Source organism: Copadichromis virginalis, linkage group LG7 (assembly GCF_057382275.1).
Source record: "Copadichromis virginalis isolate Kocher_CV1m ecotype Utaka linkage group LG7, C_Virginalis_male_GT1.1, whole genome shotgun sequence".
NCBI lineage: Eukaryota > Metazoa > Chordata > Actinopteri > Cichliformes > Cichlidae > Copadichromis > Copadichromis virginalis.
In genome coordinates this window covers 11,163,717-11,451,095 of record NC_140624.1, presented here as the reverse complement: position 1 = coordinate 11,451,095, position 287,379 = coordinate 11,163,717, and the positions used below count along the sequence as shown (strand labels likewise).

General features: G+C 40.4%; 13 protein-coding genes and 1 long non-coding RNA gene across 22 annotated transcripts in view; 7 read left to right on the top strand and 7 right to left on the bottom strand.

Moving 5' to 3' along the window:
• Window positions 1-8,537, bottom strand: part of ano2a (anoctamin 2a) — a 16,383-nt gene extending 7,846 nt beyond the window's left edge. The window contains exons 1-17 of the mRNA XM_085461725.1: window positions 8,378-8,537; window positions 7,859-8,182; window positions 6,682-6,777; window positions 6,326-6,498; window positions 6,034-6,088; window positions 5,877-5,928; window positions 5,724-5,779; window positions 5,497-5,544; window positions 5,054-5,118; window positions 4,555-4,689; window positions 4,283-4,443; window positions 3,865-3,947; window positions 2,108-2,119; window positions 1,695-1,769; window positions 1,541-1,597; window positions 948-1,022; window positions 555-756 (exon numbers count right to left, since the gene is read on the bottom strand). Coding sequence (XP_085317851.1) covers window positions 555-756; window positions 948-1,022; window positions 1,541-1,597; window positions 1,695-1,769; window positions 2,108-2,119; window positions 3,865-3,947; window positions 4,283-4,443; window positions 4,555-4,689; window positions 5,054-5,118; window positions 5,497-5,544; window positions 5,724-5,779; window positions 5,877-5,928; window positions 6,034-6,088; window positions 6,326-6,498; window positions 6,682-6,777; window positions 7,859-8,182; window positions 8,378-8,524 — 1,816 coding nt within the window. The 5' untranslated portion in view covers window positions 8,525-8,537. The remainder of the gene's footprint in view (window positions 1-554; window positions 757-947; window positions 1,023-1,540; window positions 1,598-1,694; window positions 1,770-2,107; window positions 2,120-3,864; window positions 3,948-4,282; window positions 4,444-4,554; window positions 4,690-5,053; window positions 5,119-5,496; window positions 5,545-5,723; window positions 5,780-5,876; window positions 5,929-6,033; window positions 6,089-6,325; window positions 6,499-6,681; window positions 6,778-7,858; window positions 8,183-8,377) is intronic.
• Window positions 8,538-13,200: 4,663 nt separating this feature from the next.
• On the bottom strand, window positions 13,201-34,743 carry vwf (von Willebrand factor). Its single transcript, XM_085461724.1, has 53 exons — window positions 34,632-34,743; window positions 34,426-34,477; window positions 34,136-34,279; window positions 33,798-33,900; window positions 33,479-33,687; window positions 33,110-33,231; window positions 31,830-32,049; window positions 31,617-31,739; window positions 31,424-31,535; window positions 31,293-31,339; window positions 31,060-31,196; window positions 30,749-30,887; window positions 30,428-30,528; window positions 30,135-30,330; window positions 29,846-30,061; window positions 28,887-29,133; window positions 28,690-28,784; window positions 28,335-28,486; window positions 28,144-28,247; window positions 27,926-28,064; window positions 27,672-27,806; window positions 26,319-26,465; window positions 26,092-26,232; window positions 25,454-25,552; window positions 25,208-25,364; window positions 24,768-24,935; window positions 24,542-24,677; window positions 24,068-24,377; window positions 22,430-23,594; window positions 22,239-22,343; window positions 21,747-21,890; window positions 21,519-21,662; window positions 21,230-21,394; window positions 21,049-21,095; window positions 20,782-20,959; window positions 20,342-20,583; window positions 20,064-20,253; window positions 19,602-19,943; window positions 19,261-19,499; window positions 18,934-19,036; window positions 18,743-18,814; window positions 18,383-18,487; window positions 18,064-18,269; window positions 17,833-17,982; window positions 17,629-17,745; window positions 15,369-15,549; window positions 15,021-15,061; window positions 14,808-14,924; window positions 14,410-14,508; window positions 14,141-14,269; window positions 14,008-14,047; window positions 13,806-13,903; window positions 13,201-13,628 (listed from the first exon to the last, which is right to left on the bottom strand). The coding sequence occupies exons 1-53, from the start codon at window positions 34,635-34,637 to the stop codon at window positions 13,443-13,445; spliced, it is 8,562 nt and encodes a 2,853-aa protein (XP_085317850.1). The 5' UTR covers window positions 34,638-34,743; the 3' UTR covers window positions 13,201-13,442.
• Window positions 34,744-36,895: 2,152 nt separating this feature from the next.
• cd9a (CD9 molecule a) lies at window positions 36,896-44,632 on the top strand. 2 transcript variants are annotated; one of them, XM_085461722.1, is made up of 8 exons: window positions 36,896-37,112; window positions 40,829-40,931; window positions 41,022-41,119; window positions 41,566-41,640; window positions 41,853-41,954; window positions 43,134-43,223; window positions 43,584-43,667; window positions 43,761-44,632. In XM_085461722.1, exons 1-8 carry the CDS (start codon window positions 37,044-37,046, stop codon window positions 43,824-43,826), a joined length of 687 nt encoding a protein of 228 aa, XP_085317848.1. In that variant the 5' UTR covers window positions 36,896-37,043; the 3' UTR covers window positions 43,827-44,632. The 2 variants fall into 2 exon arrangements, with proteins under 2 accessions (XP_085317848.1, XP_085317849.1); XM_085461723.1 differs by lacking the exon at window positions 36,896-37,112 and adding an exon at window positions 39,680-39,866.
• Window positions 44,633-44,890: 258 nt separating this feature from the next.
• Window positions 44,891-50,962, bottom strand: bbs10 (Bardet-Biedl syndrome 10). Of its 2 annotated transcripts, none has more exons than XM_085461719.1 (4): window positions 50,501-50,962; window positions 48,351-48,566; window positions 47,297-48,262; window positions 44,891-47,146 (listed from the first exon to the last, which is right to left on the bottom strand). In XM_085461719.1, exons 2-4 carry the CDS (start codon window positions 48,515-48,517, stop codon window positions 46,312-46,314), a joined length of 1,968 nt encoding a protein of 655 aa, XP_085317845.1. In that variant the 5' UTR covers window positions 48,518-48,566; window positions 50,501-50,962; the 3' UTR covers window positions 44,891-46,311. The 2 variants fall into 2 exon arrangements, with proteins under 2 accessions (XP_085317845.1, XP_085317847.1); XM_085461721.1 differs by lacking the exon at window positions 50,501-50,962 and adding an exon at window positions 49,756-50,304.
• A 51,497-nt stretch (window positions 50,963-102,459) lies between these two features.
• Window positions 102,460-110,941, top strand: syt1b (synaptotagmin Ib). Its single transcript, XM_085461718.1, has 9 exons — window positions 102,460-102,715; window positions 103,924-104,082; window positions 105,737-105,918; window positions 106,265-106,378; window positions 106,522-106,689; window positions 106,796-106,963; window positions 107,167-107,284; window positions 107,641-107,774; window positions 107,857-110,941. The coding sequence occupies exons 2-9, from the start codon at window positions 103,947-103,949 to the stop codon at window positions 108,061-108,063; spliced, it is 1,227 nt and encodes a 408-aa protein (XP_085317844.1). The 5' UTR covers window positions 102,460-102,715; window positions 103,924-103,946; the 3' UTR covers window positions 108,064-110,941.
• On the bottom strand, window positions 105,757-111,618 carry LOC146704519 (uncharacterized). The gene is made up of 4 exons (XR_014921177.1): window positions 111,557-111,618; window positions 106,805-106,939; window positions 106,235-106,267; window positions 105,757-105,819 (listed from the first exon to the last, which is right to left on the bottom strand). It is a non-coding gene; the product is annotated as an uncharacterized LOC146704519 (long non-coding RNA).
• A 114-nt stretch (window positions 111,619-111,732) lies between these two features.
• Window positions 111,733-140,344, top strand: otogl (otogelin-like). 3 transcript variants are annotated; one of them, XM_085461716.1, is made up of 57 exons: window positions 111,733-111,807; window positions 112,114-112,156; window positions 112,493-112,538; window positions 112,802-112,880; window positions 112,984-113,076; window positions 114,181-114,335; window positions 114,980-115,101; window positions 115,308-115,513; window positions 116,054-116,178; window positions 116,344-116,450; window positions 116,560-116,666; window positions 116,785-116,910; window positions 116,985-117,093; window positions 117,173-117,219; window positions 117,307-117,452; window positions 117,553-117,676; window positions 117,836-118,013; window positions 118,089-118,213; window positions 118,462-118,671; window positions 118,854-119,022; window positions 119,180-119,254; window positions 119,492-119,535; window positions 119,794-119,959; window positions 120,671-120,778; window positions 120,957-121,095; window positions 121,893-122,027; window positions 122,123-122,269; window positions 122,349-122,468; window positions 122,674-122,790; window positions 125,749-125,905; window positions 126,102-126,128; window positions 126,227-126,406; window positions 126,506-126,784; window positions 127,562-127,679; window positions 127,768-127,847; window positions 128,548-129,413; window positions 130,696-130,873; window positions 130,962-131,104; window positions 131,183-131,206; window positions 131,311-131,403; window positions 131,492-131,681; window positions 131,973-132,190; window positions 133,402-133,543; window positions 133,631-133,816; window positions 133,909-134,121; window positions 135,308-135,412; window positions 135,507-135,614; window positions 135,714-135,815; window positions 135,908-136,012; window positions 136,202-136,242; window positions 136,353-136,416; window positions 136,585-136,763; window positions 137,366-137,470; window positions 137,547-137,666; window positions 137,800-137,845; window positions 139,428-139,507; window positions 139,628-140,344. In XM_085461716.1, the coding sequence occupies exons 1-57, from the start codon at window positions 111,735-111,737 to the stop codon at window positions 139,826-139,828; spliced, it is 7,791 nt and encodes a 2,596-aa protein (XP_085317842.1). In that variant the 5' UTR covers window positions 111,733-111,734; the 3' UTR covers window positions 139,829-140,344. The 3 variants fall into 3 exon arrangements, with proteins under 3 accessions (XP_085317842.1, XP_085317841.1, XP_085317843.1); XM_085461715.1 differs by having other exon boundaries at window positions 117,550-117,676; XM_085461717.1 differs by lacking the exons at window positions 139,428-139,507; window positions 139,628-140,344 and adding an exon at window positions 138,306-139,414 and having other exon boundaries at window positions 117,550-117,676.
• Window positions 140,345-141,317: 973 nt separating this feature from the next.
• Window positions 141,318-185,432, top strand: ptprq (protein tyrosine phosphatase receptor type Q). The gene is made up of 62 exons (XM_085465266.1): window positions 141,318-141,369; window positions 141,812-142,012; window positions 142,109-142,393; window positions 142,507-142,724; window positions 143,339-143,519; window positions 143,739-144,107; window positions 144,196-144,498; window positions 145,211-145,507; window positions 145,615-145,914; window positions 147,446-147,576; window positions 147,874-148,003; window positions 148,078-148,231; window positions 148,354-148,460; window positions 150,865-150,962; window positions 151,345-151,513; window positions 151,605-151,865; window positions 151,994-152,154; window positions 153,667-153,778; window positions 154,459-154,567; window positions 155,407-155,521; window positions 157,631-157,700; window positions 157,820-158,019; window positions 158,203-158,431; window positions 158,527-158,655; window positions 158,755-158,901; window positions 159,086-159,243; window positions 159,673-160,189; window positions 160,324-160,485; window positions 160,599-160,778; window positions 160,877-160,984; window positions 161,715-161,996; window positions 162,104-162,385; window positions 162,829-162,949; window positions 163,023-163,177; window positions 163,307-163,452; window positions 163,749-163,920; window positions 165,190-165,510; window positions 165,600-165,875; window positions 165,964-166,115; window positions 166,374-166,515; window positions 168,112-168,387; window positions 168,467-168,835; window positions 169,679-169,788; window positions 169,992-170,178; window positions 170,268-170,506; window positions 171,288-171,357; window positions 171,693-171,851; window positions 172,067-172,328; window positions 172,440-172,510; window positions 172,698-172,803; window positions 172,954-173,082; window positions 176,252-176,296; window positions 176,962-176,988; window positions 177,176-177,257; window positions 180,051-180,141; window positions 180,291-180,367; window positions 180,462-180,596; window positions 180,748-180,873; window positions 182,322-182,467; window positions 182,703-182,838; window positions 184,657-184,780; window positions 184,862-185,432. Exons 1-62 carry the CDS (start codon window positions 141,318-141,320, stop codon window positions 184,897-184,899), a joined length of 10,707 nt encoding a protein of 3,568 aa, XP_085321392.1. The 3' UTR covers window positions 184,900-185,432.
• A 1,451-nt stretch (window positions 185,433-186,883) lies between these two features.
• iqsec3b (IQ motif and Sec7 domain ArfGEF 3b) lies at window positions 186,884-224,299 on the bottom strand. Of its 2 annotated transcripts, none has more exons than XM_085461712.1 (15): window positions 223,474-224,299; window positions 218,065-218,139; window positions 213,495-213,612; window positions 212,028-212,462; window positions 210,299-211,026; window positions 209,412-209,573; window positions 207,068-207,190; window positions 198,141-198,307; window positions 194,594-194,733; window positions 194,291-194,422; window positions 194,083-194,182; window positions 193,317-193,475; window positions 193,127-193,219; window positions 192,166-192,209; window positions 186,884-191,188 (listed from the first exon to the last, which is right to left on the bottom strand). In XM_085461712.1, the coding sequence occupies exons 1-15, from the start codon at window positions 223,995-223,997 to the stop codon at window positions 190,769-190,771; spliced, it is 3,420 nt and encodes a 1,139-aa protein (XP_085317838.1). In that variant the 5' UTR covers window positions 223,998-224,299; the 3' UTR covers window positions 186,884-190,768. The 2 variants fall into 2 exon arrangements, with proteins under 2 accessions (XP_085317838.1, XP_085317840.1); XM_085461714.1 differs by having other exon boundaries at window positions 191,071-191,171.
• A 4,425-nt stretch (window positions 224,300-228,724) lies between these two features.
• Window positions 228,725-234,344, top strand: washc1 (WASH complex subunit 1). The gene is made up of 11 exons (XM_085461710.1): window positions 228,725-228,891; window positions 229,376-229,516; window positions 230,484-230,595; window positions 230,693-230,839; window positions 232,141-232,277; window positions 232,380-232,515; window positions 232,599-232,794; window positions 232,939-233,103; window positions 233,299-233,457; window positions 233,942-234,013; window positions 234,100-234,344. The coding sequence occupies exons 1-11, from the start codon at window positions 228,884-228,886 to the stop codon at window positions 234,243-234,245; spliced, it is 1,419 nt and encodes a 472-aa protein (XP_085317836.1). The 5' UTR covers window positions 228,725-228,883; the 3' UTR covers window positions 234,246-234,344.
• Window positions 234,345-234,356: 12 nt separating this feature from the next.
• On the bottom strand, window positions 234,357-249,481 carry ddx11 (DEAD/H (Asp-Glu-Ala-Asp/His) box helicase 11). 3 transcript variants are annotated; one of them, XM_085461709.1, is made up of 28 exons: window positions 249,408-249,481; window positions 248,670-248,812; window positions 248,365-248,580; window positions 248,191-248,277; window positions 247,450-247,586; window positions 246,809-246,866; window positions 246,564-246,671; window positions 244,750-244,837; window positions 244,437-244,639; window positions 244,252-244,326; window positions 243,978-244,055; window positions 243,843-243,889; window positions 243,679-243,758; window positions 243,536-243,577; window positions 242,295-242,362; window positions 242,169-242,207; window positions 241,936-242,071; window positions 240,228-240,362; window positions 240,026-240,138; window positions 239,868-239,940; window positions 238,357-238,460; window positions 238,112-238,261; window positions 237,929-237,997; window positions 237,727-237,827; window positions 237,053-237,137; window positions 236,869-236,944; window positions 236,631-236,785; window positions 234,357-234,988 (listed from the first exon to the last, which is right to left on the bottom strand). In XM_085461709.1, exons 2-28 carry the CDS (start codon window positions 248,796-248,798, stop codon window positions 234,956-234,958), a joined length of 2,685 nt encoding a protein of 894 aa, XP_085317835.1. In that variant the 5' UTR covers window positions 248,799-248,812; window positions 249,408-249,481; the 3' UTR covers window positions 234,357-234,955. The 3 variants fall into 3 exon arrangements, with proteins under 3 accessions (XP_085317835.1, XP_085317833.1, XP_085317834.1); XM_085461707.1 differs by lacking the exon at window positions 249,408-249,481 and adding an exon at window positions 249,151-249,264; XM_085461708.1 differs by lacking the exon at window positions 249,408-249,481 and adding an exon at window positions 248,987-249,140.
• A 76-nt stretch (window positions 249,482-249,557) lies between these two features.
• fkbp4 (FKBP prolyl isomerase 4) lies at window positions 249,558-256,381 on the top strand. Its single transcript, XM_085461711.1, has 11 exons — window positions 249,558-249,948; window positions 250,464-250,608; window positions 250,966-251,108; window positions 251,806-251,926; window positions 253,075-253,231; window positions 253,674-253,764; window positions 253,859-253,942; window positions 254,031-254,216; window positions 254,346-254,489; window positions 254,897-254,992; window positions 255,099-256,381. Exons 1-11 carry the CDS (start codon window positions 249,850-249,852, stop codon window positions 255,198-255,200), a joined length of 1,368 nt encoding a protein of 455 aa, XP_085317837.1. The 5' UTR covers window positions 249,558-249,849; the 3' UTR covers window positions 255,201-256,381.
• A 1,768-nt stretch (window positions 256,382-258,149) lies between these two features.
• b4galnt3b (beta-1,4-N-acetyl-galactosaminyl transferase 3b) lies at window positions 258,150-277,487 on the top strand. 2 transcript variants are annotated; one of them, XM_085461695.1, is made up of 20 exons: window positions 258,150-258,664; window positions 264,378-264,433; window positions 264,513-264,596; window positions 266,405-266,500; window positions 267,675-267,765; window positions 267,875-267,975; window positions 268,067-268,134; window positions 269,788-269,866; window positions 270,007-270,073; window positions 270,228-270,362; window positions 270,512-270,621; window positions 271,362-271,462; window positions 271,878-271,945; window positions 272,040-273,183; window positions 273,749-274,008; window positions 274,639-274,792; window positions 274,889-274,961; window positions 275,065-275,218; window positions 275,321-275,447; window positions 275,791-277,487. In XM_085461695.1, the coding sequence occupies exons 1-20, from the start codon at window positions 258,529-258,531 to the stop codon at window positions 275,900-275,902; spliced, it is 3,216 nt and encodes a 1,071-aa protein (XP_085317821.1). In that variant the 5' UTR covers window positions 258,150-258,528; the 3' UTR covers window positions 275,903-277,487. The 2 variants fall into 2 exon arrangements, with proteins under 2 accessions (XP_085317821.1, XP_085317822.1); XM_085461696.1 differs by lacking the exon at window positions 258,150-258,664 and adding an exon at window positions 263,825-264,095.
• Window positions 277,488-280,228: 2,741 nt separating this feature from the next.
• Window positions 280,229-281,820, bottom strand: tnni1c (troponin I, skeletal, slow c; the record flags this gene model as incomplete). The annotated part of the gene is made up of 6 exons (XM_085465265.1): window positions 280,229-280,576; window positions 280,677-280,859; window positions 280,983-281,072; window positions 281,170-281,301; window positions 281,459-281,500; window positions 281,788-281,820. Coding segments are annotated over 6 exons (717 nt in total), but the record flags the coding sequence as incomplete, so codon positions are not given.
• Window positions 281,821-287,379: the final 5,559 nt, after the last annotated feature.

The following is a 287,379-nucleotide window of genomic DNA, read 5'->3' as shown; positions in this document are numbered from 1 at the left end:
TACATGAAAATTAAAACTCAAACAGCAGAAGGCTTAAAGACAGATCTTGTAAAACAGAGTGGACAATGTTAGAGCTGTCTCAACAACAGTGACACCGTTATAATCAGTAAAGATGTTTCTAGAATAGAATCACTGTGGCTTCGGGTGGTTTTCATCTCTGTGCTGTGTTGCCAGTTTTGTGTTCATACATATAAAGATAGATCACATGTGTGTCTTCACACCTCACCTGCTTAGGATGAGGTTATGTGCTGGAGTGTGAGACTGTAGCCTCAGGTTTATACTGTCAACTGATAATTTTGTGACAATGAGTTTCAGGTAACACAAAAGTAATGTAACAAGTACTGTAATGAATTACTTTCTCCAGGGAGTAATCAAGTAATATAAATTCAGGAAAATGCGGTAATGTGTAATGCCTTACTTTCTTGAGTAGTAAATTATGTTTGCTGGTGAGTGTCCAGTTTTATAACTTGTTTTACCTTCAAGATTTTACTGCTTTCTGTCTCCAATTTAAACAATTTCAATGATTAAACTTTCTAACAGCATTAAAAAAGTACCAAGCTCAGTTAGCCACACGGCGATCGCTCCGTAGACCTCTTCCAACACCAGAACAACCAGCATATTGAGGATGATGCCTGTGGTTGTGACTGTCATCCTAACGCTGGCCTTGGCCTCCGGATCAGGGTTCATGGACCACACACTCAGCATGCAGATGCGGTAAACTGCCACCCCGAACACCGCTGAGAAGGTGATGAATATCTGAAGACACAAAAAGTTTATAAAAACTTTAAAGTTTATATTAAAATATAAAAACCTTCTGATTACTGTTAAATACAAACAAATAAAAATACAAATAATGATAATAATAATAATAATCTCCCTTAAGAAATCAAATCAACAAAAAAGAAAGATAGAAATGTGAGAATAAGAAGAAAGTATGATTGCAGTACCAGCAGTAGTAAGGTGGATATATTGATGAGATAACCTGGCATGTGATCCTCTATGTCCAGTGACTCGGGCTCTTGCTGCCAAGAAAACATGCATATTATTTTTGTTCTCATCATCGGTATATGAGTTAGCACTGTGCATTAATGCACTGCACATGTTCTACACACACACATGCACACACGTTTTTGTTTCTGTCTGGCAGGTGCGTGTTTGCCATCTCAAAGGACAGAAATCCCCTCCCCTTCTTCCTCTGCTCCCTTTTCCCTCTCCAACAGTAATCTGGGCTAATCTCAGGCAGGTAAGCTGCTTTGGACTCAACCATCCACAGTAGGTGTAGGGGGGTTTATTATGAACCAACATAAAGTCATACACACACAGGTAGTCTATATTAAATCTACAATATATGAAAAACCCAGATAAACTGTAAGATTTGCTTTTCTGGCAGTAATTCACTTAACTTCATTGAGAATAAAGTAAATCGGGGAGTGACATTATCTGCTAGCAGTAATGAAAGAAGTTTAAATACAGCCCTGCCCTTTACCCCCAGCAGCTCTGTCCACATAATGTCCTGTCACTCAGGGCAGTGTAGTGATACCTGGTAGGCCAGCATCTGGTCTGTTTCTCCATCTCTACCGTCCCCAGACTGAGTCATCTGCAACAGAGGAAAAAAGACACAGTGAGTGAGTGAAATCTGTGTCTTTTGTGTGGCAAGTTATAAAACTGAATGTGAATAAAAACACACATTATACCTTTTTTGCAGACTGTGCTTTCATCTTGGCTTTTTTCTCCTGCAGTGCTTCTTCATATTCAGGTCTCAGCTCCTCCTGCAGTACACACACACACACACACACACACACACACACACACACACACACACACACACACACACACACACATTTAAAACACATGCACTAATGTCTGGCATCTGCCATTACAAAACCATTTATTTTGTGTGAATTATTTACACCTTTAATGTAAGTGATTTCAATCTGCAACTGTGACCATTAACTGAGTTTTTCAATTGCTGATGTTTAGTATTAAAATTCTTAACTGTAGATACACAACCCATTAAATGCCAACACATTAAAACATTAACAATGAATTTATTTCACAATGCATAAAAAATGGCTACAGAAACTTGCGGGTAAAGAAACCTGCCCACCTGGACTCGCTCCTTCGGGCAGGAGACAAAGTGACGAATGAAAGAGGCAGAGACAGATATGCACACACAGTTAGAAAGGGAAGAGAGAGAGTAAGAAAGATTAGCTGTTTTCATAAATGAATGCTGTTCATGAACTCTGTAACACACAACAGATAATTCTCTGTGTTATATATTTATTCAAAAATAGTTCATTTGAATAAGAATTTGGAAAAAAAAAAGATGGATGGACGGTTCTGGGGAGGGGCCACATGTCGTTGCTATGAATTTCATGAATTTCAACTATTTCTAAGACACACTCATTGGCTAGTTTATTCAGTACACCTTGCTAGTCTCTGGTAAAGACCCACTTGAGCCTTAGACTTAACAAGATGACAGAAACCTTCCTGAGAGATTTTGGTCGATATCAACATGACAGCATCACACAAGTTGCTGCAGATTTGTCGGCTGCAAATTCAACATGGCAATCTCCCATCCCACCACATCCCAAAGGTCCCCAATTGAATTGAGATCTGGTGTCTGTGGAGACCATTTGAGCATAATGAACCCCTCGTGATGTTCAAAAAACCAGTATGAGATTATTTAAGCTGTGGGCCATGGCATGTTATTCTGGGGGAAGCAGCCATCAGAATAACATGGTCATAAAAGGATAGACTTATATTCAGGCAGGCTGTGGTGTTAAACAATGCTTAAGTGGTACTAAGGAGCTAAACGTGTTCCAAGAAGATATCACCTACATCATTAAACTGAACCGTTGACACAAGGCATGACAGAGTCTTTCTGTTGCTCATGTTTCAAAATCTGACCCTGCCATCCAAATGTTGCAGTAGATATGGACCATTTTTTTTTCTACTGTGCACCTTTGGTGAGCCCAGAGTAACTGCAGCCTCAGTTTGTAGTTCCCAGCTGACAGGAGTGGCAGCTATCCACTTCAAGGTTTGATGTGTTGTGCACTCAGAGATGCTCTTCTGCATTCCTTGGTTGTAACAAGTCGTGATTTGAGTTACTGTTGCCTTTCTGACCTCTGGCATCAGTATGGCATTTTCTGGATATTTCTCTTTTGGACTTTTGGATCCTTCTCTTTAAATTTTAGAAATGTTTGCGGGCGAAAATCCCAGTAAAAAACTAAAGTAAACAGTTTTTGATACTTGGACCTGGATCTTGGATCTGAGATCTATAACCATGACATGTTTAAAATCACTTTATTCCCCATTCTGTTTGAATTTTAGCAGAGCATGTTGCCTAACGTCTATATGTTTAAATGGATGGAGTGGACGAATGGAGCTGATGTTATGCGATTGGATAGCAGGAGTACCTAATGAAGTGGCTGGTCAGGGTACATTCTCATGTACGTCCGCTGGATAATCTCAAGCGAAGTTCAAACAGCTATAGTTGTTCTAGGCTGTGTCTGTGTATGTTATGACCCTGCTTTGTCATACTATCCAGGAAATACCCTTTAAGAACTCGCCAATCCCATTACCGCACTTAACACCCTAAACACATGGATACATGGGTGCCTACAGGTATGTGTATGTAGGGGATGGGCGGTGTTGTGAAACAAATGATAATCTACAAGGTAAACCACAACTTATCCCTGCCGTCAAGTGTCAAGAGGTTAAAACTCTGGGCTTGACTTACATGGGTTATAAAAATAGAAAGTGAAAAAATAAAATTATGTAATAATTTGATTGATTTTCATTTTCAGTTATTAGAGCATAGTTTTTTTTTAATTGTACAATATGCCAAATCTACTTCATTACCTCCTCATCCTCGAGGCTCGTCAGGTCCCACGTATGTTTCAGATACATCTGCCGCCTTTTCCAGTGCTCAAGAAACCATGCAGCTACAAAAAAATGAACATAAGGAATTCAGAGAAATTAAAAAAAATATAACGATTTAAAAAAAATTATTTGCATTCACTAGGTTAAAAAAAATCTATTTTGGCAGGAAATTTATTCACAAACATATCCTAAATGTGAATGTGTTCAGAAAATTAAATAAGCCTGTTTTTTTACAAAATAAGTAGCTTCATATCTTAAAATGTATATCTGGGTAAACTGAAAGTTGAATTAAGAAATCTAAGTGTTTATTAAATGTCTGTCTATCTACTGGAGTTGCTGTGTTAAAACTTACTGCGTATGCTGTAACAGGGATATGCATTAAAGTGTGTATAGTTACCCCACAGAGACATGAAAATAGCAAAGAGGACAGTGGCTCCATTGTCAAACAGGTATGAAGCTCGGGCCAATGAGCACACCGAACTCAGACGCCAGTAGTCGCACACGCCATCACAAAGTGGACACATGGTGATGTTCAAGCTGTCATTACACGTCTCCTGACTTAAATACACATGTTAAAACAGCACATGCATAATAACATTAACACTGTGTGTCAGTAATACACTTTTGATAAGCACAAACAGATTTGAAGACTAATTAGTATCTACCCACCTTGGCACATTGGTATCCACAGTAAGTATGCCGTATAGGAAGACAATGATGCCCAGTACTGAAGGAGGGATGAGGAGCTGAGTATAAACACCCAGCCATGCAAAATACAACCCAATCTGTTCTCCAAAGTACTTTCTGTAAACAAAGGAGCAACGTGCAGGCTATACATTTTTGTCAAGTGGAAATGTGAAGAGCCAAGGACATATGCTATTTTAGACTCAAGCGGTGTTCAATTTAAAAACACAAGAAAAAACTGATCTCACCTGAGAAACATTAGAAACCTTAACGTTTACTTGGCACATCTATGAACTTTATTATTAATAGTAGAATTAGTACTTTTAGTTTAAAACTTTGACTTGGCATCTCATCTATAATAATAATAATAATGATAATGGCAAGCCTTAAACACCTATATTGTTTCTTAAAGATCAGTATTAGTGGCTGTAATGAACAATACACTAAAAGCTAAAGCTATAGCTAGAAATTCATAGCTCAGTACCTGATAAGATCTACAGGCTGGTATTTATGCATGACTCCATAGTTAGCCCATTCTTCATGGAGGAGCTGAAAGATGCACAAGAACATGACAGAAAAGTTTATAACAGTTAATAACTAAAATGTCAGATGCAATGTTTTCAGGCCTTTCATTATAAATGTCAGACCTGTGGACCTCACCCAGGGTGTTGATAGTAAATAATCAAACTGTATTAAGATTTGATTATGTATGAAAGAACTCAAACTACTGGATCACATATAGATTTGTACATTGTATTATTTTTAAAATATGTTAGCGCCTAAGCGCTCTGAAGCTTGGTTAGCAACAGCAAAGATTTTATCCCTTAAATGAATGTATCACCTCCATCGACGTCATCAAGGATGTTCCAGAGGGAAAAAACATTTTGTCAACACATGCTTATCCACATCCAGTTAGAGAAAACTCACCTGTCTATCATTTCTCTGATCTTTCCCTCCTCTCCTTGTGAATGACCCCTAAAACAGAAAAAGTGATCAGCTCTTTATAAGACACATAGTGGTTTACTTTAAATCATATTAAATCCACAGGATTGAGTGAAGATGAGGTTTTTAGGAGTTGTACATTTTTTTGTTACTTATATACAGTAACTGAGCAGAACAAAAGCACTTCAAGCAGAGGTCTTCATTTTACTTACGTCATGCAGAGGGAAAGCAGCAACATAGACACCCCGAGCCAGTAAAGAGTTGATGCCTTACAACACAAGAAGGTAATGTAACACACAGGCAGTTTAGCTACGACTGTCAGCATGACTCTGAACAATATGGAACAGAAAAAAAGTAGATCTCACCGGTAGTTTGGCAAGAGTGTCTGCAAGTAGTACGTGAAATAATCTCAGCTACCTAGAAGCACACGTAACATAGTATAGAAATTTTAAGTGAGCTCATTTATATTTAAACTTTAGATTTCAGAATCTTTTTTTTCATGACAAAAACTCCCGGACTCACTATTCTGCTCCGCGTCACATTGTCAAACAGAGTCTCTGTTGACTTGATGTCATAGCTGTAGGGACAAAATAAATTAGGGTTAAAAATAAAGGCTGTTCTCAAAAGTTTTGCGAATGGCAAGTTCCTTTTTTGCGTGTTTCAGTGGCATACAAAGTTCTGAATTATCTTTATATTAAAATATAATACCTACTGAATACCACTTTGATTTTTCAGTCACCAATAAAACTATGTGTGTCCAAAGCTAAGATTGTCCTTATTATTCACCAGTAAGTGTGATCATCTATGTACTCACAGATGGAGTTTGTCTCTGATAAAAGGGTGTTTGAGGGTTTTAAAATTGACGCGTGTCTGGGAGTCCCTCTGGATGTCAAAATCGGGGACGTCCGGCTGAAATGGTGTGTTGATTTTAGTGGCAACAGAATCCCACATCCCAGCAATGCCTGTCCGTTTCCGCAATTCACATTTCTACAGAAAGACGACACACATGAAAAACATTTTGATCAAAGCTACTTGGTCATTTTCCACAGTTTTCCAAACTGCAAGTCCCCGAACCAAATTAAAAATCTCAAAAAAAAAGCTCAAAATGTACTAAATAAAACTGGAATTTCACTGACCAAGATATGTTACTGACTGCGTGAAACTGCTGACCTTTTTTACTGCGACTTTGATCTTCTGCAGCTCCGCTTCTCGGCTCAGTATTGACCATGGGATGTGCAGTCGAATAAACCCCATGCCGTTTGACCTCTGCACATCAGCACACATATTGCCAGAGAGAGTCATTAGAAATGTGAAGATGGCAAAAAATTACATTCATAACTAAAATATATGCTTCTCTAAACCTGTCAGGATGACACATTTGATTATATTTGATGAAGCTGTTTTGTAAGAAATCCCATTATCACAAATCCAGGACCACTCAATCCTGCAAAGTATGGAAAACTGCAGATAACTGTTGGGACGCTTTCCTGCAAATTGCAATGATGTACCCAATTATCGGTTCTGATAATACGAAATGTGGTCAGTTACTGAGCTTCTTGAGCTCTGTCTTCCTGTCTGCCAAAGCAATTACTGCAGTGACCACATTGCTAGGCAGGTACAGCATCACAAGCTCAAACATCACCTCCCAGATATGGCTATGTTGTGCATTTACAGCAGTAAATCCGTAACAGCCTTTTTCACATGTATCCTGAGCCTCAATGGGGACAAGTAATGAATATTGTAAAACATAATAATGTTATTGCTAGCTTTAATAACAAAAAAACCTTTCGATGTTATAGCTAAGACATGATCAAGCACACTATTCCTTTACATATAAATACTTACTAGTCGCAGCCAAATACATGTATGTGGCAGCCAGCACACGCTTCACAGTATTAACTCACTGTTTAATAAGGTCCTATAATCTGGCCTTTGGCTTCGCCCTTACAATCAATGCTCTTAATCCCCATGTAAAACAGTAGCCAATTTAACCTACGAGCTCTGCACAATCAAATAGACAGACAGAAAAATCACACACTAAATGCATTTATGTGCAAAGACACAAATAGGATAGAAACAAACCCTTTGTACATTGTGTTCATGAAAAAACAAATCCGGCACTATTTTGTTGTTAGTTGTGTATTTTTTAATTTATTATTCAATCATACACCACTGAAATTAAGCATTCTATTGTGCAGACGAGGCTTCTAGCTTCAGCGGGCAGGCTTATGGTTTACCTGCTGGGCAGCTGTCCAATCATAGGATTTGTGGTCGAATCACTTAAGGGCAGTCCAAAGCTGTAAACAACAATATTCACTGTGAAAGCTCTGTAAAAGCACATACACACCTCCTTATCACGCTCAATCTGTAGCCCAGCCTCCAGCAGGCCTGCTTCAAACTCCTCCCTCATTAAAGCTTTTTCCTCCTCAGTAAGCTTAGACTCTTCCGCGTCTCCCGCATGAGCTCCCGGCTCCCCAGACTCTGCTTCCGCTTCCCATCGACCTTGTATCGGGATTGTCATTGGTATAGGTATCGGTAGACTCCCGTTAGATGAAAGGGAAAGACGCGACTTTGATGTTCTCCTTTTTTTGTATTTGTAGCAAAGCACGTAGTCCACTTTCCTCTTGCCATCAGCAAAAAAAAGCCCAGGGCCAAGCTCAATGCCAGACTCCTACCAAACCAGAAAACAAATATTATAATTTGGCTGAGTGATGAGATAAAGGCTGTGATTTTAGGGCGAATACTGTACAGGCAACGTGGCAACAGTTTAAATGTGACATCTCCAGAATAAGAAAGCAGAGCTGTAGGAGGAAAAGATGCGCTACAGACGTGGGATGTTAAAGCCAGCGTTCAGGTGCAACCATACCGGAGGTGGAGGCTCGTCATTGTCATCGAGGTTGACAGGGCCTCCATTGGCGGCGTCAAGTCCGAGCCCAGACAGTGATCGGGCCAATGAAATAAGCTTCTGTGAGTGAAAGGACGATGACTCACTCATTGCTGTGGTTAAGGGCATACATTCGTTTCCGTTTCATCCCTCTGTGGGCACATGAAAGAGAAAACAAGAGTTAAGTGTTGCCAAAGGCCTGCCAGGAGAATATTAATATATAACTTAATGCAACTGTTTTGTGCTCTCATTCCTGTAAGTAAAACTTATAAGTATAACTTATAAAGTGATGACATGTTATCTAACATTCATTAGACCTCCTAATTAAAAGAACAAGGAAGCGAGTCAAGGTTTATTTTAATTTACCTTTAATTATTATGTTTTTTTTAAATGCCCATTTAATTATATATCAAGTCAAGAAGACTTTTTTTTTGTCGACCTAACAATATACACTCATGTATACAATGGGATAAAAAATCATTATTGTATGGGAAAAAACAAATAATAAAACTGAGGCAAATGTTGTCTTCTCAGTCTTTTTGCAGAAAATATGAAATATTTAGATTGATCCTTAATTTAAGGTCAAATAATATATCTGAGAAAACAGTAGGGGCTCTTTCAGACTGACAGATAAACTCAAAGCCAAAATTAAGCTGTCTTGTCTCCCTTTTTTTTACTCAATTGAAGCTGTAGGCTCAGATTAAGCCCACACTGCAATCCAAGCAGCACAGGCTGCAATCTGTTGGGACAATTTGGTCGCTGAGCTCAGACTCTGGTGCTAAAGAATGAAGCGGCATCTCGAAAGACTGTGACTCACACTCTCGCTATTGCTGTGAATCCCTTGAATTCACAGAAATAAAATATGGAGTCATTTCTTTGGCTTGACTTGGAACTCTACATTAACTTTTCAGCACAATGTAGACTTTTACACAGCTCTTTTTGAGGCTTTTGGAAGGTTTTTTTTTAAAGTCTTTTTAGAGCAGATCAGGTGAGGCATAGCAAAGAGCAACAAAGTCAGCTATAAGAGTTAGACATTGTGATCACCAACCCAGGACAGTGAGGTTTGTGGCCCATGTGAAACCAAAAGGCGAATTTGACCTTTGCTTTGAGCACGTTTGTGCATACTAATGCACTGAAACAGGATCAGAGCTCGTAAGATTAAATACGTCAATTTCACTTTCATTATTATTGTTTTCTTCGAGCTTCAGTTATTCAAAAGATGTAACAGTCCATTTAGTTTTTCTTAAACGTAAATTGAAAAAACAAACACATTTTATAATAAACTATGACTAATATTTTAACAGCGGCTTTACATTTCACTCTGCACAGCCAAGAACAGCATCATCCTTTCATCTCTGTCTGATGAATTCTCCTAAAAAAAAGTGTTTAATAAGTATAATGCTTTCTGTTTTTATTCCTCCCTTCTATCCCCTCACAGGAAAATGAAAAAACTAGCATTGCTGAACATAGTAGTATAAGATCACATGTCAAAAAAACTGACAAAAAACAGTTACAGTCCATTTCGATGCAATATAATATTGTCCATGTGCTTTGAGATACTATTATATTTATGTTTCTGAAACTGATAAGAGGTTAAAACATGTCAAATCTGAAAAAATCTTTTTCTATTTAAAAACTTTTATGTTGTCACCAAAACATCTCAATATGTGTTTTGATTTGAAATCTTTATTCAGTCTGAGTGATTTTTTAAGCAATATGTAGTTTTTCCCCCCTGCATGATCAGTACAGTACATTTTCTTTATCACTATTTGTATATTGTCATATTTTTAATTATCATAGCATGTTTTTCAGTGTAATTTGCTTAGTTAGGGCTATAATTGATGTGCTACTGTATAAAGATGTACAATATAAAGAAAAAAATTTTTTTACTCAGATGCTACGCTAAAAAAATGTTTTGGGGGTCAGGGGATCTTCTTCTGTTTTTTCTGGAGTTTTGGTTGCCAACTGATGATGTTTTGTTATAATTCCTTTCATCTGTTGACCAATTAGAGCTTCAGAAAAACAATGCCAGCTATTTCTTTTCCTTGGAAAATTACCTGAAGGATTGAACACAACATTTTGAAAATTTAAATGTTTTAAATATTAAGATTACTTCTTGGAACCGAAAATGGTCACAATGTTTGCATCATGATTACACTTTGTATGTTGGTAAAATTGTATTAAAGTCCTACCAACCTAAAATACTAAGCCTCCAGTTACACAATTACACTAACAGCCAACAAACCAGCATGAGTACAACAAAAACGACAACAACTTCAACAGTCAATCCCCTTACACATATACACAAACATCCACGATAATCCCAGTTATCCAAGAGTCAGCAAACACAGCTTGACACACACTGGCAAGACATTGCAGGTAAAATTGCAGGTTACTTTCTTTTCTTCTGCATTTTTAGCACAAAGTAAACATTCAAAACAGATATTGATGTTCCTGTTTGACTACACATGGTCTATTGGACATTTATGATTGGTCTGTTTAATTATGTAATGTAGGTAGGGTGTTTTAGATTTCTCTCTAATAATTTTGCAAAAGGGTCTGGTTTGTTGTTTTAATTTCATTTCCATTGGATGTTCCATATTTTGAGCCCTATTCAATTAGCTTATTAGTCATAGTGCCATTTCTTCTGTGGCTGAGATTCTTGCTAAAACTGTTCATATATAATAATATTTATGCACACTTTGCAGTTAACCGAATTAATCATGTCCCATTAACATACCACAGAGGTCCATCATTAATCTGCTGGAAATATTAAGCCTGGAGCTTGGGTGCTGGACCACATCTAAAACTCCTTTCTGTGTGACAATTAAGATTTAGATTCACACAGTTCTCCTCTTTCCTCTCGTAGATCCTGAAACCTTCCCCACACTTCTGTCATCATCTAAAGCCACCACTGACATCAGTTTCCCCCTCCCACAACACTCTTATAGATGTATGCCTCTTTCCAGCTATTAGGTCAAAACTAAGACCTCAGATCTAGAAAAACAAAAACAAAATACAACTGGATTAAAAAAAAAATTGGTCAAGAAGTTCTCTTCTAAGAGAATATTATTCCCCCAAATTATCCTTTTTGGATTTCATCTTTTAATCAATAAATTAGCATCTTAATGATAGTGTGGTGATTGCCCCTGACTACTAATATTCTTCTCATGTTTTATTTATTTGAATATTTTTTACTGACTTTTATCCCCCAAGTCTGTTTTATGACGTATATGTCCTCCTTTCCTGGTAACTTTAAAGCAGGCACCGGAGGAGTGACAACAGAATTGCGTGTGTCTCAGCATGGGGCTTATAGGCCTGTAAGCTTGCTGACAGCTCAACCCGAGACGCCGGGGGGTCAGATGTACCTGCACACTAACTTTAATGTGGCGCTGCTCTAATACTGTCTCTCCTGAAGCACCCACCCATCGCTAATTTCAAAGAACCGCTTGTTACTTTCCAGCACAACAACAGCAAGGAGAGCTCAAAATGACTTGCATCAAACTTTCACTCGAGCCTACAGACTATCATTGAAGCCTAAATCTAAATCAGCATAAAAACATCGACAAGAGACGTCATCAAATTATCTAATTTTCATTTTGACTAATTAATCCCTGGGCAGTTGCTTTGGTGATTCGATAAATATGTTTAATTGGATGCTCGTTGGCGCAACAGTTGTGCGCACGCAGATGGTGGTTTGGGGAAAAAAACACAGTCTCAGCACACTGACACGCACCACTACATCCATCGGGGGATTTCAACAGTAGCAGTAGCTCAAGTCATGGGTATTGTAAACACTTGCAAATAAATGAGTGGTAAAGTCCAAATGACCCTTATAAATCGGACACCATAGGATATACCTGTATATGCCTCAGTGCTGGATAGCAAAATGATGCGCGCTTTTTTTAAAATTTGCACTTCCGATGAAAGAAAGCGAAAAGAGGACTCACCAGTACTCGCGGAGGATCAGGTCTTCGCCAGGGAGATGATTGACAAGACGCGCGATTTGCACAGCCTGAGGGGCTGAGATGGTGGACAATCCGCGCGCGCTCCCGCAACCCCTGGCTTATTGCGCGAGCACAAGACGGCTAATTCCCTGACCGTTCCATACTGAACGGAAGGAAGGTGTGAAGCATATTACTGGATACAAGAGGGGTGTGTGAGTGTAGCTGTGTGTGTTTGTAAGCTAAGAGGGAAAGGGTTTACAAGTGACCCTTGAAACTGAACCTCGGCTACCCTCTGTAGGCTCTGAGACGACACTGAAAAAAATGTCAAAAATTATATAATGCCATATGTAGTAGTGATAATACAAAATATTTTAAATAAAAAACTTACATTAGCACTTATTTTGACTTTAACTGTCCTGCTTCAACTACCTGCAGTGGAGATGTAAAAGGTCTTAAAAAAAGACATAAAAATTCATAGTGAATGTTTCCTGCTATTGAAAATAAAAGCAAAACTGGCTCCCTTGAGTACATTACATAGTGTTCTAAGCATTATTTATTGTAATACTTTTATTATTACTTCCTTGTTATACTGATGTGTAGTCAGTCACACGAATTGTATGTATCATGTGTATTTTGGGGCAGTTTTTAAAGAGCAACGTATTGAAAAGCGGTTTTATTTTTGTATCTCACTGTCCAATCCCTCACTAGTTTCATGCAACTCAGTAAAGACACAGTAGCGCTGAATTAAATTGAGTAAAAAAAAACAAAAAACACCCAAGTGTAAAAGTTGCACTTTTTGAGCAACATGGTGTTTCTGGATTCGCACTTAATGTATATTAAACTTATTCTGCAACGCTGTGAAAGAGTAAATGTCACATGTTTATATACAAACATTTAACAAACAGTAGTTTTTATGAATACATTTCAACAGAAATAATCAAATTACAACAACACACAAAAGGTGATGCTTACAGAAACAGGTAAGTTTGTTTTATTGCTATTTGTCAAGGTAGTTTTTTTTAATACTGCTACATTTTCTTGGATAAACACAAAGCATCAACCTTTATAATCTCTGTCTTCTATTCTTTTTCTTCCACTCTCTAGGTGCAGTGTCTGGACAGACAGTCGCATTTGGTTACAGACAGAATTGTGTGGTGGCTACGAGTGCCATTGGCACACATGACAGGAACGTTGAGAGGCTCTGTCTCTACCGCAGCACAGCAAACGCACTCCTGCTCCACAGCAGCCCTCTGCAGGGAGTACATGGACTTACTGCGACATTTGCCCTGACAGACAGAAAGACAGACAGATGGAAGGGTACACATAACAACAGGGAGACAGAAAGGACAGGATGGTGAGGGACAGTGTTACGATTTCACTCAAATTTGCAGGTTAATCCTACAGGGGAAAAGATTTAATCATTCTTAAATGTGTGTGCGTGTGTGTGTGTCTGTGTATCTTACCTCACAGTAGTACAGGTCTATCTGGTGCTCTGATTGGCAGTCATCCACCTTGATGTAGTCGAGCCTTCCCACTGTCTTTCGGCACTCTGGCTCTGTACCTTTACACACACACACACACACACACACACACTATTGTTAAGATCCAAATAATTTAAAAAAAAAGATAATTTACTGCTCTTGCAAAGGGAACAGTTCAACTCACACGTCTCACAGCAGGTTGTTCCAATTTGACTGACTTTTCCCTGGGAAAGTAAACAGGAGAGACAATGTTATCATACATTCCTGGGAGAAAAGGTATAGATAAGGGAATACTGTGCGCTCAATGAGAGCTTTACCCCTTGGTCTAAGCAAGCTTGGCGATTAAAAGACGGGCAGGCTGTCACTTTGGTCTGCAGCACAAGATTTCCTTCACTATTCAGACCACATGTATATGAGGTGCAACCATTCTCGCTCGTCGTATTGACCTGAAAGAACACGATTCATTCTTACAGTATGTAGCCACGAACAGTACGACTGGCATGAAAGAGTATTATAAGCTATAGCACTGCATAGAATAGACAACAGAAGTTGTAGCGTGGTATCATCTTGTTTGCATAGGACTTACTTTCACACTGATGAGTTTTCCATCTGGTTGTTGAACGAAGCAGGCGGTGGGAGCACATCGACCACAGCAAGTACCTTCCTCCTTCTCCAGAGTGTACCCCTAAAAATGTGGAGGTTAGTTTTAAGTGTCCATTAATGTAAAAAGACATTGGGAGTTTACTACTGCAAATACAAAGACATAAGATACCTGGATTTTGTTTTCTAAATAAAAAACATCTTATTTACCTTTGTGAATAAAGTGAATCATGGAAAGATGATGTGGCTACAGTTTAATGATGAGCAGGGAAGGAATGCGAACAGACAATTAAGGAATGTGGATTTGTGATTGTATTAATCGGTTATGATGAGGATGAGAAATGACAAGAGTTAAAACAGACAAAATAATTTGAGGATGGCTACCATGGGGCAAGAGGGACAGCTTGTTTTCCTGCAGGACAGTTCATATTTCCTGATTGGACCATCCACTATCCTACACTGACAGCGTGTACACGCATCAACCATCAGCTGCTCCCCTGCCTGTACAAACACATATACAGTATATCAAAATAAAACATCATTTCCAAATGTCTTTTTTTTATACCAAGGCAGCTACTACTTCTCTGAATGACTTACCCCTATCAGCGTGTGGTTGAGAACACAGGCGTTCACAGGAGCTGCAGAGAGAAAAGCACAAATAATTTCCACAGTCGTTTGTTAAAAAGTAATTCAATCCCCAGTTTGTGTAAGGTCAGATCAGGATAACAATCTCTGGGATGACACCAGAGTCATCTGTTGGACATAAACTGCAACTGCAAGTTGTTATGAAAACACTGTGTGGATGATTTGACTGAAGGGAAAGTTAGATGAATGCAAGCTTGATGATTCATGCATCGCTTGCGAGCTAAAGGGCAGTTTCCTAACCCGGTGCACTGGATTGTCTGTGTGCCTTCTGAGTAAGTCTATGTGTGTATGTGTGTTTACCACAGTGGCAGCGGGGGCAGCAGTCCTCGGTGTCACAGCGTAACTCAGTCCCCAGTGGGCAGGATGGAGTATCCGTAATCGAGCAGCTGACATTTGAAGCAGAGATGAACACCTCATCTCTGACTTTTATGCACTGATGTAAGACACATTTATTATCTGGAGACTTCCATCTGTCACCCACCTAAAGACGACACAGAGATGAGAATTAGATCGATAGAAAGATGAATGCCTTCTTATGTGAGGTAGTAATAAATTTATATGCAGCAGTGAAAAAATAAGACAATAAAAAATAAAGTGAAAGAAACGACAAAAAAAAAGACTTATTTTTTTGCAGTAGGGCAAATACTCCAAATACAATGGCTTGCAAAAGTATGAACTTATCCACATTTTGTCACATTACAGCCACAAACATGAATCTATTTTATTGGAATTCCACGTGAAAGACCAACACAAAGTGGTGTACACATGAGAAGTGGAACGAAAATTATACATGATTCCAAACATTTTTTTACAAATAAATAACTGAAAAGTGGGGTGTGCGTAATTATTCAGCCCCCTTTGGTCTGGGTGCAGTCAGTTGCCCATAGATATTGCCTGATGAGTGCTAATGACTAAACAGAGTGCACCTGTGTGTAATCTAATGTCAGTACAAATACAGCTGCTCTGTGACGGCCTCAGAGGTTGTCTAAGAGGATATTGGGAGCAACAACACCATGAAGTCCAAAGAACACACCAGACAGGTCAGGGATAAAGTTATTGAGAAATTTAAAGCAGGCTTAGGCTACAAAAAGATTTCCCAAGCCTTGATCATCCCACGGAGCACTGTTCAAGCGATCATTCAGAAATGGAGGGAGTATGGCACACCTGTAAACCTACCAAGACAAGGCCGTCCACCTAAACTCACAGGCCGAACAAGGAGAGCGCTGATCAGAAATGCAGCCAAGAGGCCCATGGTGACTCTGGACGAGCTGCAGAGCTCTACAGCTCAGGTGGGGGAATCTGTCCATAGGATAGCTATTAGTCGTGCACTGCACAAAGTTGGCCTTTATGGAAGAGTGGCAAGAAGAAAGCCATTGTTAACAGAAAACCATAAGAAGTCCCGTTTGCAGTTTGCCACAAGCCATGTGGGGGACACAGCAAACATGTGGAAGAAGCTGCTCTGGTCAGATGAGACCAAAATGGAACTTTTTGGCCAAAATGCAAAACGCCATGTGTGGCGGAAAACTAACATGACTCTGAACACACCATCCCCACTGTCAAATATGGTGGTGGCAGCATCATGCTCTGGGGGTGCTTCTCTTCAGCAGGGACAGGGAAGCTGGTCAGAGTTGATGGGAAGATGGATGGAGCCAAATACAGGGCAATCTTGGAAGAAAACCTCTTGGAGTCTGCAAAAGACTTGAGACTGGGGCGGAGGTTCACCTTCCAGCAGGACAACGACCCTAAACATAAAGCCAGGGCAACAATGGAATGGTTTAAAACAAAACATATCCATGTGTTAGAATGGCCCAGTCAAAGTCCAGATCTAAATCCAATCGAGAATCTGTGGCAAGATCTGAAACCTGCTGTTCACAAACACTGTCCATCTAATCTGACTGAGCTGGAGCTGTTTTGCGAAGAAGAATGGGCAAGGATTTCAGTTGCTACATGTGCAAAGCTGGTAGAGACATACCCTAAAAGACTGGCAGCTGTAATTGCAGCAAAAGTATTGACTCAGGGGGCTGAATAATTACGCACACCCCACTTTGCAGTTATTTATTTGTAAAAAAATGTTTGGAATCATGTATGATTTTCGTTCCACTTCTCACGTGTACACCACTTTGTATTGGTCTTTCACGTGGAATTCCTTTTTTTTTTTTTTTAAATTGATTCATGTTTGTGGCTGTGATGTGACAAAATGTGGAAAAGTTCAAGGGGGCCGAATACTTTTGCAAGCCATTGTAGCATTAATGAATAACATGTACACTAGGTTTGATAGTGGTACAAAAAGGAGACATGTTGTACGGCTTTATAGAGAATAGCAGGATGGATTTCCTGAAGCATTCTTTATGGCAGTCGGCTTTAATAAGTCCGGTGGAGAAGGAGCTCTGCTGGCTCTCTAGTGGACTGGAGTTGGTGCAATGGGTTGTCAGTGATGGAGAGCAGTTTGCTGAGTGACTTCTTGTCCCTCACTGACTCAAACACTTTGAGATTCATAATTATGCAGCAATAATTATTTGCACATATCCTTCAGGCATGTCTGATTTCTACACACACATACTTGTCTAAGCTTTCCACTGATAAGTGTGTCCCCTCGCATCTCTCCCCCTGACTCCACACAGCTGGTTGGTGTGCACTTTCCACAGCACTCTCCTTCTGATGAAGTGTATGTTGAGCCCTGAAATACATATTAAATATATATAGGAATGTATCACTTTAGAAGCACAAGCTAAATATGCGTCTTTGGTGTCTCTGTGAATCTCACCAGAGGACAGGCCCGGTCACAAACAGGCGGTTTGCACTGTGCAACATGGAGAGACGTGTCTTTGTCCTGCAGCTCGGTGCAGATGCACTTCTCACAACCTTGCTCCCATTCACTCCCCACTGAGTGAACCACTCCACCAACCACACACACCTAGAGACACAGAGGACATAAAGCTTGCAGGACAAACAACAAACATATTGCACTCAGATTTGAATCCAAAAATACACTCACCTTGTCTGGCAGGCAGTTGGTTTCTGTGCACCCACAATCGTTGGTAGTGGAGGACGTGATGAACCCAGTGGGACAGGTGTGGGTGGAGTTTTGGCAGCTGCAGTCACATTCAAACACGTCGCAGCACTTTGTCTTTCTCACCGACAGATGGCGATGTGGTGTACAATTGGGGGGAGCTTGAAGAGGACACTCTTCCTTTTTGCACACTGAGACAGAAAAAGAGGTGAATACGGCTGTGTCAACATGCGCTCTGTTTCATGACTATGTGTGTGTTTACCCGTGGGGCCGGAGCATCATAGAGAATGTATTAATGACTTACCACACTCGTGTATAGGCTGACATTCCCCGGGGTTTTTCAGGACCACAGTCTGACCGTCCTCACAGCGGGGAACCTCAGGCAGGTAACAGCTCACTAGATCACAAACTGGAAAGTGACAGCATGGCTCAGTGTGTTGCAAGTTGGACACATGATATACATTTGGTAACACTATCCAACAAAGTATAAAAATATGAGGATAGATACTGGGGAATGAATTAGGAATAACTATGTTATTAGTTATTAGGAGTTAAAGTTGAGCTATTTGGACCATAATAATTTAATAACTACACTGAGTGACTGACCACACAGTATAGTAAAGCTGCTCCTTGTTGCAAATAGAGACTATCCTTTTTTACATACCACACTCATACTCTGGGCAGCACTTGGACTCTGTCTTCTTTCTGAGGACCTCACAAGGTCCACACACTGGAGCTACAAACAGATACACATGATTAATTTAAAAAAGATGGCAGTTTTTCTTCTTCTTCTTTAGTAACACTACAAAAGCAGACGCAAAGAGCATAATGAGGAGCAAAAGAAGGGTTTCTGACTTCTGACATCGTTGCAGGGCCGGTCAGTGCAGTTGATCCGTTGCTGATCCAAACACATGCAAATCAAACATGGGTTCTCTTCTGGTACCCAACTCTGCATATACTGTACAAACACAGACAAAACCAGGCTCGTGTTGTGAAGTTGGTCATATTAGAAATAAACACTAGAGGGCAATCAAATCACATTTTAGTCTCTAACCTGTTCTCTAAGTGTTTGCCTGATAGTATTCCAACAGCATATGTGTTTATTTATTTTAACTAAGAACTTGATTTTGCGTCACTGCTTCCTAGCAGATTCAGTCACACTTTTCTTGTTTTGTGCCTCACCGTGTATGTGTGCCCATGATGGTCAACACACTGTCCACATGCTTCTGGCGGTATACACCGTCCCTGATTCAAAACTGTGCCTTCAGCACAGAAACAGCCTTCAGTCGGCGTGTCCATACAGGATGACTCGTTACTCCTAGCAACCGACCAGTCGCCTGGCAATGACTGTATGCTACCACAGTCCTGCACGCAACCTGTCCGACATGCATCATACTCCATGGAACTCGGGCACTGTAACGCTGCAACACAGAACAGTGTTAAGTTTAGATCTAGGCTCAGGTGTTAAAATGTTTTCACTGGAGTAGAAGATAAACTCGTCTTCAAATCAGAAAATTACTCACGGCAGAGGTGAGGGCTCCTCCAGTCCACACACACACCTCTTTGTCTACAGAGGCGTGCATAGGCTGAAATGAGCTCGCACACATCTGACTCCTCACATGCCTGCTCTTCACACTTGGTGAGGAAAACCTGAACGGGAATATATGCATGGCATGGTTCGAACACCTCGGAACGTAGAGCTTGACATCCCATCGCCGCTCCAGATGCACACACCGCCCTTCGTCTTGGCAGGCACACACCGTGCTCTACAGCTACAGTCCAGTCTAAGATGAAAGCTGGTTGGTCGGTGGTCGAGGTGCCATTGCGTAAAGAAAGGACATTCAACTTCTCCTCCCCACAGCCACCTGATAAAACAATATTTGGGGCAGTTATCAGAATAAAAAGACAAATACAGAAAGCCACTGGGTGAGACATGCTGACTTTTGTCATATATTTGACAAATGTGGGCTCTTAATATAAGTTACCGCAAAGTCCAGCAGTGTGCCCCGTCGTAGTGGAGCTGAGTAATGTGATGGTAAACTCATTGCTCTGAGGTGTGAAACTCAGAACGTAGCCATGATCCGATTTCAGCTGCAGCATCACTCCGCCATAACGCACCAGCTCAATGCCAGAGTGCCGCCACGGCAGTGCAAGCTCTTCCTCTCCAATCATGGCCTGCTCAAATAAACATATGCAAAATAAATGAGCAAATCCTTACAGTTAATGCAGACTTCTTAAACATAACATATATCATATATCTTACCGTCATGTCATCCTTCAGCAGCACCCTATATGAGCCATGGATCACCTCCATGGCTTTCATGCAGACTTGGTGGTAGTTTGCCGAGTCTTGGCAAGGTCCAGTGTGGAGTTTGACCTCTGACCCTTCACTGGAGCCTCTGCTGACAGTGAGAAGTGTATAGGAGCACAAACCCTCCCCATCCAGCCTAAGTGCCAGGCCATCAAACCTCACTACATGGTTGGTGGAGCTGCCCATACACATGCCTGTCAATACATTTGAGGCAGGAGGGAAAACATGTGTTTGTACAGGAGCCAGAATCTTGTGCTCTATTAACACTTAGTATAAATAGAAAGGAATGTTAGCTCCCAGCATTCATTGTTAACAGCAAGTACACAAATAGTCCACACTTTATATAGATGGACTAGACCTAAGAGGCTATTGGATCCTTTGGATGTACGTACAAGGGCATTCCCAGTGGCAGTTGCAAGTCTCCTGGACTTTAACAGGTGGCATGTTGTTTCTGCAGGCTGGAGGCTCCAATCTGTCACAGCTGACTTTGTGATTCTGTACTGTCACCGCCCCACTGGGGTGGCAGAGGAGGGAGTGACAGCCATCCTCCAGCAGCCATGACTCACCAGGCTAAGGCATGTAGAGAGAAATGCACAATTTGCTAAAAGTAAATCTTGTAAAAGGTTACATTAATGTTGTATCTAGCAGACAGTACTCACCTTTCTCTCATTTCCATTATCATCAACACACACTCCTGGTGGACCAGCTAAAAAAATACATACAATTTTAAAATAAATAAAATATATATATATAACAGAGCACATAACATTTCCATTACTGTCAATTTCTATCATCGCTATGTAATGAAGATTTAATGTATGTGTCTCTGCCTGTAAGCACCTCTGCAGATTCTCTCTGTGTAACTCCTGTCCAGAGTCAGCAACATCAGTAACTGATCCATGCTGTTCAGATGGAGAGTGTTGTCTTGGTTGCCCTGGCGACCAAGCACTCCAAGTTCACTCTTGTCATAGTCTGGTCCAATCCCAATTGGGAACACTGATACACCTGAGGGAAGACAATCTTATCAGTGAAGCTACACCGCAGCTATAACAGAGGAAGATGAAGGATGGAAACATACCAACTGAAGTTTTTACTGAGGTATCCAGTGTGTTAATGATGATTTAATTACCTGCTGCCAGTGCCTCATTAGCTGCTTCCCCGACATCATCAGTTGATTTGTCCATCACCAGCATCACCACAGCCTTGGCTACACCAACTCTTCCACCACTGATTGGTGAGATCGATGTCTGCACAGCAAATCTCAATGCAGACCCTGCAAAAAGTGAGAAAAATGACTGCATGTGATTGTGCATCTGTCTAAATATGTGTGCATATTAGTTTAAGCAAGCTCCTTTACCTAGTTTAGGGGCTGCAGGAGTCCTTGTAGTAATTCTCTCCACCATCCTCAGGAGGTCTGATTTGCTCTGTTGATCACTCCATAGGAATTCTGCTGTGTTGGTGTCTCCATACTGCACAACACTCACAAGAGTGCCACTGAGCCCTGCACACATACAAACACAGAACTCACTGTAGAAAGGTGCTTCTTTAATAATTTAAACATGAGTAATATTGTTCTTTCAAGGTCAATAATGCTAAAAAATATATATATGATTTGATCTAACACGAATAAACTAAAGCAATTTAGTAACTGTATTGTTCTCATGGAAATCTGGTAAATATCAGTTGGGGAAAAAGACATACTTCAATATTTTTCTTAGAGCCTATTTGGCCCTTAAACATGCTGCATTTCTGAAGAAAAAAACCCCTGCTAAAAACAGTGATTGCAAACTAAATTAATAACAACACACCAGTGAGAAAAATCTGCATATAAGAGCTGCATCACACCTACCTATGTCAGCATTACTGATAAAAGCTTTAACAAATGTCTTCATGTCCTCAAGCTGCCCTCCAGACTTCAGCAGGAACAGCACATCCAGAGGCTTCTTACACGGCACTGTGCAAATATAAGACTCCAAGTTAATATAGACTAAGAAATCCCTGAGGACTGTTTGATGAGAATAAACATTTCTGTTATGGTACCTGAGACTGGCAAGCTGGCATGTGTTGGGACAACTAGTGGTGGCAGTGTTGGTGAGCGGGGTCTGACTGTGGTGCGTGTGATGTTGACTATGCGGTGGACCACGCTAGACAGATGGCTGTAGTCCTCCACCATTAATGGACGCTGAGGAAAACTGAACTGAATCAAGTCCATTTCTTGTATCTTTGGTCCAACACCAATGGGATACACATGAGTCTGGACGCTGGTAGATGGTGGGCGCGTTACTGTGTCAGTTGGTGGGTTTTCTGTCACAAGGAAAACCAGCTGAGGTGGGGTTGGACGAAGAGAAGGCTGGACCGTAGCCATTTCTTGAAAAGTGGTAGTGATAGCTGCTCCAGTGTTTGTCTTACTACCACCCCTCCAACGAACCTCCCTCAGGCGTTCCAGCAGGCGGGTTCTGTGCTGCCTTATCTCCCACCGACTGATCTCCACAGTGACTGTCACTGAGTATTGGATCACAGTGATGCGAATCAACTCCTCCTCCTCTGTCAGTTTTGTGATAACTTCCTCCAGGAAGAGGAGCGACTTGTTAAAGTTTATTTCACCAACAGCATCAGAGCCTTCTATGATAAATGTTACATCTTTGGTTGGAGAAAGAACAGATGGCGATGTGGTAGTGGGCGATAGGCCAGACGGTGCTGTAGCTTCAGGAGTGTTGGGGAGGCGCCGTGTGGGTTTTGTCTCCAGATGAAGAACTGGGGAAGTGGTGGTCGTGGTCTTTTGAGGTTTACCCACTGTGGTCTTTGGTGCTGGAGGTTTCACCACCTCGGGCTCCATTCCTAAGGTGCAGAGGTAATCTGTCAGCTCCAGCAGCCGATCAGGCAGCTCACCTGTGCTGCTCAGCACATAGGCCCTGTTATCAGGATTGGCCTTGGAGATTTCAGTAATTTGTGACATATCTACCCCAGGACCCAGTGCCACTGTCAGGGTGGTGATGGCCTTCTTTCGGAGCATCTTTACAATGGAACGGATAGGGCGAGGGTTGGGACTAGCAGCCAAGATAATGGCAATGCGGCCGGCATTCTCACGCTTGTTCTTGTCATAGATGTTGATAGCCAGATATTTGACGGCCTCATCCATGAAAGCGGCATCTCCTCCTGTGTAATGAAGCTCACGCACAGTCTTCTTAAATATCCACTTCTGAACCTAGAGGCATAAGAGAGGGAGGAAAAATAGTAGATCAAGTATTCACATGTAGACTTTTACTATGAATCTGTTTCAGTGAGCCAAAAAAGCTGCTTTTTACCAAGCTTGATTAGTCATCAGCATTATTCAATGCATCCACTTGCTTCCTGTTGCATTTTAGTTTCCACTTTTTTGCTGAATTTAGAAGGCTGTATATACAAATTTATGTTTTTTTAGTGTATTAACTCTGACTGGATTGATTACAGCAGAAATAACACTTTAAAATCTTTTTCATTCTTATTTTACTCAAACATGAATTACTGATAGTTAGAACACCAACACAAACATGTGTATCACATGTTTCTGTATCAACGCAACCAAAACTCATGAACACACCAAAATTAAACTCCTTACAGACAGATTTTGCAGATATTCCATATTTTGTGCAAAAATACCCACTTGCTGAGTCACACGTGCGTGCAGTGTTTAACTACCTGCAGATCATATGTTTTGACTCCAGAGTGGTAGAGTAGCACTGTTGCTCGAGTGTGAGCTGAGCCCATGCGGAATCGTTCAACCACCCCAAGTATGAACTGTTTTGCAGCCTCAAATTCATCTTCAGTCAGAGCTTCTGATCCATCCAGTAAGAATGCTAGGTCCATGGCACGGTCACACGTGCCCTCAGGCATCAACGTGGTGAAGGGAATTGTTGTGAAGGTGCCATAGGTGGGCGTCGGTGTGGGAGTTGTGAACATGGTGGAGGAGGCACACGCTTCACAGCTTAATGTGTTTTTGTCACAATGACTATAGTAAAGAAACAACAAAGCATCATGAAATATAATTGCAAAGCATTCATCACCAAACATTTGGTTACCAGGGTAACCTCGGTTCTATGTAAGCCAAGCCTGGTGAGAAGCAGAAAACCGAAATATTCAAACTCATAAGGAAATGTTGTGATGAAGTATTACCATATCCTGCACTGGTCGGAGTCATTGTGATTCAGGATGACCTTGTTCCCATGGGAGATTCTTTGACCCTCATGCATACACACCTGACAATGAGAGGGTTCAACACATCGCATGGCCACCTCATCCAGGAGTTGTCCTAAGAACATCAAAGTCAGTGTAAAAATCCCCACAATATATTCGTGCAATATATAAATCCTGAAAGCATTCATTTAGTGTTTGTTGATACCTGGAGGGCAGTAGGCATGGCAGCCTTCCACACATGTGAGCGAACACTGGAGGGGATCTGGATGTTGGCAGGTGACTGGACAGGCAGGACCACAGGTATTGTATCTCCACTGACATAACTCCTCCCCTACACCTGGGATTCTAGGATTCAGCTCCTCACAGCTCAGTGCTAAGGAATCAGAACATTGTAGCATGCACTTTTCAGTCATTTCACTTAGCTACAAAAAAATAACTTTATTATTATAAAGATAACTTTATAATAATTGTGATATTAGACTACTGATAAAAATGTGCAATCTGCATTCTGATATTCTGAGTAAAATCATGACTTTTAGCACAAAAAACTAGATGCGACTAGATGGGACTTCAATTATTTTTGTTAGTTTGGTCAAGCAGTTATGACTTGTGTTTTTTATATCATAATGAATTCTTCATACTCACGGCAAAGATCATTTGATCTCCAGTTGACGAATACACCACTCTCTGAGCAAGCCTGTGCATAGGCGGCAATAACATCACAGAAACACTGGCAGTCACCCACTGATGGGCACGAGCATGCTGCCTCCACACACATCTCTACATAAGGCTCTGCATCCACCTACAGACACACAGGCAAAGGTAGAGGGTAAAGAGTATAAACCCAAAGCATCTCACTTGATCAGTTAAAGTTTGCCTGTAATTGCTCACCTGACTGTTGCATTCTTTAAAGAGGGAACCAGTGAGGATACGGCACGACTGCTCCACTGTTACCAGTTTGACAATGTTGTCGGTGCAAGGAGCAGGTATCTACACACATAAAATAAAAACAGCAAATTGGTGCGACATAGTTTATCTCTTTGTGAATTTTCTTGTAGAATGTCTCTATCTATTCTGTGCCAGTGCACTACTGAAATATATGCAAAGAACTGCAATCGTCACCATACTTGATTTCATTGTAATAACATAAAAAATGTATGCGAATGATTCATTTTAGTTTTACACTACTGTGAGTTGGTTGCCTGCAGAGATTTTCAAGTAGATCAGTCACTGTGATCTAAATATATTTTTAATGTTTCTCGGTGGGATATAATGAATAACGCTGACAATGAAAGAAATCTAATTTTCCGCCCTGTAAGCCCACAAACAGTCCTGGTGAAGTACAATGCTCAGAGATAGATCTAAATATTAGAAATCATCCGATATAGGATTTTTAAGCTACTGATAGTGACATATTTTTTCTTTTAGACACACAAAACATCAGCAGATTTTCCTAACATTAGTTATGAGTAGAGAGAAAATATAAATTTTTCCATTCAGCAAGCCAGCCCTTTAAGTCTAGACTTTACCTTTGTGAGATCAGCACAGCTGGGAATGACCTTCCAGGAGTTCCCAAAGTGTGAAGAATCCACCTCTAGCTGGTGGTTACTGCTCATCAAGTCGTTGTTTACATTCCCATCAAAGTTACCACACAAGCCGCACACCCGACCCTACACGCAATAATATTTAATATTTTATATTATGACTAAAATGAAAAAGATTCAAGCGGTCACAATTAGTCATAATACATCAGTACCCTGTATTCAGGTGAGATGTGAACCAGGAGGCGGGTTCCCATATCCCAGCTGAGGGAAATGTGTTTCCCCAGCTGCAGAGTGTAAAAGTGACCAGATCGGACAATCTCCACCTGTGAGCCCTGCGGCACCGGCCTCTTCATCTTCACCTGAAAGACAGAAAGGTCATCATTACAGGTGCATTTGGGATACTGAGAGGTCAAGTCTCAAAAGCTTACAACTTGACTAAGTTCGTTTGCAGAGTGTCTGAGTAAAGCAGGACACAAGTTATAAATGTACTTGTGTCCTGCTTTACATTACACTAAAAAAACTTTTAGTTGAATCTAACTGCTGAAATATACAAGGCAGTTTGTGGTTTTGCATCAAACTGCATGTTTCTACTGTACTTGAGCCCTCAAGGGTCTTTAGACAACATGTCTCATTCACACAAGCACCTTGTTTTTTGGTGTTTAAGTGCATTGTATACTGTATACATATATACTGGAGCAGCCAGAGCTCAAATCACCAGTCTTCCGATTTGTAGATGACCTGCTGTACCTCTTGAGCCACAGCCTGTCATGATTAGGCTGTGTGCAGGCAGGATGAGGACCCAAACGCAAACTCACGGGAAAACAGGACTGAACTCAAAATACAGCTTTATTGCTGACAGAAGATGAAGGCGATACAAAATAATATGAACCTAAACTGGGAAGTCATAAAGGAACTGACTCACGAGGAGACACACGGAGGGGCACACAGTCATGACGGAGAACGCGAAACTGAACTGAGGGGGACGCAACATGACACATACTGACGATAGACTGTCAAAGTAAAACAGGAAGTACACAGAGGTTCAGACGGGAAGAGAGAGAGAGCACAGACATAACGGGCTGGGGAAAACATGGAATAAAACACAAGGAGGGGAAACGAGGGTTCACAGATACACAGAGGGGCACACAGGGGGTAATCTTAACAGAACAACCTAGGAACCAAGGCATAAATAAAGAACAAAATACAAAACACACGAAAACTAAGAATACTGGGCCAACATTGCCCAGGACCATGACACAGCCTCCACTAATAATTGTACTGTTGAAATGCCTAAATTATAAATATAATGTTTAAAAGCCAAACATCTAGAATGAATTTTGTGAATGAATGAATATCAGTCTTTAGATAAATATTCAAGTAAGTTAACGTTAACAACATATTTGGTTAATAGCCTCTCTCGAGAGTAAAGACATTATTTCAAGTTTTACACTTTTTCACATGTTACAAGATTATAAATCCATTTGGACTTTGCACTAATACAACAAATCACTTAATAAGTTGCATGTGTTGATGTGAATCAGTATAAATGAATGTTTGTGTGTTACCTCTCCATGCTGCATTATTATTAACCCTCCCTGGTAGAAGATTGTGACAGCTTTTGCACAGCGGTGTCCCACAATTCCACAGGCCTCGTTTTCCACCAGCACCCTAAAGGAACCGTCTTCCCCACTACACATATCCTATTGATATGTGCAAGTAGAGAAAGATAGGACAGGACCTGATTAACAAAGAGTGCATGTACTTCATAGTCTGCAGTTCACTTTGGCGCCCTTTTTGGAAGTCCTTCTCAGTCTCTTACCTGGACTAGGACATACTGGCAGAGGCCAGGGAAAGAGTACTTTAAGCCATCAAAAGTGATGTAATGCCCTTCCCCCACGGTGCGGCACACACCATCACACACTTTCTCCGTGCATTGCCACTTTCTGTTCTTGCACACACTGCAAAACAGGACACCTGCTAAGCAAACACAGTAGAGGTATTTCCTTTAATGGACAAATATATTAACAAGCATTTTACCAGGTGTTGCAATCCACAGAGATGGTCTGTCCTGTTGCATATGGCCTGTTGTTATGGTAACAGGGACACTGCTCCGGTGTAATGCATTCTCTGCGGTGACGCACCTGAAATCAGCTTGATTAATCAATCAAATCACTTTATATGTTCACTTTGTTACTTACAGCATGCACACAACATAACAAACCACCTACAGTGCCAGGTGGACAGAGGCAGCCTGGGATGCAAGCAAGACTGACACAAGGCAGATCCAGATTTTGGCAGGTTCTTGCACACTCCAGACCCTTTTCTCCTGCATTACACTCTGCGCGAATGAGCGGAGGAGGGCACTGTGTTGACCGACGCTCTGGATACATAAAAAAACGAATTAATTAAAAAAAAAAAAAACAATCAAGCAAGCTTCATGACAAAAATCAAACATTTGCCCGAGACACACTGATCAAGTTGTTCAGGGTTCAACTGTCAAATGAGAACTATTAATGAGAACTGCTTGTTTTTTACTAGCCATTATCATGAAAAAGGTTCGGGAACTGAAACACTCAGTTATACCTCTGGATGGTGCTGGGTCATCATCATAGAAGAGGTCAGAGAGCAATGAAGACGTTTCAGTGGAGCTACACTGCATGGAGCCCTTCTCACAGTAGCTGCACTCATAAGCAAAGACAAGATGGCAAAAATGATAAAACAGTAAACCACAGCAGCTGTTTAGAGTTTAAAGTTCTGCATAAGCATGCATAGTCACTGACCAAATACTGTTGTGATCTGCATAGACATCATCAGGCTGGTAGAGCTGTCCATCATGCAGGCAGGTGCACTGGTCAGCCGTCACACATTCACCTGAGGAACTCAGGTACTTCCCAGTGGGACAGAAACAGCCCTCCTCACACACCCTCTCCCCCTCACAGCCAGCCTCAGCGCCAGACAGAGAACCACAAGTCCGGTCACACACACTCCCACATGCCTCATACACCTGTCCTCCTGTGCACTCCAGAGCTGTGAACACCATATCAGGGAGGATTAGTCATTTATTCTCACTAACCCATTAGAGATATTGCACTATTGAACTGTGCAGCACTAATGCACAAACCGGGTCTGAATGGAAACATTATCAGAAAATAAATAGCACTCTCACGTAATCCACAAAAATCTGAAACTTAGTGGTGAAAAACAATGTCATATTTAGTTCTTAAATAATCATAATAACCACAAAAATATATCAGGAGAAAGAAATGGCACCATTTGAGGAAAGAAACATTTTGCCAACATGGGGGAGGATATATTCTGCTTGCTGTAGCAGACAGTGGCACAGGAAACATTGCACAGGAAGAGGAAGAATAGTTTCCAGTAAAATTCCGCAAATTCAGTCAAGAAACCAAAACTTTAAAAAAAAACATGATGTCTACAATAAGACAGTAATCCAAAGCAGTCTTCAAATTCACAAAAGTCTCAAGATTTTAGGGTGACCCTAACATACACATAAATGAAAACCATAGATCCTGCAGAGGACATGCTTGTAAAATTATCTAAAAATATTACAGAAAATGAAATGATCTATAAATAAAAATGCATACAAAATGATTCTAAATAAACCACAGAAAGAGAGAGAGAGAGAGAGAGAGAGAGAGAGAGAGAGAGAGAGAGTGAGTGTGTGTGTGTGTGTGTGTGTGTGTGTGTGTGTGTGTGTGTGTGTGTGTGTGTGTGTTACCACAGAGCGAAGGAGACCTCCAGTTGAGCAGCACTCCTCTTGCTGAGCAGGCAGCTGCATAGGCGGACAAAGCCGAGCAGAGGCACTCCTCACCGTCCCCACACGCACACACATCATAACGACAGAACTGCTGGAACGGACCGGGATTCACCAGAAAGTGGCACGGACTGAACACGTCTGACATCATCACTGCACACGCCTCTTCTGCAAAGCGCACTGGTATCGAGGTATCGTAAGATTAGTGTTAAGTCATTACTGGAGTGATGTCTGTCTGTGTGGGTTTATATACCTCTTTTCGGATTAACGGCACATGGATCAGTTTCAAATTTCTGAGTGGATTCACAGTCTCCATTGATCCTCCAAGCCTGGCCAAAAGAGTGAGGACTAGCCTCAACCAGCCCAGAACCAGTCAAAAAATCATCACCTTGGTTACCATTGTAGTTACCACACAGTCCACAGGTCCGGCCCGCCCATTGTGGACCCAGCTGTGGAGGCAGACAGAATTCAAGATAGTTTTTTCCCCATCATTTCATACAGGGGTTATTGAAAGGAAACATCTTTAAGATATACAACTTCTTTAACCTTTAAAAGCACACGGCCCCGCCCATCCCAGTCCAGACGAAAGTCCTCACCAAACTTTACACGTACTGAAGACTGAACAGATCTCTGGATATGTAAACGGCCTGTCAAATGACACACGTAGAAAACTGCCTGGTTAAAATCAGTTAATATTAATGAACGACTCACGCAAGTACTCAGCAGAGCTGTGCTGTTAGAGCTAATGTGTTGCCATTCTGAAATCTGTCAGAGTGCTTCTCTCATATATGGATAACCATCTTACAGGTATATTTACTTAACTTATATGCATAAAAGGTCATTTAAATGCACTTTAAAGTAGCATACCGTTATGCATTGGGGTCTGGATGTTCATGCTGTTGACAGAAACAATTCCTCCATGCTTCAGCTTGACTGTCATGTCCTCCAGAGAGGGCAGACTGAGAGTCACTGAGCGTGTGCACACAGCATCCTGATCATCAGCGCACTGAAAGATAAAAAGCAACCTAAATGCTGTAAATGATGAAAAGCCGGCAACACGGGAGTGACAGAACGCTAACAGGGTCATTCTTTGTGTAATTGTGTAGTTAGTGCAAGAACAAATTCCAAATTCCAAATTTATATTATATTTTGCATTGAAAACCAAAGCTCACTTTTACCTGTACATTTTCAATTATGATAGAAAACTCATTTTGTGAGCAGTCCTTTGCCAGCAGATACTGGCAGTGGCCAGCAAAAGTGAAGAACTTGTTGTCAAAGCTCTTGAAGTGAGACTGGCCAACAACCAAGCATTCACCTACACACCAACAACAAGGATATGACATCAGAAATGAGGATTATATTTCCCAAACGAAAGTATTAGTGAGTGTGTATTATTGTTCATCTCTCTCACCAGGACAGCCTTCATTGGTGCATTCCCATGAACCGTGACGACACACACTGCACAAAAGAGACATTTGTTTGAAGGAAGCATATTTTCTATGTAACTATTTCTGTGTATTTGCGCCTGCACTGCTTTCTCACCAGGTGTTGCAGTCCTGAGAGACCGTGGCTCCTGGTGGGAAATGTTTTCCCATGTGCGCACAGGAACACTGGGATACCTCAACACAGCGATTACCATCCAAAACCTTGCCAGCTGAAACACACATGCATGCCATGTTACTACTAGAAACAGTAAGACGGAGACAGGAGAGAGATATCGTGAGCGAGGGGTTACCAGGACACGTGCAGCCATCAACACACTCTTCCTTGCAGACCTCCTGGATGTTGAGGCTATGGCAGGTTGTAGAGCAAGACTTGGTGCATTCACTGTACTGCATGCCAATTGGACATTTGGGGACTTTACACAAAAGAAAAGCATATATAAATAATGCATGTCATGTTAGAACCTGCTGTTAATTTTATAGAACTAATAAACTAATAAACTCACAGCACTGGCTTTCCTGCGACCAGCCGCGAAGAAGTATCCCATGAGCGTGGCATGTGCGAGCATACTCCAGCAGGATTGGACAGTAACAATCTTCGGGCCCTGTCTGATCACAGTGACAGGCCTCCTCCTGACACAGCAGCAGGAATGGTTCGGGAGAGACCAAGTGGGCGCAGTGGAGAAACACACTAGAGGTCTGCAACACGCTGCAGCTGGACAAAATCTACACATAAGCACAAACAGGCAGAAAATAAGTTGTTTGCCTCTTTTTAGGTCTAACAACCTGTGCAGCTGAATAAATGGGGAATAGAAACCATGTCTGAAACTTCATCAGAAAATATGTTAAATGCCAAAAAAAGAGGAAGAGTGGATTAACATCTGGTGGGTGAAAATTGTGAAAATGGCAATATCATAATGATAGAAACTGAGATTTTGAATAAAAGTGAAAGAATACATATTCATCAGTTTTGTAGTGAACTGAAGGAGATGCTGATAGGATCCTATGGTTTCACACTAACATGAAATTTGTACAGTTTTCTCACATGTGGGTGTTTCACATGTGCAAAATGTTCTTTCAAAATCCAACTGTTTTTATTTCGTATCTGCTCACCCACAAAGACTGCACAGGCTACAGAGTTGCAATCACACCTATCAGATCTGTCCGCTTACCAGCTGTTTGTTTTTTTTTTAAAGAGACTGGGCTGTCGTCCCCATTTGAGCATATTGAACCTTAATCCTGTGTATGAAAGCCAAAATGCCTTTATAAAAAAGAACAGATGTATTAAAAATGCCAAGTCTTTCTAAAATCCTAAGTCAGAGATCTGATACAATATGAGACATTTAAGCACAATTTATACCTTTGTCGAATAAAAGTTAAAAGTAGAGATAGAATAGTAAATGAGACTAATAATATGTATTTGGACATCAACCAAAGACAATGGGGGTTATAGTTGGCACTTTAACTCCAAAACCCACCTGATTTTAAAATATACATTATATGTTTGTAAAGAAAAATGTTTATTTACAAATCTTTATGAGTTTCTGTGTGTGCAAAAAAATATAACCTATTGCATATTAACAGTAAAAGAAACAAAGACAAATTAGAGCATAATACACACAAAGAAATATCAGGTGCTTTGTTAGGAAGTGAACCACTGTAAAATACCTTTTTTATTGTGAGGAGAAATGTACAAAGCTTTTATTTAATGACTTGTGTCTACACATCAGATATCATGACACGCCTACTATCTAAACATGTGCATTTGTGTTAACTACCCTCTCACCGTGGAAGTTTCTTTTGTTGTGTTACAGGATTTTGATGGATTTGACACACGCTGACAGGACTGATCAGCTCCCTTCACTGCCCACGAATTTGCAAAGTCATAAGTGTCCTCTGTTAGGAATCCTGAAAAATACACAGGCACGCACAGACAGAGAGACAAACAAGTTGACAGATTTGTTCTTAATCTCATCCTACCACAACTGTGTCTTTTGCTTTCTTTTACTTTATCTTTTCCTGTACTCGGTTGTTCCTCTTCCTGTTGCTGAGTGCTGGTGACTCAAATCGTTTCCTCTATTCCAGTAATAATAAACTCTCCCTAGTTTCACTCTTCTCACAGTTGCATCTTGTGGGCTGTATAGCACGCACATACCTTCCTGAGCAGTATATTCATCGGCAGTCATAGAGTTGAAGTTGCCACAGAGCCCGCAGGTGTGGTTTGCATGGCGTTTGGTCAGGGTCAAGGCGATGTTGGCAGCATTATCAATGGTGACAGTGAAGCCAAACTCCTCACTCCAGAGCTTGTAAAAGCCGAGCTCTGAGCCCACAAACACAGAGTGAGATGCATAGGGCAGTGACAGCCTAGAAAAAAAAGACGGCATAAATCAAGCTCCTGCAGAAGCAAAATAGCGAGGAGCTTTCAATATTTATACACACAAACTTAATGCTGAATGACAGCGCTAGTGTGCTACCTTTTTTCTCCTTGTGAGAGCCGTCCGTCTACAGAAAGGTGCAACTCAAAGACATCCCCCAAAAATAGCGTGACTCCAGTTTTTTTGCCATTTTGAAAGTCGCCTGCAGATCCAAAGCACATTTTGAACACACTGTTACTACTTTGTACCACCACCATGGCAGACTTTGCCAAATAAGACAGAAAATTAAAAGTGAAGATGACTTGTAAACAGTTTCCAAAAGCCAACATATTGCATCAACGAGGCATTACACACTAAACTACACAAGATAAGCCTGGCACACTATTAAAATTCAAATCTTTTTCTGAATCTCTTTATTGAATTTGAGCGTGACTCACCCAGCAGTGTGAAGGAGTGGTGGTTGCAGTCCCCAGCCAGAAGGTAGCTGCAGTCTCCAGGAAAGTCATACAAAACACCATCGAATGTGTGAACGTGGTGCCGTCCAAACAGACTGCATCTCCCTGTCATGCTCGCTAGACAAGCTGAACACACACAAACAGAGTACACAGATATGCCGATGTGTGCTGAAGAAGAATTATAAGAGATTTCATATGAAGCACGTAACATATGTCACTTTTTGGGTGTAAAGATAGAAACGAAACTGGATATTCTCCAATATAATACTCACAGGTCAGCTGCAGGAAAACCCAAATTCCTCGCAAATATCTCTTTATGTAGTCCTGGAACACATAAACATATATGCTTTCATTTTCATCACAGCTTAAACTAATATCTTTATTGTCTGATGTACAAAGATCGTGTTATTTTGTGTGCGATGTTAGGCCTGCTTCAAAACCCCTTTTTTTTACTTCTATAAACTCCAAGTACTCATACCTCCATGGTTCCAGACTCCAGAAACAGCAGACACTATCCCAAATCACGACGTTAAGACCTCGCAGAGTCCGGACATTATAAAGTAATGTGATGGTCAAGCATTGGCTAAACTAAGAAGAATTTCAGCCCCACTGGAAGCTCAGTTTTATAGCAAAGACTGAACCCAACCCAACTTTCATAGGCTTTCTCTTAAGTCCACTCCCCTTGCCAGGTTCAGACAAGAGGGAAAGAATGCCTTTCTGTCCACAACTTGGAGCCTGCAGACTGACACCATCAAACACACTCAACGGGACAATGCCAGGATATGCCCACTGATCGCCTGGCTGAGTGATTAGTCTACACATACGTATCTGTATCGGTGCCAAGCCAAACAATCCTTTTGGTAAAAAAAAACACTTACTAAAGCGATCTCACGCAATTACACTGCTTCGATAGTGTCACATGCACAAACACACTTGTCTTAACGGCGCCAAAATTACACACACATATACACACACGCACACATAATGGGAACATGTGATGATCAGCACTCTCAGGTGGAAACTTATGTTGTCTCTGGACAAAGCTGAGGAAAAAGAAGAAGAATATGTTTGGTGTTTTCAGATTCACAACCTGTATCACAATGTCACAAAAATAAGTATTTATATAAGTATGAAGCAAGCATAAAGTAATTATAAATAAGTAAATAAGAATTCTGCAGACTGAGGCTGTTTCTTTTGCTTTCACTCTCTTTATGTAACTCTAGGCTACTAAATACGTAATGATCAGGGTCTGTGGAGACTACCTGATCTACCTATCTGGTGTAAACAGACAAAGCACCCAAAATGTTCGCACAGTATGTATGATCTATCTAGTGTTGAGCTAGAAATCACCTGTGGAGCTGTGTGCTTCAAACACACCGCAAACCCACGCAGACGTTCATAATCTGCCTGATAGAAGGCGTCTCTGCTTGAAACAAGGGTATTACTGGCATCACTGAAATTATGTGTGTAACCAAAAATGTCCTGTAGTGCGACAGTGAGATGCCAAGAGATGTTTTTCAAAACAGACAAATGAACATGCGGAATTTGGAGAAAAACAAAATTCTAACATTATTACTTGCAAATGTGCCTACATGTCTTCTGTATAGCAGCTCTGATAGCTCTGATATAATAACTTAACTGAAAGGGCATGCAGAGCTTTAGGTAGTCATTTATATGCATGGTGAGGCAGTTTTGGTTAAGTTGGTTATCCTGCAGAACCACCACCCCCCCCCCCCCCCAACCACACAAACAAATATAGCAAATATAACCAAATTAAAACTAATATATGCAAATTTATGTGTATTTTTTCTAATTCAATAATTTTCTGGAAATAATGTCATAGCTCAGGCTTTAAAGGGTTAAAGTGGGGGTTTTCTACTTATTAATAAACCGTCCGTGAAATAATTCAGTCCTACTACGGATATGAAAACTGAAAACTTTATTATTAAAAGCTAAATGTAGACAAATGGCATCATACTTTTCAGGCTTTTTTCGAGCATAGCGATGTTGACTCTTTCACAGCTATGTTGTTAAATTAAATTAATAAAATTATAAAAACATTAGGTAAAACAAAAATGCATACATCATCTATAAATGGTAGCTAATTCATTGCCCACTTAAAAATGGCCGTAAAACGTATATCTAAGCGTGATATACCCTGAAGCAGGACTGTTCAGACACAAGACTAATGTACAGCCTTCATGCCTCACAGATGCTAATGCATTCAATTGCAAAGCTGCTTGTTTCATATCGCGTTTAGAAGTGAGAGCGTGTAACCTATAATCTGTCTGTGAGCTATATATTGCTGGCGAGCACACAGCCTGCTCGTGCACCGTGTTCATTCATGTACAGTATATTTAATCCGTGAACGCGCTTTCCTTATTCCTGGAGAATTACGTCATCGCAATGCCCAGAGTCCTGCAGGAACTTGCATTCAAATGCCTACAGCAGGGTGCTGTTAAGTGTACTGTTCCCACTATTGTATATAGGAAAGGCACACATCGAGACTATACTGAAAAGCAAGTGCAGGCTGCAATCTGAATAAATCGAAAATCGTGTGGAGATGTCAACACTCCTACATCACCGGAAATCCCACAAAATCCCCGAAAATAACTAATAGAACCATATCCACTTGTTTTTGGTCAAATAATTAAATAAAGAAGAAATTGTAAACAAAAGTTTTCAGGAATAAAGACAGAAAGAAGAAGAGCCATAGGAGGCTGTGCAGCCGTGAGGGGGCGGACCACTACAGGCGCGCTCCGCACGACGCGCGTCAGCGCCGGCGCCTCGGCAAATAACCTCATTCTGCATACAGGCTGTTATATAGTGGCTCTTCTCCTCTTGAATTTGAGATAGCGGTACAAGTGTGAGTCACAGTTCAAGGACCACCATGGCTGCACTGTCGGGGGGTGAGACGTGCATCAAATACCTGATGTTTGCCTTTAACCTGGTGTTCTGGGTGAGTCCGAAGCAAGAAAATATTTTATTCTCGTGTGCATCCTGCCTGTTTTTCTACGTGTGTGTGTGCGTGTAGGTGTGCGAACGTGTGTGAGGTTTGCGTAGGAACATGCGCATTCGTGTGAGCGCAGGTTACTATAGTGAATAAAATTACACGGTATAGACGTCCCAGATGCAGAATAGTGCCGAGTGCTCACGGTGTGTGTCTGTTACTTATCCCCGGATTGTCTGAGCAGCCGCATGAATGAATTATGGCTCTGGCTGCCACTAAATACAAAGTGTCCCAATGTTTGTGGAGACCGTGCGGGCTGGAGAATAATCCCCAGTGGCCAAGTGACCCAGTTCCACCGCGCAGACTAGCCACTAGTGATGGGTCGTTCGCGAACGAAATGGCTCTTAGAGCCGACTCTTTGACGTGAACGACGCGAGCCGGCTCCTTATCGCGAGCCGTCACGTGGTTTTTTTTTTTTTTCTCTCAGCCTCTCTCTCGCACTTTTTTTCCGCTTCACTCTGCACGCGAGCCTTGTGCTTTACGCTGGGCAGAGGGGGGAGGGGCGGTAGTTACACTCGGTAGCACAGGAACAGAGCCAGAGAGAGAGAAAGAGAGGCAGGGACAACAACATTAGAAAGGTATAGTAATCATCCACAACTATTTTCGGTTGCAGATGATAAAGGATTGAGAAAGTTTATTCATGCAGGTCCATATGACAGAGAATGTGCATGTTCTTTTAGTTTTCATATTATAATTTATATTTAATTGTGTTGTGGTTTGCAGTGTTTTGTGTTCTTTTCACTTTAAATTTGTGAAAGGAAAAAGCTGAAAATTTAAATAGTTAAAACTTGAAATGTGAATAGTTGATTTTTATATTATATGATTTATTTATTACATTTTATGTGGAGTGAATAAATAAAAGTATATTTACGGTGGCCCCTAGAGACAAAGCACATACAAACTTCAAATCACGTACGAACTCTGAAGCATGTACAAACTCCAAAACATGTAAAAACACGTACAAACTCCAAAACACGTAAAAACACGTACAAACTCCGAAGCACGTAAAAACTCAGAAGCATATAAAAACTCAGAAGCACATAAAAACTCAAAACACATACAAAAGACAACAGAAGTGCTCCAGGATGCTGGGCGCAGTGTTGAGCCTTTGTTATCTTGTGGCTACACAAGCCAGCAAGTACCAACGACCGGATTTGGTGTGTCGTAGTAACAGGTAAATGAACTTTTTTTTAAATTATTTGAATATATATATGAGTGCCTGTGTATAAATACACAAACAATACACACATGCTTTCAATTGTGTAATTTAAGTGATCTAGTAGCTCTGCTTTGGAAGTTCAGTTCATGCTAGAAATGTGTTTTGGAGTTTGTACGTGTTTTGTCTCTAGGGGCCACCGCATATATTTATATATAAACATATATAAATAAAACCACTTGTTTTTATGTTAGTAATTCCTTTTGTGCATAATTTTATATTATTGTTAATAATAAATTAATTAAAGCAACAAAACAACCTGAAGAGCCGGTTCGGAGCCGAAAGAGCCGGCTCTTTTTAGTGAGTCGAACCGAAAGAGCCGGATCTCTAAAAAGAGCCGGAAATCCCATCACTACTAGCCACACTCTGGAGTTTGCGCGCATGGCATTTTAATACTTGCAATGAGGGGGAGGGGGCTTATTGTGGCCGAGATATAGCCCCAAAATTAAGTAATTAACATTTCCGCCCCTAAAAGAGTTGTTAATGGAAGTCTGTTTACTTGGCGGTGTGCGCGCGCACATGCTTGTGCGTGAATGCTAGATATCCCATGTAGGTTATGTGTGTCCCGCTGTCCTGCGCACCCGCAGGGTGTGTCTTGCTGTGCGTGTTTGAGTGGGATGTGTGCGTGTGGTTTCAAATGGTTGTGTTGCCTTTTATGCACGTTTGTAATCTGCGACGCTATACATAGAGCTAAGTGTAGCATTAATTACAGGGCAGACAGATTTCCCACAGCATGTGAACGCTACGTGTGAGAGAAAAAAAATAAGTTTTGAGTGTTAATAAGATTGATGAAAATAGGTCATTAGAATCACTTTTTAAAAGTCACAAATGTTTCGAAATGGAGAAGCTTTAGGAATACAATACATTATAAATTACAGTATAACTCTTAATCAGCAGAATTTGTCAACACACAGGGACGTTTCCTTATAACTAGCATCCTCATTTAAACAAAGACACTTCCCTTCTGAGATAGAAACTAACCAGGGTCAAAGCTCAGTGCAGCTTTTGTGTCAGTGCACACAGAGCAGAGTTCGCAACTTTTGCTTGGACTGGATCAAAACCCACTTCTGGGTGCAGCAGAAGCTGTAGGTGTAATGGGAAGCAAAAGTCGACCCATTCACTGTAGGTACGAGTTCAGATACCAGAGGATTAAATGTGTCGTCAAGCAGGTATTTTAGGAAACGTTTACATGCCTGGACACAACCCCTCTATCTACCAGATCATAACACCCTCTAACTATACATGGAACAACAGGTTGAAAGAGAAGAGTTACTTTGGCCACTCCCTACCTCCATAATCAGGTGACTCTGAAAGGCACGGTATTGAGAATACTCTCTCTTACCACTACCTTTGCGTTGGCTTCTTCCTGGAAAAAAAGGCACTACTTTGTCACAGTGGTGAACTGTTTAATGTGACTCAACATGGCTCTCGGTGGGGGAATCAAATGTGTGAAATATCTCATGTTCATCTTCAACCTTTTCTTCTGGGTAGGTGTATTTTGCTTTTTAATTAATTAATTATTATTTAAAAAATTTTTTTTTGATCTGGTGGTTTGTGTGATAAAGAAAAGGGGAAATGTTTCAACTTGTGTTACAGTTCTGTAACAAATTTCTACTAGCTAACATATTTTAAAGGATACAGGAAAACTGCAGCAATATGGCATAAAGTATTCAAAACAAGAAGCATTTGTCAAAACGTGAGAAGAAAAGGCAAAGTGACACTCCCACGCTTTCAAAAAAAAACTGCGTGCCACCTTTCTTCTCAAAGTTAAACATTTACCAACCTATCTTTGCCGAGGCTTGTAAGTGGCCTTGTACACACGTTTTTTAAAGTCCTAAACTCTGAGTTTTAGAATACTTTCTCCGCATATTTCAAATAACTTGCTACTATGTGTTCATGTTAAGTGAAAATGTTAAAAGGAATGTGTGCAAGCTGTGGCCATGCAGGCTCCCTTCTCTGTTATCTGTCTCAGAGCTTAAGAATCAAAAGTGTAATGTTCAGTTTCAGTTTACTTTGGGCTATTTGTTTTATTTTGTTTTTTAGAAACATGAAGCTGTGTAGGTATTGAATTGTAATATTTGTAGGTGTTTTTTTTGATTGATTTGTAGACAAATAGAAGTAATTACTGTGAAAGGAGAGTTTCCACAACGAGGCACTGTTTATTAAATTATATTTGAAGATTTCTGTTTGAGTACTGCGAAACTGTAAGGATGAAACCAGGAGAAACAGCTGGTCAGTGCAGTGTTTAAAACTCAGAGGCATAATTGTTAACCGATGCTTGCTGATTAGGTTGGCAAGCGGGGGATGGTGCATGCATGGACATGAAGAGAAATGAGTATGAAGAGTTTTCTTCTTGACTCAACTTTTAATGAGCAAACAGTATGCAAATTGCATGGTCCAAATTGCAATATATCTTGTATGTGACAACATATATTTTTGTGTGTTGCAGCTCGCCGGCACTGCTGTATTAGCTATAGGACTGTGGCTAAGATTAGACCAGAAGACCAAAAGCTTATTTGAAGAACCAGATTCTTCATATGTGTTTTACACAGGTAAGATGCAGGGATGTTTATTATATCATAGCTATTTATATAAAAGCTATTTATTCTTCTCTGTATATCACATGTGTTGTGTGTGTGTAGGTGTATATATTCTGATAGCAGCTGGAGCACTGATCATGGTGGTGGGCTTTCTGGGATGTTGTGGTGCCATCCGGGAGTCCCCCTGTATGCTGGGAACGGTTTGTACCACTTAATAATCTTCATAACTATCATATTCTATTAACTAATTTTGATCTAACTAACATAAAAATTTTAACTGTCTTAGTGATTTCACTTAGCTGCACTTGGACTTTTTATCTCACTGTCACAAGTGTGCTTTACGGACGAACCTTGGGCTCACTCAAAAGATATGAGATGTCTGCCTTCATCTTTGTTTACTGAACTGTGTGAAGGCCACGGAAGAGTCTCTTAGATTTCTCTGCACTAGCTTCCACCATCCTGCTCCGTCTGGCCATAATCTTCTCTTCTCGTATTAAACCTCTCAAGAGGAGGAGTAAATGAAAACTGGGTTTGGCTACCCTCAACTGACCTTATGTGTTCATACATGGGCGCAGAAGACATGCGCGCAAGCATGCCTGGAAGCAAACAGTCAGCTGAGTTTAATTTAGTCTTTTTCTTTCTGCAGTTCTTCTTCTTCCTGCTAATCATATTTGCCATTGAGGTAGCTGCTGGAATCTGGGGATTTTCTAACCAAAGCCAGGTAACATTTTAACAAATTATAATGCTAACTATCAGGTTGAAAACACTTTACACAGACCTAGTACACTACAGGAATCCATGTGCGAAAACACTGCCAGATCAGAAAAGACAAACCAAATCCAAAAAAGCGAGTCGAGTGAAGGGGTTTGGAGATTTATGTGTCTCTGTGACATATATTATATCATCGTTTCTCCGTTTACTGCTGTTTTGCAGGTGGTGAATGATATCACAGGATTTTACACACAGACGTACAACAACTACAAGTCAAATGGAGACGAGCACCTCAAAGAGACACTGCGGGTGATTCAAGCTGAGGTGAGTCTCTTTCTAATTCAGGCCGACTCTGATCTTATCCAAAAGAAATTTGTCACCTACGGTAGAGTCAGATAAATGTTGTTTATTATTTCTAGGTGAAACTGGTTTTCTAGGACAGATTTTTTTTGTATTACCGTTCTTCATGAGAATTACTAAGATCAAAACCACAGCTGCTATGTGTGAAGCTAAAACTGTGAGATGATTACACACAACAAACTATACAGGTAGTACAAGGAAAACGTGTATCTAGTGATAACAACACATCTACCACCTTTTCTAAGTCTCACATCTTAACATGCTGTATCTCAGGCTTAATGTCTGCATTAACATGTGTCGCAAACGCTATTAAGAGAGGTGCAGGCTTTATTTGGATGATCTGTATAAAAAGGATGGACATGGTCTCCAAAATGAAGCCTTAAACCTCCATTCTATCTAATGACCAACGATGAGTGATTCCTCAGATAGTCCATAAGTGTATATGAGAAGGGTTAATTGTCAATGTTAATTAACAATTTAAATATATATGTATATAAATATATATATGTGTGTGTATATATATATATGTTATTGTATGTTATTGTAAAAGGTTATATATATATATATATATATATATATATATATAACCTTTTACAGTAACATAAATGACAGCCCAGGGTGTACTTCAGTGTGTGAGTCTACAAACCATTAGGTGATGCCACGGTGACTATGTTTAACTTCCTAGGACCACATTTTGGGTTGTGTAGACCACAATACTAAATTTTGCTCTACATAGGGCCTGATATCCACTTACAATGACATTATACTGCCACTGTTCTATCAAAATTTAAAATGAATATCCTCTTATGTGGACCTCATTTTTCTCAGAAACAAAAATCAGGTGAAAAAAACGGTGATTCTTTGTTTTTACATTCATCAGGTCCCAATCAGCCCAAATAGCAAAGTTAAATTAAAAATGCCAAAGGAGCTTGCAAAGAAAGCTGTCTGGAGACGCCTTTCTTTGCAAGCTCCTTTGACTACGATGACCTGGATGACTGAGAACCTTCACAGACTTAAATGAAAAATGCATGCCATGGAAAAGCACATTTGGGGTGGGGTGAGGGTGGGATGGGGGGTCTCTGTTTTCATCTGCATTCATGGTCATCATGTTCATTTACAACATATATTCATATATGTTTACAGCTGAACTGTTGTGGTCCAAATGGGAGGTTAGAGGAAACAAACACAGAAACTTGTCCAAAGGGGGAGCTGCTGGAGGAGCTCATTACTAAGGTATGACTATCCTGTGTGTGTGTGTGTGTGTGTGTGTGTGTGTGTGTGTGTGTGTGTGTGTGTGTGTGTGTGTGTGTGTGTGGATAGAGATGGAGAGTGGAGAAATCAAGAGGCATGCTGGCATGCTTCATCTCTCTGAGATCTGTGGCAATTACTGTAAATCAAATGCATAATCATGGTCCAATGTGTGTCATAAGTCTGTCAATCTTCCCTTTGCAGAGCAATCCCCTAGTCTCTTTGCAGTGTTACCATAGCAACGGTGGTTTACAGGAGCCCACATGCCCTCAGGCTGTCTTTTATGTGTACCATCCCACAAGTCATGTTCAGAAAGCTCAAAGAAATGATTACTATCTTTTGCAGAGCTGCCCTGATGCCATTGAAGAGGTGTTTAACTCCAAATTGCACATCATAGGAGGAGTAGGCATTGCCATCGGGGTCATTATGGTGAGCGCATGATTGGTTTAACTCTTAATGCTATTGTGCTGAATGAGGACAGTCCAGAAATGAGCTCAAAACTTGTAACACTCTTTCTTACAGGTGTTTGGGATGATCTTTAGCATGCTCCTGTGCTGCGCCATCAGGAGGTCCAGGGAGGTGGTGTGACACCCTCTCGAAGTCCTCATTAATGTTGCATGATGTCATTCCTAGAGTCCCACGACTCTCCACTGCCAGTAGAAACACTGCTCGTTAAAGGGGGGGATAAACTAAGCTTAGGCTGGGTGCACATATTTCTGATTGCATTATACGTCAGCCTTATCTGTGCTGCTGATGCTTAGGCCCACTTTCCTGGACTAGATAGCTGTTATGTGGTTATAAGGCCCAATTTTAAAATGGGTGTCATCTGTTATTCAGTGGCAGTGTAGTAAAAAGAAATGTGTACTTTTGTGGTGATTTGACTGAAATTAGTGTGTGAACAGCTAATTATCTAAACAAAACATGATACTATTGTATACTGATAACATTTCTATTGCTGTCACTTGGGGTCATCTACTAGCAAGAACATGGTCCAGATATAAAAAAACAAACACAAAAAAGCAAACACTTCTGCACAACACAGCCGCAGCAGTTTTACAGTTCCTTTTTTCATGCAACTTCTTAAGTAAAATTAAGGTGACGAGTAGCCAGCTGAATACCGAGCTGTTAACTTTAAGCTAGAGTAGCATCTTGATTCCTTTATTTTCATGACATTTGATTTGTTCCTGGTCCTTATCCTGATTTGTGTTTGTAAATGTTTTCCTTTTTGTATTTGTAAGATTTCTAATGTTAGCTGTTTATATTTTTACGTGCAGTTTGACGATGCATTTTGCAGTGTTCTCTTCAATTTAGAGATTGATTTATATCATATGCACTGTTTCACAGAGACAAAATTTAACAATAAGCGCCAAATAAACTAAAATGTACTGAGTCGACTATGAGTTTACTGTAACAATCATAAAGTTTATTTATAGAGAAAATATAAACAATTCAGTATAGGAAAATAAAACGTGCCAGCAAGGGAGCATTTAAGCATTTAAATAGAGAAATAAAAGTGGACCATAAAATAATATGACCTGCAATTATTCCCAAACGCTGTAATAGTAAACAAGTTGGAGAACATTTAACTGCACCTGTTCTTAGGTCACTTGGTAACATTCATAACTACAATGAAAATATAAGAGTTACACTGATTCACTGTTAGACTGAGCTTTATTTACATTTTAGATTTAGCTGCTCACGATACAGCATGCTGCAAGAGTTAGACGTGCGTAGGTGTCTCCATAGGACTGACAACAATGACAGCTACACTCAAGCTTGTTTCCTTTTTCGCAGTAGGAAAAAGAAAAAAAAACATTGGGAAAACTCCCTCAGCTTCCCCTTCTTTGATATTGGCAGCTATCAGCTGACTGACTCCCTTAGAACACAAACAAAGACAAGAAGTGTCTTTGTTTCTTAATTGTGCTGTTACAAATATTTTATGGAAAGTTTTTGTCTTCAAAACTAATGACACGGTAGTTACGGTAAACAGTATGACTAGTTAATGTCTTTATGACTCACAGTTTCCATCTAAAAAGCGGCGAGTATAGAAGTAAATAGAGTTTGTGTTCCTCTGATTACAGCACAAGGAAGCATGCTATGATTTGGTTGTTGACAGCCGGGTGTTGCCCTTCTAAATGCCTCAATCGTTTTTTGGAGATAACACTGATTATAAAAAAGGACTGTTTTGTGAGATGATCTGTATTTAAACCGTTTGTGTAAGGGACAAACTAGCAAGGGAATAGGCCAGGAAAATAGAAAAGGAGAAGAAATTTTAGAGAAAATCTATGAATATGAATAATACTGAGAAAAAAGGCATTAACACATTCTCGCTTGGAAGGTTTGCAACACATAAAAATATTTCGCAACTGCACATTCCGTATTACAAGTGTTTAATGCCTTCTTTTTTACTGCCAGACCTTGCCTTGATTCAGGACAGGATGCTATAGACCACTTTAACATTTTACTGCCACAGAAACTGCAACCAACCACAACATGGTCATAAAACTGAAAATACCATCTGTGTCTTGCAATAAAAATATATTTTGTTGGAACAAAATATACACAGTGGCAAGGTGAATAGCACTGGTTGCCTCACAAAAAGATGTTCCTGAGTTTCCACCACCATGTCGGGGCCTTTCTGTGTGGATTTTGCATGTTCTCCTTGTGTTTGCAGGGGTTCTCTCCAGGTTCTCCGGCTTCCTCCCACAGTCATGCAGTCAAGACATGCAGTTAGTGGGGTTAGGTTAATTGATCATTCTAAACTGTCCATAGGTTTGAATGTAAGTGTGAATGGTTGTCTGTCTCTATGTGTTAGCCCTGCAACAGACTGGCGACCTGTTCAGGGTGTACCCTGCCTCTTGGTCTATGGTAGCTGGGAAAGGCTCCAGTTCCCCCGTGACCCTGACAAGGATAAGTGGAAGAGAATGGACAGATAGTTGGATATATCTTGTGGGTATAGAAAAATCACTGTGCCAAAAATGTATTAAAGTGCTAAGTATTTACTCCATCTTTGACATGAGGGAGCACTGAGAGAAAATATGTTTATGGCTTTTATCTTAACTAAGACACAATCTCAGTCCTCGCCTTCGTCCTCTGTACCCTCCCAGGAAGTCCTGGTGAGTCTACGCGACTGGGTGTGTAAAGCAGTGTGTGTAGGCAGGACAGCGTCCACCTTAAGGAGACTTGCGACACACTGCAATACAGCAAGAAGTAGCTGGTATTTACAGGAGACAGATTCAAGGCCCAGATCCAACTCTGAAACTTTTGACAATTTGTCACCCTCTCTACAACAATGCAAGCTTAGTTTACCATCCCCCAGAGGCCCTTCGACCTGTATAGGGCTTATAGTATTTTCTCGTTTATATACAAGGCTAAAAGGGTGGGAATCATTTGGAAACTTACTAACAAAACTTATGACCCTTCTTTGAGACTCCAGGAAATGGTGCGGACTGTGAGAGTAAATCTTTTGAGGCACGCTCAGTAGGGCATTTGCCAAGAGCTGGGAAACAGAAGCATCTATATTTAGGTCAGGGGAAACTGAGCAACTATGTCCATGTTGTAGGAGGGCATAGTGTAAGAGAAGCTCAAATAACCCACCAGCAGATAAAACACAGCCTGGCTTTAACACACACTTTTGAATGGGCTGTATAGCGATGGATCTGTATGCGGTTTCCTCGGTCAGACTATCTGTATGTAAAGATGCGCCTTTATGCGACTGCAGGGTGCTCTTTGATGTTGTGGTTGCAGCTGCATGCATGGGCTCCCAAGTTCTAAGTAGCATGCGAATGGCATCTTGTAAAGCACATGCATACTGCTCAATCTGTCCTTCCCCTGGGGCACAGATGATCAGACTGCAGGGTTTGATGGTGATTCTTTCTTCCGAGTCCTGGAAAGCCACATGGACATACCTGTGGAAGAGACAAAACCCATACATTAAACTAAACAAAACAGCATTAATTCCTGTTTTGGAGATTACAGATAATGCTAAACTTCCTGTTGCTATCTATAATATTATACGAGCACACTACATTACTCAAGACGAAGTGTGTTTTTTATACCTGTGGGCTCCGAGCTGTATCGGCCGGCAAAAAGCCAGTGTGGCTACGTGCTCTGATTCAATCATTGAACAGTCCCAGATTGGAGTAGTTCCACTTAGCTGGGAAAACAGAGAAAGTTCATCTTCACTGACACATTCTACAAGGCACATCTCTGCCTGTGTGGCTAAAGCCAGGACAGCAGCAGACTGTTTTACTGCAGACAGAAGCACACAAACACCCAAAGTCTGCAGCTTCGCAATAATACCCTGCAGTGAGCTTTCCATCCAGGAGCTAAAGTGTAAAATACTTCTCTCCTCCTTCATTCTGCCTCTACATCCCAACTCAAGCACGTCTCCTGTGCTGAGCAATGTTGGTTGCAGCGACCCGGTGAGAACTACAGCTTTAACTGGCTGGTGGTCAGTCTTAAGCGGTGGCGTGGCAAAGTCCCTGTGGATTACCTGCCCCTCGATTAAACGTGAAGAGCGGACAGGAAAGCCCGACACAGGTGTATGGAGGGCAGGGAAGTAGTCGCTTACAAGCTGCAGAGAGAATGAAGGTAGTTGATTTTTAAACTTCCAGTGACTGAGCAGCTCACATGTGAGGTGACTACTGAAGTCACAGTGCGTGTAACCACAGCGTGTGTGAAAAAATGATCTTAGCAGCTTTTGAACACAGAGATTGTTTGTGAGAGATGGCGTTTGTGCTTCCACAGTGAAATCTTCCCACGAAATGCAGCCTCCATAAGGGACCACTCCCGTAGCAATGAGCTCATCCAACTCCTTCAACCCAAATGCTAGCAGTTTGTCAGCCAAGTGTCTGGCAGTGGAAGCCTCTGCTGCTTTTGTTGAGCTATAAGAGTGTGACACATTAGACTCCTTGCTGGCTGCTGCATGAATCAACCGTAGCAATGATGCCAGCAGCAGGATAAAGGTTTTGGATCCATCGCCTGTTGCAGAGCTATGCTTCCAGACACACTCCACCACCATCCTAAAATGAGGAACACACAAACACGTCACCAAGGAGTTAAACCTAGAAAAATATGTATAATCATTCAAGTAAATGTTTGACTGTTAACCTGGCCAACGGATGCTCCAGATGTAGTGCCGTGAGAATGCGTGTCCCACTGCGGCTCAACATCGCCTGTCCCGTGTCTCGTGTGAACAGCACCTGTCCTCCTTCAGGGCCAAAACTGCGAAGGATGACCGCCTCCAAGACACCGACTGCCTGCAGGACATGTTCCATGTGTAAGTGCCCCAATGGCGGAATCCTTTCTCCCAGGAATGAGCACAGACTGAAATTTTAAAAAGTCAGAATTTAAACTGCGACCTGCAATAAATAAATAAATACATAATATATACAAACCCAGTATTTTTATTCTTTAAAACATGAACCCTCCTAATTAAAACACTATTTGGATTTACACACAACATACTGGCTCGCTGTAAAGCGGTATTTAAACATTAGTGTTGCATGCAGTGTAGGAAAGGTGTCAGGATAAATCTACCATGGCTGCCTATGCTTGGCAGACACTTAAAAGCCTTTCAGAGGATATAGAGACAATTAAGTAGACAGGTCTCGACTGCCAAATCAGATATATGGTTGGTAGACTTGGGATGGCTGGCGGGCCATGATTTAATTAAGGGATCTAGGACTTCATGTGTTGGAAGTTGACCTGACTGCTTAGAGAAGCAATGAGAGGGCGTAACTGTAGACACTATTAGATCCTACCTAAGTGAGAAAGCAGTAATGATGATGAAGAATGTTAACAATATCTGACTCAGAGGCGTGGCTGCTTGTCTTTTTTATATATGTGGAAACAGGAGCCACACTGGGATAGAGTGGGTTCAAAGGAAATCGAGGTTTGACTTTGACTGATCGTATAATGACAAAAACCAAAATTAGTGCAGTTGAGGGTTTGGAGATGTAATTGCAAAGGAAATCCAAATCCCGCTTTTCTGAGAAACACAGAAATCTTGGCAATGTGATAGATCCTTAAAAGCAAAGTAAGAAAATCAAATCTATGACAAATTATGTAGGTAGGTTAGAGAGTGGAGAAATTTTATTTTGGTTTACAGATCTATTGGTTTCCACACTAGAAAACTGTTTACCCAAAAGCTATTGAACCATACTGTATTGAACAATATCTATAACAACAATGCTTAGTGAATATTTTTCCGTTAAACAACATTAATTATTAAAGCATGGCAATAAATATATAGTATGCAAACCATGTTTGTTTGGTTTTTTCTCGGAGAGAAACCGTTTACTTAATGAAACAGAAATTATAGTTTAACAAATGGGCAGAAATAACAGGAAAATGCTCAGATCTTTGTCAAATAAGTAAAACAGACCCACTGCCTGCAGTGTACAGCAGGGGACTCATTTATATGTGTCACACACGTCATTTGAACGGTACGTAACACTGAACCAGGAAAAGCTGTGCAGTAGAAAAATAAAAATTAGGTTCAAGAGGAATTTACCTAATAAATCAAATCTGACGCACACAAATCTCTATCTTGTTAGAAATGTCGATATATGACTTGTATTATTATGTATTTTCAGTGGCTTTTATGTATTTTATGCATTGTAATCTAAATGTTGACACTGTGGGCCATCAATATCGTGAAAATAAGCAGAAGAGTTCTTCTCCCTGATTAATCATAAACGTCTCGGCTCTTACACCCGACCTCCACTGCAGCGCACTTCCAGAGTCTCGAGACAAGGCAGGCGTACTTGCTTCTAGACACGACTTATGATGGATATCGGATTTAGGGATATTATAGGGAAATTGTTAATTTCTGGAGGACGAAAACGTCCACGAGGTGCACTTGCTCAAAAGCCTAGCACAGTTAGCTTTACCGATTGGGGCGGACTATATTCAGTTCTGCTCTATGAAATGTAATCGTCGGAGATTCTTTTTTTTAACTACTGTTCTTTATCTGCCAAGACCATAAAAACCACAAATAAGAGTTTCTTAGCACGAATCGTCAACCTTACTGTAGCTTTAACTACAATATACGGCAACCGGTATCATAGTTACTATGGTTACTATGCTAGCTACGTTAGCCAAATAGCTAGACTTAGAAAACAATTGAAACCACCGGCGGTTTCCGCCAGCCTATTTCATTTAAAAAATCCGGGTGTGTTTTAGAATATCTTGAAATATACCTTCTCTGATTTCTAAAAAAAATAAAACGTGGCTTGATTTTTCAGGACTTTGCTCACCGTTAGTTAGAAAGGATCGCTCGCCTCTGTGCTTCTTCTTTGGTTGAGGTACCTTGGATTAGAAATCGCTGCTTCCACCTAGTGTATCCAGCCAAAAATGATCACAGCTACACGACATTTGTTGATCTCTTTCCAATGGTTTGCAATTTAATATACATTTAGGAAATACTGCCGGATAAGTATACCAGATATACTTAGTTGAGTTCTTTCCCCGCCACCACGCCACAAAATACAATAACGAAATAACAACAAAAAGACTTTAGTTCATATCAAAGTTATATTTATTTTATCTCTCTTAAGGCTTTCCAGGCTGTTCTCGCTCCTGTCGTTAGCTGATGTTTGTACGAGACTTTATTAGCGACAATGAAAACAAGGCAGCATTCAAAGCCTGTCTGTATTTCTTCACCTTGGGGTGCTTATGGATATATTATCGCTATTAACCTAAAAAAAAAAAACGTTTAAGGTTCTTTATTATTGATAAATGAGCCACATGAGAGCTGTTACTTACTTTAAACAGAATTTATTATTATTATTATTATTATTATTATTATTTAACTTTAAACAGTTTTCTTCGGGCCAAGAACTGCGTGTGACGTCACACTGGCTACCTGCTGTGACCTATCAATGCGTTCTTCGGGGTGGGCGTGGCTTCTGACATGCGAGGCTATAAATAGCCAAGAGCAATGCCAGTAAAGCTCAGTTCACAAAGCATTTATGCATCAGAGCAGCGAGTGTAATTTAAGCGCATTTAGTTTACAAACAGCACACATGTCTAGCACAACTCCAACTACACATCAAATGAATCCCACTTCTCCAATTCAGAGTTTAAATAGTACAGACTTTAACATGAATACTCCACTCACTTACACCTCAGTGGAAACTTGGGAGTTACTCATCAACCACTTTTTTGGTACAATTGTACCACAGTGGCAATCTCTGGTACCGTTCAAACCAGAGTACTGTGACTTTCATCTGCTTTCCACTTTGTTAACAGACATGCTGAAGTTTTGTAAAATGTTAGTGAGATCAACTAGGGAACCCACAGAGAATGGAGATCCAACCTCCATGCAGACCTCTGAGGTCTGTCTTCAGTCCATGGGCACAGACTGCCCCGAGAAAACAGAGGATACAGGAGCAAAGGACAGCATCCTGAATGAAAGCTCTGTGGATGAGCACGGTGATAATGAAAACTTAGAAACTCCAGGACTGGAGGCTGAAGCAGCCCTAGACTGCATATCTGTGGGTAATTCAAACACACAACTCGAAACAATAGACACAGCAAAGCCAAAAAAGAGCTGTATGAAGAAAAACCTCACAGCTGATACAAAAGACTTTGACAAAACAGAATCTTGTCTCCTGGAAAACAATGTGAAGCTAGAAGTACCTGAGTCTGACACTGAGTCTTTAACTTTTTCTAGTATCAGTCTGCTGTCTGATTCTCTAAGTGAAAGCTCTGTAGAAGACCAGGGATTGGAGGCTCAACCAGTTGTAGGCTGCATATCTGTAGACAACTCAAGCTACAGAGATGAAACAGAAAGTCGAGGACTGAAAGATGAGGCAACCCCCAGATTTCAGGGATTCCTCAGTGACAGTGAGTCTTTAACTTCTTGTCAGATCAGTCCACTATCTGATTCTCTGAGCGAGGAAAAGTTGTGTGTCAACAAAGTTATTCAGATGGTGGTTTCAAAGGCCATAGACAACGTCGCCTCTAAACACAAGCTCTTCACAGAGCGCCTCACTCCTGACTGCATTGGTGATCGCCTGCTTGAGAAAATGTGGCCAGAAATTAATGACAAACATTTGGATCTATCTCCAAAAAGCCTAAAAAATATCCACGAGGCCATTTTAAAGGATCTTTGCAAAACACACAAATGCAAGGAAAAATATTTGATTTTTAGTCTGAGGGAGCAGCTTGATAACATTACTGTTCCAATCTTCACCAAACACCTGCTGGGATTACCAAAAAGAGTACTCAGTGTATCTAAAAACTGGGACGAGTACTGGGAGCTTGTGGAAAAATTCACTAGAGATCTGGTAATACACAGTATGGCCGAACTAAATGAGACGACGACATGGCATTCAGGAACAACTGACTTCATTGTACAGAGGCTTAGCCAAAAGATCTGGAACAAAATTTTGTCCAAAAAATATAAAATCTCCCTAGAGAACATTGAAGAACTCAGCTTGACAGTATACAATGATCTCCATGAAAAGTGGCATTCTCCAGGACAGTTCATGAAGTTAAGCAACCCAACGGTTGACGAAATAATTGTCAACACTTTCAAAAAGCATGCCAAGCTGAAGAGACAAAGTATCATCTCTAGGATTTTCTCATGTGCACACTAAATGAGTGCAAATGAGAAAAAGGTGTGCTATTTTAAGACAAGCACACGTGCTTGTCTTAAAATATTTATTTAAATTGGTCCATCTCATCTAAACTTAGTTTTAAAACCAAGTTTAGATGAGATGGACCAATTTTAATTGGCAAAAAAAAAAAAAAGAGTGGTTAAAATAACCACTCTTTTTCTCCTGCCTTCCTTCCCTCATCCCCAACTGGCCAAGGCAGATGGCCACCCCATTCCTGAGCCTGGTTCTGCTGGAGGTTTCCCCCTTGTAAAAGGGGTTTTTTCCTTCCCACTGTCGCCAAAGTGCATGCTCTTGGGGGTTGGAGTTTCTATGTATTATTGCATGGTCTTGACCTTGCAATAATACACCTTGAGGGAAGTGGAGGGGGGTGGTTTGGCACCGTTTCTTAACTTAAAATGTCCAATTACAACAGGACATTTTAAGTTAAGAAACAGTGCCACACCAAAATAAATAAAAAAAATAAAAAATAAAATGAAATAAAAATACATTTTGTGTTGTTTCATTTCATTTGCTGAAAATGGGATATCAGATTAGTTTAGTGTGTAAATAAAATACCTTCCATCTGGTGTTGTACCTCTCTCTGTCTTTCTGTAAGGTAGATCACGAGCCAATATTTTCCCCATGACTCCACCAATCAGCTCGTGTCAATCTGGAGTTTACCTGCATACATCCTGTTCACTCTGTCAGAAGTTTGGCGCCTGCTAGTGATTTAGGAAACACCCCCAGATTGCCTGGTGATAGTCACAGTTTAGTGTGGGCAGTAGCCTGCTCAATACAGTGTATAATTACGTATATATCTATAACGACTCATTACGTTATAACTACATTAGTGTACTTTGTTTCCTTAGCTCAGGCCTGCTGGAGATTGCCTTTACTCTCAGAGGGACTTATCCGAATTAAAACAGGTCTCTTAACGTAGAGCATAGAATAGAACTTTATTAATCCCTTTGGGGAGGTCAATTTATTGTTTATTTTTGAGCATGTGGTTTCTTTGTCTGTTCTTCCCATCCTCACTCAACCTTAAAAAAGCAGTGCAGCTGCATGGCTGCAGATGTATGTATGTTCCCTATGTTTGCTAGTACCACTTAATTAAATAACCTGAGCTCTTTTTACGCCTCCACTTCACAGAATTCAATAATTAAATAACAACCCAAAAAGTTTCAGTTCTATTTATTGTTCATTCTTATGGATTTGCACCTCTGACACACAAGGATAAATTCAGCAGCGTGTGAGAAAGAGGAGGAGAAAGTCGGAGCAGGGAGCACCAACCTAGAGATGAAGAAGAGAACAAGAGAGATCAGACATGATAGCCAAAAAAATATTGTGATAGTAGCCTATTTCATTTAAAAAATCCGGGTGTGTTTTAGAATATCTTGAAATATACCTTCTCTGATTTCTAAAAAAAAATAAATAAAACGCGGCTTGATTTTTCAGGACTTTGCTCACCGTTAGTTAGAAAGGATCGCTCGCCTCTGTGCTTCTTCTTTGGTTGAGGTACCTTGGATTAGAAATCGCTGCTTCCACCTAGTGTATCCAGCCAAAAATGATCACAGCTACACGACATTTGTTGATCTCTTTCCAATGGTTTGCAATTTAATATACATTTAGGAAATACTGCTGGATAAGTATACCAGATATACTTAGTTGAGTTCTTTCCCCGCCACCACGCCACAAAATACAATAACGAAATAACAACAAAAAGACTTTAGTTCATATCAAAGTTATATTTATTTTATCTCTCTTAAGGCTTTCCAGGCTGTTCTCGCTCCTGTCGTTAGCTGATGTTTGTACGAGACTTTATTAGCGACAATGAAAACAAGGCAGCATTCAAAGCCTGTCTGTATTTCTTCACCTTGGGGTGCTTATGGATATATTATCGCTATTAACCTAAAAAAAAAACGTTTAAGGTTCTTTGTTATTGATAAATGAGCCACATGAGAGCTGTTACTTACTTTAAACAGAATTTATTATTATTATTATTTAACTTTAAACAGTTTTCTTCGGGCCAAGAACTGCGTGTGACGTCACACTGGCTACCTGCTGTGACCTATCAATGCGTTCTTCGGGGTGGGCGTGGCTTCTGACATGCGAGGCTATAAATAGCCAAGAGCAACGCCAGTAAAGCTCAGTTCACAAAGCATTTATGCATCAGAGCAGCGAGTGTAATTTAAGCGCATTTAGTTTACAAACAGCACACATGTCTAGCACAACTCCAACTACACATCAAATGAATCCCACTTCTCCAATTCAGAGTTTAAATAGTACAGACTTTAACATGAATACTCCACTCACTTACACCTCAGTGGAAACTTGGGAGTTACTCATCAACCACTTTTTTGGTACAATTGTACCACAGTGGCAATCTCTGGTACCCTTCAAACCAGAGTACTGTGACTTTCATCTGCTTTCCACTTTGTTAACAGACATGCTGAAGTTTTGTAAAATGTTAGTGAGATCAACTAGGGAACCCACAGAGAATGGAGATCCAACCTCCATGCAGACCTCTGAGGTCTGTCTTCAGTCCATGGGCACAGACTGCCCCGAGAAAACAGAGGATACAGGAGCAAAGGACAGCATCCTGAATGAAAGCTCTGTGGATGAGCACGGTGATAATGAAAACTTAGAAACTCCAGGACTGGAGGCTGAAGCAGCCCTAGACTGCATATCTGTGGGTAATTCAAACACACAACTCGAAACAATAGACACAGCAAAGCCAAAAAAGAGCTGTATGAAGAAAAACTTCACAGCTGATAGAAAAGACTTTGACAAAACAGAATCTTGTCTCCTGGAAAACAATGTGAAGCTAGAAGTACCTGAGTCTGACACTGAGTCTTTAACTTTTTCTAGTATCAGTCTGCTGTCTGATTCTCTAAGTGAAAGCTCTGTAGAAGACCAGGGATTGGAGGCTCAACCAGTTGTAGGCTGCATATCTGTAGACAACTCAAGCTACAGAGATGAAACAGAAAGTCGAGGACTGAAAGATGAGGCAACCCCCAGATTTCAGGGATTCCTCAGTGACAGTGAGTCTTTAACTTCTTGTCAGATCAGTCCACTATCTGATTCTCTGAGCGAGGAAAAGTTGTGTGTCAACAAAGTTATTCAGATGGTGGTTTCAAAGGCCATAGACAACGTCGCCTCTAAACACAAGCTCTTCACAGAGCGCCTCACTCCTGACTGCATTGGTGATCGCCTGCTTGAGAAAATGTGGCCAGAAATTAATGACAAACATTTGGATCTATCTCCAAAAAGCCTAAAAAATATCCACGAGGCCATTTTAAAGGATCTTTGCAAAACACACAAATGCAAGGAAAAATATTTGATTTTTAGTCTGAGGGAGCAGCTTGATAACATTACTGTTCCAATCTTCACCAAACACCTGCTGGGATTACCAAAAAGAGTACTCAGTGTATCTAAAAACTGGGACGAGTACTGGGAGCTTGTGGAAAAATTCACTAGAGATCTGGTAATACACAGTATGGCCGAACTAAATGAGACGACGACATGGCATTCAGGAACAACTGACTTCATTGTACAGAGGCTTAGCCAAAAGATCTGGAACAAAATTTTGTCCAAAAAATATAAAATCTCCCTAGAGAACATTGAAGAACTCAGCTTGACAGTATACAATGATCTCCATGAAAAGTGGCATTCTCCAGGACAGTTCATGAAGTTAAGCAACCCAACGGTTGACGAAATAATTGTCAACACTTTCAAAAAGCATGCCAAGCTGAAGAGACAAAGTATCATCTCTAGGATTTTCTCATGTGCACACTAAATGAGTGCAAATGAGAAAAAGGTGTGCTATTTTAAGACAAGCACACGTGCTTGTCTTAAAATATTTATTTAAATTGGTCCATCTCATCTAAACTTAGTTTTAAAACCAAGTTTAGATGAGATGGACCAATTTTAATTGGCAAAAAAAAAAAGAGTGGTTAAAATAACCACTCTTTTTCTCCTGCCTTCCTTCCCTCATCCCCAACTGGCCAAGGCAGATGGCCACCCCATTCCTGAGCCTGGTTCTGCTGGAGGTTTCCCCCTTGTAAAAGGGGGTTTTTCCTTCCCACTGTCGCCAAAGTGCATGCTCTTGGGGGTTGGAGTTTCTATGTATTATTGCATGGTCTTGACCTTGCAATAATACACCTTGAGGGAAGTGGAGGGGGGTGGTTTGGCACCGTTTCTTAACTTAAAATGTCCAATTACAACAGGACATTTTAAGTTAAGAAACAGTGCCACACCAAAATAAATAAAAAAAATAAAAAATAAAATGAAATAAAAATACATTTTGTGTTGTTTCATTTCATTTGCTGAAAATGGAATATCAGATTAGTTTAGTGTGTAAATAAAATACCTTCCATCTGGTGTTGTACCTCTCTCTGTCTTTCTGTAACGTAGATCACGAGCCAATATTTTCCCCATGACTCCACCAATCAGCTCGTGTCAATCTGGAGTTTACCTGCATACATCCTGTTCACTCTGTCAGAAGTTTGGCGCCTGCTAGTGATTTAGGAAACACCCCCAGATTGCCTGGTGATAGTCACAGTTTAGTGTGGGCAGTAGCCTGCTCAATACAGTGTATAATTACGTATATATCTATAACGACTCATTACGTTATAACTACATTAGTGTACTTTGTTTCCTTAGCTCAGGCCTGCTGGAGATTGCCTTTACTCTCAGAGGGACTTATCCGAATTAAAACAGGTCTCTTAACGTAGAGCATAGAATAGAACTTTATTAATCCCTTTGGGGAGGTCAATTTATTGTTTATTTTTGAGCATGTGGTTTCTTTGTCTGTTCTTCCCATCCTCACTCAACCTTAAAAAAGCAGTGCAGCTGCATGGCTGCAGATGTATGTATGTTCCCTATGTTTGCTAGTACCACTTAATTAAATAACCTGAGCTCTTTTTACGCCTCCACTTCACAGAATTCAATAATTAAATAACAACCCAAAAAGTTTCAGTTCTATTTATTGTTCATTCTTATGGATTTGCACCTCTGACACACAAGGATAAATTCAGCAGCGTGTGAGAAAGAGGAGGAGAAAGTCGGAGCAGGGAGCACCAACCTAGAGATGAAGAAGAGAACAAGAGAGATCAGACATGATAGCCAAAAAAATATTGTGATAATAGCCTATTTCATTTAAAAAATCCGGGTGTGTTTTAGAATATCTTGAAATATACCTTCTCTGATTTCTAAAAAAAAAAAAATAAAACGCGGCTTGATTTTTCAGGACTTTGCTCACCGTTAGTTAGAAAGGATCGCTCGCCTCTGTGCTTCTTCTTTGGTTGAGGTACCTTGGATTAGAAATCGCTGCTTCCACCTAGTGTATCCAGCCAAAAATGATCACAGCTACACGACATTTGTTGATCTCTTTCCAATGGTTTGCAATTTAATATACATTTAGGAAATACTGCCGGATAAGTATACCAGATATACTTAGTTGAGTTCTTTCCCCGCCACCACGCCACAAAATACAATAACGAAATAACAACAAAAAGACTTTAGTTCATATCAAAGTTATATTTATTTTATCTCTCTTAAGGCTTTCCAGGCTGTTCTCGCTCCTGTCGTTAGCTGATGTTTGTACGAGACTTTATTAGCGACAATGAAAACAAGGCAGCATTCAAAGCCTGTCTGTATTTCTTCACCTTGGGGTGCTTATGGATATATTATCGCTATTAACCTAAAAAAAAAAACGTTTAAGGTTCTTTGTTATTGATAAATGAGCCACATGAGAGCTGTTACTTACTTTAAACAGAATTTATTATTATTATTATTTAACTTTAAACAGTTTTCTTCGGGCCAAGAACTGCGTGTGACGTCACACTGGCTACCTGCTGTGACCTATCAATGCGTTCTTCGGGGTGGGCGTGGCTTCTGACATGCGAGGCTATAAATAGCCAAGAGCAATGCCAGTAAAGCTCAGTTCACAAAGCATTTATGCATCAGAGCAGCGAGTGTAATTTAAGCGCATTTAGTTTACAAACAGCACACATGTCTAGCACAACTCCAACTACACATCAAATGAATCCCACTTCTCCAATTCAGAGTTTAAATAGTACAGACTTTAACATGAATACTCCACTCACTTACACCTCAGTGGAAACTTGGGAGTTACTCATCAACCACTTTTTTGGTACAATTGTACCACAGTGGCAATCTCTGGTACCGTTCAAACCAGAGTACTGTGACTTTCATCTGCTTTCCACTTTGTTAACAGACATGCTGAAGTTTTGTAAAATGTTAGTGAGATCAACTAGGGAACCCACAGAGAATGGAGATCCAACCTCCATGCAGACCTCTGAGGTCTGTCTTCAGTCCATGGGCACAGACTGCCCCGAGAAAACAGAGGATACAGGAGCAAAGGACAGCATCCTGAATGAAAGCTCTGTGGATGAGCACGGTGATAATGAAAACTTAGAAACTCCAGGACTGGAGGCTGAAGCAGCCCTAGACTGCATATCTGTGGGTAATTCAAACACACAACTCGAAACAATAGACACAGCAAAGCCAAAAAAGAGCTGTATGAAGAAAAACTTCACAGCTGATAGAAAAGACTTTGACAAAACAGAATCTTGTCTCCTGGAAAACAATGTGAAGCTAGAAGTACCTGAGTCTGACACTGAGTCTTTAACTTTTTCTAGTATTAGTCTGCTGTCTGATTCTCTAAGTGAAAGCTCTGTAGAAGACCAGGGATTGGAGGCTCAACCAGTTGTAGGCTGCATATCTGTAGACAACTCAAGCTACAGAGATGAAACAGAAAGTCGAGGACTGAAAGATGAGGCAACCCCCAGATTTCAGGGATTCCTCAGTGACAGTGAGTCTTTAACTTCTTGTCAGATCAGTCCACTATCTGATTCTCTGAGCGAGGAAAAGTTGTGTGTCAACAAAGTTATTCAGATGGTGGTTTCAAAGGCCATAGACAACGTCGCCTCTAAACACAAGCTCTTCACAGAGCGCCTCACTCCTGACCTTATTGGTGATCGCCTGCTTGAGAAAATGTGGCCAGAAATTAATGACAAACATTTGGATCTATCTCCAAAAAGCCTAAAAAATATCCACGAGGCCATTTTAAAGGATCTTTGCAAAACACACAAATGCAAGGAAAAATATTTGATTTTTAGTCTGAGGGAGCAGCTTGATAACATTACTGTTCCAATCTTCACCAAACACCTGCTGGGATTACCAAAAAGAGTACTCAGTGTATCTAAAAACTGGGACGAGTACTGGGAGCTTGTGGAAAAATTCACTAGAGATCTGGTAATACACAGTATGGCCGAACTAAATGAGACGACGACATGGCATTCAGGAACAACTGACTTCATTGTACAGAGGCTTAGCCAAAAGATCTGGAACAAAATTTTGTCCAAAAAATATAAAATCTCCCTAGAGAACATTGAAGAACTCAGCTTGACAGTATACAATGATCTCCATGAAAAGTGGCATTCTCCAGGACAGTTCATGAAGTTAAGCAACCCAACGGTTGACGAAATAATTGTCAACACTTTCAAAAAACATGCCAAGCTGAAGAGACAAAGTATCATCTCTAGGATTTTCTCATGTGCACACTAAATGAGTGCAAATGAGAAAAAGGTGTGCTATTTTAAGACAAGCACACGTGCTTGTCTTAAAATATTTATTTAAATTGGTCCATCTCATCTAAACTTAGTTTTAAAACCAAGTTTAGATGAGATGGACCAATTTTAATTGGCAAAAAAAAAAAAGAGTGGTTAAAATAACCACTCTTTTTCTCCTGCCTTCCTTCCCTCATCCCCAACTGGCCAAGGCAGATGGCCACCCCATTCCTGAGCCTGGTTCTGCTGGAGGTTTCCCCCTTGTAAAAGGGGGTTTTTCCTTCCCACTGTCGCCAAAGTGCATGCTCTTGGGGGTTGGAGTTTCTATGTATTATTGCATGGTCTTGACCTTGCAATAATACACCTTGAGGGAAGTGGAGGGGGGTGGTTTGGCACCGTTTCTTAACTTAAAATGTCCAATTACAACAGGACATTTTAAGTTAAGAAACAGTGCCACACCAAAATAAATAAAAAAAATAAAAAATAAAATGAAATAAAAATACATTTTGTGTTGTTTCATTTCATTTGCTGAAAATGGAATATCAGATTAGTTTAGTGTGTAAATAAAATACCTTCCATCTGGTGTTGTACCTCTCTCTGTCTTTCTGTAACGTAGATCATGAGCCAATATTTTCCCCATGACTCCACCAATCAGCTCGTGTCAATCTGGAGTTTACCTGCATACATCCTGTTCACTCTGTCAGAAGTTTGGCGCCTGCTAGTGATTTAGGAAACACCCCCAGATTGCCTGGTGATAGTCACAGTTTAGTGTGGGCAGTAGCCTGCTCAATACAGTGTATAATTACGTATATATCTATAACGACTCATTACGTTATAACTACATTAGTGTACTTTGTTTCCTTAGCTCAGGCCTGCTGGAGATTGCCTTTACTCTCAGAGGGACTTATCCGAATTAAAACAGGTCTCTTAACGTAGAGCATAGAATAGAACTTTATTAATCCCTTTGGGGAGGTCAATTTATTGTTTATTTTTGAGCATGTGGTTTCTTTGTCTGTTCTTCCCATCCTCACTCAACCTTAAAAAAGCAGTGCAGCTGCATGGCTGCAGATGTATGTATGTTCCCTATGTTTGCTAGTACCACTTAATTAAATAACCTGAGCTCTTTTTACGCCTCCACTTCACAGAATTCAATAATTAAATAACAACCCAAAAAGTTTCAGTTCTATTTATTGTTCATTCTTATGGCTTTGCACCTCTGACACACAAGGATAAATTCAGCAACGTGTGAGAAAGAGGAGGAGAAAGTCGGAGCAGGGAGCACCAACCTAGAGATGAAGAAGAGAACAAGAGAGATCAGACATGATAGCCAAAAAAATATTGTGATAATAGCCTATTTCATTTAAAAAATCCGGGTGTGTTTTAGAATATCTTGAAATATACCTTCTCTGATTTCTAAAAAAAATAAATAAAACGCGGCTTGATTTTTCAGGACTTTGCTCACCGTTAGTTAGAAAGGATCGCTCGCCTCTGTGCTTCTTCTTTGGTTGAGGTACCTTGGATTAGAAATCGCTGCTTCCACCTAGTGTATCCAGCCAAAAATGATCACAGCTACACGACATTTGTTGATCTCTTTCCAATGGTTTGCAATTTAATATACATTTAGGAAATACTGCCGGATAAGTATACCAGATATACTTAGTTGAGTTCTTTCCCCGCCACCACGCCACAAAATACAATAACGAAATAACAACAAAAAGACTTTAGTTCATATCAAAGTTATATTTATTTTATCTCTCTTAAGGCTTTCCAGGCTGTTCTCGCTCCTGTCGTTAGCTGATGTTTGTACGAGACTTTATTAGCGACAATGAAAACAAGGCAGCATTCAAAGCCTGTCTGTATTTCTTCACCTTGGGGTGCTTATGGATATATTATCGCTATTAACCTAAAAAAAAAAACGTTTAAGGTTCTTTGTTATTGATAAATGAGCCACATGAGAGCTGTTACTTACTTTAAACAGAATTTATTATTATTATTATTATTATTTAACTTTAAACAGTTTTCTTCGGGCCAAGAACTGCGTGTGACGTCACACTGGCTACCTGCTGTGACCTATCAATGCGTTCTTCGGGGTGGGCGTGGCTTCTGACATGCGAGGCTATAAATAGCCAAGAGCAATGCCAGTAAAGCTCAGTTCACAAAGCATTTATGCATCAGAGCAGCGAGTGTAATTTAAGCGCATTTAGTTTACAAACAGCACACATGTCTAGCACAACTCCAACTACACATCAAATGAATCCCACTTCTCCAATTCAGAGTTTAAATAGTACAGACTTTAACATGAATACTCCACTCACTTACACCTCAGTGGAAACTTGGGAGTTACTCATCAACCACTTTTTTGGTACAATTGTACCACAGTGGCAATCTCTGGTACCGTTCAAACCAGAGTACTGTGACTTTCATCTGCTTTCCACTTTGTTAACAGACCAATTGAAGTTTTGTAAAATGTTAGTGAGATCAACTAGGGAACCCACAGAGAATGGAGATCCAACCTCCATGCAGACCTCTGAGGTCTGTCTTCAGTCCATGGGCACAGACTGCCCTGAGAAAACAGAGGATACAGGAGCAAAGGACAGCATCCTGAATGAAAGCTCTGTGGATGAGCACGGTGATAATGAAAACTTAGAAACTCCAGGACTGGAGGCTGAAGCAGCCCTAGACTGCATATCTGTGGGTAATTCAAACACACAACTCGAAACAATAGACACAGCAAAGCCAAAAAAGAGCTGTATGAAGAAAAACTTCACAGCTGATAGAAAAGACTTTGACAAAACAGAATCTTGTCTCCTGGAAAACAATGTGAAGCTAGAAGTACCTGAGTCTGACACTGAGTCTTTAACTTTTTCTAGTATTAGTCTGCTGTCTGATTCTCTAAGTGAAAGCTCTGTAGAAGACCAAGGATTGGAGGCTCAACCAGTTGTAGGCTGGATATCTGTAGACAACTCAAGCTACAGAGATGAAACAGAAAGTCGAGGACTGAAAGATGAGGCAACCCCCAGATTTCAGGGATTCCTCAGTGACAGTGAGTCTTTAACTTCTTGTCAGATCAGTCCACTATCTGATTCTCTGAGCGAGGAAAAGTTGTGTGTCAACAAAGTTATTCAGATGGTGGTTTCAAAGGCCATAGACAACGTCGCCTCTAAACACAAGCTCTTCACAGAGCGCCTCACTCCTGACTTTATTGGTGATCGCCTGCTTGAGAAAATGTGGCCAGAAATTAATGACAAACATTTGGATCTATCTCCAAAAAGCCTAAAAAATATCCACGAGGCCATTTTAAAGGATCTTTGCAAAACACACAAATGCAAGGAAAAATATTTGATTTTTAGTCTGAGGGAGCAGCTTGATAACATTACTGTTCCAATCTTCACCAAACACCTGCTGGGATTACCAAAAAGAGTACTCAGTGTATCTAAAAACTGGGACGAGTACTGGGAGCTTGTGGAAAAATTCACTAGAGATCTGGTAATACACAGTATGGCCGAACTAAATGAGACGACGACATGGCATTCAGGAACAACTGACTTCATTGTACAGAGGCTTAGCCAAAAGATCTGGAACAAAATTTTGTCCAAAAAATATAAAATCTCCCTAGAGAACATTGAAGAACTCAGCTTGACAGTATACAATGATCTCCATGAAAAGTGGCATTCTCCAGGACAGTTCATGAAGTTAAGCAACCCAACGGTTGACGAAATAATTGTCAACACTTTCAAAAAGCATGCCAAGCTGAAGAGACAAAGTATCATCTCTAGGATTTTCTCATGTGCACACTAAATGAGTGCAAATGAGAAAAAGGTGTGCTATTTTAAGACAAGCACACGTGCTTGTCTTAAAATATTTATTTAAATTGGTCCATCTCATCTAAACTTAGTTTTAAAACCAAGTTTAGATGAGATGGACCAATTTTAATTGGCAAAAAAAAAAAGAGTGGTTAAAATAACCACTCTTTTTCTCCTGCCTTCCTTCCCTCATCCCCAACTGGCCAAGGCAGATGGCCACCCCATTCCTGAGCCTGGTTCTGCTGGAGGTTTCCCCCTTGTAAAAGGGGGTTTTTCCTTCCCACTGTCGCCAAAGTGCATGCTCTTGGGGGTTGGAGTTTCTATGTATTATTGCATGGTCTTGACCTTGCAATAATACACCTTGAGGGAAGTGGAGGGGGGTGGTTTGGCACCGTTTCTTAACTTAAAATGTCCAATTACAACAGGACATTTTAAGTTAAGAAACAGTGCCACACCAAAATAAATAAAAAAAATAAAAAATAAAATGAAATAAAAATACATTTTGTGTTGTTTCATTTCATTTGCTGAAAATGGAATATCAGATTAGTTTAGTGTGTAAATAAAATACCTTCCATCTGGTGTTGTACCTCTCTCTGTCTTTCTGTAAGGTAGATCACGAGCCAATATTTTCCCCATGACTCCACCAATCAGCTCGTGTCAATCTGGAGTTTACCTGCATACATCCTGTTCACTCTGTCAGAAGTTTGGCGCCTGCTAGTGATTTAGGAAACACCCCCAGATTGCCTGGTGATAGTCACAGTTTAGTGTGGGCAGTAGCCTGCTCAATACAGTGTATAATTACGTATATATCTATAACGACTCATTACGTTATAACTACATTAGTGTACTTTGTTTCCTTAGCTCAGGCCTGCTGGAGATTGCCTTTACTCTCAGAGGGACTTATCCGAATTAAAACAGGTCTCTTAACGTAGAGCATAGAATAGAACTTTATTAATCCCTTTGGGGAGGTCAATTTATTGTTTATTTTTGAGCATGTGGTTTCTTTGTCTGTTCTTCCCATCCTCACTCAACCTTAAAAAAGCAGTGCAGCTGCATGGCTGCAGATGTATGTATGTTCCCTATGTTTGCTAGTACCACTTAATTAAATAACCTGAGCTCTTTTTACGCCTCCACTTCACAGAATTCAATAATTAAATAACAACCCAAAAAGTTTCAGTTCTATTTATTGTTCATTCTTATGGCTTTGCACCTCTGACACACAAGGATAAATTCAGCAACGTGTGAGAAAGAGGAGGAGAAAGTCGGAGCAGGGAGCACCAACCTAGAGATGAAGAAGAGAACAAGAGAGATCAGACATGATAGCCAAAAAAATATTGTGATAATAGCCTATTTCATTTAAAAAATCCGGGTGTGTTTTAGAATATCTTGAAATATACCTTCTCTGATTTCTAAAAAAAATAAATAAAACGCGGCTTGATTTTTCAGGACTTTGCTCACCGTTAGTTAGAAAGGATCGCTCGCCTCTGTGCTTCTTCTTTGGTTGAGGTACCTTGGATTAGAAATCGCTGCTTCCACCTAGTGTATCCAGCCAAAAATGATCACAGCTACACGACATTTGTTGATCTCTTTCCAATGGTTTGCAATTTAATATACATTTAGGAAATACTGCCGGATAAGTATACCAGATATACTTAGTTGAGTTCTTTCCCCGCCACCACGCCACAAAATACAATAACGAAATAACAACAAAAAGACTTTAGTTCATATCAAAGTTATATTTATTTTATCTCTCTTAAGGCTTTCCAGGCTGTTCTCGCTCCTGTCGTTAGCTGATGTTTGTACGAGACTTTATTAGCGACAATGAAAACAAGGCAGCATTCAAAGCCTGTCTGTATTTCTTCACCTTGGGGTGCTTATGGATATATTATCGCTATTAACCTAAAAAAAAAAAACGTTTAAGGTTCTTTGTTATTGATAAATGAGCCACATGAGAGCTGTTACTTACTTTAAACAGAATTTATTATTATTATTATTTAACTTTAAACAGTTTTCTTCGGGCCAAGAACTGCGTGTGACGTCACACTGGCTACCTGCTGTGACCTATCAATGCGTTCTTCGGGGTGGGCGTGGCTTCTGACATGCGAGGCTATAAATAGCCAAGAGCAATGCCAGTAAAGCTCAGTTCACAAAGCATTTATGCATCAGAGCAGCGAGTGTAATTTAAGCGCATTTAGTTTACAAACAGCACACATGTCTAGCACAACTCCAACTACACATCAAATGAATCCCACTTCTCCAATTCAGAGTTTAAATAGTACAGACTTTAACATGAATACTCCACTCACTTACACCTCAGTGGAAACTTGGGAGTTACTCATCAACCACTTTTTTGGTACAATTGTACCACAGTGGCAATCTCTGGTACCGTTCAAACCAGAGTACTGTGACTTTCATCTGCTTTCCACTTTGTTAACAGACATGCTGAAGTTTTGTAAAATGTTAGTGAGATCAACTAGGGAACCCACAGAGAATGGAGATCCAACCTCCATGCAGACCTCTGAGGTCTGTCTTCAGTCCATGGGCACAGACTGCCCTGAGAAAACAGAGGATACAGGAGCAAAGGACAGCATCCTGAATGAAAGCTCTGTGGATGAGTACGGTGATAATGAAAACTTAGAAACTCCAGGACTGGAGGCTGAAGCAGCCCTAGACTGCATATCTGTGGGTAATTCAAACACACAACTCGAAACAATAGACACAGCAAAGCCAAAAAAGAGCTGTATGAAGAAAAACCTCCCAGCTGATAGAAAAGACTTTGACAAAACAGAATCTTGTCTCCTGGAAAACAATGTGAAGCTAGAAGTACCTGAGTCTGACACTGAGTCTTTAACTTTTTCTAGTATCAGTCTGCTGTCTGATTCTCTAAGTGAAAGCTCTGTAGAAGACCAGGGATTGGAGGCTCAACCAGTTGTAGGCTGCATATCTGTAGACAACTCAAGCTACAGAGATGAAACAGAAAGTCGAGGACTGAAAGATGAGGCAACCCCCAGATTTCAGGGATTCCTCAGTGACAGTGAGTCTTTAACTTCTTGTCAGATCAGTCCACTATCTGATTCTCTGAGCGAGGAAAAGTTGTGTGTCAACAAAGTTATTCAGATGGTGGTTTCAAAGGCCATAGACAACGTCGCCTCTAAACACAAGCTCTTCACAGAGCGCCTCACTCCTGACTTTATTGGTGATCGCCTGCTTGAGAAAATGTGGCCAGAAATTAATGACAAACATTTGGATCTATCTCCAAAAAGCCTAAAAAATATCCACGAGGCCATTTTAAAGGATCTTTGCAAAACACACAAATGCAAGGAAAAATATTTGATTTTTAGTCTGAGGGAGCAGCTTGATAACATTACTGTTCCAATCTTCACCAAACACCTGCTGGGATTACCAAAAAGAGTACTCAGTGTATCTAAAAACTGGGACGAGTACTGGGAGCTTGTGGAAAAATTCACTAGAGATCTGGTAATACACAGTATGGCCGAACTAAATGAGACGACGACATGGCATTCAGGAACAACTGACTTCATTGTACAGAGGCTTAGCCAAAAGATCTGGAACAAAATTTTGTCCAAAAAATATAAAATCTCCCTAGAGAACATTGAAGAACTCAGCTTGACAGTATACAATGATCTCCATGAAAAGTGGCATTCTCCAGGACAGTTCATGAAGTTAAGCAACCCAACGGTTGACGAAATAATTGTCAACACTTTCAAAAAGCATGCCAAGCTGAAGAGACAAAGTATCATCTCTAGGATTTTCTCATGTGCACACTAAATGAGTGCAAATGAGAAAAAGGTGTGCTATTTTAAGACAAGCACACGTGCTTGTCTTAAAATATTTATTTAAATTGGTCCATCTCATCTAAACTTAGTTTTAAAACCAAGTTTAGATGAGATGGACCAATTTTAATTGGCAAAAAAAAAAAGAGTGGTTAAAATAACCACTCTTTTTCTCCTGCCTTCCTTCCCTCATCCCCAACTGGCCAAGGCAGATGGCCACCCCATTCCTGAGCCTGGTTCTGCTGGAGGTTTCCCCCTTGTAAAAGGGGGTTTTTCCTTCCCACTGTCGCCAAAGTGCATGCTCTTGGGGGTTGGAGTTTCTATGTATTATTGCATGGTCTTGACCTTGCAATAATACACCTTGAGGGAAGTGGAGGGGGGTGGTTTGGCACCGTTTCTTAACTTAAAATGTCCAATTACAACAGGACATTTTAAGTTAAGAAACAGTGCCACACCAAAATAAATAAAAAAAATAAAAAATAAAATGAAATAAAAATACATTTTGTGTTGTTTCATTTCATTTGCTGAAAATGGAATATCAGATTAGTTTAGTGTGTAAATAAAATACCTTCCATCTGGTGTTGTACCTCTCTCTGTCTTTCTGTAACGTAGATCACGAGCCAATATTTTCCCCATGACTCCACCAATCAGCTCGTGTCAATCTGGAGTTTACCTGCATACATCCTGTTCACTCTGTCAGAAGTTTGGCGCCTGCTAGTGATTTAGGAAACACCCCCAGATTGCCTGGTGATAGTCACAGTTTAGTGTGGGCAGTAGCCTGCTCAATACAGTGTATAATTACGTATATATCTATAACGACTCATTACGTTATAACTACATTAGTGTACTTTGTTTCCTTAGCTCAGGCCTGCTGGAGATTGCCTTTACTCTCAGAGGGACTTATCCGAATTAAAACAGGTCTCTTAACGTAGAGCATAGAATAGAACTTTATTAATCCCTTTGGGGAGGTCAATTTATTGTTTATTTTTGAGCATGTGGTTTCTTTGTCTGTTCTTCCCATCCTCACTCAACCTTAAAAAAGCAGTGCAGCTGCATGGCTGCAGATGTATGTATGTTCCCTATGTTTGCTAGTACCACTTAATTAAATAACCTGAGCTCTTTTTACGCCTCCACTTCACAGAATTCAATAATTAAATAACAACCCAAAAAGTTTCAGTTCTATTTATTGTTCATTCTTATGGCTTTGCACCTCTGACACACAAGGATAAATTCAGCAACGTGTGAGAAAGAGGAGGAGAAAGTCGGAGCAGGGAGCACCAACCTAGAGATGAAGAAGAGAACAAGAGAGATCAGACATGATAGCCAAAAAAATATTGTGATAATAGCCTATTTCATTTAAAAAATCCGGGTGTGTTTTAGAATATCTTGAAATATACCTTCTCTGATTTCTAAAAAAAAATAAATAAAACGCGGCTTGATTTTTCAGGACTTTGCTCACCGTTAGTTAGAAAGGATCGCTCGCCTCTGTGCTTCTTCTTTGGTTGAGGTACCTTGGATTAGAAATCGCTGCTTCCACCTAGTGTATCCAGCCAAAAATGATCACAGCTACACGACATTTGTTGATCTCTTTCCAATGGTTTGCAATTTAATATACATTTAGGAAATACTGCCGGATAAGTATACCAGATATACTTAGTTGAGTTCTTTCCCCGCCACCACGCCACAAAATACAATAACGAAATAACAACAAAAAGACTTTAGTTCATATCAAAGTTATATTTATTTTATCTCTCTTAAGGCTTTCCAGGCTGTTCTCGCTCCTGTCGTTAGCTGATGTTTGTACGAGACTTTATTAGCGACAATGAAAACAAGGCAGCATTCAAAGCCTGTCTGTATTTCTTCACCTTGGGGTGCTTATGGATATATTATCGCTATTAACCTAAAAAAAAAAACGTTTAAGGTTCTTTGTTATTGATAAATGAGCCACATGAGAGCTGTTACTTACTTTAAACAGAATTTATTATTATTATTATTATTATTATTTAACTTTAAACAGTTTTCTTCGGGCCAAGAACTGCGTGTGACGTCACACTGGCTACCTGCTGTGACCTATCAATGCGTTCTTCGGGGTGGGCGTGGCTTCTGACATGCGAGGCTATAAATAGCCAAGAGCAATGCCAGTAAAGCTCAGTTCACAAAGCATTTATGCATCAGAGCAGCGAGTGTAATTTAAGCGCATTTAGTTTACAAACAGCACACATGTCTAGCACAACTCCAACTACACATCAAATGAATCCCACTTCTCCAATTCAGAGTTTAAATAGTACAGACTTTAACATGAATACTCCACTCACTTACACCTCAGTGGAAACTTGGGAGTTACTCATCAACCACTTTTTTGGTACAATTGTACCACAGTGGCAATCTCTGGTACCGTTCAAACCAGAGTACTGTGACTTTCATCTGCTTTCCACTTTGTTAACAGACCAATTGAAGTTTTGTAAAATGTTAGTGAGATCAACTAGGGAACCCACAGAGAATGGAGATCCAACCTCCATGCAGACCTCTGAGGTCTGTCTTCAGTCCATGGGCACAGACTGCCCTGAGAAAACAGAGGATACAGGAGCAAAGGACAGCATCCTGAATGAAAGCTCTGTGGATGAGCACGGTGATAATGAAAACTTAGAAACTCCAGGACTGGAGGCTGAAGCAGCCCTAGACTGCATATCTGTGGGTAATTCAAACACACAACTCGAAACAATAGACACAGCAAAGCCAAAAAAGAGCTGTATGAAGAAAAACTTCACAGCTGATAGAAAAGACTTTGACAAAACAGAATCTTGTCTCCTGGAAAACAATGTGAAGCTAGAAGTACCTGAGTCTGACACTGAGTCTTTAACTTTTTCTAGTATTAGTCTACTGTCTGATTCTCTAAGTGAAAGCTCTGTAGAAGACCAAGGATTGGAGGCTCAACCAGTTGTAGGCTGCATATCTGTAGACAACTCAAGCTACAGAGATGAAACAGAAAGTCGAGGACTGAAAGATGAGGCAACCCCCAGATTTCAGGGATTCCTCAGTGACAGTGAGTCTTTAACTTCTTGTCAGATCAGTCCACTATCTGATTCTCTGAGCGAGGAAAAGTTGTGTGTCAACAAAGTTATTCAGATGGTGGTTTCAAAGGCCATAGACAACGTCGCCTCTAAACACAAGCTCTTCACAGAGCGCCTCACTCCTGACTTTATTGGTGATCGCCTGCTTGAGAAAATGTGGCCAGAAATTAATGACAAACATTTGGATCTATCTCCAAAAAGCCTAAAAAATATCCACGAGGCCATTTTAAAGGATCTTTGCAAAACACACAAATGCAAGGAAAAATATTTGATTTTTAGTCTGAGGGAGCAGCTTGATAACATTACTGTTCCAATCTTCACCAAACACCTGCTGGGATTACCAAAAAGAGTACTCAGTGTATCTAAAAACTGGGACGAGTACTGGGAGCTTGTGGAAAAATTCACTAGAGATCTGGTAATACACAGTATGGCCGAACTAAATGAGACGACGACATGGCATTCAGGAACAACTGACTTCATTGTACAGAGGCTTAGCCAAAAGATCTGGAACAAAATTTTGTCCAAAAAATATAAAATCTCCCTAGAGAACATTGAAGAACTCAGCTTGACAGTATACAATGATCTCCATGAAAAGTGGCATTCTCCAGGACAGTTCATGAAGTTAAGCAACCCAACGGTTGACGAAATAATTGTCAACACTTTCAAAAAGCATGCCAAGCTGAAGAGACAAAGTATCATCTCTAGGATTTTCTCATGTGCACACTAAATGAGTGCAAATGAGAAAAAGGTGTGCTATTTTAAGACAAGCACACGTGCTTGTCTTAAAATATTTATTTAAATTGGTCCATCTCATCTAAACTTAGTTTTAAAACCAAGTTTAGATGAGATGGACCAATTTTAATTGGCAAAAAAAAAAAGAGTGGTTAAAATAACCACTCTTTTTCTCCTGCCTTCCTTCCCTCATCCCCAACTGGCCAAGGCAGATGGCCACCCCATTCCTGAGCCTGGTTCTGCTGGAGGTTTCCCCCTTGTAAAAGGGGGTTTTTCCTTCCCACTGTCGCCAAAGTGCATGCTCTTGGGGGTTGGAGTTTCTATGTATTATTGCATGGTCTTGACCTTGCAATAATACACCTTGAGGGAAGTGGAGGGGGGTGGTTTGGCACCGTTTCTTAACTTAAAATGTCCAATTACAACAGGACATTTTAAGTTAAGAAACAGTGCCACACCAAAATAAATAAAAAAAATAAAAAATAAAATGAAATAAAAATACATTTTGTGTTGTTTCATTTCATTTGCTGAAAATGGAATATCAGATTAGTTTAGTGTGTAAATAAAATACCTTCCATCTGGTGTTGTACCTCTCTCTGTCTTTCTGTAACGTAGATCACGAGCCAATATTTTCCCCATGACTCCACCAATCAGCTCGTGTCAATCTGGAGTTTACCTGCATACATCCTGTTCACTCTGTCAGAAGTTTGGCGCCTGCTAGTGATTTAGGAAACACCCCCAGATTGCCTGGTGATAGTCACAGTTTAGTGTGGGCAGTAGCCTGCTCAATACAGTGTATAATTACGTATATATCTATAACGACTCATTACGTTATAACTACATTAGTGTACTTTGTTTCCTTAGCTCAGGCCTGCTGGAGATTGCCTTTACTCTCAGAGGGACTTATCCGAATTAAAACAGGTCTCTTAACGTAGAGCATAGAATAGAACTTTATTAATCCCTTTGGGGAGGTCAATTTATTGTTTATTTTTGAGCATGTGGTTTCTTTGTCTGTTCTTCCCATCCTCACTCAACCTTAAAAAAGCAGTGCAGCTGCATGGCTGCAGATGTATGTATGTTCCCTATGTTTGCTAGTACCACTTAATTAAATAACCTGAGCTCTTTTTACGCCTCCACTTCACAGAATTCAATAATTAAATAACAACCCAAAAAGTTTCAGTTCTATTTATTGTTCATTCTTATGGCTTTGCACCTCTGACACACAAGGATAAATTCAGCAACGTGTGAGAAAGAGGAGGAGAAAGTCGGAGCAGGGAGCACCAACCTAGAGATGAAGAAGAGAACAAGAGAGATCAGACATGATAGCCAAAAAAATATTGTGATAATAGCCTATTTCATTTAAAAAATCCGGGTGTGTTTTAGAATATCTTGAAATATACCTTCTCTGATTTCTAAAAAAAATAAATAAAACGCGGCTTGATTTTTCAGGACTTTGCTCACCGTTAGTTAGAAAGGATCGCTCGCCTCTGTGCTTCTTCTTTGGTTGAGGTACCTTGGATTAGAAATCGCTGCTTCCACCTAGTGTATCCAGCCAAAAATGATCACAGCTACACGACATTTGTTGATCTCTTTCCAATGGTTTGCAATTTAATATACATTTAGGAAATACTGCCGGATAAGTATACCAGATATACTTAGTTGAGTTCTTTCCCCGCCACCACGCCACAAAATACAATAACGAAATAACAACAAAAAGACTTTAGTTCATATCAAAGTTATATTTATTTTATCTCTCTTAAGGCTTTCCAGGCTGTTCTCGCTCCTGTCGTTAGCTGATGTTTGTACGAGACTTTATTAGCGACAATGAAAACAAGGCAGCATTCAAAGCCTGTCTGTATTTCTTCACCTTGGGGTGCTTATGGATATATTATCGCTATTAACCTAAAAAAAAAAACGTTTAAGGTTCTTTGTTATTGATAAATGAGCCACATGAGAGCTGTTACTTACTTTAAACAGAATTTATTATTATTATTATTTAACTTTAAACAGTTTTCTTCGGGCCAAGAACTGCGTGTGACGTCACACTGGCTACCTGCTGTGACCTATCAATGCGTTCTTCGGGGTGGGCGTGGCTTCTGACATGCGAGGCTATAAATAGCCAAGAGCAATGCCAGTAAAGCTCAGTTCACAAAGCATTTATGCATCAGAGCAGCGAGTGTAATTTAAGCGCATTTAGTTTACAAACAGCACACATGTCTAGCACAACTCCAACTACACATCAAATGAATCCCACTTCTCCAATTCAGAGTTTAAATAGTACAGACTTTAACATGAATACTCCACTCACTTACACCTCAGTGGAAACTTGGGAGTTACTCATCAACCACTTTTTTGGTACAATTGTACCACAGTGGCAATCTCTGGTACCGTTCAAACCAGAGTACTGTGACTTTCATCTGCTTTCCACTTTGTTAACAGACATGCTGAAGTTTTGTAAAATGTTAGTGAGATCAACTAGGGAACCCACAGAGAATGGAGATCCAACCTCCATGCAGACCTCTGAGGTCTGTCTTCAGTCCATGGGCACAGACTGCCCCGAGAAAACAGAGGATACAGGAGCAAAGGACAGCATCCTGAATGAAAGCTCTGTGGATGAGCACGGTGATAATGAAAACTTAGAAACTCCAGGACTGGAGGCTGAAGCAGCCCTAGACTGCATATCTGTGGGTAATTCAAACACACAACTCGAAACAATAGACACAGCAAAGCCAAAAAAGAGCTGTATGAAGAAAAACCTCCCAGCTGATAGAAAAGACTTTGACAAAACAGAATCTTGTCTCCTGGAAAACAATGTGAAGCTAGAAGTACCTGAGTCTGACACTGAGTCTTTAACTTTTTCTAGTATCAGTCTGCTGTCTGATTCTCTAAGTGAAAGCTCTGTAGAAGACCAGGGATTGGAGGCTCAACCAGTTGTAGGCTGCATATCTGTAGACAACTCAAGCTACAGAGATGAAACAGAAAGTCGAGGACTGAAAGATGAGGCAACCCCCAGATTTCAGGGATTCCTCAGTGACAGTGAGTCTTTAACTTCTTGTCAGATCAGTCCACTATCTGATTCTCTGAGCGAGGAAAAGTTGTGTGTCAACAAAGTTATTCAGATGGTGGTTTCAAAGGCCATAGACAACGTCGCCTCTAAACACAAGCTCTTCACAGAGCGCCTCACTCCTGACTTTATTGGTGATCGCCTGCTTGAGAAAATGTGGCCAGAAATTAATGACAAACATTTGGATCTATCTCCAAAAAGCCTAAAAAATATCCACGAGGCCATTTTAAAGGATCTTTGCAAAACACACAAATGCAAGGAAAAATATTTGATTTTTAGTCTGAGGGAGCAGCTTGATAACATTACTGTTCCAATCTTCACCAAACACCTGCTGGGATTACCAAAAAGAGTACTCAGTGTATCTAAAAACTGGGACGAGTACTGGGAGCTTGTGGAAAAATTCACTAGAGATCTGGTAATACACAGTATGGCCGAACTAAATGAGACGACGACATGGCATTCAGGAACAACTGACTTCATTGTACAGAGGCTTAGCCAAAAGATCTGGAACAAAATTTTGTCCAAAAAATATAAAATCTCCCTAGAGAACATTGAAGAACTCAGCTTGACAGTATACAATGATCTCCATGAAAAGTGGCATTCTCCAGGACAGTTCATGAAGTTAAGCAACCCAACGGTTGACGAAATAATTGTCAACACTTTCAAAAAGCATGCCAAGCTGAAGAGACAAAGTATCATCTCTAGGATTTTCTCATGTGCACACTAAATGAGTGCAAATGAGAAAAAGGTGTGCTATTTTAAGACAAGCACACGTGCTTGTCTTAAAATATTTATTTAAATTGGTCCATCTCATCTAAACTTAGTTTTAAAACCAAGTTTAGATGAGATGGACCAATTTTAATTGGCAAAAAAAAAAAGAGTGGTTAAAATAACCACTCTTTTTCTCCTGCCTTCCTTCCCTCATCCCCAACTGGCCAAGGCAGATGGCCACCCCATTCCTGAGCCTGGTTCTGCTGGAGGTTTCCCCCTTGTAAAAGGGGGTTTTTCCTTCCCACTGTCGCCAAAGTGCATGCTCTTGGGGGTTGGAGTTTCTATGTATTATTGCATGGTCTTGACCTTGCAATAATACACCTTGAGGGAAGTGGAGGGGGGTGGTTTGGCACCGTTTCTTAACTTAAAATGTCCAATTACAACAGGACATTTTAAGTTAAGAAACAGTGCCACACCAAAATAAATAAAAAAAATAAAAAATAAAATGAAATAAAAATACATTTTGTGTTGTTTCATTTCATTTGCTGAAAATGGAATATCAGATTAGTTTAGTGTGTAAATAAAATACCTTCCATCTGGTGTTGTACCTCTCTCTGTCTTTCTGTAACGTAGATCACGAGCCAATATTTTCCCCATGACTCCACCAATCAGCTCGTGTCAATCTGGAGTTTACCTGCATACATCCTGTTCACTCTGTCAGAAGTTTGGCGCCTGCTAGTGATTTAGGAAACACCCCCAGATTGCCTGGTGATAGTCACAGTTTAGTGTGGGCAGTAGCCTGCTCAATACAGTGTATAATTACGTATATATCTATAACGACTCATTACGTTATAACTACATTAGTGTACTTTGTTTCCTTAGCTCAGGCCTGCTGGAGATTGCCTTTACTCTCAGAGGGACTTATCCGAATTAAAACAGGTCTCTTAACGTAGAGCATAGAATAGAACTTTATTAATCCCTTTGGGGAGGTCAATTTATTGTTTATTTTTGAGCATGTGGTTTCTTTGTCTGTTCTTCCCATCCTCACTCAACCTTAAAAAAGCAGTGCAGCTGCATGGCTGCAGATGTATGTATGTTCCCTATGTTTGCTAGTACCACTTAATTAAATAACCTGAGCTCTTTTTACGCCTCCACTTCACAGAATTCAATAATTAAATAACAACCCAAAAAGTTTCAGTTCTATTTATTGTTCATTCTTATGGCTTTGCACCTCTGACACACAAGGATAAATTCAGCAGCGTGTGAGAAAGAGGAGGAGAAAGTCGGAGCAGGGAGCACCAACCTAGAGATGAAGAAGAGAACAAGAGAGATCAGACATGATAGCCAAAAAAATATTGTGATAATAGCCTATTTCATTTAAAAAATCCGGGTGTGTTTTAGAATATCTTGAAATATACCTTCTCTGATTTCTAAAAAAATAAATAAAACGCGGCTTGATTTTTCAGGACTTTGCTCACCGTTAGTTAGAAAGGATCGCTCGCCTCTGTGCTTCTTCTTTGGTTGAGGTACCTTGGATTAGAAATCGCTGCTTCCACCTAGTGTATCCAGCCAAAAATGATCACAGCTACACGACATTTGTTGATCTCTTTCCAATGGTTTGCAATTTAATATACATTTAGGAAATACTGCCGGATAAGTATACCAGATATACTTAGTTGAGTTCTTTCCCCGCCACCACGCCACAAAATACAATAACGAAATAACAACAAAAAGACTTTAGTTCATATCAAAGTTATATTTATTTTATCTCTCTTAAGGCTTTCCAGGCTGTTCTCGCTCCTGTCGTTAGCTGATGTTTGTACGAGACTTTATTAGCGACAATGAAAACAAGGCAGCATTCAAAGCCTGTCTGTATTTCTTCACCTTGGGGTGCTTATGGATATATTATCGCTATTAACCTAAAAAAAAAACGTTTAAGGTTCTTTGTTATTGATAAATGAGCCACATGAGAGCTGTTACTTACTTTAAACAGAATTTATTATTATTATTATTTAACTTTAAACAGTTTTCTTCGGGCCAAGAACTGCGTGTGACGTCACACTGGCTACCTGCTGTGACCTATCAATGCGTTCTTCGGGGTGGGCGTGGCTTCTGACATGCGAGGCTATAAATAGCCAAGAGCAATGCCAGTAAAGCTCAGTTCACAAAGCATTTATGCATCAGAGCAGCGAGTGTAATTTAAGCGCATTTAGTTTACAAACAGCACACATGTCTAGCACAACTCCAACTACACATCAAATGAATCCCACTTCTCCAATTCAGAGTTTAAATAGTACAGACTTTAACATGAATACTCCACTCACTTACACCTCAGTGGAAACTTGGGAGTTACTCATCAACCACTTTTTTGGTACAATTGTACCACAGTGGCAATCTCTGGTACCGTTCAAACCAGAGTACTGTGACTTTCATCTGCTTTCCACTTTGTTAACAGACATGCTGAAGTTTTGTAAAATGTTAGTGAGATCAACTAGGGAACCCACAGAGAATGGAGATCCAACCTCCATGCAGACCTCTGAGGTCTGTCTTCAGTCCATGGGCACAGACTGCCCTGAGAAAACAGAGGATACAGGAGCAAAGGACAGCATCCTGAATGAAAGCTCTGTGGATGACCACAGTGATAATGAAAACTTAGAAACTCCAGGACTGGAGGCTGAAGCAGCCCTAGACTGCATATCTGTGGGTAATTCAAACACACAACTCGAAACAATAGACACAGCAAAGCCAAAAAAGAGCTGTATGAAGAAAAACTTCACAGCTGATAGAAAAGACTTTGACAAAACAGAATCTTGTCTCCTGGAAAACAATGTGAAGCTAGAAGTACCTGAGTCTGACACTGAGTCTTTAACTTTTTCTAGTATCAGTCTGCTGTCTGATTCTCTAAGTGAAAGCTCTGTAGAAGACCAGGGATTGGAGGCTCAACCAGTTGTAGGCTGCATATCTGTAGACAACTCAAGCTACAGAGATGAAACAGAAAGTCGAGGACTGAAAGATGAGGCAACCCCCAGATTTCAGGGATTCCTCAGTGACAGTGAGTCTTTAACTTCTTGTCAGATCAGTCCACTATCTGATTCTCTGAGCGAGGAAAAGTTGTGTGTCAACAAAGTTATTCAGATGGTGGTTTCAAAGGCCATAGACAACGTCGCCTCTAAACACAAGCTCTTCACAGAGCGCCTCACTCCTGACTGCATTGGTGATCGCCTGCTTGAGAAAATGTGGCCAGAAATTAATGACAAACATTTGGATCTATCTCCAAAAAGCCTAAAAAATATCCACGAGGCCATTTTAAAGGATCTTTGCAAAACACACAAATGCAAGGAAAAATATTTGATTTTTAGTCTGAGGGAGCAGCTTGATAACATTACTGTTCCAATCTTCACCAAACACCTGCTGGGATTACCAAAAAGAGTACTCAGTGTATCTAAAAACTGGGACGAGTACTGGGAGCTTGTGGAAAAATTCACTAGAGATCTGGTAATACACAGTATGGCCGAACTAAATGAGACGACGACATGGCATTCAGGAACAACTGACTTCATTGTACAGAGGCTTAGCCAAAAGATCTGGAACAAAATTTTGTCCAAAAAATATAAAATCTCCCTAGAGAACATTGAAGAACTCAGCTTGACAGTATACAATGATCTCCATGAAAAGTGGCATTCTCCAGGACAGTTCATGAAGTTAAGCAACCCAACGGTTGACGAAATAATTGTCAACACTTTCAAAAAGCATGCCAAGCTGAAGAGACAAAGTATCATCTCTAGGATTTTCTCATGTGCACACTAAATGAGTGCAAATGAGAAAAAGGTGTGCTATTTTAAGACAAGCACACGTGCTTGTCTTAAAATATTTATTTAAATTGGTCCATCTCATCTAAACTTAGTTTTAAAACCAAGTTTAGATGAGATGGACCAATTTTAATTGGCAAAAAAAAAAAAGAGTGGTTAAAATAACCACTCTTTTTCTCCTGCCTTCCTTCCCTCATCCCCAACTGGCCAAGGCAGATGGCCACCCCATTCCTGAGCCTGGTTCTGCTGGAGGTTTCCCCCTTGTAAAAGGGGGTTTTTCCTTCCCACTGTCGCCAAAGTGCATGCTCTTGGGGGTTGGAGTTTCTATGTATTATTGCATGGTCTTGACCTTGCAATAATACACCTTGAGGGAAGTGGAGGGGGGTGGTTTGGCACCGTTTCTTAACTTAAAATGTCCAATTACAACAGGACATTTTAAGTTAAGAAACAGTGCCACACCAAAATAAATAAAAAAAATAAAAAATAAAATGAAATAAAAATACATTTTGTGTTGTTTCATTTCATTTGCTGAAAATGGGATATCAGATTAGTTTAGTGTGTAAATAAAATACCTTCCATCTGGTGTTGTACCTCTCTCTGTCTTTCTGTAAGGTAGATCACGAGCCAATATTTTCCCCATGACTCCACCAATCAGCTCGTGTCAATCTGGAGTTTACCTGCATACATCCTGTTCACTCTGTCAGAAGTTTGGCGCCTGCTAGTGATTTAGGAAACACCCCCAGATTGCCTGGTGATAGTCACAGTTTAGTGTGGGCAGTAGCCTGCTCAATACAGTGTATAATTACGTATATATCTATAACGACTCATTACGTTATAACTACATTAGTGTACTTTGTTTCCTTAGCTCAGGCCTGCTGGAGATTGCCTTTACTCTCAGAGGGACTTATCCGAATTAAAACAGGTCTCTTAACGTAGAGCATAGAATAGAACTTTATTAATCCCTTTGGGGAGGTCAATTTATTGTTTATTTTTGAGCATGTGGTTTCTTTGTCTGTTCTTCCCATCCTCACTCAACCTTAAAAAAGCAGTGCAGCTGCATGGCTGCAGATGTATGTATGTTCCCTATGTTTGCTAGTACCACTTAATTAAATAACCTGAGCTCTTTTTACGCCTCCACTTCACAGAATTCAATAATTAAATAACAACCCAAAAAGTTTCAGTTCTATTTATTGTTCATTCTTATGGCTTTGCACCTCTGACACACAAGGATAAATTCAGCAACGTGTGAGAAAGAGGAGGAGAAAGTCGGAGCAGGGAGCACCAACCTAGAGATGAAGAAGAGAACAAGAGAGAGCAGACATGATAGCCAAAAAAATATTGTGATAATAGCCTATTTCATTTAAAAAATCCGGGTGTGTTTTAGAATATCTTGAAATATACCTTCTCTGATTTCTAAAAAAAATAAATAAAACGCGGCTTGATTTTTCAGGACTTTGCTCACCGTTAGTTAGAAAGGATCGCTCGCCTCTGTGCTTCTTCTTTGGTTGAGGTACCTTGGATTAGAAATCGCTGCTTCCACCTAGTGTATCCAGCCAAAAATGATCACAGCTACACGACATTTGTTGATCTCTTTCCAATGGTTTGCAATTTAATATACATTTAGGAAATACTGCCGGATAAGTATACCAGATATACTTAGTTGAGTTCTTTCCCCGCCACCACGCCACAAAATACAATAACGAAATAACAACAAAAAGACTTTAGTTCATATCAAAGTTATATTTATTTTATCTCTCTTAAGGCTTTCCAGGCTGTTCTCGCTCCTGTCGTTAGCTGATGTTTGTACGAGACTTTATTAGCGACAATGAAAACAAGGCAGCATTCAAAGCCTGTCTGTATTTCTTCACCTTGGGGTGCTTATGGATATATTATCGCTATTAACCTAAAAAAAAAAAACGTTTAAGGTTCTTTGTTATTGATAAATGAGCCACATGAGAGCTGTTACTTACTTTAAACAGAATTTATTATTATTATTATTTAACTTTAAACAGTTTTCTTCGGGCCAAGAACTGCGTGTGACGTCACACTGGCTACCTGCTGTGACCTATCAATGCGTTCTTCGGGGTGGGCGTGGCTTCTGACATGCGAGGCTATAAATAGCCAAGAGCAATGCCAGTAAAGCTCAGTTCACAAAGCATTTATGCATCAGAGCAGCGAGTGTAATTTAAGCGCATTTAGTTTACAAACAGCACACATGTCTAGCACAACTCCAACTACACATCAAATGAATCCCACTTCTCCAATTCAGAGTTTAAATAGTACAGACTTTAACATGAATACTCCACTCACTTACACCTCAGTGGAAACTTGGGAGTTACTCATCAACCACTTTTTTGGTACAATTGTACCACAGTGGCAATCTCTGGTACCGTTCAAACCAGAGTACTGTGACTTTCATCTGCTTTCCACTTTGTTAACAGACATGCTGAAGTTTTGTAAAATGTTAGTGAGATCAACTAGGGAACCCACAGAGAATGGAGATCCAACCTCCATGCAGACCTCTGAGGTCTGTCTTCAGTCCATGGGCACAGACTGCCCCGAGAAAACAGAGGATACAGGAGCAAAGGACAGCATCCTGAATGAAAGCTCTGTGGATGAGCACGGTGATAATGAAAACTTAGAAACTCCAGGACTGGAGGCTGAAGCAGCCCTAGACTGCATATCTGTGGGTAATTCAAACACACAACTCGAAACAATAGACACAGCAAAGCCAAAAAAGAGCTGTATGAAGAAAAACTTCACAGCTGATAGAAAAGACTTTGACAAAACAGAATCTTGTCTCCTGGAAAACAATGTGAAGCTAGAAGTACCTGAGTCTGACACTGAGTCTTTAACTTTTTCTAGTATCAGTCTGCTGTCTGATTCTCTAAGTGAAAGCTCTGTAGAAGACCAGGGATTGGAGGCTCAACCAGTTGTAGGCTGCATATCTGTAGACAACTCAAGCTACAGAGATGAAACAGAAAGTCGAGGACTGAAAGATGAGGCAACCCCCAGATTTCAGGGATTCCTCAGTGACAGTGAGTCTTTAACTTCTTGTCAGATCAGTCCACTATCTGATTCTCTGAGCGAGGAAAAGTTGTGTGTCAACAAAGTTATTCAGATGGTGGTTTCAAAGGCCATAGACAACGTCGCCTCTAAACACAAGCTCTTCACAGAGCGCCTCACTCCTGACTGCATTGGTGATCGCCTGCTTGAGAAAATGTGGCCAGAAATTAATGACAAACATTTGGATCTATCTCCAAAAAGCCTAAAAAATATCCACGAGGCCATTTTAAAGGATCTTTGCAAAACACACAAATGCAAGGAAAAATATTTGATTTTTAGTCTGAGGGAGCAGCTTGATAACATTACTGTTCCAATCTTCACCAAACACCTGCTGGGATTACCAAAAAGAGTACTCAGTGTATCTAAAAACTGGGACGAGTACTGGGAGCTTGTGGAAAAATTCACTAGAGATCTGGTAATACACAGTATGGCCGAACTAAATGAGACGACGACATGGCATTCAGGAACAACTGACTTCATTGTACAGAGGCTTAGCCAAAAGATCTGGAACAAAATTTTGTCCAAAAAATATAAAATCTCCCTAGAGAACATTGAAGAACTCAGCTTGACAGTATACAATGATCTCCATGAAAAGTGGCATTCTCCAGGACAGTTCATGAAGTTAAGCAACCCAACGGTTGACGAAATAATTGTCAACACTTTCAAAAAACATGCCAAGCTGAAGAGACAAAGTATCATCTCTAGGATTTTCTCATGTGCACACTAAATGAGTGCAAATGAGAAAAAGGTGTGCTATTTTAAGACAAGCACACGTGCTTGTCTTAAAATATTTATTTAAATTGGTCCATCTCATCTAAACTTAGTTTTAAAACCAAGTTTAGATGAGATGGACCAATTTTAATTGGCAAAAAAAAAAAAGAGTGGTTAAAATAACCACTCTTTTTCTCCTGCCTTCCTTCCCTCATCCCCAACTGGCCAAGGCAGATGGCCACCCCATTCCTGAGCCTGGTTCTGCTGGAGGTTTCCCCCTTGTAAAAGGGGGTTTTTCCTTCCCACTGTCGCCAAAGTGCATGCTCTTGGGGGTTGGAGTTTCTATGTATTATTGCATGGTCTTGACCTTGCAATAATACACCTTGAGGGAAGTGGAGGGGGGTGGTTTGGCACCGTTTCTTAACTTAAAATGTCCAATTACAACAGGACATTTTAAGTTAAGAAACAGTGCCACACCAAAATAAATAAAAAAAAATAAAAAATAAAATGAAATAAAAATACATTTTGTGTTGTTTCATTTCATTTGCTGAAAATGGGATATCAGATTAGTTTAGTGTGTAAATAAAATACCTTCCATCTGGTGTTGTACCTCTCTCTGTCTTTCTGTAAGGTAGATCACGAGCCAATATTTTCCCCATGACTCCACCAATCAGCTCGTGTCAATCTGGAGTTTACCTGCATACATCCTGTTCACTCTGTCAGAAGTTTGGCGCCTGCTAGTGATTTAGGAAACACCCCCAGATTGCCTGGTGATAGTCACAGTTTAGTGTGGGCAGTAGCCTGCTCAATACAGTGTATAATTACGTATATATCTATAACGACTCATTACGTTATAACTACATTAGTGTACTTTGTTTCCTTAGCTCAGGCCTGCTGGAGATTGCCTTTACTCTCAGAGGGACTTATCCGAATTAAAACAGGTCTCTTAACGTAGAGCATAGAATAGAACTTTATTAATCCCTTTGGGGAGGTCAATTTATTGTTTATTTTTGAGCATGTGGTTTCTTTGTCTGTTCTTCCCATCCTCACTCAACCTTAAAAAAGCAGTGCAGCTGCATGGCTGCAGATGTATGTATGTTCCCTATGTTTGCTAGTACCACTTAATTAAATAACCTGAGCTCTTTTTACGCCTCCACTTCACAGAATTCAATAATTAAATAACAACCCAAAAAGTTTCAGTTCTATTTATTGTTCATTCTTATGGATTTGCACCTCTGACACACAAGGATAAATTCAGCAGCGTGTGAGAAAGAGGAGGAGAAAGTCGGAGCAGGGAGCACCAACCTAGAGATGAAGAAGAGAACAAGAGAGATCAGACATGATAGCCAAAAAAATATTGTGATAATAGCCTATTTCATTTAAAAAATCCGGGTGTGTTTTAGAATATCTTGAAATATACCTTCTCTGATTTCTAAAAAAAAATAAAATAAAACGCGGCTTGATTTTTCAGGACTTTGCTCACCGTTAGTTAGAAAGGATCGCTCGCCTCTGTGCTTCTTCTTTGGTTGAGGTACCTTGGATTAGAAATCGCTGCTTCCACCTAGTGTATCCAGCCAAAAATGATCACAGCTACACGACATTTGTTGATCTCTTTCCAATGGTTTGCAATTTAATATACATTTAGGAAATACTGCTGGATAAGTATACCAGATATACTTAGTTGAGTTCTTTCCCCGCCACCACGCCACAAAATACAATAACGAAATAACAACAAAAAGACTTTAGTTCATATCAAAGTTATATTTATTTTATCTCTCTTAAGGCTTTCCAGGCTGTTCTCGCTCCTGTCGTTAGCTGATGTTTGTACGAGACTTTATTAGCGACAATGAAAACAAGGCAGCATTCAAAGCCTGTCTGTATTTCTTCACCTTGGGGTGCTTATGGATATATTATCGCTATTAACCTAAAAAAAAACGTTTAAGGTTCTTTGTTATTGATAAATGAGCCACATGAGAGCTGTTACTTACTTTAAACAGAATTTATTATTATTATTATTTAACTTTAAACAGTTTTCTTCGGGCCAAGAACTGCGTGTGACGTCACACTGGCTACCTGCTGTGACCTATCAATGCGTTCTTCGGGGTGGGCGTGGCTTCTGACATGCGAGGCTATAAATAGCCAAGAGCAATGCCAGTAAAGCTCAGTTCACAAAGCATTTATGCATCAGAGCAGCGAGTGTAATTTAAGCGCATTTAGTTTACAAACAGCACACATGTCTAGCACAACTCCAACTACACATCAAATGAATCCCACTTCTCCAATTCAGAGTTTAAATAGTACAGACTTTAACATGAATACTCCACTCACTTACACCTCAGTGGAAACTTGGGAGTTACTCATCAACCACTTTTTTGGTACAATTGTACCACAGTGGCAATCTCTGGTACCCTTCAAACCAGAGTACTGTGACTTTCATCTGCTTTCCACTTTGTTAACAGACATGCTGAAGTTTTGTAAAATGTTAGTGAGATCAACTAGGGAACCCACAGAGAATGGAGATCCAACCTCCATGCAGACCTCTGAGGTCTGTCTTCAGTCCATGGGCACAGACTGCCCTGAGAAAACAGAGGATACAGGAGCAAAGGACAGCATCCTGAATGAAAGCTCTGTGGATGAGCACGGTGATAATGAAAACTTAGAAACTCCAGGACTGGAGGCTGAAGCAGCCCTAGACTGCATATCTGTGGGTAATTCAAACACACAACTCGAAACAATAGACACAGCAAAGCCAAAAAAGAGCTGTATGAAGAAAAACTTCACAGCTGATAGAAAAGACTTTGACAAAACAGAATCTTGTCTCCTGGAAAACAATGTGAAGCTAGAAGTACCTGAGTCTGACACTGAGTCTTTAACTTTTTCTAGTATCAGTCTGCTGTCTGATTCTCTAAGTGAAAGCTCTGTAGAAGACCAGGGATTGGAGGCTCAAGCAGTTGTAGGCTGCATATCTGTAGACAACTCAAGCTACAGAGATGAAACAGAAAGTCGAGGACTGAAAGATGAGGCAACCCCCAGATTTCAGGGATTCCTCAGTGACAGTGAGTCTTTAACTTCTTGTCAGATCAGTCCACTATCTGATTCTCTGAGCGAGGAAAAGTTGTGTGTCAACAAAGTTATTCAGATGGTGGTTTCAAAGGCCATAGACAACGTCGCCTCTAAACACAAGCTCTTCACAGAGCGCCTCACTCCTGACTGCATTGGTGATCGCCTGCTTGAGAAAATGTGGCCAGAAATTAATGACAAACATTTGGATCTATCTCCAAAAAGCCTAAAAAATATCCACGAGGCCATTTTAAAGGATCTTTGCAAAACACACAAATGCAAGGAAAAATATTTGATTTTTAGTCTGAGGGAGCAGCTTGATAACATTACTGTTCCAATCTTCACCAAACACCTGCTGGGATTACCAAAAAGAGTACTCAGTGTATCTAAAAACTGGGACGAGTACTGGGAGCTTGTGGAAAAATTCACTAGAGATCTGGTAATACACAGTATGGCCGAACTAAATGAGACGACGACATGGCATTCAGGAACAACTGACTTCATTGTACAGAGGCTTAGCCAAAAGATCTGGAACAAAATTTTGTCCAAAAAATATAAAATCTCCCTAGAGAACATTGAAGAACTCAGCTTGACAGTATACAATGATCTCCATGAAAAGTGGCATTCTCCAGGACAGTTCATGAAGTTAAGCAACCCAACGGTTGACGAAATAATTGTCAACACTTTCAAAAAACATGCCAAGCTGAAGAGACAAAGTATCATCTCTAGGATTTTCTCATGTGCACACTAAATGAGTGCAAATGAGAAAAAGGTGTGCTATTTTAAGACAAGCACACGTGCTTGTCTTAAAATATTTATTTAAATTGGTCCATCTCATCTAAACTTAGTTTTAAAACCAAGTTTAGATGAGATGGACCAATTTTAATTGGCAAAAAAAAAAAAGAGTGGTTAAAATAACCACTCTTTTTCTCCTGCCTTCCTTCCCTCATCCCCAACTGGCCAAGGCAGATGGCCACCCCATTCCTGAGCCTGGTTCTGCTGGAGGTTTCCCCCTTGTAAAAGGGGGTTTTTCCTTCCCACTGTCGCCAAAGTGCATGCTCTTGGGGGTTGGAGTTTCTATGTATTATTGCATGGTCTTGACCTTGCAATAATACACCTTGAGGGAAGTGGAGGGGGGTGGTTTGGCACCGTTTCTTAACTTAAAATGTCCAATTACAACAGGACATTTTAAGTTAAGAAACAGTGCCACACCAAAATAAATAAAAAAAATAAAAAATAAAATGAAATAAAAATACATTTTGTGTCGTTTCATTTCATTTGCTGAAAATGGGATATCAGATTAGTTTAGTGTGTAAATAAAATACCTTCCATCTGGTGTTGTACCTCTCTCTGTCTTTCTGTAACGTAGATCACGAGCCAATATTTTCCCCATGACTCCACCAATCAGCTCGTGTCAATCTGGAGTTTACCTGCATACATCCTGTTCACTCTGTCAGAAGTTTGGCGCCTGCTAGTGATTTAGGAAACACCCCCAGATTGCCTGGTGATAGTCACAGTTTAGTGTGGGCAGTAGCCTGCTCAATACAGTGTATAATTACGTATATATCTATAACGACTCATTACGTTATAACTACATTAGTGTACTTTGTTTCCTTAGCTCAGGCCTGCTGGAGATTGCCTTTACTCTCAGACGGACTTACCCGAATTAAAACAGGTCTCTTAACGTAGAGCATAGAATAGAACTTTATTAATCCCTTTGGGGAGGTCAATTTATTGTTTATTTTTGAGCATGTGGTTTCTTTGTCTGTTCTTCCCATCCTCACTCAACCTTAAAAAAGCAGTGCAGCTGCATGGCTGCAGATGTATGTATGTTCCCTATGTTTGCTAGTACCACTTAATTAAATAACCTGAGCTCTTTTTACGCCTCCACTTCACAGAATTCAATAATTAAATAACAACCCAAAAAGTTTCAGTTCTATTTATTGTTCATTCTTATGGATTTGCACCTCTGACACACAAGGATAAATTCAGCAGCGTGTGAGAAAGAGGAGGAGAAAGTCGGAGCAGGGAGCACCAACCTAGAGATGAAGAAGAGAACAAGAGAGATCAGACATGATAGCCAAAAAAATATTGTGATAATAGCCTATTTCATTTAAAAAATCCGGGTGTGTTTTAGAATATCTTGAAATATACCTTCTCTGATTTCTAAAAAAAAATAAATAAAACGCGGCTTGATTTTTCAGGACTTTGCTCACCGTTAGTTAGAAAGGATCGCTCGCCTCTGTGCTTCTTCTTTGGTTGAGGTACCTTGGATTAGAAATCGCTGCTTCCACCTAGTGTATCCAGCCAAAAATGATCACAGCTACACGACATTTGTTGATCTCTTTCCAATGGTTTGCAATTTAATATACATTTAGGAAATACTGCTGGATAAGTATACCAGATATACTTAGTTGAGTTCTTTCCCCGCCACCACGCCACAAAATACAATAACGAAATAACAACAAAAAGACTTTAGTTCATATCAAAGTTATATTTATTTTATCTCTCTTAAGGCTTTCCAGGCTGTTCTCGCTCCTGTCGTTAGCTGATGTTTGTACGAGACTTTATTAGCGACAATGAAAACAAGGCAGCATTCAAAGCCTGTCTGTATTTCTTCACCTTGGGGTGCTTATGGATATATTATCGCTATTAACCTAAAAAAAATACGTTTAAGGTTCTTTGTTATTGATAAATGAGCCACATGAGAGCTGTTACTTACTTTAAACAGAATTTATTATTATTATTATTTAACTTTAAACAGTTTTCTTCGGGCCAAGAACTGCGTGTGACGTCACACTGGCTACCTGCTGTGACCTATCAATGCGTTCTTCGGGGTGGGCGTGGCTTCTGACATGCGAGGCTATAAATAGCCAAGAGCAACGCCAGTAAAGCTCAGTTCACAAAGCATTTATGCATCAGAGCAGCGAGTGTAATTTAAACGCATTTAGTTTACAAACAGCACACATGTCTAGCACAACTCCAACTACACATCAAATGAATCCCACTTCTCCAATTCAGAGTTTAAATAGTACAGACTTTAACATGAATACTCCACTCACTTACACCTCAGTGGAAACTTGGGAGTTACTCATCAACCACTTTTTTGGTACAATTGTACCACAGTGGCAATCTCTGGTACCGTTCAAACCAGAGTACTGTGACTTTCATCTGCTTTCCACTTTGTTAACAGACATGCTGAAGTTTTGTAAAATGTTAGTGAGATCAACTAGGGAACCCACAGAGAATGGAGATCCAACCTCCATGCAGACCTCTGAGGTCTGTCTTCAGTCCATGGGCACAGACTGCCCCGAGAAAACAGAGGATACAGGAGCAAAGGACAGCATCCTGAATGAAAGCTCTGTGGATGAGCACGGTGATAATGAAAACTTAGAAACTCCAGGACTGGAGGCTGAAGCAGCCCTAGACTGCATATCTGTGGGTAATTCAAACACACAACTCGAAACAATAGACACAGCAAAGCCAAAAAAGAGCTGTATGAAGAAAAACTTCACAGCTGATAGAAAAGACTTTGACAAAACAGAATCTTGTCTCCTGGAAAACAATGTGAAGCTAGAAGTACCTGAGTCTGACACTGAGTCTTTAACTTTTTCTAGTATCAGTCTGCTGTCTGATTCTCTAAGTGAAAGCTCTGTAGAAGACCAGGGATTGGAGGCTCAACCAGTTGTAGGCTGGATATCTGTAGACAACTCAAGCTACAGAGATGAAACAGAAAGTCGAGGACTGAAAGATGAGGCAACCCCCAGATTTCAGGGATTCCTCAGTGACAGTGAGTCTTTAACTTCTTGTCAGATCAGTCCACTATCTGATTCTCTGAGCGAGGAAAAGTTGTGTGTCAACAAAGTTATTCAGATGGTGGTTTCAAAGGCCATAGACAACGTCGCCTCTAAACACAAGCTCTTCACAGAGCGCCTCACTCCTGACTGCATTGGTGATCGCCTGCTTGAGAAAATGTGGCCAGAAATTAATGACAAACATTTGGATCTATCTCCAAAAAGCCTAAAAAATATCCACGAGGCCATTTTAAAGGATCTTTGCAAAACACACAAATGCAAGGAAAAATATTTGATTTTTAGTCTGAGGGAGCAGCTTGATAACATTACTGTTCCAATCTTCACCAAACACCTGCTGGGATTACCAAAAAGAGTACTCAGTGTATCTAAAAACTGGGACGAGTACTGGGAGCTTGTGGAAAAATTCACTAGAGATCTGGTAATACACAGTATGGCCGAACTAAATGAGACGACGACATGGCATTCAGGAACAACTGACTTCATTGTACAGAGGCTTAGCCAAAAGATCTGGAACAAAATTTTGTCCAAAAAATATAAAATCTCCCTAGAGAACATTGAAGAACTCAGCTTGACAGTATACAATGATCTCCATGAAAAGTGGCATTCTCCAGGACAGTTCATGAAGTTAAGCAACCCAACGGTTGACGAAATAATTGTCAACACTTTCAAAAAGCATGCCAAGCTGAAGAGACAAAGTATCATCTCTAGGATTTTCTCATGTGCACACTAAATGAGTGCAAATGAGAAAAAGGTGTGCTATTTTAAGACAAGCACACGTGCTTGTCTTAAAATATTTATTTAAATTGGTCCATCTCATCTAAACTTAGTTTTAAAACCAAGTTTAGATGAGATGGACCAATTTTAATTGGCAAAAAAAAAAAAGAGTGGTTAAAATAACCACTCTTTTTCTCCTGCCTTCCTTCCCTCATCCCCAACTGGCCAAGGCAGATGGCCACCCCATTCCTGAGCCTGGTTCTGCTGGAGGTTTCCCCCTTGTAAAAGGGGGTTTTTCCTTCCCACTGTCGCCAAAGTGCATGCTCTTGGGGGTTGGAGTTTCTATGTATTATTGCATGGTCTTGACCTTGCAATAATACACCTTGAGGGAAGTGGAGGGGGGTGGTTTGGCACCGTTTCTTAACTTAAAATGTCCAATTACAACAGGACATTTTAAGTTAAGAAACAGTGCCACACCAAAATAAATAAAAAAAAATAAAAAATAAAATGAAATAAAAATACATTTTGTGTTGTTTCATTTCATTTGCTGAAAATGGGATATCAGATTAGTTTAGTGTGTAAATAAAATACCTTCCATCTGGTGTTGTACCTCTCTCTGTCTTTCTGTAAGGTAGATCACGAGCCAATATTTTCCCCATGACTCCACCAATCAGCTCGTGTCAATCTGGAGTTTACCTGCATACATCCTGTTCACTCTGTCAGAAGTTTGGCGCCTGCTAGTGATTTAGGAAACACCCCCAGATTGCCTGGTGATAGTCACAGTTTAGTGTGGGCAGTAGCCTGCTCAATACAGTGTATAATTACGTATATATCTACACTCTAAAAAAAGATCTGCTGGCTTAACGTAAAAAAATTAAGGTAACAATTTGCATGGATCTTTTTAAGTTACTTCAGCTTAGCCACTATAGCGTAAATGCCACAAGAGTTCTCTAGTTAGGCAAACTCTATTCCTTACGTACAAACAACATGATTTGCTTTGTCCTCTACAAGCTTAATTAAGTTGAACCAACTTAATTTTAATTGTTTAAAAAATTACTCCATTTAGTTATTAAAGCTTATTTTTTTACTTTTATTCTACTCAGAAATATCCATGCAAATTGTTACCTTAATTTTTTTGAGTACTAGTAACTTACAATAACTTATAACTTACAATTATACAATAAATTACACATTGAAATTCCAGTTTTATGATCAAACTGTTTATTAGAACACCAGTCCACCATTCCAGACTCATTGACATTTCAATAGCAGACAAAATTGTTGCCTCCATAAAATAAATGACATAAAACACCCCTGTAAATCTGTCTCAAAAAGACTGAACATTTTGACAGTCATGCTCTGATTCAAGTTTGTTTGTGTTAAAGTGATAGTTTAGGTTTTTTTAAGTATGAAGTACATTGTGAGTGTATTACACACAGTAGACAGCAGTCAGCACATTCCTGCCACCAACACGCACGATAGGCTCAGTTTGTTTGTGTGACTTTGGTAAATCTGAACTAACCCGAACTAACACCAAAGTCACCAAATAACACAATTACACTTACTGATCAAGGCAGCAGGAGACCAGCAACTCCTGTGTGCTGTCAGGTAAAATTGCTGTTTTTGTCCATGGACGCTGGTGGGCCAGAGCGATTAAAACAACAAGCAGTAGAACTTCTCTTTCCTCACAGAAAAGGCTGTCTGATAGCAAAATAAAGCAGTAAACATATTCTTGATATAATGTACATTTAAACTGACATCAGTTTTATTAGGATGGAGGCTCATCTTGCGTGCCGGTGGCCCTGTCTGCTTCTCCGTAGGTGGAGCTTACTGACTGCCATCTACTGTGTGTAATACACTCACAATACATATGTACCTCATATACAGCCTCACTTCAAAAGACCCGAGCTATCCTTTTAAAGTGCATTATTTTTAACTAGGTGTACTTAATGCTCAACGTTCAACTTTACACCTACTGCCTACTGTAAAGTATGTAACACAACACATTGCAAACAACAGTGGAACATTTCCCGTTTAATTTGAGGATAGCCTCACTCTTCACATTTTTTAGTACAACAGTTTACTTTTTAGTGACATTACCTTAGGACTGGCTTTCAGATCATCCAGCTCGAGGAATATCTTTTGAAACACTTCAAAAGTGTTTTTCAAAAGTGTTTTTCAGTTCTTTTGGGTAGCTGAGGTTGAGTGCATATATCAGCCCCATTAGCAAGGCACAGGCTCTGGGTACATCCAGGTCTGCTAGGACTTCTGTTCCTTCAAGTATGATCCTTGCGCTGGCTGGATCAGACGTTGTGGCACCTCTGGTTACAATCTTCATCACTTCATTGGTAATATCCCCGCCACCATCCTGGTAGATCAGAATCAATATAAATGTTTTAAGTAATCATACTTATACATGAGAGTAACACAAAATAGGGCTGCAACTAACAATTTTCTCGATTATCTGATTATGTCTGTGAAGGTTCTCTTTGCAAGCTCCTTTGACGATTATCTGATTAGTTGTTTGGTCCAGAAAATGTCAGAAAATGGTGAAAAATGTCAATGTTTCTCAGAGCCCAATATGATGACCTCAAATGTCAAACATATTCAGTTTGCTGTCATAGAGGAGTAAAGAAACCAGAAACGATTCACATTTATGAAGCTGAAACCAGAGAATTTGGACTTCTTTTTCTAAAATAATTGCTTAAACCGATCAATCAATTATCAAAATAGTTGCCGATTAATTTAGAAATCAATTAATAATAGATTAGATCGTACCTCTAATACAAAGTATAGTCATGTCTGATTTACCTGCTCTTTGAAGAGATCCTCCTCCTTTTCCCTGAGATACACCACTAAGCCACGGATAGCGACCTCTCGCCTTCTCTCCACAGAATCGTCCTGTGAATAAGAAAAAGAATGTCGAACTGCTCTTCGAGGAGGATGGGTTTTTGATAATTACATCCAAAAAAAAAAAAAAAAAAAGGATTGACTTTATATGGCCTGAACTGTACCAATTATAGATTTCCAGTGATAATCAAAATAATGAATTGATCATTTCAAAGAGCCATTTCTCTGAAATGATCAATTCATGAACTTGAAAAATCCAGGTAACAAATAGAAAAACTGCAAAATCTTGCAAATTACTCTGCCAATCATGATCCACATCACCTATAATTTGTTTTATTATTAAGTATTTATAGTTTTAATTGATATTTGTGCCTCAAGCTCTAAACAATAATTTGACATAGTTGAGTTGTAAACAGCTACCTTTTAAGACTCAATATCACCTATTGGAAAAAAAAGTGGATTATCCTATTTGAAATAAACTGCATTTCATTCATTCATACCTCTAGCAGCATGTTCTGGATGCGCCGAATGCGCATTTTTGCAGCCCCTCCTCTTGAGGACAGCAAGGACATTATTTTCTGAGAGTACTGGTCTAGCTTTGCCATGAATGTTGTCTCCAGGTTAACAGTGGTGATCCTTCTGAATTCTTGGTTTATCTGTATAAAAAAAAGGCACAAATAGGCACAACATGTTAATGTATACAATTTACTTTAAAAGAATACATACTGCAAATTATCTTATGGAAAAATATTTACCTGAACTGCATCAAAAAGAGCAGGCCATCTTTCTTTCAGGTCATTGATTTTTGGTGCTTGATTGACAACTTCCTGCCTGCGAATGGAGAATGTTATGTTATGTTTCCAAATCAAAGATATTTTTTCTTAAGTGATACAACTGCGCTTATGTATCTGCAGTTAAGACCCAAAAGAGCAAAATTATATTTTATGTGCTAATGCACACTCAATGTAATGTCATTAAAACAACTAGTTTATGAATGTTACTTAAGATCTTTCCTGTGGCGTTTCTACAACATGGCGTTCGCTTCCTCGCCCGCGTTTTTTGACTGAACTTTGACACAGGCTGTTCTTCAGCTAGGGCTCAATTAACAAACTTCAATCTCACATAAAAATAACTCTAGGACTTAAACATCAAAATGCATCGATGTTAAACCGAATGTATACTCAGTAACCTACATTTGTTTAGTCATGAATGTAAAATGGCCCAGCCTTTTGCTGGTCAAACCTTCATCAACGCTGCAACGATTTCAAAGTAGAAAGAAGAAAAACATGTATTACCCTGTCTTTGCAGAGTTAAAACTACTGCTACAGAAGCTCAGTGTCAATTAACACCATTTGGCTGCCACCGTAAAACCAAACTTAACAAAGACTAATGTTACGGTCGAATTACTTCACAAGTTAGCCAGAAGTGTAACGTTACTAGCTTATCACCACCACTGCCGAGGAAGAGTTTAGTGTTGTGTAAAAAGGATTTCTTGCAGTGCGTGTTGATAGAGTTAAAGTTAGAGTTATTAGCTGCTGTGAATAAAACAAGGCAAAAAATTGTACTCACCACAAAGCTTTAACGTTTGATAATGTTCCGTACAAAATGCCGCTTCTCTGCTTTCTCTCTTTGCCTCCGTTTCTTTAGATCAGTGGTCTGAGAGCACAACATGTCCGGGCAAGTCAGCCTTGTACTCAGCTTTTAAAGGACGCTTACGAGATTTTTAAGTTGTATTAACTGAATACACTTTCATGTTAAGTTAACACAGAAATGTCTGTTCAAAATCGATATATTACTGAGCTAAGACTGTTTTCTTTATTTTCATTTCGACCAACTCATTAAATTAAGTTATCAACTGATTACAATGTGTACATGCAACAAACTTAATTTTTTATGCAGAAAAAGCTATTAATTTTAAGCTTTACTTACTAACCCCATGAATCATTTTTTAGAGTGTATAACGACTCATTACGTTATAACTACATTAGTGTACTTTGTTTCCTTAGCTCAGGCCTGCTGGAGATTGCCTTTACTCTCAGAGGGACTTATCCGAATTAAAACAGGTCTCTTAACGTAGAGCATAGAATAGAACTTTATTAATCCCTTTGGGGAGGTCAATTTATTGTTTATTTTTGAGCATGTGGTTTCTTTGTCTGTTCTTCCCATCCTCACTCAACCTTAAAAAAGCAGTGCAGCTGCATGGCTGCAGATGTATGTATGTTCCCTATGTTTGCTAGTACCACTTAATTAAATAACCTGAGCTCTTTTTACGCCTCCACTTCACAGAATTCAATAATTAAATAACAACCCAAAAAGTTTCAGTTCTATTTATTGTTCATTCTTATGGATTTGCACCTCTGACACACAAGGATAAATTCAGCAGCGTGTGAGAAAGAGGAGGAGAAAGTCGGAGCAGGGAGCACCAACCTAGAGATGAAGAAGAGAACAAGAGAGATCAGACATGATAGCCAAAAAAATATTGTGATAATAGCCTATTTCATTTAAAAAAATCCGGGTGTGTTTTAGAATATCTTGAAATATACCTTCTCTGATTTCTAAAAAAAAATAAATAAAACGCGGCTTGATTTTTCAGGACTTTGCTCACCGTTAGTTAGAAAGGATCGCTCGCCTCTGTGCTTCTTCTTTGGTTGAGGTACCTTGGATTAGAAATCGCTGCTTCCACCTAGTGTATCCAGCCAAAAATGATCACAGCTACACGACATTTGTTGATCTCTTTCCAATGGTTTGCAATTTAATATACATTTAGGAAATACTGCTGGATAAGTATACCAGATATACTTAGTTGAGTTCTTTCCCCGCCACCACGCCACAAAATACAATAACGAAATAACAACAAAAAGACTTTAGTTCATATCAAAGTTATATTTATTTTATCTCTCTTAAGGCTTTCCAGGCTGTTCTCGCTCCTGTCGTTAGCTGATGTTTGTACGAGACTTTATTAGCGACAATGAAAACAAGGCAGCATTCAAAGCCTGTCTGTATTTCTTCACCTTGGGGTGCTTATGGATATATTATCGCTATTAACCTAAAAAAAAATACGTTTAAGGTTCTTTGTTATTGATAAATGAGCCACATGAGAGCTGTTACTTACTTTAAACAGAATTTATTATTATTATTATTTAACTTTAAACAGTTTTCTTCGGGCCAAGAACTGCGTGTGACGTCACACTGGCTACCTGCTGTGACCTATCAATGCGTTCTTCGGGGTGGGCGTGGCTTCTGACATGCGAGGCTATAAATAGCCAAGAGCAACGCCAGTAAAGCTCAGTTCACAAAGCATTTATGCATCAGAGCAGCGAGTGTAATTTAAGCGCATTTAGTTTACAAACAGCACACATGTCTAGCACAACTCCAACTACACATCAAATGAATCCCACTTCTCCAATTCAGAGTTTAAATAGTACAGACTTTAACATGAATACTCCACTCACTTACACCTCAGTGGAAACTTGGGAGTTACTCATCAACCACTTTTTTGGTACAATTGTACCACAGTGGCAATCTCTGGTACCGTTCAAACCAGAGTACTGTGACTTTCATCTGCTTTCCACTTTGTTAACAGACATGCTGAAGTTTTGTAAAATGTTAGTGAGATCAACTAGGGAACCCACAGAGAATGGAGATCCAACCTCCATGCAGACCTCTGAGGTCTGTCTTCAGTCCATGGGCACAGACTGCCCCGAGAAAACAGAGGATACAGGAGCAAAGGACAGCATCCTGAATGAAAGCTCTGTGGATGAGCACGGTGATAATGAAAACTTAGAAACTCCAGGACTGGAGGCTGAAGCAGCCCTAGACTGCATATCTGTGGGTAATTCAAACACACAACTCGAAACAATAGACACAGCAAAGCCAAAAAAGAGCTGTATGAAGAAAAACTTCACAGCTGATAGAAAAGACTTTGACAAAACAGAATCTTGTCTCCTGGAAAACAATGTGAAGCTAGAAGTACCTGAGTCTGACACTGAGTCTTTAACTTTTTCTAGTATCAGTCTGCTGTCTGATTCTCTAAGTGAAAGCTCTGTAGAAGACCAGGGATTGGAGGCTCAACCAGTTGTAGGCTGGATATCTGTAGACAACTCAAGCTACAGAGATGAAACAGAAAGTCGAGGACTGAAAGATGAGGCAACCCCCAGATTTCAGGGATTCCTCAGTGACAGTGAGTCTTTAACTTCTTGTCAGATCAGTCCACTATCTGATTCTCTGAGCGAGGAAAAGTTGTGTGTCAACAAAGTTATTCAGATGGTGGTTTCAAAGGCCATAGACAACGTCGCCTCTAAACACAAGCTCTTCACAGAGCGCCTCACTCCTGACTGCATTGGTGATCGCCTGCTTGAGAAAATGTGGCCAGAAATTAATGACAAACATTTGGATCTATCTCCAAAAAGCCTAAAAAATATCCACGAGGCCATTTTAAAGGATCTTTGCAAAACACACAAATGCAAGGAAAAATATTTGATTTTTAGTCTGAGGGAGCAGCTTGATAACATTACTGTTCCAATCTTCACCAAACACCTGCTGGGATTACCAAAAAGAGTACTCAGTGTATCTAAAAACTGGGACGAGTACTGGGAGCTTGTGGAAAAATTCACTAGAGATCTGGTAATACACAGTATGGCCGAACTAAATGAGACGACGACATGGCATTCAGGAACAACTGACTTCATTGTACAGAGGCTTAGCCAAAAGATCTGGAACAAAATTTTGTCCAAAAAATATAAAATCTCCCTAGAGAACATTGAAGAACTCAGCTTGACAGTATACAATGATCTCCATGAAAAGTGGCATTCTCCAGGACAGTTCATGAAGTTAAGCAACCCAACGGTTGACGAAATAATTGTCAACACTTTCAAAAAGCATGCCAAGCTGAAGAGACAAAGTATCATCTCTAGGATTTTCTCATGTGCACACTAAATGAGTGCAAATGAGAAAAAGGTGTGCTATTTTAAGACAAGCACACGTGCTTGTCTTAAAATATTTATTTAAATTGGTCCATCTCATCTAAACTTAGTTTTAAAACCAAGTTTAGATGAGATGGACCAATTTTAATTGGCAAAAAAAAAAAAGAGTGGTTAAAATAACCACTCTTTTTCTCCTGCCTTCCTTCCCTCATCCCCAACTGGCCAAGGCAGATGGCCACCCCATTCCTGAGCCTGGTTCTGCTGGAGGTTTCCCCCTTGTAAAAGGGGGTTTTTCCTTCCCACTGTCGCCAAAGTGCATGCTCTTGGGGGTTGGAGTTTCTATGTATTATTGCATGGTCTTGACCTTGCAATAATACACCTTGAGGGAAGTGGAGGGGGGTGGTTGGCACCGTTTCTTAACTTAAAATGTCCAATTACAACAGGACATTTTAAGTTAAGAAACAGTGCCACACCAAAATAAATAAAAAAAATAAAAAATAAAATGAAATAAAAATACATTTTGTGTTGTTTCATTTCATTTGCTGAAAATGGGATATCAGATTAGTTTAGTGTGTAAATAAAATACCTTCCATCTGGTGTTGTACCTCTCTCTGTCTTTCTGTAACGTAGATCACGAGCCAATATTTTCCCCATGACTCCACCAATCAGCTCGTGTCAATCTGGAGTTTACCTGCATACATCCTGTTCACTCTGTCAGAAGTTTGGCGCCTGCTAGTGATTTAGGAAACACCCCCAGATTGCCTGGTGATAGTCACAGTTTAGTGTGGGCAGTAGCCTGCTCAATACAGTGTATAATTACGTATATATCTATAACGACTCATTACGTTATAACTACATTAGTGTACTTTGTTTCCTTAGCTCAGGCCTGCTGGAGATTGCCTTTACTCTCAGAGGGACTTATCCGAATTAAAACAGGTCTCTTAACGTAGAGCATAGAATAGAACTTTATTAATCCCTTTGGGGAGGTCAATTTATTGTTTATTTTTGAGCATGTGGTTTCTTTGTCTGTTCTTCCCATCCTCACTCAACCTTAAAAAAGCAGTGCAGCTGCATGGCTGCAGATGTATGTATGTTCCCTATGTTTGCTAGTACCACTTAATTAAATAACCTGAGCTCTTTTTACGCCTCCACTTCACAGAATTCAATAATTAAATAACAACCCAAAAAGTTTCAGTTCTATTTATTGTTCATTCTTATGGCTTTGCACCTCTGACACACAAGGATAAATTCAGCAGCGTGTGAGAAAGAGGAGGAGAAAGTCGGAGCAGGGAGCACCAACCTAGAGATGAAGAAGAGAACAAGAGAGATCAGACATGATATAGCCAAAAAAATATTGTGATAATAGATTTTCCTCACATCACCCAGCCTTTATTTCTAGTACACACTACAACAAGTAATAAGAAATATTTAGTGGAAAAGAGAATACAGGTCAGGTAAAAAAGGAAAGTCAATTTTAGTTTTTTATTTACCTGAGCAGCAGATTGCAGATACTAGTATTAAAAATACTCCAGTAAACTCTGAAGTACTGATTCAACTTGTTTACTTATGTAAAGGTGAAAAGTACAGGCTCTGCCATATACTCAAAATAGTAAAGACAGTAAAATTTGATATTTCAATGACATTTCTACCCGCTATTTTTGTGCAAAGCTAAACTTGCTATATCATAATAATAGAATTATATTAGTACATTAGAATAAACTCAAGTATTTTCTGAGCCACAACATGCAAAAAACATGGAGACACAGCTTCATGACAGGAATTACAGGAATAGATTATTTAAGACAGTAAGGGAAGGCTGTGGTTTAGGAGGGAAAGCTGCCACGGTTGTGTTTCAAGTTCTGTGTTAATATGTTTAAGTATTGTATTCCTGGGTTTGGTTATCCTTATTTCTTAAGTCTTAGTGATCTTAGTTCTTCTTCCCTTGGTATTTATCCTTGCCTGTGTTAAGTCTCTGTTGCCTATGTCTCCCCAGTCACTGCGCTTTAGCTTATACGTCTAGAGTTGGTGTCCTCTGTCACTACGTGTTCCCTGAGTCCTACCTCTAGGTTGTTTTTTTTAATTTGCTGTCAAGCTTCCTGTTTTATTTTGATAGTCCTTGTCCTTTGTCAGCGTATCTGTTTTGCTTCCTCCCTGCGTCGTCATGTCTAATTAGGTTCAGCTGTCTCCCTCCTGTTGTCTACTCTTTACCTTGTGTGTATATTTAGTGTGTGCTTCCTTCTGCTCCTTGCTGGTCTGTCTGCATGTTGTTCCTTGTGTGTCTCTGTGTTTCTTCTGCCCTTTTTCCCCATGTCTGCTGGTTCCTCATTTCTTGCCCATGTTTCCATCCACAGGTTATTTGTTTTCCTTAGCTTTTCCCCAGTTTTGGTTCATTTGTCAGTTTTTCTTTCCCTCACCAGACGTGTCAAGAGCATACTAATTGAAGCATAGATGAAAAATGGACAAAAAGTGCCCCATGCTGAGGTTAAGCTCAACTAAAGGCAAGCCCACAGGACCTTCTGGGGCCCCTACTTTTATAGGTAGTGGTCTACTACACCCATCCTCTCTAAATTTCCATTCTTGATCTCATCTCTGGCAGGTGGTGAACTCTGAAAAGTCAGTAAATTCCAGTTCCTTTGTTCACCACCATTAGCAGGTCACTCTGACCTGAAAGACTTTAGGGCACAGGTACCATCTGTCTTGCACTATAAAACCTTTGATGCTGTGCAAGACATGGCATCCAAACACAAATCTTACTATATTGATTACTTGGGCTCAGACCACCCTATGTGTTGTTAGATAAATGCAGGACTTCCAAAATAGAGTACATGAAACATTAAATGAGAAATGTAACGAAGTGTCACATGGTGCCAACCTTCATGACTTATAGTTCAACTTGAGATAACATTACACTCTTCAGTGTTACATACTGTTTCATTGGGAGTTTTTTATATATAAATGAGTTATGATCATAAATTTACTGATTAATTAATGATTTCTGAGTAAATAATGATTATACTCTTAACATATATTGTTTTCAACCTGAAAAAGGTCAAAGGTCATACTCATGAAATCTATATATGATAAATGTTGGATATTTGTATTTTGTTGTAATGTGTCTCTGGTAAAAGTTGATTATACAGCTTCTTGTCCTAAAATTAAGCTTATTTACTAAAATAAGGCCAATAATTGTGATTTCTCACAGGTGAACGCAGGATTAGCAGCACATCTCTGGCCTGCAGGCCTTCTCTATAATTAATTCACTTAAAGCATTTAAAACAGTTTGTAGTGACCAAATAAAATACAGTGCTACTATTTTCTACATGTCACAAACAGCAACTTACATTGATCTCCATGTTTCCCAGCCCATCCCCCAAACCCTCTCTTTTCCCTCTGTCTCATCCCTCCTTCTGTACAGTATCTCTAGGTCCTCAAGGTGAATGAGGCGGGGCAGGAACCTGATCTCAGTGTTGCTGCAGAAACCACATCCTAAGTTTCTAAATCAGGCAACATCGTCCATAGATAGTATGAGACAGTTCTGCAGCTACTGCCAGATGTACAGATGCGCGCATGCACACAAATACGCACGCATATCGAGCCGTCCACGCTGAATGTAAATGTCCTCTATTGCTGAAGTCTCAGTATGCTAACGAGCTGTTAAAATGCCATGTCACTACACTAATGAATATACATCAGTGGCCTGGTGAGGGTGACCTGCGGGGATGGGACAGAGGTCACAAGAGGTGGGGTGGCAGAAATCAGGACCAGTGCTCCCATGAGACCTGAATGCACAGAACAAATTCACCAGAACACACACACACACACACACACACACACACACACACACACACACACACACACACACACACACAGAGGGAAGCAACACAAGATGACTGAGCTGCCATTTCACCTATACCCACCCCACCCTTTCTCTCGCGCTCGCTCCTGATCCAGCTCTCGCACACCTGCACTGTTCTTCTTTATGTCTAAGAACGCACAAGACACAAAAACAAAAGGACAACGGCCAGCGTGGTGGTCCTTACCTCACCGTTCTCATCTGCGTCTCGTGTTCTGTCATCTTTTATCTTCCTCCTGCATTTTTGTGTAAGGAAAAGAATTGCCCGCAAGTCCGAATATTGCTGCTGGGACGCTTTAATACAGGTATGTCTCTATTTTCTATTAATTTCAAATGTTGTTTCATCAGTTGAAATGTCTTTTTCTGTCCTGACTGTGGTGAACCTAAATATTAACTATGTGAAGACTCATGAATACACAATGGTAAATATTTATTATATTGTCTACTGGATACAGTCTTGGTCATTTAATAATATGTAAAATCATAACTAGCAAAGGGAACTTCCTCTGAAGGAACAAACCTTTGGAGGTTGATATATATGCTAAGCTGTATATTGTCTAAACATTTAGGTGAATTTGACACCTTTTATACATATTGTTACATATTACATATTACCTTCTGTTTTGGAATAGAGTCATACATGTTGATTAAGTGTCTTGCATCAAATTAGCTCTTTTTTCTAAATGTTGTAGAATCTGTCATAGGACATGGACAGCTGAACATTTTATCATGTATTTTGAGCAATGCTGTTTAGAATACACGATAATATCACCAGTGTCAGAGCTCTGTAATATTGTAGATATAGTGTTTGGAAGAACTCCTGATTCCTTTGGGTATCCCTTTAATTCTGCTTGCTCCTGCAACTCTTAGTAACAGTGGTGTATCTTTTCAGACAAAATTGGTGTATGATCCTGAAAATGCAGACATAAAATGAGATCAGTATCTGTGTGTGATCCCATCTGCTGATTCAGCCTCAGATACTCAATCCTCGCGATGTCTGCAGAATAGAATATAACGTACCAAAACAGTTTTGCATTTGGGAGCCAACTTTTGGCAAATTAACTTCCCCTCACTTAGTTTGTTTGCCTTTGTTAAACATCACCTTGGCACATGATTTTCACCTTTGGCAGCTCATTGTGGAACAGCAGAGGTCCACGCATGACGCTTCAACCTCCCACCTCACCAAACACCTCCATGTCAGCAGTTTGGCAGAAAGAGAGAGAGAGAGAGAGCAGCTTTCACATCCTGTTTTCAAGTGTTTTTGCCAGGCCAGCAGAAACAAGAGAAGTCATTTCTCACTGATGGTACAGCATCTATAAGCACATTACTGCTATCTGATCAATAACAAATATGGAAACTCTCCTTTGTGTGTATCCGTGTTGATATTGTTTGTTTGGATGGTTCTACGGAAAGTTTGCAACAGTCTTCTATTTTATGGAAGTATAATGTTCGCTTTATTGCACGTGCTGTGATGTTTTTAGGGCTGAGCAATCTTTTTTCTTCATCTCACCAGTTTCTGTCGTCACTCTTCTAATAATGACTGGGAACCACCGAGTTGAACCAAGCACCTCAGCTACCCCTACCCATCTGCCAAATGCAACTACCACGCCAGACCAAAAATCTGGAGGCCACAGTCTTAATAAGTTCATGAGTGAACTTCACAGCATCCACAGTGAGTTCGAGAAATGACTTAATGATAAAATGTATGAATTAACATTTGTAACCAGGAAAATTAGGAAAAAGGATTATAAAAATTATGAATGTGAGCAAGTTACATTTTTTTCTAGCTGCTACGGGGATTTGGTAAAGTATATGAAGAAATTAAGAAACTTGTGCACTATTAAGAAATTTGAACATCTCACATTTCTTATTAGTATTATCGGTGTTTTCCCAGTCAACTGGAGGACTGGGATCGGATAGCTGCAATGATTCAGTCAGATATTATCCCCTAACAGCAAACAGTAATGCAAGTGATATAATTTCAACAAATATTTTTGAAGGCCAAAGCACAGAACAACATCTAAAATGCCATATTTGACACATTTGCTTTTATGGAGCAAATATCCCACATTAAACATATAGACATATTTTAAATGATATAGATTTAATTTTAAAATACCCTCCCTGGTAGTAGTGCATTACAAGTTTGTGTGACAATCATAGTTGGAAATCATTCTTTTTATATTTTTGTTGTTGTACTTCAGATTAAGTAAGTCAAATGTATTTATATAGCACTGTTTACAGATATATGTTGCATTATGCTACAACAATTAAGAGACAATACCAATAGACAACAACATTAAAACAGAATAAAAACTTAAAAAGAAGAAGAATGTCAACTGAACGCCCAATTTAACAGTATTCTTTTCAAAAAAAGATTTCACAGAGATAAACTGTTCCAGAGCCTTGGTGCCACAGACTGAAAGACTCTGCCCCCCCTATTCTTCAGTCTTGTATGAGGGACAAATAATAGATTTTGAGATATGTAGTCTGGAGCTTTTCCATTTAGTGCTCTGTAGGGAAGTGTGAGAATTTTAAAACAAATTCTAAAATCAACTGGGAGCCAATGTAAAGAGGATAAAACAAGGGTGATGTAAGATCACTTGCCAGAGTGCATTAGGAGTCTAGCTGCAGCGTTTTGTATTGCTTGGAGGCGTGACAGAAATGATTGATCTAAGCCAGTAAATAAGGCATTAGAATAATGTAGGCGCAATGACACAAACACATGAACAATTTTCTCTAGTTCAGAGAAGATTATAGCTTGCAATTTAGAAATGTTCCTTAAATGAAAGAAACTAACTTGAGTTATACATGCGTACCGCTTGGACAGCCATATGCATGCACATTTTTTGGAAAATTTAAAATTGCATGCCAAATGACAAAAATGTAATCTTGGAGATGGTGATGTCCCTTGAAACGACACTTCAGAACAAGCACTTGAACTATGCTGTGATAATACCATGACATGACAGATGACAACACCTTGCAATATGTTTTAATCTGGATTAACATAACTCCAAATTATGGTCTAAAATTTCCATGGATTGTGCCCTCATAGATAACACTGTAGAGCTGTACAGTTGATTTACAATAAATGCAAAATTCCATAAAGACTTGAATTATCAGCTATTCAACAAATAATACAGGAACATTAGGGTTCATTGCACTATTTCCCAGTGTTCATTTTATGTACTCTTAATTCAGACAATGTAGAAATTTGTTTTATTTCATTTTGCCTTAAAACGATTTTAAGAGAAAACAACAAGAACTAAATTTTTTGTCAAACATTTATGTATGATTAATCTCTGTGCTTTGTGGATTTGCAGTGCCATCATGGGCTGTCGCTGCCCTTTGTATTGTGAGCCTGTGTATGGTGCTGTCCTGCGCTGTGTGCGTATGGAAGAAGTTCCTAAAAAAGGGGGACAAGGGCAAAGAAAAGGACAAGAAAAAGGGGAAAGAGAAGAGTAAGGGAGGTTGTGACACTGAAATGGATGGAGGTTACAATGAGGTAAGCTGTAAAAACACACAGTCTGTCTCCCCCCCCTCTCCCGCCTGCAGACGCATTGTCCTTGCAATGTATCACAGTCCTGACATCCGGGTCATCCAGGACTACTAAAACTGTCAGTGTGTGTTCAGACATATGGATGTTTTGTACTCCTTCATGTTGTAATAAGAGTTGAACTATGGTGTGAGATAACTTGTTCTGGACTTTAATCAAAGCTGTGTGTCACACATTGCTCATGTATCATCTATTTCTGTGTCTAGTTGTGTGAGGGTACACAACATACAGAAGGAACATCCTCACAAGTTGTAGCACAGATTACCTGATGTGATGCATGTCTGTCTGCATGCAGTCCCTGAAAGATGAATGTGACAAAGAAACAGAGCTGTCAGATAACGAGCCCGAGGAAGACGAGAAGCTGGGCAGACTACATTTCACATTAGACTACAATTTCACAGATAATACGGTGAGTCCCAGCTATTCACTATGACGCGTTTTGCCCACCATCTGCCAGCTCTCAAAATGTCACATTTGAATACTTTTCTTCTCCCTGTCAATTAGCCAGAGTCTCTTTTCTCCCCCTTACATTCCCCTGTTATCATGTTCCAGCTGGTGGTAGGCATCTTGCAGGCTGCAGAGCTACCTGCGATGGATGTGGGAGGAAGTTCTGACCCTTACGTTAAACTCTATCTGCTACCAGACAAAAAGAAAAAGTTTGAAACCAAAGTTCATAGAAAGACCTTAGAACCCAACTTCAACGAGACTTTCACATTTAAGGTAAATTGTAATACACCAACATAAATAAAGGTCATTTCCCCTGACTAGCAGCTCTGTTAATATATGTGCAAAATGACTGCCTTTAATCATGTTCTCTGCTCTGCAGGTACCATACACTGAGCTGGGCGGGAAGAGCCTTGTGATGACTGTGTATGACTTTGACCGTTTCTCAAAACATGATGCTATTGGAGCTGTGAAGATACCCATGAGCAGTGTGGACTTCAGCCAGTCTCTGCAAGAGTGGAGGGACCTGCAGAAGGCAGAGAAGGAGGAGGTAGGAGAATATTATGACAGGGGGAGGGTGAAGAAGGGAGGAGCACAGAAGATGAATGCGTTTAGCTTTTTAAATACTACACAAAGCATTTCAGTCTTAGGAACTCCAGCTTCTTTTACTAATTAATAATTTATGCATTAAAATTTATTAAACATTCATCGAATGTGATACTCTTCTTTTTCACTACTCCTTGTGTGTATTAGAGTGAACGGCTTGGAGACATATGTTTGTCCTTGAGGTATGTCCCTACGGCAGGGAAGCTGACAGTGGTGATTTTGGAGGCCAAAAATCTGAAGAAAATGGATGTGGGTGGATTATCAGGTGAGTTAAGCAGCAAAAACTTTGAAATCATCTCAGATTTAAAGCCTTTGGCAATAATCTTTTTGACCTTTTTTTAGTACTGATAATTTTCATGATTCAGTGCAAACCAATTAATACAAAATCTAAACATCTAAACATATGTCTCTCTGTGTAATTGATGATTTCACCAGGTGCTCTCTTCAAACTCCAGATTTGGTAGTGCTGGCTCAGTTTTGGTCTTCTAAATGCCTTTTTAGTACTGTGCCCACTTTCAAAAAGAGGACAATTGATGTTGTGCTTCATTGATGGAGTTACTGCATCCATGCCAGGCCGTTGGTCTGCTCTGTGACATAAAAACTCCCTGTTCTCATTTCCAGACCCATATGTGAAGATCCACTTAATGCAGAATGGGAAAAGACTCAAGAAAAAGAAAACAACAATTAAGAAAAACACTTTGAACCCTTACTACAATGAATCCTTCAGCTTTGAAGTACCTTGTGAACAGATAGAGGTACACATTTTTAATTGCAAATACAAGCACACAAATACAATAATCAGCACTGATATTTGTGCATCTGTATTTTCATTTGTAGAAGGTGCAGGTAGCAGTGACTGTGCTCGACTATGACAAGATTGGGAAGAACGACGCTATTGGGAAGGTGTTGCTGGGCGGGAACAGCACTGGAACTGAGCAACGCCATTGGTCAGACATGCTGGCCAACCCCCGGCGGCCAATAGCCCAGTGGCATAGCCTTCAACCAGAAGATGAAGTCAATGCACTAATTTCCAACAAGAAATGAAAGCCTGGAGGGATATAAAACTCAGCATTTACCTCAAATACTTCTAATTTTTGTTCCTTTAGAATGTTAAGCAGCTTAACTGACTAATTCTACTCAATGATAACTTGCTTTAGCCATGACAATATCCAAGTCTTTAAAACAGGCTGCAAGCTTTTCATTCCCTCCTCCTGCTTCTGCCTTATCAAAGATGCATCACTATGTACAGTGTTATTAAAGCAAATTACATTTTTTTACTTGTAAGTGTCATCTGTTCTATGATGTCCACCAAGCAAATTACACTTACGCAATAGACAAGCCAAAGGGCTGAAAATAGGCACTTGTATGGCTGCTATTAAGTGCCTGATTCATTCTTTTGAAATTCATTTAGGTACGTTAAATTTCTATTGTATTCCACTGTAACATTTTACAAGAAAAATAATATCATTAAAGGTTAATATAGTGCACTGTGACTGAGGAGCCAAGAAAGAGAAGCCAAGATAATTTCTAGGCGGCACTTACAGACTTGTTCCTTTGCTCTAGCCAAAGTGGAGAGTGGGAACAGGCCCAAATCTCAACAGGAATATTTTATTTTTCCTGTCTTGACAGAATTTGAAAATAGGAATTTGTCACATTTGCCTTTCTTGTTTTGCCACAAAAGTAAACCATGGGCATTTCTAACAGGGACTAGTGATGAACACAGACTTTGTATAGCCATGCAGAATGCTAAAAGAAACTAAAGCAAATAAATTGTTTTAAGCTCGTAATTGCATAAGCCACAAAGTGGCAATTTCTGCAAAATAACACAAAAAAACCCCACTTCACTCTTTAATGACAGGTCTTTATTTCTAAATTTTAACCGGTGGGAAACAGTATTTGTTAATCCTAATTGTGCATAAAATTACATTAAACCATGACCCATCCTTTCTCATTTTGGGGATATAGGTGTTCACACATTTTTTTTTCTTTGATTAAAAAATATATCTGTGAAGTGCAGATGGCCGCACGATATAGTGTAAAGTAATAATGTGCACATAGTGAGCGCTGTAGTGTTTTGTCCTCATGTACACATAGACAGACAAATAGGAATTCCATGAAAAAATTATGGAGGAAGTTCATTTTCATTGAGGAACAACAAGGGTGCATTATTATAAGTGTAGATAATAGCTATCCTAATATATGCAGCTTTAATTATTTTAATAAACTGGTCCTTTAAACAGCTCAGAGGGAAAGGCCTCTGTGTATGCTACAAAGCCTAAAGCCCCACAGAAAAATAATATTTTTTCTCAAATAATTAATTCATTGCCATGCTGCATTTTGCTGTGTTTAGAGAGGTTACATCCATTATAGTAAACAGGCATGTGAACAATAATGATACCATAGTCGCTACTGCAGTTACTGACTTTAGGTGGGAAAGCTCAGGACAACCTCACAACAAATCTATTTTTGGTTTCAGTTTTTAGGGATCTGACTTTAAAAGTAATAATAAAAAAAAATGTTCAGATTGCTTTGATAAGACTGCTTCTGTATAACAAAAGATTCAAGTGTAAAACTCTGAGTTCGACATCTCAGCTGCCTGAGGAGACCCTGACTTATCCTGTCTATGCAGAACTAACTGGATAATTAAGTTTTACCATGTGCAAAACCCACAGGATGTTACCTGAAATTAATAAAACATTTAGTGTGTTATCAGTTCTGTTCCCTGTAGGAGATTTACACTAATGTTTGGTGATTTCATAGCTGTAATGAGTGATTTTGCAGCCAGTGCATTAAGAGCAAGTTTTGTTTGGATTCTGTAAGGCTATAGCTTATGAAGCAGTCCATCCAGTGCTAGTGGTGTGGCAGAGAGACCTGTAAGTGTGCCAGCGAAGCAAAACTTTCTATCCTGTCCCCAGCAGGGCTCCATCACTGCTGAATCCCCTCCTTCTAAATCCTTTCTCTCCTCATTTAACAGTCCTTTGGGGCTGCTACAACATGCATCAGCATGAAAAAAGCTGAAGTGTATTAAATTATTGTGAGAGATCCCATCTGGAGGTGCTGAGACTTGCGACGTCCTCCTTTTTGTCCTCACACTAACTCTGTAAACTGCAGATGTCGCTGTAGAGGCATTTTGATCAGAACTTAAAATCATGGACAGGCCTACCTTTGGCATTTTTCATGGAGTCAACTATGTAATGGTGACATGATATGGGTTTTTTTTACAGGCAGCAAGCAACAAAGTGCTGAAAGATACAATTTAAAATAGGTTATTTGCTTAATTGTCTGCTATGTGTACAAACAACAATGGTCCATCCCATGTTAATGACTTAATAATATTTTTTTTTCTTGAATGATTCACAGGTCCATGTTGAGAATGGAACAATGGCGCAGATTATGACTGTCACCCCACAGCAAGGCAGGCTGGGACTTTTTGTTTACATGTTCTGCTCTGGCTCCATCTGGGTCTTTATAGCTTCCTTCCACAGTCCAAAAACATGCATACTTACTAAATGTAGTAAAAAGATCACAGCTGACACCAGATGACACTGGCGAAGTGTGGTGGCAAGTGCTGTGCAATAACATAGCTTTGTCTGTGTTAAGTGTAGGTTGAAATAAAGTTAACGTGAAAGCACAGATTCTTTGTTATGTGTAGCAAGAGAAAGTTATTCCTGCACTAATAGTCCAGTAAGCAGTGCAGTAATATACACCAGTATTTACTGGTGTAACATCTTCCGGTGTGGCTGAATTAAAACAATTCCTCAAACAAGAGTGGAACAACACTTCTCAAAGTGATAAGAAAGACTCATTGCCAGTTACTGCAAACACCTGATTGCAATCCTTGCTGCCAAGGGTGGCACAACCAGTTGTTAGGTTTAAGGGGCAATTTATGCCTGTTAATAAATCAAATTATAATTTTTAAAAACTGCATTTAGCATTTAATTAGGTTATCTTTGTCTAATTTGTCTAATTGAAATTAGTTCAAATATCTTAAACATGCAAGAAACAAAAGAAAATGTGTTTTTTTATTTGTTTGTATTTATGTATTCATTTTATTATTATTATTATTATTTATTTATTTTTGCTTTGCTACCTTTACATATGGTAGCTTTAATGATTTTCACACATCTTTGCATCAGTGTTCGTATTCTTTTCTAGCTAGCTAACATACTTTTCTGTTAGCTAATGGACTAAGTTTACTTCAGGGCTGTCTTCCAGAAGGGCTTTTACTCCTGTTGTTTTCTTTTTCAAATATATGTTTGTTGTTTTTATGGTTTGTTTTGGCTAATAATGTCTATATAACCAACTTTTGTGAACTGGACTCTTAATTCGAAGCTCTCTAGTTCATTTCCCCCCTGCTTGTTTCTCTGTTTGTGTCTCTGACAAGGGTCCCACCCCACAAGTGATTTTACGGTACATTCAGGTGAAAACCTCTGTTATGGAGGGGCAGCTTTGTAGGCTCACACGGTGGCAAACGGTCAAGCCAACGTCAGCCTGCTGGCTGAAGATGCAGTGATAGAGAGCAAAGCAACAGGCTTACCTGCGCAACAGGTGTAGGCTACTCGTCAGCTGGTCAGGGGGGGGCTGTCTCCACCAGGTACGTTTTAGAGGTACAACCAGGCATCGTACCGGCTCAACAAACACCCTGAACTCTTTCCTCTCGGGACAGTTGAGATGCACCGTTAACGTTTCGGCGAGACTTCCTTTCGGACTCTGAGATGAACTTAAAGTGGACAGTGAAACGATTTCTTCTTATGTCGTTTTCAGTCTCCCACTTGCTGTTACTTGAGGGTAAGTCAGACACATCCAGACTTCTGTAGATGTTAATGTTATTGATATTATATGATGTATTACAAGTATGAGACAATATTTACATAAATAAGCCACAAAATCCTTGAGGTCTTACAAGTTATTTTCGACTCATCTCTCCTTTCTTTTATCAGTATTAGCACTGACAGATGGTAATACAATTTTACAACTGTCTGCTGAACACGATGTACACTTTGAGATGTATTTTGATTTTACACCTATAAGATACCTTTGACTGAGATGAGTAAGGCAGAAACCTTAATGCTGATTTTATAACTTTGCATTTAGGAGTTCAGAGTCGACTTTCAGTGGCAGAAGGAAGACCACAGAGGTAAATAAAAGAAAGAATACTAAACATGTTGCTGTCTACTAATAATATTAATACAGTATTAATACATTAGATGATACAAATGAAAAGTCATTTTTTTCATATGTCATTCTTACACATTGCTCTAGGGTGAACATGATAAATGCATTTACACTTCCTGTATGGTGTATATGACAGAGATAGTGTATGAGAGTGTGTGTCTGTGTGTGCCTGCACATGTGCGTGTGAGAGTTCAGTACAGAGAGGTTTCAAGTCTAAATTCAAGTGGTGTAAAGTGCACTTAAGTCTCCCCTCTGACTGTTTCTTCCCACTAATGTGCATGTTTGTGTGTGTGTGCAGAAGAGCTAATGCACTCCGGAGGAAACGGGATCTCCTCGGGGAGGAGGTTTGTACACTACACCTAAGAGAACCAGAGGAGGTCAGGGCACCCACATGCGCACAACACCCTAAGCGGCACAAAGCTGTCTTTGTAGAGAATGAGACACACTCACTAACTTGTACACTTTCTCCCACTCAACTTGACGCAACTGTTATCTTACAGGAGCAGTTAGAGCAGTGGTACAGAAACATCAGTGTCAGCGATATTGTTAAAGCTTAAGAGTTATTTAAGGAACTACTCTTAGCATCTGTTGTTTACTCTTTTCCAAGACGTACAGACCATTGCTGTCAGAGGGTACTCTGTCACGCAGTATTTTGCACAACTACACAGCCAGAGATTCCTCTTCAGGTAAATACTCCGCCTGTGAAGTGATTCCAAATGCATTCACGGAAACTTAACACTCTTTACCTGGGCAGGCTGGAATGATTACCCTTGATTTTGTCTTTCCCAGAATACTGCGGCTGCCTCAATGGCGGCTGGTGTCAGGAAGGTGGGGTGTGTGACTGTGCCCAGTTCCAGGCATTGGGAGACCGCTGCCAGATCAGTGAGTAATCCACCCATCTACATGTCTTCCTTCAGATTTGTCTTATAACCACACATTTTTGGTATGCAATAAACCAGCTGGCTAGCATCTTTGGTAACAATACCCTTTTTTAATAACATAACATAGTCAGTCTTCAAGAATTTGTGAATGTGCTCCACAATCATTCAACAAATGTTAATTAGCTGTACACACTCCAGCATTAATTATCAGATTTTCCCAGATCTCTTTCTCTCTGTCTCTCCTTTGTTGATACAAATCCACCAACCTCCATCTCTACTAAAACCACCCACCCATACACACACACGCACACAAAGACTTTACTCCCTAGAGGAGCTGATATAAAGTCACTTGAACTTAGGTAATAGGGTAAGGGCTGAGTGATGGAGTTTCTGGTTTCTATATTGTGAACAGGCTCCTTATACAGCATATCAGGAGATCTGAGGTCACAGTGATTGTAAAGACATTTTTCATTTCAATAAAAACTAATTTAGTGTTGACAAATGGTCGAAGGCAATGCAGTTCTTTAGAGACCACCTGTGACTCAGCTGAGACTTGAGGAGAAACCCTGAAATGGCACTGACAAGATAAAAAATATGAATTTTAAAAATAAAACACCACTACAGAAAGAAAATATGAAAGAATGTCATGAGTGCAGGTTTGTCATGAAGGTAATAAAAGCTTCACCCAAGAGAAATATCAAGCTCTCCCACCGTAACAGATTATAATAATTGAGGCAACTGAGCTATTCTTCAAAAAGTACTGAATAAAATTTGAAAATTATATTTTTTAAGCATTAATGTCTGAAATTGAAGATATGTAAAATGAGTCATTCATGTCAGAGTATTAAAATCAGAAGATGTGTTTGCTGTCAGCGCAACCCACCTCCTCAGATTTTTGGGAATGGCCCTCGGCAGCATCTTGGCATATCCTGCTATGGGGATTTCCTCTAACAAAGAGCTTTTAGAAAATTCAGGAGTTCATTTTCCTCTGATAAGTGCAATGAAATAGAACATGATGAAAGGCATAACGATGATAGGTCAGTTCATTTGTGTCACTATCATTACAAGAATCTTGTCTGACTGAAGTGCCCATTTTTCCTCTCAGTACCTAACCAGGGCCAGGATAGAGATGGGATCTGCAGGTCATGGGGTCAGCACCACTATGAAACATTTGATGGAATATATTTCTACTTCCCTGGAACCTGCTCTTACATTTTGGCCCAGGATTGTCACTCAACTACACCGCAGTACACAGTGTGGGTAAGGCTAGTAATCAGTCTTTACTCTATGTCTATATATTAGCTTCTTGCTACATTGCCATGTTTGCTGTTAAAACAAAGCAATATGGAAGTTTCTTAAATAAGCTAAACTGCAGTGGCATCTGACTGCTTGTACTGAATAAAATAACAGGAAATAGGAGATCTGTAAAGGCTATAAAACAGTTGTTAATAATGTATGCTAAACACAGACACTTTAAGACCTTGCCACATGACTGTTTTATAGCCTTTACAGATCTCCTATTTCCTGTTATTGTATGTTGTGCTGACAGCAGATAGTTGTTAATAATGTATGCTAAACACAGACACTTTAAGACCTTGCCACATGACTATCTGCTGTCAGCACAACACCGATGTGGCATATTTCTTTGTGCCATTGTTTTCTAAAATCTCAACAAAAAAATTGCCTTACTAAGGACAAAAAAATGTTTTTAATTATGATTAACCTTTTCAAAAAAGGTGCCAAAGTCATTCTAATTATGTCTTTATCCTTGCAGCCATATATTATTAGATAATGATAGTCTGCAAAATTTGAGTTGTAGCTTTAATGAGCCCTTGTTCATAAATCGGTATGCTTTTCCCTCTGTGGCTCTTATTCCACTTCTATCATTTTCTGGTGTTTGTCAGGTTCACAACAGCAGAGTGTGTGAGGGGAGTGTGTATTTATGTCCGAGAGCTCTCAGTCTGTTCTTCCCAAACGAGGAGGAGATCCACATCTCGGGATATCGGGTCCACCAGGGAGGTCGCAGGTGCATATGAGTGTGTGCATGTATGTGTGTGTTTGTTAACTGCAGAGGTGTCAAAATAAAAACTAAAAAGGAAGAAAGAAAGAAAGCATTTGCTCGCCATCCCATCTAAACCTACTGTAAAATCGATAGAAGACTATAAGTAAGATTTTCAAAGACCTGACGTCATCCAATGATCTCATGATGTTTCTGTCTCTGTATAATGTCAGGTTAAGTTTACCACAGACCGTGGGCGGTGTCTTTATTGAACGACTGGCTGATTACCTGCTCGTGAAGAGCGTGTTTGGCTTCTCTTTGGCCTGGGATGGAGGCTCGGGCGTCTACCTGAAGATGAGCGAGGAGCACCAAGGCGCCCCTTGTGGCCTGTGTGGAAACTTCAACAATGTTGCTGGTGATGACCTCACCACTGCTCGCGGTAAGACCGGCCTGACTGGCGACTCATCCTCTTATCCCTTCTCTCAGCACCCACTCATCATAATTATTGTTATTATACACTCAACACTGATTCTGGCCAATTATAGTAGCAGTGGGACCTGGGGAGTCTAGAGTGGAAGGACAGGGGAGAACTGGTAGTTTTGATTTGAATAGCTGGAAGAAGCATGGACTTTCCTCATATGACCTAGTAACATGAACTACGGTGCCCCGCTTGTTTGGGAGGAGAGATGACCAGTAATGTGGAGATGAGCCCAAGGAAAGACAACAGACAAAAAGGAACCAACTACAGCGCATTTCTACACGCACATATTTCCTCTTAGTGCCTCTTATAATCAGCCCTCTTTTTAATGTCTCATGTTATTGTGTTTAATGAATTAAAGAAATAATTTAATGTATGTTTGAATGGAAAATCTACTCCATTTTTACTCTGTGTATGTGTTTTTATACATTTTTATCTTTTGTCTGTACCTACGTCATGCTGGGTATACCACATACAGCTGCACATATGTGTTTACTTTAGGTATTCGGACTGATGAACCTGCACTGTTTGCTAACAGCTGGGCAGTGGACCTTGCTCATGAACGAGCCTGTCCCTCAGTGGATCTTGACTTTAGTGGGCCCTGCCAGTCTGAGTCAGACATGGATGTAAGAACCACAGAAGCAATATTTCCACTTAATAACATGTGCAAAGACAAATCAGGCCCACCAAAGTGCACCATAATAAAACCTTTTTTAGCAGTGTTAATTTTTGTTTACTTCTGGTGGTATATTATGTTGCATATATTCATACCATACTTTATTTGTATGCAGGATGCTATAGAGAAATGCAGTGCGCTTCTCTTTTTCCCCTTTTTGTCCTGTCATGAAAACATCGATCCCAATCCCTTTGTTGCCAGTTGTGTCTCTGACCTTTGTGTGTAAGTAAAAGCAAGCACACTGTCGAGTAGATACATTCAACCTTTTGCTTGAGTTGAAACTTTTTGCATAGAAAGCAGTTCCCCGAAAACATTTGATGCATGTTTTCAGCTCTGATGATGAGGAAACTTTTTGTCGAGCCTTGGTGGAGTACACCCGAGCATGCTCCCATGTTGGATATCCCGTAAGAGAGTGGAGAGACAGCTTCCCTTCTTGCAGTAAGTAATGGCTGCTGCTCTACGATTTCAGCGGAAACATGAAAACTTGTATAATGTATTTAGTGCACACTTGTGTTCTACTTTTATTGTTAAGCCAGTTGTTTGTATTTATGCTCAGATGACGGCTGTGAGGAGAGTTTTGTGTATAGAGACTGTATCAGCTGCTGTCCACCTACCTGTACATTTGAGAAAGAATGCCTGGGAACCAACCTGCATTGTCTGGATGGCTGCTACTGTCCTGATGGTATTCAAAGAACCCCCCCCAAATTTTTTTAATGTCTCTGAAATTGTTGACTGATCTCAGATCCTTGCATGCAGGTCTCATCCTGCAGAATGGAACATGCATTGCTGCCTCTCAGTGTCCATGTGTTTATCATGGAACGTCATATGTACAAGGACAGGTGCTACAACAGGGATGCAGTGTCTGGTGAGTGTGGAAAACTGTTACTGTGTGAGAATATAGCACAGCCAACGTGTTGCTAACTGTTTCTGTTTTGTTTTTTCAGTGTGTGCATGGGTGGTGTGTGGAACTGCACTGAGAATAACTGCACAGGTGAGAATCCCATCGAAGACAGCCAAAGAAGAAATAATGCATCCAGATTTAAAAAACAAAAACACTCTTCTCTTTGTCTCTTCTTAGTTGAATGTTCAGTGGTTGGGGACGTGTTTGTGACGACGTTTGACGGAAGGATGTTTCTCCAGCCAGGGGCGTGTCAGTATGTCCTGGCAAAGAGCCGCAGCAGCAGCAGATTCACCATCACACTACAATATACTACTTGTGCAGAGGTAGCACACACAACTACTTTTGCACACACCTAACAAGCCTGCAGTGTTCCTTTAATCCAGATATAACTGCCCCTTCCGTATAAATGTGTGTCAACAGCAGCAGGTGTGTATTCAGTCAGTGACAGTAGTGCTGGATGAAGATGTAAGTCGCCAAATCACTTTGACAAGAGAGGGGGAGGTGATAATTGGTGTAAACCCAGCGCCTGCCCTGCCATATGTCGATGGTAGGAATCACACGATGCACACACACACACACACACACACACACACACACACACACACACACACACAATATCAAATGGTACATGTAAATACATTGCTAGAAATAGTTTAAAAAAAAACAACCAATTGATTCGATTTTAAAACTTCTTCCTGACATACAGATGCAGTCGAGGTGCGGAAGCTGACCTCTGTGTTCACACAGCTGAAGACTGGGATTGGTTTCAGGCTGCATTATGACGGTCGAGGCGGAAGGGTCTATGTGCAGCTTGACAGCCAGTGGCGCGGACAGACGCTGGGACTCTGTGGAACCTACAATGGAAATCTACGAGATGATTTCCTGTGAGCATGTACTTCCCACTTATACGTCAGTGTTGAAAATGTGACTTTTGCTGAGAATATTTTTGTGGGGGGTAGGTCTCCAGCGGGTATGATAGAGGGCACTCCGCAGCTTCATGCCAGTGCTTGGAAGGTGTCATCTGCCTGTGTTGCTCCAGTTAATCTACCTATTACAGACCCATGTGAGATGAATCAGCACAACGGTAATAGTTTCAATTACTGTGGATTTGGTTATTATTCTTTCATTTTAGCCTTAATGAAAAAATATGAAGAAAGAAAAGGATTAAGGCAAAACTTTAGGGGTTTGAATCCCAGATTGTACTATGCATTCTAACATTACTGCTTTCTGGTTTGAATTATGAATTGCTCAAGTGTTAGCTGCAGGCAATCTATCTTGTCAAAGGAACTATGAGGATGTGTTAAGTTTCGTGTGGGCTTATGTGTCTTGTAGTATTCTACGCATCCCAGTGTGAGGTGCTTTTGGGCACTGTGTTTGCTCCGTGCCATGGCTACATCAGTCCAAACATCTACCAGCAGCAGTGCCGCTATCAGGCCTGCCGCTGTGGGAGCAGCTGTTTGTGCACTGCACTGGCTCATTACGCTTACCTTTGCTCCAAACATGGAGTCAACATTAATTTCAGATCACAAGTCTCTGAGTGTGGTAAGTTTCCATAGTCTGGATTTTTTTTAGACATTAATTTGTGCCTTTGTGATTTTTCTTCTTATTGATATGAGATTTAAGTGTACACTGCCCCAAAATGTAGGCATTGTAAAGGGATTGCAGAAGACTGTAATTTACCCCAGAAAAACAAATGTGTACTATTCTCTGTGTGTGATATACAGGAGTGGTGTGTCTTGGTGGAATGATGTACCACTCGTGTGTGTCGTCTTGTGGCCGGTCCTGTCGGGCAATGTCCAGCAATGAGACATGTACCCCTGATGATTGTGCCGAGGGATGCGGCTGTCCAGACGGCAGTTTTTATGATGATGTGCGCCAGCGCTGTGTGCAGCTGTAAGCCTTAAGCACCTCATACATCATCCTTACTTACTAATGGGTATCAGTTGCCATTTGGCCAGAAAGGACATACAATGGCACACAAAGCACTTAAACACAAAAAGCATCATCATTAAAAAATGTAATCAAAATATTCTCATGACTTTCTCCTCAGGTCGCAGTGTCACTGTTATTCCATGGGTGTGGTGTCACAACCAGGAGAGGTGACCTTCAGTGCCTCTGGGCCCTGGTGAGTCACAGCTGACCGTAAGCTGCACTGAAAATTGAAAACCCACTCTTCTTGCTCTTCAAACTGCACACAGTGCAACATACTGGCACACACCATGATCCATTTGAGAAAGCAGTTTAAGCTTGAGTGATTGTCAAATGAGATGTAGAGCACTTAAACTGACCTTGTGTTTGATAACATTATTCTCTTTCCCAAACACTCGCCCCTTTTTCTCTCCCTTCCTGTCTCCACCATCAGCCTGTGCAGAAATGGGAAGATGGAGTGTGTGCCAGAGGAAAAAGGTAACCTCTCTGCACTCCCCCCTCCTCCCTTCAGTTCCTGCTTTCATCCGTTCCAGTAACAAAGTGGCATTTCAGGCTATGTCCCTCTTGCTGAAATCAAGAGCCTTATGTCTGTAGCTGTGGCTTGTTTCCCATGACTTGATGTTGCAATTGGTGTTTATGGCAACTAGGGCATCGATTTTCTTGTGTGTGTGTGTGTGTGTGTGTGTGTGTGTGTGTGTGTGTGTGTGTGCGCGTGCGCGTGCATCAACATCATAGAGCCAGATAGTATAGAAGACGGGGAGTGTCCAGAGGGGAAAGTGTACCACAGCTGCACTGAGCAGAGGGGAGGAGTGGCCTGTGCACCAACCTGCCGCAACCTGATGTTGAACCTGACGTGCCCACCCAGTACACCATGCATACCTGGCTGTGTCTGCCCTTCTGGGTAATACAAAGACTTAGTGACTATTTTCAAAATAACATGAGAATGTATAGGTATTTGTTTGTTTGTTTTTAGTGGCCTCCTACCTGTTAGTCAGTCACTTTTTTTTTGTTAATTTTAATACTAATTGTAATCCCTGCTTTACCCGTGTTAGGATAGTTACATTGAAACACAAAAAGTGGTACCTTAACGTAGTTAAAACACCTTTCACCTACCCCAGGACCATTTGCCATTGGCATGGGTTGCACTCACCACTGTGGACTGTGTGAAAAGAAGCATCTTGCAGGCATCAGCATATATGTGTCTTAATTTCACTTACAAGATTTTTGCCGATATTCAGCAACCAGAGCACAAAGTACTCTGAAAGCTCATGTCCAGGGAAAGACTGGTTTTCAGTACTGTCACCATAATACTGGAAAAAAAACCTTCAATGCAGCTTAAATTTAGGAACACTAATTCCTGTTAGAGTTTATATTTCTAATAATTGTGACTGTTTTAATTAGTGGGGAGATGACTGATTGTTTTGAGTTTGTGGTTGAACTGTTGAATCTTGTGTTTATGTATTTTCTCCACCATTTTTTCCAAAAAGAGATTTGATCTCCAGGCCTAAAAGCTAAAGTGTTAATTGCAACACAGAGACAAACACAGATATGGGGTTTGAGTGTTTAAGTGTTCGCATGCTTTGTACCACCTACTTTTGTTTTACCCATGAAGGCTGGTGCTGCACCAGGGGGAATGTTATTATCCAGAAAATTGCCCTTGTTCCTGGCTTGGACTTGAGTACCTGCCTGGAGAAACTGTGGAAACACCATGCTACAAATGGTAAACACCTTTCCTGCCTCTGTATTATTTACAAAGTAATAATGAGGTTCCTTATAAGGTTGTCAATCATCTCCAAACAACTGATTCTCAAAGCAGTTACAAAAGAAAGTTTGTCTTTTGTCCCACCTCTGCTTTGTTTTTGCTCTTCTCTTATGCACCCACCTGTCCATCCCTTTAGCGTGTGTCACCGTGGCTATTTTAACTGCAGCTACTCCCCGTGTCCAGCTGTGTGTACTGTTTACAGCGACAGGCACTACCACACCTTTGATGGCCTCGAGTATGACTACCACTCTGACTGTCAGGTCTACTTGCTCAAAGTGAGTAGGCTGGCTGTGTGGATTTATATAACAACTTTCTAGTTAGCACAAAAAAAAACTAATACAGGTGTAAAATTATATAATTTGCTTCCAGTGACAAATTTATGGATTCATTTTTGGCACTGGAATGTCAGTGGGGATTGTCTGATAGAGACTGTGCTAACCTGTGCCAGAGAAGTTTGTGTGATTGATTGCGTTTAAGGGCAAAGGAGGAGCATCCTTAACAATTCCTAGCCAACACTGATATGGATCTGGGAAAGAAGATCCAAGCTGGTTTCTAATCTTGGAGTTTGGGTTTTAATTAGAGCCGATTAAGGCATGTATGTGTGTGTTTGTGTCGGTGGGTTGGGACCACTGTAATGCTAGCAGACGCTGCGCAAAGCTGTAGTGACACAAAGAGACCAGTGTTCACTTCAAACCCCAGGGCTCCTGCGCTCCCAGGGATATAGAATTAGAATTAGCAGAACAGACATTCAGAGCTCGCAGGCCGCCTGCCACCATGCAGACCTGAAAAGAATGGGGAAGTTGGTCAAAACTGTACTTTAATAGTCTACAGTTGTTTCCTCTTTTTGTCACTTCTCATGTGTCCAGGATGATGATGTTTCCTGAACAGGTAGAATGAGATTCCATCTCTGAGTCTAGCACGTGGTGTTTAGATATTTGCTTTCTGACTGCTGTGGCTTTAGTGAGGAAAATTTTGAACAGACAAAAAACACAACAAAAGTATTTTGTTGTGTTTGCTAAAAAAAACACAACTTTCCTTACAGTAGTAATATTTTGCCTTCTCCTCTCATCAGAGTGCAGGAGAGACCGAGGTATCCATTGTTGCCCAAAACAAAGACTGCTATGAGAGCGGCATTGTGTGCATGAAAATCCTGGTCATTCACGTGGGACTTACCAAGATCTACTTCACTGACAATTCTGGCAACCTTGTATGGATAATACAAACACAGTAACAAGCTGAAATATTTCAGTAAAATCCAGTGAATCCTGCTGATGTCACGCTACCTGGTTTATTTTGTGTTAGAGCCCTTCCACTGTTGTTGGTCGAGGGTCAGAGTTTGAGCTCTGGAAAGCCGGCTACTACACTGTCATCCACTTCTCAAATCAGGACCTGACCATCCTTTGGGACCGCAAGACGACTGTGCACATCAGAGCTGGACCTCAGTGGAAGGCGTGTACTAGTAGCACATCTGAAATTCGAAGTGTTGTTATAAGAAAAATATGACAAGTTGTCTGCTTTTTCGCTCCAGGGTCTTCTCAGTGGGTTATGTGGAAATTTTGACAGTGTGACAGCGAATGATATGACCACCTCCAGCCACATGGAAGTCAGTAATGCACAGACATTCGGCGATAGCTGGGCCCTGGGACAGGTATGAGTCAGCTCATTTCCTCTACTCCCCTTCATTGATTCTTCTTTTGCCCTCTTTTCTCTTTCTGTCTTTGTCCATCACCCTCAAACTCACTACCTCTCTACCTCCCTGCTCCCTGTGCCCGTCTCCCTCGAGTACACCGTGATATTTAAGAGTAATCAGACACTTGATCGCTTTCTGTGTGTGTGTGTTTTCTGTCTTTTAGTGTGAAAGCGACTATGTACTTGAGCGACCATGTGAAGGGGACTTAGGGAGACAGCCGTACGCCAAAAGAGAGTGCGCTCTCCTCTACAGCGATGTCTTTGCACCTTGTCACAATGTTGTAAGTGCCATTCAAGTTACACATATAAACACACACAAACACAGAAACCTGTGTACAGAGAGACTGCAGCTATGAAAAGGTTATATCATTTGAAAAAGGGAGCTATAGGGATTAATAAGGGGTTATAGGAACAACTCTTAACTAATCCTGGTAAACACACTCTTTAAAGAGATTCACAAGCTTGCCACTCAAATTCAAATAGGGCACACCTAGTGTTTATTATAGTGTTATATTTCAATTTATGACCAGTAGATGGAGCCATGTTTTTATGTACAGTTTTTTAGCCATCACTATCAACCAGTGGAGAGTCCATTTCACTTCATTGCTTAAACTACATTTCAGAAAATACATACATTTAGAATTAACTAAGAGGTTCAGTAGAGATTATCATAATAAAGCAAAAGTCAATCTTTGAACATGTCTGTATTCAAACAAATTTCTCTCTGTCTTATATTCTTTGCAATAAATTCATTTTTCTTATTAAACTTAATGTGCCCTCTTTGATCTGATCTGATTCACGTTCTTGTCATGTTCTGTTTGCCATAGTTGTCCAGTGAAGACAAATACGTTCCCTTGAAGCAACCTTTAGAGGAACATCATTTAGTAGTATATTCCTTTGAGATATTTCTGAATTCCTGCTACTTTTTTTTAGCACTTATTTAAAGTATGTTTGTATTCTTTTGCACTAAAACAGATTTATTTGAGGAAACAACAGTTTAATGTATTAATTCATCAAAAGCAAAAAATATAGATTACAACGAATTCTCAACAGAAAAAGAATCATGCTTGCAGACAGAAGACTATAAAAATGTAAATCAATACATTTTTAAATATGGTACAGACACAGCAGACCTGATAATAAGCAGGAGGCAATCCCACAGAGCAGGATTTAAAATGTCAGAAGCACAGTTCCTCTTTGTTCTCAGTTTCGATGGTGGGATAATTAAGTGCAGTCGGTCAAAAGATATGAGTGGTCGTAGTGGAGAATACAGGGTGATGAGTTCAGATATACAAGACTCTGCTATGCCATGGCATGCTTTTAATGTTAAAAGCAGAACTGAACTAAATTATGAAGCATATATTCATATAAAGCATGTCAGTCTGTGCAATTCAGCAAGAATAGGGTAATGTGTTCTTCTCATTTAGTATCATATATGTGCCTCACTGCCTCATTCTGAACCAAATGATTTTCAGTAAATGCTTTAAGATACAAATCTAGATTTGCAGTAATTAAGGCAAGGATAAATAAAAACATTAATATCCCAAGGCAGTACTGAGCTAACTTTGGAAATATTTCTGTACAGCTAGATCCAGGCCCAGTGAGTTTTAACTCATGTTAGTGTTGAGCTAGCATTCAGTCTTTAATAGTAAGGCTGTCACAGCTGGTCTGTTGATGTAGTGTGCAGTACCCAAATGTAGACACATGAAACCACTAATTATATGAAAATGAGCATTTTATTGGCTGATGCAAGTAGAAACCAAACAATAACAATCCCAAAGAGTAAAGACATCTAATCAACAGGGGTTAGAGGGACACAGGTGAACACAATTAACAATGGATGAAAACAATCAAGGAATCAAGGAAAGGCGGATAAAACACAGAGGAAACAAAAACGTTCAATGTAAAACAGGAAATCAGATGCTCTTACCAACACTAAACAATATAGGAGATAATAGGAGACAAGGAGACAAAAGGGACCAAAGCATAAACGTGGTATAAGACAGGAATGCATAACACAAACACTGTCGAGACCACTTCTACAAACAATTCTAAAAATAGACAACAACTAAAATACAAACAAAAACAAAAAAAACCCTCATCACTGGGACAGATACGAAGTAAATATACTGCTCTTTAAAATTCCGAAAAAAGGAACACTTTTATGCCTAACACCCTAACCTTGTCTAGTTGGCCATGTGCTCACGGCCTGGCACTGTGGAGCCTGATTTGCCATAGAATACCAGAATTAGGAGAGACACACATACCTCTACAGGCTAAGCAATGGCATCCTGACTGCCATAAGATATCAAGGTGAAATCCTTGATATCGTCCGACGTTACGCTGGTGCAGTGGGTCCTGGGTTCCTCCGGTGCAAAAGCATGCCCGGCATCATGTGATTAGAGAATGCAGGCAGTTCCTGGAGGTTTGATACCAATCAGTGGTATCAATACCTTATCAGTTCCAGAATATAACAATAACCATTCACAACTTTGAAATCTGTCTCTGTCTACGCTGATAATGTGACAGATGTTTACAAATTATAGGACAAAATATGATTCACATGTCCTGTTAAACATGTACCTGTTTGTTATTAGCCTCTGACAAGCACTGGGGTAAAAGTGACAAATTTATTGTTGTTAGTGTTGTTGAAAATAAAATTTTACAAGAAGAGAAATAATAATATGCATCAGGGGCACAGAAAGGGCTTATTAAATGTGTTTCATAATAACATTCTAGTAAAATGCTAACATCTGAATATTAATTGTAACCTTGTTGCTCCAACCTGGTTGCAGCACACGTCTCTACTTGTTATATTTTCTAAAATTATAGTAATTGTAACCTTGTTGCTCCAACCTGGTTGCAGCACACGTCTCTACTTGTTATATTTTCTAAAATTATAGTAATACAGAAAAGTATTATTTGCTCCTGTTTATGTACATCATAGTAGCCAGTGTCAAAGACAGAGTTAACCTTCCCTTTGGCCACACCAACTCATTGCTGATGCATAGTTTGTCATAGAGTTCATCTGATACCTTCTGCACCAGAGGTTGACCCACATTTCTTTGTCCCGATATCATCGGTCTTTCCTGTCTGAATTATTTAAAACAACTCCCCCCCCCCCCCCCCCCCCCCCCCCCTCCAAAAAATAAGACCTCCCTCAGTTTCTCCCAGCGAGATTTGGCCTCGTTCATTTCATGATTGTTTGTGTGGATATCTTCCTGTGTGTACCCTTTCAGGTTGATGTGGCCTGGTTCTACAGGAACTGCCTAACAGACACTTGCAATTGTAACCGTGGGGGAGACTGTGAGTGTCTCTGCACGTCCATCGCTGCATACGCATACAAATGCTGTCAGCAGGGGGTCACAATTCACTGGAGATCACCTTCTGTCTGTCGTGAGTACATACATACACAGACAGACAAATACAATACAGGCTTCTGCTGTGTGGGTCAGGGACGTGACCTTTGCTTACCTCTTTGACCCATTTTCTGTAGTCACTCTTTGCATCAGTCAATATTTTGCCATTTTTCACAAGATTAAATAATTCTTCTGTTATATCTTACATTTTACTCTTCTGGACTGTCTTTCAGCCTATGATTGCGAGTACTACAATCAAGGTATGTTTAACTGAGAATCTTCTACCAGATTTGTAAACCTTACTCTTATTCCCTGCCGTCTTATCATTCATTTCCTCTTTCGCTCTCTCACATCACAGAGCTAGGCGATGGCCCATTTTCCTTGGTGAGTGCAGTCTATAAAGACACCATGTTTGGAGTGAATCGTACCAGCAGCTCTGTTTTTCCCCTGGTAAGAGAAAGACCAGGGCAGTTGCCTGCCCCAGGTCTACTGTTCAACTTCATGATCACAGCAGGATTGCAGAAGGACAGAACATCACGTGAGCATCTGCATTATTATTATTATTATTATTATTATACATTGATATGTGTTAATTTTCTGCATAAATTACTTTGATTATGATTACGACTATTTGTAGGTGTTCCCATGGTGTCGCTGGAGTCTGCAGAGAGACCCAACTACTTCCTTGTTGTGTCAGGGCGCAGCCGTCTGCAGTTGGAGCAGTGGAGTCGAGGGGTGGAGTTCAGTCGTAGAGCAACCTTTATCCAGCACCAGGGGCTGATTCTCCCAGGTCACACTTCATTTGAGCTTGTGGCCCAGCCTGGAGTTTTTTTGACACTCACACGCACTGCTGCACGAGCCCAGAGATACGACACCTCACAGGGCTTCAAAGCCAGCAGCAGCTTCACACTGGAGGGTCAGAAACACACGCATATATACAGTGGCCCCAAAAACATATCAGAATGACCCAGTTCTTTTTTTTATAAAATGTTAGATAAACTAGTATTTAAACCATAAAATGCATTTAGGACAATTTAACGGGAAGGTTTCTATTAAAATAAATAAATAAATCACAAGGAGGGCGAAAGCATGAACACAGTGCTCTAAATGGCAAGCTGGACAGGTTCTGATTGTTAAACTTAGTGGACCATGCCCATTCCTAATGTGATGAGCTAAACTCCACCATTGGTTGCATTGCTAGAGGCATATGTTTGAACTGATGAGCAACTGACTTAATAAATTTGTTACATTTCAAAATCACCTTGAAACTTGTTGGTTGAACATCAATTAAAATGTGAAGAAAAATTCAAGCATCATTTGCTTGCACACAGGAACACTTTGAATATATATTGTTAAACATCCGTGAGAAGAGAAGCAGACACAGGAACACCAGCTGCAGATTGGTCTGCATGGCTCTGTGCAAAATCAAATCAGAAACAGGTGATAAAAAGCAGCAAGGACAACTCAGCTTAAATATTATCTTATGAATAGAAACCATTCATAAGCTAAAAATCAAGACAGCTGTACCTGAACTTGCCTGAGCCCGTAATGTGATGTAAATCCATATTTTCCGTATGAATTTAGCTCTTTTTACTTGTCCAAATAACTTTTTGGAGCCACTGTATACCTTTTATAGATGCATGCTGTACATACAAATGCTGACTAATAAGGTATGTTTCCTCTCTTCTTGCAGAGAGCACTTTTGTAATACCTTACCGTATGATGTGTGAGTGGCGCTACCAGTCCTGTGCAAGTCCTTGTGTCCCCACGTGCAGTGACCCAGATGCTACACGCTGCCAGTTTCTTCCTCCGTAAGAGGCTTGGCTAATTAAAAAGCAATAATAAAATCAGCATAATGTGTGCTCGACGCAAGTATTGAAGTAGTTTTGTATTTTACAGTGTAGAAGGTTGCTTTCCACGATGTCCAAAGAACATGGTCCTTGATGAAGTCACTAGAAGATGTGTCTACACAGAGGACTGTGAGTACAGCCATTTTTATTTTAAGTTGCTGTAAAAAAAAAAAAGAAAAAAGATATGGTTTTCTCATATACCAAAAAATAAACTTAGTACAAAAAGCAAGGAGATTTATGTTTGGTAAGTTATTGCTTAGCTGTAACAGCACTTATAAAAAATCTTATATTTTGGAAAGCCTTTTTATTTCTCTTAATTGTAAGGAAAATACATTTGTGAATTGAGCAGCAGCATGGACCATACTACAGCTGTCAGTTGGTGTCTACTGCAAGCATGCCATGTTTGACTGATCTGGATTGGTCCCATGCCATAAGACAACAACCAAGCTGCAGCATTACTTGGCTGTATATGGTTCTTCCACATGCTACTGAAAAAATGGTTAAATTGCCAATATGTCTTATTACTTCACACTTCAAACACCCAATAAAATAAACCACACCAAAGTTTTTGAACCGACATACTCAACACTGCTACTCAACTCAAAAATGCATTTTGTGGCACCATTTAAGTGGAAATAAACAAGCAATTCAACAGTGTAAGGTTTATTGCCAAGGAGCAGGATTATGACAAAGAAATAATCAATCAGACATAAATGTCCTTACTTTTGTGCCAAGTTTATATTTTTTCTTGGTTTGCTCTGTATATGACGATGGTTTTAATCATTTTCAATTGAAAATATTTGCCTGTTATAATAAACGTCTTCTCCAGGTGTGTCTCTTCCCCCAACTCCAACCCCGTTTGCATATGTGACGCGGTCTAACAGGACTACTACAGCACCACTGCCAATACCTACGACTACAACAACAACTTCTACTACCACTACCACCACTACCACCACAAGGCCGACAACAACCACCACCACTACTAGAGCCACCACTACCACCTCCACTACTATCAGGTCCACAACAACCACTGCCACTTCTACCACCACCACTCCTGCTACTACTCCCAGCACAACATTAGCCACTGAGCGTGTCACCACTCTGCTCACCCCAACTTCATCCACGTCTCCATCTGCTACTCCCACCACTATTGTTTCAACTACTCTCACTCCCACAACCCCGACAGAAAGCACCACTCTCAGGACAACTGAAACAACCCCCACTCAAACGCAAACTACTACGGTGACTACAACAGTTACCTCTGCAACGCCTTCCACTGTACCCACTGGAGCCACTACAGCCCCCTCCACTACTTCTCGTCCCTCCCATACCTCACCCTCAATTCCTACCTCCACCACCATTACCGCACCATCCACATCCCCGCCTCATCCAACATCCCCCACCTTACCACCCACTACAGTTGTTACAACTACCTCCACCTCAGCTACTTTTGAACCTGAAACCACTACCAAATCCACAACCACTCCTCAACCTCCTCCAGCAGATACGACTGTCGCCACAGAGGCCACCACTCCAACAGACACTCCAACAACTACAGCACCCCCTCCAACAACCATCGAGCCCACCACTGAGCCTGTAACTACAGAGATAGTCACAAGTCCTGCAACCATTCCTGTAACAGAGGAAACATCAACCACTCACCCTTTCCTTTTGCCCACTATTCCCTGTACAGTAAGTCTTTTGTTTTAGTTTATTATATATGCACAAATATAAACGTGCATGAAAATACCCATCCTTGTTAAACTTTAGAAATCATGGTAGCAATTTAAATGATTACTTAAATCATCATAGATTCCTTACATGATTATTTAGTATGAATAGGCTTTAAAATATAAGCAAAATGCTACGAAGAGTCCAGGTTGCTGTTGACATCTTTAATAGTTCTGTTGTAATCTTGTAGTAAAATAAGTGTCACAGTAAGCATCCACAATACTAGCTCTCTAAAACCAGTGAAATTCAGTCGTGTTTTTTTAAATTGATGCTGGTGCTACTGTTCATACCGTTATGTGTCAAAACAAATTATACCTACTATTAAAAATTAAGAAATGCTTTCTGACTCACAATGAGCCTTTCATTTCAGAAAGGCTTGATCGGTCCTCGTACCATAAAGGCAACATTTCTGCATTACCTGTGCGCCAGTCACATATCACACCTATTCTTGTGGCCTTTCACTGACTTCCAGTGAAACTCAGAATCAGCTTTAAAATTCTATTACTAGCATATAAAGCTTTACATGGAGAAGTCCCTGCTTATATAGCAGAGCTTCTGAAACCTTATCAGAGCTGCCGGCCTCTCTGATCCTCTAACCAGAGCCTCCTAACTGTCCCTCGCTCTGATTTTAAAACTGGAGGTGATCGTGCTTTTGAGGTTGTTGGGCCCAACCGTGGAACAGTCTTCCTTAGTCGGTCAGGTCGGCTCACTCCATTATTTCTTTTAAATGACTACTGAAAACTCATTTTCATCATTATTGCTATGCAGAATATCCATTCACTTCTGCCCTTTTCAGGGTCGCAGGCCCAGTCTGTTGCTGGGCTAACACACAGGGACAGACAACCATTTGCACTCACATTCACACCTATGAGCAATTTTGATTGATCGATTAACCTAAGACATGGTAAGTGCATGTGTTTGGACTGTGGGAGGAAGCCAGAGCACCCAGGGAGAACATGCAAACTCCACACAGAAAGACCCTGGCCTGATGGTGGAATTGAACTCAGGACCTTCTTGCTGTGCAGCAACAGTGCTAACCACCGTGCCACAGTGCTGCCTGCTATGCAGAATAATGCATAGTTAATCTGCATACACATACTGTATTCTAAGCAATAATGGGTTGGGCTGAAAGAAAAAACAGATAAATCATTATGTAGAAATTAAATATGTGTGTTTGATGATGATAATGAAGTTTAAGCCAGCTCAGCTTTTAAAAACAGAACGTGTATATTTGCATCCACAGCCCCCATACTCCTATCGCATTGATGAGTGTGTTGAGCTGATCTGTTTTAATGGAGAGCTGCTGCTTCACAACTCTTCTCTTCACTGTCGCTACAACACCACCCAACCTCAGTGCAGTCTGCTGGGCATGCCTATCCTGGTTAACACAGACCCCTGCTGTCCGCAGTGGCAGTGCCCGTGTAAGTTTTTCTATATGCACTAAAATAACTTGGTATGAAATGGTATGAAAGTTTTCTTTTGCCTTGATAATCTGTTTGGCTTTCACAGGTCGCTGCACTGTAATGTCAGACCTGCGTGTGATCACATTTGATGGTAATAATGTAGCCTTGTACGACAATGGCTCCTACATCTTGGTTAACCTGCCCAGAGAGACTATTATTGGCACTGTGGAGAAATGTCCAACTAGTCAGGTATTATATAAAGTAAATGCAATTAAGTCTAATATACTAAAAAGCAGATGTTAATGGCTTACATTGACGTTTTTTCAGAGTGTGAATTCCATCAGACGAACTGTGAGTACAGCTTCAATTCTTCCGTGTTATTCCCTGCAGTTATACTTGCATCAAAGCTGTTGTATTATTATCTCATTATGACTACTCTTTAATGTTTCCTGCAGAGCCCTACAGGTGGAACATCTGGACTTTGTTTTAAGAAGCTGAACATTACTACCTCTTTCTACAGAATTATAATCAACCGACTCGATCGGAAGGTGATTATTTTTACCAGCTTTAATCCCAAGACATATTCAATTTAGCCTACATAAATAATATGCTTGCATTCTTTATATTGGTCTCTAGGTTACAGTAAATTACAGACCTGCTAGACTTCCGTTCTCACGTCAGTCCCTTTATGTGGAAGATACAGGAAGCATGTACCTTATCCACACACCTGGCGGGATCAGTATACAGTGGTATCATAGCACGGGCATTATGGTGCTACAGTATATTGCTCCTAATAATAGATCTGTGCCCACTCGAGGCCTGTGTGGTGAGCAGTCATATACATGCACCCATACACACACATACCCACTGGCTTTGACTACATCAGCACCAACATCAGCCTCTTTTATCTAAGTGCCATCTTTAGGCCCTTTAAGGTTTAATGTCTAAACTGCAGCATCACTTTGACTTGAATCATTATGGGATATGACAATTTGAGATGTCGAGAGCTATTTGGTTTAATTAGGCAGACACCATGTCACTTGACATTTTTATTGCTCATTTGCTGTACACACACACACATACATACACACACAAACCTGTCTGTCCACTATGCCAGGTTGCTGCGATGGGAACCCAGAAGATGACCTGAAACTGCCCAATGGCACAGTGGTGAGAGAGTTGGGAGACATGATGATCTTCCTACAGGCATGGAGAGTCCACACCACCGATGAGACCGAACACACACGCAGGGTCGGAGACAACTGCACCACTGGCGACTGCTCCACCTGTCTCTCTATGCTTTACCAAAGCGCTTTCACACCATGCCACGGCAAGGTAACCAGCAGTGCTTTCAAAACCTTGATTGTAGTGAATGTGCTAAGTTACTTTGTCATTTGCCTTTTGCATTAAAAACGGTAGCAGGAGAGGAAATGGGGTTGCAGTGGCCCATGAAGCAGAGCAGGTCATCTACTAATTGGAAAGATGGTTGTTCGATTCCTGGTTGCTCAAGTCAGCATCCCAAAGTGTCTTTTGGCAAGATAGTGAACCTGAAGTTACTTCTGATACGGTCACTGGAGTGTGAAAGCACTTAGACTTAGAAAAAGCTGCTTGTATGAATGGCTGAATGAGACTTCTTGTGCTTTGAATGAGGAGTAGAAAAGTGCTATGTAAGAACCAGTCCATTTGCTGATTTGCTGGTCAAAAGGAAAAGCTAAGGCAATTTTGAAAAAGCTTTGTTATTTCAAGTATTCATCATGCAAAAATACCAAATGTGAGGATATGCCAAGGTGTGTGCTGTGGCAGGCAAAAGGGAAGACACAAATGCAGGACTGGAACATGGAAACATAACTTAAAACGGCAGCTTTATTGCTGGGAAAAACACTCCATTAAATAAACTCATGAAAGCCAACCAAAACCCTGAACATGGAAACAAGGAACTGAAAAAACTAGGAAACCGGGAGCACTGAGACCGCACACAGCATTGTGAGGGTACGAGTACAACGCGACAACCAACAGAGGAAAACACAGGGCTTAAATACACCAGGGAGTAACGAGGGAATGGAAAACAGGAGGGAAGTAAAGCTGGAGCTAATGTGACATAATGAGATAACAGAAACAACGAAGAATACACTGACATAGGACATAGACTGTCAAAGTAAAACAGGAAGCACGAGCCAAAGACGCAGACTACACAGACGTGGAAACATGACAGACTCTGGAACAGAGGGAACATGAAGAACAGAGACAAAAGTAACAAGACATGGGACACAGGGAAGACATAAAGACAGATAACTAATACTAAACATACAACATACGGAGAACAGAATTAAACCTTCACCAAGAACACAGAGGAGGCACAGAAACAGAACAGAAACCCAAAACTAAGAACTATAAATACAATACAAACAGAAAACCACCATTCAAGGAGTATAAGTTAAACCAAAAACCCAAACACTGGGTCAACAGACCCAGTGCCGTGACAAGATATGTGGTTTGTTGATTAAAAACCCACTCACCCTTTCATGCCCTGCTTGTGTTTTTTTCAGGTGCCTCCGGAGCAGTTCTGTGACATCATTTGGGCAGGTGACCTTCATTACAAGGACCACCAGTGTGACTTCTTGGCAGCCTACGTGGCGGTCTGCTACACACATCAAGTCTGCATCAACTGGAGACGACACAACTTCTGCCGTAAGGAGACACAGCATAAAAAATGACATACTCACTCAGATGAACTCATTCATGGTTTTTGTTTTCTCATGCATTGTAATCTTGCAGCACTCCGGTGTCCCCCTGGTAAGGAGTATCAGCCATGTGTGAGCACTTGCACCAGCCGCACTTGTCTAAACAGAGATTACTACGAGGAGACTACCTGTTCCTTCATCAGAGAAGAGTGTGTGTGCCGCAGTGGAACTATCCTGCACCGTGCTGATTCACCTTACTGTGTAACCGAGGACCGTTGTGGTGAGTTATTACTTGCCCTTGTGATGAACACTGCAATGTCTAAGATGCTGCGTAAGTTTGTTATTGTTTTTGTTTGGTTCTGCTGTATCCAGTGTGCACAGATAATGAGGGTAACCCCCGGGCCCCAGGCGAGGTGTGGAATGGCTCTGCTCGGAGCTGCTGTCTCTACAAGTGTATGGAAAATGGCTCTGTGGTGGCTGTGGAACCAGACTGCAGCGCCGTGCCTACTCCACTGTGTGAGAGAGAGGGAGAGTATGTGCTGGATGTGCTGGAAGAAGGAGCCTGCTGCCCAAAGAAGATCTGTGGTGAGTTGCAACTGTCCCCGTTTATCTTTTATCTTTGATTCATCTTTAGGTTTTACCTTTTTCTTTTTTACTAGTAACTAACTAGTACATGACCATGCTACAGTATTGTTTTGTCTGGTTGTACTGTTGGCTAGCAGATATACTTAATCACATTGAGAAAAGTAAAAAACTAGTTGTGGGAGATGTTTTATAAATGATAAAATGGGGCAATATTATCAGTTGCTACATGGTTGCTAGGCGTATAATTAAGCTTTTTGTGGATATAAATGAGTTATTATTGTTGATAGGATAGCATGCTTTCATAATACTTTATGCACCTACAACAGTAGGTGCATAAAGTATTATGAAAGGCTAAAGCAGGTACCGGTAAATTTAGCCTAGAGGGTTGCCAGGCAACGAGATGGCATCATAGCATATCATGCATAATTCTCCTTTTGAACCTGTTATTGTTCTTAAATGGAAATTCAATGATGTGTTTAATAAGGTGTTAGAAGTGCAGAAATAAAATAAATAAATAAACAAATAAAAATGTATCATTTTTATATGACAACATCATAATATCTGATATAAAAAAAACAATCCACAGGCCTAAAATCCACCTCTGAGCCAAATCTGGTTGCTCAACTTCATATGTTTTACGAGGACTTTGTGGACAAAGGAACAAACAAACACATAGACAGAGATTTTGCATATTATTATAGTGAGATACGACATTGATGATGTTTCACCAGATGTTTAGATAACTATCATATCTGACATCATATCTCACAGTACAATAATATTGAACGGGTTGCATTGTTGTACTTTGTCATGTTTCTCAGGTCTTTGTCTGAATTTCTTATGAACATTACTTGTCATGTTCTCATGTTGTTGTTAAGGATTGTCTTATTGCACTGGAGTCACACTGGGTTAAATATTTACACTTGGGTTTTAAGGGGTATTTATTATTTTCTTCTTTGTTTTATTTATGGGTTGTACGGAAGCCCCAAACGCAATTTCATTGTTCTCTGACAATGACAATAAATAAATGAATGAATGAATGAATGAGTTTAGCTTAATAAAAGTGTGTCCTCAAATAGTTCGCAAAGTATACCACCATAATTTACACCAATTTCAGAGACCAAAAATCATTTTCATCAGTATAAAGTAATACCCATTAAATGAGCAATCCTTCACTACTTGTTAGACTGCAACATGACCATCTGTGATAGTGAAGCTCCACCTTGTGATAATGGGAACAGGCTAGTGATCGGTTACAGCGCTCTTTCCTGCTGTCCAGAGTACCGCTGTGGTAAGAACAAACTTTCATCATTACATTTTATAAACTTTCTGTCAGATATAACATTTGGATTAAACAGTTTCATTCACTAAATGGTCTTCCTCAGAGTGTGACCCCATGGCGTGCCCTCCTGTGTCTACCCCAGAGTGCAGGGAAGATCAGTTTCTAGTTGAGGTCAGGGGGCAAAAGTCCTGCTGCTACTCTTACCTGTGTGGTGAGTTTAAATTGCTGTGTACAGGCCTGCCTAGTTTGAGGTCCCTTTAATTACAGCAGTAAATCTGTGAATGTTCTTGTTTGTTTTCTCTCTGAGCAGTGTGTGAGTCATGTATCGAGCCCATTCCAACTTGCTCGAACGGAGAAATTCTGGCTGTGGATCTGAACACCACCAGCAGCTGCTGTCCACAGTACCACTGTGGTAAACTACATGAGCAGGCTCATGTGTGTGTGTGTGTGTATGTTTTTGTCTGACTTTCAAGTAATATTCATATTTTGTTCCTTTTATTGCAGTCTGTGATGTCAATCTGTGCCCTGAATCATCTGTGAGCTGTGCACCTGGTCTCTCTCTTGTCCAAACTGCCATTCCCGGGCATTGCTGCCCCCAGCATCACTGTGGTACACAATCGACAACACACACATATTCATTCACATGCACACCCGCGTATGCACACTCATCCAAATAATTACTTGTCAATTCACTGCTGTGTTGATGACTGCAGTAAACTCAGAAGTTGCTAAGCCTGTCATGCCCTTTGCGTAAACCTCACACTACCTTCCTCTTCAACTTTTTTCTTTCACGTCCAGAATGCCAATGTGAGGACAGTTCTTTCCCCATCTGTCAGGTGGTAAGTCAGCAAAAAGCTGAATCAGAAGTCACTGTCTAATCGGGTTTTTCTGCAAGGAAGAGGAAAAAGTGAGCAAATTCAGTTAAGTCAGCAATCTGTTTTTCTCTCAGGGGGAGGTGCTGATGGAGGTTCCAGACAGCAACACCAACTGTGGCTGTCCTCAGCGTACATGCCGTATGTGTAACGTGACTGAAAGCACACAGACACCTGATAATAGTGTGACAACAGAGTCTCTGCAGAAATCCTTTCTGTTTAACACTACTTTATTTCCAAAATGCTCAGCAGCTTTAATAGTTACCTTTTTGCGGCGTAATCTTTTCTTCTATGTTTGTGTGTGTGCAGAGAAGGCAGAGGTGTGTCTTTTCCAAGGGGTGACAGTGCTGGGCCCAGGCCAGTCTCTGGTTCAGTACTTTGAGGGAGAACTGTGCTACACTGTCCAGTGCCTGCATCATAAAGATCCAGACTCGGGTTATTATGCCATGGAAATCACCTCTGTCAACTGCTCCCAAAAATGTGGACCAGTATGTATCCAATGGAGCTTTAATCTCAGGTTTGACTGGTCACTTGATTGGTCAATATTCTCTTATCCAATCAATCGTTGATCAGGCAATTTCCTGTGTTAGTTTCATAAGGAGAAAAGCACTACATGAAAAGCCTGTAAGTATTGATTTGACAGTGGTAGTAACAGACTCTCTGTGAAAAATAGCCCCTTATTCTCTCAGCTGGGAACTCACTGAAACCAGAAGTTGATTGCTACCATAATTAACCTTTACATTTACTGAACTTTTACTAAGAGTCAGCTCCAAAGTAATTAATAGCATCTCATGTGTGGCCTAATAGAGTTAAAACAGATGGCAAAAGAAGTTATGTGAAAACTTTTCAGCAGTTTGCATATCACAGCTATATTTTATTTGAGTTAGGCTTTCCTTTCCCTTCCAATCTCCAATTTATAGTTTGGTTGAAGATGAGATTACCAAGATTTTCATTTGACTACTGTCTCTGTATTCAGTGTATTTAAATGTGAGCAAAATCCTGAAGTTTTATCTCAACTGAGGCATTTGCGCCACATCTCATCCTGTTATATTCTTTTTTCTGTTGGTCCTCCTTTCCTTTAACTTTTCAGCATCAGGTGTATGTACCATCTACAGACCCTCAGGTGTGCTGTGGTTCCTGTAAAAATATCTCCTGTACTTTCACTAATGAAAACGGGACAACGGAGCTTTTCACTGTAAGAATGAACAGATCCACATCCAAGTGCAATTAAAGCAAATCTTTAACAGTGCTAATTCTGACTGTGTGTGCAGGCAGGGAGTTCCTGGGTGGAGAACTGCACACGTTACGACTGCATGGAAACTGCAGTGGGAGCGGTGATACTTGCCTCTGGGGTGGTTTGCCCACCTTTCAATGATACAGAATGTATTCAGGTTAGGACCGCTACTTATAATCTATATCTAAGTATGAGTTTAACGATGCCTAAATTTTTATCTAAAGTTGCTCAGTTTGATATTTTTTCTTATATATTAAACTTTTAGTATTTCTTTCCTATCTTCTTTGCAGAATGGCGGTGTTGTTCAGAGCTATGTGGATGGCTGTTGCAGGACATGTGAGTCTTTAAATTTATTCAGGGCTTCTGGTGTCGCTTTGAGCAGTCAATTAGAGGGGTGAGCGCCTTGTTGCTTGGCAGTGGATGGGCTTATTGGCTGACTGGTTGGGGGTGTGGCCTTTTGTAGACGGTGAACATAAAGCCTGTTGGCCTATGAGTACATTTCACAGTCCCTTGCTTTCCCTGGTGTCCCCAAAACCTTCTGTTGACATATTTAAGAGCTACCACAGCATAAACTGAAGAAATACTTGCTGAAAACCTCAAGTAATTAACTAACCAATACATTCAAAGGGATATACTACACTACACTCACAACCTCCTGAAACTGTACTTTAAGGGTGAACATAACTGAAATATCTTGATGTTTGGAAAAAGTTTGAGTTAAAGTATCTTCTGAGCTATGTGGATGAAATTTGTAATAAACATACAGTGGTGAGATTTCCTCTCTCTTTGGATTCAGCGTTGCAGCCTTGCCCGCTTGCCTGCTTAAGCAGTTGTTCTTGCTGTTTGGCCAGTTAAGGTGTTCACAGTGAGCGTTTTACCGCTGAAGATGTGAGATGGTGCAGGGGTTAGCATTCGCCCTGCTGAGCTTTGTAGTACATCAAATGACTGCGTTCCTTGGCTGGCTGCCTGGAGTGACCCAAAAAAGATGCGACATCCATGTGCATGCAGGCCGCAATGATTCCATCCGCTGTGTGTTTGTGTGTGACATTAAACTGTGCTTTCTGAACAAAACATAACCTTGTGTTCTCCTGACGTTCTTTGAACCGGACGGCTGCGGTGCCAACGATGTTTCCAGGTTCTGGAGTGGGTGTTTTACCATTTACCGTTAATCCTGTAACGCCTACTGGTAGTACAAACTGTGACACAGGTACCACCATCTTGCACTATTCCGACTTCTTTGGCATCCTTGCTCTCAGTGACTCATTCCCTTGTGTTTTCAAATTCTGAATGTGTACGGTGTAAATGCGGTTTTTTATGTCTTTTTCAGTGTCTGTGTGTCTTATCGTTTCATTTCCTCTCTCCACTTTTGGTCAGATCCTTAAAACACAATATAACCTGCAAAGCATTTTAGGTTATTTGTAACAGAAAGACCTTAATAAAATAAAAATTGCACTTCTTGTGAAATAATATAAGCTTCAGTAATGCACACACAAATGTTTAGAAGAAGCACTTCTGTTTTTTTTCATGAATTTCAGGCCCACACAGAATTCTTTGAAACTTTGATTGGTTTAAAAGTAAGGTTAAATTTAGGTCAGTAGCCATTCAGTGGAACTGTGCTGGGGGACCTGTATCCCACACCCCCACCCATCACCCAGCTGTCAATCAAAGTAAGCGCCTACTGCTCAGCAACAAAGAGCCAAAGTGAATAGGCATTTCAGTGTGTATGTGAAGTCTCTGTAGTGTAATGATTAAAGTGCATTTGAAAGTGAGCATATTATCATTACTGTGTGCCAAACACCAAACATCAGTTTGGTGTATATAGGCTTCTCTAAAAATATCTGGTGTGTTAAGGATCTATGATTACTCTGAGGATCCTATATTTCTTCCTGAGTGTTAGTCTGTGTGAAAATCTCTGCAGGTAAAGAGGACGGCAAGACATGTAAGCGGGTGGCCATCCGGACTACCATTAGAAAAGATGATTGCAGGAGCAATGCACCGGTGAGAGAGAAAAGAGACATTCACTTGTGAAAATGAGGAGTCTGTGAAAGCAGAATTTTAAACACATTTAGTAGTTGTGGTTGTGTTTTGTTTAGTAAATATATGTTTTTCATTTGGCAGGTTACAGTATATTCCTGCGACGGGAAATGTCCATCAGCCACCATATTCAACTTTAACATCAACAGTCACGCCAGATTCTGTAAATGCTGCCGTGAGAGTGGACTGCAGACCCGCTCCGTCGCACTCTACTGCTCTCGCAATGCCACAGTCGTGGAGTACAACTTCCAAGAGCCTCTGGACTGTTCGTGCCAGTGGAACTAAAAACGGCTGAATGAGAGCAAGACAAGTGAAGAGAACGTCTAAATAACAGGGTGGGGTAGGGGGATATCTGAATATTGTTTTACTAATGGACAAACATGAAAACCAGCCATGTCTTTTTTTTTGTTGTCGTTGTCTTAATACACTTTACAACACTGACTTTGAGTCATAGTTGTAACTAAAAGATATGAGAATAACCGATTTAAGAGGCGGATTGTTTTCCAGATAGTTTTCTCGCACTTTAGCCTTATTTTCTGTAAGTCCTGCAGTGCCAACCCATTCAGCTTCTAGTGCTTTCAGCTGATGGTACCCTAAGCTTTTGAGCCTACAGTATATGAACACGTTGTTGCGTTTTTAAATAGCAGTTGTGTTTAAACACTGTATATGAATTTTGGTTTGTCTTATAAGATTCATTTAGCCTTTATGCTTTGTTGTCTTAGAAAAGTTGAATTTCTTTCTCAAATGTTATTTTGTCTTCCTTTTAGTTTTTACAGTAGTTTAATAAAAGATTTAACAGTGCTGTTGTCTAAAACTGTGTCCTCATGACCTGCGATGTTTTTATACTCCCTCCACTTTCTCTTTCATTAAACCTTTATTACACACATACTCATTCTGGTTCAGCATTAATAGTGCTGACACATATTTATGTCTCACTTTTCAGAGGTTATTGCTGAGTGGGAGTCACCTCTTGACAACAGACGCCCTTAGTAAAGTCAGCTCTTTGCCTGTCAATCATTTCTCCCTTTCACATTCCTGTCATTCCACATGGGCCAGCGCTCCCACCACACCCCACCTCAGAGCCAAACCATTCTTACCACTGCAATGCTCGGAGCAATTTGCAGCACATGCTTATTTTAGAGGTTAAATAAAGTCGTGAAAACAGTCATGAACTGTCTGCTCTAACCGAGTGGTTGACCGTTACTCTAGAGGTGTGAAGCATGGCGGGCGGCTTTGCCCAGTGAGGACATCTCAATTGCTCATAAAATCCCACCACATCTTTTCCCCTCAGTATGCCCCACATGTCCATCTCTCTCTACTTATCCCCCTCCTCAGGAGCCCAGCACTGGAGTGGCCGTGTGCCCATGGTTGTCATGGTAAAGTGCTCTTATCCCGACAAGGAGGCAGAACAAATTGGGTTGAACTAATGCACACGCAATCTCTCTCTCCTCCTACAAACCCAGGAAGACTGCCTCCTTCTTCACTTGAGGCTTGCTTCTCGAGGGAACTTTGGCTTCGAGTGCGCGCTAAATTCAAAGTCTTGGCTCTGCGTAAATGTGAAGTAAAACTAAGAGACTCCCCCCAGGCATTAACACGTCGAGGCAGCTGTAACTGAACTAAGTAAAAGCTGAAAGGTTTCACGAAAAAAAAGAAAAAGTTTCAACCCGTTCACTTTTCTTGTTCTTCAGTTTTACGTCAGCGACCAAAATAGTTTGGGACTTTCCACAACTGATGTTTACGCACAGCTGGCTTGGATTTTCTTTTTGTGCGACCAATGGCTGACGAGAGGAAGGATCTGTTGTGTCTGGGCGTGGAAGTGACTGCATGTACCCATGTGGATCAGTGACACTCCTGGAAGGTGTGCTAAATGAGATGGATTGAGATTCCCAATGGGTCAAACACAGCGCCTGTGGCTACTAGCAAGTTTATGTCAGGTAAGGTAACCCTGCACGTAGCAGTTATCTGTAAATAAGGTAAAACTGCATTCTGGGTCTTTTAGGCTCAGTTATTTTCCTGTATCAGTAAGATTTAAATATTACATAGCGATTTGGGGCGCATTCAATTATTCAGCAGACATTTAATCCCTTTCTCTTTCCACAGGTGGTCTTGCTAACCTGTGAAAAACATTCAAACACTGTTGAGGTTGAAGTTCTTTTTCAGCCCTTTAGTCAAGATCCAGACAGCTACAGGGTCACCTGCAGACCTGCAAGTAACCATCTGGTAAGAACATTAGTAATGGTGAAAAAAAGCTGTGAAAGTCTTATTAAGTTTTGTTCGTTTTTATAAAGTTTACTCTGTTCTCACTTTCTGTCACATCTTTGCAGGTATATGTGAAGAGCTTCAATAACTCAGCATGCTCCCATCACTGCAGGATATTATTGAGAATGGTTGAGGATCAGAAGGGGTATAACATCACGCTGAGAGCCAGCAGGTGTGATGCGGTGCTCGAGACAAAGACCTTTCACTTCCGTGAGTGTCTGTGAAGTCTGAATCCAAACACCACATGTTGTATTTCTATCATGTTTAATAACGTTAACACCTCATCCCCTTTTTGTGTCTCAACAGTTCCAGTGTCCACGTCCTCCTTTAATGTATACAGCACAACCACCACCGCCCTTCTGACATGGAAACTTCACAGGCTGCAGACCCTGTCCTCCATAAGCCTGTACAACACACACACAGAAACTGTCGTGCACATCTTCAACATAAACTCTTCAGAAGTAAAATCCCAGTATACAATGAAAGGTTTGCAGCCGGGCACACGCTTCAAGGCCAAAGTCACAGTGACTACATACATCAAACAGTTTAATATGACCTTGAAGCAGAGACTCAGAATTCGTCTGGAAACAGGTATTGTGAACATTAGTAATCCTGTGATCGCATGACCACAGCTCAATTATTAACCTTTTAGTGACTGCAGTCAGGAATTTGTACTGTAAGCTGATTGTAATATGTTTCTGCAGCTCAGTGCCCACCTGGCTGGATTGCCATTGGGGGAAGCTGCTACATTGTGAGAAGAACAGGGTTGACCTGGAGTGATGCACTGCACAGATGTTCAGACCTTGCAGCAGGAAGTCATCTGGCTAACCTGAAGAGCCTGGAAGATCTGTTTTTTATATCTTCTTACCTCCTGTCCCAGAACAACTTGCTGCTGCTATGGACGGGACTTAATGACCAGCAGGTATGCACAAACATATTTTAAATCACTTTAATTCTAAAAAGCAGCATTTATAATGACTTTAATTTTTCATTTTTGTCATGAATAACTGAGCACTTAGTACTTTAGAGAGGATTTTCTAAAAACAAAACAACATTTTGATTAAATATATTGAAAAACATGCACTTAAATATCCTCCAGGGTTAGGTGGTTGTGGAACGTGTGCTGCATGACATTATATTTAAACTTTTTTTTCTGCATAAATACAATTTCTTTGCATAAAAGTTTTTCACACTTGAAATCAAACACAAACCTTGTGAGGAAAAAAACAGGTTTTGCATTTAGGTAATTATGAATATGTTTTTATGACAAAAAGCAAAATATGCCTAACAAGGGAGGTCCAAACTGTTCAAAAATATTCCTGGTAGGATTTTTCTAAAGTTTTGTTAAAATAATTTAGTTAGAAAAACTCTGCAAGCCATCGCTGAAGTGCTGGATATCGCAAGGGGAGGTTTTTCACAAAACGTTGTTCACTTTGACAATGCTTCACCGCAGCACGTAACCTTCAGAGGGAAAGTTTGTTTTTCATACTTAAATGGCATTCGACTCGTGATGTCTGCCTCTTTCTTGCCCTACAGGAAGAGGGCCGACCTCTCTGGTCTGATGGCTCATCATATAACCGAACAAACACTATGAAGACTCTGCTACCAGCCAACCAGACGGACTGCTTCGCTTTCCAGAGGAATGCCACGGGGCCGGGATTCTTTCTCACTTCATTCTTCTGTAACATCCCCTTACCCTTTATCTGCCAATATCAAAGTAAATAACTTGTGCACGAGCTGTTTATTAGCCAGCATATAATATTTAACAGTAGTTGTAATGTATAAGTCATATGCAATATATAATTTGGGAGTATCACCACATTTCGTTTGTGATATTGCACAGCACTTACAGATTCAAACCATGCAATTTGTGAGCACTTCTGCCACTTATTTATCTTTTCAGGGTGCTAAGATATTGCTTTTTCCTTCTTTACAGCACGTTTAGTTCCTGCCTCATTCTCATTCGACCTGGTTCAGGTGACAGAGGACCTGGTAGAGCTTCGTTGGAGTGATCTCTCACTCTGTAACTCACCTGCTCTTTCATCATTTGAGGTATTCCTGCAGTACCAAGAGGAAGAATACGGAGAGTGGGATCCAAGTGAAGAAGAAAGGAAGCAAGAGGACCAAATGGGCACAAAGAACCAGAGCACGCCTAAAAAAATTGTAAGGGTCCCCATTTCGATCTCTTCTAGAGGCGTAACTTTAGCAGGTTTATCTCCAGGAAGCATCTACTCCTTCACCCTTCAAGCGTCTCACCCTCCTGGCTTCGCTTGGAGCTTGGGACAAACACAAATTGCATATACTAGTGAGTGTATTGATAACCACTTACACAATTCAAAGGACATTATATTAATAGAGGCTGACTTTTAATATTTACACTGCCTTTCTTACAGGACCTCACCCTGCTCAAAATATCACTGTTGGTCCCATTACAGCCAGTCACATTAGCGTTCATTGGATGCTGCCAGATGCGTCATTTGTGGCTGGTTGGACTTTTGTTGTACTATATGAAGACATGTCTTCGAAACAGGACGGTGTAGTTGGCATGGCAAACATCTCCAGGTCATCTGGGTTGAGGTCCTATACTGCAGTAATTGGAGGGCTGGAATCTCACAGGAAATACAGGATTGAAGTATACACAGTTACCGAGCATGGGATAGGGAGCTGTGGACAGGCAACTCTAACTGTAAAAACTGGTAAGCATGTAAATGTTAGATTCATGAACAATTTCTAAAAGCTTGTTGTCCAGTAAGTACTGTCTGGTGCTATGCTCTACCTATTTTTAAATTATATTCTAGGAATTATCTTGTACTTTTTAACAATCGCATGGCTTATTTGAAATCTCTGCAAATACTGACAAGATAAGGTAAATGCAAATGGAAACTTTACAGAAAATTGAAGTTATTCGACACATTAGTTGCTCATGTAAGCAACCTTTAAGTCTGTCCAGTGCACTTAAGCATTGCTGTGAAGTGGAAGACAGTATTGTGATGCCAGGGTGATTCATTTCACCAGAGTAAAAGGCGCAAAGTGTCACAAGTGCAGATGGCATGAACGCAGACTATTACCTTCTCAAAATATGCATCTTATTAAGCAGCTAAATCGCTTCACATCCAAGTGGGCTAGTTTCAGTTTGATTTTTACTGCCATTCCAACATTACTTGAGAGGTTATTAATTTTTTGCATGTGTTTACATCTACTCATCAGTATTCACTGATGATCCTGTTGGCAAATATGATTTCATAGATGTGTTTCTGACTGCTTTGCAATGCTCTCCTAAATAATATGGGCAGTATAGATTTTTTTTCAGTACAATATTAAATGAAATGGTTATGTGCAGGTATGCATAAGTAATCATGTAGCTTTTTAACCTCTGACTTTCAAATAATGCTGGTTTGTACTTCTTAGTGGTGAAGGCTCTCAGTGGTCTGGTAGTGATAAGCACTAGGAGCAGAAATCTGACTGTCTGTGGCACCCAACCACCCAGCGATCCTCCAGACGGTTACTTTATCACATCCCAACCTCTTGACAATCCTACTGCTCCTTTGTTGTGGCTAAACCACTCCAGCGCATATGGACACTTGATAAATGGATCCATGTGTTTTAATTTGGGCACATTTACTCCTGGTCAGACGTATGAAGTTGGAGTTGTTGCTCTGAAGGGAAATGACAGGAGCAAGAGGTCTAGCGTCATACACACCACAGGTAAGAGAAATAATAAAAGTGTCCAAATAGATGTATTGCAATTTTTTATTATCTAAGATACTCCACTATCTGTCTTTGACTCGTTTTGTTTGTCTTTGTGTATATAGCTCCTATGCCAGTGCAGGTAGCAGTGCCTGTCTCGGTGGGTACAAACTATGCACAACTGTACATCCAGCATCCACAACTGGGTGTGATGGATGGCGTAAAAGTGTGTGCGTGTCCTGGAGACTGGGATACTGTTTGCAAGGGTTTGGGCAACTATCTGTGTGACTGGTACTCCCTCACTGCTCAAGTTCATCTCATAAAACTCAGCAACCTCAGTCCGGGGTCACCGTACCAGCTCAGAGTGCACAGCACGAGCCGAGAGCAGTTGGGACCACCATACTACAGCCGCCTCTTTAGAACAAGTGAGTTACCTCTGTCACTACCAGCACATACAAATGCATGCACTCTTCAGAGTGCGCGTAACAGCTGCACTTAAACTGCTCCTAACTGAGAGGTGCCAACACAAACACAGAGATTTAAGGCCACTTTAATTAAGATAGCTTAGTGCAACCCTTGACTGCAGTGGAGCTGATCATATCATCCTATTTCACATAACTAAGATAGGCACATAGAGTCCAGATGGTAAGTAATTGGGTAGATATACATGTTTTGTTCTTCGAGCTCTATGCTTCAGCAAATTCAATTTGAATCAAATAATGGATAAGGCCACTAAAATGTCAAGTCACAGATTTAATTTGAGAAAGCTTATTCAAGTATAAAAAGAACTCAGTGAGCTACAGTGCATCTCTTTGATCAAAAGTTCCTGTTTTATTAGTGGGTTAAGTTGAAACTGCAGTATTAACAGATGATGACCAAAGTAGGTCAGGGCTGACTGAGAGAGCTGCCCCTCAGGCAGAGGTGGAGTAGTCTGTAAATATGATGAGGAAAGTGATTAAGCGAGCAATGAAGCTCAAACAAAGACAAAAGAAATTATGCTTTTTTTTTTAATGCATGTGCACAAAACTGGAGAAACACAAAGAAAAATGTGTTATGGATGATCTGAAAAACATTTTTCAGGCAATTGTAAATACATGTAAAAAAACGCCCAAACACTCTATGTCTGTACAAAACATCACAAATGCTCTCAAATACCTTTGTCAAAGGTTAAGAGAAGACCTCATCATAAGACCCCCCCGAAACACAAGAAACTGCTGTTCAACCCAAATGACAGAAAAGCCACATTACACATCAGAAACGCAAGAAAACAAAATTAATGTATGACTGCCGATATTCTGAACACTATTTCTATTCATTTATTGTAACTGTCCTAATTCTTACAGATGGATTGTATGATGAGAGTCGTGCAAAAAAAGTCAAGCTACTACTTGCTGTGTATCCTCGCTCTGTAACAAATTGTTGAATGGCCCATGATAGAGGTTAGCCATCTAAGTATTCCTGAGGCGGTAGCAGATGTATTCCCCAATCTCTTTTCTTGTTTACTGTTTGTGGATGGTGGTTGCGTTACCGTAATCTGGAGAGGGCTTATTTTCTTTTGCGCTGCTCATTTGGCTTCACTTAAAAGCAGATTGTGCATCTTCATCATGTCATGGAGATAGCAGTAATTCAATTTCAAATGTAATCCATCCTAATCTTGGCACGACTTCACTGTTTCTCTCTCTTTTTTTTTAGATTTTTAGTGATAACATTTAATGTTTTAAAAAGATGCATCACAGATCACAGAGGCCGTGCTCAGAACTGTATGATAGATACTGTATTTTGATCCCTTTGTTTGAAACTTCATATCAAACTATAACACAAATTTTCTGTGGAGTTTGGATTTTCTAAATGAATAAAATCTTTAAATCTGTTTCTAAAACATTGTTTGCATAAATTATTAGAAATTTTAATAATCGTTACACTTAATGGGATGTGATATATGCTTTGTAACTTTAGGTCTGGCTCCTCCTAGCAGAGTAAGGGAGGGTCAGGTGACAGATACATCCATTGAGCTGCTTTGGGATCCTGCACCAGGCCAGGATCACAGCTACGAGGTCATCTGTCTCAACTGTGAAAGCTCACAGAAGGTAAAAATACAACAACTAAAAAAGCTCCCAAAAATTCACCTGTTTAGGAAGCATATCAACAGAAGCCTTTATTTGATTTCCCCGACAACTTTTCAGTGTCTGGTTTGATAATTAAATCAGAAGTTTTCACACCCACTGAAATAAATTTCCTCAAGTGTTTCACTAATCAGAAGTAGCTTCAGGGGAGACTTATGGTAAACAATAATTGGCATGTTTTTAATGTATTCAGTATAAATATATACAATTATAATAAGGGTCTTGGTCAGCTTTGCTGGTTATCTGATTTGTGTGCTGCAGGTGCAGAAGGTGTTGAGTCAGAGTGCAGTATTTTCAGGTCTTACTCCAGGCTCGCTTTACCGATTCGAAGTACGGACAGAGAAGCAGTCCTTTACTGACAGTTCACCAGTTACGATTAATATCACTGCAGGTAAATACAGACACACAAGTACAAGCACGTCTCTGTCTCTCTTTCCTAATAACTATCACTTTCTGCTGTGCCAGCTTCCAGCCCAGTGGAGGTCTCTCTTGTCAATAAAACCACATCATCCATATGCATTAGTTGGAGTATGTTGAGGGGATTGGTGACTACACTCATCCTGTCGATCAAAAACAGAACAAGCACTCAGGAGCGGATCACATCTTATCAGGAGCCCAGGTCAGTCTCCGTTCTTCTCAGCCAGTACACAAATTACTGCGGGTTTATGAGCCTGGCGTTTCAATCATCAGATCGAAACTACTTAAAAACACCGAGTGCTAAAGCTGAGTGTGTGTACACAGATTATTCTGCTTCAAGTGCCTCGCTTCTGGAAGCCAGTACACAGTTGAAGTTATTACCATCAGTGGGGACAGAAGAAGTAAACCTGCTACTATGACCCTCTGTACTAGTAAGTGTTCAATCGAATAATGTTGATGAAGTACAAAATAGATGAGCGCAAATAAATTCAAATGTATTCAGAAATAGCACGCATTAGATAAAGAAGAGAAGCAAAATTACTTCTATCTGCATTTGTTAAGGTTCACTTCAAAGGTAGACCTGAATGCAGACAGAGTAAAATCAAGAGTGAACTTTATCTAAAAACTGATCATCAGAGTCTATAAAAACAGCAAAACACACAATAGACAGCCAAACAGAGCAGAAGGCCGGACTATATTTACACTGAAGACTAACAGGGCATCGCCGATGGAAGAGGAATGAAGCACAGGCAAGTAATCAAGACAGTCAGACTGGAAGTAAAACACAAAACAAGACACCATAGAAAACCAACTATCAAAGTAAAGCAGGAAACAATCCAAAAGAGATGGAGACAACAAGACTCAGACTAACATAAAGGCGTAAACACAGAAACTAAACCCACATAGCAAGCAGGCCCGGCCCAGATCTGGTATCAAGCCGGCACTGCTGGCGGACTTCTGGCATGATAAGACATATGTCATCCAGATATGGGCCAGGCCTGACATAGATGGCACTGTCTACGTGATGGCATGCCATATCTGGCTCGATTGTGGTTTGGTTTATGTGGCCCAGGCCCATAGAAAACAGGTCTGGCCCAGATCTGGCACCAAGCTGGCACTTCTGACTGTCTGGTTTCATGGCAGAGTGTATGTCAACCAGATGTGGGCCAGATCTGGAAATAATGGAACTATTTATGTTCCTATTTTAGTTAGAAGACCCAAATGCCATGTTGCAATACTATACTGCTATGGTAGCCAATGTTTCAAATACAGATTTGACAGGTTTGTGAGTGTACACTTTATCCAAAACCTAGTAACGGTTTAGTCATCTCTGCCAGTGGGTGGCTGTAGCTCAGGAGGTAGAGTGGGTCACCTACTGATCGGAAGGTTAGTGGTTCGATCCCTGGTTTCTCTAGTTTGCATGTCAAGAGTGTGAATGTGTATCAGTGTAGTTAGAAAGCACTCAGTTAAGAAGAGTGTGTGTGATAGGGTGAATGTGGCATGTTGGATAGACCACTTTGAGTAATCTGGGAGACTAGAAAAGCATTATATAAGAATCAATCCGTTCACTGTCTGAACAGAGTTTCGTCTGTTATTTTTGCACTGTTTTGCATGTTCTGGCACATGTTGTTATTACATGCCTTGATTAAGGTATGCATTAGGCTGACATCTGGGGCCAGAGCTGAAACTCAATTTCAGTTAGTTAATTATCAGTTTAACAAAACGTTATCACAACAATCTAATTCATCATTAGAACAACCCTAAAGCAGAAGCAGGAAACATAAACTTAATAATGTCACAAAAACTCGAAATTACTAAAACAACCGCAAAATCAAAAGAAGGTGTACTTTATTGGTCCCCGTGGGGAAAATCCCTCTCTGCATTTAACCCATTCACTCAGTGAAGCAGTGGGCAGCCACTGGGCGCCCGGGGAGCAGTGTGTAGGGGCCACCACTCTACCTACTGAGCTATCCCTGCCCCCTGAATACAACTGAATAAAACTGAATACAACAGAAAACAGCAACTCAGAATAATCACAAAACCACACGACAATAACAGCATTTCTACAGCAAATTTGGGTAAAACTGTGTAAAAATTAAACATTTTGAAATCGCTGTGTTACAGCAACCAATGCATCAAAAATGATTTAGCTCATTAAAGTAAAATAAATTCATACAAAACAAAATATATTGGAAAGGTAAAAAAAAATATACTAAGCAATGGAACAAGGAACTTAAACCAATAAAAATATCCAAAAAAGTACAGAAAATATATTTAATAATGTAATACTATAATCAGTTATGTTGCATATAGAATTAGGTCCATAATTTGCTGGACAAAGATACATTTTTTTTGTAGCTTTGTCTCTGTATACCATTAAAGTGGATTATAAATAAAGTCAAGATGTGATTGAAGTACAGACTCTGAGCTTTCATTCAAGAGGTTTAACAAAAGCACTGAATTAATTGTTTTGGAATTACAGACATTTTTATACATAGTCCCCATTTTTCAATCACCAGTCTGTAATAATTAACCATTATAATGCTTATTAGCTACAGTAAACATTAAAGTAATTGATACTTTTGGTAAATTTAGCCCATCTTTTGATTGCCTTGTGTTCAAATGCATGACTTTTACTTTTAAAAGACTGTTTTTATACTGCAGTATTGCTACTTGCACTAGAGTCTCAATACACCCTCCACCACTGGTGCTCGGTCGTATCCAGTGTCGCCCCCTGCTGGTTTAGAATGAACTGAACCAGTAAAGAACACAGAAAGTTTAACTTTTTAGGTGTGAGTATGTGGTGTCAAATGCTAACAAGCACCTTGTCTCAAGTTCCTGAGGTGCCACATGAAGTGACTCTTTCAGAAAACGCAGTGACGTCTGTGTCTGTCACCTGGAGACCGCCACCAGGACAGGTGATGCAGTACAAGGTAAGACATGCACAGCAATGCACAAGTCCAGAGGTAGAGGCAGTACGAGATGCCATGGTATATTGGTATACTGATTCATACCCCCAAAAAATTGATTGATATGATTGATAGATAAAAGTACATCACCTGGGTCAGGTTCTACACTCACCTGTTGTTACTAAGCAACTGCTGTTGGCACGCCACGGATTTGGTTACTTCAGAGAAATATGACCTCCACAGAGCTACATCCAGGAAGAATGACCAAGCACATTGCCGACACACAACAAAAGTGCTCACTGAGTTATTATTTAAAGCAGAAAATATGAGCAATATTTAAAATGTTGAATAAAAATAGACAGAAATATAATCTGTTATATTAGTTGTTTTTTGTTTTTTTTCTCAGCTTCTTTTTGGCCTGCTGTCTGTAGACAGGAAGTCATGGACCGAGGTGCTTGTCCAAGGCACAAGTTGTGAGGTGAAGGATCTGATCCCCGGATCAGATTATGGGGTTAGCGTTCAGAGCGTACTGGGCTCAGACTCCAGTCATGCGGTCCACAAAAGGTTCAGCACACGTGAGTGACGCAAAAGCATCTAGAAACAGAGACGCACCGAAACAAGAGCACTTTCCAAAACAAGAGGCAAAAATTCTAAATTGTGTTTCAGGCCCAGCAGGAATACACCATCTCTATTTAGATCACCTGACCTCTTCTTCTGCGTCTGTGAGCTGGGACAGTACACATGGAGAGTTTGACTTCCACCGAGTGACTGTGACCAACACTTTAGTCACGTCCACACTCACCATACCCAAGGAGAAGCAGGTTGCTGTGGTTACAGGGTTGCTGGGTGGCTGCAGCTACAACGTGACTGTTGAAAGAGTGAAAGGAGTGACAGCAGGACGCTCTGCGTTTCTGACTGTAACTACAGGTAAATGATATCACAAATGATGCTGGTCAGCACCTCCACCCCGTTCTTATCACCAGCCTTGATCATGTCTTCATAAATGTTAGAAACTCTCTGCTAACATTGTTTTTCCCTTTCATGTTCTTCTTGAGTGCCAGCCCCTGTGCAAGGATTACATATCACAAACCTATCTGCATGTGCCTTCTCGTTGCGTTGGGAACAGGCAGTAGGGTGTGTGGATCATTACCAAGTAAATCTGCTACCAAACCAAGGAAATATCACCATGCACCCCGCACGTGACGGATACATTCAGGTACACACATACTTAGTTAGACGCATACTGTTTAAAGGTTAAGTTAAGAAATGTACCATAATTGTAGACGCTGGGACAACAAGCGTGTAAAAAGTTCACCTAAGTATCATCAAAGCCTTTGTCATTTCACCAAAGCAGTGTTTGAGTAAAAGGAACAAACTCAGAGTTGCAGTAGTGTTGTAATATTAAAGTGAAAAAAGTACACACACATACACACATAGATCTCTTGACCAGTCACATTCCGGCTTCTACCGGCAGCCAGGTGTCAGTTACCCCCCAAAATGTAACCTGACACACCTCAAACCACACACATAGACAGTACAGAGAGTTGAGTAATAGATCTCATTATTTGTTAAGTTGCCCTCTTGAGCTCAACCCTGAATCATTCATTTGCTTAAGCAGCTCTCCTGGAGGGAGAGACCAGTGGGAGACTGTTAGCCTTGTGCTAATGAAAGGACCCACTGCCCTTCCTTGTAAAATTCCAAACATTTTGGACTACCTCAAGAGCAGGATCTTTCAGTATTTAATGCCTGGATGACTAACCCTGTAACCTTCATTAATGCCATTAACCAGCAGCTTCTAGACTCGGAGTCATCCCTGTCCGGCTCACTGGATTACCTGTAGCCCACTGCTAACATTTGTGCACTAATTCTGGAAACAGGTATACTGGTGAGGCCTCTAACCTGCTGTGACTAAACTAAAGCTAACTCGAAAACCCAGCATGGCCTTCTTCTCAGACATCCTACTGCTCACACTGTGCCTGGGCCAGGTGCATTCACAGGTAAGAATTAGACAATGGTTACATGGCTCTGGTGCACACAGTTATTTCTAAACTGCGCACATAGATATGTTATGTATGTGTAACAGTAATACACTAACCATTCAGAGTCACGTTTTAGCTTTACAAATGAATGCACATGCAGTAAGGTCAATTTTAAAGCACCCTTTCTTACCGTGTCTGAGTGTTTAGTCATTTTTCTGAAAGGTAACACACTATCCAACACCTTGATGTCACAGATGCTACAACATGCACTGAAGCAAAAAAGCAGTGATGTGGGAAGCAGAGCTCGTCTGTCTCACAGATGTTAAAATGCAAACAAGTGCAACCACAAGCTGTCATCCATTCACTAATACCCACCTTCAAATTGATTTAGATGGATGAGGAGAGGTCTGGTAATTCTGTCATAGGCAGCATAATGGAGTAAAATAATGGAGTGAAAATTGCATGTATTTTGTCATTTAGATGAATATTACTGCAAAAAAACTGAAGAAAAAAGACAATAAAAGACAAATGAAAAGACAATAAAGGGATTACTGCTGCATGTGTTGTCTAAAAATGTTTAAGCAATTTTTCAGCTGTCTATAATTTTAAGCAATAATGATTTTGCATAAAATCCAGTTTAAAATCCATCAAACAAAAATACATTTAGGTTTTAAAAGAGAAATAATTGGGAAGTAGCACGTTACATTGCTGATGAGCAAGTAGATTTATTTATTTTTCTGCTCCCACAGGCCGATGTGGTAAATGTCAGCCCCAAGACACAATACACTGTAACAGTCACAGCAGCCTCCTCCTCGAACATCAGCCGTGGAGTCAGCCGCATGATCAACAGGAATGGGAGCGGTAAGACACACACACACAGTTTGGTGTTGTTTGTGTACGTTTTGTTTTTTCAGATGTTAAAGCACCATCAGGAACTCGTTTTGTATTTGCTCACTGTATATATATATATTACACACACACATACACACTGAGGAAAAGGGATTGGCACAGTGGAGGTGTGTGTATAAATGTGTGTGTGTGCCTACTTTGCTGTTTAATTCCTTTTAGGTAACTTAAGCCTGGGTTTTTGAACCACAGGATGAATGGGTCTGCAGTGAATGTCAGTGAAATGCCACTGCTGTGTGAAGCCTTATTCATCAGGGTTCAGCCTAAAACACCCTTCATGCAGACCCAACACACACACACCCACACACACTCAGAGGATCAGTCTACAACAGATAGCAACACCATTCTTCAGACGACACAGTAGTCTGTCGGGTAGATAATACAAAAGTTATTAATCAAAACAAGTGTACTGAGTTTGTTTTGTTGGTGATGTTTTACACAGGAGAAGCCGAGGGGATTAGATAAGAGATTACATATTTGAGCCCACTGAGGCGCCAGTTGGCTCAAGTACAGATGATTAACAGACATGTAATATACAGCTATTTGTGTAATTTTTAGATATTTTTACTTTACTTGTGTTCTGCTTATGTTTACATCATCTATCTCCTTCACACGGCTGCCCTCATCTTCATCAGTTCCTGGTCCACCTTCAGGCCTAGAGGGAGAAGCTGTCGGCTCTAATGGCATCCTGCTTTCCTGGAATATACTGTCTAATGCCAAAGATATAGATGGATATGTCATAAGGTAGTTTTTCAAGATCTTCTTTGGAAAACTGTCTAAGATACATACACTATCATAGTTTAGTATAGTCAAAAGTTTTGATCTCACATCTTATGTAAAAGTGCAGTATAATCAGCAACATGTACTAAACAAGTGCTAAATACTTATTGATCTATCTATATCTCTTCTATGTAGTTTTTCTGTCACGTTTACACATGTTGCCAAAAGGGATGTCGCAGAATACCTTCTGCTGGACAACCTATACAACATCAACAATGATCACTTCTTCACTTTTACAATTTTCATTTATTGACCGTTATAAATGCAGATGCCAATATTAGCAGCAAATAGCCAGAAATTGGCATTTGAGGTGTTCGAGATACATGTCTACAGTACAACCTGGCTTTTTTGTGCAAAAATGGTTTGAAATACTTTCCTAGGGATTATTTTTAATGTTAAAAATATATTACAACAAGACCTTATTACTATATGTTAAAAATTCAAAGATCAGCACAGAGCTAGTTACCAGTTTTTGGATTAATGTAGATCAGTGAAATATTCACCTCATGAAGCAGCTGTATAGCTGGTTCCATAGAAGAGGGGCCTGAAAACTGAAGGCTCTGCCTCCTGTTGTACTTTTAAATAATCTAGGAACAACAGGTAAACCTGCAGTGCGAGAGCAAAGTGGGTTGATACGACACTATAAGGTCAATAAGATAAGTAAACAAGAAATATTAAGTGTAGTTGAGTACAGTTCGACAGTTTTGCATCTGACCATATATTGTATATTCATTCAGTTGCATAAATTTCATAAGTGTGAAGTTGAGATATGATGATCTTAACTACCTGGTTTCTTACTGCAGGTACAAGGAGGTGTGTCCTTATCCTGACCCCGCTTTCACACAGGTGACAAAATACCTGGATATACCAGAGACCCTGATCACTGACTTTACTTCAGGATCTACCTACCACATTCAGGTAGAATATAATAGTCAGAATTAAATTAAGTTTACAGTCAGATTGTTTGGTGAATTCACTATAAACAATAAAACAAAATAAAACTCATTCTCGGGAACTGCTCCAACTTACCTGTTTTGACTACAAAGCCGTGGCCCAAAGGAGCTACAGTGGCAGGGGTTCAAGTCTGCTCCACACCATTTCTTTCGTCTCTTTCCCCCTTTACCTGTCTAGTCTCTGGAGTCTTATCAAATAAAGGCTGACCTAGCAAATTTTGTTTAAAAAGTCCCAGATTGAATCAAAACAGAACAAGCTGTCCTGCAGGGATACTGCACATAAAAGAGCTTTTGAATATGAGTTTTTATTATGTTAAAATGAATTGATTAATAGATATACTTCTGGGAACTGTGATCATTGTCCCTCTTAACAGACCTCCTTGAAACTGCCCCCCTCCCAGCATGTGAGTGTGTAACTATGTGACAGAGGATCAGATTATTCTGTTGATCTGGCTGAATACTGGTAATTGATCCTGATTGCATTATTAAACAGGTAAACAGATCTATGGATGAGTCTTGGCTCTTTCCACTATCTGTTGTCAGTGAGCTTGAATGCGATCATGCTTAAAGGTTTTCAGAATTCATTAACCCGCTATGACCTTCACATAAATGGACGTGACACACTTACAGATTATAGCTGCACATACTGCATTTATCTGTGTGTGTTTGCACGTATAATGTTACTAAATTTTACCTCTGAGTTTGCTAGACCTCTAGACCCTACGCACAGCTGAGCCCATAAGCAAATTCGTATTTCTTCCTCAGCCTGTAATAGCCCTTATACTCTTGTCACCAAGTGTATAAGGGCTATTATTTCCCCACAGATTTCTCAATAAACAAATAGAAAAAGCATTTGTGCCACAGATTAGCGTTTTAATACTCACATATCTATATTATTGCTAATATATATTGTAATATATCTATATCACTAAAGCACTTCTGGATGGATGCAAACTGCATTTCGTTGCCCTGTACCTGTGCATGTGCAATGACAATAAAGTTGAATTCTATTCTATTCTATTCTAATGAAAGCTGCATTGTTGCACTGTATTTTTACAAGGGCAAAAATCTCTTCTGCTCTGTCTTTTTCAACAGTAATTCCTCAAAGTAAAGCCCATTGAGTTTTTCTCTAAAGCTGAATATGAGATAGTTTTTCCTCAGCTTACCTATTTCTGATGTGAAGCTGAAAGCATTCAGTTTAGAAAGGCACGGATACAGCCATTTGTCATGTTGGCATAAAGAATGGAAGTCGAATAATAAAGAACAATCTTGCATGTAGGCAAGTGGTAAACAGAAAAAGTGAAAAAAAACAAAAAACAACTGGAACCCATTTGATGTGTAAGGAACTGACAGAGAACAACGGCGTGATTTCAGATATGAATAAAGGAGGAAGGTTTAGTCAAGAACAGGTGAAGCAGTTGTGAGAGTTAGGTGACAGGAAACACTGAGAAAATCTGAGGACATGAGGGTTATGTTTAGCTCACCTGTATTGTAGTGTTGCACCTAGATCAACTGATCCATTATGTCCATTGCTTGTTTAATTATTCTGGGGTTACCCTGTATGTGCTTGGCTGCTGATTGGATGACACTGACACGAACCAGAGAAACGCCTGCAGCGCCCCACTGCTAACCGTTTCGTGGCAACAAGGTAGAAACAAATAGCTGAACGGCGCGCGCTGTTTTCTGATCTCAGGCAGGAACGAAATACATTTTTTCTTTGTTCTTTTTTAAGATAACATGTCAGTTCCCATACTACTCCAGTACAAAACTAAAATCCATTTAAGTGACTCCACAGTTGACCTGATAAATTGCTATTTAATTTTGATCCAACCTTAAATTACTGGAAAAAATTCAAAGACTTGAGACTGTGTTGTGATCTGTTTACATCTACGCTATATAATGAGATATATTTTTGTAGAATATATATCTCTGGGATCTCTGAATAAACTCTGCTACGGCAGCTTGTTCCAGCAGCCTGAGATTAGCACATGACTGGGAGATGATAACTGACAGGAACATGAATTAATCATTATGCCTACCAACACTTCCTCTCTCTCTCTCTGTTTCTCTTTAGGTAGCAGCTATATCTCCATTTGGAGTAGGAGCATTCAGCAAATCTTTATACATAAAGACAGCAGAGTCCCGTGGGTATTCATGCACAAGCACACAGCCTTGCACTCCGATCCAAGCGTCTCAACATCATAAAAAAATAACATGTCCATGTATATTTCACTGAATTTGCATGTGTATTCACATCCTGCAGCCCCTGGCCTGGTGACCAATCTCACAGCGTATGCTCATAACCACACCTTCGTCGTCCTTACCTGGTTCTTGCCACACCGCATCAATGGCCTCATCACAAAGTTCGCCGTCAAGGCCAAATTTGCTCGTACTGGGCAGATTGTCCGTTTGCTGGAGGTCAATGCAGTGGACATCATGACTGTAGCCCTGCCTCACTGCAATGTACTGTGTTTTTCCTTCACCCTCCTTCTAAACTGTGCTGTTATTGCCAAGTGTTTTTGTTCTATACTACTTTCCTGTCAAGATGATAAATAGCTCAAATGCACAAGGCCGACCGTCTTTTCTCTTTCCTTTTTTTCTTAAATGCACTCTCTCTTTTTATCCCGCATGATTTCATGTGTCTAGGATGCAGCCGATATCCTGTCCAGTGCGACTCTCAGTCCCTTGGAGATAACAGCATCATCGCCACCCATCACCCTCTCTGCTGTGCCCCCTGCAGCCTCTTGGAACGTACCCATATCAGTAGGAGTTGATCAGCTACGACCTTATATTGCCTATCTATTTGAGGTGTCCGCCTTCACCTCTGAAGGAGAGGGACAGGTAGCCTCCACTATGGTTCGCATGCCAGAATCAGGTGTGGAAAAAGAAGCGTGCAAACACTTTAGCACTAATTAAGCTCGTATTCATATTAGCACTGAGGTATGAAAACAAATATTCCTGCTTGTGCAGCTCCAGAAGACCCGCCACAAAACTTCTCTGTATTCAGCATGACGTCTCGATCATTCTCTGTGTCCTGGAGCCCTCCCAGCATCACGACAGGAAAGTTCTCCTACGTACTCTACCTTCATGGACCCACAGGTGGATAAATGTTGACTCAGAGCAAACACAGCTACATGCACACATAATACACGCAAAAATCAATGCAGTTTTAAATTTTGTTCTGTTTTTTTTTTAAAGGTTTTATGTATGAGAACAGCACAGGAGATACCCATTTTGCTTTTACCGGTTTGAAACCCTACACGAGGTACATAGTAGACGTCCGAGCAAAAGCAGCTGGTGAGGTGGGTCCTGCAGCGAAGGGAGACATCGTTACACCTGCGGAAGGTGAGGCAGTTACAAGATTGAAGTATAAATGAAAAAGTTCAGTTTAGTTAGTTTAGTGTAGTTTCACTTTTAATACAGACGCACACATTGGTAGCAAATAAAATAAATACATACAAAATACAAGAGCAAATTTAGTTTTTGTGCTTCTGTTTATCTATGTGCGTGTGTGTGTTTGTGAGGATAGCACCCAGTGCAGTGCAGCACCTGATGGCAATTGCTGAGGATTCAGTTTCAATTCGTGTAAGTTGGAAAAGCCCTGCCCAGCCCAACGGTCCCATAATCCAATACAGACTTCTGGTGCTGGTTGAGGAAACTCTGCTCCAGAACATCACGATGACAGCAGTAAGCCAGATGATATTATCTCTACCACTCTATGCTTCCAGCTTAAAAAACACAGTTAAAGACATGTGATATGTTGCTGTGTCATGAATACTTGTACAATCCATTACAGCTGATGATACACTGTCGTCGTTTTACGGTCGGATGTAAGACCACTACACTCTCAAAGATCAATATGGTTCAGCAACACTCTGCAATAGTCTACAGTGGATTATCGGCTTTTTTAAACCACTAGTCTGGTGGATTACAATGGACTGTGTGCTGCTGTATCCTATTATAGGAATAATTTAAAAAAAAACACCTACTTAATATCGGAGCCCCTTTAATAATGAGTGCTATCTACTGATGCTTACTGATTTTATTAGAAATCACATTAAGGGATGATGAGTCTCATATATCCATATATAAGGTGTTTTTTTTGTCTCCTTTCAGAATACAACTGGTTTTTATGAAAATGAAACACGTCCACCTGATGTCCATAACAGTTCAAAGAGGCATAAAAGAACTGCTGAGCTTGGTCTGATCACATCTCCACCAACTTTTACAGCTACTATTTCAGACCGCACGCTGCACACTAGTGCTACTGCTTCCAGTTTCACACACTCTGGACTTAGAAGCACTGATTACATCACTAACACGAATGCTCAGCCAACCACTTACCCCATGGCCACCAACAGGCCCAGCCCTGATTATGACACTGCCTCACGCTCTGACAACCCAAATATGCAGTCTTCTGACTCTGCAGTCTCTGGAACGTCTGCACTTTCTCTTACCTCTGTGCCATCTGTTACACTTCCACCCTGGCTTACGAAGCAATTACATGCCGGGGAAGTGACCTCAGGCTCTGCCCCCTTGGCCCTGACCCCAGGCCAGCTTCGCTTGTCTACACTTGATGCTTCAATTACAGAACACTTTTCAACACGCAGCGGTGCTGTGTCTGGTACCACAGGTGGGAGAGCTAACTGTAAACACTGCATTTTTTTAACTTTGCTTTGCTTTGCTTCGCTTTAACCAGAATTATTATTTAAAAAAACCCTTGACTATTCATAAATCCTCTGTGCATGTGTCTGCATGAATCTGCAGGGGTAACAGTGAGACAGGAGGTAATGGACGTTCTGTCTGAGGAGTTGTCCTACTTGGTGTCAGATCTAGTTCCCTTCACTGAGTATACATTCAGGGTCACTGCTTCCACCACTGTAGGAGAGGGCCCTGCTGCAAATATCACAGAGAAGACCAGGGAGCAGGGTGGGTGCTTATGGTACACGTTTAATAATTGTAATAAATATTAACAAGAAAAAATGTTAATAGAGCTGTTAAAGGTGCCCAATTTTAACATCTTGTGCGTCTGTATCTTTTAGTTCCTAGCTCCGTGCTTGAGGTATCCTATCAGAATATCAGCTCTACCTCCATTCTAGTGAGCTGGACCCCACCCATCAATCCCAATGGGCGGATCACACATTACACTGTTTATGGTCTCAAACTGCCCAGTAATCAAGGCCTGAAATGGGTTACTAACACTACCAGCATATTGATAACAGGTAGCGTCTTCATTCTCTTCAGCTGACATTTTCTTAAGCCGTTAAGTATAACTGCCACTACAATGTAAAGTATCACTTTTCCCTCTTGTTATGTATAGATCTGGACAAGTACACTCCTTATAAGCTTCGTGTAGCTGCATCCACAGTTGTGGGGGAGAGCTCACTTTCTGAGGAAGATGACATTTTTGTTTTCACTTTAGAGGATGGTACGTGTTGGACTTTTGAATTTATACATTCACAAATACAAGATGCCATCATACATTTCTGTAACTTTTCCCATAAAAATAAAAATCCTTACCTGAATACAATTTGGCCGATATCTCCTTCAAGGTCTTCCTGTAGAGCTGCTACTTTTCAGTCAGTCCCTCGAGGGCCCGTTCCTGACCACTTGGCATAAATTGAAAAAACAAAACAAAACTGCATTTTAAAAAATAAAATGTGCGATGAATGTAGAATAAAAAAAACAACAACAGATTTCTCTTGCCTGTGCTTCTGAACTCTCATTAACTGCTCATTCAGTTTGATGCAGAAGCTCATTCCTGCTCTCACAGCAAGTTTGAGGCAGACGTGTGAATGCAGCCGAACTGGAAGCATTCAGGAGGTGCACAAGGAAATGAGCTTGAATGGAGGGTCGGCCAAATTTAAGTCAAGAATTTATTATTTTTGCTGGTTGCAAAACTTTAGGATCGTGCTGCCTGTATGTGCAAATGCAAAAATCTAAACTTTGTCTGAATTCTGTTTATAATGCTTGGATCAACTATATGTTATCAATGATTAATGAATATCCAGTGTTAAGTTTTTTAAATTAATTAATCATGAGCTTTGCATAATAACTATTACTGTATTCTTTATAAATTGCTTGAAAATGTAACTTTTTTATTAACTACCTACTGCAAATACTGACAAGTTCTCTGTTTTTTTTCTTCTCCCTCTTAGAGCCCGACTCCCCTCCTGTAAACCTCACTGTGGTAAACACCACGCCCTCTACTGCCACAATAGCCTGGTCTGCACCAGAGAAAGCTAATGGGGCGATCCAGCAGTATGAGGTCCTGTATGAGAATGAATCCTACTCTGCGCTGGTGAACACGTCTTCTAACAAAGTCACCCTGTTCAGTCTGAAACCATTCTCCTTTTACAATGTGTCTGTGAGCGCGTACACGCGTTACGGAAATGGCAACCAGACATCAGACACTTTATACCTGTTATCTGGAGAAGATGGTGCGTTGAAGGATGTGCCCACCTTCACAGATACATTCATATGAAAGGCTTTAGAGTGAATACCAACTGTTTAACCAACACGTTATGATGTTTTATTCCTTCTCCAGTCCCGGGCAGTCCTCCATATGGGCTCTCCTATGAATCAGTTAGTCCCAGTGAGGTGAATGTGACGTGGATGCCTCCTCTGCTGCCTAACGGCGTCATTATTCACTACAGCTTAGAGATTTGGAACTCCAGTCACTACCTGAACCTGACCTCGCGAACCAACTACATCCACATCACGCATCTGAGGAAGTACGCACACTACCGCATCGTAGTTCAAGCACACACAAGAGTCGGAGCGGGAAACTACAGCAGCGAGCCGCTCAACATCACAACACTTGAGGATGGTGAGAGGGGCGTGAGTGACAAGAGGAAAAAATGGGGGTGGTGTGGGGGTTCTTTTCAGTTCCAGGACACTCCACCATTACATCATCACAGGCTGACAAGTTCGAAGGGCATCTGATTAAATCGGACTTTCCTCTAGTCTTTTCCTCCTCACGTCTCTGTTTCAGCTCATGCTAATGATGTTACATCACAGATATCCGATGCCACGTGACACTCGTGTTTTCCACCACGACTGGGAAGCACAAACAACAGATTCATTACAACTAATCAGTTTTTTTCTTTTCAGGGAAATGTTCTATTTTTTCTAGTGTCTTCCTGTGTGCCTTTTGAGTCCCTGATTTCCACAACGATAAATATTTTAGAAATTAATTTCCGTTTACTTGTAAGTTCACCACCAATGCAGGTTTGTGCTACGTTATTGGAAAGTCTTTCTCGTGCGTCTCAGCTCCAGGCACACCTCCTCAGTTTCTCCATGCCAGGAAGTTGTCAGACTATGAGGTAGAGTTATCATGGCAGCCACCACTCGAGGCCAATTCAGACATACTCTACTACATTGTCAGAGTCTGGTAAGGTTTTGAACTCTACTTCCATGTAATAACCTTAAAAGAAAACACAAATAATTCAGCATCTATGTGTTAGGAATGAAACGACTGACCTGCGGCAGAATGTGACAAAGACTTCGGTGGTTATTAACGTGGACTCAGAGAGTCGCTACAATGCCTCTGTCTCCAGCTGGACCAGACTGGGGGATGGAGGAGTGCTGATCTACATCAGCTTTACCACAACTGATGCAGGTGCTGGATACATGTTATGCAATCTTTAAACATTATCGTGTTATCCTCACATAAAAAATAACATTTTCTCTTAAGTGATGTTTTATCGCACAACTTGAGTTTTTGTCCTTTTAAACTGTCTCCTTTCAGAGCCATTTGACCCCCCGCAGAATGTGACTGTTGTTAATACAGACGCCTCCTCTGTTACCTTGATGTGGTATCCACCCACTGAACCCAACGGGATCATTGTACACTACACTATTTACTACTCATTTAACAACACTGTGACTGCGAAGGTGAGACAAAAATACTGAAGACAGATTAATTGAGTCAATAAGTCGGATGAAAGGTGCTGAATGTAGTAATCACGGCAAAGTCCCAGATTCCTTTATAGCATTTTAGCTCCAGCACACACACACACACACACTCCCCCCGCACGACCCTGATAAGGACAGATTGAATGATAAGGAAAGAGAAACTTGCTTCCTGATGCAATGTATTGCACCTGATTTGTAACAGTATATATTTTGCTCTCGCTGAAATGCATTTTTCAGGCTGTGAAATTAAGCCTGACACATCTTTTTCTCCACAGACAGTTCCTGTTTCAGACTTATATTCCCACACCTCTCCTGACTCACGTCTCTCCTACACTCTGACTGGGCTGATTGGGGGCAATAACTACACCTTCTGGATGGCATCCAGCACTGTGCAGGGTGATGGAGGGGTCCATTCCGAGCCCTTAATCCTGTTATTACCAGAGGACGGTCAGTCAGACACACGCACACACAAACGCAGTACAAACGAGGATAAAGAAAATACACATACACATAAAATACTACTCGGGAAGCTGGATAATAATTGCATGCGATGATTAAGAGTCTCACCGGAGGGCAGGTCTGCACTCTTTTTTTCAGAGCTCTTCAACTTGAAAAAAAATTACATAAAAACGCTGTGATTGAAAATAGCTTTCAGTATCCGTGAAAGGAGATAAAAAAAAAAAGACCACCTGTGACACTGCGCTTTGAAGACAGCCAGTTATGACAGCATGATGAAAAATGTTAGGGATTATAAAAAGGGAGGAACGCAGAAACACTTAAAATTTGTTGGCACAGAGATTCAACTGAGTTTGATGAGCTTTGAGGAAGTTCATATTAATTCACACTACAGTCCTTGAATTTGCATTTATGCATATGCAAATATTTTGTTGCATTTTAGCATTTTAGCCTTTTAAAGCTCTTTGTTTTTATGTGATTTTCAAAAAAAACGGTGCAGACAGCAACTACAGACTTATTCACAAACTGACTGCATTTTGGCACTTTTTGTTTTGTTCAATTTTGCTTGTCGTGTATTCTGTGCCTCTGAATAATCACTGCTCACACTGACTCTGTATCTCTGCCTATGCTCTAGCTGCTCCACTCTCAGCCAGTCGCCGGACCTCCAGGGCACCTTGTCTGTCCCGCACAGCTAAGCCCAGCAGGGGTTTACTCCCCTGGGCTCAGACCCTCACACACATCCGGCCCCTAACATCCACTCATTCATCTTGCAGATCTCTCTGTTTTTTTTCTGTCCTCTGTCTCCCCACCCCTTTTTTCTTTTTACTCTTTCTAGAGGACCTGACACCATAAGCAGGATGAGTATCACTTCATCTCTCTCCCTTTCATTCCTTAATTTTCAGTTTGTAAATTTCTTTTCTAAGAGCCTCTGTATTTCAAAATGAAGTCTTGTTAATCGTGCATTGTTTTGTGTATGTTTACTGTTTGATTTTGCTTTGTCCCTGTTTTCCTGTGCTGCCAAATTAATGTTATGCTGTATTGTTCTTGATGTGCTATTTCTTTGCTAATTACAATCACCCTGAAAGTTGATGATGATGATCATCATTGTGATGACTTCATTTTTAAGTCTCAGGGCATTGATTGATGCCCAATTTGATTCCGCACTCAAACGTAAACTCACAGTAAGGGCATAGAGTTTCAATCACTCGTGCCAGTGGAGATTAATAATAGTAACACTATTCTTCTTGTCTCATTCTTTAGTGCCAGGTGACTCGGTCCAAAACTTGACGGCACAGATCTTCAGCTCCACGGTAATCATAGTGAGCTGGGACCCTCCTCTGGAGCCAAACGGACGCCCCTACTACCTGCTCACCTTACAGGAGGCAGGCATCGTTCCAAACATCTCCAACCAAAGGGCTCCAGCTGTCAACAAGACCATAAAGCACACCACAACTGACAACATCTTCCTGTTCACCAAACTCAGGAAATATTTCCCTTATGTGCTGACTGTTACCCCAGCAACTACTGCTGGCCCTGCCTACAACCATACAAGCACAATGTACCTGAGAACGGATGATGACAGTGAGTTTATTCACAGATATTCACCCATGCAATATGTCTTTATGCATTTGTTGTGGTACTGACATATGTGCGGGCTTGTTTCCCCTTAGTTCCTAGTTCTGCTCCGTTGTTGGTGTCCACCAAGAACCTGTCTTCGTCTTCCATCGGTGTGGTCTGGCAACGCCCTCTGGAGGCCAATGGGGAGATAACAGAGTATACCCTGATTCTTGTTGGCCTGGAGGGCACCAACACAACACATACCCCCAACACCTCGTTCGTCCTCACTAACCTACTTCCATACACAGCTTACAATCTCACGATTACGGCCGCAACTCGTAAAGGCTCGGGGCCTAGTCTGCTGCTGCAGCTGCACAGCGATGAAAGTGGTTAGTTTGAAAGAAGAGTTTAAATGATTATAGTGGGATGGCAGAAACTTAATATTCTCTTTTCTATCTGCCCAACTTTATGATCCAGGTCCCACCTCTCCTCCCCGTAACCTGACTATATATAACCACACGGCAGTCTCTGTGTGGCTGAGCTGGGAGCCTCCTCTAGAGCCCAACGGAGTGGTGATAAAGTACGGATTTCGGATCCAAGACCTCATCACACAAACCGTCACACATCGGGTACTGTTAATTTCACACACTGAAAGCAGCCTCACAACAACAATAACACACACCTACACATACTCCAAGGACCCACTCAGTAAGAGTACACATGGGCGGGAGCTAATTTCACACTCCAGATGCTACTGAGCAATAACATGATACTTAAACTCACCATCACATATGTGCTGATATAGACATATTATCCACTCCAGCAGTCAGATTTAATATCGTATGTATTTCCTGTTTGTTTGTTTGTTTGTCTGGGAACAAATGCAGAATTCCTCTGGTTCATCAACCACAGAGTATCTCTCAGGCTTCAAGCCCCACAGCTCCTATGAAATCAGTGTGAACAGTTTCACCAGAGTGGGCCATGGGAATCAGTTCAGCAGCCCGGTGTCCTTCACAACCAATGAGTCAGGTAAAATATACACTGTATACAAACAAGGGACACATGTAAACACAGATATAGGTTTCCTTTCTCAATTAAAACTTTGGAATGTTTTTTTGGGATGATAAGATTTGTATCAGGATGCCAAGTGGAGTGTGACTGTAGAAGTAGCAAAAAGAAAATGAGGCCATACAGCAAGGCTTTCAGTAGGCCTTGGGGCAATTCTGGCAACCCGTTAGGCGACTCAGGAAGGGGACCCAGCTTCTTGTATACAGTGGTGATGGAGTGCTGCTAACCTTGCCTGCGGATAGTCAGGAAGTAGAAAGAATGCTTTAAGGACCTTCTCAATCTCAGTGACACACTGTAGTGGAAGCAGAGTCTAGTGACTTGCCCATCACTGTGGCTGAGGCCACTGAAGTATTCAAAAACTGTCCAGTGTGGCCACTGGACAGTTTTTGACTACTTCAGCCCCTGGATGGATGTAATTCGTCCTGGATGTTGTAAGGCTGTCTTGGTTGACATTGCCTCTGCAGCATCACATGGATGTTAGACACAGTGCCTCTGGATTGGCAGATCAGGGTGGTGGTCCTTAGTTTCAAAAGGAATACATTCCTCAGTCTCTCACCAAAGGTCTAAGTCAGAGAGCTGAAGAGGAGACTCTGTCCAGTAGCTCATTGCCTTTACAACCAGGACTCCTCTTTCTTACCAATTCTGTTTATAACTTTCATGAAAGGGATGGATAGAAATTCTGGAAATGGCCAAATTGCAAAGGGTTTCCACTTTATTGGCCTCAGACTTGCATCTCTGCTCTTTGCAGATGATGTGGTTCTTTGGGGCTCATCATGTGGGCCCCTCCAGCATGCTGTAAGATGGTTTGAAGCCAAGTGTGAAGCGGCTCTAATGAGAATCAGCAACTCTATGTCTGAGACCGTGGTAGTTAGCTGGAAAAGGGTGGAGTGCCTAGCGAGTCTGGGACTCCACCCCAAGTGGCGGAGTTTAAGTATCTCAGGGTCCTGTTCACAAGTGAGGAGAGAGTGTATAGTTGATCTACATTCCTACCATTACTTATGGTCATGAGCTCTGGGTAGTGAACAAAAGAATAAAGCCCTGGATTCATCAGATGGCATCTTAAGAACAGCTTTCGGGCTTTAAATCTGTAGGATTTTCTTTACTTTTTGGGGCCAAGGACCACTTACGGGGAAGAAAACATTTCCAAGACCCCTGGTTATGGATCTTTGGGGTCTCTAGACCAGAACCTACGTCTAATGAAGTTAATGGGTTAAGCTGGAACAAGAATTCTGGCTATTCTACCAAACAGAAACTAAAATAATAAATGAAATGTGATAATTAGACAGGTTTGATTTGTTGTGTTGTGTCGTGTAGTGTCACTTTTTTTGGACCGAGTATGTTTCTAGATCTTTAATAGTGAAGAAAAAAGACGCAGTTAGTCAATACAGATATTTGCACGTTAGTAATAATTCAGTGTTCTGTCCAAAAACCTGCAACCTTTTTAAGTTCAATTAAATAATAAACAGTTAATTTTGTGAGTTCTTTAGTAAGAAAATCAACCGAAAGCTAAGATTTGGGTTAACAACATCACTGTCTCGTGTCTTTCTCTGTCTGCAGTGTCTGACGCTGTAGGGAATCTGTCTTGCTCAGGAGTGAGCTGGGATTCAATTCTTTTGTCTTGGGAAATTCCTGCCAATCCTAATGGGCAGATCATTTTTTATGAGATTCAATTGGAGGTAGACCAGCAATCCTATAAACATGAGGCCCATACACCAGAGCACACAGTGACTGGGCTGTCGCCAGACCAGGAATATGCTCTCTCTGTAGCTGCTGTAAACTCTGCAGGACCAGGAGACAGATTAAACTGTACAGCTTCCACCCTTTCAGAATCAGGTAGTCAAATCTTCTTGTACTGCATTTTACATAACCACCACAAGTGAATAATTGATTAAACCTTGTTGTCTCCTGACAGTTCCTGCTGCCCCTCGATTCCTCACCATCTCTCAGGTCACACCTAACAATGTGACACTTCGGTGGGCTCCACCACATTCTGTTCCAGGCCTGCTTAAAGAGTATCACATCGTTGCACAGCTGATTTCAGCTAACTGTGAACCAAGCATATCAGTTAAAGCTCAGTCAACCCCGAAGGACGACCTGGCCCTGCATTGCATTGAACATAATGTGACAGTGTCGATAAATGCTTCAGATGCAGAACAGAAACAAAGCTTCACAATCCATCCCGTGGCTAAATACAGACACTACCGCTTCAAAGTTGCTGCTGTGACCAACGCTGGAGTCGGAGACTATACACAGTGGAAATATAAACGCACCATGGCAGGAAGTAGGAATGACACTGACGACGTGACCTTTTTGTGTTGCCAGATAGCCAGAGAGATTTCCCGCTTAGTCAGACCTTCATGACCAATATTTGACAAATAATTACTTATTTGTTTTCAGACATACCAGCAAAATTACACAGCTTGTCTGATGTTTCATTAGCAACTTGAGCAAACACAGGCATGGTCAGTTGTTTTATTCTGAAAGATGTCTTTAGATGTTATATCATTATAGTTTAGCAGTGCGTAATTAAGTAGTAATTACCAAAATACTAAGGCTGTTGTAACATCATTATTACACGTGTTTGACAAATGAAAGAGAAAAAAGAAATAGAAGCTGAATAAGAAATTATACTGATATTTATTGGACTGCACATGTAATGAATCTATATGCCAATCTAAAAGACAACATATGATGACATCTAACAACTGCAAAACTACAGGAAAGGCATTTAAAGTGAGGTGGACCAAGTGATCCCTGCTAATCCCAAAGAATGATCAGTTAACACTAATGCAACAAAAGTACCTTTTTATTCATGTAAACATGTTAAGATTTAGCAATTAAAGTATTAAAATTGTTAGTCATGCCAATAATCTATAATACCTAATACATTTGCAATGACATGTCCTGCATTGCTGCAGTAATTTTATTATCTAATATGTTCCGGCCAAATTAAATACTCGACCTCCCCTGCCAAGTACAACTAATGTATGCAGGAAAGTCTTCAGCTCATTAATTCAGTATTTAGAACAAAGAAAAGATTAATTACCTTATCTTGTTTAGTCTTGTTTGATTCATATAACCGGAGCCACTCAGTTTTCAGTGTTTCTCTCATTTCCTTCCTCAGACCCCGATGCTCCTCCCCGTGACCTGAAAGTGACTTCCACCTCCAACAGCTTTCACATTGCGTGGGACGCTCCAGCTGTTCTCTCTGGACTGACTTCTTATCTTGTGCAGGTCATCTCGTTAGACTGTGTTTGTCACAAATATGAGCATGTCACCAATGAACTGTAGAACAAAGTTGGCTATTCTTAGAACAGCTCAACAGGCTATTATGTTGTTCAGGCTTTCTCAAAAAGCAGTAGCAATTTAAGTACAAGGCTATAAAAGCAATCCAGTATAACTTAATAACTTTTCTACATAATGTCCTGTAATGCCAGGTGGATGGTCCCGGGGTGAATATCTCAATAGTCAGGGCTCCAGGGGAGTTGATGACCATTGTTGTTACTAACTTGACGGCTTTCAGTCGTTACTCTGTGACTATCACTGCCTTCACTGGTGACTTGGAGCACGCTAGCAGTGATGGGAAAGCCATTGGACCTATTTACTTTCAAACAAAGGAGGAGGGTACGTCTTCACATTGTAGTGTCTGCACCACCTTCTGCCCACCTTTAGAGTTGACCAAATTAATACTGTTGTCTTGTATCTGACCCCAGAACCTAAAGACCCTCCAAAGAATGTGACAGTTTCAGTAATCCCAGAGGAAGTGCGTGCTGTGAAGTTGACCTTTAACCCTCCAGAGGAGCCCAATGGAAACATCACAGAATACATTGTATACATCTATGAGAAGGACCAGCTGGTCAGAAAGATTAGCCTTAACATCATCCAAAAAGAGAATAACACGATGGATGCTGTAATAGAAGGGCTAAAGGGAGGACGGACCTACAGTTTACAGGTAAAAAACACACCGCTGTGTGAAGTGAATTCTTTTCTTTTCATTGCAAACTTGAGATTCGGTGTGTAAGTTCTCCATGTAAGAAAAACAATGTCCCCAAAAAATTATAAAACAAATATACAGTATTGTGCAAATGGTTCATCAGATGGCTCAGATTATCCAACATCATGGTTGTAGTGAAGTAAGTATACTTGCGACCAAAAGTGTCTTTTCATTCCCTTAGGTGCAGACTCATGTTGGCATACACCGCAGTTCTTCTAAAAGTTTTCCCTCCGATTCCTGGAAAATTCCCAGTGGAAAAATGTAACAGGCCTCGTAACTCACTGATAATGTACTCCCTGGCTATGAAACTGTGGGCTCTGTCTCTAAATAACTGCAGCTTCATCTCTAAATTGTAGCTGGAACTCTGAGCACTGGTGATAATTCTCGAAATGAAATTTGGATCAGCTTGAGATAGAAGTTGGTTCTTGCTCTGTAAGTTTGAGGTTGTAGGTGAAGTAAAAGCACAATTGGCCAGAACAAGGCTTCCATGGAGCAACTTAAAGCTTTAAGAGCAGTTCAAAGCTGCACAAGGAGACAACTGAAGGGGAAACTTCAGTTATAGAACTTTATGATCTCATCTCCTTTTACACAACACCAGCGCACCTATACTAGCCAAACAACCAAGCCTACCATCAACCAAAAGCTTGGACTTGTTAAACTTTTCAATGCTTTAGTTCCTTTCTGTGCTGGTCTTTCTTACTTTTGTATTCCCTTCTCTCTTGTGCTTGTCTGACTGCAGATTTCAGCAAAGAACGGGGCTGGCAAGAGCCCACTCAGCTCACGTGTCCTGATTACTACAGGGATCAAAGGTACAAGCCTGTCTGTCTTGTCTGTGCTCTGCAATGCTCCAGAGTCTTTCTTTCTTGATGCAGCAGTGCAGCATAGTGTGAGTCAGAAAACTACCACTGCACAGTATTATTGCTCGGCATTCAGGGCCGCTCTGATACAGTAAATGTATCTTGGTAGTATTATTAGATGGGTGCTAATTATGCATTTATTCCAGCCTGTTTGTCGTGTTATATATGTAAATGTGGCAGATTAAAAGTACATCTTCTCACACAGACGCAACTTCTACGCACACACGTGTGCGTGTGTTTCTGGGTGTGCTCATGTGTGTGGTTGTGTGTGTGTGTGTGTGTTTCAGCCCCATCCAAGCCAACAAAAAAACCTCAGGCAATGCTGAGCTATGGAGGGGTTGCCATGGTTACCCACAGGAGTATCACCATCCACATGCCTGCATGTTTCTATAGTGACGACAATGGACCAATCACAAAAATTCAGGTCATCGTGGCCGAGTCAGGGGGTATGACTCTTAAAAAACATTGACAGCCATCACTTTTAGTTGGATACACTCGACTCGGGTGTCTGTCTTTGTATGTGTGTGTGTTTTAAATCAGAGTTTACACTATGTTACTTTGTCCCTACCTCAAAGAAAAAAGCAAGTCAAAACTTAAGCAGCTGAAATTTGACTTGGCCTCTTTGCACTTCTTCTCCTCTCTAACTTTTATCTTGCCACAGTGAAGGACAACAAGAACGTGACCAACTGGAAGAGCGCGTACTATGATCATCCCGCCCCTTACTTTACTGACTCAGGGTTCCCCAACCCCCCGTGCAGTGACTCAAGTATGAATGCACATCTCAGAGGTGTGTTTAGAGATGGTTGGTCACAGAGGTACAACCAAACTGCTGCAGAATATGTGATCGGCAAGAGCAATGACTGCACGGGCAACAACACTGAGTATTTCTGCAATGGACCTTTGAAGCCTAACTCTGTCTATGTGTGAGTGCGCCACAGACACAGTCAAATAGAAAAAACAAAACAACTTTTTTTTTATGTTTATTTTTGGTAAAAGCTAATGCAAAGTCTTGTGTGTTGTCTTATATTTACCAGGTTTAAGTTCAGAGCCACTAACGTCAACGGGGAATACACAGACTCTGAATACTCGGAGCATATCAAAACAGGTACTGCTGTACTAAGGAAAGGGGTAACCTGTGTGGCAAAGCCCTCTTCTTTTTTTGAATTAATGTTTATCATTCTGTGAATTCTTCTCTGTTAAGGAGTATGGGGAAATTTACTAATGCATCATTTTATTGTCAAATTAATTACCAATGCATGGGTTGCTTTATTGCCATTTCTGTGACCCTCCAGCTCCAGGCGATGGGCTGTTGACCAGAGAAGAGCAGATAATTCTGGGCGTTCTGCTCTCCTTCTTCTTGGCTGTGTTACTCATCATCATCATCTGTGGCTCAGTCAAGTAAAATGGCGATAGACACTCACTCATTTGCATATATTAATAGTCTTAATCGTGGCTAGTTGAGCATTACATCATTTGAAAACAAAACTTCACTCATTTTACACATGTATTTGTATCATTATTTACCTGTTTGATTTATTGACATGTCAGGATCCACCAGCGTAAAAAGGAAGGTGGGACGTATTCGCCCAGAGAGGCAGAGATCATAGAGACTAAGTGTAAGCTGGATCAGCTGATCGCCGTAGCAGATATGGAGCTAAAACAAGAAAAACTCAACCAGTAAGTTTGTGCTAGTTTTAATCTAAAAGCGTCACTTTGACGAATATAACATGCACATTTCAGGCAACTGAATTAGGGTGCGTACTACATGACTTCAGGCTTAATTTAGCTTCTCCAAACACGATCTTAAATCTCAGTCAACAAGACAAAAAATGCCTTTGCTGCAGCCAACTTGATGTGCGCTCCTGTCAGCACAAAATCTTCTAGTGTTGTAGAGTTTGTGCAGAAAATAGCAGCAGCACAGAGACACAATGCAGCACTAAAGTGGCTTTATAATTTATCTTCAGTTCTCTGCAGAACAGACAAGTCTTCCTGTCTCCTTTCTCCCACCATCCTCACAGACAAATTTAGCATCTAGCTTTACTGGGGTTTTTTTTGTCTTTGGCACAAACAAGAGTGCAGACACTAAGTGGTGCAAGCTGCTCTTCCTTTACAAGCTGCAATTTTGAATCTGGTGAGAATCAAACTCAGGTTTAGTTGTTGTTTATGATTTATGAGTGCCACCGATGGTTCGACTATAGCAGTAAACTTGAGGAAAAAAAATATGTATGTCAGTATAAACACTGGTTTATAATCTGATTCATTAATCAGCAGCTAATAGGTAGAGCAGATTGTCCACTAAGCAGAAATGTTACTGTATATACTATACTGCCAAATGCTTTGTAATAGTAGATCCTCTATATATATATCTACACTGTTCCAAAAAATAGTAATGTCAAAGTATCTTACTGTATATTTTACAGTTCTGTACTGTCTTTCTAGAATATCATGAAATTTACATAAGTAGACTGTGATTTTACATGTCAAAGGTAAAATAACATAACATCACTGTAAACATAGTAAAACACACTTTACTTAGTATTTAGTATTTAGTATTAAATACTAAAAACACACTTTACTTGTTTTTTAAATATATTTTTTTGTACATATGCATATTTAGATTGTAAAAATACATTCAGAAATGTATCATAATTTCACAAATATTTGTCTGTCATGTGAGAGAATGATCTGTTAAATTCAAATGTAATACTATGGGAAAATATATAAAATGATCGAAAATTAATGAGAATAATCAATAATTAAAGGAGTATTTGAATTATAATGTTGCTGAAAATTTCATGTCATCTAGGTCTGATTCAATAATTCAGAGGTAACAAGTGAAAATATAATTAATAGGAATAAAAACTAAAAAAAACCGTATAAAACATTGCACGGCCACGCTGTGCTAATTATATATTTTAAAAAATAAATGTAGAGGTAGGAATTGCAATTAATATGAATCTCAAAGTATTCACAACATTCCTGAACAGAAATAGGCCTCTGCACCTGGGGTGAGGGTGTGGCCATGAAAACAATGTGACATGCCATTGGATGTTGGGACACATAATAACATGACGCATCGGCCAATGAATGTGAACTAACAACCACAAGGTCGCGGGTATGGCTGCACTGTAGGAAAAAATCCTAATATAAAATTTTTTTACTGTGCATTTTACAGTTTTGTTCTTTCACATTTTAAATTTCACATTTCACTGTAATGTAATAAAACATAATTTTCATGATTATTAAATGTATCTGTTTGTACATATGCATATTTAGATTGTTAAAATACATTCACAAATGTATCATGATCTCACAAATATCTGTCTGTTATTTGAAAGATTGAACTGTTGAATTCAAATTTAATGCTATGGAAAAGTATATAACATGATTCCTATAAGCTTGTGTTACATCACACAAGTATTATTATCATTGCTGTTTAGGGCGATCGTGGCTCAAGAGTTGGCAGTTCGCCTTGTAATCAGAAGGTTGCCAGTTCGAGCCCCGGCTCGGACACTCTCGGTATTGTGTCCGTGGTCAAGACTCTTCGCCTACTGGTGATGGCCAGAGGGGTCGATGGTGCGATATGGCAGCCTCGCCTCTGTCAGTCTGTCCCAGGGCATGCAATCCATTATTATTTAAACCAACTGTTAACCGTATATTTCTGTACATTTACGTATTATGATTCATATTGCCTCATTCAGTGACCTTGTTTATAGGTAATTTCATTATTTCATCACGTTAAAATGTTCCTAATTTAATGTCTAAAAGCACTTGGAAAAGGCAGAATCCCATGTAAAATTAGCGCAACAAACTCTATTTTCATTACTGAAAATAACATTTAAACAACCTCTAAGTGAACCCCTTCCTTCCACAACATTTAAAGAATACTGTCAGCCACACACTGACAAAACACAACAGAAAACAAAAATAAAGAGGTTCATGTAGGTGAGTAAATGTGTCTGTCTTCAGGAAAAGTTGACCGTGTACGAGTATTAAAACACAGAACCTAATTACAAGAAGATAAATACAAGTTCTTCCCTGCAGAGGATAATTGCTACTTATCTCTTCTAATTAGGCAATTGATAAAGGATGCAGTTCCTGAGGACAGTTTGTCAACCACTCTTTTTAAGTTTCAAACAAGCAAAAAAATGTGAACCAAAATATCCATACGCAGTTCACATTGCGGTCATTAGGACAGATTCTTTTCCATGCTTTGTTGTAACCAGACTCTCTTCCCAAGTTAGGTGATGAAACGAGGTCTCTATACACGCTACCTCTCTCACAAGAATATCCATCTTCTTCTTTTGGCTGCTCAATGCCTCCATGTCACTCTATCCATAGCATCCTCTCCTCTGTCACTTCCAACCTCTGTATGTCCTCCATCACTACATCCACAAACTTCTTTTTTTCCTCTTGCCTGGCAGCTTAATTTTCAACGTTATTTGCAGTTTACAACAATTTATATTTGGCAATATGGTCAGGCAGAGCATTAAAGGGAGGAGATAGACTGGAGATGGGTTGCAAAGGGAGCTGCAGGTGCAGCAGCAACAGGAGACAAGTTCAAGCAACTTAAAATATATTTTCCAGTTAGATGCATAGAAGGGTACCAGCTAAGTCCTTAGCTGATGTGCCCTTGCACTGAGGTCATCTATTTTCAGCAGATCTACATTAAATGAGGACTGTCCTTGACTCTGTGGTATGCCTGCACTAATGCTTTGCTGAGTTTCATATTAAAATAACACACATTCCATTGTATTTAGCCAGATTTCTTCCGCACAACTTAAGCACCTGCATTTGCTCGCTTAGGCTTTTGTTTTTCTCTCACTGAGCACTTCTCTCCCACCAGGTATTCTTCATTCTTCTTTCGACGGAAAGAGATTTATGTGATCCAGTAAGTTGGGCTTTTAGCATGTGTGTGGCACATTTTGTTGCATATATCTGTTTGTAAGCTGTAGTCTGCTTTGCGTGCATGTGTGTCATCACAGTGTTACTCATTAAGCTTTCATTAAATAATCCATCTGTGCTGCTTAGTAAACCTTCAGTGGAGATCAAAAGTTGAACAAATCAGTGACATCAATGTATTACCTACAAACTGCTCCCTATTCTCCATCAATGTCAGGGAAGCTGGAGAGTTGCTGACAGACCTCTGCTTAAGACCATTTTAATTTGTTTGCCAACTTGTTATCTAAAAATTGCTCGGAAGGCTTAGCACTCTTGTAGGGTACTAATGTGTAAGCTTTATCGATGGCTGAGGATCTGCGTAGCTGCATGTCACAGCGCTGCAACAAGAAGGCTTCCTCGGGGGAATAGCTGCATTCAATTGATGCTACTGATGTTCACATATTCCTTTAGAACAAAACATCAAAGTCTGTGTCGATGTTTAACCAAAGCGATTAAAAAATGGTTAACCGTCCCTGCCTTCAACACATCGCCATATTCTGTCTGAAGCGGGGATCAGTTCAGTTCTGTCGTGGACAGAAAATGCTGTCGTGTGGGCTGTGATTACTGAGTTAATTTGTTTATATTGGTTGATTTTTACTGTCTATTTTTATCCAGGCTGCTCAGCTACAGGAAATCACTCAAGTAAGTCGTCCTGTGTAAATATTTCAAATATGCACACAGTGCAGCATGAAAGAGTCTGCCCTGTACTGCTTAGTCTTGCTTGTATCCTTGAATGTGTTTAAAGAAAATCACATATAGGCATAGAGTTACTGTGCATCCTCTTCTGCTTCTCACATTCAGTGCATTTCTCCCCCGCCCTCACCGACAGGCCTGTCAACAAGAAGTCTTTTCTGCAGCATGTAGAGGATCTGTGTGCCAATGACAATTCCAAGTTCCAGGAGGAGTTTTCTGTACGTTTTTCTTTACAACCTTCCCCTGTGCATACCACACCAATAAATAAACTATAAATACAAAAACAGAGGTAAATTAGATAAAGTTAAATACAGTGGGGCAAAAAAGTATTTAGTCAGCCACCGATTGTGCAAGTTCCCCCACCTAAAATGATGACAGAGGTCAGTAATTTGCACCAGAGGTACACTTCAACTGTGAGAGACAGAATGTGGAAAAAAAAATCCATGAATCCACATGGTAGGATTTGTAAATAATTTATTCGTAAATCAGGGTGGAAAATAAGTATTTGGTCAATAACAAAAATACAACTCAATACTTTGTAACATAACCTTTGTTGGCAATAACAGAGGTCAAACGTTTACTATAGGTCTTTACCAGGTTTGCACACACAGTAGCTGGTATTTTGGCCCATTCCTCCATGCAGATCTTCTCGAGAGCAGTGATGTTTTGGGGCTGTCGCCGAGCAACACGGACTTTCAACTCCCGCCACAGATTTTCTATGGGCTTGAGGTCTGGAGACTGGCTAGGCCACTCCAGGACTTTCAAATGCTTCTTACGGAGCCACTCCTTTGTTGCCCGGGCGGTGTGTTTTGGATCATTGTCATGTTGGAAGACCCAGCCTCGTTTCATCTTCAAAGTTCTCACTGATGGAAGGAGGTTTTAGCTCAAAATCTCACGATACATGGCCCCATTCATTCTGTCCTTAACACGGATCAGTCGTCCTGTCCCCTTGGCAGAAAAACAGCCCCATAGCATGATGTTTCCACCCCCATGCTTCACAGTAGGTATGGTGTTCTTGGGATGCAACTCAGTATTCGTCTTCCTCCAAACACAACGAGTTGAGTTGATACCAAAAAGTTCTACTTTGGTTTCATCTGACCACATGACATTCTCCCAATCCTCTGCTGTATCATCCATGTGCTCTCTGGCAAACTTCAGACGGGCCTGGACATGCACTGGCTTCAGCAGCGGAACACGTCTGGCACTGCGGGATTTGATTCCCTGCCGTTGTAGTGTGTTACTGATGGTGACCTTTGTTACTTTGGTCCCAGCTCTCTGCAGGTCATTCACCAGGTCCCCCCGTGTGGTTCTGGGATCTTTGCTCACCGTTCTCATGATCATTTTGACCCCACGGGATGAGATCTTGCGTGGAGCCCCAGATCGAGGGAGATTATCGGTGGTCTTGTATGTCTTCCATTTTCTGATGATTGCTCCCACAGTTGATTTTTTCACACCAAGCTGCTTGCCTATTGTAGATTCACTCTTCCCAGTCTGGTGCAGGTCTACAATACTTTTCCTGGTGTCCTTCGAAAGCTCTTTGGTCTTGGCCATGGCGGAGTTTGGAGTCTGACTGTTTGAGGCTGTGGACAGGTGTCTTTTATACAGATGATGAGTTCAAACAGGTGCCATTCATACAGGTAACGAGTGGGGGACAGAAAAGCTTCTTACAGAAGACGTTACAGGTCTGTGAGAGCCAGAGATTTTCCTTGTTTGAGGTGACCAAATACTTATTTTCCACCCTGATTTACGAATAAATTCTTTACAAATCCTACCATGTGGATTCATGGATTTTTTTTTTCACATTCTGTCTCTCACAGTTGAAGTGTACCTCTGGTGCAAATTACTGACCTCTGTCATCATTTTAAGTGGGGGAACTTGCACAATCGGTGGCTGACTAAATACTTTTTTGCCCCACTGTATATACATTCATATGCCATTAAATGTAGATTATTAACAGATTATTAAAAAATTAATATAGAGAACATTTTATAAAGTTACCCCAATTTTGCCTTCAATTAAGTTGTCCTTATTAATTACAAGTCTTTTTGCATTTTTTTTATACATCTGTGCTTCTTCATGCAAATATGTCATTCTGTAATTAGATCCAGATTTCACCTATTAGTTGATCAACACCAGCTAGATGGTAAATGCCTAGGTTCTTCAGAAATGCTGCTGATACTTTAAATACTTTAAAAATACTGTTTTTTTAATAATAGTTGGTCAATAATTCTGTTTACATCTTCACGTGAATACATAAAATGAGTATGTATGTGATATCTCTGGGTTACTGGGTTACAGGATTTGATGTATTTGTCGAGAAATACAAAGGCAAAGCAACAAAATAACAAACTCAGGTTTTTATTCTAAGTTTGATCTCTCAGAGAATCATAATATTCAACCACTAGAACAATTTTTCTCTCTTTAGGAATGCAAATAAATAACTGTAATTTGTCACTCTAATCAAACTTGCTTTATTTTTATTCAGCTTTTCAATGATAATAACAATAATTATATTTTAGCATTAAAATATAATTTTTTTAAAAGAACTTGGGGGTACTGGTTGTTTTAACCATACAGAAACATACAAAATGATTTCGATAGTAGATTTGTAAAGCAGTGTTAATACAGTAGATGAAAATCTTAAGATATACATGGAAAATGAATGAATACAATGATAAATAAATACAGAAGAAAATGAAAAACTAGTGGTTTATATTACATTTAATACATTAGATAATTCACTAATGTTTGACCTTAGATGTTTCAGTAATGCATAATTTTAAAACTAAACCTGTTCTACCATTTACATACATACTAGATAATATTTTCTGAAGTCAAAAGGACTGTGAGTTTTATTTTTGAGTTTGCCAGCAGGAACTGGGTGAGTAGTCACCTGTTTTTACTTTTATCTTTCACTCACTCGTGGCCCTTGATTTTACTTTTTAAAAAATTGTAGCCTTGACCTTTGTGTGTTTCTGTGAATACTGATGTGTTATATTTTGTCCATCCAGGAACTCCCAAAGCTGCTGCAGGACCTGGCCACTACAGACGCTGACCTGCCGTGGAACAAGTCCAAAAATCGTTTCCCAAACATCAAACCTTGTATGTTGCCAGGCTGAAATTAGTTTTTCAAGGCCGTTGCGCCTACAACGTACCAGAATTGTTCCTATCTCTCATTGCTGTTTGCTTCACTGTGGTCGCATTTCATATATTTAAATTCAGCTGTATTATTATCCCTGTACTGTTTTTAGATAATAACAACCGAGTGAAACTGCTGTCTGAACCTGGCACTGCAGGCTCAGACTACATCAATGCCAGCTTTGTCTCAGTGAGTACCAGTTAGTCACGATTCTGTCAGATAGACATCCACATACATAAGGGTAGATGTAAGCCTCCCCGTCTCCTTTTTTCTGTGTCTGTAGGGTTATTTGTGTCCCAATGAGTTCATAGCCACCCAGGGCCCTCTGCCGGGCACTGTGGCTGATTTTTGGAGGATGATCTGGGAAACGGGAACCCGCACTATCGCCATGCTCACTCAGTGTTATGAGAAAGGCAGAGTGCGTATGAGAGATTTGTCACTGTTAGAAAAAAAACATCACCGCTATTAGCATTCAGAGTACAAGCCAGTATTTGGGCTTCATTCCCTGGATGCTTATGTCTGCTCTAAAGAGCTGATGTATGTGTGTGTGGGTGTGTGTGACATTTCAGATTCGATGTCACAAGTACTGGCCTGAAGACAACAAGCCGATGTCAGTGTTTAGTGACATTCTCATCTCAAAGGTGTCAGAGGAAGTCTTTCCTGACTGGACTATCAGAACTCTGAAAGTAGAAAAGGTATGGCGCTAATAACCTCCGTCAAGTGAGCATTCACCGGCTACCACGCACACATGCACACTTACAGTGCACACATGACTTGAAATATATGTGTGCATGCAATAGTAATATTAGTTCATGTCAATGATACAGTATTGTTTGGTCTATTTGTGCACCTGGAAAGTGGAGATACTTAAAAAAATTGCATGTTTTTACAAGTCACCTGCAATGCTCAGGTTCTGCTCTACTATATCAGTGTTATTTTAATTCTTTGATAAGTGGTTGCTAGGCAACATGGTGCCATTTTATTATTATTATTTTATGAGGATAAATTGGCTTTTTTTGTTTAGTTTAGTTCTTTTATTTTTTACAATTAAAAAAGAAAAAGCAACTTCTCTTTTCTTCAAAAATAACTAATAAGATTTAAAAGAATAAAAAAAACAAAAAAACATCTGCTAATATGCCCCCACTTCTCCAGCTCCTCTAATGAATGAACCTTTGAAAAGGTTTGCTTTAAAAAACCTTTTCAAAGAATATAGTTTGGTTTATTAAAACAGGCTGAACAATTTACACTTCTGGCAAACTAAAGTACAGGTTTACTGGATTATTGATGAGCGAATAACATGGAAAAACTTGATGAAGAACAAAAAGGCATTAAACTGATTAAGTATGGATGAAACAGCATCATCCACTGACTGCAAAGACAATATGTTTGCTTTATTAAGGGGTGCAGGTGGAAAAAGTGATTCAGTGATGTGCATAAGGTAGCCATCAGAAGACACTGTTGAATGTAAAGTAATGTTGGGACTCTAGGCTGTCCGGCTACCCTTTTCAAGCTAAACTGGTATTTATGTCGAGCTCTTCCAGTTTTATTGGAATTTGGGAGCAGTAAATAATTTTTCCTACAGCCAATAAGGAGAGCTCAGACTAAGTTCAGACTTGTCTTTTGAGACTCTTGGTGTCAAAAGCACTGGTTTCTTAGTAGAACCCGTAATATGAATTTTAAAAGTAATGGTGGCACTGCCCAATTTTGGGGTGATAAATTATCACAATTATCAGAATTTTATGTTATATAAGAAAATATAAAAATAAAAAAAATCTTGTAAACTCTATGTAATAAAGCTGAATGATAGGGGAGGCTTTACATCTTTGTAGAACTACATGTGTTTCATAGGAAACAGAGGGTAGGCCTACTAACCATCTTGTTTTGGTAGTAAGACGTGCAGGCATATTGAGGATGGTCACACAACCTTTTAGTTTGGAATTACATTTCTGATTACATTAAGAAAGTTTTGTTTTGACGTTTCTCCATCAGTAGTTTGATGGCTTGAGAGAGCCTACATCCTTTTAATTAAATTTGTTTATTGTTAGAAAAATAATAAATGTTATCTCTGTTATCACTGAAAAACATCTGCCATAAAAACAGAGTTTATAATTGACTTCCTGTTATGTGTGTTCCTGTCCTGCAGCATGGGCACTACATTTTGGTCCGCCACTTCAATTATACATCGTGGCCTGAGCACGGCGTTCCAGAGTCTTGCAGTACGCTCATTAAGTTTGTCAAAGCTGTCCGAATGCACAGGCAGGACAATAGCACTATTGTTGTCCACTGCAGGTACGCTATCAGCTTCGTGTAAGGGAGACTAACATTGCATGAACTATAGCAAAATATTTAATTTTTGGTCATTAAAATTGAGTCTCATATCAACAGATTATCAATAAATGCTTCACTGTCAGTAATTTCATATCCTCTTTTGTATTACACCTACAAATAAGACCTAAATCCTTTTGTGTGGTATAACAGTGCAGCTGAAAGTATAATGGCATTTGCTCTCTTGTATTTTCTTTAGCGCTGGCGTAGGAAGAACAGGTGTGTTTATTGCTTTGGATCATCTTATTCAGCATGTCAGAGATCATGACTTTGTCGATATTTATGGGCTGGTGGCTGAACTGCGCAGCGAGCGGATGTGTATGGTACAGAATCTGGTAAGTTTACCATAAGTGCAGCAGTATGTTATCCTTTTGCATGTGAGCTTCATGGTAAATAGAATAAATATGATTTTTTTTAATTTATTTATCCTAAGTTCTTCCAATAAACTTAAGAATCATCAAAGACTGACAAATGGAAATGCAGCTGCCCTACTTTTTACTTTGTACCCTGCTGTGATCTCATCCCCATCAGAAGATATTCGGAAAATTTTAGTATTGACAAAGGGAATGATCTGGCGGTGGATTAAAAGCAAGCGCTGAGCAGGATTCCCTCTTTTGAAACAGCTTGAACCTTTCCTATATTTACCCTAGTGTTTACTTTTGGACTGCTGATTTGTCTGTCAGTGCCTGTATAGACTCTCTGCCTGCTGTGGTTACTGTGCTTTTTCTGTGTAATTGTTTTCTTGTTGCTAGACTTTCTCCACGTCTTTGTGAACATTATCTGGCTGTGGGATTTGAGCCTGTAGTGTCTGCAGCTACGAGAGCTGTGCTTGCTGAAGGCATGATTCTTTGAGAGTTCAGTTTTCAGTGTGCCAGGCTAGCTATTAGTGCAATGCCTGAGGACATCATTCATATTGATTATTTTTACAAACTCATAAATGTCCTTGCTGAGACTCTGAAGCAGAGTGCCTTTTTCAGACGGCTTTAAAAAGACACTTTAAATGTTTTCTACAGTCATTGATTTGAGCTACTTATGTGTTTATGGCATCAAAGGGTTGATGTTGTTGTAAAAGTCCATCAGATTTTGCAAACGTAGTTCCAGTTTCCTACTGAAATAAAAAGACCATGAATGACAATTATTATTAATTACACAAGCCACAAGTACTCAAACCACACATAGGACTAAACAATACACTTGAAATGTCAAAGACTGGGCCTGTACTGGCTAATAGGCTCTATCATTCTGGTGCCTTTAGTTCAGTATTCATGAATTACACAACTGCTGTCAGTTCAAACTATAGAGATAAGGATAGAATTATTTGGAAATATAGTTGGGAAGTATTTCAAGTCCTGTTAAACAGAATAAGGAGTTTTTAACACATTTCCAAACATCCTAGTTTGACTATTGCTAATAGACAGCTGTGTTTTGTGCTGGATAACAGCTTACAGTCATTTACAATCATGTTCCCTGAGCAATCCCAGCCAGCTTTGCTTTGACTAATCTCTCAAATTTCAGTTCACCCCAAAGATTTTCGATGGATTCAATTTCAGGCCAGTTCACTTTGATCTTCTGGACGTAGTTTTTCACCATGTTTTTGGTTGTCATCTTGGAAGACAGAGCGACAACCCAGAACCAGTTTTTCTGCACTGCTGAGTGCTTGAAGTTTTCTTTCAAAATCCTTTATTTGGAAGTAATGAAACTAAATAAAACGTCCAAAGCAAAAACCACCAAGAGGTGTTGTCGTCACAGCCATTAAGATACCAAAGTATTTTTGCACATCTCAAATCATCCATCTATTCATTCATTATTTTAACCACTTAATCGCCACGTAAAGCAGCAAGAAATTTTGAGGAGGGTTGGCCGGACAGGTCACCAGTTCATTATATGGCTTCTCACAGAGATGCAAAGCCTTTCACGCGCAGCCAATTTACATGTCTCTGGCTTTAAATCACCTCTGTTAAGTTTTAGTTCTGAAAAATAAATCAAGTGGTACAATCTTCGTACCACAGCAATTCAAACTTAATCTGCTTTTCCCACTCTTTTGTTAGGACTATATCATTGTTCATATCAACATCTGTTCTTTGTGTGATTAATGCAAAAGAACATATGGTCTGAATAAGCAGAAATATGTCTATGCATATGTGTGCTGTCAGGCCCAGTACATCTTCCTGCACCAAAGTACGCTGGAACTTCTAAACAACAAAGGCAACAGCCAGTCGATATGGTTTGTTAGCTACTCTGCTCTGGAGAAGATGGACTCCCTGGATGCCATGGAAGGTAAATATATGAGGTCATACTTAAAAAAACAAACAAACATGCAGCTCAGTGCTCACCTCACAAGGTTGTATTGCTCTTCAGGTGATGTTGAACTGGAATGGGAGGAGACCACTATGTAAAAAAAACTGACTAAGGAACATCTGTGAGATTTCTTTGGGGGGTTTTGTGCGTCACTGTCACATGACCTGTGGGCAGATCCTGGAGATGGAGAGGTCCATCCCCACAAACCAAAGTAAGAGCAACAGGAGATGAATATCTACACTCAACGATCTGTCTGAAGAACTCCACTCAGTCCACTTCAAAATCTGTTCCGAGCACAGTCGTCTTTATATTGAACCTTTTGAACACTTGTTTCCAAAGACACTGCGAGGGAAAAAAGTGAAGAGCAGGGACAAAGAAGTTCAGAAAGGACAGGAATAAATGAGACATTGTGAGCTGATCGTGAGAGCTCTATCACAAGTGTAAGCCTACAGGTATTTGCACAAATCGATTTCACTGTCTTATTATTATTATGTATTATGTTCATATCATCTGTGTTTTTTTAAGGTAATTGTTTTCAGCCAAAGTAGTGTTGGGGCTTTTCAGTCTCTTTATAACTGTGTTGAGATGTTCGTTATCCTTTCTCAAGAGTGATTTGCAAAATAAAAGAAACAATCAAGACTTTCTCCACTTGACTGTTTCATCAAATGTCTGCACTTTGACGTTGCAGTAGGGAGTTACAAATTAGTGAGTCTTGCTGTTTCAACAAGGGAAGTCTGCAGTAGCTTAATAGCTAACATAACCGTTAAATCCAAGGCTGTGGTTATATATTCACTAAGCACTTTGTTGGAGGCATCATTTCAGCTGCATATTAGCACACACATCAGAAACATTTAAGCATTCGGCTTGAGACGACCTGCGGAGGTTCAAACTGAACATCAGAACGGGGAAGAGGGATGGTTTAAATGACTTTGAATGTGGCATAATTGTTGGTGCCAGACGGGCCTGTCTGATAAAAACTGCTGATCTGCTTGAATTTTTCTGCACAGCCCATCTCTGTGGGTTTGCAGAGGATGGTCTGAAAAAGAAGAAATATCCACTGAGCAGCAGTTCTTTGGGAGAAAAGGCCTTGCTGTTACCAGGCGTTCAGGAGAATAACTCAAATAGCCACTCTTAACAATCAAAGTGTGCAGTGGAGCATCTATGAATGCACCACATGTCAAATCTTGATGTCAAGCCTTGAGGCTACAGCAGCAGAAACTGAGGGCACATGCTCACAAAGACTGGGCAATAGAAAACTGGAAAATACTTTGTTTAATGAGTGTCCGCTTCTCCTGCTGTAGAGTTCAAATTTAGCAAAAACAACTTGAAAACATTGGTCCATCCTGTATTGTATTTACAGCTCAAGTTCGTGTCTCATAATGGTATGAGGGATATTTTCTTGGGACACTTTCAGCCTCTTAGTATCAGCTGAGCACCATGTGTATGTGTGTGTCACAAAGCTCATATCATCTCAAACTGCTTTCTTGACAATGACAATGAGTTCACTCTACTCAGATGGCCTCCACAGTTATCAGATTTCAATCGTGTAGAGCTCATTTGGGGTTTGGTGATTCTTATCATGGATCTTCAACTGACAAATCTGCAGCGACTATGCAATGATATCATGTCAATATGAACCATGATGTCTGAGGAATGCAAAAGGACGCTTTTAAGAGATTACTATTGGCCAAATGATAGCATTATTTCTGTAAATGGTCCCATCTGTAGATATGCGTCTTTTATTACTACAGCACAATTTAGAGCAGTTTTTATGGACAGGTTTGTGCATATGGATCAGGTACCTGCACAAGTCATTGGACCCATCTTTGAGAACCACTACAGCAGACGCATATGACATTCAGACACCTCAGATTCAGTGTTACTTTGGGGGCAGGGGGTTTGGTGGAAGGACCTCTAATGAATGAGTTCAGACCAGGTGTGCTGGAATGACAGCGAAACACCGGTCAGACTGATTTCCCATAAGCTCCTTCATTCCACCATCCTCCCTGCACACCTGCTGCAAATTAATTCATTAGAAAGGCAGAGAGTGCTTCATACACAGACACCGTGGAGACGCAAGACTGAGAGTAAAAACTACTTTATTCTTTCATTCTCTTCAAACAGAAAAATTAGAAATTCTTTTAGTAAACATGTTGATCTTTAAGAAATCTCCTTTATAGAAATATTGTGACGGTGCAGAGATTAATGACAGTGCTCCACAGTGAGGATGCAGATTGGTGCATCTCCATGACAACCACGGAGAAGGCAAGGGGTAAGGGTAGAAAAGAGAAGGGGGGAGAGGGAGTAGAGCAAGAGAGAGAAAGGAGAAAATGACATCAACAAAGCAAACATGCCCTGACAATAATAACGAAAACGTAGACTCAAACTCCTCCTGTGTACTGTAAATGAAAAAAACAAAGCGAACAAAAAAAGCAAACAAAAAAATGTGTCATGCGGTATAGTACAAGTCAGAGTTTACAGTAAACAAAGTGGGGTTACTGACTTGAGAAATCAAGCAGTTTCAAAGGTAAGTCTAAGCTTAAATTTGTTGTTGCTTTGGCAGCCATGTGCATGTTTGCGTGTTTGTGTGATCACATGTGCAGCTGTTTGTTATGCTAGTGCGTGCATGTGTGTGTGTGTGTGTGTGTGTGTGTGTGGCGTGACTTGTGGTGTACTGTACGTATTCACCAATACAGCATAGCCCTTTGCATACCTTTACAGATGACACGCAGCCATCTCTTAATAATCCTGTAGTAACATGACATGGTAATTTAATGGCAAGTGTAGATCTGTAATAATGTCACGTATTCTATAAAAGCTGCCTGTTTTCTGTCTCTTATCACATATAGGACTCCCCCCGATATTAAATGTGAATAATAGTAACTATAATAACTATAATATTCTTTTTTTCTTTTAAACTAGATTTTCTCTGTACAAATACATACGTAGATACACACACTGGGCAAAGCAATCACTTTTTTCAGAATAAATCTATATTATCTATTTACAATATATCCAGTATATTCTGTGGTGCAAAAAGGTACAAGACGTGTTTGGTATGTCTCAGTCGGATGATTCGTGATGTGCTGTACAAACTGGCTCGAAACCATCAAGACAGACGACACGTGAGGAAATCAGTTATTATTCCACGGACATCTTCAGTTTTCCCCCTGATTTAACATTCAGTACACATGTGCATGTCTGCTTATATAATATTTTCATTGCGTAAGGAGAATATAAATAGGTGAGAGGGGAGACGTGGTCTAGTGAGGTGATTTGGGTCAACCCTGTGTAGAGCATTTTACTTCATTTTAATATAGTTTTGGAGGTATAGCTGTAGGAAATCAAGCCTTCTCTTGAGTATGATGGTAGCAGATGGCACTTTGTCTTGTGGTGCTCAAAGCACCAAAAAATACACATCAGAAAATTAGTAGCAATGTGATTTCTAGAAATCAAAATCCAATTTATCAAAAAATAAATAAATAAAGTAAACAAAAAATTCACTTCGGATCGATTCAAATCTTGTTGTGAGCAGTTTTAATGTGTCCACCCTTTAATGGACTGGCTGCCTGTGCGGTGTGCCCTGCCTCTCACCCTTGATCCTGAATATAATAATGGATGGATGCCTACAACTCAAACTCCAGGAAAGTTCGGACAATGTGGAAAATGTCAATAAAAACACAATGCAGTGATTTGAAAATCTCATAAGCACATTAAAAAAACGTGTAAACAAATGTTTAATCTGAGATATTTTATTATTCTAGGAACAATATTACGCTTATTTATAATTTGATGGCAGCAACCCATCTCAAAAAAGTTAAGATGGGATCAACAAAAGGGGAGGAACAGCGTGTAAATATAATACTAAATAAAGGTTAATTGGTCAGTAACATGGCTGGCATCTTAGTGAGGCGGAGTTTCTAAGAAGCAACGATGGCAGAGGTTCACCGACCTGCAAAAAACAACATCTACAAATTGTGGAACACTTTCAGAATATTGTTCCTTAATGTAAAATTGTAAAGATTGTCAATATCTCATCATTAACAGCACAATGGGCCTTCACGCAGCACTGCTTTGAAAACAGGCATGATTCTGTCATACAGTAAATATCACTGCATGGGCTCACAAATACTTCCAGAAATCACTCTCTGTGAACACAAATTGCCATCCACAAATGCAGGTTAAACAACCATAATGTAAAGATGATCTAGAAAATGTGTAGTCTTCTCTGGATCATTTAAAATGGACTAAGGCACAGTGACGCTGCATCCTCTGGATTAAAGAGGATAGGACACCACCACGTCTATCAACAAGACAGTGCTACAGCAGGTGCACTAAACTGCAGAAATATTACAACAACACGGCTTTGCTGACACGGAGGTAAACACGGCCATGTCACAACATTTTTTTTAGATGGATTGCTGCCATTGAATTCCTTATCTTTACATTATGGGGGGGGGGGTTCCCTCAATTTGAACATTTAGTATGTTTTCTATGTTATATTGTAGATAATCATATGGGATTGTGTGATCTGCAAACTGTTGCATTATGTTTTTATTAATTTTTGGGGGGGGGATTGAGTTGTACATCCAACCAAAAAAGTGTTCAGGTACAAAACATTACAGCTCAGCACCGGGACCTCTTATTTACATCCTATCATGGTTATGCCTCTTGTCATAGATGCTTCCTTCTGCCATTTTTTCTACTTTTAGCAGTGCAAGGCAAGTGCTATCTACAGTAACTCCATTACATTCAAAAGAAGGCAGGCATGTCCACAACTGAGCAACTCAAACCAGAAGAAAAAAAAATCTAGATGTAAAAACAGCACTACAAAGCATAAGAAAAACATGTATATTTGATTTTTGGATAACGTTTTCTTTTTAGGTTTCCCTAAATCCAAAGGTAACATCCCTATGCACAAGGCAACCTGTTTGGAGTAAATAGACAGGAGGAGAAAGGCTTCTTTTAGCCTTGGTTAGGATAAATTACCAGCCTGGCTCCCTGTTGCCCATGGGTAAGCAGGCTGAACAAACAGTACAGAAGCACTCTCCCCTCAGTACAACTCAGAGGTGCAGATAAAGTGTTACATGTTGCAATGCAGCAGACTCTTTCCTGAGCTGTGTGAGAGCACAACTTCAGAATCACAGCATACAGATACTGTGAGGATATCTGCTATCTGTTCAATTTTAGAAAATCATGCAACAGTGAAGCACCGAATCATGATTGTCATCAGGATATTAATTTAGGATAGTTTAGTTAGTAGCAGCATCCTTGCTTACTACACTAACTCGTAGGTGGTAGAGACGGTACGGCAATTTATCTTCTTTGCCTTTTTTCACACACACTGATTATGAGTTCCCTAGAAAATGGAGAAACAAATAAGCTGGTGCTCTTGTTTCTTCACATTATGCAGAGATGAAGGAAAATGATTATGGTATAAAGTAGTTAGATTAGCTGCAAAACGATCCCTCACTGAGTGTGGTAATACTGAAAACAGGGAGATGCCATGAACATCAATATCCTCAAAGAAAACAGAATCTTCCCCTTTTTTTTAAGATATGTCATGTCTTTTCAGGGTGCTTTTTTCTGACACTCCAAGCTCACGTACACTTGTTGGATAGGCGACATTTAAAAATGCTAAGTCACCATACACCCAACAGCGTGAAATCCAGACAGACAACAACAGCTGCTACCAGGTGACAGGCTGAAGAGAAAAGAAAGAAGAAAAGTCTTTCAGAAATACCATCAAAGCTACTCCATGTTTAAAAAGCACACAGCCAAGTTAAGACTATAAATAAATTCTGAGGAATGCATTTAAGTCACACAATATAATCTTTACTTTACTTTTTTTTGCACTTCTTTTGTCTTACTATTCAAAGTAAGCTAACTTGTGCTCCAGCATGTGTTTGTTGAGTGTGAGTGTGCGGATCTTGTCTGGCGCAGGGAGTTTGTTACGCAGCTGATGACCTAAACGATGCTGCGGGAGCCGCTGGAGTTGCGCCTGCGGGTAAGAGGCATGGTGTGGTGAAGGGGCATGGGTGAGTCGGGTGGACAGAATTGGTGGGGATGGTTGTAAGGTGGAGGAGGTGGTGGCAAAGGGGGTTGAGGCCCATCTCCCTCTCTGACACGCGCAGGTGTTGACAGGGCCGACTGGATGAGCTGATGGGTGGCCGGGCCTTGGCTGAGGAATGCCTCCATCCGTCCTCGCCCACTCTGGTCCATGACAATCACCTTGACAATCTGCTGGCACTGGATGAGTGTTTCTGGGCGGAGATCTCCGGCCTGGACTGGGCTGAGCAGGGCAGGTGGCGCAGCCAGAGCCAGTGGCGTTGACTCAATGCTGGGCTGGCTCAGCTGATAGGTCTGCAGCCTGTTGTGAATTGACACCTAGTTTAGGAACAGTCAGAGAACGCATGAGGAGTTACCAGCCTGAACGCAGCCTCTACGCAGCCCTCTGGTGTGTTACGCACATGGGCATGCAGGCATGCAGGTAGGTAGTATGTAGAGCGAGCGCATGCAAAACACACACTCTCATTTTCTCTTGATCATCTCTTCGATGATTTAAACTTGAGTTCACATATTTACACGCACCAGCCTAGGAAGAGAAGAGGGTTGCTGGGTAAGACGAGATTTTCTTAAGGAATTATGGTGGGAACCCTTTGGATTTTATGAGTGTCGGAGTGCGACACAGGGAGTGGTCATTGAGTGGCAGACTGATAGGCTGAAAGATAAGGGAGTGCCAGACGAGGAAAGAGGTGACACCGAGGGCGTGGTGTCTCCCTAACACAGTGACTTACAAATCTAAGGGACTGATTGAAAGGGAGGAGAAGGGGGCTGGGAGTACGGGCAAAGGAATAAAACAGAGAAAACATCTTCTTTCACTTCGCCTACTTACAGGAAGGGCTGGTTGTACAGACATGCACACACGTACCCACACACACAACAGACCTTTAACAGTATCAAGCTTATCTGGCTTTGTAGATGTATTCTTGGAGCCAGCCAGGCTTATGGTGGCTTGCAGTGGCTTATACAGTAAGGCTGGCAAGCAGCAATTGATGAGAGAAGGAATGCTATATAGCGAGTAGAGTGGCTGCTCATCTACTCATGAGGCACAGTGAGAGACAGTTTGTAGCACCACTACACCAGAGTCCTCTCAGCATCCTTTGTATCTATGGCTGCATAGTCAGGATGTGCCTCAGGTGGAGCTCTTTTAAAGCAAAGCATAAAGCACACTTTCTTGTCAGGATGAGGCACAGCCCTTGTCCAACCACACACACGCGCACACACACATATAAAAACCACACCCACAGAGCTGCAGACGCAGATACTTACCTGAGGGAGACAAGAGTAGCTTTGGCACTCACCTCTACTGTGTTGTTGTTGCCGGTTTTATCGTACGCATCCTGGCCTGTGGGGGAAAAACAGGCAGATTTCAGCTTCACATACAGAATTTCGAAAATGTCAGAAACAGACTCTCATACAGGCAACTGTCATTCAGTTAAAAAATGGTTCTTGAATATTTTTTTTAAAATACATTTTGCACAGAATCAACTGAACATGTCATGTTTTCATATTTTAATACTACAGTTTTCTCATAACTGGTAATATCCAAATACACCGTATCAGCACAAACGTCTGAGGCATTTGTGCTCAATCACAGCAGTGGACATGTTATGATGTGGGCTTGTTTTGCAGCCACAGGATCTGGGACCTTGCCGTCACTGAGTAAAGCATGAACTTCTCTGTATACCAAAGTTTCTAGAGTTGCTATGAGGCCATCTCTCCAACAGCCAAAACTGGGACATGCAAAAGAAAGCACGTCAGCAAATCTACAACACATTGGCTAACCCAGTCAAATTCCAGACTGCAGATAACACATAACTTTAACATATTTCTGTAAAATATAGTTCTTCAAGATAATGAATCATGGGGTGTACTAAGTTTTTCATATGACTGCAGATCATCTGAAAATTTTTTCCACAACTGTAATTGGCACTCTAGCCTCATCATTAACATATGACATTGGTATCCATCCTCTCTCTGAAAAAGGACCGTGTATTATAATTATTTATTGAATTAGAGACTGTATCAGATCTGAAAGTCTCTAACACCTGTGTACAATGTAAAAATGACAACTGGACAATCTTTTTGAAGCTATTTCTCTGTCTTTCTTTAATATTTCAAAAGTGACAGTGATGGCTTTCTCACCAGCTTTTTCATGTACCTTTTCTCCAAGAACTTGTTCTATTTCCTATATTCCCCTGCAATGTTTGCATTATTATGAGTAATATATTCTGTGTTATGCTGCACAAGCAAAACCAGCACCTGAGGGAGAGCCGTGTCCTGTATGTGCATCCATTTGCCCACCGTTAGTGTGTAAGCCATGTGGCTGGATGCCTTGTTGCCTCTCCAGTTCCCCTACAGCATGAGAAAGGGAAAGTTCAGTGAGCCGTACACAGGTTGATCAGTATTTGTTTACATAGATTTTGCAGATTTTGAGGATTTTCCTCCTTACACTGGATGTGAATCTGTTCCATCTCGTTGACCTCTGCGATTGACTCTCTGAGCTCTTCCGCAAACTTCCTGAGCTCTTCTCCACTTGGAGAGCAGAAACTCACCAGCTGCTTCTTCTCTGAAGTAAACGGGCTCATCATGGTGACACCATGGGCATAGACTGATGAGAAACCCCAACAAAGAGAAACAGAAGTGTTTTTACCATAACTGTGATTGGAAAAACGAATGGATAATCCAATAATCAATACCTAACACAGATAATCTCAGCCTTTCTTTCTTCCTTCCAGTAACCCATAAGCTCTCTCAGTTCACACACCTTTTCTATTATCTTTCCAGATGGATTTAGTGAATTATTTGTGTTTATAGATTCTCAGAGCTTCACCAAGTTCACAAACCTTACTCGATGATGCACCCGAGGACTCAAATGTTGATAGGAGATTGACAGCACACATAAGAGATTGACAGTAAGATGCTCTTGTAGAACATAGACAACATCTTGATGAATGTACAAGCAAAATGCTCTTTCTTTAAAAACTTAAAAAGACTAAATCTTAAAAAGAATAAAAATATATCCTTCAGGATATCTGCTGTAACACTGACAACAGCGTGTTAACACTGGTATACTGGTGAGTGCTTGGCAGTTCCTTAAAGTATGGATCCTGACACTGACATTGACAGACAACACTGCTGTGGATGGCTCAGCATTTTTCAGCACAGGGTGAAACTGCACTGGCAATAAATTGCTGCAGTGTAAAATGGCAGCTTACATTCATTGCTGAAGAGGTGAAACTGCATTCCTAGGAGACCCATAGCTTTACAGAAGGTGTATGAAGCAGAGCTTTTCTTCTTGGGACATAGCTTCAGGATCTAGAGACACACAACACGGAAATATGGTTGGTTGCATTTGGGCACATACTACATGTTCTGAAATGGTTTCTAGTGCTTTTTAATGGTTTTTAAATGTTAAAATCTTACCAACAGTAGGTCATTGAAAAGGAAGACCTCTCTCTGGAGCTGAGACAGTTTCTGTTTGTGAGGTTTGTTGGCATCAGGCACCTCAAACAGACGACAGCAGCACACTAGACGTCTGTGGGGCACGGCGAGAATCTGGACAAGGTTAAAGAGATGAAGATGACAGCTAGCACAGAGCAGGGGATGGGCTGCAGCAAAATAATCCGTGATATAAGATAAAGAAGATTGTACAAAAAAAGGGCAGACAGCTCTCTCAAAAGACAAAAGGAAATGCAGGACTTGCACAAAAACGTGGCTATTACTCACAGTTTTTAGGCCCAGGATTGACTGCTCCACACGGCTCACATAGGTGACATGGTCTTCATTTGAGCGGAGCTCTCTCTGCTGGATCCTTTCATAAATACCTGCAACCATCTCTCTGGGGATGTCCGCTCCATCATCCACACCTGAAAGAAATGAAGGGTTCATGCAATGCATGAGTAGCCACCATACACATTTTAACAGATAGGTTTAACCCCTCCCCCCACAACCACCGCCAGCAAAACAGATTCAGACACAACATCAAATCTGACTAAATTATAACCTGTCTTTATTATAAACTGTCTTTACTTGTTGGTTGGCTTATGTGATGGCCAAAGATGAATATATAACCCTTTCATGCATTGTGGCCACTACAGTGGACAGCTATTCAAAGGCTGTTTTCTTGTATTTGTATCAATGTTTATGGTATGCTTGCACATAAACCACTACATTGGACACTGATGTGTCATTCCATACCCTGCCACCCACTGGTCACCCAGTGGGCTGACTAAGTGGATGTGTAAAAGAAAACTCTTTGAAAATTACATGTTTAAAAAATGAAGTTCAAAAATCTTTTTTCATGCCTAAAAATACTTAAGAAAAAACCCTCACTGAGGTTGTCATAACTCATGTATGAAAGGGTTAATTTGGTTGGCCGTTCTCTACCCCCTTTTTTTGCACACTTACATCATATGTAAAATATCTCACCACCGTTGCAACAGTTATTGACTGTTGCATGCACTGTGCATGCAGCTTTGCACATTTGTACATTCAAGGCCATAGTTTAAAACAATATATACACAGTCCTTGTTTATTCCTGCAAAACTGAACATTGTCCTTGGTCAATGTGACAAAATAAATTACATTAGAAAGGTGACATCACCTTTGATATCCAGATTGAAGAGGAGATATCCACAAATGGTACGAGAGGAGATAACACAGGAATAGTATCAAGAGCACAGAGAAAGTCAGAGAATGGGGGGGAAAAAATCCATTTTTTGATTTTTGGGTTGATTTCAGACAGTGAAGTCAATACTTGAAATCAGATACCAGATAACAGTTCTTTAGGCTGGAAATTAAATAAGCATCTCAAAAGTTTTAATTACTCACAGACTTGACTGTGACTCATTCTAATGTGCAAATTAATGGAAGTATTAGAGGGAAAAACACACAGAGGAAGTTAATGGGTGTCTTGAGATTGAGTGTAAACTTAACAATCTGAATTTCAAACTGTGTGACTGTATCACTTTTACCCAACATTTTAATGCCAAATTAGTTTTATTCCTTTGTAGGATCTGAAGCTGTGAAATCAGAAAATGTGCCGTTATCGCAGCGTGTGTGTGCTGACATTGTATCCTGGCAGTTGTTCCACTATCACTGTGGAGCAGCACACTCAGCTGTAGAAGATAATATGAAGGAAAAATATGTAATGACTGAGAAATAGATTTTTCTGTTAACTAAAGGCACAAATAACAGTGAAATCCTTTTTCCTTAGGCCATTGTTGCCGTTAATATATGAATCTGCTGAACCTTTGGATGGAGACTAGAGATGGACCGATCCGATATTATGTATCGGTATCGGTCCGATACTGACCTAAATTACTGGATCGGATATCGGAGAAAAATAAAAAATTTAATCCGATCCATTAAATATCACGAAAGCACCTCACAAAACTTGCAACACGCCGTAACTCACCTCAGAACGTTAGCACGTCGGAGCAGTATGCATCACGTGATAGAGCGGCTGTGGCATGCGGGACCTGTCGGTGGTCTGGATAGCATGTGGAGCTTCGCTAGCAACCCGGCATTTCATCTCCGACAAAGTTATCCCCGAGAGAAGTAAAGCAAGTGTGTAAGTCCATCTCTGAATGTTTGTAAAGCATTCCTGCGTTAAGCTTACCAAACGATATATGGAGCGACTGCCTCTTCTTGCTGCTACTTCAATCATGAAACTGCTTAACGATCAGCTGATCGGCTTTTCTGTCGGCGAGTCCGTCTCTCTGGTTTGTTTTTGGCCCACTTTGCACCAGAAAGAGGAAACCATCGGCTGAACAACAGCAGCACGTTTAAGCTTGATAAGCTGTTGTTAGAATTTATTTAATATTACTTTCTACTCCAGGATCTTTTTCTACGTAGCTGACGCTGGTAACTGTGCAGGGGCGGATCTAGCAAAGTTTAGCCAGGGGGGCCGATAGGGCATGAACAGGGAAAAGGGGGCACAAAGACATACTTTTCTTTCTTATTCTCATTTAAAATGTCTACCTTTTAATAAATAATTATCCGAATCTTACACCCAAAGTTTTAATTTGATGTAAAATGAATAGAAGTCCATTACTGTATATAGTGACTATTAAGTCTAATATATATATACCCTAGTAAGCTATAGTACTTTTTCCTTTGGGAAGGTACCATCTGTGCAGTCTGCAATTTTGTTGAAGAAAGATGTTGAATCTATTTAATATTTCTTGAAAAATAATTGATTTCTGTGCATTTTTTTTTCACACTGCATCAAATTAAGGTTGATTACGTTGATTAAGCATCATGAGGTGGAGTGTGAGGGGTGGTTCCCTATTTTTTATTTATTTATTTTTGTTGTTGCTGGGAGTTGGAACCCTATTAGTTAGGTTGCTTAATATTTACGCTAAGTACTCTTTAAAATACCAGAATAGGGAGGATGGTGTAGGTTTAAGTTTATTAGATTGATCAGTATTGCTGAACTATGAAATATTTTTTTTTTTGCATATAGGTATAACAGAATAGCTTTAGTGTAGTTGTTGTTTTAAACTTGAGTATGAACTTATACAAAATGCAGCAAGATATTTAAAAAAAAACAGTTTTGTTGATTAAAAAACACTATATCGGATTCATATCGGTATCGGCAGATATCCAAATTTATGATATCGGTATCGGTATCGGACATAAAAAAAGTGGTATCGTGCCATCTCTAATGGAGACAACATTCAGAGCTATGGGAAGCTCAGCCGCGGCGATGAGTTGCTTCTGGAAAACCAAGCTCAAATCATTAAATCTCACGCTAAGTGAGCCTCAATTAAATGGGCCGCCGCCACGGCCTCTGGGGCAGCGCTCCGAGTCAAGGATATCAGGAATCTCTTCCCGCACTGATGATGGTTTCCTTGATGGTACCGAGCATAGGCAGCCAACCACAGCCTCTTTGAGTAATTTACTTCAGTTCAAGAAGCTGTCACTCACGGGCCTGATAGTGAGGTTGAAGTGAGGTCGATAAGAGAGTGCCTGCTGTAAAATTTTGACTTCCCCTGCCATCTGCTCTCTTTTTCATCTTCACCGTCATTCTTTCCACCACACCAATCCACTGTGAGTGATCTACAGTAGAGGGGCACGTATGTATAAACAAGTTTACTATTTATAACCAGTGCTCGTGCCCTTCTGATAAAACCACTTGCTATAAATGTTGAAACATGTCTGCAGCTCATTATGCCAGCTCTGCCCACAGGGACAGTTAGCTCTCGCATGGCACGTAGAGTAAAACCTGTAGAAAAATACTCTCTGCCTCGCAGTTTGAGCACATTCTTACCTCTTAGGTTGCGTATGAAGTCATCAAGGCCCATTTTTCGCTGGGGTTTGATGTTGGGCGAGTACATATCAGTGTTGAGGAGGACGACAGCAAAGGCCAGAATAAATATGGTGTCTGGATTGTGAAACTGCTGCACCACGTCAGGATTACACATACAGTACCTCTGACTGTGGAGGACAAAAAGGAGTTATATTTTTATATTTTTTTCAGTGGAGGTCACACACTTCTCTGTTATGTATTTGAAAGCAGAGAACATTAAGCATTGCTGACGCAACAATACTGAAATCCTGTTTATTAGTCAGACAGAATCCTGAGGAGTATTATTTCTTTTGACGGGATAGATTGAGGTGAATTTTTTCTAACAGAATGGCATTGCTACGTGTTTGCAAGACACCACAATTTTGTTGTCATAACAAAAACATCACAAAAATGTAATGCCAGATTTTAATACTTGTGTTCACTGCAGTGTGTTAAAAATGTCCTAGCAGCACAGAAATACATGGAAAAACTAAATGAAAAAACAAGATGATAATGATGATGACGTGAAATCACACTCAGATGCCAAGTTATTACATACACATGGATAATATTCATGCAGCATGACGTCAAAGTCCTGTTATGGCTATTTTTAACTTGCATTCATGCAATGTAATACGATGCATGGCTTTTTGATTTGGTGAGCCTATCGTGCACTCGTCAAGTGTAAAATTAACAAACAACATAAGAAATATATGCTCTGTGTTTATATATTTGTGTATGTGGATTTCTTACAAATACGGTGCTGTGCAAAAGTCTTGAGCCACCCCTCATTTCTTCTTTTGGTGCAAAGAAAATGGGAAATATGTGTAGGTGAAATGGGCAAGCACGAATGCAAAAACAGCACATGATTCAAAAACAGGGTTTCTGACAAGCTTGAAGGTCAATATTTAGAATAATCGCCTTTATTCTTCAAAATTGCCGCACTCTCTTTGGCAAGCTTTCTTGTAATTTCTTTAAGTAGTCTTCAAGATTAGTGCTTCATGCTTCTTGAAGGATATTCGAAGCTCTTCTTTAGATTTTGTCTGCCTCTTGTTTTGTTCTCTGTCAAGATGATCCCACACTGCTTTAGTAATGTTGAGAACCACACTCTGGGCAGGCTGTTAATTCATGACTGGTAGTGTTACATGTTATGTTTTTCTACCCAGGTATGTTTTTATTGCATTGAAATTGGAAACACTGCCAGGCTGAAAAGTACACGTTGTATGTCAGATGCTTTCCAGACAGTATTTTATGGTGGATGAAAATCTAATTGTACTTTTCTATGTTTATAATTTCATCAAGTTTTAGAAGATCCTAAACAAACCATGACAGAGCCTCCACCGTGTTTTACAGATGGCTGTAGACGCTCGCAGTTGTATCTCTCTCCTGACCTCTGTACAATTAACAATAATATGAACCAAATGTCAAATTTGGATTCATCACTCTACAAGGCCTGCAGCCACTGATTTTCAGTCCAGTTCTTGGGTAATTTGCCACACCTCAAACTTTTCTTCCTGTTTTCCTTCCTTAAGAATGGCTTCTTGACAGCCATCCTTCCACTGAGACCATTTCTAATGATGCTCAGCAGTCAGGTTCACCGCTCAGGGCTTGTGTCAGTTCTTTTCTGAATTTTTCCTATTTCCTGGAAAAAAAACTTTCAGATAGTGTTCAGTTGCTGTAGACTGATCAATTGGTTCTTTGATAGGTCACCTGTGATGTGAAGACAGAAAACCGATTCATCCCTTGAGTTTTGTGCTTGAGGTGCATTTTTATGGCTTAATGACTGAAAATGAAAGTGGTCATTTACAAGGACTGAACTGAAAATGAGTGAAAAAGCAGTACTCATATTCAAAGAAAAACTTTGAAAGACCTTCTAAAAACATGGGGAACTATTGACTAGCTCGAGACCACTTTAAAAAAATTTAAAAAGCGGTTGGGTTCCCTGGCAGCAAAATATGAAGAAGGAAAAGGTGGCTTGAGACTTTGGCACAGTTATTTACACACACACTAACACACAAACACACACACACACACACACACACACGCATACAACTGATTGGTGAGTTCATGCTATATAAAAAAAAATCAGGACATCTTTAAGAGAGATGCTTGCATACTGATCTAGTTGTAAAGACAGTAGATTCCTGCTGTAATTTGAAGATAGATAATTCTCTTTCTAATCTCACTAATTAACTTTAGCTCAAATGTGAAAGCCGTCACTCCACCATATATGAAAGACAGGACAGCAGAGAAATTTGACAGTGCAATACAGCTAAGAAAATTCTCCCCATTTTGTTTAGGAACCAGAGATGCTGCATTTGGACTTGCTTTGACCCATTGGTGCCCATAGCCTTCACAAACTCTCACTTCCACCCCTCCTTCTTCCACAGCTCTTTCCTTCTCTTTCTTACTGTCACTTACACTTACACAGTGGGCCATTTCAGTGGCGGGAGGCTTTTATCTTTGCAGTCAGGCACGATGCAGACACGGAGAGGGGCTGCTCTGCTCTAGAGGACTATGCACTTGGAAGAGCGTATGCAATCAAGAGGTCACATCTGAGACCGGTGCAACCAGAAAGCCATTTCTCACATTCCAAACCAGAACTGAAGTCAGAGGAGTCAGTGAGTATTAATCACGCTGTACAGTTCAGAAGAAATGCCTTTGTTTGAGAGAGACTAGATCCTGCTCGTCTCAAACTCCTTTGCAGATAGAACAGGCACCCGCACATAGATACAAAACCACAGACTCACAGATGAATCTGTATCAGCAGACTTGCCAACTTCTGCAAAAAATGAATCAAAGACTGAATTCAAGGCAAGCTCTGCTGTATCTGTGAGCGTATGCATGCAAATGGGCATGTGCATGGATGTGAAAGTGCATATGGGGCGATCGTGGCTCAAGAGTTAGGAGTTCGCCTTGTAATCGGAAGGTTGCCGGTTCGAGCCCTGGCTCGGACAGTCTCGGTCGTTGTGTCCTTGGGCAAGACACTTCACCCGTTGCCTACTGGTGGTGGTCAGAGGGCCCGGTGGCGCCAGTGTCCGGCAGCCTCGCCTCTGTCAGTGCGCCCCAGGGTGGCTGTGGCTACAATGTAGCTTGCCATCACCAATGTGTGAATGGGTGGATGACTGGATATGTAAAGCGCTTTGGGGTCCTTAGGGACTAGTAAAGCGCTATATAAATACAGGCCATTTACCATTTACCATATGTGTGCATGTTTTCTCAGTGAGTGAGCAAACAGTTGACTAAATCGGTAGTGGTAAGCATGAGCGTGTATTTCTGTTTCATTCACACATTTTCAACCACACATCTCCGTCTTATGTAACCAGTTTATTTAAACACTAGCTCTGATCGCTTATCTTCATATCTGCATATAAAAGTTGCATGCCAGCTGGCACAAATACCACTTTGTATAAAAGAACTGCTTTCGACAAGAGTACAACACGCTTCAAACAGATGACATAACAAGTGTTACATAACAGATATGGTAGTGGATGTCTGGCAGTCCCGATAAAGCCCGCTCATTTCTGACCTAAACTCCCAGCTCCAGAAAGTGTGGTCTCAGATCACTGATGACTTTATAATCTGCACCCAGAGGCTCAGTATGTATGATTGAGTGTTTCTGTGATTAACTGATGACCGCAGTGGGTGTTCTGATTGGCCCTCAAATCAGAATCAGAGAGGGGAAGTGTCATGACTGCTCCCTTTCCTCTCTTCCCTCACCACCTCTTGTTTGGAATAAGAACACTTTTCTTATTAATGGATAGGCCGGGGATTCTGTACTTTTCACATTATCTAAAATCTAGAATCTAAAAAACGTCTCAATCCAAAATAAATAAATAAATAAATAAATAAGTGGTGCTTGCTGTCAGTGTAGCCAAACCCCCCATAAACAGTAGTGTCTTAATCAGTGTCATAGACATGCAGTGTTTCCCTAGATGTGCTAAAGACACTTTGATCAAGCCACATTTTTGCACTGGATCAAATGTTCCTTCACTTACAATCGTGGGCATTAATTCAACAGTGAGTCATCTTATGTTAACTGTACTATTTTTTCTACTTACAATATGATATTCTTCATTGATGTGATGTTAATTTGTATAAATAATTAAAGACAAACAGAAAAGAAGGTGTACGTTTAAATTACAAACTGAAAAACAGAAATCAAAAACGTGATTACTCATCTCATTTCCAGGTTAACTGAATAACACACCCACAAATTACCCTGTAAAAACCGGAACTGACTCAGCTCTGTCCTTGGTTGTGTCTCGTGCAACATGAGGTTAGAAATATTACCCCTCACAGCAGAGCATCCGGTTAGAGCTTTTCTTTGAAAAATGCTGCCTAGAACACTCTTTAAAGGATGCTCTAAATCTCAGGAGTCACTTCTGTATTAAATGAATATTAAAATCTTTTCAATGGGGTCAAGATCATGTGTATATGCTCTGAACCAGAACACTATTTATGGAAAACTCTTCTTCAAAAATGCCCAAACAGTACATACAAGACAGGAATGGTTTCGAAGAAGAAAACCACTGTCGACAACATGGCACAAAAACAGCAAAACTGAGAAAATAACATCAATGAATTCTAGCACATTCTTTGGTTAAAAGAAAAGCAAAATAAATGCATTTGTAGATGATACAGATAGATCCTGCATGCCTGATGTCAATAAGGCAAGAAATACCACAGTGGCTGAAGAGCACCAACAGTGAAACATGGATGTAGGCGTAGGCTGATATGGGAATGCATGAGTGCACAAGCTTGTAGGGGAGATGACATTTACAGATGGCTCTATGAATGCATCTTTATATACCCAAAGACTGAAAGAAAAGACGACTCGCAGTCTTGAAAGGACAGGTCAGAGAAAAAACGATCAGTTTTAAAGGAAGAAGTGAATGCATGGCTATATATATATATATATATATATATATATATATATATATTTCCCTAACTTGAATGTAGGATAACTCATTTGGAATATTTTGCAAAGGATAGCAGCACAGCAAAATCCCTCCAGCAACGAGAGCTGAAAAAAATAACTTGTGAGAAATGGCAGAACAGTTCTCTACAGATTTGGGACAGAATGGTATCCTCCGTGTCCAGGAGGAATGAATCTGTCAGCACAAATGTTATACAACAGGCAGATAGAAAATATATTTTTAAAAAAAAGAAAGAAAGAAAAGAAATCACTAATTGAAGTTGTACTTACTTGTTCTTGCACTGAAAGACATGCTGTATTTCTGGCATGCTTACATTAGCCATGCTAGCAGTATTGTATATCAGCAGTTTTCATGAAACTGCGCTGTTCCAAAAAATAGTAATGTCAAAGTGTCTTACTGTATATTTTACAGTTTTGTACTGTCTTTCTAGAATATCATTAAATTTACATAAGTACACTGTGATTTTACATGTCAAAGGTAAAATAACTGTAAATATAGTAAAACATAATTTACTTGTTTTTTTAAATATATTTTTTTGTACATACAGTGGGGCAAAAAAGTATTTAGTCAGCCACCGATTGTGCAAGTTCCCCCACCTAAAATGATGACAGAGGTCAGTAATTTGCACCAGAGGTACACTTCAACTGTGAGAGACAGAATGTGAAAAAAAAATCCATGAATCCACATGGTAGGATTTGTAAATAATTTATTCGTAAATCAGGGTGGAAAATAAGTATTTGGTCAATAACAAAAATACAACTCAATACTTTGTAACATAACCTTTGTTGGCAATAACAGAGGTCAAACGTTTACTATAGGTCTTTACCAGGTTTGCACACACAGTAGCTGGTATTTTGGCCCATTCCTCCATGCAGATCTTCTCGAGAGCAGTGATGTTTTGGGGCTGTCGCCGAGCAACACGGACTTTCAACTCCCGCCACAGATTTTCTATGGGGTTGAGGTCTGGAGACTGGCTAGGCCACTCCAGGACTTTCAAATGCTTCTTACGGAGCCACTCCTTTGTTGCCCGGGCGGTGTGTTTTGGATCATTGTCATGTTGGAAGACCCAGCCTCGTTTCATCTTCAAAGTTCTCACTGATGGAAGGAGGTTTTAGCTCAAAATCTCACGATACATGGCCCCATTCATTCTGTCCTTAACACGGATCAGTCGTCCTGTCCCCTTGGCAGAAAAACAGCCCCATAGCATGATGTTTCCACCCCCATGCTTCACAGTAGGTATGGTGTTCTTGGGATGCAACTCAGTATTCTTCTTCCTCCAAACACGACGAGTTGAGTTGATACCAAAAAGTTCTACTTTGGTTTCATCTGACCACATGACATTCTCCCAATCCTCTGCTGTATCATCCATGTGCTCTCTGGCAAACTTCAGACGGGCCTGGACATGCACTGGCTTCAGCAGCGGAACACGTCTGGCACTGCGGGATTTGATTCCCTGCCGTTGTAGTGTGTTACTGATGGTGACCTTTGTTACTTTGGTCCCAGCTCTCTGCAGGTCATTCACCAGGTCCCCCCGTGCGGAGTTTGGAGTCTGACTGTTTGAGGCTGTGGACAGGTGTCTTTTATACAGATGATGAATTCAAACAGGTGCCATTCATACAGGTAACGAGTGGGGGACAGAAAAGCGTCTTACAGAAGACGTTACAGGTCTGTGAGAGCCAGAGATTTTCCTTGTTTGAGGTGACCAAATACTTATTTTCCACCCTGATTTACGAATAAATTCTTTACAAATCCTACCATGTGGATTCATGGATTTTTTTTCACATTCTGTCTCTCACAGTTGAAGTGTACCTCTGGTGCAAATTACTGACCTCTGTCATCATTTTAAGTGGGGGAACTTGCACAATCGGTGGCTGACTAAATACTTTTTTGCCCCACTGTATGCATATTTAGATTGTAAAAATACATTCAGAAATGTATCATAATTTCACAAATATTTGTCTGTTATGTGAGAGAATGATCTGTTAAATTCAAATGTAATACTATGGAAAAATTGAAAATTAATGAGAACAATAATAATTAAAGGAGTATTTGAATTATAATTTTGCTGAAAATTTCATGTCATCTAGGATGGATGTTGGGACACATAATAACATGACGCTAAACATCGGCCAATGAATGTGAACTAACAACCACAAGGTCGCGGGTATGGCTGCACTGTAGGAAAAAATCCTAATATAAAAGTATTTTACTGGAAAAGGCAGAATCCCATGTAAAATTAGCGCAACAAACTCTATTTTCATTACTGAAAATAACTGTATTTTCATGAGAAAGTTATTTTCTGTTATTTTACGGTAGTATTTTGGCGCCCCAGCTGCCGGAATATTACTGTTTTTTTAAGATGTTTTTTTTAACAGTGTGGTCCTCACATTTAAATTGTAATGTCGATGATGAGCCTCTGACAAAACTTGTAGTGCAGTCAGGCAGCATTTTAATCTGTCCATTATTTTGGTTTAACTCAAATACCTGCAAAACTAATGACATTCCTACCATCTGTACTTCCATCTGCTGTTTGCCTTGCGTGCTGTTTAGCAATGCAAACTGATATGGTAAACATGGTGATCATTACCTGCTAAACACAATGGTTTTGTGAACATGTTTGAATGCTGACAATAGTATTCAGCTTAAAGCAGCAGGCCTGTGGGCTGTTCAATGTCTTCAGAGGGACAAACCGCCCTTGTCACAGAAGAAGGAGGAAACTGTATTAACAGTCATAAGATTTGTCAGAATGAGGATGCAGAAATTTGTTGGCGGCCTACTAACAAGCTGAACATTTGTTATGGTGTGAACAGGGAAAATGACGTCTTGGTTAATGAGTTCAAAGAGGCCACTGACTCAAGCCGTGTCATGCTGGTGACAGTGTGGGCATTCCTGAGGGAAAGAGCAGTACATCAAGGGAAGGACATTAAATGTATAGAGCAATTCAAGCAATTTCTCTGTAATAGAAAACAATGAAGGGCATTTTTATTGCATTTTTAGTCCTGAGGGGACGCTTTGGATATCTTTAGGACTTATCAAGGACATGGCCAGCCAGGGGACCAAAGTTGCAGCTTTTATTTGTCTGGTTGCTTCTATCTGTTTATTGCCTCAGTTAAAGGTTAAATAGCATGATTTTAAAATAAAACAGTTTCCATCCAGGTATTTGTTAGAAGCAAAGCTAGACAGTTTGCAGGAAAGGTATAAGTGTAGTCTGCAAACTGCAGTAAGTCTAACAAGTTCCACTTGGCATTTCAAGACCTTTATCAGCAGCATACACTAGCGTGACTTCAGGGCTGGATTCAACACAAAATGAGGACAAAACCAACTGAGGCAGATCTTGGTGAGTAACAAACTTCTACATATTCATGTGTGATTTTGAATGGGATGGACACGCAACTACCCAGCATGCACCAGCAGCCTAAAAAGAAAATGATTTGGCCAGGGAAGTGTCATCTGGTGAAAAGAGAGCTGCGAAACAAAGCATCTATTCTTGTCCTGATGGAACACACGCTGATTTTGCTGCAGTGTAAATCCCTATTGTGATTGGCTGATGATCAAACACTGTTGAGTTTATTCAAAGGTTACAGGAAATCAGTGTAACTTATTAATGACACAGAGCTTTGCTGTCATCACAGCCTGTCGCAGTAAGCCAGCAAAAACTGTATGTCTATACAGTGAGCTGATTAGTATGCCATCTTGGACGCATTCTGCTACCCCAAGGCTGCGAGATCAGAAAAAGCTTTTTGCTTCAATTTTATTCCAAAGTGTGTGTTCTTGGTTGTGTGCCATTGTTTTTCTGATTTGTATTGGTGGCCACAAGCAAAAGGCCCATTCCTGTTAAAATCTTCAGAGTGCACTACCCAGCCCTGCTCGGTCACATGATGCACTGTTTTTGTGTTGCACATTGTTAAAAATCAAAGCCAGAGCCCGTTAGTCAGTGAGGTTGGGTTGTGATCAAGCTGACAGTCTCACCTAAAGGCTTCGATGAGTCTCTCCACTTTCTGTGCTTCTCCCTGAACACGGACATGGGCCTGGAACTTTCTCAGGGCTTCGTCAAGCTCCATGCCTGAGAAATCCATCTCGTCCACAACACAGCTATAAAGAGACAGAGAGGGAGGGGGGGAAAGACAAGAAAAAAAGGCAAAATGAAGCTGGGTTTAGTTTCAGTACTTCACTGTAGTGAGAAGGTAACAGAGTGAGTGTGCGAGTGGATCTGAGACAAACTATCTGTACCCAAGTGCTGACGGCAAATCTCGTCATTACAGTCATAGTTCCATTACAGAACCACTGACCTGAATGATGCACATAGAGACAACATGCTTGCACGTGCACACACATATACCCACGTGCTGTGCAAATATCAGTGGAGAAGAAAGAGTCCGAAAATAGTGGGAAAAGAGGGATGAGATGGCAAAAAATGAAAAGAAAAGAGGGAATGGGAAAGAGAGAGGTAACATGAAAGGCTGAGGACAGACTGCGGTAATGGGAGTAGTACGTACAAGATTGCGCATGTACATTTAGGTGCATGGGTGTATTTGTGTCCATACAAGTGTGTCTCTTTGAAAGAAAGTGAGGGTGTGTGCTTAAGTGTGTGTTCAGTGCAGTGACCTATTTCTACAGTCTGTACAACAACATCAGCAGAAAACCTCGCTACGCTGGTTCTCAGTCTGCAGCCTACACTGGGAGGATGCAAAAAGGGGTGAGTGTCAAAGCATTAAGAAAAAGCATGTTTTCATGGATGTCTTCCATTTCCGCAAACTGGTGCCACATGTCAAGTGAGTTTTGCGCGTACGCTCATTTATAAGGTAATTGCTTTCGAAAACCAGCTCAGTTTGAGATAGCTTTTAAAATAACTGAAGTTTGAAAGTCCAAATTTAACAGATGTTTTACTTTATTTACCTCAGTTTCTTAGCCATATAAAGCAACAGTACCATCGGACTTTGTACTATGATGTATGATTGAAACTCTACTAAAGGACCTAAATGAGAATATTAGTGAGATTAGGTTTTCCTGAAAAAGAAAGTGTCTTTAAAGAGGTCCATATGGATGCAAAGTATGTATAGAAATGACTTTTCCTGTGAGAATACTGGCAAGGAGAAGAGAGATAAGCACACATGTGCAGGAGCTTTGATCATCATTAAATTGTTATCATTTGCAGACATTTCTCAAATAAGGTATCACAGTGATTTTCTGCAATATCAACAAGCAGCCAGTTTGTCCTTGAAACCTTTGTAGAGGCAGAAAAAAAAGAAACCACAAAGAACTCAGTGCCTAAAAAAGCCTCTATACAGCCTGATTCTTTCAGGTCTCCTCAAAATAGGGGCACCCTCACAAATAGCGGGGTCAGCTCCTCAGCTACATGTGAATGAGTTTGTTTTTTTCCAAGGTCAGGAAGGAATTCTAATCTTAAAGCCCGATTCAATGAGAAGTGAAACGACTGAAAATGTGAGCATTTACAGTTTTGCAGCAACGAAGCAATCTAAATCTGGTGAAGAGAACCGTGTAATAAGATTTAAATTTTCAAAATGAATACTGTGTTAAGATTATTAACTCAAATTGAGAAAATTAAATAGGCAAATAGCAAAAAAAACTTTTTCACTTTATAATGAGTAAATGCTAAATAGACTGGTACTAAACACTCAAAGCTCTACGAGCCTCAATCACCCAGACATACAAGCACTTTTTTCTATACCTAAGCACCTCGTCTAACATTCATGGACATGTTCATACTCCCATGGATCCTTCAGGAGCAGCTTGGGGTTCGGTATCTTGCCCAAGGGTACTTCAATAGGCAGACAGCAGTAGCTGAGCTACTGACCCTACAGTTGGTAGATGACCCACTGTACCTCTTAACTCACATCCGCTCCTAAACAATGTAGCTGTAAATGTTAATAAGATCTATTGCTGTCAGTCCAGATGCTGGACTGCAGCGCAGTTTCTGTTTCACTGATCTAAGGTGCTTGACATAAGATAAGAAAAAAGTGTCAAAGTGAGTGAGAGAATATTTTATGATCGGAAACTCAAAAAGTGAGGTGCACTTAAACCAGTTTTATAAATGTCATTGGTTCATTACTATGGGGATTACCTTTGTCAAATCTGACAAAATAACCCCCAAAATGTCATCATGTTCATACAAGTTTGTGCACTGACGCTATAAATTTGTAAGAAGCCTATATTTCTAACTGGAAGTACAACGTTTGAATGATCAGAATATAAGAAAAGGGGTGCCTTATTATCACCATAAAGTCAGTTATATCTTTTCCTAATCAAATAAACCTAAATGATGACTGATGACAGAGAAATGACATGAACTCACTCAAGGACATCTCTGTTGAACTGCAGTTTGCTGTTCCCCAGAAACTCCCCAATCATCTGCCGACTTAGGCCCTTCCTCTGCAGCAGAAAGTGAGCCACTCCGATGGCCGTGTCTGGGACGAAACCACGCGTAATCAGGAAGTGGATGCCTCTCTCTGGATTCCTGTCCGCACATAACAAATAGAGAAAAGCACATAGCGTTAGAGGGAATGGTGCGTGTAAGAAGTTTTGTGCATTCAAGCAGAGAGGTGTGTTGAGCTGAGCGCGAAACAAAATCTCTTACACTATATTTAAGAGAAAGGGTGCCTAATGTGTGTGTGTGTGTGTGTGTGTGTGTGTGTCAGAGGAGGCACTAGGAAAAAGAGGGAAAAGAGAGGCGCATCCGTGCGCAAAAGCTGTTAGCTGTGGACTTTAGAAAGAGACCAAGTGTTACTGATGCATATGGGTTAATTTACATTAATTTGTATTAGCTAATAATAAGTGCAGTCCAACCGTGGACACTATTTATAGGAACTCTGTGGCTCTCGCATTGTTCATGACCTCCTTGACTGCCTCTAATGTTCCACCGCATTTATTCTCTTTGCATCTGTCTCTCTCTCTCATTCCCATCCCTGCCTTCCTCTTGATGTCTTTTTTTTGCCATGGACATCAGATCATCAGAAGATAACACTGAACAGGCAGCTCCTCCCAACAATCACAAACGCTAATGAGCAGCTGCCTAAAGCGGTTTTGCATGGCTGTTGGAGATGTGTTGGAGACGCAAACAGCAGTAAGAGTACTTTGAACCCTGAGCCAGAGGGTGCAGAAATATTTATTATATATTTTCTGAGAGAGTGCTCGGTGTGTGTGTGTGTGTGTGTGTGTGTGTGTGTGTGGTGGTCTACTCACACATTGAAGAGGTTGAGTCCTATACGATAGAGGCGTTTGCGGTGTGTGTCAGTAGACAGGGTGGGTGAGCGGCAAGAGGCTGGATCCTGGCAGCGGTCCCTCGGCAGAGAGACGACCAGAGCCTGCAGGGCCTCGGGGCTCGGCCCCCCGGAGATCTGCTGGGGATGAGTGTAGTGGTACTGCTGGTACTGGGTATAAATCTGGGCAGGCTGTTGGTTAGTCTGGGCTGAGGTGGAGATGGAAGTGGAAGTAGAGGTAGAAGTGGAGGAGGATCCCAGTCTGTCTGTGCTGTTCTCCCCTTCCATTCCTCCTCCCCCTGCAGTTGGCACTGCTGAACCCCTCCTGGATCCTAGATCAACCATTTCCAGCTCTTCACTAGGCGGAGGTGCAGGAAACTCTGGCTCCTCCACTGACTGGTTGTCTCCTCCCCCAGCCATTCCACTCACAGAAGTCTTCCTGCTACCTGGTTGTCCCCCACCTGCATTGCCCAAAGAGGTGGTGGTGGTTGTGGTGGTGGCAGAGGAGATGGTATAGGAGCTATTGCTGTCAATATGAACTGTAACATCCCTGAACGCCATGAGCAGCGAGCTGGCACTACGTGGCAGACAAGCACTCTCAGCAGCTGCACGAAGCGCCCCGGGGTCCATTAGCAGTCCCTTGCCCTCTCCACCCTCAGACAAGCTCCAGCCACGAAGGGCCTCATCAATTGACTGCGCCAAGGAGTGCAGCTGAAAGTATGATCACAAAAAAATATAAAAATTCACATCACAACTCGTGATTTAATCAGGTCAAGGGCCATGATTCATGTATGTAAAAGCTTATGATAGTCGCAGGGTTGCTCATTAGTGGCTTTTAGTAAGACTAGTGGAACTAAATTAACAATGACAGCAGCTGGACTACTGAGTGGGCCACTGGCATTAAGATTAAACTCATTTCTATCAAGTCACTAGAGCCAGTCAGTTTAGTTTAGCTAAGTAAGATAAAGTGTAGATGCAAGGACACTGAGGGTCAGCTCTGTTCTTGGATAAGTAGTGCAAGATTTAAAGAGAATTTAAAGATAAGTTCAGTCAGGGTAAGAGAATATTGTCACGGAGATCAGTAGATTTATGATGGGACAGACTGATACTGACAGCGTGCCTCACGAATATGGTAAAATCTTATTTAACATGACTACACGCTCGTAGGGCTCCTTGGCTTTAATGAAGTCATAATGCCATGCAGACATTTGCTGATTTGCATTAAAACACGAAGTAAGTCAGAGAATAATAAGAATGTCATCAGTTTTGCAGATGTTTCATCATAAACCTCAGTATCAGACACATTCACATCTTGACCTGAGGACATCAAAGAATGATCAAAGTTATAAAAGATCCCGAGGAGATTATGAATGTCTACACCAAATTTTCTGCCAATACATTTACTAGAAAATGACACAAAAGTCAAGACGTTGTTAAAAATGTATCTTCTGAATGATGAGGACATGGTGTATCTATCGAATTTAATAGTAATATGCTCTGTACCTGTCAAAATATTTGACTAGAAGAAGTCACTGGGATTCACAGTCATGGAAAGGTCAATGTCTAAAATGTACCAAAAATTGTTATAATTCATTCAGTGGTTTTCCAGATATTTCTATCTGGAGTTTATAAAAAGTTTATAAAACATTTATAAAATCATACAGTTTTGCATTCCTACAACACAAGATTAAAACAAAAAACAAAAACCTCACTTGTTCAGAGAAGCAGTCTTCCAGTTGTGTGAGTGAGGGTCCTGGGGTTTGAGGTGTGGGTGGTGCTGGGCCTGGTCCAGGTCCTGGGCCTGAGCCTGGGGCAGGAGTTGGGGGAGGTGCCGGGGCTGACGCAGGAGACGATGGGGGCAGAGACGTGGAGCGGCAAGGGGGTGGAGGGGGGGTTTTAGAGCGTAAAGGTATCTGTCCTCCTCCAGGATGCAGAGTGTAGCTGTGTCTCTGAGCTGCGTTCCGGTTTCTGCCCGAAGGGCTGGGATGCCGTAGAGAGATCCGACGAGGAAGCTTACTTTCTGACAATGAGTTGCGGATCTTCTGGAAGTTTTTGCTGAGCTGGTACTGACGGAAGGCTGTCTGGATACGACGGGCTGCCCGCCTTGCTATGAGATGGCCTCCATACTTCTGCTCCAACTCTTCTATCTGGGAAAAGGGAGAGAGCGAGTATATTAAATTTGTTGACAGGACTCTGAGACTTTAAGACATTTCAGGAATAGTACTGCAAAGCACACAAAATCTAATGAAAGATACTTATTCATCCAGCAGTAAGCAAACATGTTACAATTTTGCGCCAATGCCTGCAAAAGATCAAAAGAGCTGACTTGAATCATGAAATTCCCACTCACACCCTTCTTAAGCCTTGATTATACTTTCCACTAGTCCATGAGTCTTCTAGCGCCCGCTTGGGTCTTACTTATCAGTCCACTCTTTTTAAAACTGGTGGGTGTTTGTGTTATTAGAACCAAAGTAAACATCATCTATCATCATTCAGCTGCTAATACTGGCTGAAGGGGCATGAAAAAGAGGATGGATGGGCTGTGACAAAGGTGCTGTTGAGAAAATGAATAGAAAAGTAAACACCCGCACAAGCTTATTTCTGTTCCATTTGTTGGCAGAGCAGCTCAGCTTAAAATCTCACTGTCCTCCACAATTTTTTGCCCTCTTACATTTTCGGCGAGAGGGAATCGAAGGAGAAGTGGGAGGCAGGGGGAGAAGAGACAAAAAGGGAGGGAAAAAGGAGGACAGCCACTCATTTGTGTGTGTTTCTGTGTGTGCGTGGATTTGATCATACCAAAAGTACACACAGACACGCTCATATAAGTGAATCCATGCAACAGCGCTAGCAGTAACAGCAGACCCTTCAGCAGTTTCCTATGAGGAATAAAGACATCTCCAGCCGCCAGAAGCAGTTATTAGCTGTTACCATGACAACTTAGCATCGTTCATGCTCCTGTCTCTGTGGCAGTGGTATCCTGGGTGCTCTTTTTTCATGTGAACATAGACAGAAATAGATCTGAATGGGAATCTGTTTTTATTTTTTTGTCACCCAACTCTGTGTCAAGTGAGCAACCTTCACATGCACACCTTCTCATGCAAAGACAGGTAGAACAACCAGCTCTGCCTCAGCACCCAAAATATGCTCATGAGCCCACATACACCTGCTAAAAGACATACCTGTTTGTTTTTATTCTCCAGGGTGCTCTCGTACTCACTGGGTCCCTCCCTTTTGGTACCCTCTGTTTCCTGTCTGTCCCCAGAGGAGGTGCCATCCTCCAGGCTCAGCATCTGTCCACTGACACAGAAATAAGAGCGGAAAGATATCAGTCCTTCTGACGGAGTAAAACTCTGATGTCAGTGGCTGGTCATCAAGTATGTGAAATGTGAAGAGACTTATAAGGGGAGCAGCACGCAGACAGTGATGTGTAGCTGTGGCGGCCCAGGGTGAGGTTGACTGGCTTTATGTGCCCAGTCCTATTTGGTCAGATTTGTGGCTCGAGTGCAAGTTGCAAGTGTGCAACTCTGAATATGTAACAGTGTAAAACTATGTAAAAATTATAATCTCCACCTCTTATTTGCTGTTTCAAACATAAAACTCAGCTTTTTCTTATTGTGTTCTGCAGAAAAGAAACAGCACATCAGCTGTTTGTCAATGTAATGAAAAAAAAATGTTTTTAAAAATCATAATTTCTTGGACCCAAAAATGACTCATTAAATGAACAATCCACAAGCAATATTCATTTCTATCACAATAATACAACATAGAGAAAATGCACAAGTCCTCACACTATGACAAACAGTGAAAGCATTTTATTTTTCCATTAATAGCCAAAATAACCTAAATTACTATTCAGTTAATATTGATTCATTTCCCTTTAGTGTGCTGATCCAGTTGTTCCCAACCCTTTTTGCTTGTGAGCCGGTAATGTGAATCAATATCTTCTTGTGATCCATCATCGCAGGATGCATGTCTATAAACTGTGAGCAGTCAAAGACTGATTCTTTATTCTCTGACTCTCTCTTAAGGAGGTAAGAATCAACTGTAATAGAAGTGAACGTTTTCCTATATTCCTCAGTGGTGACTAGCTCACACTTGACCAGTAACTGGTTTATCAATAGATTGTTCCTCCTATTCAATCGGTAAATTAAAATGTTATATATAAAGCATAAATGATCACCTCTTTGCGGTTAGCTCGCACTGTAGTGTTATATAAATGGAAGATTGTTTAGTTTAGTTTAGACATGCAGCCACTCTCATATTTGCCCTCCTTATAAGTCTTCTTGATGACCATCTGACAAAATATTCAGCAATTCTCCGCTCATGCATATTTACCAAACATCTGTCGATCTCTCCAGGCCTCCTTCTATTACTATGTGAGAAGTTTGAATGTTTCTTTTTATTTGTTGATGTTCATTACATGTTGTGTACTGAGATCTGAGGGACATATTTTGTCAAGTTTGCTCAGATTTGTTCCAGAGTATTGCATGAACAGACTGACACCACCACTTCACTTCCCTTTTCCCTTCAGAACTGTCTTAATTATTTGTGGCATAGCTTCAAAAAGGTGCTGGAAACATTCCTCTGAGATTTTGGTCCATATTGACATGACAGCATCACACGCCCGTTTCAGATTGAGATCCGAGGACTCATGTTGAGTTTTGTGACATGGTACATTATCCTGCTGGAATGGTAAATGGCCTGCATTTGTATAGCGCTTTTCTAGTCCCTAAGGACCCCAAAGCGCTTCACACTACATTCAGTCATTCACCCATTCACACACACATTCACACACTGGCGATGGCAAGCTACATTGTAGCCACAGCTGCCCTGGGGCGCACTGACAGAGGCGAGGCTGCCAGACACTGGCGCCACCGAGCCCTCTGACCACCACCAGTAGGCAAACATGAGGTTAGCATCTTGCCCAAGGATATTTGGCATGCAGCCAGGAGGCAGCCTGGGATCGAACCACCGACCTTCTGATTAGTGGCTGACCTGCTCCATCCTATCCATCCTGAAGATGGATACAGTTTGGTCATAAAGGGATGGACATGGACAGCAACAATACTCAATACTGTGACATTTAAACAATGCTCAAGTGGCACTAAGAGGCTCAGTGTACCAAGAAATGATTGATTATTCCACCAACGACAACCTGAACTGTTAATAAAAGGCAGGGTGGATCCAAACTTTCCTGTTGTTTATGCCAAATTTAGAGCCTAGAGCCAAATATTGCAGCAGAAAATGAAACTCATCAGACCAAACAAATTTTTTTTTTGTGCCAGTGTGAACAATTGTCTCCATTTTCTGTTCCAAGCTGACAGGAGAGGAGTCTGGTGTGGTCTTCTGCTGCTATAAGCCTGTCCAGAGATGCTCTTCTGCATTCTCTGAGTTACTGATGCCTCTTGTAATTATCATCTGACCTCTGATTACAACAAGGCATTTTTGTCATGGAATGTTTTCTCTTTTTCAGATCGTTGTCTGTTTTTTGACATAATCAGGCCAGTCTGGTACAAACAACCACGATGCTCAGGTTAAACTTCAGCAGGTTCTCTTGACCATGTTTACATGCATTAAATTGCTGCATTGTAATTGACTGATTAGATAATTACTAAAACTAATAAAGTAGCAGGTGAGTATGTGTATTGATTATGAAAAGAAACTACAGGTGAAGGCATGTTTTTTTTCATACGGAGGTCAATTTTGAAATTTTGGGTTATTTTATTTCCATAAGATGTCTTTTTCCAGACAAGTCATGAGAAAATGTCCAAAATACACAAACAGGCATTTTAAGACACTTTGTCTACATATTCATGGAAAATACTGTTTGGAATTTAGCAGCACCATTTCTTTATAATAATTTTTTTCTCATAGTCAAAACCAGAAACCTCCTTGAATGTGTGCGCATGACGTTGTGTGCTTGTTCACTCTTTCTTCCTCCCAGATAAGGCTTACTCTAATAATTTTTACACGAAGAGGACCAGTGCTAAACGGGACCAGGGAGAACAAAAAGCCCGCTCATGGTTAAATAATGACTGCATCACTAAATTTCCTCTTTGTTTTCTTTGATTGCTGTGAAAGCAACTATTCTGAGTACCGAGCTAAAAGTCACAGATAGGGCCAGAGACGCTTGCTCTTATCATTAAATGAGATAAAGTTAGCGAAAATAGATGGAAAAAGAGAGCGTGGGACCAGAGGAAAGAGTGCGCTAGGAAAATAGAGAGGAAACAGGAAGGTTGAGACTGTGTGTTGGGGTGTGCATGCTGGAGGCTGTCTATATCAAAAACTCTATTAAAACACTGCCATGCCCCAGTACTGCATCAGAATACATTAGAGTACATTAGAATACATTAGAGGATTTAAAAGCAAGAGTCAGCTATTAATGCATCTGGACAGCAAAAGCCTCTGTAATGATATGGGCACCCTCTCTTCCTCTCGTACACGCTCGCAAACATAGACTCCTGCCTTTGCTTTTGTGTGACAAGGTGGCAAGATTTGAACATCTGTCAAAACGCATTGCTCACAGTCCCACGGAGACCTAAAGTACTGTACAGCCAGGGGAGAACTCGCTCACACGCGAAAAGGCTGAGTAAAGGAGAAAAGGCACACCAGTTTAAGCTAGAGGCAGATCTCGTAGCATCTCTTGGGAGGTTTGTGTGTTCTGATGGATTCAGCGAACATCAGCGCGTAGACGTGGGTGCAGGTTAGCAGCCACCGAGAGCACAAAACTTTGTGTAACGATGATAATAATGAGCTACGGTGTTACACATCTCCGCTACATCTCATCATCATCTCAGCTGGCTGTCCACTGCCGCTGTGCCATTAGCCCATCCAATCAGGGATATGTGGGTGTAGGAGTAAAGTCATCAGATCAGAGAGAAGAGAGGGATTCCAGACAGACAGATGGTGATATTAATAAAAGCAGAATAAGTGAGAGACTTGATAAGGAGGGATGAGATAGAAATAATTGCAGTGAGCTGATTAGAAGAATCTTCCAACAGACAGATAAATAATGAGAAGAAATAAACAACACAGGGAGGAAAACTACGCCATAGCAGATGAAGAGACTGGAGGAAAAGAAATAGACCGGGAACGACTGGATTTAGAAACAGAGCACAGAGGATTAGAAGATGGGAGACATTCGGGAGGAGGGTGGAAAAACAATAATCATTGAGAAACACGACAAAATCAGCTTTTCACAGTTTTAACGGCTCATTCAAAAATCCAAGTGAAATGTCATGCATTCCCACACATCCTCATACACAATACTTTCTACATACTCACAAACAACTCACATCACAAACAGACAGCACTGCCCACGCACAGTCACACGGTAAAAGTCACTACAGTAGATTCTCCAGTTACTATGGTAGTGGCGAGGGTTGCGTCAGAGTTGCCATAGGCGCTTTCATAGTGGGAATATCAGTTCGGTTACCCACACTTCCCATTTATATGCCTATGAATATGTGAGTTACCCTTGAGGCTGTCAGAGGTGTAGTTTAGTCACAGAACATTTAACTATCTTTATGAAATCCATGCACAATAGGTCTATAAATGCACCAATTCACACTCACATGTGGTTCAATAAAGAGCAAGCAGGCTATCAGGCATGCTTAAAGGCCTGGGTGTTGAAATGGCTCAGCTGGCACTAATGCACAGAGTGTATGTATGCAGACTGGATGTTTTACATTGTTGCAAGAGCACACTGTGAGAGAAAAAAAAAAGTCCATTAAAGTATCTTTGGCTTACCTGGACGAGCTAGTGGTCTCAGTCTCTGGATGCTCAGGGGCGGGGCAGCAAAACTGATGCAGCACAGTCTCGCTCCTGCAGCAGAAGAGACAGGTGAGGAAAGCAGTGGGGTGGATAGACTTGAAGGGAAAGCATGTCTTTCAGGTTGTTATTGGTTCAGTTGTTGGATTGCCTTGTGCTAATACGCTTCTCTGCGCCCATTCCCGACATCACAAAAGATCCTGAAGAAGTGCTTCTTGGATGCTGGATTATTGTAACATTGCATTACACAACTTGCCACTGATCCCGGGGTAAATACCCTATGTAGGTCAATTCAAGGCTGAGAAAGCTTAGATAGAGTGGGAGCACTTATGTGTTTGTGTATCCGGATGTGCTCGTCCTCTCCCCTCCTCTCCAATTCAGCAGATCAGTGGTGATTTAGCAGAATTCCCCTAACCCAATCTGGACAGATGGTTATTCTGGCTCTGCTTCCTGTGTTTTTCTTAAGTTCTCATTTTCATTTCTCTCTCATACATTTTGCATTTACATTCATATTTTAAGCACTTTGCTAGTCCTTTTATCTGGGGCAGATTACAACCGAGGAGAACAACGGACAAAAAAATCCCATGCATCACGTGGAAGCTGTTGCCGTTCGACCTTTTCACCTTCCGAATGCTGGACACCTTCCACTACCAGAGGCTTGAAAATTAGCATGATCATCACTGTCCATCCAGCTAAGTTTTTGTGAGGTCTTGGTGTAGTATTGGTCTTTTCATGCTGAGCTGAAAGGATTCGGCTGACAGTGAATTTCTTGGCTACGCTACAGCAAGTCTTCTGACCTGGGCGCAGCATATTGCTCATGACACAGACCCACAGTGACAGGCAGTCAGAGTCAGTGCAAGACTAGGAATGACAGTCTGAGCTATAAAAAGCTATCGTTTCACAGCAACTTCCACAGACTTAAAGGGACACTGTGGGGTTTTTTGTCTTCATTTTTTTAAAAGCTGCATGGCAAAAATTATTCATATTTATTTGGTATGAATAATACTGCTTCATCTGTTGTAACACCTAAGCCCCCCAGTGACACCTCTGACACAAAGAACTGCTTTTTGTGGAATTTATAGACTAGTTATTATACCTGGATTCATCTTTTTTGGGTTTTGTTTTGCAGGTTTTGCAGTAATTTTCACACTCTTCTGTTAACAGCTTGATCCCAGGAGGTTCAAAAAATTTCCAAAACAATCATGTTAGATCTGAATATAAATTTTTCCATTGTAGTTGTTGTCTTTGTTGTGCCGTTGATCCGCTTTAAACATCAGGTAAAGCGGGGCAAAAAGGGGAATATATCAAGCTAAGAGGACTTTCTGAAATCACTGGAGCTAAAAACATAAACTGCTCTGTCATACATCTGAAACAAGTAATTTTCAAACATGCTTGTCAAAGAATATTCCCTTTCCCCCCTTTTTTTTAGTACGCAGATAGATGTTTAATAAACAGTAACACGGTCCCCCTCTAGTTTTCCTGCAGGTTAAAACAAGTCTACACACTTGAATAAATCTTACTTTTTAACACCTGATCTACTCTATATAGCCACAAACCTTTTTGTAGTTTGAGACGTTTCCATGTTTTTAAAGTAATTTGATCTGCTTTTTATTAATTTTACACTTGATGAGGTTTTGATGCTGTAAATTGTCATTTAAAAAGCCAATTTCTTAGTATTTCTTAATCTTAGTAAGCACTCAAAATGCTTTGCATTAAAAATCTGATTCAAATCTGTTTATACTGTAGACTGTATTATTCTGCGGGTACGATGCTTTATCAGTTATGGATGTAAACGGGTCGTATGTGGGATTTAGTGTCTTGCTCAAAGGCTCTTCAGTGCGTGAACTGGAGGAGCCAGGAATCGATCGCTGGCTCAACAACTGAAGGAGTTTAAACATCCCCGTAAGCCTGTAAACTACATTCCCTGTGCCATTCACCGTCTATTTTGGTTTTGGATGAGATGATGCCAAAATATACTTTGTCTAATGCACATCTGACTGACAGGTGAGCAGAAAAATGAAATTGTGTGAAAGCTCAGAGTTTATGGAAGACACAGCTCAGTCACGGATCTTTGTCATCAAATATAAAAGAGTGTCTTTACACTAAATTGCAGGGTGAAACTATTTCTGAGGCCACAACCTCGATGAAATGGAGAGCCATATGACTGATACTGTTACCACATCAGCAATTGAAAGAAAACATGGAACACTTTTTACATTTTGGAAAGTAAATTAATTCGCTTTCATCAAGTTTAGAAGAGGAGACGCACAGCACGAAGCCACATCTCGAGAAGAGTTTAAAGTTACGACTAGATTGCAGAGGGGTTGCTGACCATGGTATTTTTTTGTCCCAGACTACTTGCTTTGAGTCCAGTGAATTAATTAATCTGGCCGAGAAATACTACAGTGTAAAACTACAAATTTTCTTGCTTGCACTTTGGGGTTTGCACAGATTAAATAAAGCAATATGACATTTTAATTTAGGAACTTTAAAATATGCAGGGGGGTGAGTTTGCTTTTTCACTTTTATTTTTCATCTACTCCTGCTAGGCTATAGCTTCGTGTTTAACGTATCAAAATGATAAGATAAAGATCATTCATCCTCTAACTCTCCAAAGGAAAGCAAATACAATATAGCCTATTTTTAACTATACTGGTTTAAATAGGAGCTGACTGTTCAGGCAGTTGTTGTAAGACCTCAACTCCCAAAGTCAACTCCAGTTTGTCCATCATGATGAGAGTTGGAAGTTTTTGTCAGGCTAATATAAAACAGTTCAGCTCTGCTCAGTTTTATTTGGTCATACAGGGAAGAAGAGGCCAGCCTGAGCAGACACACATAGGCTACTCATATACACACTCGCACACAAACACTCAGCGGGTCCATCTGTCTGTACAAGGCACACACGTAACGGCCATTCGTCTGCAACAACACTTACAAAGAGAACAGGTGAATATTTTAACAGGACATGCCTCCTGCTGTTGGCCTATGTTCTCTCTGGCTCTCTCTCTTTCTCTCTCTGTGAGCTCTGTCCTCTCTCTTGCACCTCCCCTCTCCTCTTCCCTGTTTTGTAAGAGCACTTAAAACGCAATGCCTTTCATCAGCCAGTACCCAGTACAAAGTGTAAGGCGAGAGGAGCGATGGAGGAGGGTTGGCATGCAACAAGATCAGCTCCATTTGGACTCAAAAACATTACTAGTTCTTTGTATGCACATTTCATGCCGCCACAGGATAGCAAAGTGTTGTTCAGCCTTTGCATTTGTTTGCCAGACGGCTAGATCGTGGAGACAGCTCTTTTTTTCTGTGTGTGTTTTACTCTCTCTTTGTACCTGTCTCAATTTTTGTACAATGAATGTGCTTCTCTTTGCCTCCTCTTCCTCTTTTAACCACCCTCCCATCTCTCTCAACTCCCCTCTCTTTCAGCGGTCCATTCACAGTGTCAGCCTCAAGCTCCTTCCTCTAGACACCTCCAAGGGCTCCATCAAAGACAACAACTGGGCATGCATGTCTCTCTTTCTCTTTATAGCTCTCTGCCTTTCCCTCTCCTGAGAATGGCTGATTACTGTTCGCTCCATGGGCTAAGTGGGGCAGATAGAAGGCTCAGCTGGAAAGAAAGACTGAGAATGAGTGGAGGAGAGGATCCTGCCTCTCCCCCATAGGCATATCCATTGGTTTCTGTGACAATGCAAACATAAATACACTCACAGCCAACCCAATGTAGAACTCTAGTCCACATGTCTCTGTTTGTCACAAAAGTCGATAGTGAGTTAAAATAAATCTTCAAATTAACTGATAGAGTGGGATGTGTGAACGAAGGCATGCCAGCACATATGCATATGCACAATCACACAACTTATACAGGTTAATTAGCTGGCAACAGGACTAATGGAGCAGAGATCTGATTTCCAGTTAGCTGCAGACAGGATGGAGCAGGGAGGTGAAAAGCTTTTCTCCTCCTCTCCTGCTTGGCTTGCCAAAAGCAAAAGTAGACATTAGGTGTTAGGCTACTGGTCTAATCCAAAAGACTTAAAATCACTGAGGGAGCAGAGGCGTAAGGTTGCATTCAAGGACATACATCAGTACCCACAGGAGCAAGAGGGCTATTTAGCCAACTGCTCTGCAGCAGCCTGCTCATCTGGGGGATGTTCTGCTCCAAGCTCTGAGCTCTTTTAATAACAAAAAATTATTGTTATTGTAATTTCTTCCCCTCTTCTTAATTATAATTAAGAATCTGTGTAATACTGTTTCTTGAGCAATAAATTGTCGTTGCAGAGTAAGACGTTCAGGAACAACTTGGGGTCAACGCAGTGCAACAGGGTCCAGAGGAGCAACAGGGACTCTGCACACACACACTCGTGCACATGGAGCTGCGACTGTAAGATGCATGATCATGTGCACTTTTGGATTAATATCACTAATGTTAATATGTGCTCCTCTGCACCTCTCATCACAACTTCATTCTGTGTTGCTCCCCTCAGTGGGGGTGGAGTCCCAGAGAGACCAATAAGGGCTCCTGCTGATAGAAAACTTATGAACAGAAAGAACACCACACACACTCTGGCAAAGAGAGAAACATGGGTCTTCCCTCATTAGGGTGATATTCTGTGAAGCTCTGGTGACAAGCAGGAGGCGGTACTGTGTGTGTGTGTGTGTGTGTGTGTGTGTGTGTGTGTGTGTGTGTGTGTGTGTGTGTGTGTGTGTGTGTGGTTTGTGGTGTGTAGCTGTGTATCTCATCTACCAGGGGAACATCAGAGGATTTGAGATCCCGTGGGAGCTTGTAGATCCCTGGTGGTAATTGACAAGGAAAGCCAGCAAACACGGACAGCGGCTCGAGGTGTGTCATCGTCACACGTGAAGCTGCTTCTGTCTCCTGCTGACTCTGACCGCTGCGCTGAGTGTGTTTCTCGCTCACACACGCGCGCCCGCGCACGAACACACGTACAGGCCTCCAGCTGTTTGTTATGTAATGATCCAGTGATCGTGATCCAGTTTCTCATTTAAATAATCCACCTCTTCCTCTCCTGGCACGGTCCTTGGTCGGCACACACATACACAGAGCTGAAAATTGGAAATTTGCAAGCGCCCTCTTCTTTAATTAAACGCCTCTCAATCTGCAGAGCACGCGCACGCACACGTGGATGCGCCTAATTACACAGTTTCAGACAAAAGCTGGATTCGACAACAGGCTAGCCCGTAATATGGAAGATATGAAATTTGTTTTGGCTTGAAGTTGATACAGCCGAATAAGTCAGGTTAACGCGAGAGGTTTGAAATTATGGGCTATAGAGCTACTTTTTGAAAAGCCACTAGGCTATGTATATAGGCATCTGGAGCGTTTTGGCGCACACGCATACATGCAAACAATCAAAGGCTCTAATATTTTCTACTCACTCGGATTTCCTGGCCAGGGCCAGAGACCGACAAAGGGTTGTCGGGGTCATCGGAACCAAAGAGCGGCAGCTGTGGCAACTTCCACCGTTTTCGGACTCACTTTCAACCGGCGAAATTGTGGATGGCTCGGCTGGGACCAGCTGCATGTCTCCTGGGTCCATAGGTTGGGTGGGCGAGGACTGGACAGCCGGAGCCGCCTCGACTTGTGCTGGTGAAGCCGCATCTGGCAAAGACCCCGGACTAGTCTTGAGCGGGGGGTCCTGGGGATGGTGGTGGTGATGATGAAGGCAGCTGGGGTCGGGGTGGTGATGGTGGTGATGGTGGTGATAAGGATGCTGTTGTTGTATCCTGACGTCCCGCAGGTGTCTGTTTTCGCCGATCAGCTCATCTACCCTCCGGTCCAGCTCTTCTATTCTTGCACGCTGGGTCTGGATGAGACTCTGCTGATTCTGGACGATGGTGGTAAGCTCCCGCAGGTACAGAATCGCCTGCACCGGGTTTTCTAGCAGGCTGGAGCTCATCATACGCTACCCACAGCAAGAGGAAGGAAGAGAAAGAGAGAGAGGGGGGAAAGAACCTGGACGCGCGGATGGAGGACAGAGGAGATGCAAAACAGCCTATTTGTGAGTGCGGATGAGAAGGTGGCGTGGGATGTCCTTCCGCTCTCCTCTCCTTGATTCTGTTCGGCTGTGGATGAGGCTACGCCGACCAAGTCAGTCTCCACTTCTCCAGTCGTTTACTCCCTCCCTCACTCTCTCTCACTCGCTCTCGCTCTCTCTCAAACACACACATACACTGCGCTGAGTGGTGCTGATGAGAGCAGCCAGCTCCAGATGTGACAGCAGGGAGGAGGGGAGGTGCTCGAGGATGGATGCGTCACTGCACGCACAGACACGAGCACGGTCCTAGCACGCGCCCTATAGGTAGCTACAAGGAGTTCTACGGAGCATCTTTAGTTTGTGGACTAGTATGTGAAGCTGATTTATTGCACACAAAATCCTTTTTTCTTTTAAATCTAAGAATTTGGTTAAACAATCGCAAGGCGGTGTATTTGTGTAGCATGTGCATCTTACGATGCATCTTGCCCCTGAGCTTTGTATGTAATTTAAAGGCCCATAAAAACTAAGTTAAAACTATAAATGCTCCAGAATGTGAAATTAGTTCGTACGAAATTGTCTATATAGAAATAAACAATACGGAACAAAAAAAAAAAGGGGGGGGGGATGTATACATGCAAAGACAATTGAACGTCTCATGGTGCCTTGACCTAAACACTCATTCACAAAAGTCAAATAATACAAAACTTAGAGACTTTTATATTATTGTTTGCTTATTTATGTTTGCGTTGCCTATACTTTTTTTTTTTGGCCTGTCCCGTTTGTCTCTTTGCCATCAGAATTGTTGTCTAAAGGCGAAGAAAGATGCCCAACGGATTTACTTTGCCAAATGGACCATCCCAGCCTTGCCGTAATGGTCTATTTGATTCACCTTTTATTGTTTATTTTATTTTATTTTCACTTGCTAAATATGGGACAGACTTGACTGGGGAAAAGAAAGGGGAGAAAAAAAGAGGGAAAGAAAAACAGCGGGGAAGAGGGACGGGGATAAAGGGCAAAAAACAAAAACCAACGAATTAAGCAGACAAAAAATACATGTATCAATCACCTGGATCACCTGTTGAGAAAGAAAAAAGAGAAAACAAGCAGAAGAAAAAAAAAGAGCAACATAATAAACAACATCACGATGATCTATGGGAATATAACAGTAAATACTAAATATTAAACATTATTGTGCAGCACGTAAGATCGACAGCACACAGTGTGCTTTGAGGTAGGAACCAAAAAGGGTGTAGTGTGTGTGTGTGAGCACCCGTGTGTACACCTGTGAGCATGGTCGCGCTTGTTTTTAAAAGGTTCCTTCATGTAATGAAGTGCAAGAGGGTGTGGGGGGCCACAGCCCCGTCCTCCAGGGCATGAAGCAGGTATGGAAGAGATCAAAACTCCAGACATCCAGAGGCCCTCAGAACACAAGAGACCAAGGAAGACCAACAGAGGGGCAGCCAGAAGCCGGGGGGGGGGGGGGTTGCAGTGACGCGCCCGTGAGCTCCGTCGGCAGCCAGCTGTGCCAGAGTGACCGAGCCCCAGGCCGAGAGGCTGAGGGCACCCCACCCCCGAAGTGGCCCGAGCGAGCCCCAGGCTCCAGGCCCCGACAAGCAGCCACCAAGAAGTGAGGTTCTTTGTGTCCTGGACGCCCACCCCCGGACACAAAGAACCACCAACGCACCGATGTCTGAGGGCGTCTGCCACTGGCAGGGGAAGTGGTGGGGGGAGATAGGCCTCCATACCTTGGAGGGCCTGAGATGTCCCCAGAGAGGTGGCGTCTGATACCCAACCTGACATATAGACACAGCCATACAGGCACACACAGATACAGACATCCATTCCCACCCTCATGCTCTCATATGCAATTACTCAACACTCATCCAACGTGGAGACAGACATAGGTACCCTTGCCCCTGGAGGGGGAAACTGCACCCAGACCCAGGTAGTGTTACCCTTTTCCCTGGGGTGGAGAGAAGCAGACTGCCCCGACTCGGCAGCAGCAGGGAGGCCCCACATTCCAGACCCCAATCAGACGGCCAACTCCTCCTCCCACCCCGTCATCCACTCATCTTCCAGACTACACAGGATAATAGACGCCCAGGCTGAGATCTTCCTCCACCTCTCCTGTATCTCCCCCTCCTGCAGAGTGAGTTCCTGAAGAGAGGAGACCTCCTGCAAGATGTAACAGCCTTCCCCACCAGTTGAAGAGCCCCCCAGGTGGCTCGATGCACTGGCCCCCATACACCCACCCGCCCACAACCCCAGCAACACACCAACCAGGACCCAAGCCCTCAAGGCCCAGCCAGGGCCCCAGCCCAAAGACGGAGCACCCCCAGAACCCCACGCCCGTCCCGGACCCACCCAGGGGCAGCCAGGCTACCAGTCAGTAACCCGCGTCCATCAGCACAGACCCTCCCCTAGCCCCGCTGCACGCAACCACGAGGAAACCGTCACCTTAGAGCCAACAGAGCCCTTAATAGGCCATGACCGCAACAACCCCGGGTTGAGCCCTCCAAGGAAGATGCTCCTGGGGAATCCCCCGACGCCCCAAGCCTATCCCTGCCCCCACACCAATCACAACAGCAAAGGTGGGACCAAACTATGACCCCCCACCCCCACTAGGTGATGGAGCTGATCAAAGGAGCCTAGAGTAATTGATCTGATGTGGTGGCAGAGGCTGTATCAAGACTAATGTAATCTAATAGATCATTTCTATATTATTATTAAGATTATTTTTATTTTTCCAGTTCATGAGGACTGTTTTCTTGGCTATGCATAGGGCAGTGAAAACCATATGGGCTATATTATTTTCTGTAGTGACATTATCTAAGCTGCCCAACAAACTCACTAAAGGGGAAGTTGGAATGTTACATTTCAGACACTTCGATAAGTCTTCACATATCTCGCGCCAAAACTTCTGAACTGGTGGACAGAACCAAAGAGCATGGATATAATTGTCCGGTGAATTGGTTTGGCAGTGTGAGCAGTTGTTGGTAGACGTAAAGCCCATCTTGAACATCCAATGACCTGTATAGTGCACTCTATGTAATATTTTGTATTGAATTAATTGAAGACTGGGATTTCTAATTAAATGAAAGGTTTTTAAGCAAATCTGAGTCCAGAAGTTTTGGTCTATCAAATGGAATAAATTCTGATCCTTCTAATATATGTTCTAAGTATTTGATTCCTTTACCACTCCAATCTGGAAAGTTTATCATATTATTGTTTTGTAATATGTCAGGGTTGTTCCAGATAGGTGTACGTTTGCATGGGATTAATGAAGACTCCGTCAATTTTAGAAACTCCCACCATGCTGTCAGAGAAGAGCTGATGCTGATGCTTTTGAAGCATTGATGTCGTTGGATGTTTGAGCTGATAAATGGTAGGTCTGAGATCTCTAGATTATTGCGAAGTGCTTGTTCTACATCTAGCCAAGGTTCATCTAAGAGGGTATGTTTTAGCCATCCTGAGATAAACTGAAGCCTTTTGGCTAGTAGTGCTGAAAGTTGGTAGTTGTGATCATTGAGAAGAAATAATTTATTTTTGGTAAGACCATCATTTTTATAGCGGCAACCCTTCCCATGAGTAATATGGGTAAACATTTCCATCTAGCCAGATCGCCTTCTACTGTCTTTAAAAGTGGGATATGGTTTAATTTAGTCAGATCTACAAGCTTGGGAGAAACATTAATACCTAAATATTTTATATTTCCCAATTGCAGTGGTGTAGAAGAAGAATTATGAGAGGAGCAATTAATCGGGAGGACTGTAGATTTTGATCAGTTAATTGAGTAATCTGATATTCTTGCAAAAGAGTTTATCAATTCAATCACCCCAGAGATACTGGTTTGTGAGTTTTGGAGAAAAAGTAACATATCATCCGCATAAAGGCTGATTTTATGTTCCACGTTCTTGCATTTTATGCCCTTAATTACTGAATTCTGTCTAACTGCTGCTGCTAGTGGTTCAATAAAAATTGCAAACAGTGGGAGAGTGGGCATCTTGCCTGGTGCCCCTCAGGAGACAGAAGCTGGAGGATTTTTGGTCATTTGTTTTGACACAAGCTGTTGGGAAATTGTATAATATTTTTAACCAGTTAATGAAAGAGGTTCCAAAACCAAATTTGTGTAAAGTTGCAAATAGAAATTTCCAATTTACTCTGTCAAATGCTTTTTCTGCATCTAAAGAAAATATTGTCGTTTCAAGGTTTTTACTGTATAAGTAGTCCATCAAATTAAGTAATCTACGTGTATTTGTTGATGAGTGCCTACCTTTTATGAAACCAGTTTGGTCAGGATGAATTAAGAGGGGGGTTATTTTCTCTAATCTCTTTGAGAGAGCTTTGCAGATTATTTTAAGGTCTACATTTATAAGGGATATTGGACGATAGCTTGAGGGATATACAGGGTCTTTGCCTGGTTTTAGCAGGAGATTAATGTTTGCAGAATTCATATTTGATGGAAGTCTGCCCTTTTCTTTGATTTCCAACAACGTTCTGTAAAAAACTGGTGCTAGAATCGTCCAGAATTCTTTCTAGAATTCTGCAGGAAAGCCTACACATTTTCTGAGAAGTGCTCTTGCCATTTACTTCTGCTCTTAGCCAATACTTCGGTTTACTGACGTAGTTCAAGCGTAGGCTGCACTAAACGAGAGATTTCCGAGTGTTCCTGAAAGCAACACAATAATTGCTGAGTCGTCACGTGCTACACGGATGCGGAAGTGCGAAACTGTTGTTTTGCTAAACGAGTGGCTATCGTCGACACGTTTTTTTTTCCCATTATACTGTTTTTGTGGTCGTAAACAACACTCATGGTCAGGTGAGACTGTCTTTCTAGTAAAACAAGTCTTTAAACGGGTATGGCTATGCTCACGGATATTCTGCATTTAGGATTAAGAGGTGTCAGATGTCGGATCATTTCATTACGGAGATCAGCTGTTTGAAATATAATATCTTCAGCAATTTGGGTGCAGATTTATTTACCGTTCGAGCTATTAGCTTTTAGAAAATTCTGACCAGCTGAAGACGATAAAAAGAGTCCACATAGTGCTGTGGTTAAAGAAATGATATAATATTCCTGCGCCGTCATGTGAGAGTCAGACGTGAAGTGTGTGTGTGTGTGTCAGTGTCAGTCAGAGACAGCGAGAGAGATTGCCATATGACATAAGCCCTCATAAATTTGATACTCAGCATGGTATTTTTAACAATATTGTTTGTCAGGAATGCAATCCTTACTATGAGAATATGCCATTACAACACAGTGGTACAGTTTGATTCAACTTTGTTGCTCTCTTGCTTTGCAGGATGACACAGAAGCACTGCCTGGAGGGCCAGGTGTACTCTGTGCCTCTCATCCAGCCCGACCTGAGGAGGGAGGAGGCTGTTCATCAGATAGCAGACGCACTGATGTACTTGGAGAACATTTCTACAGACATCTTCAGAAGGCAAGCCCACCACACACACACACACACACACACACACACACACACACACACACAGTTTCCAGTTTCCAGGTTGGTCTCGCAGTGTTTGACTCTTGGTTGTAAACTGAATCACTGGGTCTGCAGTCTTTTTCTTTGTTTACATTTTCATGGTTGCAAATACGGGATGAATATGAAATTAATAGGGAAATTACATTGTTGTTTGTGGTTACATTGTAGTAATACAATGTATTATACAAATTCATTATTATTGATATTGTTTTATTCCTTCAGTTTATACCACTACATTTTATTCAGGGTAGGAGTGAGCCAGATGTTATTCCAGAGCCTGTTTCAGGGATTGTTTCATTTTTAGTGTCATTTATTTAAAGGTTACTTTGATCAATTTTAGCTTATCAGATTTTCAAAATGGCAAAAAGTTTTAAAGCTACAGAGTTTTTTAAAAAACTCAACAGTAGTGATCTCTGCATTTGCTCAGGCTAGGTAGCAAAGAGTGTTTAACAACAAAAGAACAGGTTTTAATAACGCACAAAATGAATTGGTAGCAGATATAACAGCAGCTGTTGCAAGTTTGCTCATGGGCCAAAAAGCTTTGTCATATTTAATAGATTGCACCGTTAACAAACAGCAGCTGCTTGAGGACAGATGGTCCTGTCTGGCACCCTGAAAACAGAGGAGGTGTTGCCTGTGACAGCATGGAAACAATAACATTTATGAACAGAACAGTTTTGGCCATGTAAACTTTTGAAACATGAGCTTTTTATAAGTAGATCACTGATAAAACATGAGAGTGGCATTTGATACTTATACATAATCTCAATGAATTGTAGGAGTCTTCAGTTCCTTTTGGGGGGTTTCGGGACTCTGCAGGATATATAATAAAGAACTGGATTGTGCAGTATCCTTGACATACGGTTATCCTTTGTGTGTAGATGTGCATATGCCCATATTCAGTTGTTGTTGCTTGCAGGGTGTCAGACAGTGTCGAGAAAAACCGTCACCAGCTCAAGAGCATCACTGACCGGATCAGACTAGCTCAGGCCCGTGTCGACAAGATTAAAGGCAGCAAGAAAGCCACCAAGGTAACACTGAATCTTCACCCTAAAAGGCAGCTTTTTAAGTTCTGATACAGAATATAGGAGAAAAAAAGAGTAAAAATGTTATTTTATGTGCATATAGGTTTTCTCCAGTGCCAAGTACCCAGCCCCAGATCAACTTCAGGACTACTTGTCTATCTTCGCTGGAGCTACAGACCCCTCTTCACAAACACGGCCCCGACACAGAATACAGAATAAACTGCGACCCTTTGATGAAAAGGCTTTGCAGGTGAGATCAACACATTAAAATGTTGGGGGGGAAAAGAGCAAAGGTTTTGAAAAGCAATTTTCAAAATTATGAAAATGATGACTGTGACTTGCTAAGAGCCACATTGCATATTTTATTTTCGCAAAGCTGATGTCTTAAAAGAGTTTGCTGACTAGTTAGTGTTGCTGCTTCTTTGTTCAGCTCATGCTGCTAAAACAGCAGGTAGAAAACAGGAATATGGACACGGTTAACTTTATTTACATAGCTTTTATCCACACCTCACGTTCTAGTCAAATGAGGGCATGGGGACTCTGCGCACACTGGTCATATTTATGCAGACTGCTGGGCAAACCACTTTAAAGCTTTAGAGCATTTGCAGGAGTCTTGGTCTTGGATATATCCATAGTGATGTGGGTAATACCTTAAATTACACACATTTTATTTTGACCTGATTTAAAACTTTGATATTTCAAGTGAATGCTTGACTGGATGTGAATGCCCTGTAAACCTTGTGAAACATGTTTATGCATAAATCTCCACTCGGCCTGCGTATTTCCTGTTTTGCTAAGTAAACATTTTCAGGCCAAGTAGGTTATGTTGTCTGTTTAAAAAATACTGCAAAGTAGTACACAGCAGCCAATTGTATGTGCACTCTGTTGCTTTTACTTGCAATTTAGTACTTATTCAGGAGGTAAAATGGAGGTGAAAACAACATAGACTTGTAGAAAAATGCAGCTTGTCAATCATGTATCGAAAGCCGCAACAGGCATGTCCCTTCTTTTCTGTAGATTTAACTACACATGAGTCACAGTTGAAGTTGTCACATACTGTATGTGATGTATGTAAATGGGATATCAGAACCCAGCTGTATTTGTGTCACCACACAGTGACAAGAGATGTGTTTTTTTTCCCCCAAGTGGTTCTTGTGTGTACGTGCTCTGCTCAGCACAAGTTCCTTCATTATTTATAGCAAACACCACTGTTTTTCCTTCACCGTTACAGAAAACTTAACAGGAAAAAATATAAAAATAATATTTTTTCCTGCCTGTGCTTGCACGTGTTTGTGTATCTGTGTGTATTTGTCGGCTTGGGAAGGGAACAAAAAAGAAAATAGAGCTGGCATTTGTCTCTGATGCAGAAATGCATTATTCAGTACCCCCCTCAATAGAAGCAATACCCCCTAACATATAACTTGGTGTTGTAGTTTGTGTGCATCTATGCGCAGGAGCAGTTTGATGACATTTACGATATGCGTTGCTAAAGATTTCGTTAACATTTTCTTGATCTCCTTCTCACTCCAAGTCCTGCTTTCTTCCTTTCAGGAGAAGTTAATGTATTTCCCTGTGTGCGTGAGAAATAAGAAGAAGACTGAGGATGAGACAGAAGAAGGATTGGGCAGTCTGCCGCGTAACATCTCATCTGTCAGCTCTCTTTTGCTCTTTAATACCACAGAAAATCTGTGAGTCTGCACACGCCAGCACAGACACAGATGTTTATTGTAAACACTGACTGATTTCAATGTTCTCTCGTATGTTTTAATTTGTGTCTTATTTTTTTAAAGATATAAGAAATATGTGTTTCTTGATCCTTTGGCGGGAGCAGTGACAAAAACGCACACAACACTAGAGACGGAAAAAGAAGATAAACCATTCGATGCTCCTCTGTCCATTACAAAGAGAGAGCAACTGGAGAGACAGGTACCTTCTGACTTTTCCTTTTTTTTTCTGTGAAGGATCAGATCTGTTAAAACTTAATCATGGTTTTCTTTTTCTCTTAACAGATAGCAGAGAGTTATTTCTATGTGCCAGACCTGGGTCAAGTGCCTGAGATAGATGTGCCGTCCTACCTGCCAGACCTGCCAGGTATTGCAGACGACCTGTCTTACAGCGCAGACCTCGGACCTGGATTTGCCCCCTCGGGACCCACACACAACATCCCCGAGCTGCCCTGCTTCTCTGAGGAGAGCAGTGCACCAGGTAGATGTCTTATGTTGTGAACCTCAATCATTTTGTGCCCATTTGTCTTTTACTGTGAAGCTTTTTGTGATATCTGAAAAGATGCTACATAAATAGATCAAATTTTCTTCCAGTGTTATACAGTATTTCATCTGCTTGTTTCAGGAACTCAGCTCCAGCTTGATGGCACACCACCTCCGCCACCTCCCCCGCCCCCTCCTCCGGAGCCTTCCCTCCCTCCCGCAGCTCCGGCGTCAGCTCCTCCTCCGCCACCTCCACCACCCCCTCCTGCAGACAGCTCCGCAGAAGTTTCCCAAGTGCCAAGTTCAGGTTTGTCACATTTATGCACGTCAGTAGTCTCGTACAGGCTCTACACTGCTGACTTGGAGCGAACCTGACAGTGTCTTAAAGCCTGTTCCCTCAGTTATGCACACACGGACTAAATGATGTTTGTCCTCATAAATTAGATTGACCTCAGTGATGTAAACCCAGACCACACTGACTCACTGGCTCCTCTAAATACAGGTCCTGTGTCGGGTGCACCCAGCGAGGTGGTCCAGCCGTCAGATGGCCGTGCCAGCCTGCTGGAGTCTATCCGCAACGCCGGGGGCATCGGCAAAGCCAAGTTACGCAACGTTAAGGAACGCAAGCTGGAGAAGAAGAAACAAAAGGAGCAAGAACAAGGTGTCAGATGGTTTGAGCGTGGATGTGGTTCTGCCCATGTTTTATTAATGAGCACACGGCAGTCATCCAGGCAAAGTGGAGCGTGACCAGCCCCTAATTAGTATTCAACCAGGAGTTTATACAGTATTTCACACTGAATGTTAAGATGAGATCGTTTTTGACTATCACATATGCTTAACTGTGTGACTTCAGTTTCATACCAACCAACGATTGTACTTAAAAACTGTTTTACCTAATATTAGACAGCATATCTCTGGCCCTTTCATTTTCTCGCCAGGTCATGACCTTACATTTCTTTCTTTTTTCAAGAGAACTGCCTTGACTGAATAACTAGATTAAGAAAAAAAAAGTCTTGTAATTATATGCTTCACTTTGAAGTGCAGCACTGGGGAATTAGTGAGACCATAATCTCTTCCAATTGCAAATTTAAAAAAATACTGGTAGCATGATTATTTATTTATTCTTTTTTTTCCTTCTAAAATAGCAGTGGGAGCGGCCGCCGGTGGTGGAGACTTTATGTCTGATCTCTTCAACAAACTTGCTATGCGACGAAAAGGTTAGAGGCCCGTTTTATGTCAAATGAAATTGAAAATACTGATATTAGTGATTGAATTTGCATAATGTCTTCTATCCTCTGTTCAGGAATATCTGGTAAGGGTCCAGCTGGTGGAGAGTCAGGTGATGCTCCGGCCGGTCCTTCTGGGGCATTTGCGAGGATGTCAGATGTCATCCCTCCACTTCCTGCCCCACATACAGCGACAACAGACGATGACGACTGGGAAGCGTAATGGACAAACACCACATTCGATGCCCTTTGATACAGTTATTTAAAATGATTTAATTTCCTTCTAACACAGAAATACTATTAAAAAAAAAAAAAAGGAAAATGCAAATGCAAATGATCAAACAATTTACTGATGTTTAATTTAAGCAGAACATGTTAAACGATGATGATGGAACGGATCTGCAGGCTTTGCATTACATAACACATTGCTTTGAATTCTATGAATATTTCAAACTTCAGGAGTAAATCAGTCACATGTATTTGCTATGCCAGCGCTGTGCCTGATATGTGTGGTAGCTGTTCAGTAAGTAGTTTTTAACAAGCCAAACTTAAAAATAGAGAAGTTATTTTCTTTTATGAGATTCAGACGGATAACCCTGACTAGAAGTGTTAATTGCCCCGTTAGCCTTTGTTTGCATCGTGCCATCAAATTCATCATTCTCCAACCATTAAATAAAACGAGATGTAGAGAGTGTACAAAAAATGAAATATATAATAAATATGAAAACTGAAAAACTGCCTGACTGATTTTTTTTTTTTTTAACCAGCAGCACTCACAAGGGTGCAAGATGTTCAAAAGCCTGTGGTGTGATATTGAACTTTGTGTCTCTTCCCCCCCCTCCCCTCTTGCAGTTGCACATCATTTTCTTATCATCCTAACACAAGTCTCCGTGAATATTAGGGAGATGTTAGTTGGGTCCTTTGGGAGAGGAACTATGCTTTTTTCTGCTTCTTTTCCAGGAAGAACTAGGAAAGAAGAACATACAGACACAATATGAAAATTTAAAATGTCAATCATGAAGGGGACGTTTTTAACAATACAGGGAGTGCAGAATTATTAGGCAAATGAGTATTTTGTCCACATCATCCTCTTCATGCATGTTGTCTTACTCCAAGCTGTATAGGCTCGAAAGCCTACTACCAATTAAGCATATTAGGTGATGTGCATCTCTGTAATGAGAAGGGGTGTGGTCTAATGACATCAACACCCTATATCAGGTGTGCATAATTATTAGGCAACGTCCTTTCCTTTGGCAAAATGGGTCAAAAGAAGGACTTGACAGGCACAGAAAAGTAAAAAAAATAGTGAGATATCTTGCAGAGGGATGCAGCAGTCTCAAAATTGCAAAGCTTCTGAAGCGTGATCATCGAACAATCAAGCGTTTCATTCAAAATAGTCAACAGGGTCGCAAGAAGCGTGTGGAAAAACCAAGGCGCAAAATAACTGCCCATGAACTGAGAAAAGTCAAGCGTGCAGCTGCCAAGATGCCACTTGCCACCAGTTTGGCCATATTTCAGAGCTGCAACATCACTGGAGTGCCCAAAAGCACAAGGTGTGCAATACTCAGAGACATGGCCAAGGTAAGAAAGGCTGAAAGACGACCACCACTGAACAAGACACACAAGCTGAAACGTCAAGACTGGGCCAAGAAATATCTCAAGACTGATTTTTCTAAGGTTTTATGGACTGATGAAATGAGAGTGAGTCTTGATGGGCCAGATGGATGGGCCCGTGGCTGGATTGGTAAAGGGCAGAGAGCTCCAGTCCGACTCAGACGCCAGCAAGGTGGAGGTGGAGTACTGGTATCATCAAAGATGAGCTTGTGGGGCCTTTTCGGGTTGAGGATGGAGTCAAGCTCAACTCCCAGTCCTACTGCCAGTTTCTGGAAGACACCTTCTTCAAGCAGTGGTACAGGAAGAAGTCTGCATCCTTCAAGAAAAACATGATTTTCATGCAGGACAATGCTCCATCACACGCGTCCAAGTACTCCACAGCGTGGCTGGCAAGAAAGGGTATAAAAGAAGAAAAACTAATGACATGGCCACCTTGTTCACCTGATCTGAACCCCATTGAGAACCTGTGGTCCATCATCAAATGTGAGATTTACAAGGAGGGAAAACAGTACACCTCTCTGAACAGTGTCTGGGAGGCTGTGGTTGCTGCTGCACGCAATGTTGATGGTGAACAGATCAAAACACTGACAGAATCCATGGATGGCAGGCTTTTGAGTGTCCTTGCAAAGAAAGGTGGCTATATTGGTCGCTGATTTGTTTTTGTTTTGTTTTTGAATGTCAGAAATGTATATTTGTGAATGTGGAGATGTTATATTGGTTTCACTGGTAAAAATAACTAATTGAAATGGGTATATATTTGTTTTTTGTTAAGTTGCCTAATAATTATGCACAGTAATAGTCAGCTGCACGCACAGATATCCCCCTAAAATAGCTAAAACTAAAAACAAACTAAAAACTACTTCCAAAAACATTCAGATTTGATATTAATGAGTTTTTTGGGTTCATTGAGAACATGGTTGTTGTTCAATAATAACATTATTCCTCAAAAATACAACTTGCCTAATAATTCTGCACTCCCTGTAATGTTCCTCACCTTTCGTAAGGCAGCAAAAGCAGGCCCAAACGTCGTGTGCGTGGTAGTGCGATCTTTAATCCATGTGGGAAGTTTAGAGAGCGTAGCAGGCCGGGTGTAACGCCTGTCACACAGCACAACGGAGGAATAATCGCCCCGATGACGAATAGCTCTTCCTTTGAACAGAGGATATCACGCACAAGTTAATAAAACTGTATTTTGATATTGATATGTATTAATATGACTTCATTATCTGTACCTATAGACTGATTGACAGCCTTCATGCAGATGTTTTCTATTAGAGCTTGTCCTGGACTCCTCCCCTGACTGTGAGGCTGAAATAGAAAAAAAGATGAGATTTGATACTAAGCTGCATGTCGCCTTCCCTCTAATCTTCTATTTACAATGAAGTCACAGTAGAAGCTGCTGGTAAAGAGTCTCACCAGGTGTTTGTCCAGATATGACATCTTTTCTTGCAGCTCTGGGGACTTGATGTTTGGATAGGGCATTCCCACCATCACTACACACCTGTTATCAAAAGCACAAACCCACACTGATTAGTGTGATATACTTTAAACCAGGGGTTTCAAATTTAAGACCCAGTGGCCAAACTCCAATCTGGCTCACTGCACGGTTTTAGAAAATGTGAAGGAGGGAATACATTTTATATTTTAACTGTATTTTAATACATTTTCCTGCTTCTCTTGCTGATAAAGACCTCCCCCCATGGCCATTCAAACTACATTGAAGTAATTAAGTAATAGACAAACAATTAAATGACATAAAAGTTCTTGTTTTTTTCCCCACTATCAGCTAGAAATGTCTTTTTTTTTTAAATAAAATAAAATTAAAAAAAATAGGAAATTTTTTCTGAGAACAGAAACTTCATGTTTTATAATTACAGCACAGTCTGGGTAATGGAAATAATTCTGTCTTTTTCTTATATTAACACATCTCAGCTAAAAGTGTAGTTCTTTTCACTGACTGAAAGGCCAGTTTCAATGGTCCAGCCCACTTGAGATCAAAATGGGCTGAATGTGGCCCATGATGTAAAATGACTTTGACTTTCCCTGCTTTAAAACGGTGTACAACTGCTTGTTCGGCGCCCTTCAATTACCTGCCCAAATCATCGGAGAAATTGATTCCCTCACTCATCTTTCCCCCAACCACAGAGAACAACAATGCTCCTGTGAGTCCACTGCAGTCCGCAGAACACCTCTAAAGTAAAAAAGACAATCATTGCTTGGCAGTGGTAAAACACAATCCTAATGATCATCAGTTTAGTTATGAGATCGGTTGTGTCAAGAGTGCAGTTTTACCTGGATACAACGGGAAAACTCATTCAGCACCTGCTCTACCTGGTTGGCCTTCTTTGGCTCCTGAAAGATCTGAAGAGGTGTGATTAGATAATTAAGAGACTATAGGACAAGATGTCTTTTGACTCTTTTTAGTGACTTGAGTATTTACTAAGTAGTTTCCAGTAATATATAAAGCTAATGTACCTTCTTCTTATTAGCCAATCGAGTAAGTGTACCGCTGGCCTCCCAGTGAGAAATGATCCTCTTCGAGTAGTCGTAAGAAGGGAAGAAGCACACCACGCCCCCGGGAACCACGTTGCAAATGTTGGAGAGAATGCGCCCGGTCTCATCCATCTGCAAACAAACAAATGTGCATCAGTCAAATGACACCACTGTAACCAATGAATAACAACGCAAACTTCATTCAGTATTCTGCATGTGTGAGTTACCATTCGAGGCGTGTCTCTGTTTTGGAAAGTGAACTCGAGCTCCTGACCAGACGGGCCACTGCACAACACGAGGGGAAGGATGTTCTCCGGAGGAATTACGTGACCTAGAGGGCAAAATTTCTGTTATTTATCATGTTAAATGCATTAATGCAAACTAATATTCTTATGTTATTTTCGTGCACTAATACACTTCAGTCAACCTATGCACAACCACTACCACTAAGGCTTGCATGTGTTGTGAATTAAGATCATGTTCAAATGTCACAAAATGAGTCACAGAGCACAAAACTTAACTTGTTATAGGTTGGGCTAAAGTTTGTGTACAGTGGATTAATTTATGGTTTAGTTCATGAGATGTCTTGTATTTCCTCCTCTGCTTTGCCTGTAAACAATCATCCATCTAAACACATCAATTTTTGGGAGTCTTCAAAAATTACAAAGGCTATTTCTGTAGATCTTACCCTAAGTCTGTAACTGAACAATAATAATGTAACAATACAATATAAGTAAATAACATAACTATCGTGATGGGATAAGCAGGATTTGTGCTTGTCCAGGTAACTTCGGAGTAAATCCTGAGTTTTCAGTATCATGAAGGCAGTTTGCCACGTACTGCGGGACATCTCCATGGTAACTTGTGCAGCAGATCTAACCAGCTCCAGAGCAGACCATGTTTGAGGTAAGAGATCAAAAATTATAATAAATAAATAAATCACTGCATGCTGATCAGCTATTTCTCTAGAAAAAGTCACTATTCCCTCAGACAAAAGTCTGAGGGAATAGTTTAGATTCAAAGAATCTAAACATTTAGTTTATTTCCTAATGGACATAAATAATGATGATGAATAATAAATATATATTCTTAGACAACTTTTTTGCTTGTCGGCTACAAACAATTTAAATTATTTCATTTTATTAAGCATTAATATGTGAGCCTAAAACAGGGCACCTATTTCTACTTAAACTTTATTAATATAATAGATCTTTTCCAGGTTGCTGAACAAAGTGCTTAATATGTAAGCAGATTCACATTCCACTTTTCCTGTTATAGACAGTGACACCACTGATTTGTCTGCAGCAGCTGTGTCCCTTTCAGACTCTATTATATGTGAAACCTCTTTGTATTTTCCACATAGTATAGTTTTATGTTCTTTTGTAAAATTAGTCTCTCTGCTGTGATTGGCTATAAGCTGACACCACCTTCTTGTAAACATGCTCGTAGGTAGATTGGGAAAGCCTGGGTTAACGTATTGTGCTGACAACCACCTTCGTGTGACATCACCTGACTTCAGGAACTTATTCCTATAACAGTCTGGGTAACCTCACTGGAAAATTAGAACTCCATCTAAATGTCTGTCATCACTTTTGTCAAGCAGTCTAATTATTCCCTTTATCAAAATTTCCCACAAACAGAAATCTTGATAATCTCGTCACTTAGCGAGAGTGCATAATAAAAACACAAAAGGGGGAGCTCCACAAAGTACTGTTGTGTTATAAAATGGGCCACTCACCACAGGAAAACTCAGTGATGCGCTCCTCTCCCACCCCAGCAGAAAACAGAAGCTCTTGTTTGAAGTCTGAAACCTACATATAACATCCTTTAGAGTGGAAAGATAAAAGATACGCAGCAAGAGCTCAGTTTATTTTTAGAGGATTTAACACAACTCACAGGCTGCATAGTTCCTCCTGCAATGATGACTGCTCTGCACTCCTCCAGCACCTGGGCAAAGTGGACTGCCGGATTCAACAGAAGGAACTTGACGCTGCTCTCCGACAAAGACCCTGTAAAACAAGCAAAGGGTGTACTTTACACTGTAATGCGTTGATGTCATAACTGTTCTTTATTTTGTGCTGTGTGTTTAAAACGGCACCTTGTTTGTGCACCACCACTCTGCCGTCAATGTTGCTGTTAGTGAGAGCCATGAAGAAACCCTCCACTTGCATCATTGGAGATGCAGACAGGACTTTTTCCGTCTCTACGGACTCCTGCTGGTCAGCTGCAGGAACTGCACACAAAACAAGAATACAAAATAAATTTCTAAGAATGCTGAAACCCCCCCCAAAAACAAACAAAAAGAAAAACAATAACCTAACCATAAGGTATCATCACATATTATGACTTCATCCCGCACAGTTATGACATTATTGCACTGACAAAATCTGTCCACAGACAGAGAGACATGCCTGCCAAGCTACTCAAAGGCCTCTTTGTGGCAGTTTTTGCTCCCTTATAACATATACTCAGAGTCATAAGGTTAAAAACAATACCAGTCGGGTATATTGGCTGGTAAAACTCACTAAAAGCAGAGAAATACTGTTCAGCCTGATGTTTTATGTTGGGCTGGATTCCAGTTTGTTTGCATGTTGGAATCAGAGACATATTTTTTTATTTTTCCATTTAAAAATGTCTACCCGTGCAACTCAAGTGCAGTTTTACAAATCCTTATACATTTTTAATGCACTGAATTAAAACAGTAATTATTTCTGTGCTTTAGAAACTGATTCACTGCAAAAGCTGAGTGTGCATCTGAATACTGTGAAACTTTCTGCTATCATCTACTTTAGCTCTTCTTCGTCTCAAGTGAGTCTGACCACCTTAAAGTAATCAGGTGACTTTATAAATGAGGAGGCCCCGGGGCAGACCCAGGACACGCTGGAGAGATTATATCTCTCGGCTGGCCTGGGAACGCCTTGGTGTTCCCCCGGACAAGCTGGAGGAGGTGGCTGGGGAGAGGGAGGTCTGGGCCTCTCTGCTTGGGCTGCTGCCCCCAGTAAGCGGAAGAAGATGGATAGATGGACTTTATAAATGAGCCATAAACATTATAATTAAGAAATACTCGATTCATTTCAGACTGGAGACAAATCCAGAGTGTGCTCCGCCTTTCTCCGCCAGCAGTTTGTTTTAGAAATTGATTCTCGTACTGAACTGTTGAAATAATTTGTAAAACTTAGTATAGAATACCTAAAAAGAGCTTTTACACAATCTGCCTTTCATTTAACAGCATCAAGGAATTGAACAAGCTCCTCAAAAGTCTGAAGATGTGATGATAAAAATTAGTGTTAAACAATCAGAATAATTATTTCTATAAAACTCTAATCTTTATATGATATTGTGATGGGTAGTATAACCCCTGAAGCAGGGACTATTTGTGTCTTTGTGATTTATATCTATGCTTGAATATATCATCCATTGTGTATCTACTACATTGAATATTATTACATGAATTTTTTTTTATTTCACAGTTCTGTTCTCCTGCTGAGGGGCTACAAATGGAAATTAGGTAGTAGCTAAATATGGTAAAAATCATGTGAGATTAATTGCATTTGCTTGTATTGTCTCTTTTTACACTTTTCTGATACAACATCGTGCAAAAAGCCAAGTGTAAAAAACTTTCAGAACATCTTAGATCTTCAAAAGTACTTTTGTGACTGATTAAAAAAAAAAAAAACTATGTACAGTGAGGCGTTCTTTCAGTATATACACTATGCCTCCAATAATGATGCAATTCTCAGAAATATTATTTTGTCCTGAAAATTATTTAAATATTATTTTTGTGGGTAACAAAATACACAGCCGACCTGTTCCAGGGTTCTGGTTGCTCTGTAGGGTCTGAAGGTAGCGGTTTAAGCCTTCTGTGCGCCGGTTCTCCTTGTTGTTGCAGTGTGTGTGCAGAGTCACACCTGAGCCTGCGTACTTCTCCACAAAACCCCCCAGCTGCAGAGAGAAAACCAGGGTGGTAAAAATGTAATTTTACATAAGTGAACTCTCAGACGTTTACCGTCTTTGTATGTATGAGATAAATCACACTTACCTTCCTGCTGATCATGCTCTTCTCAAAGTATCTTTGTAACTACAGCAAGAATGACAATGAGAGCTTGTAGTTTCGATGAGGTGTGCAATTAAAATGATTGTGACTCCTAATAGAATTACCAACTACCTTAAACAAATTTATATTGTCAATCTGAGCCTTGAAGAGAAAGTTATTGATGGTGAGCATCTCTGTTCCTAGAAGAACAAAAAAACCAGATTTGTGCCTTGATATGTATGACTGCGTGTTTACAGTTTGTGGTCAGAAGTTTACACTCATCATATGTAAATGTCATGGTAATTTAGGGCTTTTAATAATTTATTAGAAGTCATTCACTCGTTTGAGGATGGAATGATTATACAGCATACATCTTTGGGTGCACAAGTTTGAATTTATTTGGGATATATATCTCACACCAGGCAAGACCCCAGGTGCAGGGTGTAAGACGCTAACAAGCAGGGCATACATGGAACGCCATAACCAAGTGGGTGGCATAGTGTACAGAAACACCTGTGCCGAATACGGCCTGGAAGTCCCGAGGTAGGGTGGTAGAGAACGACCGAGCTAAGATCCTGTGGGACTTCCAAATGCAGACGGACAAAATGGTGGTGACTAACAACCGGACATAGTGGTGATAGACAAACAGAAGAAGATATCCGTAGTGATAGATGTAGCGGCTCCCAATGACAGCAACATCAGAAAGAAGGATCATGAGAAGCTTAAGAAATACCAAGGGCTCAGAGAAGAGCTGGAGAAAATGTGGAAGGTGATGGTAACAGTGGTCCAGAAGAGCGCAGTTCTAGGAACAGCTAAGATACTGTGCAAGACCTTCGGTTAAATGTTAAATGTTCCTTAGCAAGTTGCATCTTCACCAGTTGATTTGGTAGCAATCAACAAGCTTCTGGTATAACTCTGGTTGAATATTTGACGACTCTTGGCAGAATTGGTACAGTTCATTTAAAATGGTTGGTTTCCTGTTAATATACAGACACAGACCTGCTGGCAGTAAATCAATGATAATCAGTAACAAGAGGTTTATGGACTTTAGCTTTGTTAAATTAAAAGAAACCGTAGAACCTTCACCACTACTTATTAAAAGTTTTAAGTGATTATACAGTATGTACACATTTGAGTATGCATGTATAATTTTTGGCCCTGTGTTCCTTAGAGAAATTCCAAAATAAATTCAAACTTGCACAACTAATTCATTTTTTAAAGACACTAAAGATGCATGCTATACAATCACTCCATCTTGGAAAAAGGAAAGCTCAAAGAAATCATTAAAAGCCTCACATTACCTTGATATTCATGACCATGATGAGTGCATGCAAACTTTAGACCATAACTTTATGTGTTTATCATTGACTGACCTGGTTGTGTAGTCTGGCTCTGTGGACTCTGCCCCACCTTACCTGGAAGAACAAATAGGAACAAATATCAAAATGAGGTGCATTGCAAAATTTGATTTTACTGTCCAGCTATTACCCTCGCTAAGCTTGTTGCAGACACTCACCTCCCAGCACCCGAACAAGTCCCTCAATCACAAACAGGATCTGCTTAATGTACATCAGGTTCTTTGCCTTCAATCTGCTCCTGGCATTTAAGAAACAAAAATATCAATACAAAGAAGGAGAGACTGCGATCAATTTCCGAATAAGCGAATTTTCTGAGACTCACTTATAGCGGTCAGCATACTGACTGAGCTGGGAGTGAGCACAACAAAGCTGCAGAAAATTGAAACATTAGAACATCACAAGGAAGAATCGTCTCAGAAATCTGTATTTTGTGCATGTTATAGAATAATGTATTCACCTGTGCTCCACTGAGCTCTGCACTGTGTATACAGGAGAGAGTGTCACTAAGGTTATGAGCTTCATCTATGATCAACACCTGTAAAAGATACCCCAACAACTTTTTTTAAATATCCCTTTATCACTCAGTCATTTGGTCATATTTGTATCGTTATTTTCAGATATTACAATTGAAAAGAGAAAAAATATATTTCTTAATACTGCCAAGATATTTTAAACACTTATTTTTCTATATTTTTAAGAGAGGAAGAAGAATACCAGACATATAATTGTACCTGTCCCTTTAGCTGGACACCTGCTGCTCGTCTTGTAGCTTCATGAAGCACCATTTGATAAGGTAACACAACCAGCTACACCAACATAAACAAACCACAAAGACATTAAATGAAAACCAGATCTTGTGGGAGAAATACAGTAACCAAGTAGCTCTTGTTGACAAATCGACTGGCGACTCAGTTACCTGTGCAGGGGGAATAGCGAGACGTGTAGAGTAATAAGGACACGAGTGTGTTTCTCTGCCCAGCTTCAAAAGCTGCTCTATGTCATGAACAGCCCCCAGAACTACATCTCGCATCTGCTGCAGTGCTGAAGCCTTATAATAGGGACACACGCTCTTTGCTGGGCCTCGCTTACGTTTTACACCCTCTTCGTGATGATGCTTCTCTACAAAATGGAAGGAGAGATGAAAGAGGCTTTCTCGAGAAAAATCAATAAAGCCTGAGGTTAAAATAATTTCTGGAAGAAGAGCAATTCTTCCACAAAATGCCTCTCACCGTGCTTGTTTTTCTGCATCTCCATGCAGCGGTCATTTATGCGCTGGATGCTGCCCAGCTGCCGCACTTCTTCATTGATGCACAGATTCTGCAGAATTTTATAACAGGACAATGTCAGATGTCAGTGTCAAGAGTCACAGTTTTATTGATTGAATAAATGTAATAGTTTGTGTGCAATCCCAAGTAAAGTCTCAAGTACAGCGTCTTTGAATACTGTGTATTTCATAAAGGAAATACCCTCCTTCTACATAGACACAAACTAGATTGTTCAATGTGCTATAGAAGAGAACATAACACCATTTATCTTGCATTTGTTTCTCCATTTTTTCTATCATGTAGAGGATTTAACAGGCCAATCTTCCCAGCGCTGGCTGTTGTTAGGTGCTACTTGATAGTTCTGTCAGAATCTAAAAGGACTCTTTCAGAATTAGACTGTTTCATAACTGTTCCCCATCATATCCTGTTCTGCAAATGTCTTCTTGGCTTTATTATCCTCTGAAAATCAAGATCAGGTTTTTTCCTACATTTGAAAAAGCCTCTAACGGGCTGATTACACACATAAGAGTCTGCATATGTCAAAGGCAATGAACCTTTGTTAACTTATTTGTTATTTCTGACCATTTGATAAACGAAATTTAGTTATTACACCTGTGTAATAAAACCTAGTTTTTTTTTTGTTTTGTTTTGTTTTTTTTGGCCTGTCCCGTTTGGCTCTTTTGCCATCAGAATTGTTGTCTAAAGGCAAAGAAAGATGCCCAACGGATTTACTTTACCAAACTGACCATCCCAGCCTTGCCGTAATGGTCCATTTGATTCACCTTTTATTGTTTATTTTATTTTCACTTACTAAATACGGGACAGACTTGACTGGGGGAAAGAAAGGGAGAAAGAAAGAGGGAAAGAGAAACAGCTGAGAAGAGGGACAGGGGAGAAGGGCAAAAGACAAAAACCAACAGAACGGGCAGAGAAAAAAAAATGCATATATCAATCACCTGGATCACCTGCTGAGAAAGAAAAAAGAAAGCAAGCAGAAGAGAACAAGAGTAATAGAATAAACAACATCACAATGATATATGGGAATATGACAGTAAATACTAAATGTTAAACATTATTGTGCAGCACATAAGATCAACAGAACACAGTGTGCTTTGAGGTAGGAGCCAAAAAGGGTGTAGTTTGTGGGTGTGATCACCCGTGTGTACACCTGTGAGCATGGACGCGCTTGTTTTTTGTTTTTTTAAAAGGTTCCTTCATGTAATAATCTGCTAGAGGGTGTGGGGGCCAATAAAACCTAGTTAACAAAGCACGTTGGTGAGATTCCTTTAGCTATGCTTAAAACCTCTTTGGGTGGGAGCAGTAAAAATTCGTCTATGAAGGAAAAACTGCCAGTAGGTAAACAAACAGAAAGACTTGGTGGCGTGCTTTATGAACAATCTGTACTTTTACTGACAAAAAATAATAATAATAGAGACAAATTATACCAGTCAGTTACTTTGAGGAATTAAAGGAAATCTCTCAAGTACTCGAGCTGACAAAAAAAGCACCATGGAGAAACAGTCAAAAGCAACTTCAAGAAAAAAGTATAATCACATCTATTGAATGAATAAGTGTACAGGATGAAGAGATCCATGCAAAAATTTACCAGCTTATGTTCATATATTGTTTGTGTTACTTTAATGAGATAAGATGTTTATGTACTCAACCAATTATGCCATTTGTGTGTTTCTGTGTGTGTGTACCAATGACTGTATAAACATTTTTTTTCTACAGTAGAAAAGATTTTTATTTTTTTCCAGTCACTGCTGGGTACATACCTGCCGTGAACCCAGTGTGACCACACTGATGTCCTTGCTAAAGGGGCTCTTTTGTACCTCGTGGACAAACTGGGCCAACTGGGAATGAGTGCGGCTGCAGTAGTAAATCTACAGATATGCATATGAACACAGTTCCACATCAGGAGAATGTCCGATGCTCATAATTATAATAATGTTCTTGTTATAAATATATTAATTCCATCCAACCCATTTAACTCTTACAGCTACAACGTGAAATTTCATACCTTAGTAACATGTTCTTCAACCAGTTCATCATCCTCATCTTTTTCAGCTCCAAAGAATCTGAGGATGCAAGCAAAGAAATCCTTTGTCAATTTCAGACTCTCATTTGGATTATTTATTAATTTTACCCATTAATTCATGTCCTCACTTAGTTTATTAATATATAACTAGAGATAAACTCAAAATAACGATAACTGATGTATGATACACAAAAAAAATAAATAAAAAAAATTGAAAATTGTACCACGTTGTATTTGAACTAGCAACCTTTAGCATACTGAGAGAGGACTGGTGCACCATTCAAAATCAATGGGACTGTATTGTCAGAGAAAAGTTTAATATTTCAGAAACAAAATTTTGAAAATCTAAATAGAAGCACGCAATGCATAACTGAGCTGCTCGTTTTGGCATATGAACACTCTGTCTATGACACATGGTGCGAGACTAGTTAGCAGGCAAAGAAGAAGAAAAATAGCCAATGACAATAACATGTACTAGGACTGCTGCTTTGCAACAGTTGCGCCAACGAACAAGCAAATCCACTCTGGAAACTAACAAAGACTAAACTGAACTGTAACCAAAAACTCAAGATGAATTCAAACTAATTAGAAAATATGAAACTATAACAATCAGTTTTCCTCACCTGCTCTTAATCTTTGATTCATCATCGCTCTCATATTCTGCAATGATCAGCTCCTCGTCTTCTTGATCTCCTGTTGCCTCGACCTGCTCCTCCTTACTGAGCTGAAGCAGCTTGAATGCCTCATCCTCTTCATAGCTCTATGAACAGACGAAACCATTTCATTCACTTGTATTAAGCAGTATCAGCAGACTGAGAGACAGCTTTTTCCATCAGGCCATCAGACTGCTGAACACGTCATAGACCACTCAGCTTCACTACTGGAACTTCAACATTATGCACTCCACACTGTATATAAATGCCACTTGTTTTGCACATATTCAACTCTGTATATTTTATATATTTTATTATTATTATTATTATTTTATTTTATTTTTTTACTATTTAATTTGTAAAAATGTGTATACACACACACACACACACACACACACACACACACACACATGTAGGAAAATATTTAGTATACACATCCAGAAATGCATACACTATTATATATTGTACATATATTTATTAGTTTCAGGTTGGCCATTCTTGTATTTTGCTCGTTTGTGTTGTTGTGTTTGCACATCTCTGTTGCTTGTGGGGCTCGCACACAAGAATTTCACTCGCATGTGCTGTGCCAGTGTGCCTGCACATGTGATGTGACAATAAAAAAAAAAAAAAAGTGATTTGATTTAAATGACTTGGAATAATTTTAATATCCAAGTAAAGTTCCATTAAATGCTCATGTGCATGATGGCTCACCTTTCGCTTAACCGCATACTTTAGCTGGACATTGTTTCGGATCATTTCTAACCGTTCTTCTCTCTTCTTCCTCTTCAATTCTTCCTCCTGACACCAAACCAATCAACAATAAGCAAATGTTGAGCAAGTTAAAATTCAGACTTCACATACACTTCACATCCAAGTTTTCCTCACCTTCAACTTTGACACTAAATCACGTTCTGCTTTTTTTTGTACAAAGTCAGTGATCCAGTCCAGCTCTGCTGAGGAACTGACTGCAGAGGACTGAGCAGCATTAGTGGAAAGAGCTGCTTCTCCTTCCTGCAACAGAGCAGCTGCCTCCTGCCTCTTTCTCTCCTCATAATCTGTGAGCCAGCTCAGTGCTCCACATATCAGACTCAGTGACTTGCCCTAGATTGACATAAATAGACAAAAACACTTATTAATGAAGTCCAACAGCTTCTGCACAGATATGCTTTTCCCCATGCATTAGTACACACCGTTCCAGTGGGACTTTCAAAGATGCCAACTTTGCCTTTGTCAAGTGCGCTGTACAGGGCTTGCATGAACTCCTCCTGGATGTTATAGGGCTGGTAGGGAAATGGAAACTGTGCCCTACTATTTTCCATGCTCCTAAACCTTCCTGGAAGGAAACACAAAAGCAAAGGTTAGTTTCAACTTTTCATTTCTGATATGGACCTTTGACTTGCCTCTACAAACAACCGATTATAGCACCTTTTCAATCGACGACAAATTCCTTTTTCTGCAGGGCTCATTTTACTACAATAACTAAATCTTCATTAACTAAAGACCTTACCTGTTCACCAATACGTTGCGTCAAGCAGCTAACATTTAAAACCGACAGCTTTTCAGCTATCTTTAAAGTGAAGCGTTCTGCTAGCTAGCAATCTTTCTCCTTACAATCGTATCTTTTATCGAACGTCAATCAAAATCTGAGAAAATAGGACTGCCGTTTCTTACCGTGTATATCATGTAAAATAATGTCTGTTTTTAGTTGTCAATTCCCGGCTATTCAACAACCGCGCCAAAAAACAGAAGTGGTCACAGAGTCTGGCCAATAGGAAACGAGCTACGAGAAGGAGTGCATGTTTTAATGTACAGTAACGTTTGTCCGGACGGGGTTGTGTGTATTTATCCACGATTTTGTCATTTACTGTAACACTGTTTGATGACAGAGAATGTCAGATAGCCTTGATATTAGCAATTTGAGTACTGACCTAAAACATTCGTAAAATAAGCATGAGTATTGCTCGTTGGATTTGCTGCCGCCTTCCAGGTAGATCCTTTAAACTATATTTAACGTCACCTACGCTGGTCCCTCCCCCCCGGTACCTCCTAGACTGTCTGGAAAGTTCTCTGCCCTTCTTTAAGCGTCTGTGAGATGCCAGATTGCAGGATAACGTGGACTGAAGGCAACATTGCGTAAACCTCGTATTATAAGCCGATAGCACCGTGACTGGTGAACTATAGCAAAGGACCTCTGTTGCTAGTTGGTAGTTGTGCTGTATTCTCGAGGAAGTTAAGCCAGCTAGTAAACGTTGATCAGGTTGTTGCTTGCAGCACTTGATCTGAGGAGTAGTAGGGGCTTTAGCCACCGTCACTATTAGCCAGTGTTAGTTTGGATTGTTGTGCAAGGCAGAGAAGGGACAGATCAGCTTCATGACGATGACTGCAGAGGAACAAACAAGTGAAGTACAACATACAATCCCCCTGGAAGGAGAGGACATCACACCAAAGAAAGATGGGGGTGTTTTAAAGGTAAAAAATGGTGCTTGATTTGGTACTCAGCACCTAGCTAGCTGAGTGGTTAGCTGACAGCTTGTTTACTGTTCGGCTAGGTTAACGTTAGCTATCGATAGCTATGCTGTCGCATACACTGATTTTAAAAAAAAAAAATTCAACGAAAGCTAACTTTAATGCTAGGAACACCTTATAATGGTATGCAGCGTCACAGTTATGAGAACTAACTCAGTACCAGAATGTCAGAAACAAGACTAGCTGTCAATGAAACGGTCTGCATTTCTAGAAGGATCTGGAGCCTTGAAGAAACAACTGTCATTTTATTGATGGACACATTCTATATTTCATCCCACAATTAAACACATACTGAGGGCTTTAAATATATAGGCCTTCATTCATAATAAACAAGTTTGCAATTTAGTCGTTCACTAAGCGAAGTGCGTGGTGCGCGTGCAAGGCAGCGATCACAAGCATGTTCAAGAAATTGCTTTCTGATGTTCTTTGATAAATTCTCGTCTTACCTTTTTCTCCAGGTGATCAAAAGGGAAGGTACAAGCACAGAACTGCCTATGTCCGGCGACAAAGTGTTTGTACATTATGTGGGCACACTTCTGGACGGGACTCATTTTGACTCCAGTAGAGACAGAGGAGAGAAGTTTTCCTTTGAGTTGGGCAAAGGTTAGTTTCATATTTGTTATAGCTGCACAACCAGTGCAGGATTTTCTCTACGTTTTAAAAAATGACCTTTTAATAAAGGAAATGAACCAGAATGCATTTAAGGTAACACATAACCACATGACCCCACATAACCACAAAGGGGGTTGCTGCCCCTTGAGACAAGGGTGTGCCAGTGTTCGGCAGCCTCGCCTCTGTCAGTGCGCCCCAGGGTGGCTGTGGCTACAATGTAGCTTGCCATCACCAGTGTGTGAATGGGTGGATGACTGGATGTGTAAAGCGCTTTGGGGTCGTTAGGGACTAGTAAAGTGCTATATAAATACAGGCCATTTACCATGTAATCTACCTTTCCCCCCATAGGACAAGTAATAAAGGCTTGGGACATCGGTGTAGCCACAATGAAAATTGGAGAGTTGTGCCAGCTCATCTGTAAGCCAGAGTATGCCTATGGCTCTGCAGGCAGCCCACCCAAGATACCACCCAGTGCCACTCTTGTTTTTGAGGTAAGGATGCCAGTTTTCATTGTCCATTAAGTACTTTTAACTGTGTAGTTTGAGATACTATATATCTGGGCTCCCATGATAAGATAGAAATTGAGAAGTGGCTTCAATTCAGCAAGTACAAAATACTTTACAATCTTTTTGCTTCCAAGTTTATAAATTACCTTTACAGTTCAGGTTACACATTGCATATTTCAGTCAGTCTGTCTCAGTTATCTTTGCAGTGAATTTCAGCTGTGGATCATAAAATGCTTAAATTTAGCATTTAGGATAACTTAAATAATTTTTCTGATAATGCTTATCTCTTTAAGTGGTATCTCTGTGGCCAGACTTGCAAAAAAGCAAATCATGATAAGCAGTTTCACAATTTGAATCTCCACTGTGCTTATAGTTGTTGCTTCTGATGGTGTTAAAAATTGTTATACAGCCTTCTGTTTTTATTGTTTTGTATAAAACCAGTTGTTACCTTTTCATACATTTAGGATAACTGTTGTAACCTTTTGTTTAAAGACTACAGTAAAAGAAAAGAAAAAAAATACAAACCTGAATGACTGCTCCCCCCACCCCCTGCCCCCAAAAGAACTAATCTTTTGAGGAAAAAATTGGGAACTTTGGAAATTATATTGAAAAAGTTGTTGTTTTTTGTTGTTTTTTTAATGAAAAGATATACATTTTTTGTCACATGTCTACATGCTTATAGGTGGAACTGTTTGAATTTAGAGGGGAAGACATAACGGAAGAAGAGGATGGAGGAATCATCCGACGCATTATCACTAAAGGAGAGGGATATTCTAAACCTAATGAAGGAGCAGCTGTTGAAGGTAATTCATCCAGAAATGTGTTTGATACAATTAATTTCATGTTTTATATTTCCATCCTTGGAAAGTAGAGTCCCTGGTTAAATGTGTTTAAGTAAGAGCATATTGAGGATAATAATCTTTTCAAACAGCGTTGCCTTTGGTTATGGTCTTATATGTCCCTTATTATGTTTTAACAAACCCACTGAATAATAATTCAGTAACCGATTGGTTTTGTCACCAAGAGTGGACTTGCAGACATAACGAAGAAACTACTTTCTCCTGCGCCCTTGTCACAAGGGGTCGCTAGAGCAAGTAGCTTTGCATGTTTGATTTGTGAGTTTTACACTTCTAGGCGATTTGTGACTCCAGCTGGAGTTAAACGAGCAGCATTTTACTTGCCAAGTCACTGTCTAAACCACTACAATATAGAGCTATTCAAAGGTAAACCTGCAGATATCCACTTTCAGCAATGGTCCAGGTGATGTATTGGGCTTGATTAAAACCTCGATTATACTTTCCAAGTCTGCGAGCTTGAGTGGCATTCACTTTTGTTTTGTTCCCCCCCCTTTGGACCAACTGTGTTACAATGCTGTGGTTGCAGCCATTCCACAACTCTCTATGAATGGTACTTATGGCCATTATTCAATGGTCTTTGATCAATGGTCATGACATTTTGCATATTAATGATCACTCAGTGGGCTACTTTCAATCATTGTGCAAAGGTACTGTTTATAAGCGTGGTTAAACCTGCAATCAGCTGAGACTGAAGAGCTCACATGGATGAGTGACGAAATGTTTCTCCAACTGAAACCGCTACGTCTAGATGAACAAAATCAACTTTTTGGGAGTTCGTGGAGAATTTACATTTCAGCCCACCGAATATGCACACAAGTATAACAGGAATGTCTACTCGGGTCTCCAGCTCATCAGTGTGACTGTAAATGCTCAAAGATGACTGTAAGACAGTTTTGGTTTCTTTAAGAAACTGAGTCTGTAATCATACAAGTACTATTACACGGAATTCTTAAGGTTCCTAAAAATGAGACCGAATGATGGAAAAGAACTTCACTGACACTTTAGAAATGGCTGACTTTGTAACGTGGCAGTCTGCCAAGAAATCAAGACTGAGTGGGACATGAACTAACCTGAACATTTTCTGTCTTCTTCAGTAACCGTGATAGGGACCTGCGATGACAGTGTATTTGACGAGAGGGAATTAAAGTTTGAAATTGGAGATGGTGAGAGTTTCGGTTTGCCAGCTGGAGTTGAGAAGGCTATCATGGCTATGGAACAGGGAGAGGAGGCGGTCTTCACAATTAAACCTAAGTATGTTCACATGTGCAAATTCTTACCACTAACTTCATAGTGGTGACATTTTATGTTCATATGAAGTCAGTCCAATTTTAGACTCTTGAACTGCTTTTTCTGCAGCTCTCAAGCATCTCTTTACAGAATATTTCCACAGTTTAAAGATGCTGCTGTAACAGTAAATAAACATTAATTCCTGCAAGAATTAGCTACATGAATTTTTAACTGGATAGTTGTGCAGTCTTTGGTTTTAAGCTAAGTGACAGCATGAGTAATGACTAATATAATCAACTATAACGGTTAAGCTTTGCAATGTGATTAAACAGGAAAATGGCTGCAGAATTATCTCTTTTTTTTGCAGTATCCAATACCTTAACTTAAATGGTTTTTAAGTTGCACACCAGCAGTGATTTTTGTGCCCTTTACTCATGACTAATGATATGTTTGTCTGATTTGTTAGATATGGTTTCGGGAATGCAGGAAACGCAAAGTTTAACATTCCTGGTGGAGCGACATTGCAGTACAAGATTAAACTAACAGCTTTTGAGAAGGTAAGGTGGGAGTGTGTGGCAAACACAGCAGCACTTTAGATGCTCATTTACAATATTTTCATCTAAAAAGGAAAATGTGTTCTTTCTATTTTAGGCTAAGGAATCATGGGAAATGAACACCTCAGAAAAGCTGGAGCAGAGCAGCATTGTCAAAGAGAAGGGAACACAGTATTTTAAGGTTTGTTTTGTTTTTTGTTTTAAATTTAAGAAGTGATCCTGTCTTGGATTTCAAGATGTTTTGTGATGCAATGGTTTATATGCTTCAGGAGGGAAAATATAAGCATGCATCAGTGCAGTACAAAAGGATTGTGTCATGGCTGGAACATGAATCTGGTTTGTCAGAAGAGGACGATAAGAAGGCGAAAGCACTGCAGCTCGCTGCACACCTGAATTTGGCCATGTGCTTCCTTAAACTACAGGAGCCAAACAAAGCCCTGGAACACTGTGACAAGGTATGTGGTAACTGTTCTTTGTCTTAAAGCAGCACGTGTGTGTGTGTGATCAGTGGTTTGTCTTGGTTTTTGCTTAAATACTGAAAACATTTAATTATATTTATGTAATTATATTTAATTATGTTATAGTCGATGGAGTTGGATGCATCCAATGAAAAGGCGTTATTCCGAAGGGGAGAGGCACTGTTTGGAATGAACGAGTTTGAGAAGGCGAGAGATGATTTCCAAAAAGTGGTTCAGCTGTATCCTGCCAACAAAGCTGCCAAGAACCAGGTATAACACAGTGTGCCTTTGATGTGTAATTCAAGCAGCTTTCAATGTTGAAATTTAATCAATCTAAGATGATATTTAATTTTAAAAAAAATCTGTCTCTCTCTGTTATGGCAGTTACAATTCAGTTTGGTTAATGTGTCTAATTTTATTGTACTACCATCCAAAATGAGACAGGTGAATGTTTAATTTATTTTCATGGTGTAAACGAAAGTTTATACTGGATTCATTTAGTAACAAACCAGGATGGGTGAACAAATATGACTGTGCTTCTGGGATTGAAAACGCTGTTTTTTTTTAGGTCACTGGTCATAAAACAACTGTTCTGCATATCCAGTCTTTTAGTTGTTGTTGTACCCATAACATATCTGGAAATACAGCAGGGTGACGTCTGCTTTATGTTCTTCCAGGTGCTACTTTGTCAGAAACGTATAAAGGAGCAGCACGAGAAGGACAAACGCATCTATGCCAACATGTTCCAGAAATTTGCAGAGAGGGATTCAAAGGTGATGGATCTGTTTACTAAAACAGCCACAAGAGGGTGTGATAAGCACGATTTTAGGTTTGGCAAAAAGTGAAGGTGTGCTGAACTGGTTTGTGTCTCGTGAACAGAAAGAAGCAGAGAAGGGGAAGAGTGAGAGCGTGGAGAACGGAGAAGATGCGATGGAGGTTGAAAACGGAGAAAAGGAAGCTGGGGGTGAAGCAAAAGCGTAGATGAAGACGCAGCTTTTTTATTTTTTGTCTTCTTTTTTTTTTTTTCCCCTTTCCTATTCTCTCCTGCGGTTCATCTGTACTTCAGACTTTTGTAACTCTGGCCATTTGTGTTTAAGGTGTGATTGTTTGTGTGTGAGAATGAGTATGTCATCGACAACACTGACCTTGGGCACGTCCTCGCTGGCTTTCTTCTTGTTGGGCTTTTTGCTGTGGCAGCTAGCCGACTGTGGGGTGGGGTGTCGTCAGGCACCGTGGGACGTGGATTTAAATGAATTGTATGCTACAGTCCTACCCCCCCCCCCCCCCCCCCCCCCAACCCCTCCCCCTCAACTCTGAACTGTGCATGTGGTTTCAAAAGAATTTGGGAAGTGTGGGGGGGAATTGCATCCAAAATGTTAAGTGCTGAATTTCAGAACCTTCACCCGTCAAGGGCTAGACCATCCCCCACCTTGCACTACCTTCTGTATGACCCACCCTATGTTTTTTGCTGTCCATCCGAGCCTCCTCATGGGCCTACTGATCAATTCCTAGAGTTGTGATGGCTGTGTGCATAGATCCACTGTGTTTTCAATGTTAGTGCCTATGTCCCAAAGTATGTATGTAGCAGCACTGTGGATAGGTGGAGTAATAAGATGTTGGTGTGAAATAGCTGTCAGACTTGGAGCTTTTCTCTCAGTTTAAAATGGAGTTCACTTTTAACCCCTAGGGTACAGGACTGTTCACCTTCTGCTTTGGAAATGATTTTTTTGTACTTTTTATTTCCTAGTGTTGTGCTTGTGATTCTGTATTGTTCTCAAAACTACAAATACAACAGTTTACTTAACTGGAATATGTGCATTTTTAAAGCAGCTACAGTAGAAACTACCTGAATTAGCTTCTCCTGGACGCCCTCGAGTATTAAGCAGTTAAGTCTTAATTTACTGTAAAAAAGTACTTGTATGAAAGTGTACATATTTGGCTTGTCAGATTCAGGTTTAGACTGCACACGAGAGGATTAAATGAACCTTTATTCATTTTAGTCAGCAGTGCCTGCAGGAAAGGGATGAAAAACCAAATGAGAGGCCCGGTTTTTTAAAAACATGGCTGTGGGTTGTATGTACAGCTCATCTTTGTTGGGGGGGAAAAGTCACTGCTTGTTCTGTCCTGACAGAAGGATTTAATAAACAAATGGATACAACTCAGCTGCGTGTGATATTTTTGACTTGTACATGCATTTCCTCCCACTTTTCGTTGGTCACGTGAGGACCTTGAGAACCTGTGATGTATCCATCGACACAAAGTGTGCAAAATAAAGAATCTGCTGACAGTGTCACACGAGGAGGGCGACTCCTCAGCTGGACTTGTGCTCTATGATGAGGAATTTGTTTATACGTTAAGCAAAATTAAATTGACCTGATTTTAAATGTTTAAAGGTTGTACGAGTTGATGATAGCCATTTAACCTGTAATAAGTTTGATTTGTAATATTTGCATTGCAAGTTAACTGAATTTGGTGTTTGCACTGTCTGTCACATAAAGTAAGCTACTGCAAAAAGATGTGATGGGGTGGGACGGTAAATGCATTTTTTTTTTTTTTTAATTATTATTGTTTCATATTGTGCTTTAATGAAACATAAGGTTAACTAAGCTGTTTACTCTCCATCTTTATGGGAGGAATATTAAAATCTCTGTGCAAAAATACCAGTGTTGTGTGTATTTTGAAAATTAAAACTACCGAGCTTGCACCTGTGACAGTCAGGAGGCCTTGTCTTGAGGAGGAAGAGGTGTTTATCTGATCCTCAAGCTCTCTCACTCAGCTTACAGATGTGCTTTCTCTCCCTCTGGGGTAGTTATGACCCAGTACTGCTTATTCTCCACAGAAGTCAAAAGTATTAAAAAAAATCTTTTCTTTACAGTGTTTAACTTTTTACAGACATTTCTTCTGAGAAGATCTCCTTTTAGTGACTCAGCATTTTAAAGGCAGACAGGTGTGGGGATCGCGCTTACCTGGGAGGGTCTGCTTTCTTTTGTGTTCCCTATGCCATGAGCCCTTTGTTCTTTTATTTGCTGCTCTTGATTTTAGACATACAGTATCAGAGTGGTTATATAATCCATATAGCCACTGGCATTTTTGATCATGTCTACGATTATGAACAGATGGAGGCAACACTGGATATAAATAAATGTAAAAAAAAAATAAACAATTTTAATTCAATAGGGAAAAAACCCTTTTACTTTTTATTTGTTTATAGTCTTAACCATTATCCCTTAATGATCCCATGCATCCACTGAATAGCACTTTGGATTAGTCATGGTGGCTGTTAAAGCATTGGTAATATTGTTTCTTAGGCGTGTTTGTTATTCAGAAAAGTCACACGCACCCTCAAAGTCTGGCAACAATTTTTTTGTTTTGCTTTTTAGATTTGAAGACAATTTTTACGTTGTCTAACTTTATTACAAATGTGTAATTGTAACATACGAATACATGTTACGTGTGAAACGTAGGAAAAATCAGGAAAGGCAACAAAATCCAGGAAGCATTTGTTGCTATACCTGTTGCAGGTAAATCCCAGGGTAAAGGGTGTGTGTGTGTGTGTGTGTGTTCGCTGAACGTGTTTACTCCTCCCTTTAATCTCAGCGGTGTGTAACGTCGAGCTAGCTAGAATACTAAAGAGTGTTTCCTGTTTCAGATTTCAAAATAAATCACAAGCGTGCAAAAGTTGTGACCTGAGGAGCTCGGAAAGAAGGGAAACGTTTCGCTACAGGAAATAAAATATATCATTATATTTCACGTTGATGAAACTTTGCGCTGAAGTAATTTTGCCATATTTGTGCGAGTATTCGCAGATCAAGTATTATTTTTTCTTTCACATGATCACGATCGTGCTTTTACGTTGACGGCAAAGCTGGTCCTATTCTGGCCGCTTACTAGCTCCTTCCATCTGGCTTCTTTAAATTGTGTGGAGGATGGTGAGGGGAGGGGAGGTGAAGATTTCATTCCTTGCTGAGTTCTTTGTACCGAGCTGCGTGCGCTTCATGTGGTACTAGCAGGAACAGAGGTCAGGTCTCAAGCCGGGCGCTCAAGGAGCAATAGGAGACCTATTAAAAGTTTTAGATGATCGAGAGTGCCCAGTGTAGGTCACCGGCTGGCCCAGGGCAAGGTGGGATTTTTCTCCGGATGAGAGGCACCAGGGGACCCGAGCGCCGGGGATATCCAGGGTGCCGGTGATAGTGCGCATCCACCGGGAGCAGCGGTGGGCGGCAGGCGGACGTGCTCAGGGCGCGTTCCGTCCCCTACTCATGACAAAGCGGGTGAGGAACTCGGGAGCAAGTTTCCCCCGGGAGTCAAAATGATCACGTCGTTTTTCCCCTTGAAGAAACTGCGGCGAAATGGCAAATATCTCCTGTTCGGTGCGATCCTGCTGGCGGGATTGGTGGCCGTGTACCACGAGATGGTTGCTGCAAAAGAATGGAGGAGTGATATGAGTAAGTTTATGGTTTATGATTTCCAGTACGCGCACTGCTACTCACAGAGTGTCACTCAAACCTTTGCTGATGCACCAATCAGACGGAGTTTCTATTTATGATAATTATGCAGTAGCGATAGCAAGTGAACATGCGCATGCGGGAGGGAGGGGGGGGGAGAGAAATATAGCCGAACAAAAGTAAAAAGGTTTGGACTGTATTACGCATTTGAGCGTGCATGATATAAGCTATTTGTCACGTATCACACATTTCCATGGCACTGTGGTGTTGAACAGTCCACATCATTTACAAAAATAAGGAAACACAAACATGAAATACTGCTAAGGCCACTGTAAAAATGAGTCATCACCAAAAACAATGTATGGAGTTGTTTGGTGACATTTTTTATTATGTGAAGTTGGAAGTCAGAAAACGAAGTCGCAAAAGATTTGTTTATTTGCATGAAAGATTTGAATGCATGTGCATTTTAAACACGTTTTCACATCTAACATCTGCTTTAGCTTTCATGATGTTGGATGCATTTCCTCAGGAAACTTGAGCCTTCAGCAGGTGAAACAGCAGGTTGATTTAGGGAAAGAAAGACAGTAAGAAGGGGGTTGGGGAGGTCAGGAGGTCACATAGTAGGTTTACACTCAGAAGGAAATCTAGTCTCACACTGGGTAACCAGATTTCCTGCTTTCTACCCTCACACGTTGCCTTACCGTCTGTCGCAGCACACATACACACACACACAGCACAAAACAGATGAAAGGAAACAACAGTGGGGTTGTTGAGAGAAACAGAAACATATGACACGCTCAGTCTGAGCACAGCATCAGCATGTAAACACATGCCTAGATCTACATTAGAGGGCTCGCCTATATGTGCACACATTCCTGGGCTGAAGCCCCCCGGCCACAGTGGGGCTTCTATTGAGAGAAGGACTCCACAAAGCTCTTCAAACAGAGCTGTATTAAAATCCTAACATGGATAAATAATTGGCAGGTGCAGTTAAGCACATGACTTCAGTTGCAAGTGGTCAGTATGAGGTTTCTTTTCCCCCCCTTTTTTTACACAGTTCATAAGACAAGACAGACGTTTTTAAAAATGTTGTAACTTGATTGTTATAACATACATGTACATGACTTTGAGTGAACAAAATGTGTCATGGCTCACATAAAAAAAGCCCAAAACACATAATTCAAGTCAGTCTGTTACATAATTACAAGAGAAAGAACCAACAGCAATTAAAAATGATATTTATTAAGAGTTTTTAGAACCTTGTATTGAGGGTCAAAATGAGGTCCACTATGGGGATGTTGTGCCTATTCGTGATGCCATGTGGCTGCTGTTTTAAAGTATGCTTGTTGAGTGATTTGCATGGCTCGCCAGCAGCTTGAATTGCACTTTTGGAGCTATGCAGAAATGTCTTCTTCATGTGGAATTCACTGAGGTTTAAAATGTGCTATCCTAGAGTACACTTTGTGGGTCAGAGCAGCACTTTATATCTTTAATGGGTCATAATCTGTTCACACACACTTTCATTAAGAACGACTTCTCACAAGTCCAATTTCTTTTTACCCTAAATGCGGTTTACGACTCCCCCACAACTCTGGTTTTTTTCTACCTTTTGGGAAAATATAATCACCCAAGTTCCGTTTTATTTCCCACCTTTTTAAGAATGCATGCCCGATCTACACCTGCAATTAATGTATTCTCCCCCTCACCCATCACCACTGCATTTGTGAAATTTGCTTTTGCAGTTTTTGCAGAGATCACCTTGGTGGAGAAACGTGCATCAAGGTGAATTAAAGGAAGTGCGTAAGTCATCAGGAAACTTCACATGCAGATCTTTTATTTGTGCAGCAGGTTACTCACTCACTCAGGTTAATCACCTTTAAACTAGACAAACAGAACTTGAGATGTGCAGTTTTTATGGGACGGGCTTTTTTTTCTGAGATCATATGAGCACTATAACATACAACGTAGATAATGTTTGCTGCAGTAAAGCAGTTAATAACTGGCCCAGCAGAATAAAGATGGCCATTGTGTGCATGACTTATATGTGATAATTCCATGCAATGGACACGTGGCCTAGATTTTTAATAACCCTTTGGTAAAAGTCGAGAACTAGTAGTTAAACTCATAATGTGCAATTTATTATCCAATTAATTTGGTTGACATCTACACACACAGAAAAAAAATTGTGATGCAGACAAAGATCCAATGGCCACATGCAAGGTCAAGTGACTTATTTAATTAAATAGCTTGAAGAGCATAGGCCTCAGTTAAGGCTTCTAGTCCAGCTTTGTGTGATATATATCTGTAAGCGAAAACAAAACAATATCTTTAAAAATGGCATTTTTCCACACAGCAGGAGCCCTTATTGGGAAATACTACAAAATTGTTTGATTTATGCATTGTATGCTTGGACTGGGGAAGAAGTGCTGTGTGATAATGCAAATTGTGGCATCAATCCAATACCAAGTAAACACAGTACTGCCGATACCAATACCGACACTGATATTTTTAACTTCTAAAGACAGCTTGTGTAAGGGGGAGCAGTGTGTCATGATTTATAAGACCAATCATCGTCACTTGCCGAATTCTGAACACATTTTAATGAGCCCCTAAATCACTATGATTTTTACTGTCCACAATAATTTAACACAACAGCACATACATTTCAGATTTTCATGTATTTTGAAACTGGGTTGGTTTTTGGGGTTTGTTTGTGTTTTGAGACCCGGAATGTGAATGTGCCCCTAAAGTAAATATTGGTACTTTTTGAGATTTGAATGGCACTTTACTTTTTGCAAGAGGCTACAAATAAAATAGACATGACAGTCAACACAAAAAGGTTCCTCTTTCATCGTGCATGTGGGAGGTATATTTTTCGTTTCCCAAAAAATTATTAACACAATTCAGTGGGCTGCATATTGAACTTAGAGGCTAGACACATAGTATCGATCCTGTCGTGCTAGTATTGATCCAATACCAATACCAGGGTTAGTATCGATATTTAGATCGATCTGTCCACCTGTCCAACTTTATATGGAAGCCCCTTTGCGGGAGTACAAAGACATGACCTCACAGCCACTTTGGTAGCTACCATTTGGCTTTATTATTCTGTAAAACTACGCCACAAAGGTCCTTATAAAAACCTTTCTGAGGCACGTTTTTAGAAATGTTACCAGGAAAAAAAAAATCTTTGTCATAAAATCCAAGATGTCAGGCACAAGTGGATCAAAGACATTCTGTTGGATTTCCTCTGTGAAAATTGTGCACGTTGTTCAAAGGTTTCAAGCTTTCTTATTTGAGGTAAATACACAATATAGACAAAAGTACTGGGGCACTTACACATTACACCTACAGTAGCTGTTCAGCCATGCAAACACATTCTACGTACGAAGCTCGTGGCACAGATTTTATTTGCTGATGTTAATGCCAGAGGAGCTTTGATACTCAGCAGTTAATGAGTCAGCAAAGCGTCGGTGGCTCTATACACCTCGGTGATCCCATTCTGTAAGTTTATGTAGTCTGCTACTTCATGGTTGAGTTTCTGTGGTTCTTAAACACTTCCACTTTGCAGCAATACCACTCACAGCTGATGGTGGAAGATCTGAGAGGTAAAACATGTCATAAGCTGAGTTGGGGCAGTGGAGGCATCTTATTACAAGACCAAGCTTAAATTCACTGAGCACTAGAAAGGCCTACTGTATCACAAATGTTTGCAAAAGGCAGAAAGCATAGCTGGATGCTTGGTTTTATACACATGTAGTAATGGGACTAAAAACCCTGAATTAAAAGATTAAAAGATGTGACCCAGAGGTCAAGAAACATCCATCTCAAGATATGACTTCCTGATCTTTGATCTTTGATCCATACTCATCGACACACACCATCTCCACCTTGGAGACGCTGTCCCAGGCTATTGTTGCCGCCACCTTCACTTCTTGATCTGCCTTTGACTATGGTTTACAGAAAGTGAACCGTATGCTGAGCTTAATTGGGATCAGGAGATATATTTGGCAACTTGGGGACATTGCAACACTTTACAGAAACTCTTTGTTTGCTTATAGGATTTTGGTTTTTATATATTGTGCATTCAGGGCATCTATCAGGAGACAAATCATCTCGTGTGCAAAGGTACTACTTTCAGTAAACCATAACTGCTCAGTTACCACGTTTGGTTGATTCCAGTTTTCTGCATAGTTAACATAGAACACAGCGTTACACCTCCGCTTGTTTCCACTTTTTTTTAAAACAACTGCAAGTAAGCTTTCATGCTTTTTGAGGCTTACCAGCGGTTTGTCTCTTGTGGTGAGTTGTCTGAGGCTTTGGTAATGAAGGTTTTTTTTCCTCTTTGCAAAGAAAAATGTACGCCTACATCCTGGAAATTTACCTCTCATTTTCAGAGCCAGTTCCACTTCAGTTAAAAAGGCAACGTTTAACTCTCGGTGTATGAGTTCAAGCTGAAACAACACAGAAGCTCAAGAAATATTATGCATCCATTTGACACATTGCTTTTAAAACTTGCTGTATAAAAATCTATGCATCTCACAAACAGTTTAAAAAAAAATTCTGTTGTAAACCTTCTTAACACTAAAACTTCAAGCACATAATCCAAAGAATACTGTGGACACTTAATTTGCATGCTAAAACATGCAAATGAAGCTTTTTTTAAAAAATGTTGTAAATGATATATTTGATTATATTCTGTTTTACATGTTATCACACAGCCTCTCCCTTTTATTCAACACTTTAACTAAATGTCTGTTAGCAACATTTTTTTGACAGAATAAGAAGAGTAGGACTGCTAAACTGGTATGTTGTGTCCAAAGTGGACAGAAAAAAAAACACTAAAACAGCAACAATGTGACAAGAGATTTAAAAAAAAAAATTGTTTTCCTGCCATATATGGACGCAGAAAGCTAGTGAAACCCTGCTGCATCCTTCTTATCACCTGAAGTGTCCACCCTGACAGTAAATTTCGCAATACATTCCACGGAAAGTAGAAAAAAACATGACAGGGAAGGTTTAGTAAGAAGAGGAGAGGAGTGCACATAGAGATGAAAAGTACTCCACTGTTGCTTTCCTTATCCACGGCTCTAGAATTACTTGTGCTGCTAAAATTGGAACGTATGTCACAAGGGTGTGTGTTAGGAGATCTCCACCCTGGCGATAATGACAGACCATCACTGCAGTAACTCCAGTTCACTGCTGACACCACATGGTCGTAAAAAAAGAAAAGAAAGACAGACAAATAGGTCCTGTTTTAAAATACACCCTGTCCTGTAATTTGAAGGATGATGGAAGAAGTCAGCAGGAATAATATTGGAGCATCTGCTCTGCCAGAGCGCCAGAGATGTTTGCCAACGCGGGAGCCCTATGCCATAGCAGCTCTTTGAAGCCTGTCACTGAGATGAGCTATGTTCAGGGACTATGAGCAGTGAGTCTCTGCTTAGACACCGGGCCTGATTGTTGTGTGCAATGCATGGGCAGAGTTTATCATTTATGCATGGACGTGTAGCGTGCCTACCGCTCCTCACATGCAACCCAGATAGAGTTTCTTTTATGTCACAAGTTGTAAGAAGCAGATTGGGATTTTTTTGTTTAGAATGCATTTTGATTGGATGTGCACCTACTGGGGAAGCCTCAAGTCGCTTTAAAATAACAACTTTCACAGAGATGATGTGACCATGTTGACTATTGTCTTCACCTATATCCTCAGGTCCAATTACTGACGCTGACCACGTCAGCTGGAGGAGAGACGTGTTTGAAAATAGGGTAAGGATGGCACCCGAGAGTGTTTGTTTTTTCAGAAAGGAAACCAAAACTAAACCAAGTTTAATATTTGTTTTTACAGGCAAAAAAGGACCATCAGCCAAACACTGTTGGGGACAGCAGTGCTTGGGTCTCCAGTTATGCTCCACAACCTTGGAAACCAGAGGTGTGTGCGCTTGCCCATACCTAGTGGCCCAGTGGCCTCCCTCAGTCCCTCCGTTTATAGTGTGACTCCATTTCAGAAGCTTCCCTGCTTTGTGTTAATGTTTCGAATATTTCATGTCAGGTGTAACCGGTTCCTGTTTATGTTTTTGTTTTGAGCCAGTGTTGCCTATTTCAACAGCAGTATTGCATGATTAAACAGACAGACCTGGCAAACAGGGCATCAGAGATTCTATTATAGATACACAGTTTACAAATCATCCACAATAACAAATCAGGAACAAAAAAGGTGCGGTTTCTAACAAATTTAAGAGCATTCACACTGACCAAGGGTACATTTTTCTTCTTTATTATCAACTTAATGTCTCACTGGTAATCGGGGGGTTGGCCACATATTTTAAAGTGTTTTTCTCACTTCTATTGTCACTCTGGGGACAAACATTTGGAAAATATCACAAGGGTTGAGACAGCACAGGCGAGGAACATAGGAGGATAAGAGGAAACCAGCCTAAGCAGATATTGAAATGTAAAAAACAACCAACAGAAAAGTCTGCAGACATGCATAGATTGCTACATAGCTGCACCCTTTTAAGACGTCAAGGATTTACACACAATTTACAGCACAATATTAGTATACATCTTCTTTGGGTCCTGATCAGGTGCACTGATAAAGAGCAAGAACAAAAGTTGCAGAAATCATGCAAAGAGAAAAACAAAAAAAGAACCTTAATTTTCAGTTTTGTAGATGAAATGCAAATACTAACCACTGCATATAAAATATATTTATCCATAAAACATTTTTTGTTAGTTTTGATGAAATACCTGTAATTTTATTCCATCTAACTATGACTTACTTTCCTGTTAATTTGCTGAAATCTTTCTTGATAAACTGACTCACTTTGGGGTTTTTAATGTACAGTCAAGTGAAAGGAAAGCCACATGTACCCAACAACAAACAAGTGTCACGTATCTGCTTTGAGAAAAAAACCCTTTTGATATCAATGTCTTTATTAGTTCTACAGTCAGTATTCCTCAGTTTTACATGATTTTGTGCACACTGTATGCCCCTGTAGTAGATTTGTCTATAGTTTTGTGTTTTTTGTCAAGGAAGAGGTTGATAAGTTTTTTACAAAATGTTATTATTGAGTTATAAGTAATATTGCTGTGAAAAACGATGTAAAACTAGGCTAATGTCTCGGAGAATTAACAAAGCTCAAAAATGCTTTGATGAAGCGCCACACGTAGCAGGCTAGTTATTGAAAAATAGAGTTTTAGCAGAAGCAAATTGAGCTTTACAACAAAAGGGCTCCTTAAACTCACCGCCTTTTGATTTTGAGTAAGAATCTCCTTAAATGATTACAAGCTACACTCTCAGTCATCATTTTATGGCATTTTGTGTAAACTTGTGAGCTTCAGTCATGCTAATATTTAACTAACTAGCCTGACCACTACTGAAATCTGATGAGCTGCTTGGCTACATTTGGCTCCGATCTGCACTGTTATGTCCCTTTGGCGAAACCAACACACACTCACTCACACACTCAAACACACACGCACACACAGATCAGATAACATGGCCTCTTTGGCAGATATCACAGAGGTATATGTTTACAGGACATCTGTGCATCTACTGAAACTCAGCTGCTTCTTCATTTACGTGTTCGTGTTCCAGTGTTTCTTATTGACTTTCACTGAGCATTTGAACTGCAAATGAGAAAAGTGATTTAGACTGTTGCTCCAACTTCTGTGCCTTTAAATACAGTAAACATACAAGTTCTGTGTTAAAGTCACTGTCACTCTCCTGTGTTGCAGTATAAGGGACAGGCCAATCTGCATGTGTTTGAGGACTGGTGTGGCAGTTCAACGGCCGATCTTCGCAAAAACCTGCATTACCCGCTTTACCCTCATGTGAGTCAAAATGCCCAACTTCTCAGTTGTCACAGTCAAATGTAAACCTTCACTGAGTCAGACAATCTTAAACTAGATTTGACAAACCTCAGAAGAGGAAACATTCACAAGAGCACAAGCACAGTTTACAAGGAATCATTAAACATGTTGGCGAAAAAAACCCATTTCTTAATAAAACTCGTTTTATTAATGGTTAGAATATGGTTATTCATTAATCTTGCTTAACTGATGATTTACATTTTTAGCCACTGTGGCCATTGTGTGACCAAATATATGAAAACCAAATAGCATTCCAGCCAGGCTAAAAATGGTAATTTGCAAAAAACTGTACTAGGATGCTAACATGCCAAATGTAACAGGTAAACATAGTAAACATTATTCCTGCTATATATAATTATGTTAGTACTGAGTCCTTTCTCATTGTCATATTATACTGGTTTTGCAGAAAACTGCCCAGTATGTGTGATGTTATATTCCTAGTAAAACTTCATTAAAAAAAAGTTTTTTTATTTCTTTCACGTTTTATGTGTAAAAGTATAAAAGTAGTAGAAGCATAGGCAGAAGATTGTCACCAGAGAATACCACCAAACTCAGATAACCCATTAATATCACCTCCTCTTGCATGTAAGTATTTGTGGTTGGATGTGAAAGAAGACACTCGTGCACACACTCTCACACACGCACAGTTGGTTTTACTCAGTGGTACATTATACGTCTTCATGCCAGATTTTCACGTTCCTGAGTTCACGCCATGGTTCAGATACCTCGGAACTCGGGAGTAATGTCAATCTCAGGTTAGTGCATTACAGGAAAAGCGACATTCGGGACTCACTAGCACACCAGAGCAATACTTTTCATGCTTAAAAACATGTCTGCTGCACGTTCATGCAGAGTCTAGTCAGTACTAAGTGATTTAATAAGTCACAGATACACAGCAGTGGCAGTACAAATGAAGTTTTACAGTTTTACTACTGGATTTTACTACTTGGATTGTTAACTTGGGGTTGGTTAGGCTGTTCCGACTCTGACTGGTCTGAGTGTTAAAACCGAGGTAAGGAAGCGTTCCAGATTCAAAGTCGACTGGGAACTCAGAAATTCTGACTTATTCGGGAATGCACCATCACTTTGACATCAAATCATGGCTGATTTTCTTTGTCTTTCATTACTCCTTTAGTCCAGAACCACAGTGGAGAAGCTGGCCGTCTCTCCTCAGTGGACCAACTATGGGCTCAGAATATTTGGCTATCTTCATCCACATACTGATGGTACTTTTTCACTTTGTGTATTTTCAGCATGTAATACGTGTATGTTATGCTATACAGACTCAGTCTGTCTCTTCATTCCTTTATCTCATTTCCTCTTCTTTTGTCTCAGGAGATTTTGTGTTTGCTGTGAGCTCTGACGACAACTCTGAATTCTGGCTGAGCACAGATGACTCTCCCCTTAATTTGAAGTTAATTGCGTGGGTTGGAATGGTATGCATTTTATCATCTCAAGTGTTCCGGGGTAAATTTCTCATACTAGTCTTTGTAACATTTCCTTCAGTGTTTAATTTTCATTTCCTAGACGGGAAAAGAATGGACGGCCCCGGGTGAGTTTGAGAAGTATTCCAGTCAGACCTCCAGACCAGTTTGGTGAGTGAAGTTGGGAACGTACTTACATTGGTTGGTTTGACATCTTACACAAACAGTTCAAACTGATAAGAGTCTCAAAAGCATTACCACCAACTGCCAGGGTTTATCATTTAACAAATAACGAACAAATGCTTTGAACTTGTGGAACTGACCTAACTGGAGAACAAGAACAAGGCTTATCTAACACTGGTAAAGCATCGTTAGCAGTCAAAGACTTACGCTACTTTCTTTCCCCCCATCTGGTACCCTTACTGTTTTCCTGGGTGTCCTCATTCTTTCTCCTTATATTAACAAAGCAGTTCCCTCATAATAACAACTTTCTGTGTATGGAGCTTTTTAAAACACAGTTACTCGTGAGCACTAAAGCATCCAGCCTGATGGGCTGAGGAGAGACAATGTTGAAGGCTACAAGGTCAGAATCGTGGTATTTTCTGGACACACAAAAAAGAAAACGATTGTGAACAGTCATAGGGCCCTGACGTGCTGAAATATGTCTCAACAATTCTTCTATATTAAGCAGGTTCAAAGCTATGCAAATTTTAAAATTAAAAGAAGGTAATTCTTTAGTGATTTCAGGTCTGGGGTCATATGTTCCTATTTCCATGTATGTGTAAGGACCCTGGGCTCTGCACTCAGAACAAGTTGAAGTCAACCTGACGATAAGAACCTGCATATAGAGCGTTAGAGTAGTCTAACCTGTCTGACATGAATATATTAACCAATTTGTCAGAGTCAGTTTTTAATAAATATTGCAGTGGGGAAGTAGCAGTTAGGGATTTGTTTGTGTACTGATTTTTCTGTGTATATTAAATGAGGCAGAAAGGTGAAATTTCAGCTCTTTCAAGTCACAAATATTTCTTTAAATTTAAAAAACTTTACAAGTTGTACTTGTTGTACTTGAGGATAAGAAATTAGGTTTGAGGCATCAAACCTGTTTCAAAAGCACAAATGACTCTTCTTAACAGTTGAATTATAATTAATGGCATGCTGGAAAGCACACCCTTTTACACCCTGTGCGTATAAAATTAGTTGCTTTATTAAAGCAGTTTAGTGAGTTGCCATAGGAGTGGCGTGTATGCTCGTGCCAAGATATACAGAACCGGCCTAAATCCTAAATAATGTTAATGTCTACTCATAGTTTTATATATATATATAATATATATATATATATATATATATATATATATATATATATATATATATATATATATATATAAGGGTTTATGTATCAGGATAATAAAAAAAATGATCTGGACCTCATCTGCTCTTAAAAGGTAAATACAACCTGAGATTAAAAAAACAGCACATGACATGTGTCATTATTTATTTAAGAAAGGTTCATCCAAGGGTACAGGAAGATGGTATAAACTTCCACATTTTTCCTTTAATTTCCAATAAATAATTATTGAACATGTGTAACTTCTGTTTTTCATCTGAGGTTGTAATTACCTAATTTTAAGACCTATTAAGGACAGTATGGTTTTATTATGTCCTGATATGTAAAAACATTACCATGATTGTATATATTGAAGTCTTAAATAATTTATTATGTAGATTCAGCAAATAAGGGTTTGAGATTATCTTTGGGTAAGTAGTTTATATTGTCTTTTTTATGACTATAACATGATACTGAGTACCTTTACTGTCTGACAGGCTGTCTGCTCAGAGGAGATACTTTTTTGAAGTTATTCACAAGCAAAACGACGAAGGGACTGACCACGTGGAGGTGGCAGTAAGTAGCTGGATCCCTCTCTGTTTTCTTATCTCATTCCTTGTTTCCAAACTCCCGCGCCGAGTATGCGCTCTTGTATTATGTGAGTAATAAAGTGGAAAAGATGTGCAGTTTTTAAAGTTTGTTTTGTTTTCACACAGTGGCTGCAATTGGACTATAGCAGTCTGTTTAAGGTTATTGACTCCAAGTACATCTCCCTCTATACTAGTGAGTACACACATCATGCCTCAAAATATATCCCTCAGAATGAATGTTCATGAGTCTAGATCGCAATGAAACATTTGCCTTTTATTCTGCATAGATGCTAAAAAGCACAGTAAGTAAAAAGCTTGTATCTTCTTCTGACGCTCCGTGTCTTCAGATGAGTCAGCACTGTCAATGAATGATGTCGCCCACATACCACAGACAGCTGCAAGCCACCGGCAAACCCCCACAAAGCAGCGCAGTGCTGATGCAGATATGTTAATTGAAGACCGTCGAGATTCATTCTACAAAGGTCAGCTACGTCGCTCGATTGTTTCAACACAAAGCAGATACATCAGCTGTCTGTTTCCTACCATCCCGGATGCAAGTACTGTGCAAGTTATTTCCTCTTACTGAATGCACAAAGTAATCTCGCCTCTTATCTGTTTCGCTTTTTTGCAGTGCGCATGTTAAACAGCAAGTACCTACAAGGTGTTCTGCCTGACTGCTCATATAACCCCTCTTACACAATCAAAGACTTCCCTTTGCTTCGTTATCAAGGACTGCAGTTTGTACGTATCTGTTGTACTGATAATTTGTTTACGTCACTTACACTACTTTTCTGATATTTAATCACCTTATACATTATTCTCAGAAGGTTACAGGTGCATTTTTAAAATCTTTTGTTTGTTCAAGAGATAAAGAAAGGCATGCCAGCAAGAAACGCTGGGAAGCTTTTTCAATCTTTTATGGCTTTTATGTCAGTCTTCTAATGGTATCCCTGGTATACTGAGTTATGCTATCTATTTGAGGCCTTTAAATTGCACCCACATTCTTAATGTCTTCCGAGGACCATATAAAATAAATTAGTGCTAATTGCATCCATTAGGAAGAAAAAAAAACAGTAAAATAGCTTGAGATTTTTCTCGTATTGATTTTACTACTGTTGCTGAAGTCGAGTTATTTGCAGTGACTTCCTGGAATCTCTAATGGTTGCCTCCAGGACGTCATTTACTGGCCAAGAAATAGTCTTCAATGTCTCTTTCACGCTTCAGCTGAAATGCGTTAGTGAGATTTGGAAGAGCTCTAAAGTAGATGTTTTTTAATCTTTAAAGAAAGCCACTGGTAGCTTTACCTTCTCTTTGTTTCCAGTCTGCTGAGTTAAGCCTCTAATTGTACCTTCATATTTACCAAATAGATTTTTATCCAACTTTCAATACAAAGGACAATAATTACATACCTCAAAATATTCAACTTTTTTCAATAAGATGTCATATATTTTACACCATGTCATTTCATTTCATATCCTCAGGTCCACTTGTCCTACATCTACCCCAATGACTACACTCGACTAACACACATGGAGACGCAGACCAGCTGTTTCTACTCTGAGAGCTCTTACTACCTAAAGAGGTGAGCTAATTGTTACAAATACGTTTACTGTCCCACTCAACTCAACTTAAGTTGATGTTAAATCCAGAGAAATCCAAGTTCATGTTATTCTCAAATGGCAAAGAATTGTTATCTACGTCTCCTAAGATTAATTTGATCTATATGTATATTTTTCACATGTTTGTACAGGATATTGTATTTGTTTAAAATGTTATATACTTATGTGGTACATGTATTTTGACTTTTGTTGTCATGATGTCTCTCTTGGAAATGAGATTTTTAATCTCAATGGGATTTTCTACCTGGATAAATAAAGGACTAATAACAATAATGCTGGAAAAGTGTGACAAGTTGAACTATAATTAGTTTTAGAGTATCACCAAGCAAGGCTGCTATAACTTCCGTCCTTTTTTCTTTTTTTAAATGTCATATCTAGGTTCGGCTTCTCTAGATACATGAGATTTGACCGTCCAGCTACAGAGGAAAAAGTAAATCCAGACAGAGGTATTTTGCCTTTGTTTTTCCCCATAAGCAAACATAAGCTGCTTGCGGTTTCAGTCCATTTAACTGTCCTTTTTTTATATCTGGTGTATATTAGATTTTAATTTCCAGATGAGGAATTTTAACCAGGAGGACAATGACTTTCATAAAAAAGAAACGGAAACCAAGCCTGCTCATGAGGATAAAGCCCATTATCAAGACTATGGAGATGATTATGATGATTATGTACAAAAACGTAGGCGCAAACTCTTCTCCTTGGTTGTCCCAAAATCAAACAACACATTGGGCAACTCTTCAGGACTGCACAGAGGCGAGTTGGGGAAGAGGGAACATAAAGAAAATTTGTCTCACCCCCAGTCAGTGCTAAAGCAAGGCTTAAAACATAACCTGCAACTGAATCAGACAAAGTTACAAAAAGAGGAGGGGCAAATTGTAAAAGCAGAACAGCAGAAAAGCAGAAAACGAGTAAAAAGAAAAAGGGTAAAAGCAGCTCAGAGACCAGGACAGACTAATCTACCAATACTGGGTAATAAAAAAGACCTTAAAGCAAATCAGCAACCAGTTGTCCAATCAGAGCAACTTGGCTCTAAACAGGATCAAATCCAGAAATTTGGTAAAACGAATAATACCGAAATCCAGCGACTCAACAACTCACAGCCTGAAAAACCACCAGTGGCCAAGCAGCGGAGGTTTGTAACCAAACAGAAGGAACTTCAGCTGCCAAACAGCAAGCGTTTTACCCCTCCCAAAAGAGATTTCAACCACCCATTAAAAAGATCAAATCAAAGGGACTTGGATGGCAAAAAAAGCCCCAATGATAAGGATATGGAACTGACTATGCCACAACAACAAGATTTAGAAAACAGCATTGTTAGAGGTAAGAAGATTGCTAAAGGGAATATTGACAGAAGGTGGTCAGATAGGAAAGAAGGGGAGGAAGATGAGCTCTCCAACAGGGCTGAGAAAAGGAAAGATACCACAGAGGGTGAGAAACGCTACTTCTGGGAAAGACAAGAAGACTTTGAAGGTACTGATGATGAAGAGCTTACACCTGCACCAGTTTTTGACACTCAAGTCAACTGGAACCAGACCTTCCATGTCAACCACCTGGATCTTCAGGCCCAGCGTTCAGATTGGATCGACCTGCAGTGCAACATTTCTGGAAACTTGTTGCTTCACTCCAATGATGCTTTGCCAATAGTCAAGATGTTCATGGACCAACTGAATAAAAAGCATCATGGGTAAGTTGTGCATCTAGTGATGTGTGTGTGTGGAAAATGTTAATCTGATTGGATTTTGCTATATCCTCTAGAATTTGTTAAAATAAGTATTTTAGGTGATTTTAACTTTTCTCATCTTGAAAGTCAGTGGTTAATTTATGTATACCTCCTCAGGTAAAGTGTTTTTATTTTTTTTAAATTGCTTCATTTGCTACTATATTTTTAAAGCTATAACTTGCCTAAATACTTTGAGCTGCTTTCATATGATTAGCTGCTTAGATGTATGCGTTAACCAGCAGTTGGACAGGGCTATGTAATAACGTGGCTGTTGATTGTAGTATGCAAAAATATTACACTGACAAGAGCCACTTTGTAGCAACATGAGAACTTTTGCTACTTTTTTAGTAGTTATTTTATACTTGGTGTAGTAAATTAAGTTTTTCAGATTAATTGTAACAAGTCAACGTATGATATAAGACTCTTATTGTAAGCTCATGCCATTTTCAATTAGGTGATAAAATATTCAAAAACCGTTGTACTTCCTTTACAGCACATTGCACTTTTATTTTTGTGGTTGCTCTTGCAGGCGGTTTAAGTTGGTACGTGTGGTTAACATGGTGAAGCGTGTGGATGACTTCCAGGGCAGCCGCTACCTTCTTGAACTGGAACTGAAAGATGTGAATGGCCAGCTGCTGCGTGTATCACACTACATCTATGCTCTGGTAACCAATAGCTGGTCCAACGGCTGGGACTCAGACTTCCAACAGTCAAAATCTAAGACTTTGCTCTGCAACCCGGTGGGCTTCCGCTGGAATCCTGTTGCCATGGTCCACTTCATAGTGCCAGGTACTGTACACCTGACACTTACTTGGTGATTGCACATAAAATCAGCCAAATCTAAAAAAAAGTTCCCACACCTGCTCAAAATCAACTGATTTACATGTTCATTTTCTTGTTTGTTAATATTTCATTTTTCAAAGATAGAAGTTCTTACAGCCTGACAGTGTCATATTAAAAAACATGGTGAGATGTAAGTGGACCTTTTTAGAGGAAAAAGAAAACCCTTCAGTGGGATTAAATAATGGCTCCATGTCTCTAAACTATGCAGAAATAAAGGATAATCTCTCTGAGACAAGGTCCTTAACAGTAAAATGTAAAACTCTTATCACCTGAAGACAGAAATTGAATCACATTATGAATTCAGCATAATATAATATTAATGTAAATTTGGCAGTAATGCATTAATACTGGTATGTAAAGCACATAACAGAGCTTCCCTTTATTAATGCAGTTTAACTGTCGAGCACCGCATGGGCATGGCAAGCCTGTTATTATACTGTCTGTGGGAATGACCTGTGTTCCCTTTGAGAATTAATAGCTTTAAAAAAAAATGCAAAGGTCAAAACACCTCTGCCAGATAAAAGATAGAGATAAGTCACTTATCTGTCATATAATTGGCCTGTATGTCTTTTTCAGTAAAAAACCAGGCTAGATGGGTGCAGCAGCTGATTACTGACATGGAGGAACTGTTCAAAATAACTGGAGATAGTAACTTCAACCTCATAATCACTGACTACAAAAGCACTGACATGGATGTGAGGAAGGCTCTTGAGAAGTCCTCACTGCCCAGGTTTGTGTTTGTGAGTTAATTTTACAGGCAATACAAGCCTATTGCAAACTATTCATGGTGTAACTGAGCTGTATGTATGCTTGTGGAAATGATCAGGTACCAGTATGTGAAGATGGATGGGAACTTTGAGCGCTCTGCTGGTCTGCAAGCAGGTATCGACCTGATAACTGTGAGTACTGCGGCATCACTCGGCAAGGAAGCATAAAAGTGTACCGATAGATGTCAATAGTAAATTTCATGAATTTAATGTTTCCCATCTCGCTGTTCCTTAGGATGACCACAGCATCGTGTTTCTTTGCGACCTCCACATCCACTTCCCTCCTTCAATCATTGATACCATCAGGATGCACTGTGTAGAGGGATACATGGCCTTTGCTCCCATTGTCATGAGGCTGGGCTGTGGTAATACACCTTTAGAGGCCAGAGGTGGGAAATGGGACCAGATTCACTTCCTTTTGTTTTTTATTTTTTTAGCCACTAAAATGACAAGTATTTATGTCTTGGGCTATGTGATTGTCTGTGTTGTAGGTTACTGGGAGATCAATGGCTTTGGCTTGCTGGGTATCTATAAGTCAGATCTTGACACAGTGGGAGGTATGAACACCAAGGAATTTACTGATCGCTGGGGAGGAGAAGACTGGGAGCTTCTCGACAGGTTTGTCTCACACTTTCTATCTTTTCTAAATGGATAGATATGTTTAGAGTTTTTCCATCCATTTCATCCATTGAAAGAAATTAGATAGCAATACTTGGAAGCAATACACCTTCCAAGTAAGACGCAGACTGGTTAAAAGGTTGTTGGTAAAGGCAAAGAACAGATGGACATACTCTCAAAAAATTTTTGATTTATTAGTGCAAGGGTTTTTTTCAGCCAATCATGATTTGTGTCTAAGAAATGACAACAAAGCATGTTGGAGCTCTTAATTGGCGAAAAATCGTTTCTTTCCTGTTTGTGATCCAGGTTGAGTAAGCACTCTTCCTCTTGTTTTCTCATCTAGAATCCTTGAGGCAGGTCTGGAAGTGGAGAGGATCTACTTGAGGAACTTTTTCCACCACTATCACTCCAAACGTGGCATGTGGAACCGGCGAATGTCAACAAGTCCCAGGTGACCTTGTCACCTGCATTTGCACAATGACATCACCACGGTTACAACCAAGGCAACGCGAGCACTTTAAAGCCGGAGGGTGATTCCTGCTATGTAATGGTAATACCTGCTGACGGTTAGAGAGTAGCACATGAGCCGGTGCTGTATTTGCTCACTCAGGCTTTGGGAAGCAGGTGGCAGCACTGAAGGTCATTGCTTAGGAGATACTACTGATATGCTCAGAGTTTATTTCATTGAATATGCTGTGGACTCCAAAGAGGGTACTGGCTACTGAGTGCCAGTGACTATAAAATTCAATGTATGAGGATACCGCCGTGCACAATGATGCTGACCAAGATCATGATCTGCACTACTGGCAGGAAGAACATTTCCTAATCTGAAGACAAAGCTGGATTCCATATATGTAAGCTCACAAGTGTCCCTTATTATAAACATCACTCTTGCACATAGGTCTTAACTAGTGGGAGGGGGAGGGGGGGAGGGGGGATTTTATTTTATTTGTGTCCCAAAATTTCTTTTTACTGTAGATTGTTTATATGATAAAAACACAGCCTTACTTGTCTTGTTGTAAATTAGAGAAAGCATTTTATTTATTGAATAAATATTTGTGGTGTTCTTTTTTCCCCCTTTTATATTTAATGCTAGAAATGTTGAACTTACCTCAGTGCTCTTCCCTGTTTGTTCTCATTATGTTTAAGTGTCCTTACTCTGCTGTGACTCGAAGTAATGAGAACTGTTTTACAGGCAAATCCAAAAAAGCTGAAAATAATAAGTTAATGTTAAAGTGATGTTTAATTGTAGCATTAAGTTGTTTTTAAGGAAACAAAAAATAATGGCTTTAATTTAGACAGATTTGTTTTTGTCAATGCACAGGCAATTAATGACCATATCATATCCACTGTGGAAGTACATTTTCCACTTTTGCCAGTTCTCCTTACACTGCCACTAACCAAAAATAACCTTTAATCATAGCATTAAGTCCTGTGTTTGATGGTCCCTTTGCTCTACTTTTTCATCAATGGATCATGCTTCTCCTTAGGTTGTCATTTCTGACAGCAGAGAAATTCCTCAAAATGTGATTAATGAGTGAAAATTCTTGTCGCTTTGTCGCATTGTTATGTTGTTAGTTAATGTTGGAGTAATGGCAGCATTTTCTCATTAACATTCCATGTCAGCAAATGAGTTGTCTTTTAGCGTAACCTGTAAAAATGACTGACAGGTGCTGAACTCTTTCACTTGTCATTCAGGGCAATGAAGACAGAAGACGAGTTGAAAGTGATATTTATAATTTATAACACTGCTAAGAGTAGTGTGTTGTGTTTGTTTTTTGTTTTTTCCTTTTACGAGCATTGCCTCTTTCTAAATTTGGTTTGTGAGTTTGCTGGAATAATGGATACTTCCCCCTTTCCTCCTTTACACTCCTTCACATGACTTAAAGTGCTCTTGGTTTACTTTTAAAATACCTTAGCACTGTCTTTATGCTGGGAATAGGTTCTCCATTAATGTTCTGAATCGTTTTCTCTCAGGGACAGGTTATTCCATGTTACGCTGCCTTGACAAATCTGGCAAATAAAGTCCTCTTAAATGTGTTCGTTTGATTACCGTGTTGTTTTACATAGCTGATATATACTGAGGTATACTGTGGACTTGTACCTCAGTTGAGCACTCAAAGAACTTTTTACTGGAAGCTTGATTCACCCAGTCACACTTATTCATATAGCACTTTTATCTGCCTAAGAGTTTTCCTAACATTCCCACACACACTCATATAGGTGCATCAGAATAGTCTCTGAGTTTAGTGTCTTGCCAAAGGATACTTCAACATGTAGGCTGTAGAAATTTGGGATCAAACCATCAACTTTCCAACTAGAAGATAAACTGCTCTGCCTCTTCAGCCACAACTGCCCCAGGATGCAAGTAATGAACTGAGACAACCTTTAATTAAAAAAAAGAGAGGTATTCTAGTTATTGATTAAATTACCTTTGGAGAGAAACAAGCTTTATAGGTGCATCATCACTGTTTTCCTCCTTGGTACATCTCTGCACATTTTCACAATAATCTAATTGGTAAGTAGTAATTATTCTTAAACTCATTCAGATAAACTTGAAAGACATTTGTGTTCCTGCCGGTCGGCAATCTTATCAGCCAATCTAATGAATTTAGGCATAGTTAACTAGCTGAAGTTAAAACCTGGTGAAGGATGGGATGTGTTCATCTACACAAAATTTCCATCTCTATCTCTAGGGTTTACAGACAATGGTATGAAAAATATAAACTATCCAGTGAACAGTAGTTCTCTAGGTGGAAATCCCTTCTTGATGTCAGAGGTGACATGAGAATAGTCAGGGTGCGTCGATCTGATAGGTAGGCAAATGTAGCTCAAATAACCACTCATCACAACCAAGGTATGCAGAAAACATGTCCTGCTTTTTTTTCCTCAAAGGCACAACATGTCAAACCTTAAAACAGCAGAAGACTGCAACGGGTGTCACTTCCTATCAATTCGAAACAGGAAACTGTGGCTACAGTTGACACAGGCGGATCAAAATTAGACAACAGAAGACTATAAAAACATTACCTGGTCTGACAAGTCGTAATTTAATTCATGCACGAATTAAATCCTGCCTTGTATCAACAGTTCAGGCTGCTGTAGGTGGTGTGATGTTATGGGAGTTCTTTTCTTACCACACTTTGGGCCCCTTTTTATCATCTAAGCATTGTTTAAATGCCACAGCCTACCTGAGTATTGTTGCTAATAATGTCCATCCTTTATGACCACACTTTACCAATCTTCTGCTTATTTCAATCAGAATAGAATATCATGTTACATGATATTTGTACATGACAATGAGTTCACTGTACTCAAATCAAATTCAAATTCAAATTTTATTTGTCACAAACACAGTCATACACAGTACGATATGCAGTGAAATGCTTAGACAACTGCTTGTGACCTAAAATAAAAGACTATGAATAGGATAGGAAATAAATAGGGTACTGTCGTTGCTACTGTCACCAAATTTCAGTCCAACAGAGCACCTTTGGGGTATTCGCATTATGGATATACAGCTGACAAATCTGCAGAAACTTTGGGCCAAAATCTCTGATTTGGGCATTAGGTACATATCTATACATACATCCTGATTCTTGTAAAAGTAAAAATAGAGACTAGCAGGCCAGTTTCTGTGATTTTCTTATTCTTGAGGCTAGACTGATATTTCTGGGTTATGGCAGATTATTTCATAGCTCATATAGACAGAAGCTGTACTATTGTAGTGCATATAGGCCACTGTTATACTAAATGAAATAACTTCACGCAGTAAAAATAGCATTGTCAGTCATACACAAATTCTTTCCATCACCCTTAGAGTCCTTAAAGGCTGCTGACTCCATCCACAACACCCTTGATTATTCAACCCCCTGTCTTGCTGACAGTGTTTGACGCTAGTTCAAGGACAAGTATCAGTATGTGTGACAATATTTGCTGTTTTTAACCGGAGAGGAATTCATTCCATAGAAGAAGAAAGGCTAAGTATATCCTTGCTCTAAATATCTCAGGTGGCACTGCAAGTTTATGGCATTCCTTAGTGGAGACAGAAGAAATACAGCTCCATTACCGTGTACAAGGACAATGCCAAGCAATGTAAATCTGCTACACTCACAAATGAAATACAGTATTATCACCATATGATAATATGCCTAAAATCTAAGTCCAACCAATCCAGTTGTCCATGGAGTATATCTTATTGTAATGGTCAAGCTCTGAACTTCATCGCGTATTAGTCTCCACTAGTAATTTATGAATTCATTTACTTTTAGGTTTGTAATTTTCAGTTTTTGACTATCCCATTTTATTTTTGACTCATTTTAGTTTGATTTTATAAATGTTATGTTAAATTTTGGTTAATTTTTTTTCACTTTCAATTAAAGTTCTTTCATTAAATCTTCCTCCATCCATCCTGCAGCGTCAGCACATGAAGGAATTTGTTCACTGGGCCCCACCAGCAGCATTCAATTCAATTCAATTCAATTTTATTTATATAGCACCAAATCACAACAAAAGTCGCCTCAAGGCGCTTCATAGATACAGAGAAAAACCCAACAATCATATGACCCCCTATGAGCAAGCACTTTGGCGACAGTGGGAAGGAAAAACTCCCTTTTAACAGGAAGAAACCTCCGGCAGAACCAGGCTCAGGGAGGGGCGGCCATCTGCTGCGACCGGTTGGGGTGAGAGAAGGAAGACAGGATAAAAGACATGCTGTGGAAGAGAGACAGAGGTTAATAACAGATATGATTCAATGCAGAGAGGTCTATTAACACATAGTGAGTGAGAAAGGTGACTGGAAAGGAAAAACTCAATGCATCATGGGAATCCCCCGGCAGCCTAAGTCTATTGCAGCATAACTAAGGGAGGATTCAGGATCACCTGGTCCAGCCCTAACTATATGCTTTAGCAAAAAGGAAAGTTTTAAGCCTAATCTTGAAAGTAGAGATAGTGTCTGTCTCCCGAATCCAAACTGGAAGCTGGTTCCACAGAAGAGGGGCCTGAAAACTGAAGGCTCTCCCTCCCATTCTACTTTTAAATACTCTAGCATCAAACATCTTCTTCCTGCCCTGCATACCAGACATGGCCTCCACATTTTTACGCCAGTCACCCACCTCCATCGTCAGCTCCTAAAGTAAAGCCGCATTCAGACCATCAGATTCTGCAGTTTTATTTGGCTGCTTATTTGAATGTACCTAGATACCAATTATGTGTGTTGCTAGAGCAAACCTTCTCTTGTTTGATGTCTTCTTTCTTTACAGACTTGAGATTGGCCCTCAGATCCATGGAGCCCTTAGTTTTCGATCCAAACAGAGCTTTCAACATCTCATCTGCTGACACTCTCACCTTCCTGAGAGCTGGTTTCTTAAACTTTCCTCCAAGGTCCTGTACCTTTAGCTTCAACTTGTTGATCTAGCAATAGAGGGAAAAGCTTTATTGGTGGCTTATTGTTAAAGGGGGGGGGGGGGGGGGGGGGAAGCGTGTCAACATATTTTAGTTTAACTAGGTGTATTATGATGTTTGCTGAGCTCATACATCTCTGTAGTTCTTGAGAACCTTTGCTTCACAGTCATAGCGATCCTCGTCCACCACATGAATCTTTTCATGAATCTCCTTACAGACTTTCTACACAGAAAAAAATAAGTTTCAATTCATGACACTTAATGGGCTTTAAAAACATTGTCAAGCCCATATGCTTACTCAGAGTATCATAAGCTCACACCTGCAGATCATCAATGTTTAACCCTCTGAGCTGCAGCGGTGGAAGCTTCTCCCTCAGGTATCGAACCTTCGCTTCCTCATTTGCAGTTTTCTCTGCCTCCAAGTCTTCCGTTGCACGAGTCAGGAGAAGGATCTCGAAAAAGTCAAAGAGGTTTTCATTTGTGTCATCTGGTTATCGCTTATAATTTTAATATTGGTTGTTATAGGAAAGAACATTCTAATAATGACATTCTATTTATTATATATTCAGGAGTTATTATGGCTCGTGCATTTTTTGCCAAATTATTTACCTTTAGTGATAGCTTGCGTGACGCAGAAATCTTGCATTTAGGCTGGAAACAATACAAATCTTACATATTATTGATGACTTGAAATGCCACATTGCTTAATTAAGTGCTCATCAACCATTTAAATGATTACCTTTTTTTCTATAATGAGAAACTAAATGTCAGATCATATCAAATAAAACTGACATAAATATTTCACAATGACACTGAAATTATTTCTTTTTTCTGCTGCATGAAAGTATACAGTCTGCAAATATAAAAACACATTCTTGACAGGTTAGAAATATAAGACTTAATTTAATAATCATATGATAATATAAAAATATAAATACCTTCGCCTCTCCCTTGGGGGCAATGGATGATGTACAGGGAGTGCAGAATTATTAGGCAAGTTGTATTTTTGAGGAATAATGTTATTATTGAACAACAACCATGTTCTCAATGAACCCAAAAAACTCATTAATATCAAAGCTGAATGTTTTTGGAAGTAGTTTTTAGTTTGTTTTTAGTTGTAGCTATTTTAGGGGGATATCTGTGTGTGCAGGTGACTATTACTGTGCATAGTTATTAGGCAACTTAACAAAAAACAAATATATACCCATTTCAATTATTTATTTTTACCAGTGAAACCAATATAACATCTCCACATTCACAAATATACATTTCTGACATTCAAAAACAAAACAAAAACAAAGCAGCGACCAATATAGCCACCTTTCTTTGCAAGGACACTCAAAAGCCTGCCATCCATGGATTCTGTCAGTGTTTTGATCTGTTCACCATCAACATTGCGTGCAGCAGCAACCACAGCCTCCCAGACACTGTTCAGAGAGGTGTACTGTTTTCCCTCCTTGTAAATCTCACATCTGATGATGGACCACAGGTTCTCAATGGGGTTCAGATCAGGTGAACAAGGTGGCCATGTCATTAGTTTTTCTTCTTTTATACCCTTTCTTGCCAGCCACGCTGTGGAGTACTTGGATGCGTGTGATGGAGCATTGTCCTGCATGAAAATCATGTTTTTCTTGAAGGATGCAGACTTCTTCCTGTACCACTGCTTGAAGAAGGTGTCTTCCAGGAACTGGCAGTAGAACTGGGAGTTGAGCTTGACTCCATCCTCAACCCAAAAAGGCCCCACAAGCTCATCTTTGATGGTACCAGCCCAAACCAGTACTCCACCTCCACCTTGCTGGCGTCTGAGTCGGACTGGAGCTCTCTGCCCTTTACCAATCCAGCCACAGGCCCATCCATCTGGCCCATCAAGACTCACTCTCATTTCATCAGTCCATAAAACCTTAGAAAAATCAGTCTTGAGATATTTCTTGGCCCAGTCTTGACGTGTCAGCTTGTGTGATTTGTTCAGTGGTGGTCGTCTTTCAGCCTTTCTTACCTTGGCCCTGTCTCTGAGTATTGCACACCTTGTGCTTTTGGGCACTCCAGTGATGTTGCAGCTCTGAAATATGGCCAAACTGGTGGCAAGTGGCATCTTGGCAGCTGCACGCTTGACTTTTCTCAGTTCATGGGCAGTTATTTTGCGCCTTGGTTTTTCCACACGCTTCTTGCGACCCTGTTGACTATTTTGAATGAAACGCTTGATTGTTCGATGATCACGCTTCAGAAGCTTTGCAATTTTGAGACTGCTGCATCCCTCTGCAAGATATCTCACTATTTTTGACTTTTCTGAGCCTGTCAAGTCCTTCTTTTGACCCATTTTGCCAAAGGAAAGGACGTTGCCTAATAATTATGCACACCTGATATAGGGTGTTGATGTCATTAGACCACACCCCTTCTCATTACAGAGATGCACATAATATGCTTAATTGGTAGTAGGCTTTCGAGCCTATACAGCTTGGAGTGAGACAACATGCATGACAAAATACTCATTTGCCTAATAATTCTGCACTCCCTGTATACTGAGGAGAAAGGGATGCACAAGAAATTCAAACTATGTTAAACACAAATCTGTATAATTGTTAGCTGAGAAAGTATATGGTCATGCAGGCTGTAACTTACACCGCTTTGAGTGCCCAATTTGTTGTTCAGCAAAATCAAAGATGCACAAACGAAAAAAAGGCATGAGATTATTATTCTCATATGAAAGAGTATCCGGCTTCATAGGCCATTTAAATAAGAATAAAAAAGTGACAACTTACTCGCCAGACATTGTTTTTCCTTTACACAATTTGGATGCTATTAAATTGGAAAATGGACAGAAAGAAAGAAAGAAAGAAAGAAAGAAAGAAAGAAATAAACTATGATGCCTAATTGAAGTTCTCACTTCTCACGTCAGGAACGAGTTACTTTACAAGCGGGAAACAGCAGCGCCTGTAGATCGAAGATCGTCTATTGTGACGAATAAATCTCCCCTTTTCTTCTTTTTGTTTTAGAACAGAGGTTTCTCACCAAGATACAAATTCAGCACTTTATTTTTGGCCACCTAGCTAAAAACAAAACTAAACAAAAAACTGTTAAGATAAGACTCTACATAAAAATAAAATAATAAAATAAATAAATAAAAGAAATTCGTGGCAAAGGGAGGAAGACTGAGTGGGGAACGTTTTCAGCCTGAAATGCGTGACTTTCTGTGGTCGTTGGTAGCTTTCATCTTCATATTTGTGGTACAGTGATGGCATCTCCAGAGAGGTTTACAGTGCGTCGGTATTATAATGTTATTTATTAAAGGCAAAAAGTTCCTGGCCTACCAATAAACCAAAAGGATTTCCACCTACTAAAGCTGTCATGATCCTGGGTCCTTTTGACCCAGCGTTTTGTGTTTTCTCTTCGCGATTTTGGTTCTGTTCTTCCTCTGGTTAGTGTTTACTCTGTTCTGCCCGTGTGTTCCTGTATCTAGTCCGCGTTTCTTAGTTTGTCCTTTCATGTGTAAGTTCCTGTTTTATTGTGAAGGTCTGTGTCTTATGTGAGTGTTTTCAGTTTGCCTCCCTAGTCTCGTCATGTTAATTACTCCCAGCTGTGTCCCCACCTGTATGTAATCCCCCTGTGTTCTCTGAGTGTATTTAAGTTGTGTCTTCTGTCATAGTAGTTGCTGGTTCGTCTGTGTTGTTTCCCCTCGGTCTCCCTGCGTCTCTCCGTGTATAGTTCTCCGGATCTCCCTGCATCTTCGGTTCTGGTTTGTGTTGTTAGTTTACCCAGTTTAGGTTTCAGTTTCATGTTCCTAGCGCCTTTGTTGTTTGCATTTTTGTTGTTAATAAACACTCACCTGCACCAGAGCTGCCGCCTTTTGGTCCTATATATATTCCACACGGCTTGCCCCCGCAAACCGTGACAAAAGCATACTATTAGGTGTCTGGAATAAGAACCAGAATCTGATCTGAATGAAAGATACAATATTCTTCATTGTGTGAATGCTGCACAACTATGAAACTGTATTCTTCAGGGTAAGATGTATGCATAGTTTAAACGTCCTTTATTCTTGTGCACACTAAAAACTTGGTGCCCTTTCTCCAACTATTTCAGCTATCCGCACAATGTGTTAAACCCGCTCAGACATTAACACATGGTTGGATTAACCTGTTAGTGGCCCATGGGTGCAGAGAACAGAGTTCCCAGTACATAACTGTTTTTTGTTTTGTTTTGCTTTTTTGTATTGCTCAATAATAAGGTTTTATGTTAAGTGGTTAAAGTTATTTTTTTTATTAAGTGATCAACTGTCAAGATCACTGTTAGGTATTTTAGTACCATGGTAGCATTTACTGGATATTGTTTTATAGTGACATTATGCAGGAAAACTCTGTCATTCAATAAGGCCCCTTTGTTTTAGTTATTTTTCTCTTTGACCCAAGAATTGATGTGTGAGAATCACAGGCTGGTACAAGGTTGAAATACCACAGAGATCACTCCCTCAGCTACATTAGTTTCTTAATCTTTTAGGAGACGCCTGTTGAGGCCAAATGGTTTGTTTCAGATTTCACTAATGTAAGAACTCTTCGTTTTGTGCCTTGAAAATATGTCGCTGAGATAATCACAATTGTAGCTGAACTGATACACTACACAAAGGATGCTTCTTCACCCATGGGCAGGAAGACACTGCCTTATCTTGGTCTGTACTGGTTTAAACTGATAATCTGCTGTCTCATGAATTTTACCCTCTATATAAACTGTTGTACTTGTGAATAAAGTTGAGTCAATTTGGGAAGACAATCTAAAGCAGTCTCTGTTTTCTTGTTCTCCCAAGCTGCTCCCGAGCTCGTACTAACACGCTGAATGGCATGCTTGAATATTACTTGAGAATATATTTGACTGTGTTACAGACTAAGGGACATTCTCTGCTGATAGGTGAAGGTACATTCTCTGCTGATAGACGTCCACGCCTCGGAGGAAGCCGATCCACGGATTAGGCCCTGGAAACCGTTTCCTTCAATCACTGTCACCAAATGTTTTGGACATCAACACATCATGATCCAATAAGTAAATGTAATGCAATTGAAATATGTAAAATCAAAGGTTTATTTAAATTCAATTAAATAAATGAAATTGAACCTGATTCAATCAAATTCAATGTTTTACATTGTACTCGTGTAACAATATTACAATGAAATGCAGGTTACTTATATAAAGTCATAATTTATGGGGAAAAATATATTTTGTAAGATAAAATGAGAAGTTGATGAGATTTTATCAACAAAAAGGTGTCAAAGTTCATAAAGTTCTACAAAAGATTTCTGGCCACTATTCAACCCAAAAGTCAAAATATGAAAGAGATGTGACCACAACATATTAAATCCCTTACTATATTTATATATATGTACTTAATCCTTACTAGATATGGTATCTGAGTCTAGACAGAGAGATAAAACGGCAAGGCAGTAATTCATATAGAAAAGAAAAGAATAGAATAGAATAGAATAGCCCTTTACAACAAAGTTGTGTGTGCTCAACGTCAACTGTGCCAGCTCTGCAGGAATAGAATATAGACAAATCGCAACCCAAACTGCATATTTGTGTTGCAGTTGGTTAGACATAATTTCATAAGCAGTATGTCCAGACTATATAAATTAATTATGATTTAAAACTATAACTGTGAAACTGTGCTCTTCCATTATGACTTATAATAAATGTTGAGAGGTTCCACTAAAAAAACACAAGTACCCACTTTGTTGTGTTGGAGACATAATAAGAGCACGATCAAACCCTGCAGGACTTTTCTTCTTTGAGCCATAAATGTTAGAAAGAGCCATGAACCTAGTGAACCATAGCTCCTGCCTTCTGGTGCCCTTGGTTTAGTTTTCCCTACTTTGTTAAGTTATTTTGTTGTCCTTTTCAGATTATTTCATGTATTGTGATTAAAATCTATTAGTGTAAGGGAGATTTAATTTTAAACCTTGGTCCACAAATATAGGTAGTCATACATGTGTAACTAAATCTCTTTTTATGTGACAGGTGTTTGTCTTCACACATATCATACATACTAAAAATACCATTTGACTCCCCTCAGTAGACAAAGGTGACAAGCTGTGTTTGATATAGACTAATCCACCTGGCACAAGAGTTACGTGTACTACAAAAGAACACTGTGTAATGTTTTCCTGATGTCTTTTCTTGCTTTGTTTTGCAGAACATTTTTACAGTTCTTACACATAACATATTACATATACATATATAAAAGGCTCTCAGGTTGAGATGTAATGGTAAATCTTTTAAAAAATGAAACAAACAATGTATAATTTTAATTTAGAAAAACAAAACAAAAAACGGGCACAACTCCTTCCCTGAAATTCACGGGGGCTGTAGTTTTAAAACATATAACATTCAAGCTTGAGCAAATGGAGAACATGCTGAGGGTTTATTTTCAGTCAATATTTCTAAGTACTCAAAGCACCTGCAACAGTGCAACAGTTTCTTGTTGAGATGTTTGGAGGACTACGGTTCAGGCAGTAGGCTACTTCTAGTTTAGGTCTTTTGTTGGG

Excerpts from the sequence above, each read along its gene's own strand:
- vwf (XM_085461724.1), bottom strand. Across the intron at positions 23,595-24,067 it reads TCAAAACATATGATCTGCAG|GTTCAGAAGTGGATATTTAA; the intron begins GTAGTTAAACAC and ends TTATGCCTCTAG. Across the intron at positions 15,550-17,628 it reads TCAGTGGAAAGCTTAGACAA|GTGGGTGACAGATGGAAGTC; the intron begins GTATGTGTGTGT and ends TGTCGTCTTTAG.
- cd9a (XM_085461722.1), top strand. The coding sequence starts at position 37,044 with ATGGCTGCACTGTCGGGGGGTGAGACGTGCATCAAATACCTGATGTTT. Across the intron at positions 40,932-41,021 it reads TTCATATGTGTTTTACACAG|GTGTATATATTCTGATAGCA; the intron begins GTAAGATGCAGG and ends GTGTGTGTGTAG. Across the intron at positions 43,668-43,760 it reads TTGCCATCGGGGTCATTATG|GTGTTTGGGATGATCTTTAG; the intron begins GTGAGCGCATGA and ends TCTTTCTTACAG.
- bbs10 (XM_085461719.1), bottom strand. The coding sequence starts at position 48,517 with ATGGAACATGTCCTGCAGGCAGTCGGTGTCTTGGAGGCGGTCATCCTT. Across the intron at positions 48,263-48,350 it reads CTGGAGCATCCGTTGGCCAG|GATGGTGGTGGAGTGTGTCT; the intron begins GTTAACAGTCAA and ends TCCTCATTTTAG. Across the intron at positions 47,147-47,296 it reads ATACAGCTCGGAGCCCACAG|GTATGTCCATGTGGCTTTCC; the intron begins GTATAAAAAACA and ends TCTCTTCCACAG.
- syt1b (XM_085461718.1), top strand. The coding sequence starts at position 103,947 with ATGACTGGGAACCACCGAGTTGAACCAAGCACCTCAGCTACCCCTACC. Across the intron at positions 106,964-107,166 it reads AGAAGGCAGAGAAGGAGGAG|AGTGAACGGCTTGGAGACAT; the intron begins GTAGGAGAATAT and ends TGTGTGTATTAG. Across the intron at positions 107,775-107,856 it reads TACCTTGTGAACAGATAGAG|AAGGTGCAGGTAGCAGTGAC; the intron begins GTACACATTTTT and ends TTTCATTTGTAG.
- otogl (XM_085461715.1), top strand. The coding sequence starts at position 111,735 with ATGAACTTAAAGTGGACAGTGAAACGATTTCTTCTTATGTCGTTTTCA. Across the intron at positions 115,102-115,307 it reads GTCCACCAGGGAGGTCGCAG|GTTAAGTTTACCACAGACCG; the intron begins GTGCATATGAGT and ends GTATAATGTCAG. Across the intron at positions 126,785-127,561 it reads CAGCAGCTTCACACTGGAGG|AGAGCACTTTTGTAATACCT; the intron begins GTCAGAAACACA and ends CTCTTCTTGCAG.
- ptprq (XM_085465266.1), top strand. The coding sequence starts at position 141,318 with ATGGCTGACGAGAGGAAGGATCTGTTGTGTCTGGGCGTGGAAGTGACT. Across the intron at positions 165,511-165,599 it reads CCTGAGAACGGATGATGACA|TTCCTAGTTCTGCTCCGTTG; the intron begins GTGAGTTTATTC and ends GTTTCCCCTTAG. Across the intron at positions 168,836-169,678 it reads TAAACGCACCATGGCAGGAA|ACCCCGATGCTCCTCCCCGT; the intron begins GTAGGAATGACA and ends TTCCTTCCTCAG.
- iqsec3b (XM_085461712.1), bottom strand. The coding sequence starts at position 223,997 with ATGATGAGCTCCAGCCTGCTAGAAAACCCGGTGCAGGCGATTCTGTAC. Across the intron at positions 209,574-210,298 it reads GGACTCAACCTCTTCAATGT|GAATCCAGAGAGAGGCATCC; the intron begins GTGAGTAGACCA and ends ATGTGCGGACAG. Across the intron at positions 194,423-194,593 it reads CAATCCTGGGCCTAAAAACT|ATTCTCGCCGTGCCCCACAG; the intron begins GTGAGTAATAGC and ends AACCTTGTCCAG.
- washc1 (XM_085461710.1), top strand. Across the intron at positions 229,517-230,483 it reads TCTACAGACATCTTCAGAAG|GGTGTCAGACAGTGTCGAGA; the intron begins GCAAGCCCACCA and ends TGTTGCTTGCAG. Across the intron at positions 232,278-232,379 it reads TTTAATACCACAGAAAATCT|ATATAAGAAATATGTGTTTC; the intron begins GTGAGTCTGCAC and ends ATTTTTTTAAAG.
- ddx11 (XM_085461709.1), bottom strand. The coding sequence starts at position 248,798 with ATGGAAAATAGTAGGGCACAGTTTCCATTTCCCTACCAGCCCTATAAC. Across the intron at positions 247,587-248,190 it reads AGTATGCGGTTAAGCGAAAG|AGCTATGAAGAGGATGAGGC; the intron begins GTGAGCCATCAT and ends GTCTGTTCATAG. Across the intron at positions 237,828-237,928 it reads AGTTTTCCCGTTGTATCCAG|AGGTGTTCTGCGGACTGCAG; the intron begins GTAAAACTGCAC and ends TTTTTACTTTAG.
- fkbp4 (XM_085461711.1), top strand. The coding sequence starts at position 249,850 with ATGACGATGACTGCAGAGGAACAAACAAGTGAAGTACAACATACAATC. Across the intron at positions 251,927-253,074 it reads TGAAGGAGCAGCTGTTGAAG|TAACCGTGATAGGGACCTGC; the intron begins GTAATTCATCCA and ends TGTCTTCTTCAG. Across the intron at positions 254,993-255,098 it reads TTGCAGAGAGGGATTCAAAG|AAAGAAGCAGAGAAGGGGAA; the intron begins GTGATGGATCTG and ends TCTCGTGAACAG.
- b4galnt3b (XM_085461695.1), top strand. The coding sequence starts at position 258,529 with ATGATCACGTCGTTTTTCCCCTTGAAGAAACTGCGGCGAAATGGCAAA. Across the intron at positions 270,622-271,361 it reads GTTATCAAGGACTGCAGTTT|GTCCACTTGTCCTACATCTA; the intron begins GTACGTATCTGT and ends TCATATCCTCAG. Across the intron at positions 274,962-275,064 it reads CAGGTATCGACCTGATAACT|GATGACCACAGCATCGTGTT; the intron begins GTGAGTACTGCG and ends GCTGTTCCTTAG.